This window comes from Lepisosteus platostomus, chromosome 9, assembly GCF_059453375.1.
Source record: "Lepisosteus platostomus isolate fLepPlt1 chromosome 9, fLepPlt1.hap1, whole genome shotgun sequence".
Taxonomy (NCBI): Eukaryota; Metazoa; Chordata; class Actinopteri; order Semionotiformes; family Lepisosteidae; genus Lepisosteus; species Lepisosteus platostomus.
Window position 1 is genome coordinate 31,753,413 of NC_142619.1, and position 226,946 is coordinate 31,980,358.

Here is a 226,946-nt window from a genome sequence, read left to right on the forward strand (position 1 = left end):
TACAAAGTAAAAAGTATATTAAGTTCATTAAACAATGTAGGTCAACCCTGTGTCTTTGGGTTCCTTTCAGAAATCTGCCCACTTCTATTCTTTAGCAAACAAGGCTACTGCAATTATCCAACCCCATAGAGAATCAACAACAATCTGTTCAGTACACATTGATTTTTTTTCAAGAAGGAAAACATCCTTATTTTGAATAAAGAAAGAATTTCTGTGAAATCCATATTCGTTAATCTTAGGGTCTCTGTATATTAATAAATGTGCGTGTTTTTTTAAAGAAGTTGTCAAAGCTTTGTTCTTCAAACACATTGGGTTGATGATGCTTTGCGAGTTCATTTTGCAGACTGTTTTCATAGTAGAATATCTGGTCTGGGCAGCATGGTGGTGCAGGGCTTAGCATTGGTGCCTTAGAGTGCTGGGGCCCTGGGTTCAGTTTCAGGGGTGCTATTTGCATGGAGTTTGCATGTTCTGCCCATATTCATATGTGTTTCCTCAGGGCACTCAGGTTCCCTCCTACAGTCCAAAGACATACTGGTAGGTTAATAATTAGTTAAATACTAGGCCGTGATGCCCCTGGATTGAATAAGCGATTATTGAAAGTGGTGTAATGTGGTCTTTGGTCATTTTATCAGATCCTCCTTAATGTGTCCACACTTGATGTCTTTCCTGGTGTGAGGCTGGCACAATAATAATCCGAATCAAGCAGGAGCATTGTGCTCTTTTGCAGAAGAAGTTTTTCATAGAACGTGAACGATTTGCTAACATCTGCACAGAACACCTCCTATGTGCAGACTAGTTGACTATTGAGAGACAAAAATGCATTGCTTGTAGGTGAAAAACTTAAAGCAAGGGACAACACACAGTCCACACAGTTTATTGACAGTGAAATAGTCAATAAAATCCTCTTAGAAATCTTTACTTCATCAGTCATTGTGTTTAGTGCTTAGTATGTTTATTGCACATTTTGAGGAGGTCTGTTTGAAATGAATCTTACTCTTTTTAAAAGTAAAGATAACTATTTTTTGCTGTTTTCAATCTTTTTTTCCCTCATGTTAATAGTACATTATACTGTGGTTGACTGGAGGGATCTTCTTATCATACTAAAGACATTGTTGTAAGAATAATAATAATAATAATAATTGCTTACACTTATATAGCGCTTTTCTGGACACTCCACTCAAAGCGCTTTACAGGTAATGGGGAGTCCCCTCCACCACCACCAATGTGCAGCATCCACCTGGATGAAGGTTATTATTACTAGCTCTGGGGTGAGTGTGTGTGCGTATTTGTGTTAATGGAGACTCCCCTCTACCAACACCAATGTGAAACTCCACCTGGATGATGCAATGGCAATCATAGTGTACCAGTGGACAATTTTTAATGACCATAGAGAGTCAGGACCTCAATTTTATGACTCATCCAAAATATGGTGCCTTTTTGACCATATAGTGTCCTCATCACTATAATCGGGCATTAAGACCCACACAGACCTCAGGGTGAACGTCCCCTACTGGCCCCACTAAAACCCATTCCAGCAGCAGCATTAGCTTTCCCAGAAGGTCTCCCATCCAGGCTCACAGCTGCTTAGCTTCAGTGGGCTGCCAGTGGTAAGTCGCAGGGTCATATAGCTTATTTTCAGAACAAAAGCAAAATGAGTAATAGACTGTGCACAGGTCATAATTCCTGCGTATGTCAAAGCTACTTAAATATTCGATGCAATATGTAACCTTGCCACTCTTGATCTTAATTAGGTTTATGAAACATACTTAAATGTCGTTAAAGTCAATCATTTGTTTTTGCAATTGCTATTAAGAGTTTCATTTTTTTTTGTTCTTGTGTCATTTCATTGGTGTTCAATGTGTAATATAAGAGCAGTTTTCATGCTTTGTTCTTATCTTATTAATAACTTATGAAGTAAATTGAATTGCCACTTTGATCATTTTTGCCCCCCTTTTAAAGCTCAGAATTGCTACTTGAATGTAGTCCATTATTAGTGTGTAAATGACTAATAATAATTGCATATTCCAGGTCATACAAAGGGTATACAAGGTTATGCAGTCTTCAGTGTCTGTACATGCATACACTTTTCAACATAGTTTTGATTGTGCAGAAGTTCATTCCTTTATTCTGCATGTTCTCCTTGAAGCTCACTGAAACTTCAAATTCGGTAGTCTGAATATCTGGTCTGGTTTGCAATATCACATATTTACCACAAGGTGGGAGCAGGTAATAATTTTACAGCTGTAGTCGTTAGTGTCAAGGTAATAAACAATTTAGACTGAACCTGCCGATACTGTTTATTAGCAGAAACTAACAATTGTATTTCAGGGACTTCAGAAACTGTGCAGTTGCTCTTTCTTGAGATTAGATTTCCTGTGTTGGCATGGTTGTTAAGTTTTAATTACATAAATGTTAAAGTTTAGAATATGCGGTGGCTTTGTCATAAGAATATAAGAAAAGTTCACGTTCGTCCCTGTTTTGTAGTTAGTAGCTAATTGATCCAATGATCGCTTCCAGCCATTTCTTGGAAGACCAAGGTGTCGGTTGCTTGTTCTATAATCCCACAAACCTCTGGGTAAAGAAGTGTTTCCTGATCTCAGTTTTAAGCGCACTTCCACATTGTGACCTGGTATCTTTGAGTTGACTTTGTAAGTGCCTTTGAGGATTTTAAAATTCTTGTATCAGGTCCCCTCATCCTCTTCTCTGTCCAAAACTAAAAAAGGTTCAGTCCCTGCAGTGTAGGACAGCCCTTGAGCCCAGGAATTTCTCTTGTTGCTCTTCACTGGACAGATTCCTGAGCAGCAGTATTTTTTTGTGACTTGGTTACCAGAATTGTGCATGTAAATGATGTGTCAAGACAAATCTTTCACATAGGTATTACTTTATTTCAAGCACTGGATTTCTTAAGCAGACTGTTAAAGGAAGAAAAAAGAATAATTTACATCCAACAGGTGTTGGAATTAAATCTTACAGAATACTCCTTCATGATAAAATTCCTAAAAATCAGTCTTTGTTTAAAAAAAAACACAGACTAACTAAATACTACACACAAATTATTGTTTTTCTTATAATTACATCTAGCTTCACAAGGAAAATTCTCAGTAAGCTATTTATAAATAAAATAAATATATAATAAATTTGTTTTTCTGTTCATGCCTTTTTTCCCATTTTAGTAAACATTGAAAATGGGCTACCTGTCAGAAAACACCCAAATTCCCAGAATGGGCACAAGCATGGGAATCTGTTACAGTTAAATAACCATGACTAATTACTGCTAAAGAAATAATAAAGAAGACTTGTTGAGCAAAAAGAGACCTTCAGCAAACAGTGGCTTGCGAAATGATTCACCCTCTGAAAGCAAGAAATCAGTTAGAAAAGGAACTGTGCAAACCAACAGTGGCTTTGAAAGATTTGTAAAGTTAATATGTCTAAGATGGGAGCCACTGCTTGCACAATGACAGTATCCCATTTCCTACACAAATCTGGCCAATATGGGTGAGTGTAGTGAAAAAATAAGCTATTTCAAATGACCCAAGACTCATTTTAAACCTCATACATGATGAGAGAAACCGCAATAGAGATGATATTGTCATCAAACCAGCTGACAAAGGAGGCGTTTTTGTGGTGTGGTGAAAGGATCTATATATTAATGAAGCCTCTAGACTTCCTAGACTCTAGACTCTAAACTAACCAACACTTCCGCCTTCCTTCCTCTCCAACAGGATCCTACCACTGACTACCAAAAGGAATTGGTATCCACCATCTCCCTTCTTATCAGCAGCAAGGAGCTCCCCCAGGAAGCGAACTGGCTCATCGTTAAACATGCCCAGGTATCCCAATTTTACCTCCTCCCCAAAACGAACAAAGCCGACACCCCTGGACGCCCCATCATCTCAGCATTTATTTTTTTTAACCATGGCCATCACATCTCTACAACGTCATTCCCCACAATGATGGTCTTATAGCCCTCAAGCACACACTGGACAAACACACTGTGCTTGATCCACCCACCCATACCCTTGTACACAGAATTGGCACTCACACTTAATGCATTCTCTTTCAATAACCTTTTTTACCAGCAAGTTAGTGGAGTCGCCATGGGCACCAGAATGGGACCGAGCTATGCCAATATTTTTGTTGGGTAGAAGAATGCTTCTTCGCTTCCTACACTGGCTTTGTCCCGGACCTCTACAAGCGATACATTGATGACTGTGTCAGTTCCGCCACATTCTCTAATGACCAGCTAGAGCACTTTCTGCATCACTTCACCAACTTCCATCCATCCCTCAAATATACAGTTAACATATCCTCCATTTCTAGGCATACAGGTAAACCTAGCCATTAACCTTCCCCGACTCTCTGCTTCAGTCAATTACAAACCCACAGATTCACACAGCTTTCTTCTGTACAGTTCATTTCACCCCAAACACACTAAAACACTCTCCCCTTTTCGCATTTCCTTCGGCTATGACGACTCTGCAGTGATGACATCGATTTCCAGAACCAAGCACTCAAAATGCACTCTTTTTTCATCTACAGAGGATACCCCAGCCGTGTTATTGACAGGCCTTCACCAGAGCCAAAAACAGCCCTCGGACTATCAACTCGATCAGGAACTCCTGTCCTAACAACCACATTCCCATGGTGCTTCCCTACCACCCTAACACACTCTCTATCCCCAGGACCATTAATGACAACTACCCTACAGGCTGATCCCTCCACTGGGACCCTCTTTTCTGACCGCCCCATCATCTCATATCGCCAACCACCTAATCTGCCTAACCTTCTTGTTCACAGCTCCCTTGATCACCCTCAGCAACCATCGCTGTATCGCCTGCAAGTACAGATCTAACACCACACTCATTCAAAGCTCCTCAGGACAATTCTGGATCACTCAGATGACATCTTGTATCTTGTACCTCCAGCAACCTTATTGACTGTATCTCTTGCAGTAAATGCCCAGCTATCTCTACATTGGAGAAACAGAAAGGAGACTCGGAGACCGCCTCAGAGAACATGTCAGGGCTGTGAGGATCAAAGATTTCTCCAAGCCCATAGTTTCTCATTTCACCTCTGACGGCCATGACCACTCTAATCTCTCCGTCTGTGTTCTCAAAGTAGGGTTTCTTAACTCCTATAGCAGAAAGACATCAGAAACTAAAATTATCCTGAAACTTGGCTCACACTTTCCCCCTTCTCTCAACGACAGACTTGTTTTTTTTCTAATTCTCTCTATTCATTTGTAGGTTTCGTTTCACACCTCTCTTCACCTCTCTCAACCTCGCACCACTTGATTGGCCGCTCTGCCTCTCCCCTGTTCCCGCCTCCTCCTCTCTCCTGGCTTTTGTTTTCCCATGCTATATTATCTATGCTGACTGCCTTATCTTTCTTACATCGAAGAAGGCTCTGCAGACAAAACGTTGTGTTTTCTTTCTTCTCTTTTCAGCATGGAACAAACCTATTACATTGTTCCTCATACAAGATGTACTACAGACAAATGGGAGAAGATGTGACTGAACTTTCGGTCTACATTCAAAGCACTCTGTCTGAGGCAAACTTAGCATGGCATACCAATCAGCATCTTTCCAAGTGTTAATCATGTTGGTGGCTGCATCATGTTAATCAGCAGAGACTCAGCAAAGCATCTGGAGCGGGATGTTAAAACTGAGAAAAGTATAGGCGAATCCTAGAGGATAATCAGCTTGAGCCAACCAAGAATCTGAAACTGGGTTGAAAAGTGATATTTCCTCAGGGCAATGATGTGAGGTACAAAGCCAAAGCCATGCCAAAGTGCCCTGAGAAGAACAGAGTGGATGTCCTTACTGTAAGTGGCCCTGTCAAAGCCCTGACTTCAAATTCAACAGAAAATTTTAAGGGAGATTTAAAGATTCTTTGACAGGAAAATTACTTCATCCCACTGTGCAAGCCTTGTAGAGACCTAGCCTACGTGGTTAGACAAGATATTGAGACTGAAAACGTATTCAGTCAGTTGGTTTCACTTTTTAGATATTTTTGCAGTTTTGCTGACTTTGTGACACCATCTTTCACCTATAAAACTATTGTTTTAGATTTGTTTAGTTTAAACAAATCATTTGAAAAAAACTATACACATGGCTTGTAATTTAGCAATTACGATATTATTGGAATGGAGTGAATACTTTACAAGGTACTGTACTTACAAATTGAATGTTTTTTCTAGGCAAAAATGTGTGTTGAACTTTTATGCATAGTTACCTGAATGTAAGATCCAGACCTGTTTTCCAGGAGGTAGAAAAAAATCATTAATCTTAATCATTAAAAAAGTAAATATAAAACACATCTAGACAAAACAGACAAGTAACCTGGACCACCTACCGCATTTACTGGACAGCTCAAATTCGGCCCTGATGACATGGGCAGATTTTTTGTGTGTTGAATGTGTAGTTCTTTCGGCTGCTGTTTGACAGTAGTCAGACAGTGGTCGTGTTAGACTGAATTCTTCATGAGTCCGTTCCTTCCATCTTTTACAAGGTCTGCTCCATATCACCCTTGACAGCTTCTTTATCTTCCTGTCACTAACACATTCATTCAGACCGATGGTTCATGTCCTGAGACACCGTGACTGCTCTTCTGTTGTATTGTGCATTCCCCACACTCTGTCTCCCACACATGCTGTGAGCCTGTTCCATGGTGCTGGAATCAGGCCATACTTCATGATCTGGACCTTTGATGCTACGTATGCACTTCATACAGGAAGGGATATGCTGGAAACCACTGCTGTTGCTCCCCCTCATAACAAGAGCCTACTCAACCAGCTGGATCACCATATTATAGGACATACTGTTTCTTATCTACATTGTGACTTCCAAAAAAGAACAACTCAAAAAGGTACCACAAATGTCTGCCTCAGCTTCTTGAGTACTCAGCACAGTCTAAACACACTGCCCTACAAGAATATTAGAAAAATCCATTAATAACAGAAAGTTCACTTCCAGATATTATTACAGATGCCACTCATTGCAGTATCAGTTCTGCTGGATGGTCACAGTTGTCTGATTTTTGGTTGTTCCTTTTTGTATTAGGCTCAGAATGGTTTGAACCAAACTTTTAGGTATATTCACTATAAAAAGGTAATTAATTACAATGCAATGCAAATATCAGGTTGAAGGCATTGACTCTCACAGTCTTGCGTCACTGCAGTAACTATGTCTGCCTTCTGTAATCTCAGAAAAACAGCAAAGTGTAAATTCATGGAACTGATGTCACCCCTATGATACAGAGACAGTGGTGAATTCTGCCATAGTGGAGAGCTCTGTCATTAGGCACATCTTTGAGATTTTGTATGTATGAATCTTTTGCACTTGTAGCTCCTTGATCATGGCTTATTGGAGCTCACAGGATTCTTTTAATCCTTTTGTAAGTATCTGATACTTGCATGAACGGTCATTCAGCAGTGGCAACATTCAGTTCTGCACAAATTATAAATGTGGGATCCAAGAGGATTAAAAGACATTTCAGATATGGTAAATAAAGTGTTAATACCATTTCACTTACTGTAATTTTAAAGTACATACTGTGGAAGGAGTCTTGCTTCACCATCATAAAGAGAAACATACTGAACTCATAACATCAGCTCTTTATCAAATCCTGTATGTTTCCACAGCCTCTGCCTCTTTAGGAGAAGAAGACATTGATAAATTATTTTTAAACAGCAATATCATTTAGAAATTTTACAAATAGGAGGAAGCCATTTGGCTCATTTAGCCCATTTGGTAGTTAGTAGTTAACTGATTTCAAAGATCTCATCCAACTGTTTCTTGTTTGAAGCCAAAGCATTGGCTTCAACAACATGGCTGGGTTGCTTTTAAGTAACAAACCTCGCTTTAACTCAATACCACCACAACATTCACTGTAACCTGGTTTTGGGTCTCAAAATGGAGTCTATGGCCCCTCTCTTTCTTTGTTACGGAACAGAGTAAGTTGTATGGTCACCATCATAGCTTGCTGCTAGTATGCAGATCAGAATTGATACTGCCTCTGGTAACAATTTAACTGTAATATTACCTCGAGCTGCAATGTCCATTCTTGGGATTTTCCATACTATCAAATATTATATCTAATGAGCTCTTTGCTCCTTCGACTAAAACTACCCTGGTTGAGGTAGTAAATGATTGGCTGATGGCTTCTGATTCACTTAATATTCTTCTCCTTATTAATTTAAGGGCAGATAATCATAGCATCCTGATACAATCATGATATCCTGCTGTACGTCTGGGAAAATGTTCTATGGATCACTGGGTCTCCTCATGTTGGATCCTGTTTGAAAACCAGGAAACAATCCATAAAGACTTCTGTGCTGGGTCTTTTATAGGGTTTACATGTTGCCTCTTGTCAGATTATATAATGGATTCAGATGGCACTGCTGATTAAGATCAGATTTACTTGCACAACAAATCAAATACTACTGCTATAGTTCTAAAGTGTCTGCCGGGTATTAAAATATGTTTCCCAGAAACTGAGACAAGGCTGAGGTTAATAAACTCATAAACCAACATCTCAAAGCTGATCAATTCAGTGATGTTGATTGGACTACAATAAGACCCTTGATGAGGGTTAAAAACCTCAATGTTACTTTTGATCCTGCATTGTTATTTGAAGTGCATGTAAGGAACATTATAAGCATGTCTTTTTCTGCATGTCAAACATTGCTTTGATAAGACCCTTGGTCTGCCTTGTTCTGATGCTGAAAATTTGATATATGCCTTTATTTAATCCAGTTTAGACTGCTTTAATGCCTTACCTGCTGGACTTGGTATGTGCTAAGGTACTAAACAGGCTTAAGTACTGTATGTCCAGAATCATGCAGCTCATGTGTTAATTAAACGTTCCTTGCATTAGCACATAACTTCCATCCTCTTAAAATCGCTCTGGCTCCCATTTTCAAAAATGGTATGGCCAAGCTTCAAGTTATATTAGGGACCTATTGCGTGAGTATAGTCCAGGGAGTTCTTACTCTGCTAAAGACATGGCAACTGAGCCTTCTTGCGTGCTGTTTAACTGACTGCCCAGATCCATTAGAGACTTTCCAACTGTTGTCATTTATAAAGCTCCCATAAAAACCTTCTTCAGAATTTCACTTAAAGACCTCCTTCTTCCCACTGAAGCTTTCGATATGTGATCAGTTGAAAATGTAATAGTTGTATTTTTATTATCAATATTTTATTGAGCTGCATGGTGATGCATTTGCTAGCATTTCTGCCTCACAGCGGTGGGGCTCTGGGTTCAATTCCAGACCTGGGGTGCTATCTGTGTGGAGTTTGTAGGTTCTCGCTGTGTTCGTGTTTGTTTGGTCCAGCTGCTCCAGTTTCCTCCCACAGTCCAGAGACATACTGGTTGGTTAACTGGTTTCTGGGAAAATTGGCCCAGGTGTGAGTGTGTGTTTGTGTCTGTGTCTGCCCTGTGATGGGCTGGCATCCCATTCAGGGTGTATCCTGCCTTGTGCCAATTCCTTGAATTGGATAAAGTGATTAGAAAATGGATGGATGAGTTTATTGCATCACAGTGCAGACTGCAGCCTTTCTAATGGGTTCTAGAGAACTGTGGTATTATGACAAACGTAAATGCAAAGTACATAGAGGAAAAGACAATACAATGAGGTTTAAGATGAGTGTTGGATGAATATTTTCATTCAATGACCTTCCAAGTCCTTGCGTTTTTGTTTCTTTTATGGTGTTTTATAATATGTAACACTGAAACAAATTACCCAACGAAAGAGACTCTTTGAAAGATCCTGCATTTAAAGGGTTCCTTCCTAAGCTTCTTCCGGTGTTATTGCATCTGTTCATATGTTTTTGTGTTAAGGCACATTGTGGTTTATTTTGATTGAATGAAAAAATGACAAGAGGTATAAATAGTGCTACAATGTGGAATAAAAATGTCATTTTTCCAGCTGACACTATGTAGTTTTTCTCACACAGGAAAATCTCACTAAATCATTTGAGGACAGGCTACAGAAAAAGACAGCCAGGCTTATTGTATACTTGTAATAACTTTATCGGATGCCTTCTTTCCCTGGGTAATTCATACAAGAGAAAACCTTTCCACATAAGCTGTCCTAGTGCTAGTATTAAAATGAATGAAATGCTCCAGAAACCATCGGAGTCAGCAATACTATTCCGTTTCAATAATTTCTATATAACGCATCCCTTTGATTTTGGATTGACAACACAAATCCGACACAGTTCTCAGAAGGTATTTGGGAAAATCTGTACATCTTTAATCACAACTACTGCCCAAAGCTTCTTTACTGGCACTACGTTCAAGCACATTATGTACAGTATATCACACTTACTTAGGCATAATGTCTTTGACCTTCTGCTTTTAACAGTTGAAAAGTTCCAAAATCTGTCCTTAGTTGAATGTTGTCAATTTCATATCCTGTCTGTTACGCAGATCCAGAAACTATAGGTATAACACTGTACACTGCAGTATTTTGCAGCCTATTTTGCTTTAATGACGTACAGTACAGTGCAGCAATGCAGGTGGAAAATTTAGACTTTCTTTCTGTACATTTACTGTGCAACTGGCTTGACCAGCATGCTTGTGCACAGAATCATCTAAAATGGAAGGACCTTCAAATGTTAACACATACTGTATCTATAGTTTATCATTTCAAACTGAACTGAAAGAAAACCTACCGTGCTGATGAAATTAGCTTGTGAATTCTCTCTTTTTAGAATATTAAGAATAAACAAAATGGTGAAAGAGAACAACTATAAAGTATTTTTCTTAAGACAGGATTTTTGTGTTATGTAGCAGAATATGATTTAACAATATTTATGATTTTTTTTTGTTATTTGTGAACAAAGTCTCAGTTATTCTAATTATTACTGTGAGCTTGGTTTTTGCTCTTTTGCAACCATGCCGTTCTGTCGAGTTATTCAGGTGAAGATTCTATCTGAGATCCACAATCAAAGCACTCATCTAAACCTGAGACAGATTACTATTGAACTGACTCATTCACAGACTCTACGTACTCATATTACAGATACTTGTATTGAAAACAGGATCTGCTGAGATTTGTATGCTTTACTTTAACTTCTGGGAAACAGTCATCTTCACTGGTTTTAACATAGTGTAGTTTGTCGGGAGTGGAACAGCAGAAGACAAAGGCTGAGTATATCCAAAAAGTAGACAAGAAACACTCTCTTTGGTGCCATATATTGTACACGTAAGGTAAAAGATGGATTATTGATTTTACATCCCCAATCTCCTGCAGACTGTAAGTGTCCTTATCTAAATATTCTGTCTCACAGACTGGTTTAACACAGCCTTTGTGTGTTAAAAAATTAGTTAAACATAACCATCCTTCCAGTCTGATAGAAAGTACATACCGTATATCATCTTACAAAAATATCAACAAGTAGGTGAAACTTCTGTGTACTTGTTATTCTAGCTACTTTTTTTCTAGCTGGCTTCACGCGGAGACTAAGCGATTTCTCATTGGAGAACAGGAGGTACTTATTTACTTGAACGTTTGTGGAAGTCTGGAACAAGCCACCCAGTTATGCTGTTGAAACAGATACCCCGGTTTCCCTCCAGAAACGTCAGAGTGAGCACCTTGAATCAATTAGCGACGACTAGCACCCAAAGGAGCGACATGGGGTGAATGGCCTGTTCGTTTGTAACCAGCAACATTCAAAAATCTGTGATGTATAACAGACGATTGATTTATTTTCAGACATAACCTTTGGGGGGAAAAAAATAAAAATCAGTTTCAGAAACTTTATTTTTAAAACGACAACGCAAACCACTACAACAAAACCTCTTGCCGACTGTCTGCAAACCCACTCCGTTCCCCCCAAGCCGTCCACCAACACAGAAAAATAAGATCCAGCAGCACAAGCAGGGTCACAGGGGTATGTTGTTCTAAACCGAAGCACCAATCACGGCGTGAGAAACTAGTCCCTCTGGAATGTGTTTCTTCGCTCCTGAACAATTGTTGTAGAAGCCCGCATTTTCTCTTTTCCACAAAAAATACAGAGCCGCTGCTACAGTCTCTCTGGTTATTTCTGCTTTGAGAAACTCCGCTGCCTGTGCGGAGTACCTGGCAGTGCCTACAACAATAGCCGCGAGTCGAGTGTGTTTTAAAGAAAAAAACTGAGGGAAAGAAGGGAAAAAGGTGGTGGTGTGCGTGTGTGTGCGTGCATGCGGGGGGGGAAGGGTTAGCATTTTTCTCCCGTGGCGGAAGGAGACGAATTGAAATCCAACGTGTTGTTGCGCCCGGGCAGCAGAATGAGGGGTTTGGAATCGCAGCGCTGCAGAGCCTGAAGCAGGAGCGGAATGGAGCGGAGAATAATGATATAGCAGCATCGCAGCCAGCTCGGTCTCAGCAGCGCTCTCCGCACCCGACCATTCCGAGGCAGCGGCGAGACACGGGCATGAGAGCTCCGCGCTGAGCGGCCGCCGCGGGGGCAAGCGAGAGGGAGAAAGATGGGCGCCGTGCTACGGAGTCTCCTGTTGTGTAGTTTCTGTTCTGTGATACGAGGTGAGTTTGTGGCGCCGGTGGGTTTTGCTCTCTGGAAAGTTGGGAAAAGCCTTTTGAGAAGTGGCCATTTTTTTGCACAAGGCCTTGCGTGCAAATGAGTGGGGCCCTGCGTATAGGGTACCTTGCTCGTAGTAGTATCCGATCTATGAGTATATGGGAGTGTGTGGTGAATGGGATGTGGATATCCCAGATATGTGCTGCTATATCTCTGTCCTTTCCACGCTCTCTATTTGAATTCGATGTAATGCCGTGAATGTTGATTGTTCTGTGTTGTATTTTGAAAAGGTACCCCTTTTATTTTTTTCCTCAAAGAAGATACAAGAGCGTTTTGCTCCACTGCAATGTTTTTTTTTTGGCAAACGTTTTCCTGCCTTGTCTTAAACGGTCTCTGTCGCCTTCATTCACACGCGTTTGTTTTAGCAGTAAATCTGTTTCGGAGTTGAAAATGGATTCTGAAATGTAAAGAAATCAGAACAAGCAGACAATATGCACATTTCTGGCCGAAGGAAGATGCTAGCATGGCTTTGTTTTAACTTATTTCAGCACAAAGTTTGAATGACTAACCGAACTTGGCTGGACTAGATCGTCAGAGATTTGTGCTACACAAAACAAGCTTCCGTGGCTTGTATGGTACAGCTTTTATGCAGGTTTAAAACACTCATTTGTTGTGTTGCAAACATCCACTTAACTCGAAACTCATTTGTGGTCAAAGTTTGGAAAATGGGGTGTAGGAGATGGACCCCCTCAATTAACCTACACTGGATTTTAATTGTTTCATTGCAGGCTGTGCGTGATTTCCAAGGGGGTTGAACTTGGTCAGATAAATGTCAATAAATGTGACATACGGTGTAGATTTAGTCACGTCTTTCAGTACGTGCAGACTGGTTAGAAAACATACATCTTGTACAGCTTTGTTTTCACAAAACGTTTGCTTAATTGCGGATAGTTGATTTGAAAAGTTTTAGTTAAAATGTATACAGTAAAGGTAATCACAGGGCGGGACTATTTCAGCTTTTTATTTCAAACTGATTTAAATTTACTGACAATGTCCTATTACTAACACGTTTAAACTGACCACTCTTACAAATAAGCCTTATCAAACACCTTCGTGTTTTGCAGAAATTTGCTTTAGTGTACATCAGAAGTGTATTTTTTTTTAAAAAAGCATCTCTTTAATCTATAGGTGTCACTTATAGCTGCTTCCTCTCACAGTCCATGGTTCCAGATTTTAAGTCTGGACTGGGGCAGTGTGTGTGTGTGGAGTTTGCATGTTCTCCCTGTGTTGGTGCGAGCCTTCACCAGGTGCTGTGGTTTCCTCCCACCCTCCAGAGACCCGCTGGCAACATTGTCTTTAAGCTGCTGCTGTGTGCATGTGCCCCAAGATGTACTGGCATCCTATCCTAAATGTAGTTCTGTTTCACGCCCTATACGTCCAGGATAGGGATGACTTTCACCCGCAGTGGGAGCCTGCAGGAAAAAAAAAACCATCTCCTGGAGTGTTAATTTGGTGTCTGTCAGGGTTGATCTTTTTAAGGCTTTTATTTGTGCCTAGTTCACATCGTTGGCTTAACAATCCATTATGCGGCAAAAGGCATGTAGTTATGAGATTGCCCACTTTGTGGCCATTGGGTCTCATTTAAAACAATTGAAATTCTGATCATAAACTTCTAACAAATTAGAGAGAGCTCTGCCCGTCGCTGCAGTGTGGGCACTGCAGAAGGAGGCCTCAGAAATCGGTCTGGGAAGTATTTGTTGGTGTAAATTGAAGTAGCAGATGGTCGGTCTGCGGTGAATGCAACCATGTTGCCTCCATCTTTAATTTTAAGAGTTGTTTTCTTTCTAGTTATTTCTTGTGGCGTCTAGCCTTGCCATCATTGAAGTTATTAGCAGATATTACCGTTTTGCCATAAATGAAGCTGTGACACTGTTAGCATTCTGTGGCGCATTTTCTTTCTCCATTATTTGCAAGGAATGACAAGCGGAGTGTTCCTTACCTTGCTCTTTGTGTAACAGCCTCTGCGTGTTACCAGCATTCCTTTCGCTTCGAGAAGAGACAAAAATCCAGTGGGTTTTTTTTTTCCCCAGCAGATAACATCAATGTAGTGTCATAAGTGGAGCTTTGCAAACAACAAACTCACACATTACATTCCTCTGAATCTTCCAGCGCAGTCTGGGGGCCAGTGGTTGTAATTTCTGCTAGGACTTTTCATGCTTTAGTGTAGCCTTTTGTAACATCTTATCAGTGTGACTTCTCTCTCTATGCGTGTCGATACTTATTAAGTGGAAGCTGGAACCAGTGTAAGGGGAATCTTCCATCTGGTGGCCATATTGCCGTATGTTATTTACAAGGAAGAGAAGCCTGTAAACTGAAGCTTTCATGTAGGAACTGTGGATTTGTGGATTTCAAGATCAGTCAACACCATCTTAATTCCAGACAAGGCCCCAGCGGCTACAATGAGCAACATTGATGAAACATTCTAATTAATAACCCCCTGTGTGATTGTGCTGAAGTTATCAAAGTGTTATTAAATAAATTCAAGGTGTTCCTAACGGCAGTTTTCCTTCTCTGGAAATATTCGTCCAGCTTTTTGCAAATACTGTGGCCCTAGTTAAGCTTTACAAGGTGGGTAGTTGAGCAGAGAGAGCCTGGTTTATATTAACAGCATATACCTTATTCTCTTAGCTGGAATGATGTTCTTTCAGCAAAACAAAACCCTGTGATAAGCAGCCTCTTTTGTTTTCTCATTAAAAAGTCAGAAAGAATATCGAAGAAGGTCTTTTGTGAGAAAGCGTTTATCTTGATGGGGAAGGTGTGTGGCGGTGCTGGGGGACCGGCTGTGGCACTGGGAGAAGTGTTAATACGACATAATGTTTCCAGTGAAGTAGAACGGAAACAAGGCATCTCAAAATATAGGTGAAACGGCCCCCAGAAGAAAAAAAAAACATTTGCGCTCTTCACACCAGTGTGTAGCAGCCCCCTGTCTAAGAAAAAAAAGTTTTTACCGCAAGGGTGTAAAAGGGTGAACAGATATCTCCAGCTTATCCGTGGCCAAATATTAAGTGGCCCAAAATGTAATTTTCCTTCTGTTTACACTTGGCAAGAGGGGATTAGTAGTTTTGGAACAGCTTCAGTGAACTTACCCGGTGTTTCTTGAGTTTATAAATATTTATAGAAGGAAATTCCCTGTGTGGAAAAAAAACAGCGAGCTGGTTGGGAGCAGGGAGCTTGAGGTTGACCGAGATGCTGATACATTGGCAGTGGCTCTGGATGTGTCAAATTGGGGTTTGAATTGCTTCCAAGCTTTATAGGGGGGAAATGAAAGTTGATCTAAAATGTTCTTTGAGTACAGGTACATTTTTTTACAATGCAAATAAACACGAAAGGTGTATGAGCCATATGCAGTTCGAATATTTTGCTTATTTTAGCAATGCAAAATCTGTCTGATTATTACAGGTTTTATGCAAGTAAAGGACACTTACTAGTATGTGCAGAATCCAGTCCCGTCATCTGAATGTTTGTATAGTGGGAAGGCAGGTTATCACTTCCAGCTCAACATGTTCATCCTAGGTGGAAGTGATACATTTGCTCAGCTGTGCTATGGTTTTCTTAGTTGTGAGATGTGTAAAGCAACAAACATTTTTCCAATGAATTTAAAGCTGCTTCCAGGTTTCTCTCATACTGATGATTTTGATTATTGTTGGATGTTAAATTCATTTAAAATATTTTCTTATTGTGGTAAAAAAAATGATTGTTTCTGGACTGGATTAGAAAAGGAAAATCTTTTACAGTTGAGGATTGTTCCTACCCAGCGCTTACCTGTTGTAACGGGGAACCCAGCATGTTCTGGAGTAGTTGGAGGCTGGACCGGAGTGCTTGGGTTAACGAACGATTGTGAAAATAAGAAACGTGTGTGACCGGTGTCGGGTTTAATTCTGCAGTAGGCAACTGCCTGTATAGCTTTTCATTCAAGTCCTGGCACCCTTTTGTGGTAAATATGAGTCAGATTAACAGAGTCTTATCCTCTGCAGAGATTATTTAAGGTGGCGTTGAGGAATTTGTCGGAAGTGAGAACTGACGACACAAGAACAGGCTTGAAGCCACAGCCCAGCTGGTCCGGGTTTTGTGCCAGCAGGTCCTTGGGTAAGGCGGCGAGATTTTTGGTCCTGTCCTTGAAAGCGTTGAGCAATGCGTGGATGCTTAACTGCGTGACCTGACCCTGTTGGGTTGAGGTGCTCAAGGACAGCTTTCCACACCCTGAGTTCTGTACAGACTCCTTCGTGCTGAGGAGCAAGTAAAAACGCGAGAAATTGCCCGTGTGAATTAGTTTGTTTTCCGCGAGTGCTAGACTCTCAACACAGGCCAAGGAGCTGGGAGTACTGGTGAGGAGTACTGGTGTTGCTGTGCTTTTCAATAAAATCTGCAAAAGGCAAATACTGTTTTACACACCAAGCTGTGGCTGTTGCTGCGCGGACGGCGAACCTAACTCTTGTTTCTGGTCTCCTAGGGGCGCCCCTTCTACTTTATGCAAACCGCAGGGACCTGAGGCTGGTGGACGCCGCCCGCGGCCAGGGGAACGCCACGGTGGTGGTCAGCGGGCTGGAGGACGCGGCGGCGGTGGACTTCGTGTACTCGAAGGGTCTGATCTACTGGAGCGACGTGAGCGAGGAAGCAATCAAAAGAATTGTCTTTAACCAAAGCGGGAGCGTGCACAGCGTGGTGGTCTCGGGGCTGGTGTCCCCCGACGGGCTGGCCTGCGACTGGCTCGGGAGCAAACTGTACTGGACAGACTCGGAAACCAACCGGATCGAGGTGTCCAATTTAGATGGATCTTTAAGGAAAGTGCTGTTTTGGCAGGACCTGGATCAGCCGCGGGCTATTACTTTGGATCCAGCGAGAGGGTGAGTACTACCCCGGGGGTAGGGAGGGTGGTGTGTGTGTGTGTGTGTGGGGATGGCGGGAGGAAGCTGGTGAGCTGCTGCCCCCTCCGAGACTGGGCTTTTGTTCCTCCCCAGCCGAACTCCGATCGGGTTTCAGGCCCGCCCGTGTGAATGCGAGCGATGCGATCTAGGACAAGAACAAAGGCCGCAGCCGCTACCTCCGCTGCCGCGGCCGCGTTTGAGGTCTGGGGCGGCCGACGTGCCGCTCGTCCTGTAGCTCGGAGTGAGTGAGAGAGCTAGCACACGCGAGGGGGAGAGATCAGCCCGGGCGTCTGCCCCCCTGGCCCCGGCGGCTGAGGAATGTTTCACTTCCAGGGGCAGGTCTGGATAAATGGGCATCTGCTTCGGCCCAGGAGTAAAACAAACCAAGCATGCCGTTTATTTTCTCAGCGTTGGGAGCTGGTGCTTCACGTTTGCTCCCCGGCTCTGTTTACATTGGAAGTTAAAGGTCAAGTGTGAAGTTTTGTGTTGTTTCTTCCCCCCCCCCCTCTCTGGATCGCTGTTTTGCCCTGGTCGTTAATTTGCTGTTTACTGCTCTGCTGGGCTCCTTTTTATTGTGAAAGGTGACGACAACAAAAAAAATGTGTGGCACAATAAAGCACACTTAAGGCTGGAAAACTGCTTTCATCGCAACCTTTTGTGAAATATAAAAAGTTACTGATGATTTACCAAGAAAGATTGAGCTTTCAGTGTTGGAGATTTTTTTTTCCATAGGCTCAAAATGCTCACTCTTTATGGCAGTGTCAGTGACCGTTGGTCAAGCCTGTGTCTTTTTATTTGTAGGAAAGGCAAAGCAGTGGCTTCAGTAAATTGTGGCTCCCCGTGAGTGTTTAGGTTGCTAGCAGTGTTCACGTAAAGTGCCTTAAATATTTCCTTTGCTTTCCTGTCATGGTGGTGGGGATATGCATGTGCTCTGATTGCTGGCAGGGCAACTAAGCTGACAGGGATGGATCATGTTTCTTTACACACAGGCCTTTCTTTTTAGAAAACCTGTTTCTACATATGTTTTACCTGTGTTCCTGGAGATTAAAATGTGCAGTGTAAGAAGTTTAAACTCAGCTTTCCACATCTGAAATGGTGGTAAGCGTGTGTGCATAAAGTTGCCGTATAAATTAGCCTATGTTTTTATTAAGTTTCTGCGGAATAAATTCACTGTAAATCTGCTTTTGAGTTTCTAATGAGCATGGGTCCTAGGAACGATAAACCATTAACAATTTTAATTTGGCCTTTTAATCTTTACCTTTCGGTCGTGTGTTTCAGTTTAGTGTGAGCTTAATTTCTTTTCTTTTGTTTTGAGGCATTTTTGGTAAATGCCTGCTTGTTCTTTAGTAGTTCTCCATTAAAGTAGGTGTGTGAAAATAACTTCAGTACTACTGTTGTAGTTTCTAAATGTGCCGCCTACTTGGAAAAGCAGAGCTTGTCTCCTGTAGAAGCTGCACTTGATGTGTTTCCCCATGCGTCTGCAGTGTTTTTGGAAGATAGTTGGAATCACTGTTTTCCTTACAGGCATTTCAAGGAGGCTGCAGGGGGCGTCTTGTCGGTGTCCTGCTTATAGACTTGTATCAGTTACTGTCATGTGCAGGTCTCTACCACATGTCTTTGTTAACCTTTCTCAGTGGAAAATTTGCACATAAGGAAAAGGTTTATTTTTTTAGATGTAGCGATTAATCAAACATACATTTCCCTTTGCTCCCTCCTGTAATTATAACCATCTGATGTTTAGTGGCCAACTAAACACTCCTTCCAGGACCCTGAGAAACCCAGCTTTCACGTTCGGCCCTGTTCTGCACTCCTGAAGCACAGAGGACTTTCAGTACAGTTCCATTAGCTGCCTGGTCTGTGGATGGAATACAATGTGATACGATTTTTTTTAAATGTGTGTTTAGTTGACCTCTTCTGTCGTGTGCCACGTTAGTACTTACAGTGTTTTTATTAGAAGATCCCAGAGGATCTTGAAGCCCTGTAGGTATAGGAGGTAGCTCGCTTCACTTCTGCACGAGTACAGAACCAATTTAGGTAATATCTGCTGCTGCATCAGACGAGAAGTGAGACATTGTTGGCGTTTTAATTAAGGAAAAACTCTCTTAAGGCTCGTTTTAGCCAGGACACCAGGGTTGACCCTTCATGCTCTTTTGAAAATGCTGTGGAATCTTTTGTGAACATGTTGTCATTGCCTCGCTTTAAGGCCTCATCAGACGAATGGGCCTCCTACAGCATGCTATCATATATCTATCATACTGGAGCATTGCTTTGGAAATTTGGGTCAAGTGGGAAGGTTGCCACCTTTCTGTCCACCAACACATCTTACAACATCCTGGGAGGCCTCCCAATTCATACTGAGCAGGCCTGGCTTTGCTTTGCTTCGCTTGTGCAATGCGACGGGATCAGTCATTAACAGGGATCTTCCAGCCTGGTCCTGGAGAGCCCCGATCCAGCAGACTTTGTGATCACCATTAAATCACCGGTTTCTCCAGATCTGGACCAATTCTGTTGTGGTCAGTTAAACCGGTGATTTTGTTAATTTAACTAATTTGGAGTTGAAGTGAAGAAGGCCTATGTCAAACTACCCTTCCCAGTGTTTCCAGATTTAAATCGGGACCTTTTTGAATGCATTTTTTGGCATTTAGCTTTGGTTTTCTTTTCCAGGCTGGTAGACATGCTATAAGATTTTAATTTAGGGGTTCTGTCTTTCCCTTTGGCCTCATTTTTTTTAAAAACCTGTGCTTTTTGACATTGTTTATTGGGTTGTGGCGAGATGACAGCCCAAGACTCCTCATTATAGCTGCGACATATCATGTCTTGCACACAAGCTAAACTTGGCAGTCCGGCTGTGGTCCGTTTTTGTTTTTGTTTGCGTTTGAGAAAATGAGACTGTGCTTTAGTCAACCAATTTCATCTTTGCTCAGTTCTCAGGGTGAAGGGCTGACCGCAAGATAAAAGCTCATCTCCTCCTAGCATTTATTTGCAGTTGTTTCTGGCCTGAGTTTCCCCTGCCGTGTTTGTGTTCACACTGCAGTGCCAAAATCTGCTTTGTTAGAGTGGCGAGGAGAAGCTTTGCGACTTATCTGCCGGGTAATACGTTTTATTTTTATTTTCGGGTTTCTCTTTTCTCGGCGGGATGGTTGTTCCATGTAGAATGATTTAGCGGTGTAACTGTAAGTGAAACACTGTTTGCTCACAATAGGATTTTCTTTAATGCAAAGGTCTTACCTTCTGCTTGCAGAAAGGCGTCATAGGTTTGAAACAGACACTTTAGAAGGTCAATAAGTTGTGATGCTCTGCGGAAATGGAAGTCCAAATGGCTGTACATTTTACAGAGCTCTCGACTGCGACTATTCAATGTTTTGGTTGTAAATAATAAACATTTTAAACGCCACAGGTGGCTGTACAGATTTTGGCGATGAAGCATCAAGTTGATCACTTTTCCCATGACTGGATCTGATCAGTTATTCTTGGCACCAAATCCACTCTGCAGTGTAAGCCCTAGGTTTCCCTGAGTTATTTTTTCCTATTTTCCTGAGTTATTTTTTCCTTTAATGTGTAAGTCAGTAACTCTCCTTTTTGTAAAGAATGGAAGTGCCAGACTCTATTTTTTGAAAGCCTTTTTGAAAGCCCTTCGGTTTAAGTCTCGCCGCGAGAGTTTCTAGCTCAGTTTGATATGCAGTTGGGGAAGGGCAGTACTGCTGCAGGAACAGAGGAACACAGAGCCGTCTTGTCTGTCACAGGCTTGTTTTGATTTGAGTGGCCTGGAGGAGGAGGGGCAGTGGGGACTGGCGCTAGAGCCATTGAAATCTCGAGTGTCTGCGCGAGGATCTCGGCTGCTCCGGTTGGAGCAGGCGAAGGAAAACGTGGATGCTACCAAGGAGCCTGACCTGTGGCGAGCAGCACTCGGACTCAAGTGGTGCCTGCCCCCCCCGAAGCCCGAGATTATGACGATCCATACCTGCCCGGCAGCCGGAGGAGGCCGGGGCTCGTGGAGCACACGGATGTGCCTTTGCGCACTTCAGTGACATGGCATGGCCTGGGTGTGATCCGGTAGTGTTCTAGGTGCATGGCTTCACTCCCATCAGTGTGCTGGAGCAGTGGGGTCTGGCACTGGTGTACCTGCCTCCTGAACCACCAGTTATCTCATTTTGTCTTCACAAATAACTTTTTGTATGGTGACGCCTTTAGGTGAACCTCTCATATAATGGTGTCACCCTGCTAAAAGAGGGTGAACTTCCGTGCCCTCGGTTTCTGCAGGCAGTGGACTTAGGCCTGAGTATTGTTATTCTCTGGAAAGTCAGACGTGCAGACTTTGTTGACAGTTTATCCCTTTCAGGAAACGTATGGGTTTCATGATGATTGAAAAACGGTTTCATATTAAAGTGTCAATTTTAATTTTGACAGATAAAACTTTGAGTTTTAGCTCCTAGGGCACCCTTCCTGCCTGACTTGGTTTTATTTCTGGCCGAAGAATCTGTGTTTCTTGAGTGTTGCTCGAGTTGAAGGTGTGTGTGCCAGGCTCTTCCTAGTGTGGTTATCGGGACCATCAGTGTCTGTGCTGCTGGAGAACAAAGGCTGTGCAGGGACAAAGGGCCCTCAGAAAGGCCTGAGACAGTGGGCAGTGAACTGGAGAATGCGTTTTCTGAATGGGTTGCATGTCAGTTTTTGGGCATTGTAACATCTGTTTTGAATTTTGCGTGCCCCTCGAAAACAGGGCTTTGATAGAAAAGAAGGGCTTTCGAGCTTCTACTGATGCATTGGCCAGGCCTGCGTCCAGGCGGGTTCGAGTGTGGGGCTGCTAAGAAGCAAGAGGCAGATTCCACCTGAAAATTAGAAAAAAGATGAAACGTTTCATCTGTTAATTTATGAAGACGAATCGATAACTGAAACGAGATTTTCTTTCTGCTTTTCAGCATGGAATGAACCTGTACTTGATTCATAGCTCTTTAAGGGAGTAGCTTCTGAGAGCAAGTTTTTTTTTCCAAATGGTTGGAAATGGCTTCTTTGGGCATGTAGGAATGCAGCCTTCTTACACGAGAGGAATGTGACATTTACAGCCGGACTGAATTCAGATGGCATTAGCAGCTGCCGTGTGTGATGGCTTTTTAATATTTGCAGTTTTGTTCATCTAAAGAATTACTATGTTACTATGCCAATAAGCTGCTGTTCTGGGTTTGCACAACTCTTAATTGCTGTAGTGCAGTGGTTTTGTTCAGACTGTTTACATGTGGGTTCGATTTTGATAAACCTGTGGAACGGTTTTATTCCAGTTTACATAGATTTTTAACTGTTAGACTGGGAGGTGGGCAACAGCACAAGTACTCTGTAATTTTAAAAAGCAATTCAATTTTTTAGCCACACTGTTTTTTTAGAATCGGGGTATTTACCTGCTGTACGTCCTAGATGCACGTGACGATGGGAAGATGAACAATAGCTCACCGTGGCTGAGGAATAGGACACTGCTTTTTTACAAGGGCGGTCCTGCCTCCTGCACATTCGTGATTCCCTCCTGCCGGCATTGAAAGCTTAAATAGGAAGAGTCTTGCCAGTCAAATGCAATGTGATAGCCCTTAGCAGTACAAGTGTTCATTGTTTCTTTCAGTCCTGTTGCTGCTGTCGTGCCCTGGACTGGAGAAGGCTGAGGAGCGTTTGAGGTCTGGGCTGTGTTAAATGCCTGGAAATATCTGGTTGAGATGTATATCTTGTACATTCAGCAGATGTTCAAAGTAAGCACTCAGACGCTTTTGTTGCTGTAGGTAAAGCAGTTGTGTACTTAAATTGAGCTGCTCCAATGTCTCCTAGTTACAAGTTCCAAACTGTAGAGCTCAGTTGTCTTTCTTGGAAAGGTTTTGATTGTAGAAGGTGAAGCGCTTGCATTTTCCCGCTCCGGTAAGCAGGGGGATTTTATGAATGAGAATTCATACAATACACTACGCTTTTCAAAATGTGCCATGTTTTTACTTACCACCGCTGGCACTGTTCTTTAAAACGAAAAGTATTTTGCCACCTGTGAATTCAGTGAACACCGCAAAAACCAAAGGATTTCCACATCTGAAAAGGAAAAGCAATGCAATTGCTTTGCAAACCAGCAGATGAATATAGCTGTCAAATAGTCCTAGGTTAAATGATCATGCTTTTTACAAAAAATGGGAAGCATTTAAATATTAGTTGCGTTTTTTTTTTTTAAAATCTTGCTTTGCAAACAGTTCTAGGTTACGTTTTCTGTCCTAGGTTACATAAATCGCTACAAGTCAAATGTAGGTGAATGGTTTAGTGTCCAGTCCTGGTCCTGGTATTTTTGTGGGCTTTTGTCCTAACTCTTCAAGTTACTAGCTAAATTGCATTGATTAGTCTTTTGGTGATGCAACTTTAAAGAGACTTAAAAAAATGCAGAGGAACTGGCCCTCCAGGCCCAGTTATGGGCACCCCTGGCTTCAGAGTACTGGTGTGCCTGAGATGTGCTAGGCTGCACAAAAGCCACAGTGTCTACATAACAAAACTGCAGAAATTTAAGTGTAATGAATATGCAGATACACACTAATGCACTTAGTCATTGTTTATGAACATCAAGTGGCCTTAGTTGCAGTTTTTGATATGTGAAATATAAATTTTAGCTTTTGTTATCCTTGCCACGCTTTTCCTTTCTTGCGTAAAGCTATTAAATGGTTGATAATTTCAAAGGGAATTTCCACAGTACCATCACAGAGGCGAAGGATTACAGTTGCTTAGGATCTTAAGACATGGATAGAATGTTCAAGCCAGCACTAGTCCACCCGCCAGAAACTTGAGCATTCGGCCTGGAAAATATTACTGCTAAAAGAAAGTTATTCTTGGTAACCCATAGTTTTAAGGAGTCATCGATCATTTAACCAGGAAAAATGATATACAATGCAGGAAGTCTGTTTTATTTGGATTTTCTAGAGAAAGACTGGCCATCTCGGTTTCAGTCCTTTTGTACAAGAAGATGCACAGGCAGTGTGCTCATTCTCAGGCCTTGTTGGCCATCAGTCAGGTACTGGGAAGTAGTGGAAAGGGCTGCAGGTTGTCAGGTTAAGATGGTGAAGATCTAGTGGTCTCGGGTGTTTGCAGCGTTGTGCACCAGCACCACGTTGGACACAGCCTCAGCTGCTTTTCAGCATCATGCCCTTCCCCCTGACCAGTGTGCCACCAGGTATTAGAATTGTGCAGGTAGGAAGACACTGCTACTGTAAGTAAGAAAGTTCGATTAACAATCTGTTTGAAGCCGCTTTGAAGTATCACTAGGTGTGATAGCGGTTTTGCTTACAGTAGGTTGGGTTTTTGTGTTGAATCTAAATTTGAATACACGCTAAACTTATCAGTCTTGTTTTTAACTTTAACGTTTAATGTTCCTTATTTACAGTTTATTTTCGATTGGTGCTCCCCATTCCTACGTCCCTTAAATAGGTCTAGCTACCGACAAAATTACTCAGAGTGCATTGCAAAGCTGGCTGTAGGCAAGGTAGTGTTGTATAGTACACCCAAGCCCATTGTACCACTTCAGAGAGTTTGGGTCAGTTATCACAGCACTGTTAACCTGAAATGCTCAGCATTATTTGCAGGAGGTGCAATTAAGTTGCAGTAGTGAGATTCATTTAAAATATAGCAAGTAGCTTAAATTTACCACCGAGAATGTATTCTATTATGTCAACCACACATTGCGCAAAATCGCAAAATTCTAGAAAAGAGTAAGGATGACCAAGAAGTAATTATATAAATTACATGGCACAATTATCCTTTGTTTATGGTTGCCTGTTGAAAGACTGTTCTCTGAAGCTTGTGCTGCTCTGATCTAGTTTCAGAACTTCTATTAAATTGCAGAAGTCTTCAAAATACTTTTTTGCTGCAGTGGTTAATAGATTAATAATCTAAAGAGAAGCAGCAGAGAATTAATAAATGCTTGAGTATTTGAAGTGCTTTACAAAATGTTTAGACTGTAGAAGCAGTTCTTTCTGTAATTTTCTTACTCCTGACTAAAGGAGTAATAAAGATGTAATATGGCCTGCTTACTGGCAAGTAAAATTTTCAGCAGGGTGTCTGAGCACTTTATGAGCAGATGACTGTATTGTCCAATTTACAGGACAATCTTTTACTCCTGGATTCTGCCTTGAATGTTTTTGTGGAAAAGAAAAATATGCTTCAGTCGTTAAAAAGCCAGTTAATTTTCTGTCACGCATCCAATTCAAACAACAGCTTTTCTTCCATTTTGTAAGATGCATTTGTTTTTTTTTATTGTATTTCAAGTGATTTGTAAATATCCCCAGTAATTAGTGAGCTTTTCCATAAATACCCTGGCAGATGTTCTGTAATCAGAACACAAATTGGAAAGCAGCAGTAATCACTGTATTCTTTGTTTCTTGTTCACTGCATTGATATGCAGTAATCCGTCCTTCCATGCTTATATACAGTGGGTTTAAAGTTGTGCTGTTTGTTATAAAATATAATACTGTGACTACTGTGGCATGGCAAAACATGGTTTAAGGGCCTGCACCTCAGACATGAACATGACAGCCTTCAGGACCGATTGTATAATGTTGTAAATATTCTAGTCATGGAAACTGAGAATTCTGGCTCTCCAGTTCTTCAATTCGATCATGCCAGGTAATGGTACTGGAATGTTCTTGGAAAATGTATCCATTATAAACAGATCACTGGTTCTGTAAGCTCTTGTGAAATATTCTTAGTATCCATTTTTTTTCCCCACAAGCATGTGACTTTTGGTGTGGAGAAAGGTAACAGTGGCCAACATGGAGACCCAGTCTGAGAGCCGGGGGGAAGTAGAAGGAGCGGAACTTTACCTGGGCTGTTTGGCATGTTGAAACAATGGCAGAAAGCACTTGGCCGGGGAGGAATGGTCCTGTATTGGCCTTAAGGTCAGATTTGGATTTAACTAACCTGGCTGGATTTTATCACAGATATTGGGAGTCATTAAAGCATGTTTATTTTTTGAACTTCTGCTTTTGTGGAAGACCATGTGTTTGCCATTTGGATCAATTACAGTGAAATCTAAATACACACAGTGCACAGGTACCAGGATATTTATACTTGCGGTTCCTTAAACCTTTAATTTGGGATGATTTTCAAGCTTCACCTGATATGTAGATTGTGATCCATTGAGGTCGGAGAAAGACAGTACCTAATGAAGAACTGAGCTTGACAATATATTAAGATGCTTAAGAGACATGCAAAAAAGTAGCATGTAGCTATTCCTCCGTCTGTCAGTGAATAGTGAACAAATACTATTAATGCATTCCCACTGCATGCCATTAGCTTTACTTTGATTTTGATGGTGTTTGGCAACAGCAGCAACTTGCTGGTGTTTTGGTTAAAGGCGCATTTGAGAATTCTTTGCTTTGTAGCCTCACCATAGGCAAACAAATGCTAGTAATCTGGGCTGGACAAGTAAACCGATGACTCCGAAAGATGGGTTTGTCCCTGTGGTGTGAAGAGAGGAGTAGGTTACTTTTATAATGGCAAGACTAGGCACTAGCTGAAATGAGATTTTTTTTCTTTCCCTTTGTATTAATGTATGAGATGTCAGTTAAATATCATGCATGGAGCTAAATCAGGTAAAAGGTTGATTTCCTAATTATCGCTTAAATTGTAAAGATTTTCGTAAGCCAAACCTTATCACGTTGAAAGTGTTGATGTAAGTTTTTATTTTGTTGCATCTTCTATACCCCGAAAATCAATATTTTTTGTGAGATTTTTAAAATTATTTGCGACTGTATTGCAATATTTTTCTCGTATTGCATATTCACAGGAAAAGAATATTTAAGTACATGTTCGGCTCTTTTGGGGAGTAAGAATGTAAAAACATTTATTCAGGATGCCATCAAAAAGTGGTCCTTTCACTAGGTGATGGTCAGATGGTTTTGTTGTATCGAATAAGGCATAGAAGTTAAAAAAATCTGCTTATACAGCAGAACACTATTTTTCTTGGACATCCAAGATGATATCCTTTTGTAAGTAGACTGAGATTTGCTGCTACTTGGTTGGATTGCATCTAGACAGTGTTTAATAAAAGCAGTCTGGCTTGCAGCTGCTGTTGAAGGAAAAGTGTTAGGGGCGCTTCACCGGTCTTTACTTCTGGGGAACCGAATACTTGTCTCTTACCCTCTTTTTTTTATAAACGTAGAATCACCAGTTTGTTATACCCACCTGGCGTGGCATCGTGTGTTTTTGACGTCTTCGCTCACGGCTCCGGACCCGGCCGCTGCACAAGCTGGACGAGGAGGTGCAGGCAGCTCGTCCTTTAACACGTCACAGGCAGCTCGGGCCGTACCGGGGCCTCAGTGCCGCTTTGAGAAAAAGCACATCCCTCATTAACAGCACTGTATGCCTGTAGGCATCGCTGGGAGCCGAGCGAGTCCTGCTTGAGCAATCCCTCCTCGCCCTTGGTGGCATTCGGGCAATTGTGCCTCTGTTTGGGGAATTCTCGGTCGCAGTCGGCTAGCGATATAACCCGGTTCGATCCCACGGTCGGAGTGCTCATCTTGTGCTTGGGCAAGTTGCACCGACCCTTTACGCTCGTACATGTGCTCGTTGACTCGTTTCTTTAGTGACGTGCATATTGACATCTGTTTTCTTGCTGTGACTAAACTGACGCGGTGATGTATCGATTGGTATGACTGTCTTGCTGCTTTTGGGATGGGCGTCCAGTTCCTGCCTAGAGTGGTTTTCTGTATTGGGTTTGCACGTTCTCTGCTTAGCACCTGGTGGACTCCCACAGTGCTGTGATCTCCTCCCGCAGTCCAGACAGGCTGACATCTGAGTATCGTCCCCTGGATGAGTGTGAACATGAGCCCCTCGACGGACTTGCGTCTCAGTCAGGATGCATCCTGCTTTGTGCCCCTTGTCTGCCAAGTTAAGCTCTGGCTCACTGGACGTGTAATTTAAAAGTAGGGCCAAATTTCCAAAACGGAACCGAAACATTAAGGGTAGAAACCATGTTCTATAAGAAATTAGCAACTTTTAAAACCCGAAAGCTTATTCCAAAAAAAATGCAGTGTGTTGGTATAAAATAACATATACACTGTGTATGTGAACAAACTTGAACTGCTTTTTAGATTTGACACAGAAAACAGTCTTAAGTCATCTTGGCTAATTTTAGACTGATTTTTCTAGTCATTAAATATGATTGAAAAAGAAACAGGTTAACATTGTTGGCCATACGATTTGGTGTTGGCTGAACAAGATGACTTGTTCAGAGATTAATTCTATTGGAAAAGTGCTCTTAATAGAAAATGCAGCAAACTAGTACCACATTTTGCAGAATGTAGTATGATATTATGAAAGCAGTCCTAACAAATATGGGAGAAAAAAAAGAAAACAAACCAAGAAACAACATAAATGATAAATTATACTTTTTGTGCAAACTGGCTTTATTGTATTTTAGAAATACAATATTTTATTGTATATTTAAAAGCTTCTGCAGTGTCTGAATCCCTAATAGGCCTAGGAAGCCAGCTGCAGATGTGGGGATGTAACGGAAAAAGTCTTCTGTGGTGTATAACCTTCATGGTATGTACAGATCATTTTTGGCATTGTTGAAGTGTGTAATGACCTTAGCAAGTCCTCATTGTGAGCTGGGCCTAAGCTCTTGAGTTCCTTGTAAGTAGGGAGCAAGATCTCACCTCTATGAAATTCAAGGGTTACCCATTGTTGAGCATTTCCAACTGCAACTATATGGTTGTGCTTTCCTGATTTTATTAGAACCCATACAGCCATATTTTGAACATACATAGCCTCTGGGGAGTATATAGTGATGTGTGGTGCTGCTTCACATATCTGGGGTCCTGAGTATGGAGTTTGACTGTGTGCCCTGGGATGGACTACTGTCCCATACAGGTAAGAGCACTTGTGTTTTCCAGCACAGGTTCTCTATTGCTACAGTCTTCACCTGGATAAGAAGCTTTTTGCTAGGGTGGAAGGATGGGTGCTGGCTTTACTGGTGTTTTGTGGTGCATCTTAAAAAAAAGTCTTGATGAAATTAAACTTTTTTGTGCTTTTCTAGGCACTGGACAGAGAAAAGTTTGTCAGACCAGGTGAAGGTAGTCTAAATTGACCAGTGTTTTGGACATGAAAAACGATACGCTAAAGATAATTAAGTTCAAAGGATGTTGCACTAAAACCCAGGTTTAGCACTTCAAAATTTCATGTCTGTCTGAGCTGTGTAGACCCCGGTATTAAACTGACCTCGGTTTTTCATAGATGAAAAAATGCCACTTCCAGATTTGTCTATCTGTTTAACACTTTAAGGAAAGAACCAACAGGTTCTTTTCTCCATTTGGTATGTCTTCTGTTCCCACACTACACTATCCTTTGTTTATTTGGTTGTATAGTAATTCAGGTAGTTTTCAACTTTAACTTGAATGAACGGATAAACGTGTGGCATTTTGGGGGGGGGTTAAAATAGTGCGTAGAAGTGAAAACTAAGATCCCCCTGCCTGTAATTTGTCTTTTCGTGGTGTATATTTATTCTCGTTCAGTTAGTTCCTAAAGGCTCTTGCCAGTACATTCTTGGGTTTAAAGAAATGTCTTGCACCGTCAGGCTATTAAACTGAACATCTTGTGTTGTAAACAAACTTTGAAGGGACCTGATTTGTGTATTCGGAGTCCCCAAAGGATTTGACATCGTCAAGTCCTCGGGCTTCATCAGAATTCACAATGACACAAGAACCAAAGGACAGACATTGTAGAAATGCCTTTAAAGCTCAGGAGGTATTTCTTGACACAGGCCTGTGGGAATGTGGAACCAGCTAGCCAGCAGTGGCGTTGAAGTCGATACCCTGGCTCCTCTTAGTTAACAGCTGGATGAGATCCAGCAGCCCAATGCACTAGATGGCTTGAATGGCCTCCTCTCGTTTGTAGCCTTCCTTATGTTCATTTGGCACCAGTGCTAGCTTTTGAGTTATTCTGACCAGTATGTATTGTAGCTGCTAAAGGAGTTGCTTTTTCAATAATTGTTTTAACAATTATGGTAAAGTAAATGTACTTTGATCATAAATATGATGTATTTAAATTGAGCATTTTTTCCTTCCATCTGTTCTCATCCCTGGAGCACTTTTCCAGGGGTTGAACCCAAATTTGACTGGGTTCACTCTGGAGTTTCTGTGCAGCTGTCCTGAAAGTTTTCCCAATTTTTTAAAAACGTTCTGTTATACTTGAATTTTTCGTGCCTTGTGCAGGTAGGCTAAAACTAAAAACAAAACCCCCTAAGGGAAGGCGTTGAGCTTCCCTGCCGTTCCGTCTCCTCTGCCTCTGGGGAGCTTGCAGGCAGAGCCGAGCAAGAAGTTGACGGCCGCGGGATTTCGGTAGGTGCTGCTCCTTCGCGCTACAGAATGGCCACCCCCCTCCTCCACCTCCTTTTGATGGCCGTAATCTGTTACCAAGCAGGGGGGTGAATTAGCATGTTAATTTGCAGGGCCGGGGATGAAAGGCCCTGTAATGTATTCATTGGTTTTATTTAAATGGCGGTGACCTCGCTCTGGGCCGGAGGAGGGGGGTGGGTGGCCTGCACCTTGAGGACGGGCCGGCGGCGAGGCCGCGCAGGCTGGCGCGCGCCCGGGGCGGGCCGCCGGTCCCGGCGGAGGGCTGATGGAAGTGAGCAGAGCGGAGATGGCGTTCTCCGCCGGGTACGCCTGTAATTACTCCACTGGACAAATAGCTTAGTGAGCTCTCTGTTAATTATCCAGGCCTTCGGAACGCCCCCCGCTGTGCCTGCCTCCTCTGCTCGCGTTCCTTTCAGGGCCGGGCCCACTCCCCTCCCTTCCTGTGCCTGCAGCTCTCGGCTCACAGCAGGGACATTGTGCGCAAAGCACACAGGCGGGCGCTTCGCCACTGAGCCGCAGGAGAGCAGGACTGGGGCTGCAGCCCCCGTCCGCAAGCACGCAGAGACACTGCTGTTCACGGTAACAGGTGATCCCCCCACTGAAAGCAACATAAAAAAACGTGACGACACCAGCAGCTGGTGTTCACTTAGGTCAATGTATTCAATTAGCAGCCAATTGTCAATAAGGTTGTCCAAGCAGCCAAACATGAACTAAAACAGATTTTTAATTAACCAAATAGCATGTACGTTTACTTTTCTGTATAATTGTTGCAAAGGTAGTGCGTCATTGTAAGGCTAGATGTTTGAAGAATGTTCTTCTTTATTAGGACTTGTCTAGTAGTTGAAATGGAAATCTAATAAGTGAATTGACTCTTAAAATGGAGAGAGCTTTAGGAAAATATATAACAAGGATGTAACTGCTGTGCTACGTGCAGATTTTTAGAAGACGGTTTGTCAACACAGTGCGTACGTTCTAGATGACTAAATTAGCCGAGGGTAACTGCTAAGCTTTGCACAAAATATATTGGTGCTTCTTCTTTCGTTTTTATGTCATCTGTTTTATCCTAAGGAAAGGAGAAGTATTAGAAGGGACAAAGGTGCTGTACTTTCCCTTGCATTGCAACATCTTATAAAAAATCCTGTACTGCTTGCTCTGCAGAGTGACAGCAGGGCCCCCAATATTGCAATATTGAAATAAAGACCTTACTCAGGTGAGAGCTCTCTCCTGTGGCTCCCTTGATAGGTACATTTCCATGACATAGTGCTGGTGCTTTCAAGAAAAAAATCCAAGCTTAGGAAAAGGAAGTATTGTACTGTGACTGAAATGATATTTGTTGCGTTGTCAGTGTCAAAAGAACGGTGTCTGATGGCAGTTAGTTGATTGTTTTGTAGTGTTTCCAGGAGCTGAAACATCTTGATTCCACTCAGGCCGGAGCAAGAGGCAGTTCTGTGCTTTCATCGCCCTTCATGTTTGTGGTGTTTTCTGCTGCATCCAGGCAACTCGCTGGAGCTTTGGCTGAAGCTCAGTGCAGCGTTTAAAATCGTTGGCGGTGCTTCTGTCCTGAATATATTTCTGTAGGATCAAATTAAAGAGGGTTTACCGAGTGGAGATCAAGTCAAGACCACTGAAATGTATTTTTGTTTCTATTGCAAGAAACCTGGTGCCCTGGTTAAGGCTGCCTGCTGAGCGAATAGTTTGTCACGCCACCTGTACTTGTGACTATCCCTTCAAACCACTGGGGAGCTGTCACTTTACCTGCATTGTCCTGTTTCCAGATTACCGACCATTGTCCTTGACTGTAACCTGGTTGAAAATTAGTTAGTATAAAGTTGTAATTTTCCAATACTAATCAAACACAAATGATGATTGTCTAAAGGTATAAAAGTGTATTTAGAAACCATTACCTAGGATTTCCTCTATTTTATGTTTGTAATGATAATCTTTGCAAAAAAATAAATGGGAAATTTAAACTTTAATACCTTTCATTGGGTTGTACAACAAAATCTGGTACAGTGTTTTTTTCAAAAGCCAAGATCACCTCTGTATTTTGTGACTTGAAGTTCATGTACTTATGCCGCAGCAATGCTACAGTACAGTACACTTCTATGTAGTGCGCAAGTGCAGATCTGACCTTGTGTTGCTGTGTGTCCCGAGATCCCAGAACAGGTCTCATGTCGGCACACGTTGCGCTGCTCTGTCTTGGGGAAGTCATTGCTTCACTTGAGGGGCGCATTCTGAAGTTGAGCCAGAAATCTGTGCCTGCCTTGGGTGGGTATTGCTCTTAACATCCTCATGCGGTGTGACTATACAGTAGCATGTGTATGGTTTCACATAGTTAACAAGATGCTTTAATAATGAAAGCACTACTGTACCTTCTTTTGTCCTCCAGTGGAATCCCTTCCTCTTGCCAGGCTCATTGGCAGGCTCATTTTGCCAAGGCCTTTTCCTTCTGCTGCACTCTGGGGAGTTCATATGCATGTGAAAGAGAAGCCGTTGTTGCCGCTCCTTCTGATAGCATAGAGGGTTCTCTTGGTTGAAGACTACCCTTGTTAGGAATTTGTACACGGATTAATTATCCTTCCTGATATACCGCACCAAAGATGGTCCTGTACAGCTTGTACTGGCTTGTGGTTTTGTTATGCAGGTGCGCAGAATGTTTTCTGGAGCCACTCTAAATGAAAGCCTTTAAAATTGAAGCCTTGTTTGAAGCTTGTTGAAAAATGTATAAATATTTTGTGCCTTGCTAATGATGAGGTTAGACAAGGTGTTCTTGTTTAGTGTTCAGTAACAGTACTAGTTCTTATATTTGACAGTTTATGTTTTCCGCAGGTTGAGAAGGTTGGGTTTAGCACATAACATACAGCCGAGGTCATGAACAGGCTTCTGTCAGCAGCCCAGATGTTTTTAACCCTGAAAAAATGGGTTTAGGCTGGCCATGTTTGAATTTTGATAAACGCAATTTGTAACGGGTGAAAGTGTCACAATTCCTGCTCCGTTGTAAGTTACTTTTTCAATGTTAGCAATGTAACCACAAAACTACGGCGAGAATGTATTTTTGCTTCAGTGTTAATCATGTGAAGTAAAGATCACTGCTCGGCTGTCTTGTTATTGCGTGTGCAGGTCAGCGAGGAAAAAGCATTCCTTATTTTCTGCTGTAGTAGCTTTAGAAAGTTTATCTGAATTTGGTGTTTCATTTAAGGACATCAGGTGTTTGACTGAAAAACTGTTTTGAACAGTAGATTACTTTCTTTAATTTCTTTAGCAAAACCCATTGATGTTGAAAGGCAACCATGACTTGCACAGAGCAAATCAAGCTTAGCATCTCTGTACGACTTTGGTGAACCTAATCTACATCAAACTTCTTTATTTTGACGTTTTTACCGTCCAACACTTTTTAACTGCTTTGAGATGTCTTTCTGGGGACAAAGTCCTTATCTATGAGCCTGTGTGTCACTCTTGTCTGAACCTCCCGCGGGTCTTCTGCTCATTCTGTCGTCTTTGGGAAGGACCCATGGCCCAGCGGGAATCCAGTTGGAAGCACTTTTGGGTCTGTTTCAGGGGGCAAACATCTGCTGTGCCCCAGCCCTAAGGTAGAAGTATTGCGTGATGTGGTATTGGGTTTAACAGTAGGGGGTTCACTTTACAGTACAGCAATTTTAAAAGCCCCACTCTAAATGTTTAAAGGTTTGCCAGAGGGGAGCTTTTGAAAGTTTTTTTTTCTGTAGATATTGGCAGCTTTTTACACGGGATAGTCGCCAAGTGATGTTGGCATTCTTTTTGCGTAGGCCCCGATTCATACACAGGCAGAGCAGTACCCCCCCCCCCAAAAAAATAATAATAAACTGGAGGTCGTCAGCCGAGCCTTAGCTAATGGGTCTCAGTTGCTGTCTGGTGTGCACGTGTGCCTCCTGTTTGATCCCACTCAAGAGGCTGCTGAGCTGCAGCCCTGCTCCCCTGCGTGGTGCTGTGGTGACTTGCGTACAGCTCGCTGCCCCTCTGCAGGGGGATTCAAAGCACCACGTCGGTTGTGTGCTGTAGTGTTTCCTGAGGTCTGGGTTTGTTTCTGATGGTTCTCCCTCTCCCTGCGAGATGATCTCTACTTTCAAGTTTTCTTGGCAGAGCTCTAAGACATTTTTAACCGAATGTTGTCCTGTTACTTACATGTTCTCCTTTTGCATATTGTGAAATATTACAAAGCGAACAGATGCAATTGGTTCGAATGTCTTTGTTGCATTTTTAAACCGGCGGTATATTTTATCACAATACTCTGAGATACTGTAAATTGTTTCTAAGATGATGTGGTTGTGATTTGTTGATTGGTTTAGTTACATTGAGTATTAACATTTTGAACCAAGAGTCAGCCCATTTTTATGTAAAAACTTTAGCATGTGAAGACATTTGACTTGACAAGAATGGGTAGAAATTTGCAGTGTCCAAATGCCAAAAACTGGTAGAAACTTATCCAAGAAGACTGATGGCTGTAATTTGTCAAACTTGCCTCTACCAAATATTGACTCACACACAATGAATACATATGCGATCACTTATTTTCTGTTGTATATTTCTAATTTAGTTTAGAAATGTGTCTTTTGACTTCAACGTTAGTTTTCCTTCAATAGCAAAAACTAAGTTAAATACATTATGATTCCATATTGTAACAGTAAAATGTAAAGTCCAAGGGGGTGAATACTTTTGGACTTTTGTAAGCTATTGTAAATTGTCTTCCCACAGTGGAGCTGAAAATTCAGCCCCCCATCGCCATCAGTGATCGGCTTCTGTCTAGGTTTCCGTCTAGCAACACTGCCATCATGGTTCTGAATGATTGAGAGCTCCGGATGAATACTGTCAAGACAGGATAGGCTCCAGTGGTGCTGGGAGAATGTGGAGACTCAGAGTACATCTTCTAGTTCATGAGGAGATCTTATTCATGTTTCTCAGCCATCAGGATCTGTTTCAGTTGCTGTGTGAAGCATGGTTTGAAGTTACTGTAGCAGGAGTTCTGTGCAAGATCCTACTCCTTGTTTAGAATAAAGAATCTGGACACTCATACAGTGTATTAAAAGGCGCACTCCTGCACAAAATACATAGAAGGGACTACAGGGACAAGTTTCATGTGATGGCATCTATTGAGGGATCAAGTAAGATCTGTGGAAAAAGAAGTGGATCATTCATCAGGATATTTGGAAGTGAGTTTGTGAGAAGTTAATTTGTAACATTCACATCCCTATTTCAGATAGCAATAGCTGGTAAATTAATTTTACATGCAGACAAGTGCAGTATACTGGTGATGAGTCCAGTTGACATTTTCAGCTTCTTCCATGTCAATGGTTCCATTCCAGAGACTGGCAATATTGCCAGTCTGTGGTATTGAAGTATTCAAGTAGGCACCAGAAACATTAAGTTCAAAATGTGCAGAAGTTATATATATCTATAGGAAATGTTTTGTTGCTGTCGTACAAACGATGTGCCACCGCTGAATTCAGAGGTTCACTTACTTTTGCACAACCATTAACCATTGAGTTTCTGTTAAACACGTTTCATTTAATAAACAATTAAACATTTTTTGTATGTCTGTCTGTTATTCGGGTTATCTTAAATATTGGAGTTCAGATAAGTTTTCAAGATTTATCAAAGATGGATGGAAGAAGGGTTCACATACGTTCAAGCAGCACTGTGTGACACTTTCAATAAATTCCCCTGTCTTCTGTAGCTGTTAATCAACTTCAGTTGTCCTACAGTAGTATTTTGCTCAAGGCACTGATAGACTTAAGAACGTAAATTCCCAGATTAAATATTTCAGGCAATTTTCTGTTGTAGGTCTTAAATTTGTTTTTTTATCATAAACAATGAAAGATGATTAAAAGATTCTTTTTAATATTTTAGCTGTTTTTCATGTGGTTTGGTTTCCAAAATCCCGTAACAAAAGTGTATTGCTTTGTTTTAAATGATAGTTCTTTGGTTTTAAGCATGTAAAATTCCTGAAACTATTAAATGCTATTTTATTTAAATGAGGTGCAGACTTGTTAGAACACTTTTGTTTGAAATATAGGAGAGGGGGATAAAACGCAATTTGGCAAGGAATTACAATTCATATTCTGGGAAACCAGTATCTTTAGAAATAGTATGGCTTTGTTTTTTTTATGCATTCTGAAAGATGCCAATTTGCAATATTGCTGAGCTAAAAGTGTTAGTGTTTTAGCTTAGCTTACTGTTTTTAATCTAGTCTCTTGCTGGATGTGACTTTTTAAGATTTGAAATTTGGTTTAATTAAATCTGGTGAAATTCTTTCACCCTGTAAATCTTTATTGCACTTAAATATGCTTCTTAAATGTTTCAGAGTGATAGAGGGCTTTTCTTTTGTCATGAGTGGCAGGACGTTTTTTTTTGTCAATAAATTGAACTTTGAAATGGCTTCTGAATGTAAACCTCTTGATGTTTCAGGTAAACCAGCTCTTAAGTCTTAGGATGCTTTCACGTTTGTGTTGATAAATGTGGTTTTTTAAACCTTAAGTTTCTTCAAGTTTTAACTTCTCTGACTAAACGAGGAGACCTATTCAATACAGAAATGACAATGAAGGAGGTAAACACATCAGTAATTCACTGATAATTGACATGGATTCATTCACTGTTTTTTGGTATCTCCAGCAGGATTGAGGCCCCTCATTTGCACTTATTTTTATATTTGCATCCAATGCCTTCAGAAGTAATTTTAGGTTTCAAAGTATAAGATGACAAATATTGCAAGTCTATAGAAATAAAAATCTCTTTGAAATGATGTATGGTGATCCAAATGTTTTGTTAACGATGTTTGTTTTGTTTGCTTTTCAGTTTCATGTGCAATGCTTCAAAGGCTTTCACAAAATGTGTTTTAGGAAGCTGAAATCTGTGAACTGCTCTGGTTTCCAAATTGCTGTCCATATTACTCCTCTTGTTCCAACAGATGACCTTGTCAGTAATTTTACCACTGCATTTACTATTACTTTGGATAAAATCACCCCCTTTAAGACTCGCTCAGTTTCCTTTAAGCACTCCTCTCTCTGGTATACATAGAATTTATGGTGTACATGAACTACAATCTTTGAAACTAGGGCTGGGCGATATGGCCAAAAACATTATCACGATAAATTTCATATCGGTAGATATCGATAATTATCACGATAAATGTCAAATCATTATTTCTTTCAAGTTTAAAGGCAGATTTTTTCTCCTGAGTAAAAGTTGAAGAAACCAGTCAGTTAATTGGTAAATTAAACAACTTTTTATTTTAAGAACACAACAATCACTTGCCAAACAGCAGAAACATTAAACAAATCTGTTAGCTGCCAGGTCTGCAACACGCACTCGCGCAAAGCATAAACGTATATATTGAACATTTATCGAACTTTTGTTAAAATTATATCGAGGAAAATTATATCACGATAATTATCGTTATCGAATTATTGCCCAGCTCTATTTGAAACTAACTGGATGGTCTGTAGGGCACTTAAGTAAAAATAATAGCTCAGTGGTTCATACTTATGTTTTTAATAATCTGGCTTCTGCCAGGTCTGGACAAGGAAATCTGATTGTGCTCTTTTCTATTGGCAAATTCCTTGAAGCAAAATAGTGACAAAACAAATTTTTCTGGTGGCCAGCAATTGTCATTTGGAAAAGCTGAAGAACCTCAAAGTAATTGAGGATGGCTTCCTTATTCCGGCGTCGCCCGTAGTTGGGAATCACTCCTACACTTAGATCTGTACATTGGTTGCCTGTAAGGTCATGTATGCAATATTAGATCCTGTTACTGACTTTTGAGGCTCCAGATATTCTCATACAGTACATTGCTGAGCTCCTACATGTTTACACTCTCTTCTCTCTAGGCTGGTTCTTTGCTCACAGTACCCAAGACTAAATCTTTTGTTGCTGCTGCTTTGTTTTGGGAAGCCCTCCCTCTGATTCTGTGAAAGACTAACTCTTTTCAAGTGTAAACTTAAAACTCACTTTTTTGCTAGGACCTATGTCTAATTGCCTTATAGTTTATTCTGTATGTTCTTGCTAGATTTTTTTTACTTCATCGCGTCCTCTGGTTTGGAAAGGTGCTTCATATAAATAGGTTTTGGTTATATTCTTTTGAAGTATGAAATAGAATTGCTTGTTAATTTGATTTTGCCTTAAGTTATTTTTCAAGAGGGCCCAGAAGTGCCATGCTTTCATTGTTTATGCAGTGATTTTTCTGTTTGTAGCTGGTTGACCCCCCTGTAAGGTCTCAATCTTTTCTCTACTGAACTGCATGGGCTTGCTTTATCTAAACATATATTTTTTTTAACAATGCAGTACTTTTGAGCTCTATTGCACCAGTGGCTCCTTTCTATTTGCCTGTCTTCTTCGGATGTTCTCTGCCTAGACTTTAGCATCTTTGAATACCCCTGGTTTGTCAAAGGAAACACATACTCCAGCCCATCCATATGAACCTTATCAGTCTGTAGTTGCGTGAAGTGCTGAATTTTTCTTGCATGTGAATTCTTCCTCCTTGGTGTAGACAGCATACTGTGCCACTGCAAAATAAACATTTTACCCCTTTGCTTTGTCAACTGTGTTCAGTAGGATGGGCAGTTTGTGTTAGTGGAAGAGGCACTCTAGTGTAAATATGAATATTGTCTCAAAAAGACTAGTCATTATTGAGAAACTTTCCTGGTCCACTTAGTTAGGGGAAAAACATTGAAATTTGATGTAAGCATAGTTCCTCAATAATAAATGTTAGCTCTTTATCACATTTACTCTTATGGCTCTCAGTGAGGAAATTGATTCATGTTAGGGCAACGTATGTGCGTAAATATTATTAAATAAACTAAATGGAAACTTGGGGTAAAAATTATTTTGCTTTTATTCAAACTGACTAATTGACACACAGCTTTTGAGCTATTTACAAAGCATGCATCATTTTATCTTTGAAAATGCATCGAGCTTTTTTTACCATAGGTTGTATAATTTACGTTTTTGTCAATTAAATTAAGATGTGCTGGTGCAGTACAGTATGAACTTAAACTCTTGTTACCACATGCCTTTTAGGACATCCTGAACACCAGTTGCATCCACCCAACACTTCAATCCGTGAATATTTTTAAACTTAATGATTAAATTTTCAGAAGTGAAACTGCACTGCAGATTTAATCTTTTCTAATATTGCCTTGTTTTGTTCTTGAAGGTATATGTATTGGACAGACTGGGGAGAAGTTCCTAAAATTGAACGTGCTGGGATGGATGGTACAAACAGATCGATAATTATAGATCGCAATATTTACTGGCCAAATGGACTAACTCTAGACTACATTGAGAAGAAACTGTACTGGGCAGACGCCAAATACAACTTCATCCACCGATCCAACCTCGACGGCACATCAAGGTATTGCTTACTGGACTACTTCTTTTAAAAAAGTTTGTAAAACCGCTGCCATTATCTTATTGCCAAGGGATTCTTAGGTCTGCGTGTGTTTATCTGTGCTGTAGCTGTTTATAACAGATGTTCTTTGATGCTAAAATTCGATTCCGATTAGGCTTTGTCTGCTTTACCAACTAAAACATGCTGTGTATTCTAAAATTGTGGGTCACTGGGAACTGGGATGAGTGGCTTGTGCTGTTTTTCTATAGGGAAGTGGTCGTGGAAGGTTCTCTCCCCCATCCCTTTGCCCTGACACTCTTTGAAGACACGTTGTACTGGACTGACTGGAACACCCACTCCATCCACTCCTGTAACAAGACATCTGGAAGCAACCGGAGAGAGGTCCACACCAACATCTTCTCCCCCATGGACATCCATGTCTTCAACCAGAAGAGACAGCCAGCCTGTAAGGACTTGGTCGTTTATAGCTTGAGGACTGTATATGATCAAATAATGCCTGTTTTTTTTGCCAGATCTGAAATGATATGCTTGTGGGAAAAATCAGATTTTTCATGAGGTCATTATTAAGAGTTACATCAGGTTGAATTGCTCCAAGGGGGTGTACATGTATATTTTTTTTAGCTAACTGACTTTGAGTGACTTGTACTTATGGTATTACATCTTGTTGCCTTTATAAAAAGCAACTGTGTTACTAAGGCTTGTCTCCTAATGCTATCCTTTAGAAATGATTATGGCACATAATCACTTTTTGTATTCTGGCACAGAGAACAATAGCTCTTTTGTTCTTTCCCTGCCCAGAATGCAGAGAATTTCTAATACTTTTGAGAAACCTGGCAAGTGGGATAAGGCACTTACACAAGTGTTAATTCTGCAGTTTACATTTTATTTTATTCCCCCCGGGCTGCATAGCTGCAGTGGAATGGTTTGTCTGGCACTGTTTATATTAATCTTAACTATAGAATAAAGAAACCAGGATAGTGTGGGGTTGAGGTTGATCTTCCTATGCAGAACTCCAGATCAAGTAAAAATACTGAGCCATTGAGGATATTTTTTCCATGAGCTTTATCCAACAGTTAATACATTTTTTTGGATAGCCTGTTAAAATATTTTTTCATAGTTCCTTCTTAACTTCTTTCCAAACAAATGTTAAATTTGAAGATTTCTAAATGAGGTATCAGAGCAGTCATATAAAGCTGGTTTGTTTGGTGTTCTGCTTTGACCAAGGCTTCATCCTTCGATATGATAAATCACAGAACTTGTCACAGTCTAATGGTTAGGAATGAAATCTGTTCTTATGAAAGAACAGATCATTAACTCTTTACACATTCTGGTGTCAGAGATTGAACCTTGTCAAAACGCCACTGTATGTCAGCCTTTAGACATGATTGAAAAGCCAGGTTTTCTACTTTTTGCAGTGAGCAGATCAGCTGAGGTTGAGTGATATGGTAGATAAGCTGTTCTTACTGGTGTGACTCCCCCCAGCTTGTCTTGGCAAACTGATCCCATTGCACAGGGAATCGGGAATACTCCTTTTTTATAAGGTCTAACCCATGTTAAAGTTTTACATAGAAAATATGTAGAATATTGAATATGTAAATTCTGATATATAAAAAGAACCATAACACATCTGTAGTATTCCTGTATTTTGAGCATGCAGAGTGTCTTAAGAGTCCTTTTCTAGTTCTTCTGCAGCTGAAGGTTTCAAAGATCTTTCATGCTTGTACACAGATCTGTGGACAGGTACAAAATATACATTCAGCGTGCCTTAACTAGACAGTCAGAACCTCAAATGTAGTAGAACCATAACTAAATTCCTTAACATGCTTGTGCTTTTAAGTAGCACTACTTCCATACTATTTTGCAGAATTTTATTGTCCTCATCAAAGTTATGTAAGCCCATATTGTAAGAAGCAAGTAGGGAAATTATTAGACTGAGAATACATTGATAGTGTGAATAAAATGAGAAATACCTACTCAGTTGCCCATTTTTATTTTGGTTTTGACTTTTGAGTGGAGATGTTAGGCTTTCTGTTTTTGTTAAATGACTTCACTGTCTCTCATTTTGGTTAATGGCGGAGCAGTGCGTTACCTCTACGCGAATCACCAATGTAAATATGTAATGCTTAAGAAAGGTATCACATGTCAGCCCTCTGTCCTGTGTTCCAAGTAGCAAATAATCCCTGTGGAGAGAACAATGGTGGCTGTTCCCACTTGTGTCTGATGTCTCCTGTGAAGCCCTTCCATCAGTGTGCCTGTCCAACTGGGGTGCAGCTTCTGGGGGATGGCAAAACCTGCAAAGACGGTAGGTCATCGTTTCAAGTATTTTGCACCTTGGTATCCACCTCCGTTTCTTTCCCTTGAGTTTTTCCATGGGTGATTCTGGAAATAGTGGCAAAAGAGCAGCACCTTTTCCTGCTGTATCTTACTGGAGACTGGCAAGATGTTTAACTCTTCGTGTGAATATATTTAGGTTGTTTCAGATAGCGTGATGGAAAGGGCATATGGGATGTTCCCGAATTTACAGAGGTGCACAGGAGGGAGGCTGAGATGAGTTGAAAAAAGTGCTGTGAACTGAATTCTAGTTTGGTGGGAAATGAATCCCTAGTTTGGTGTCCCTCCCTTAATGTGTGTTGTTGAGTGTTTTACTTGAACCACCACATCTTTTTTGCGTCTGCGTGCTGCGTTCTAACAAAGCACATGCCAAATGCCAGTGCCGGCGACTTCAGGTGACATTTTCAGGCCCATCACAAGCTAAGATCTACACGTTTCGATCCTAAAAGAATAATGAAATGCAGAAGAAATGCCATCAAACGGTTGTATTGTTTGGAATTGTACAGCATTGCCTATGGACCACCATTTACAGTAATTCATACTAATGTGATATGTGAATTATAATGGACAGCCATGTACCCACTCCATGCCCTTGGCTATTGTGCATGACTCGATGGACAGTTCTCAAGTCTGCATATACTTGCATCATTATTGATGATGCAAGATATGAAAATGTTGAAATGAGCATTTCAAAATGTATCTAATGGTATTATTGATTTGGACATTTCACGTACTTCAAGATATGCAATAAATGTAAAAGTTCAGGGGGGTAGCTGTGTCAGCATGGGAAGGCTGCAAAGGAACAAGTAATAGGTTTATTCCATGCTGAAAAGAGAAGAAAGAAAACGCAACGTTTCAGCCGTGGAGCCTTCTTCAGGTGTGAGAAAGACAGGGCAGTAAGCAAAGGTAATGTAGCAGGAGAACAAAAGCTGGGAGAGAGGAGGAGCGAGGGGCGGGAGCAGGGGACAGAAAGAGAGGATCGCTGTGTCGGAATGCTGGTTTAGTGAGCGAAGGGGGCAAGTGGCCCAGGGAGGGCCTAACTAAACCAGCATTCGGTCTCTTCACAGAGATCTTGTGTTTTCTTTCTTTTCTTTTCAGCATGGAATAAAATTATTACTATTTCCATAAATGTAAAAGGCTGTTTTTGTTTAATGTATTTTAAGTAAAAAAATAAGTGGCTAAATAAAATGGTTAAATATTAATCTTACATACGGCTGATTTTAAACCAAGACGGTTTTATTTGTACTGCACGTAGTCAGAATACAATGTATGTGTAAAATCTATCCTTAAGTAACCATCTCATGTTCTGCAATTTTGGATATGGGCACCACTGTGTGTTGGGCATAATCCCTGGGACATTTCAAGGCGGTGCTGGGTTTTAGAAATTCCCTTGAAGTAAAAAATGGACATGTGCAACACACATTTTCCAAGATGAATATTGATTTTAATATGGCTGCTATCTCCCTTTTGGTGTGAGTGGTCAGACTGGATGAACAGACGATTCGTGTTTCTGTTGTGATTTAGGACATCAGAACCCTTTTTGATTCCCTGGAGAAAAAATAGGCTAACATTTGTGACTGAGAAGCCAAACTTCAGCCACAAATATCAGTTACCATTGATATTTTAGTAGCTACAAGCTTACTTGGCAATTTCCGATTACAGCAGCTAGTGAACATGAGGCCCGGGGCCCTGTCAAGAAATGTGGACCTCATAGGTTGTCCTGTAATAAGATTTCCATAGTTTTAAAATGCACTAAAAATTATGGACTCACTCCTGAAAATGTAAAATTCTATGCAAAATGTTTTAATAGAGAAACAAAACCCATCAGGAACCTGAACCAACAAAGTTTTTAGAAGTAAACCATAACAGAACTGAGCTAAAATTTCCAAGAACACATCTCACACATCTCACTAGAGTTGGAAAAACAAAGGAACCACAATGCAGGTGTGTAAATGCCTCCCCTTTTCAGCTGAAACCCATCCATGTAGTGTTTGAATCTTTTCTTTCAGGTAGAGAAATAATGGTATGATGTAGAAATGTGCAGTGATCCAGTTTTTCTGGATTTTGTTTCCTTTCTAGCCAAAAGGGTAAGTATTTCATGCTACAGTGGAGCTGGAATGTTTTAGCCATTCTGCATGTTGAAAAACAAAACTGACACTGTTCGGCAGTTGGATTCCTTCTGGACTATTTCTTCAGTTGAGCTGATTGGTCGTCAGATTGTTGGTGGGGCAGCCAACAATCCCATGAATGTTGGTGTTGTAAACAGTCAGCAAGTGAAATGGATCGGTGTTTCGACATGGAAAATTGGATAAATTGGGAACGTCATATTTGCAGAGGAATTGGAGCTCTTCTCCCACTTTACCAGTAGCTCTTCCAAAGCAATATTTTAATTGGTATCCTGTTTATACAACTGAAAGCAAAAGTTAATTTGCCGTTATTGTGAAGTACATCACAAATTTGGTCAGTTAAATACTATGGTGTTCAGTCTCCGTTAACATCCTGGTTTTTGTATGTAAATATGTCTAGAATTTAGCCCAGAGGCAACTGTATTTTGTGTATTTTTACACTGATGTCTTATTTATTGGAAAGGACATGGTGTATTAACGGCCTCCTTCGCGTATAACGCAGGGATTTGTTGAAGAGGATAGTTTCACAGAAGTGGTCATGATAAACAGGTTGGGGTTACACTGTTTATCTTTTTTTCTAACAGTAATGCATTCCAGGTAGTGCTGTCAGACCTGATGGTTATTTGGCTTTGTGAGCGTGGTTGTATCATGTTGGTTCTGGGGTGGGGTGGCAGGAGTGGGGAACAAAAATGTGGATGTCATAGCTGTGCTTTCCTTGAGTTATCTCTGATTAATTATCCTTGTAGCCAAAGGTGATGTGGGCTGACCTGAATGGAACAGCAGTTGCCTTGGAAACCTTTACTTTTTGAATAGTTCTGATTTACAGCCAAGCCATTTTCTCTTCTTTTTTTTTTTGTTTCAATTCCCAAGCCTAGAGCAAGGAGAGGAAGGCTTTTGTTCTGCAGCCACATGTTCCCACCAGACAATGCCCCTTTCATGGCTGTTTTTTAACCATTTCAGTGTTTTTCTGTGTAAATTAAGTGAGACTGCATGTTTGGTCAGGCATGATATAAGCTGCCTTAGTCCAGCCCATGTTACTGATGAGAACTGACGTTTCTTCATTGTCTGGCTTTGGCCCATGCTTGTGTCTGTGTTAAGGACCCTCGTAGAACATGCCTTCTTGGAAAACAAAGCTCGGTAGTGTAATTTGAAACATTGGAAGAAGGACTCTAATTTGTTAGCCCCTTTATATATGCTCTAACATTTTAACCCCTTTGAGTCTGGCAACTAAGGTTGCTGCTGGAAGAGGTGTTAGTGGGGCCAGCGGGGGGCGCTCACCCTGCGGTCCATGTGGGTCCTAATGCCCCAGTATAGTGACGGGGACACTATACTGTAAACAGGCGCCGTCCTTCGGATGAGACGTAAAACCGAGGTCCTGACTCTCTGTGGTCATTAAAAATCCCAGGGCGCTTCTCGAAAAGAGTAGGGGTGTAACCCCGGTGTCCTGGCCAAATTTCCAATTGGCCCTTACTAATCATGGCCTCATAATAATCCCCCTCTATGAATTGGCTACATTACTCTGCTCTCCTCCCCACTGATAGCTGATGTGTGGTGAGCGTTCTGGCGCACTATGGCTGCCGTCGCATCATCCAGGTGGATGCTACACATTGGTGGTGGTGGAGGGGAGTCCCCATTACCTGTAAAGCGCTTTGAGTGGAGTGTCCAGAAAAGCGCTATATAAGTGTAAGCAATTATTATTATTATTATAAATGTAGTCAGTGGAGACTGTTGGGACAAAGGGGTCTGGCTTGCATGATATTGGCCAGGAGAGTAATGACTTCTAAAAGTAATCAACTGCTAAGATGCTCATGTTATAGATGTGCCAAAAGCATACACTCATAAATATGATTGCGTGTTTTCATATTTGTCCATTCTAAATTGGCCTTAAAAATAACTTTAAATATCTTTAAATGATCTATGTCTGTGAGCTGAAGGCTCATTAAAAAGAAATCATTAGAAAATATCGATCATCAAGTAGAAAAGAAAGCAAGTGTATAAATGCTTTTAGGGTCTCGTACCACTAGCAAAAGCATCTTTTGTTGTCCAGCAGGGCAGTAAGACTTGATGGGGCCTTAAGAGGACTTTTCAGTTTCTGAATAGAAAGCAGCCTGTTGGTCATGCATGATTGTTCAAAGTGGGCCCGACTGTTCTTTTCAGAACTCATTTCAGCAAATTTTATGAGGGGGAAAATGTTTCTGTGCAGGAATGAGAGGCACAAGTGCATTTGTTTGCTTCCCCCCTTAACATGCGACATCTTGAATGCTTTCGTTGAACTAATGTGTCAAATAGCAAGTAGGGAGAGAGGTTTTAGATTCAGCATTTTTGTATACTATTTAAAAACTGATATGGGAGTTGCTTTCCTGTAGTGCTCAGTACAAAGTCAGGGTCACCTGCTGAAATGGTAGTGTGAAAGTGGAGATGCTGGAATCTGACAGGAGCGCCGCAGTGATTTCTGTTCCTGCAGAAGGGGGAGAGAGTGCAGCTCCCGCATGTGTTTTTTGTGGTGATTTTCACTGTCATGTGGCCAGATTATCCTGACTCTGTTTTGTCATTTGTATACAATTGCCAAGTAAGCCTCTGCCCTCATTACATCAATGATTTTCATCACAATGTGGTTCAGAGACTTTAGGGTGTGCAAATAAGAGAGAACGTGATCTTTTCCGCAGCTGGATAACTTGTTTGAGAGTTTTTTTTTCCATGCAAGTCCATTCCACTGGTTTGATAAATTAGCACCTTCAGAAGTTATGTAGTTATGTTCTTCCTCTCGTCCAGGTGCCTCGGAACTGCTGCTGCTTGCTCGCCGCACAGACCTGCGGCGGATCTCCCTGGACACGCCGGACTTCACCGACATCATTCTGAACCTGGACGACATCCGGCACGCCATCGCAATTGACTACGATCCCGTGGAAGGTCACATCTACTGGACGGACGATGAGGTGCACGCCATCCGCAGGTCCTATCTGGACGGCACCGGGAGCCAGTTTCTCGTGACGTCGCAGGTCAATCACCCTGACGGCATTGCTGTCGACTGGATTGCCAGGAACCTGTACTGGACTGACACGGGCACGGACCGCATCGAGGTGACACGGCTCAACGGTACCATGCGGAAAATACTCATTTCAGAAGACCTCGATGAGCCTCGAGCTATTGTCCTAGATCCTATGTCTGGGTGAGTACCTTCTTCCTCGTTGATGCTGTAGTGTAAGTTCTTGGTTAGTTTTAATTTTGACTGTACTTGAAAGTTACCCAATATGTGAGTTTAGATATTTTTGTGGCGAGATCTCATTTGGTAGAGAACCTTCACCAGCTGAGCCAAGTACAGGCTGAACTGTGTGATCTCGGGTTCGAGTCAGTAGGTGATGAGGATTTTCCAAGTGGTGGCACACAACTAGGCTGTTCGTGGGTGTGTTCGAGTGCTTTTAACAACTCGCCCTTGGGACGTTTCTGGAAGGTATCTGTTGCTCTTCGGGGTGCTTTCACCCACCATAGGATTGAAGAACATTAATAGACCTAGTTTTAAGAGTGATGCGGTCAAATGTATTTAATAGTACTCATTTTTACAGATGCATGTCCACCTGTTCTAAATTAAAGTTCAGTCATTTTTCAAAAAAAATAAAGTCCTTTTGAGTGAATGATGCTGTTTTCTAAATTATATATATCCATATTGATGCATATAAAGATCCCTCTATATACAGACAACCACTTTTTTTGCTACAAAGTGTGCAAATGTATTGGAATGTTTTGAAAAACTAACGTTTTTTCTACAGGAAGCAACATTCCTTTGAGTACCCTGCTTTAGGTCGGAGGAATATAGTTCAGTGCATCATCTGCCATATTCACACATTTATACCTGTTTAATATGAACCTGTTTTTGCCATGCGCATCATGATTCCTTCGTTGATGAGCATTCTGCTTTAGATGGAGTAACTATACATCAGTGTTCTGCTTAAATGGTAATGCTTTTTTTCCAAGTGTTTGAAAACTGTTGGGATTTTTTTGGGGGGATTCAGGAATCAGGGATTTAAATAAACCATAATCTTATAGGAATTCATTTTTGATTTATGTATTTGGCATAATGTTTTTGTATGCATCTGTATTCATGGAATTAATGTATAAATTGAGGGATGCCTGTGTTCTGCTTAATGCCTTTTGTTCCTTACACCCTTTCCTTCTCAACGCAGGTATATGTACTGGACAGACTGGGGAGAAATTCCCAAGATTGAACGTGCTGCTCTGGATGGAACGGACAGGGTGGTGATGGTCAACACATCACTCGGCTGGCCCAATGGGTTGGCACTGGACTACGCCGAGAAGAAAATCTACTGGGGGGATGCCAAGACAGACAAAATTGAGGTTCGTTTTGCATGTGTTTGCATGGAGTTTGTATTAGTTGATAGTTCAAGAGGTTTTTCTGCGAGATGCAGCAGGGACCAAGTTTACAATAGAAGGTCTCAGTCAAAGACCTGGCTGCATATGCCGATATATTGGGTGTTAGATTCAAAGGGACAAGGTTGTTTTTACTTTTCAGTGTTCTTTGAAAGCTGTTTTATATAATGCTGTGTAATTATAAAATCTTGCTACTTTTTAGTTATAATTTGAGTTTAAATGCTTTATAAACAATTGAACATTCCTTTTATTTCTATTGTATATCTGCTATGCAGTGAACTTTAGAAACATTTCTTGCGGTGCAAAGAGCTGATTTGGCTATCACACTTCTCACAGCTCTAGTGTGGCTGTTGCTGGGTACATCGAGGGCTGTCTTCTCTTTTCCATTGAGCAACAGTGGTGAACTTTGCTGCTCTCCGGTTTTGATTTTTTCTGTTGGCGTACTGAAATTTGTCATGTTATTTGCATTGCTGTTAAATTGTTACTTTAGAGTTGTACAGGGTGATTTTTGCCCTGCTGTGCGAAAACAAATGTTTGGAAGATTATGGGTATCCACAAATTTCAGATGAAAACTTTTAACTGGTAATAGTCAGGCTGACATTGATTAACAGCCTTCGCATTATTTAATATTGACTTTTGGCAATAGCATTTCTAGAACTCCGTTCAAAGATTCAGAGCTTCAAGGAGACGTTTGCCAGTTAGAGATTTGAAGGTAGTAACTCGAGTTACCTTTTAAAATTTTAAGAGCGTGTGCAGCGGTTCACACATAGTGTGAGGCTATTCTGAAAAGAATGATAATAATTGCCCGTTGGTATTGCAGGTTATTGATCATAAATGCAGTCCATTTAAAATATACCCCCTTGGTCAGATGGTTAGTCTTTCCTGTCTCATCCTCCCACCTGTTTGTTTTAGAGTGGCCTCGCCCTCTAGTCTAGCATCACTAATTGGTTGCCTCGTGATCTCCCTCCCAGAAAGCTGTTGTGCGGTGTACTGGCACTGACTGCTGGTTTAAAGAGTATTGGAGAGGAGGGAATACAGTATCCTTAAAGAGAGGTTCCAAGTCATTCACAGGGGGCTTTAAAAAGTTGAAGTTGCCATTACTAAAGAGCAGTGAATCAGTCATTGCTTAGCAAGTTCATCCTCATCTGAATTAGTTTCGTGCCAACATATTTAAAATACCTGTTATGGTTGAGGTATTTCATATTTAATAAATGTTCAATCTGTATAGTTGTTCAAACTATTTTAGCTTTACTTTGCAGTGCATTTAGTTGCTTATTCAAGGACATCCTTTTGCAAATACAGTATGCAAATATGACCCTTCTGCCGTTTAGAATTAAGTGAACTTCGGCTCGCAGTATTTGACAGAAAAAAACTGGCCCTGCATTACAGGTTTACTGTAATTGAACTGTGGCAAGCTGTAGCAGTTGTCTAGTTAGAGAAATTATTATAAATCCAAAGATAATTAAATTGTATTGATCTGATTAGGCCAACTTAAAGCGCATGTACAGTTATTCATACAGTGTAGGTGTGACAGATTGCAATGTCGGGTGTAGTTGCACTCTCCTTGCCTCCTATTTCATTTAGAAGCGGCTTATAATACTAGAGCAATGTACCAAACATGTCTACATTTCTTATTATTACTCCCAGCCCCTCCTCCCTCTCCCAGCTTTTATCCACCAGTATTATCCCGTGTTATCCTGCAGCCCTGCGTTTTGTTGCCCCTGCTTTGGCATGTTCATTAAGCTGTGTGTCGGCGGCTCTGGCTGTGCCGCTCGCTCGGCCCCGAGGAGATAATGCGGCGGCGGCGGGGGTTAATGGCGAACAGCGGGGCCGTTCAGCGGGGCGCCTTTGTTCCCGGTTTATCTGGCCGCCTGCAGCAGGCAGCCGCACACGGCTAGCCTGGCAGCTGGCTTTGTCCGACAGCTCAGGCAGCACTTAGTGGCGTATCGGCTCGGCTGGAGAGCCCAGGCTGCGCTTTGTTCCGCCGGGCCTCCTGAGCACCGAGGCCTGTCGCTGCAGCGGGAAGAGCAGATACTCGTGACCCACACGCATGGGCCTCGCCGGTCACGCGGAAACCAGTCCATCCTGGTGGCAGTCGTAGTTAGCAGTCTGGAGCATTTTTACAGTCTCGTTATCTGTGTGTATGTATATCCTTCAAGGACCATACCCTTCTGTAGTTTTTATTGTACACCTGGGAGCTGCTGGCAACACCATTGCACAGCTTTGAAAAGGATTCATTTCCTTTTTTCCCTGACGGATGTTAATTATGGTGTCTAGCACTGTCTCTTCTGTGCATGATGCTTTTGATCTTCTTGATGAGCACACCTCTGGGTGTTGATGGCAAACAGCAAATTGTCCAGCAGAGTCTCTTCTAGTGATCCCTTTACTGAGGAGTCCTGCAGGATTCTTTCACTACTTAGACTATTGATTTTGAATGATTACAGTATATAGTTATCCCTTGCCCTTGTGATTGTTGTATAGTGTCCTACATTTTTCATGATAGATGATCGTACCATCCAGTGATGGTGATTTATAATTTATCCATAATATGTCCATCCGTTTTCTGACTGATCATCCAGTTCAGAGTCACACCCTCGAGAGGATGCCAACCCATCACAGGGCACACACACACGCACACAGTCACCAGGGTCGGCTTTCCCACAAGCCAGTTAAGCCACCAGTATGTCTTTGGACTGAGGGAGGAAACGGGAGCACCTGGAGGAAACTCCCAAAAATAAATCTATGCAGAGAGCACTTCAGGTCCAGAATTGAACTTGGGGCCCAGCACTGTGAAGCAGCAATGTATATAAAGATATGAACAATATCTTTATATACAGTAGTTAGTAAGCCATTGAAATGGTTCCTAAGCATATGAGAAAGGATGAAGAATCCGGTGTTGCTGAAAGTGATGTCTCTAGAAGATAGAATAAAAGTTCTAGATAAATGGCAAGGTCAGAGCAATAGTCTTTTTGTTAATTTGCTGTTAAGTAATCCACGATTCTCCCAATAAAATTGGAGCGCCTGTCACCAGTCATACTTGAATGGAAGACCAGATGCAGACAAAAGGCCTCAGAGTAGGCACGAGTATATAATTAAACAAGATGCTTGTAAATTCTCTTAGTTTTAAGTTCTGGAGAGGGAGACTCTGAAAAGTTTCTTGCTAGTGATTTTTTTTTAAAGATTTATTTTTACTGCATTTCAGTTTAGTATGGTGTTTGTGTTCATTTATTGGAAGTAATTTTTTTTTTGGGGGGTGGGGGGTTTTCATAGGTTTATCAATTTTGGTTCCCCTAACCCAATTCTGATTACCAACTGTGAACTTAAGTGAATGTGTTCAACACTATAGGACTGCAGTGTTAAAATTAGTCCAGCATTTAAGGTATGATGTTTTTCTGAGTGGTACAGCTTTTAAAATGAATTTTTACCCATCTATTATTCATTTAGTGATGATTTTTTCTAGTTTATTCCTTAAATTAGTATTACTAGTTCACTGCAAAATACAGCATTGTTTAGAGTTCAGGTGGGTAGCTGCATCAGCATGCGTAGGCTGAGTTTACTGTTTTTAATAACTTCATTGTTAGACTATTTTCTATATGAAATCTATTAGTCTGATTCTACATTTCATATACTACAACAGTACAATATCAAGTGGGTCTGGTATGTACTGCTTTCACTTAAGTAATAAGTTGTGAATATTAAGCCTGTTTAAGTACATAATATTCCTTGCGGAATGCCAGCACCTAATAAAACTGCTTTTATTTTTTTCATTTTGAGAACCACTCACACACAAAAGAGGTGCAGTTTTTTAAAACTGTTTTATGAAGTGAAATTTTGAAACGTTTCTGAAATAAGCACTGTTTAACATGCAGTTTTCTCTACTCATGAGACCACTGGAACCTATATGCTGGCAACCAAAAAAGCCAAGTTTATGAACTGCAGTAAAGACATCACAGTAAATTACTGGCTTTCAATGATATGAAATGTGTAGAACGACATTCAGGGTCTTGCTTATCTTGGCATAGAATTTTATCCTTTGGGATTCCATAGAGCCTGCAGGTCATTTGCAAGCTGCCTGCTTAAAATACTAAACTGGCTCCAGTGTTTCTGGCTGTTACCTCCCTGATTCTCCTGTACTTTTGTGCTTAAGCTGCTTTTCATTTTTTAAGTTGTCCCTCTGCACTGGGTTGCTGTCCTGCGAGATGCATTATTCAAGTGAACATTGGCTGTTTCATGAACATGAATGTGCCACTCGGAGCCTTTTAATTTGTCATAGTCAGTCCACATTCATGTTTTTCTTTCACTCTCCCAAACGCCAACACACATTTGAACTGTGACCAAGGCCTGCTGTGGGAACACGCCTCCTTATGGCTGTGGCTACTTAATCACAATTAAGTAGAACTGATGCTAGGATCTGTTTCTGTAATTACAAACTAAGAAAAGCTTCTATAATCTGGTTTGTTTTGCACTTTCAGTGTGTTACCATTCGTATGTGATGGTCCCTGGTGCAGTTACACTAGATATTCATTTGCCTATGGAATTGTGGGTAGGTTTGATTTTTTTTTTGAAAGCCTGAAATTTCCTGCCCTTATGTCTCTTGCAGAGCCCTCTTATAAAACATTTTAATATAAATTCTTGTCACAAAAAGGAGCAATGCAGTGTAAAAAGTCTGGTTTCCCTCTTTTTAAGGATGGTGAATTGAAGATGCCGAGTATTATATGTAATGGTGGCCATTACTGTACATTTGCAGGGGCTCTTTTTCAGTACAGGTATCGAAATTCATCTTGAGGCGAAGTCTCAGTGTTGGGTGGTTCATTTTTATGTGAAAAACTGTTTGAGGGGTATAGCGTGTTAAACCAGGAGTAGAAAGAAAAATAATCTACATGTGTTCACTGCCGCATAGTAAATTAGTTAATGTTCAGAATTCTCTGAAGATTTTGTTTTTGGCTTGGTAGTAACTGTCGTAGAGATCACAGTAGTAACTTGTAGCTTCTGACATTGTACGTCAAGAGAGAGTGTGTGATATATGTGATTTTGTTTTGCTGAGCATGTCTAGAACGTCCCCACAGCTGGAATTGTTGTAGGAGGTAATGCTTCTGGAGATCTGCCCAAGTCACCTGTGATGGACTCCATCCCACAGCCTCCCAATGGTATTTGGTGAAGAATTCTAGAAATATGCAGAATAACCCCTGCTCTTACTGCTGTGGCAGGATTCATGACAGCTGCAGCAGACCAGGAAAGGGAAGGAAGATGGTCTTGTAAAAAGGTTTTTGTTTAGTATATAACAGAGTTGGTTTTAAGGGACATTGGGGCTCAAAGATGGCAGCGAGTCTCTACTCAGGTTCTGTGATTCAAAAATCCCTCTTTTTACTGTGGAAGGGCTAAGACTAGCCTATTCACTGAGCCACAGGGGAGGAGCCCTGTGACATTGGCCTTGTTTGACTCTTGCACTGGTGTTGGTGCAGAACCCTGTTTATGATATATTCTAAAGCAAGAATACAGGATTTTCTACAGTATATCAACCTAGGGGAACTGATCTTAACTAGAACCTGGGGAAACCCGGTTCTGCCTGGATCAAGAAGAGTTCTGGTTCTCAAGATCACAGAATTAGCTCAGTATTGGCATTAAAATTGTGAAACGACTGTAAAGGGATTTATGAATCTTTTTACTTTTAATTTCCACTGTTAGCTTTCTCTTGTCCTAGGTTTCAGCCTTTTTTCAGCTTTGATTCAATTTACAGTCATTGTTCATATAAAAGCCACCGTCTGTAGAAGGTACAGATACTCTAGTGATGGTGTATGAGATTTCCTGCAGGATAACCAAGGTGCGAGATTCGTTCTCGGTGCATGAGACTTGAGAGCTATGCGCTTTATGTGCCATTGCAGCTCCTGGCTGGTATATTACTACAAAACTGTCTTACATTGTGGATTCTTTTGCAAATGTGGTCGGCGTACACGCATTTGTTGGGCTTGGCAGCGCCAAGTTTTAGCTAGGCGGTCCGTCTGGCCTGTATACACCTGAGGGGACACCCTGATGTATTATAACTCTACAGGAAGTAGCAGCATTTGAGTTCTTCAAGCCTGCTCACTTTTCCCCGGGTCTCTTTTTATCATGACAAATATCTGTTCAATACCAAACATATCCTTATTCGCTCCAGTTCCTTGACTCATTGTGTTCTGTTTGTGCTACTTGGCTGAGAGCCTGTGAGCTGTTGTGACTACAGTGACTACGGCTATTGGATTGTTGCAGTCACTACTGCTTGGTTTGCCGCAGGCTGTGGCAAAGCGCATCAGCGATGCCCTTATCTCCCTGTCGGTGTATTGGAAGACTTCTTCAGCGGTGCAGCAAGTTCTGTGGTGAAGGGGTTACAGCTGCATCTCCACCTGCGAGACTGCAGCCTGTCGCTACAGACTGTGGAGGGGGAGGCCTGGACAGGCCCCTGGGTCTCACAGCTCAGTGAGGTGGTGTTTGTGGTAAAGCCCACATCTGGTTCCTGTTGTAGACTGTACTCTAGTTGTGGTTTTCAATGTTTAGAATAGCCCCAGAATGTGAAACCCACACCACATTGTGGTTACAACTCCCAAACCATTGGAGACCTTCTGGCTGAAACTGTTTGGTTGAGGATGGAAACTTTATTAATATGTATATTGTTTTAAACCACATGAGATTAATATATTTAACAAATAGATTAAAGCCTCTCAAGTGACCTGAGAAAATGTGAATTCCCTGTGTAGTCATTTAAAGCCGAAGGTTGACCAGTCAGCACTGGCTGCTGAGTTTGCCCTAAGATGTTTCTTTACAGACTACTTCACATGCAGTATCAGTTGAAAAACCTGTGGCTGTTAACACCATGATTATTAATGGATTGTTTTTGTTCTTTGTTCTGTTTGCTGGTCTTTAAAATAATGTCCTAGATGGATACTGAAGAAGACTTTGTGCTTCTTCATGTTTGTAGCCATCTAGTATCTGTTTGTAACTTACAAGGAACTGTTACGTCGTGCAGCTTCTAGATAAATTCTATTTATGCAGTCTGGAAACAATAAAATGCAAACAAGGCAGCCAGCAATGCAAGCCAGAAAAGTTCCTGGAAACAAAACAAGTTTTCTGGAGTGTAGAATTTCATAAGTCCATAGAATTGGCAGCTCTGGTGGCTGGGAGCTAAGAAAAGGGAGAGGATTGTTGAACAAAAGGTTTTCATTGAACACGTCTGCTCCAAGAGTCTCTTGACACACCTGATGAGGTACACGAAGTTCATCTTATAAAGTGATCGCCCCTCACTATTTGCTAGTTTTATAAAGAGCAGTGTTTTTTTTTTTAGATTGAGCAATTGTTGGTCAGCATTTATGCTTGTTTTGACAGTCTAGTTTAGAAAATTTTAAATGTTTTTTTACTGACTGTTCACTGTAGTCAGTTTCATAAGCTGCTTCTGGGTTTTAGTGAGAATGCACTATATTGCTGAAAAAACTGTTTTCCAAAGATCCGTATGCCAGACAATCACTGCTTAAAATGCAGCCTTCAGAACAATATGAGGTGTTGGTAACTAGTGCTTTATTACTCCACCCATTTCTTTTATGATATGTTAAAGATATGCTCTGTAAAATATTAGTCATCCATGAGCCTTTGTATTTGAGTTGTTTTTGGGTGTTTTGTTTCCATTCCAAGACCATAGACCAGCAAGCTAAGGTGCTGGACCTTGGAAACTATCGCATAGTGAAAGTATGGAATAACAGTACCCTACCCTGGTAATCACTGCTAGGTGAGGTTAAAGGGAACATTGTATCAACAAGTGCTGTGTATCAGTTTGGAGATGGTAAATAGTTTAATTACAGCAGCTCCCCTGTTCGTGTAGTGTGCATGCATGCTCTCAAGATTAAAGTTTCCAAAGTGTATTTGTGATTGGAGTAAATGTGGTGGCCATATGTGCCCTTGTTTGTTTGCTCTTACAGATGTTCTTTATTAGAGCCACAGTAAGCTATAGCCAGGTTGCTGTGCTTTTTGCATTTCTCAGGCCATCTTGAAATCCATTTACAGTGTACTGCTGCTTTATGTTCTACTTTCCTGCATTATAACAATCGGGCAGGTTGTCTGCAAGAAAGAACAGCTGTCTTTATGGTGGCACTTTATTCATGACTTGCATGACTAATTTCTTAGTCTTTTATAAAAACTGGTAGATTTGTACAAAAATGCAGAACATGATGCAGGTAATGATTTAGTCATGAGCAAAGCATTGAATTTCAGAAGCTAATCAAAACCTGAGTACAGCACTTGGTCTGGAGACCATTCAAAATGAGGTTCTTTAAAAATAGCATTAGTGAACCAGTAGATGGTAGTGTTCCCTTTGTTCCATAAAATTAAATCTTTACCCCCCATTGTAGGCTTAATCCAGCTATATAATTTTCAATGGAGTCAGAAACTCAAGTTCTCTGTATTGCACAATAGTATTGATTCAGTAACATCTAATTATCCAGTAGAGCATGGTATAACATGGGTAGACCTAGTTTCATGACCAAATCCCATTCATATGCATGGAACATGGCCTGCTCGCTTTGTACTCAATCTCTGTGTATTCTGGACTCTTCCTTTATCATCCTGAAGTATAGATTGACAGACTATTATAACCATTGGAGAGAATCCCTGAATTTTATTTAGCTATGTGAGAAGTTTGCTTGTATTGCCTAAAGGGGTAAATTAGCTTTAGGATAGATGGATTCTAAATAACTTGTCCTGTGTTAAGACTGGAAGGGCTTAAAAATATTATATTTTTAATGACTGTAACTGACCTGCTGCTTTTCTAATTCTGACGCTTCCAGGTTTAATGGAGTATGTGTGATAGTCGCTCTATGAAATTGCCATTTGCTCTGACACAGGCCCCCTTCTTTCTCTGTGGCAGGTCATGAGCATGGACGCAACTGGCCGCAGAATCCTAGTGGAGGACAAGCTGCCCCACATCTTTGGCTTCACACTGCTGGGGGACTTCATCTACTGGACAGACTGGCAACGGCGAAGTATTGAACGCGTGCACAAGCGTACCGCAGAACGCGAGATCATCATTGACCAGCTGCCGGATCTGATGGGCCTGAAGGCTACAAATGTACACCAAATCATAGGTAAGAATCTGTTTCACTCGGGATGAGTCTTCTGCCCATTGCTCTCAGCATTGGTTAGCTCGCACATTACACTCCCATTTCGTGCGTCACAGGCACTTTTTCTCAAGCGTTGTAATGTATAAAAAGAGCTGTGTGATCAGGCTGAAGGGAGGTGAGGTGGAGAATCATTCACTTACCGCAAATATCTTATGATGAATTTGAATGCTGTCAGATTTCGAAATAGACCCCTATCCAAAGGAATGATTGGGAAAACGTGTTGGAGTGTCTGAGGCAACTTAAATTTAAGAGCTTAATTGCTATTCCACATTTTGTGCAGTTCTATGCTCACATTCAAAAAGTGCTTTAAATAAGTGAAGTTTGGAGAAAAAGGTACAAAAGGAAAACCAGATGGCTGTGTATAACAAAATCACTGAGGTTTTGAGATCAATTTGTTAATTAAAGAGGAGAGATGTCTGCAGTTTCCTTTTGATTTTAAAGTGAAATTAAAAAAAATACTTATTAATACTGGATTTATAAGGCATTGGACAGATACAACAGACAATAGAAATGAAAGGACCTTGGTTCGGTAATGGGAGCAGAAAGTCTTTGGCTGATGCCGACTAAAAGTTCACATGGTTTTCTCTTTCCTGCAAGGTACGAACCCCTGTGCTGATGAGAACGGGGGCTGCAGCCACCTCTGCTTGTACAAGCCCCAGGGCGTGCAGTGTGCGTGCCCCATTGGCCTGGAGCTCATCAGTGATATGAGCACCTGTATCGTCCCCGAAGCCTTTCTGCTGTTCTCGAGACATACTGACATTCGCCGCATCTCCCTGGAAACCAACAACAACAATGTAGCCATCCCCCTCACGGGAGTGAAGGAAGCCTCCGCTTTGGATTTCGATGTCACGGACAATCGCATCTACTGGACCGACATCACGCTGAAGGTGAGAGCAGCCTCCTCACTGCTGGAGCGGTGTGCCTGCAGCGCCGAGCTGTCAGGAATAATGGGCTCCCCAGAGACTCTGCCTAGAAAATAATTGATGGCTTATTTTTGTTTTCAGTTTTTCCACCAGAATAGACAGTTCTGCTGTTTTTTATTTTATTTTTTCTAAAGGGCTACATGCTGCCTTCCCTGCCACGTGTTGGTCAAAATGAATGTGCATTTGACGGGGAGCAATAGGACCCACGTCTTTACACATTAAAATCGACTGAATATTTTTTCAAATCTGCTTTGAGTCTATTAGGGGCTTGGTTTAGAACAGTGGCAGTCCTCTCATGTCGGCACGTTCTGGTGCTGCAGACATTGAATGAAGAGTCGCTTCCTTATTGCTGGCTTTGTTGTGGACTTTTTTGCTTTTATTTTCAGACCATCAGTCGGGCATTCATGAACGGCAGTGCCTTGGAGCATGTAGTGGAGTTTGGGCTGGACTACCCTGAGGGCATGGCAGTGGACTGGCTGGGTAAAAACCTGTACTGGGCCGATACCGGGACCAACCGCATCGAGGTAGCCAAGCTGGATGGGCAGCACCGGCAGGTCCTGGTGTGGAAGGACTTGGATAGCCCTAGGGCTCTGGCGTTGGACCCAGCAGAAGGGTGAGTGTTACAGGTGTGGTGATGCATCACTATACCTTATTTCAGTGCAAGTGTAATTTGCCAGTGCTTGACACTGAGGCCTGTTTTCTCCAGCTCATGTCACAGGTGGGCAGTGTTATGTTTGACCGTTAGATTGTGTTCCTCAAGATTACCCTAGGTAAGGTTAAAGATGTCTCATGACAAAAAGAAATAAACACTTAAAATGTAAAACACTGTTTGCCAGATACCACATGTAAAATCAGCAAAAACTTAAATCCTAATCTAATATTACTTCTTGACAACAGCTTCCTGTTGTAGAAATGAAGGAATGTGTTGGCTTTTCATTCACTTCTGCAAATAAATTTGAATTTCTTCCTCTCTTTTGAAGAGAGTTTTGGAGGAGGTGTCTGTACTGGTCTTGCAATGACCATTTATCCTTGTTGTTTTTGTGCCAATATGCGCTCATGTCGGACTAGTGGTTGGGTAAAGGCAGAGAACCACAGGGATTTTTGTATGCGAGACTTACTGTAACGTCACAAAGGGTGCCTCCTTCGTGTGTGGGCTCTTAGGGCTCAGAGCGTGAATTGAATCCCCGCCGATGGCTCTGACCGCAATTGCTACATGGGCTAAACAAATGGGCTTGGCGGGCCAGACGCTTGACACCCCTGCCTTAGATTTTGCAATGCAATTTTCCTGTCAGCAATATTCTTTGACTGTTTCCTCGTTGCGTGGCATCATTGGAGTATGGTTAAAACCTGCAAACCAGTTGTTTTTTGTGTCCATGTATAAACTCAAGCACGTCTTCTACCATGTGTGGTTTCTTGTTTTTGTCAGGAAGCAATAGAGGGGACAGGAGGGCTATCATTTATTACTGACATATCTCAACTTTTCATACTGCACTCATTACTTTATTGGTTAACAAGGCACAATTAGGAATGAAAAATGTTTTGCATTTTGCACAGTTTAAAAGTATAAATTGCGTATTGAAAGTGCATTAAGATTGGGATATTGCATTGGTTTGATGTTTTACATAATTCACCTAGTATGAAAGCGATTGCTTTGGCTCACAAATGTAAAAATGTTTAAAGTTGAGGAACTCTATGCCCATTTTCCTAAAATCAGCTTAATAAATAAAGGTAAGGATGCAGGATATTACTATTAGGTAGAGCAAACGTTAGGTTACCTTATACCTAACAGAACAGAAGTTCATAGAAGCCTTTTATTTCATTAGGTAGCAACAAAACTCTTCAGAGTGCAAAACCAGGAATTGATACAGTTAATGCATGGATATACTATGGGTAGCATTAGTATGAAGTAATTGACATTCTAATGATGGCTGGCCATTTTCTTTGTTTCATTCCTTCATCTATTTTAATTACAAAAGAACTTAGTTTGCAAATGAGAAGTGGTCTTTTAGCCCACTAAGTTCATGTGGGTGCTCTTTGTGAAGAGGTGAGAGGATTCTGAGCAGACATATTGTGAAGAAAGCCAGGACATTAGCTTCCTCAACAGGGGAGGCTACCTTGCTCCATACTCCGGCTATCCTTTGTGTAGAGAAGTATGTCCTGTTCTTTGTTTAAAAGTAACTTACCTTTTTAGGATTTTGAATACTTAAACAAACCCCTTCTTTTATCCTGTCAGGGTAGGATATTCCTTTAAGTACTATTGCAACTCATGATCCTTTAATACAAATGTTCTTTTCCTTCCATGTAATAAAGTGACTTATTGATCTGTATATTCTGAGCTTGGGTTAGTTTTATTACCCAGTTATGAGAGGTAATGAAATTTCTGAAGGCAGTATTCTGTTTCACTGGAGCAGTGGATAGGGCCCTAGTCTCAGCAGTGACTACTTTATCAGAAGAGTTCTAGTCACATACGTGGCCTTATAAATGGGTGCCAATGTAAGTCTTTGGCTGAAAGCATTAGCCAAATATATTTAGGTATGGTGGTGATGGGTCTGCAAGTCACATTTTTCGCTGAGAACTTAAAATGAGTTAATGGTAGCCAGAAAAAGCCTCAATTCCTGTATTTAAGCATAACATTTCTTAAATGACTGAAATTACTTCATGTGTTAAACTGGTGCTGCTGTGAGAGTGAAACATTAGGTAGGTAATTTATGAAGCTTTAACTTGCTGTATTCCTCTGTATCAATTTACAATTGATATTTCTATAGACGTATCCAGATGGGGAAAAGGGAACCTCTTGGCTCTCTAATTCTTTCGTCTTTTCTCATTTTAAAAGTTTAAACTTTGAGGTGTAAGGAACGTCGATCTTTTCACAGTCTGTATTGGCAGGCTTGGCTAAATTATCCCCAGTTTGGCAGAGCTCTTTTCGTATGGCAGCATAGAACAGTATTTGTACTCTGTCCTAATGTATAATTCTCAGAATGAGACATTGTCTGGATTTCATATCATACTAAATATTGGAAACATTAAAAAAACATTGTTTAGCTCTTTGTGGAAATCTGAGTTGAATAACTATATTCACAAATTTGTAAACTTTTTAACTTCTAAATTATTCCTCTTATCCTCTCCTGATTGCCCAACAGGATGACATCAGTGACATTTGTTATCTAAACAACTGACAACTTGAGGTGATATGAGTCAACAGCATTTCTTTTCTAGTCTCCAAAAGCTGAAGTAATTGGTTCCTAGCAAGCTCATCTGCTCCCAATGGCCTGTGCGAGTTGGCCTTTATCTTTGTAGTCTTTTTAGTGTGTGGTCTTGCAATGACTTTCTTTTGTCTTTCCAGTTTTATGTATTGGACAGAGTGGGGTGGAAAACCCAAAATTGACCGAGCTGCGATGGATGGAACTGGACGCATCACTCTTGTGCCGAATGTAGGACGAGCCAATGGCCTGACCATCGACTATGCCGAACGAAGACTTTACTGGACTGACCTGGACACCACACTCATTGAATCCTCCAACATGCTTGGTGAGTGTTTTTCTCTTATTCTCATTGATATTTTCTCAGACTTTTTTTATCACAGGAGTCTTCAGGGACAGTTGGAGATAATCCAAACAAAAATTTAGTCATTTAAATACATATACTGAGAATGTGAACTACCCATATAGAGCAAGGCAGTTCTTAAGAGTCTCTTCCAACCAATCAATATCAAACCATACACAAGTAATTTACTTGATACTGAACTCCACCTAACACACAATCATGTCTTCCATACTTTGCAGTGTTTTCCTGTATTTTCCTTATTACTGCAATATGTCAAAATAACTGAGGACTTTCAAATTTGTCATACAGCTGCATAAGTAGTTCTTTGCCTCTAAAAGTTGCCTGTGTGTAATTAAGATATCTAGTTACAAAAAAGATATAATGTTTAAATTTAGTTTCAATCCCACAGCGCCATGATATTTGGTGTCCTTTAAAACTGTTAAATGCCTCGTTTAAACAAAAAGCTTTTTTTCACTTAAATGTGGCATAAGATTTCTCCTGTAAAGCATTTTTGCAGCGTAATTTTAACTAGGATTGAGTCCAGCTATGAAAGGCCTAAAAATGATACTACTATTACTCTAATTCTAAGAATATGTCCCTGTTTGCAAGAAGTAGCAATTTAAAGTTAAAAAATAGCATTGGCTTAAGTATATCATTTGTGCCTAAAATAGACCATGTGCCATCCAGCTGGCTAATGTGTTTTTTTTCTTTCTGCGTGTGCTGTCCTTTTCTGTGTCTTTTAAATGGTGCAGGCCAGGAGCGCGAGGTCATTGCAGACGACCTGCCCCATCCGTTCGGCCTGACGCAGTACCAGGACTACATCTACTGGACTGACTGGAGCCAGCGCAGCATTGAGAGAGCCAACAAGACCAGTGGGCAGAACCGCACCATCATCCAGGGCCACCTGGACTATGTCATGGACATCCTGGTGTTTCACTCCTCCCGGCAGGGCGGCTGGAATGCCTGTGCCTCCACCAACGGGCACTGTTCCCACCTCTGCCTGGCTGTGCCAGTCAGTAGCTTTGTCTGCGGCTGCCCGGCTCACTACTCTCTTAATTCTGACAACAAGACCTGCAGCGGTGAGCGAGCTCTTTATAGCTGTTAATGCTTTTCCATCTACTGCTCCATATAGTAGCCACTGAAAGCAAGCATTTCTTAGCCTTATTGTGTGTATGGACCCACGGAGACTGCCACCCAAGTCCAGGACCCTTATCTTTTGATGGAGAGCTGGTGCTTGTTGCCTGTGTGGTGCGAGAGGCTTTCCAAAACCATTTCAATATAAGCATGATGCCGGTGCTGTCTTAGTGCTGCAGGGTTGTAAATGGTGGAACTCTATGCACTGGAAAATCTTTGTGTGCTGGGTTACTATACAGCTCGTGACTGATGTAGTTTGGACATAGTCCTTTGTGGACATGTACCACATGAGGGTTTCATAAGGAGCTTAGCAAACTCAGTCTCGACAGCTCAAACCCTTTTTCTACCATTGGTCACAAAGTTGTGGCAGGTCCAGTGATCTTGTTGCGTGTAGTATGTTGGCCGCTATTTTTCTGTTCTCATAGTACTGCAGGAATCAGTCTTCACTTAAGGGCACTGTCAAGTCAGATTAGGTAAAAGTCTTAATACAATAGCCACTATATGTTTTAGATTAGTTTTAGTCATTCGGTTTCTTTGCTTTTTAACATCTTTTCCATTTTGTTCAGCAAGACTGTAAACATTTTTAATTATCTAGATTTATTTTACCTGAATATGTGGGTATTTCTTGGCTTTTCTATGTAGATTTAATTGACTACTTTAAGTAAATATTTTCATTTTACTGTGTAAATATGCTGCTGTTTATATCTACTTTTATATAATAGGAACAGAGTGACTGTTTTTCATTTAAATGAGAAGACAGACTTCATTTTTTTCTTTATAAGCCAGTGTGGTTTCTACAGTTTTTGCCAACTTGGCAAGAGTTGAAAAAAATGAAGCTGAGTTTAAACATAACTAGATCCATCTCCATATTTGACTCTGTGAAAATACATTTTAAATTATTTAGAGACTCTTCTTCTGGAGTTTATAGCATGTGTTTGTAAGTATGTGTACTATTGAGTTTGTAGTGGGCTATACATTTTAAAGAAAGTGAAATACTGCCCCTCTATGAAAAGAATTAATAAAGGCAAAAGTACTTTTCATAAATCAAATAGATGGTTTTATCACATAAGTGTAATGTGTTTTTCTGTTGGTTGCATGTTGACATTGGTGAGGTTAACTTTGGTCTCTGTGGTTCTGTATGCCCCGAAGGTCTTTGTTTTTTGTAGCGATACAGCTTCATCTCATCAAGATCTCGTTGCCATCCTTATTTTTTGCGGTGCCTGCACTCCATTCCTTTAGAAGCCACTCACGGTTTCTGTCCATTGTTCTTCTAGCCCCTACATCATTCCTCCTCTTCAGCCAGAAAACTGCTATCAATCGGATGGTGATAGATGAACAGCAGAGTCCTGACATTATCCTGCCCATCCACAGTCTACGCAACGTGCGAGCCATCGATTATGATCCTCTGGACAAACATCTTTACTGGATAGATTCCAAGCAGAATGTCATTCGGAGAGCGCAGGAAGATGGTAACCAGGTATAGCCAGTTAGTGAGCTTTGTGACTTAGTCTTGCAAGATGTTACATGTGCTTCAACATTCTGATGAAAGTGTCTGAAGCCATTTCTTCATGCATTCACTTGCTTTTAGCTGAAATGTCGTCCTATATAATTTATGGGTTCTTTCTCTTCTCAGAGTATGACAGTCGTGTCCAGCGCAGTGACCAGTCACGGTCTTGGCATGCAGCCCCACGACTTAAGCATTGACATTTATAGCCGTTTCATCTACTGGACCAATGAGATCACCAATGTGATCAATGTTACCCGCACGGATGGGCGGAGGGTGGGCGTGGTTCTGCGTGGCGAACAAGACAGGCCCAGGGCCATCGTTGTCAACCCAGAAAGAGGGTAGGTTTTTGTTTCTGCTAGCCAAGCCTGTAGTCTTTTATATGCCCACACTGAGCCGCTCATTTCACTCAACTCAAATTTTCCAGCAGCTGTTGTTTGAAATTCATTGTTACATAGTGTGTAATTGTAAATGAACTCCATCCTGGTGCATGTCTTTTCTTTCCCTTTGACATCTGTGTAGTAAATGATTCTTCTTATTGAGAATGTTATTTCTCACTCAGTTTGTCAAGCTGTAGGTCTAAAATTCCCTGCAGTCCAATTAGACAGTTACATATTAAAACGTAATACCCCTTGGAACCTTTCTAACATTGACATTTATAAACATGGAATAAACCTTTACCCGTGGATTTCTTGTAATTTCTGAACAGTGTTTCTTGCTTTTGATTTTGTCAGGTACATGTACTTCACAAACCTGCAAGACAGGTCCCCAAGAATTGAACGTGCAGCCTTGGATGGGACTGAAAGGGAGGTGTTGTTCTTCACGGGTCTAGGGAAGCCGGTTGCCTTGGCCATAGACAATGAACTGGGCAAGCTGTTCTGGGTGGACTCAGACCTACGCCGCATCGAGAGCAGTGACCTATCAGGTACGTCCATGAGATCTGCACGGTTGTTCAGGGTAAAGGAGCACCATTGGACCAGACAATTAAGGTGGTCCTATGACCAAAAACAATATCCCTGCTTTTGTTTTTGTTTGTACTGCTTTTCATGGAAAATTTGACCAACCACCTGCCCAAGCAAGTTTCTAGGTAAGTTGTTCGATGTTTAACAAAAACAAAGAAACCCTACGGAGTTACTTGGTAATTAATTCCCTTGCAGTGTCTGATGCTGAAACTTCAGAAAACTGTGCATGTTCTGAACTTGGATTTTACTCTAATACAGAAACTATCTCTGAATGTTCTGCAAAACAGTCATGAGGCACATTGTCTCTGGTCTGTAGCCTCCCGGACTCTAGTTGGCTCTGTCAGTTGTTTGCAAGTTTGAGGGCTTGAACCCAGAGTTAGTGAAATATTCTGAATCGGGCACGAAAGTAGAGCTTTAGATTTTCTGAACAGATTGCTTGAGTACTCAATCACGCATTTGTGGTCTCCCATACTTTGTCTATATGTAGTGTGATAAAGGTATGGATGTGGAGGATTTTCTTAACCGTCGAGTTGCAAGTTGGAAATTTCTTATTTTTCCACTTATTCAGCTTTGCATCCTACTAATTTAAGTGTCAAGTAGGCACCATTTTATATTTAAAGTCTTTCTGAAGTATACTCCAATCACTCTTTCAGCAGTGGTTTGAATTGGTTGCACATTCTATACATATCAGGACAAATCGGGTTATCTGTCAATTTCATGATTATATAAAGCTAACTCATTTGTCTGCCATTGTAGAGTACACTCCATGCACTGAGAGTGATTGACTAAAGGATTACTCTAGGACTTGGATTTCAAAGGACGCAAACCCCATAAGATCCAATAGTTTCACTTTTATAATGCTTTTTTTGGAGTTTCCATACTTAAATAAGGGGGCCTGAAGCACGGGTCTTCCTTTCAGGACTAAAAAGATTAATTTTGCTTAAACTGTCAGTGGAGGATTAGAAAAATCAAATCATGTAACACCAATAAGGTGTTTGGTGACCATATTTGCACACAGTATTCTAAAGATGTTTTGGTAGCATGCTGGACATTTAGGCATAATATTTACAATATGTATACTAACATTTTACCTTTATTGTTGCTTCCCCACCCTACAAATGAATGGCTTAGGCTTTTCATAGGTTTATTCTTTGTTGAATGTTTCCCAATTAGAATTTTTATACTCTCTGCACGGAACTCTGCACTTCTCTACAGTAATTGTTACCCACAAAGTATTTTGGAATTGTGTAAATCTTACTGAATTTCCTTTGATGCTTCAGCTCCAGTGTTAATCCTCCTTTTTGACTATACCAGAATCTAGTTAATACAATCTAATCTCAGCAGTGATCTTAATAAAGAACCCTGTGGTACTCATCACCCTAATTTGAGCATTCACCCCTTATTTGTACTGTTTTCTGTTCGTTAAATCGGTTTTCAATTCAATGGCCGTGCATGAGTTTGATTGTCTAATACTTAAACCTTCTGAATATCTAAACATACATTTGACCCTCTTGTTCTAATTATGATTCTAATTATGCTAATGTTATATAAATAAGTAAAACTTATTATTTAACTACTTGGGTCAGTTTTTTATGGATGGTGACATTTTCTAGTCAGTAAATAACATCACCTTTTGCTATACGTAATTAGACTTATGAATATTGCATTCATATTTACACAGATACATTAGTGGTTTTTGATTATTTAAGTCTAAAACTGTAATAGTAATAAACCAGTGTATGCATGGTATAATAAGACTGCAAATGGTTTTGTAATGCTATTGTACTTGCTTGATGTCTGAGACTTAAGTAAAACATTTCCCTTTATTTTTTTTAATTCTTAATTTCAAGGAACATTTTGTTTGAGCTTTGAAAAGTTCTGACTGTCTCAGTGTAAAGTGAAAAGCAAAACTGCTCCAGATTGTGTTTCTGTATCAGATAACCAGATTGTTTAGTATAATGGTTTAAATGCTCAAAACATTAGTTGCCCAAAACAAATTTGCTATACATTCTCCTATAGAACGTTTTTTTCCTCTAAAAACAAATTCTGAACACGGGTGTTTAGATTACTTTCAGTATTTAATTGAGAAATGCAGGAAATTCAAGACATCATGAAAAAAAGAGAATGCATTAGTCTATAAAAGGCATGGGTTTTGAAGTACACCCAATAAACCAGCTCCATTTATGTCTTGCTAGAAACCTCTTCAGCATATTCTAGTGGTTCTCCAGTGCTCTACTTACTCTGAAAGGAATTCTAACCATCTCAATAGGAGCAGGGGGCCTTCTGTGTAAAACAAACAGAGCGCTTAAACTATTAGAACTCAGAATCCATACAGATCAGAGCAGTTCATGTGGTAATGCATTGGACCACAAATAAAGTAGTTTCCCAATTAACCACAGGATATTGGCTCATGATCCCATTTCAGCTAAAATTAGATTGAAGTCTGTGATGTGAGCGGCTGTCATTAGCCTCTTTTAAATACGGCATATGTTTATGTTCCGCAGCACTGTAAATAGCAGCAGGGAGGATGTGGCATGTCGTTGCTTGACATGGAGAACACTTTTAGTTCAGGAAAGCTGTTTCATTTGGGTCTGTCTGCCTTCACTGGTGATAAACTCACACCCTGTGATTACGAGTTTGCCCAGTGTATGGTAACAGATGCCATATGCTTCCACCATTTTCTACAACTAAGAAACAGTACTTTGTATAAAAGAGAAAACGCACTTTATTTGGAAACTTAATAAAGTGTACTACACTGTACTACTGATCTGTACTAATTATTTTAAAGATATTCAATACCTGTTTTTTTCCCACAATACAAAATATAGCTGAGAATCTACTTTTAATTTGCTGATCAATTTTATTTCCTTGAGGTTTTACTCCCATTTCATTTGACATTTTGTGCCGGAGAAACTTTTAGCAGCGGGCAAATATACGAAGAACTTCAATGATGATTTTTTTTACTTTCTCTAAAACTAATCAGCCCACATATACATTGATGTTTGCATTCGTATTAAATACTGTAATAAATCAATGGGGAGTATGCAGCTGTATTTACTAAGTTAGAGTGAAACTGCCATTTAGAAAACTATCCATATAAATGCTCATCAGATGTTCAGCCCTTACAGTTTTTCTGTCCTTTTGTTTGATGCTTCCAGGTGCTGATCGGATTGTGATTGAGGACTCGAATATCCTGCAGCCCGTAGGCTTGACAGTCTTTGGAAACCACCTCTACTGGATCGACCGGCAGCAGCAGATGATAGAGAGGATTGACAAGGTCACCCGAGAAGGCCGCACCAAGATCCAGGCTCGCATTGCCTCTCTGAGTGACATCCATGCAGTCAGCGAGCTGGACATGAGGGAATACAGTAAGCACCTGCACACCAGGGGAGGTGGCAAGCTTCCTAAGGATGGGTGACCAGAGACCTGCCTGTGCTACACTACCGTACATCTGAGGATGCTGAAATGGTCACTTTGCTCTGCCTCTTGAGAAAATAGTTATTCTGTGCCCTGAAAAGAAAATCCAGTTTGACCATAATCTTTCGAGGGATAGGTCATTTGGTACATTATTTTATGCTTATTCAATTTTTTAGCAGCCATGAAGTCTGTGGTTTTCAAAATTGGTTGTCTTTGCTGAGATGAGTGACTGAGCTTTACTTTCAGAGCCAAGTTTCAGAGCTTTCCAGTTTCCTTTAAGTTCCGGGAGCAGTGATTTGAGTTAACGTTTTTTCATTTTAGGGAAGCATCCTTGTACTTTGGAGAATGGTGGCTGCTCACATATCTGCATTGTGAAAGGTGATGGTACCACACGGTGTTCTTGCCCTGTTCATCTGGTACTGCTGCCAGACGAACTCTCCTGTGGAGGTAAAATATTTCAGCCCGACTGATTTGATTCGGGGTGTTAGTGGGTAGAAGCAGGGGTTTGTGTTTTTTCCTCTCTAAAATGTTCACTACTGGCACTGGTGACCTTTTATATGTGACCCTAATAAATTGTAAAAAAAATTATTAAAAAGAGTCGTGTAGTTTGTGGATTTATGGGCTTTATGTAATTGCCTAAAATTCCTGAAATGATGGAAAACTTCTATATTGAAGTTATATCGGGGAGGCTTCAATACTAGAACTTATTCCTAGAGCATTTGTATAGCTTTAACATCTTAACAGTGAGTACAAGCACTGGTAACGTTTATTTCTTTGGATATTGTTTTCAACTTTCTTTGTAACAATTTTTCCTTCTAAGAACAAGCTCGGGTTGGAGAATTAAAAGAGAACTTTAAAAATCATGCATCTTAATATCATTGGGAATTGTGTAAGGGAATTTCAAAGGGTTGTGACAGGAAATTTTCTCGTTCAGAGCCTCCAACCTGCTCTCCGGAGCAGTTCTCTTGCTCTTCGGGGGACGTGGACTGTATCCCCCAGGCTTGGCGCTGTGATGGCTACCCGGAGTGCGATGATGGCAGCGATGAGGAGGACTGCCCCGTCTGCTCAGACACACAGTTCCAGTGCGATAGCCGGCAGTGCGTCGATATCATCATGCGCTGCAATGGAGAGATCAACTGCCAGGACAAGTCCGATGAGAACAAATGCGAAGGTACTGAACTGCCTCCAGAGATGGATTAATTCAGCAGGCTTAGGAGAGTGCCTGGACATTGGCACTAGGAGACACAATTGTAGCTGTGATCAAATTATGATTTGGATTGTTAAAACTAATAGTTTTTCTGTACATTTTACTTATTTTTACAAAAACCGTATAATGTTCTTTCACGTAAACACATTAACAAACCTTGTCGCTGACCAGAGGTCAGATGCTCATCTCCTCCCTTTGTGGGACGGGCCGGTCACCTTTTCTGGGCAAATGATCTGTCCGCATTCAGGGTCTTATTTTCTGGAATCTTGAAGCAGCCGTCTGTACAGAGCTTCTCTGAGGGCAGGCTCACCTTCATGAAGCACATGATCTCAATGCCAGGTGTTTCTGGGAGGTGCAGTCCAGGAACTGCGAGCTCTGGTTGTGGTGATAGTGCCAGCAGAGATTGCTTGATATGAATGTGCAGAGCGGAAGTGTGGGCTTAGTCTAGAAGATTCGGGCAGCACTCAAAGAGCACCATCCAGATAGCTGTCTGTTTGGAGTTTTCTGGTGATGACTCTATAGGTGAGGCTATTGTGTCTGGCCAGGATCTCCACCTAAGCCAGGTAGATCGACCCTACCACAAAGACATGGGTCTCACCCCCAGTCACGGGCGACTTGAAGATGGCCCAACTTGAGATACAGATAACTGGGGTGTAAGGTTGTTCCCAGCAACCCAAGGCTGGCTGGGTCCATAGGTGGTACAGAGAAGGTCTGGTATACGATGAAAGCATCTGCAGTGCACACCTCCAGAGAATAATAGCAAGAGTCCATACGACAACAGCCCTTGGCCAGACACTGGGCTAGAGAGGGGTTCACTGGACCACAGGGTACCTGCCGGCTTTGAGAATGCTGCAGTTCTCTTTTGGATCATGAGCCTAATTTCTCTGAATCCCAGAGCCACCCAATAGGGCATTTCCCATTCTGTGGATTAACTGCCTCCAGTTTCCTCCCTTCATCCTTGTGGGCTGTCACAGAACGGGGGGGGAGAGCCCAGCACTAAGATCAGACCTCCCTCTGAGTTGGATAGCTTCTGTGCCCTAGACGGACTCTACTTCTCCAGTCATGCTCCTGTTCTCCTTCTCATATCCACCCTCAAAGCCCTCGGCATAATTCCTCATAACAGCTTTGCTATCCCATCTGTGGGCAGGCATTGATCCAATACAGAAGAAGTTAAGAAGTCTAATATCAACTTATTTTGACAATGCAAATTTGGCAAGAATAGCAAGAAAAAAAAGCTTAACAGACTGGGCAGGATGAGACCGGACAGAGTGTAAATGTGAGGTATGAACAGGAAACTTTATGGTTACATTTAGTACAGTTTACGTATTACACATAAAATTTGTATGTATATATGATTGGGGGTTCTGAATTGGTGGATTAATTACTGGGAGATCTCCAAGTGAACAAAGATGCAGACAGAGGAATGCTGCGGCTCACAAGGAGGGACATTCTATCAATGACTGTCTGCCTAAAACATTGTTACAGTTATCTGCAGTGTCTTGTGCACAGTGTGAGCATGTATCTGAATTTGTCAGTGTGGACTTTGTAATTTTATTGATTTTCCACCAAGCTGGCAGGGTTGTTGAAATTAGTGTTCTTAAAACAATTGTGATGTGTTTTTAATGATGTTAAGAAATGACAATTTGGAGAGTGAAAGTTCCTTGGTTATCTTGTTGGTTAGGTCAGAGCCATTTATTATGTATTGTAGTTGGTGGTTTGCCAAATACTAATTGTAAAAAAGTGCTTTCAATCCTCCTTGAGTTTACTTTTTCTGTAAAGTGGTTAGTTTAATCCTAGGGTTTTTGTTTTTCGGGTAAAACTTACTTATTGAATCAATGAATGGAACCATGTAAAGGTGGGTTGAATTGGAATCATTGTCAACATTAATTTTAGGTAGGATTATCATTTTAACAGATGCTATTCTGCCAATTATAGAAAGAGACAAGTTCATCCAGCAGACTAGCCCATCTTGTATTTTTTAGCAGTGGGTCAAAAGTTAGTTGAAACAAGTCTGATGGCTTGGGGGAAATGTTGATGCCTAAATACCTTAGGTTAGAGAAAGAGATGGTTTTGAGCTGCAGCATTCCAGTTGTCAAAATCGTAGATTTTTTTAATAGAGTAATTAGATATTTCAGAAAATGTGTTTATGAGCTTGATGGCTTCCTGTAGAGAGGTGAGTCAACTCTAAAGTTGTCAGTAGGAATTTCCAATTTACTTTGTCAAAAGCCTTTTCTGTATCTAATGAGGCAGTAATTGTTTTCATTTTGTTGTTTCTTAATACGTTAAATCAGTCTATGCATATTGCTTTAAGAGTGTCTTCCTTTAATAAACCCAGTTTGGTCTGAATGGATTATGACTGGTGTGACATTCAATTTGGGTGGCTAATTCTTTACTAATAATTTTGACATCAGTATTAATAAGCGATAGAGGGCAATAACTAGAAAGTTGGGTTGGTTCTTTATCAGGTTTAAGGAGTACTGAGATAATAGCTGTATTAATTTCTGATCGTTTTTTTAAGTTTTATTTCACGAGTCATTCTGGCAAAATGGTGAAATTGTCAAAAATGTCTACAGAATTCAGCAGGGAATCTGTTTGATTCGGTTCATGGTCTGAAGTGTATAATGTGCTGTACAGAAAGTGTTATGTCTTGTGATGTTTGCATGGTATTCCCTGCTGAGTCCCTTATGGCAATGATTGATTTTTCTTCGTTTTAACTGGTCTGCCAAATACTTTCCTGATTTATTATGTTCAAAATGATCCTATCTGAGCCTCTGTAGTTGGAATTCTGTTATTTACAATATTTAAATTAAGTTTAGCTTTCCTTAATTCATTTTGAATTTGTTCAGTTGGATTATCAATTCTTTGATTTTTTTCTTCCAAATTGTTTACAAGTTTTTGGTTTTTTATGAGCTGAATATGATATAATTTTGCCCTCCGTACAACTTTGCCGGTTTCCCCAAAGTAAAATAGGTTAAATTTCTGGAGTATCATTTTCATGAAGGGTGCCCACTTTTTTAAAAATGTATTGAAGTCTTCATCTTTTAGCAGTGATGTATTAAATCAACATCTAGTAGTGGGTTGTTTAGATTGTTTACTATTTAACTTGTATGACACTGGGGCATGATTTGTATCCGAAATTTTGGATATAATTGAATTACCGGTGAGAAAAAGTCAATACGGGGAAAATGACTGATCGGGGGTGAGAAGTAGAATATTCTCTTGATGTTGGGTTCCTCAATAGCCAACTGTAGCCAAGACCAAAGTAATTCATGTGCTGTTTTAGTGTATTAGTGGAGAGCCAATTTCTTGAGTTACCTGAGGTACTTGATCTGTCCAATGCCAGATTGATAACAGCATTAAAATTGCCTCCTATTATAATTATTGAATGTGAAAGCTCGGTTAATGATTAGAAAAATGTATGAAAAATGAGGGGTCATTTTTTTAGCTCCAACTGTTTGCAATTGTGATGTTGTTAATGGAGGCACTAATTATGATGTAGGGACCTTTGGGGTCAGTAATGGTAGTTAGTGGTATTATTTTATCAAAATGGAGAGGCCTCTTTGCTTGGAATTGTAAGCTGCTGAAAATGTTTGATTGAATTGTGAGGATTTTAGTATTTGGTGCTCCAGTTTTACTAAATTAGTTTCTTGTATTAGACATGTCAGTCTGAAAATTAATGGAGTGAAAATCTTAACCCTTTTTACATTTGAACCAATACCATGGATGTTCCAGGTTACAAATATAAGTGATTGCATGGTTACTTTATTAAGATTTGATTTTTTTTAAATAAGTTTACATTTATGTGTGCATGCGATTGTGCTTGTATGAAGATGGCCGATATTTACCATTTTTAGAATCAGTATTCTCAACTCAGTTTTAACATTTAAAAAAATCTAAAGTTATTCTAGTCAAAAACATCCAACCCCACTTAATATCCATTTCCTCTCTTAATAGTGTTCCTCCTTCCATATTATAAAAAGTCTTACAACTATAAACATATCGCATATAAGAACATTGACCACAACTACAAACAAATCCCCATTATTGTTAAATACATGAATGAAGACAAAACACTGAAAAATATGCAGGACACAACAGGCAAGCAACAGGAACAGGGTTTGGACCAAGGTATATGGTAATTTAGGTTAAAGAGTTTGTGCTATAGAGTGCAGTATATTTTTTCTCTTTTTATTGCATTAAGCATTGCTTCTTCCTGTCTTGTTCAGCAGAATTTATGCTAACCAAGGGGTGACTTCTCTGTCACAGTAAAGCCGCCCATCCACATAGTTTATCCACCATGATAACTCCGTACTTCTCTCTTTCCAGCCATTTTCTTCTAATTTGGAACATTTTTTTGCATCTCTCTTGTATTTCATGAGGAAATTGGTCATTAAGGCCATAGTCTGTTCCTACCAGTTCCTCTCCCTTACTTTTAACGAGTTTTGTTTATAATTTTCAAACTTGGCAATAATAGGTCTGGGGCAATTGGTGTTGTTTGTGGATGAACTCTAATTTTTTCTTGATCATCTGATGGGTTTTTTGGGTATTCCTGAGAAGATTAGATTGTCGCACGTACTGCTGAACTGAATGTCAAAAATAATTTATCTCATTTCTTTTTCTTTCATTACAACATCCATTTGCGTCGTGAGAGTTTTAAGTGTTCTTTGGGTTTCCTTACAGAGCGATACAATTTATTCCTGACCATATTCCAGGCTATTTCTCAAGCCTATTGAGGACTGAATTACAGTAACAGTAATAACAGCCAAAACATCTAGCAGCACACTGCCACAGTGTTGAATTAGCCCCCTCTGTACTCTTGCTTCCCCTCACACAGCCATCTTGTTCCCCTTCTTTTCACTTTCTCTCTGTGAATATATATTCTAAGTACCAGTTGACATTTAACACTTATGCCAGAAAAGTGTGAAGGGAAATGTTTAAGGCAGGGTTGATGTATATCTACAGGTAAGAAGGCTCCACAGCTGAAACATTGCGTTTCTTCTCTTTTCAGCATGAAATAAACCTTTACCTGTTCCTTTGCAGCCTATGAATGCTGATGCAGCTACCTACTTGTCTTAACACCTATATTTTTTCTACAGTGCTTTGCCCAGTTGATCAGTTCATGTGCTCTAATGGACAATGCATTGGAAAACACAAGAAGTGTGACCACAACACCGACTGCACAGATAATTCAGACGAGCTTGGCTGTTGTAAGTAGTGTTTGAACATGGTGCGTGGAAATAGTCTACAAAAGGGTGTGCATTGTAATCTAAAAACACAAACTTAATTATATTTACAAAGGTGCCACTGTGTTCAAGCTCGCAGAGCGTGTGTGGGTATCACATAGTGTGTATTAGGACTGAACTTATTCTGAGCACCTTGGATACATCTGCATACAAACTTGTTCTTGTGTAAATGAACAATGACTGCTTGTAAAAGAGTACCAAAGGATCTGTTTTGAACTATATACAGTATAACCTACCTTCTCACACTTAAATGCAGATTAGTTTGTGTTTGGTTGTTGACGTTGGAAAACCAGGGCATGTGCATCTATATGATTAGTAAAATATGATATAGGACCATGTGCTATTCAGCTGTTGTGCATATTACAAAAGGAATATAGGATGGCTGTACTCCTATAATTTTATAAATTATAGTTCTGAGTAAGGTCTTCAGCAAGCCAGTTGATGACCGCTGCTCAGGATTGTTTTGGATCCCTGGTTGTCCTACCTTGCTGATTTGGACTGAAGATTCAAAGCATTCTGTACAGGTTTCTGCAGCCCTTTTGACTGTGAACTAAAACTGTTCACTCAGAGGCATTGGTAGAAAGTAGCAACATTGCTTGAGCACAGTTTTAATAATGGTAGTAGTGAAAGGTTTAGTGCTTCCGGGGGCTGGGAACCTCTTGTGATAGTCCATTTCTTCTTTTAGACCCTACAGAGGAGCCATCCCCTCAGCCCACAAACACCATCGGCTCCATCATTGGAGTGATCCTCGCACTGTTCGTCGTGGGAGCAATGTATTTTGTTTGCCAGCGGGTGCTATGCCCCCACATGAAGGATGATGGAGAAACAATGACCAATGACTTTGTCGTCCATGGAGCCTCCTCTGTGCCCCTGGGATATGTGCCACACCCTAATTCCCTGTCTGGATCATTGCCAGGTAGGTCTAAATGTTGTTCTGTGCCTCTCACGAGATGCAAGGAGAATGTTTCACGAGTGTAGATTCTTTAAAACAATTTAAATCTGAAGAGGTTATAGGCATGTCATTGCACATCTTGGTCTCTTATTGCCATATAAATTATAGGAACAATTCAACTGTGATGTTTACTTTAATGGAGGAATTTGGTTTATAAGTTAGCCCTGACTATGACAATTGTTAAATATACCAAATTTATGTAATTTGAATCGAATTAAATTATTTCGTATTAGAAACGTGTAATTTTTTATGGCCAGTTTGTCTGGTTCAAAGAGGGCCTGACCAGCAAGTGATAGGGGGGTGCTTCATGATCCATACTTTTCTCTTCTTGCAATTTAACATGAGTTAAAATAGGAATTGTTCATTCAGTGTTCAGAGAAGACAATGGGTGACAAAAGGTTTTGGTAATGTTGCAAGGCTGTGAGTGAATTCTGTTTATAGAAAGATGAAGATCTGAAGGAGTTATGGCCTTGTATCCAGCCCACTTTATGGACTGTTGATGTGGATTTGTCTTGGTCTTGTTTCAGGAATGTCAAGGGGGAAGTCCGTGATGAGCTCTCTCAGCATTATGGGGGGCAGCAGTGGTCCCCCTTATGACCGAGCCCATGTGACTGGGGCCTCATCAAGCAGCTCCTCCAGCACCAAAGGCACTTACTTCCCCCCGGTGAGTCATTCTTCCGCCGCCTCTTGCGGGTCGGAATGTGCGGAAAGTAAACTCGGCGTGGACCGAGGGGAGCACGAGCACAGACTGTGGAGCAAGGGAGCAGTGGCAAGTGAAAAGTGCAGCCAGTACCGTTATTCCTATGATTTGCAGCTCCTGCTCCGTCCCTGAGATCATAGTAGTTAACTGCACCATCAACCGTAGTGCATTATAGAAAGATGTTTCTTATAAGTACTAAAATAAATGTATTATATTAAATTTGGCTGCCACCTTTTTGCGACCTTTGTCTAGACTTTTGTTTTAAAATTATCTCTCAACTAGTAGTTCTAAGCGACATTGGGTTTTTTTAGCTCCATTGCTGGGTACCTACATAGCTGAGCGTAGCATATTGATCTATGTAACTTGTCTACATGCCTAAAAGCCTACCCCATGTGATAAATACTGGCCTACTTTGTATGTTGAAGCTGAACGTCATGCAGAGTACATTGCAACTAACATTGAGTATCATTTTGAAATTCTAATAGTGTAAATGAAGGACGATTCAAAGAACCCGTTGTCTTTCGTTTGAGTTATATCCACATGTTCTTCTTTCCTTAGATCCTGAACCCCCCTCCATCCCCCGCCACAGAGCGGTCACACTACACCCTGGAGTTTGGCTACTCTTCAAACAGCCCTTCTACCCACCGGTCATACAGGTACCAGACACTGCTTGTATGCCACAGCCCACACAAAGGCCATGTTCGACTCTGTAGGATTGACATCTGCTGGTGTTAAGATGTTTCATTTAAACCTAAATTTGAACATCTGTATCCTAGTGCACTGTATCCTAGTGCTGCCATTCAATCTGAAACATAGTCTACAAAGCTGTTGATAGTTCAAATGGTATTTGTGGATTAGTGTACTCCTTGGTACACAACTTTTCAACCCCGAGAGTTGAATTTCAGTGCCGCTTTTGGTTATAAGAGCATAAGAAAAGCTACGAACAAGAGGAGGCCACTTAGCTCTTCCAGCCCACTTTTAGTATTTGTAAATAAAACTTTTTTCTATTTTGAACGTGCCGGCCTGATGAATGAGAATCTAGGCGGCAGCGACGAATGGGGAAGTGTTGCTTTGGAAGTATGAACATGACGCTTGTTTTTTTTCGTCACAGCTACAGGCCGTACAGTTACCGCCACTTTGCCCCACCCACCACACCGTGCAGCACCGATGTGTGCGACAGCGACTACACGCCCAGCCGGCGGATTATAACGGCGGCCAAGGGCTACACCAGCGACCTCAACTACGACTCAGAGCCCTTCCCGCCCCCACCCACCCCACGCAGCCAGTACCTGTCGGCGGAGGAGAACTACGAGAGCTGCCCCCCCTCCCCCTACACAGAGCGCAGCTACTCCCACCACCTCTACCCCCCACCGCCCTCCCCCTGCACGGACTCCTCCTGAGCCCCCTCCCGCCCCCCTGCCCCTCCCCGATCCCCTCTTCATACTGTAAATATTCAGAAGAGAGAGACTATTATGAACGAGGAGGAGGGGATGGGGATTTTGTACAGTATAAAAAATATTAAGACAGAGGGGGTTGGGCTGACATGCTGGAGACACTTGTACAGTAAAGAAAAAAATATTTATATTTTCTAATACAGCATCTTCTGGTTGTGCCATAGAAGTTTGTATATTAAAATGAATTTGTACATTTTTTAAAAAAAAATATGAAATCGTCACAAACAGAATACATTGCCTTAATCCAGGGGATATAAATACTACCTTCTTAAGAGGCAGGATGGCAAAAAAAAAATGCATTGAAATGCAAAGGTTCATATGGAATTATCTGATGCCAAAAAGGAAACGTTTGCTGTACCTGGGAGTGACTGAGCTGGAGGATGGAGAAAACAAGCTCAGGATGCAAGGGTAAAATGCGTAAGAGCTTTTGTAAAGCAGCTTTGCGTGGGTTTGATGCAGTGGCCACCTGATCAGGAATGAATGTTGCAATCATGTCTTCATGTAAGTCTGGAGAAAGCTCGTTTTTGATCTGCATGCTTCCTTGGCAGTTTTGAGCTAAAAAAATAATGCATCACATTCTTAAAGGAGAAACCGTTCAATGGAATTTTCTCTCAAGAAAACCTCTTGCCCTGTTGAGTAATCTGCCTGTTCTTGTTTTATGTCAGGATTGTTTGAATTAGAATGCAAAACTGGCACATTATTTTTCCATTTCCACTTCTGATGCGTTTTGGAACGCCTTTAATTCTCTAAGTAATTAAAGCAATAACAGATGGAATAATTTTGATAATCAATTCTTGCAGCATTGTTTTATGAATGTTCTCCGTGCCCCATTTGTGTCAAGAGTTTTCTGCTCCAATGGACATACCCTGGGTGAATACTCTTCCTTCCCAGGTTTTTTGAAAGAAGTAGTTTATAACTTTCCTTCAGATTCATGTCTACTGTGCAATGTGAGCTCAGCTGAGAAAGTGGAAGCCTGACCCTTGTGCTTGCTGTTGTGCAGTGTTGATAGGACAGTCCTGTAGTGCAGATATAGAACATTGCCTCATGAGACAGGCAGTCAGAACATGTGTGGCCACTTGGTCCTCAAAGGATCCAAGATGGACAGGCTACATTCAGAAGCAATTAACCAAAATCTCACATTTTTATCTTGATTTTATAGAAATGTGCCAGACTGCTACTGTGGACACAGCTGTCTCAAAGGACAGAAACCCAAAGCATAATGTGTTATGTGGATATTGTGCATCTGTCTACCACATGCAGTTCATAACTCTTTTCCCAACTAGTAGGGACAAAACTTTTTCACTTAACCAAGGACAAGCAATCGTGCCTGACCAGTTTTAAACTGTTTTTAATTAAATTTTAAATCCAGTGCCCGGAAATGTTTTCAATATTTTTGTACCACATATTGTGTAGATATCGTATTTATAAGCTATAAAGAAGAATCTTGTATGGTTAGTTTATTGTAAATCTGTCCATTATATCCTTGCAGTACTTTCCTACATTCTTACAGTATATGCCTCATTTTATTTTTCTATTAAGTGTTAGTCTGAAAGTTTGGAGACAATCTAAGACAGACAATTTAAAAAAGATCCAGGTATCGTTGTTTATCCTGAGAAATTACTGCTGTTGATACTTTAAAGAAAAAACTATTTTTATATTTCACTAGATGGTGTGTTCAGTTATTTCAGATACTACAGTGCCAAAAAAGTTATTCGTACGAGTTTAGTGTAGCAGAGGTGACATACCTTAACAATCGGTACTAATCATTTTGAATGTTAAAATCGTAGACTTTATACAGGTTTGCACTGCACATGGTGCAAGATTGTTGGCTGTCATGAGTGTACTAGTACAAATTGTTGCATTCCCTGATGGGTGTTTAAATTGTTCCTAATTTGTATATTCGTATAATACACTTGTATTCCATCAAACTGTTTTTTTCCAGTTCTCCTTTGCTCTCTGTAAGCTGGCAGCCATCGTTAAAAGAAGGGCTTCTGAATGGAGCTTCTCTCCTCAAAGCCTCTCTTTTTTCCTGTGTGCACCCACTGTTTTTTCAAGTGTGAATGCAAGATTGTATCTAGTCCCGTGTTTAGCTGAACTGTTAGGACTGTCCATAAAGAAAACAAAAACAACCTAAGGGCTTTTCTGTTTTCTGTTGCTTGTGAGGTTCTGGTGTACAAAGCTGCACTTGGTGGAAAACAATTGTATTTATCCTGTTGCTCTTTCTACAAATCCATTTTGTCTTAAGTTCTCCTTTGTGCTCCACCACGTCGTGCCCTTCTAAATAAACTTTCTTTTGTGACATCCAACAGAATTTCTTTCATCTTCAAGTTTTGAAGTTTGACTCTCAAAAACTGGAAAAATTAGCTGACAACTGTACCTCATCTCATTTGTTATGCAGGTCTAGAGTGGTTCATGGACAAGATTACCTAATGCAGCTGCATAATGCAGTGAATACATTGAATTATTCATTTTTTTAATTTAACAGCTTTGTTTTAACTTATGGCCAGCATGGTTTGTACTAGGTTTGACATGTGAATTGGATAGTTGACAACTAATCTTTCCTCCTGTTCTGGTGTATTTTGTTGTTGTGGTCAACATATCAAAGCCTAGTTTTGTCCTATTTAAAGTACATTAAAAAATTGTATGATCTGTTCAAAAGCCATTTGTAACCATTGTTAAATTAGTTTGTTTTTTGGAAAGATGGTTGTTACACAACTGTTTTCTATTCATTTCAGGCCTCTAAATAGTACTGTTATATTTTACAAACTGACAGCCTGCTGTTGGCCTTTTTTAGCAGACTAGGAATCTATACCAGCCCGATATTCAGGGCACCAAGCAAATTGAGAACTATTTGAACTTGAACTATTCTTTAAAAATGGCTTAGGTCAAAGTTATAAGCGATACTATCAGTTTGATTATTGCAGTTCCTTAGTGAACATTTAGACATCTCTGTCGGTCATCTACCAAGCAGCTGAAACTGGTAGCTTTTTTCACAGTTTCCAAATGGTCATTTTATTAAAAACCTTGCATTCTTATGTTCATAATGACTTTTTATTGTAGGGATTTATCAGAAGTTGCATTTTATGAGCCGGTATTTCAGAAAGGCCTTTGTAGTTTGTGCAGGTTTTCTGTTCAGAGTGGTTAGGAAGGGAAACAAAGAAGGGATAGGCTGTATTTTTTTAAGCTAATGGGATTTTAAGCAGCTAACATTAACTTCTCAATACTATCCCTGGTCATAAACGTGCAAGGTTTTTAAATTTCTCACTAGTATTCTTTTATTGTTGAGGTGCATTTACATATTTTTTAAAGTGAGTGAGAGAAAAATTAATGTTTTAGCTATACTGGCATGTTGATTAGTTTTATGACTTGAAAAGATTTGGTCATTTTAACTTTAGGCTTCACCATTAGAGGAAATAAATGCTTGTTATACATTTACTGTTACAACCCAGAGTAACATACTGAAGAGTTCAGATAGCTAGCCATAAGAGGCCCTCCCTTCCAAGATGGAATCAGACCTTTACTTGTGTGGAGATAAAATGTCCATTTGAGTTGGCAAAAAGGGATTCAGAAAATTAGTTCATATCAGCTCATTGTGTGCCACATTGTTCCACACATTTAGGAAGTGGTTTTTCATTGCCCCGTTGGGTATGTTGCCATTCGTTGTGGGGAAAACAGCAGCCTTTGTATTCCGTTTTAGAGAATATTTAGCATATTGGGTTGTACAACAGAAAAAGAAAGATTGAATATAGATGGTCTGTTTTTTAATAAAAGTGTAATGTTACATAATTCCACACGCTGGCCTTGCAACCATCTGATGATAGTTATCACATTTAAAAAACCAGACCACAAAAGAAAATTGTCAAGTTTTTTTAGTCTTAAAATTTACTAAATGAATTGGGGGAAAATTGTAATGTATGTTTAATGACTTGGTAAACTGATTTAGTTTTGGATTTGACTGAAGCAAAACAAGTTTAACAGGAAGCGAAGGAAATAAATTCTTGCACGTTTAAACCACATCAGCACCAAGGAGATGACTGTCTCCTTGGTAAAATAGAATTAAAACTGGACATGGCTTTTCAAAACCATTTTGTTCCATTTGTTTAGGTCCTGTTCCTCTAAAGACAGCACTCTGAAGGTTATGTAAGGATAAATATTAACGGGAATTGCTGCTCTTTTTGTTAACTTGTATAGCCACAGTCTTCATAAATGGTCTGCTATTTCCTTTGGGTTATTGTACTGAGGTTTAGTTTTCATAGGTGGTAAATACAGGATGTCCTCGCAAAACCCTTTTTAACCATGGAAACCGTTCTGGGATTCATCCCAGAAAAAGATATGAAAAGAGTAATTTCTTTTTTCTGATGTTTTTTCTGGTTCAGACATGATTTTTTTCATATACTGTACAAATAACTGCTATCAACTCAGTTTAGAAGGGAGAGGTTGCAGTATGCTTTCATGTCTTGTTTTACCTTTTAAATTCACCCACAAACCGCATCTGTTTAAAACTGGGACCTGCTCACTGCTGAAATGACCGTTCTCTGTTTAAACATTTTATTTTTCACTGCTGCTTCTTTCATCTAATTTCCAGGCAAAGCCGGCAAATTTGATTCCGACCTCAATGTCCAATCTAGTTCCCTTCATTTGCCCGGTCTTGAATCTTTCCCTTCGTTCCAGAACATCTTTTGAGCACTTCATTTTAAATTCTTGAAAATGATGGTAACATGGCAATATTTTTGGTAATTACTGTTACTTGAAACAATTCCCTCAGACTTAAAACCAGTGCATGATCTTTAAGTTTGGTTGCTTGCCATTTGTAGAAAGATTGTTCTGGAAATAGTCACAAATTATGAGACATTTTTTACTTCTCTCCTGCAAATAATAGAATATGACTGTCATTGTAATTTCTGGCCTCCAATTTTTGATGGAATTTAAGCAGGAAATGCTGTAGATCAAGTATTAAAAGCAATTTTGGTGTCATGTAATTGCAGAGCTACAATACGTTTGGGAAAAGTTGCTAAAAGCCGCAAGGTCTTGTTTGCATTTGTTTGATCCATTTTGATACCATGGTGCTTTGCAAGGATGTATATTCAAAATGACCAACATTTGGTTAGTTCTATCCATAATTTCCACTAACAACCCTTACTTTTGTAAATTAAATGCTTTACTTGTAAGCTGTGTATAAAACAAACGTGTACAGCCCTTTCAGTAACTATTATAAGCTGTTGTATCAAATGAAATGTTGATTTTTATAATAAAATTGAAATTTTACCTTGGTTTGTCTTTTGTAATGCTTCCTTAGCTGTGAACCACAGAAGACCTGCAGACTGATACATTGCTTACCTTCATTTCCAACTACCACCAAGTTCAGTGTTGGATGTACTGTAAATGTTGGGGCTTGATCCCTCATACAGTTCATTTTAAAATCTCTGCATATGTACAGATCTCTCAGATTATTATACAGGGGAATATTTCAACATGGCCATAAATGAACAAGTGCAGTTTTTTGGCTGTCTTGTCATAATATCCAAATTGTCGGTAAAATGTATTTCTAAGATTTTGTTTTTACATTTTTATGTGAGAAAAACTAAAGAAAGTTCAAATGATTTTCTACCTTCTCCCAAAGGCAGAATAACAGGTTTATTTTCTCACATTAAAAATTGTGGGCATATTAGTTTATAGTATGTGGTTGATGGTGTATTAGTATACGATTTCCTTACCTTCACGAAGTTGCATGCGTGGAATGTGATAAACATACTGGTTCCAGTTTTCTCCCATCTGGTGAGACTGGAGGTGCATAATCCCAACCTTGCAAATTTTACCAAAACAATTCAGACGTGATTAGTACAACGAAACCATATGCGCTCAAGTAGAATGAAATGTAGACGATCCATGTAAAACAAGGGGACAGATTCTAGACTAGTGGAGTTATCGGTTTCAGTCAGATGTTGGGCAGAGTTAATTCAAACGAGAGACCATTTGCCCGATCTAGCTTATTCAAATATGGGAAAGGAAAGTTAACACTGGACCACAATGGCCTACTTAAATATGCTACTTATCTTAACACAACCTAGCTACAAAAGGAGATCTTCAAATCTAGCAGCAACCTGCAGAAATTTTAAAGGACCGCAAAATATGGAATACACGGTAAACTAAGATGGTATTTTCCAACACTTCACGTATGATAGGTCTATACTTATTTTTGATTTTTTACTCGTATTATATTGTGATTATATGATTTTCTAACATCAAATTTTTGTCACGTAATATAAAGCAAGCAGTAATTTCTTTTGCAATTGAGAAGGGCTCACTGAAATCGGTTATTTTTGTGCAGGGTGCCATCTGGTGGATTTTATAATTGTCCACCGGGCGACATTAATAATAATAATAATTGCTTACACTTATATAGTGCTTTTCTGGACACTCCACTCAAAGCACTTTACAGGTAATGGGGACTCCCCTCCGCCACCACCAATGTGCAGCATCCACCTGGATGATGCAACGGCAGCCATAGTGCGCCAGAACGCTCACCACACATCAGCTATCAGTGGGGAGGAGAGCAGAGTAATGTAGCCAATTCATAGAAGGGGATTATTAGGAGGCCATGATTGATAAGGGCCAATTGGAAATTTGGCCAGGACACCAGGGTTACACCCCTACTCTTTTCGAGAAGCGCCCTGGGATTTTTAATGACCACAGAGAGTCAGGACCTCGGTTTTACGTCTCATCCGAAGGACAGCGCCTGTTTACAGTATAGTGTCCCCATCACTATACTGGGGCATTAGGACCCACATGGACCACAGGGTGAGCGCCCCCTGCTGGCCCCACTAACACCTCTTCCAGCAGCAACCTTAGTTTTTCCCAGGAGGTCTCCCATCCAGGTACTGACCAGGCTCACACCTGCTTAGCTTCAGTGGGTTGCTAGTTGTGAGTTGCAGGGTGATATGGCTGCTGGCTATTGGTTTCACATTGGTTTTCTGTGATCATCTTGTAAAATTGCATACTTTTATTACGCACCACAGAAATATGATTTAAATGTAGCAATCCTAAATTCTTTAAATGTATCGTTTCGAAATAAGTTGAATATAGATTTTGATGTTACTGGAAACTAAAAAAATATTTTGTGACTGGAAGTGTAATTGAAAGATATCGCGTTCGTTGTACCTTCGGCCATAGGTCCCAGTGAGATGTGCAATGTCTCTGCTAGAACGTTTAATTAGAGATTAGGTAGTATTCTTAGAAATGTCATACAAGAAGTTCTTCTGCAAAGTGCCTTAAATACTTTGCAGCTGTACTCTTTGGTCCGTTAACTTGAGTGTGTGTGTTAAGTGTTCAAATTATGTGAGGGGATCATTGCGGGGCATGTTGTGAAAGCTACGCCTGAAAGCGGCTACACATGAATCCGAGGTAAATAATACAGGATCAACCGGGATTCTTTCCTTCACACACTGAATCGGAAGGGAACAGTCACCACCGAAGGCTGTTTGCATCACGACCCGGAAGTGAACATACCAGCTGACAGCATTGTTGTTGCAGTTCTGGTTTTGGTAGAGATTTGATTGTATGAGCGAGTTGAAAGAATCGTTCCCTTCTGCCGCAGAAGGGCGGCGGAGACGTTTCTAAAGTGATTCTACCGGGTTTATTAAAATACTGTATATTACATTATTTACATTTCGACGTTTTCACATTTACACACGAAAAAGAAGGGAAAAAAACGTTTGGGAGGACAATTTAAAATTAACCTGTAGTGTATATATCAGTTATACTAAAGTTAAAAATTAAAATAAACTGAAGACGCTTGAGAAGCACCGAAAAAAGAGGAACCTGGTAAGATGGCACGACGAACCATGTTTCAGTCTTTTTTTTTACGTTAGTTGCTTCTTTTTCTTAGGTTATGTTAAAAGGTTGTGCTTTTATTATCCTAAATGCAAAACCTGTCTTTTAATAGGTAAGCTGAAAACGTCTTCATTGTCATTTGATATTACCCCTTATAAGAATCCTCTATGTTGTCTTTTATAAAGAAAAAGGGGATGAAGCTGCATGAACGCTTAGAGAACTACAAAGCCAGCTGGTATCGCAGTTCCTGCAGCGAAATGCTTAACTTTCTGAATGGTGGAGCTTGGTGGTGTGAGGTGTTGGTTATTGGAGCCCAGTTTGTGTCCTGTATCTTGCAGGTTTAAGCTGCTGAGAAAGCCAGGGCTCCAGCCAGAACGGTCACAATGGGAGCAGAGCAAAGTGCTGATTCTGACCACAAGCATTCAGACCTAAACTCCGCAGGTAAAAGCCACTGTAGCAAATACCACTGCCCTAAATATGAAACCATGTTGCTTCTTTTTAGAGATTTATTGTTTCATGATCACAAGGCTTCAATTGAGTAATTTATGCCTGTTCTTTTCTCTACTTAAAACACTATGTGAAATATTATTCTGTGATGTATATAGCGCAGATTCTGTTTTTTTTAAGAATCAGTCTGAAACGACTGAAGTACAGCACCAATGATACTGCAATGTCACATTTTATGCTTCTTGTAACAATACAGAAATATTGCTTTACAAGTGTGCATGCATTTGAGAAAGTGTGAATCAGACCATTCCTTTAGAATCCCTCTGTTCTGCCCATGAATTCCCTTTCATTCATTTTATGGTCTTTTTGATCTTAATGTTTGGCCAGGTCTTAAATATGGTGTCTGTTCGTTTGTCACAGGGATGCATTGGTTCTATATGTAGCATAGGCTGTATCAAATTCCAAAATGAAACAATGGACAAATAAATGGCCATACCTAAAATTGTATACTGTTGCCCTGATTTGTACCTGCATTCTTACTTTTTTAACAAACATTGCTGATCATCAAATGGTTTTGTGTTTCTGTAGTGATGCCTTCTCCAGCCAAGCACAAAGCCAAAATGGATGACATCGTTGTGGTCGCACCAGGAACGCAGTCCCTACGGAATATTCACAACGACCCAGATGTCATCAAGCTGCAGGAAATCCCAACTTTCCAGCCTCTCTTGAAAGGTAAGGGGGTGGTCTTGTCTCTGTAAACCCCAGAAATGGTACCATTTAATTAGGGACCTTTTGGTTTTCTCTGTGAATTTTGAAGCATGGCTTTTCAATCACTGGGTGTCTCCATTACTGTTGCAGGAGTTGTGAGAGTTGTCATCTGGTACTGATGTGGATATATAGGAAAAAGTATATGTATATATACAGTAGGAAGTATAAGTAGTGTACAGTAGTCAAACTGAGGCTTTTAATTGCTCATTAAAGCCTTTGATGAAAATCAAATTCTCTTTCCTTTCAACTGACACTCCTTTCTTAATCCTTACACTGTGGAATGTTGTTTACTTAAATGCCACAATTTCAAAGTGTCAGCAGGGGTTCTTTAGTGATTTATTAAAATGAGTGGTATTGTACGGAAGCAAAAGACCATTAATTTTTTACTTAGCTTAAATTATTTCTTTAATTAGTCACCTTTCAGTTATTCTTTGTTTTTTTTTTTGACCAAATATACATCTTCTCATATCTTGCTCAATCTTCTGCTGTAAACCAGGAAAAATACTTTTGTATTTGAATTAGGGGATTTGGAAATTGTTGTTATTACACTGTAAGAAAATAAAGATGTGAAGAGAAAAATAAATAAATCTGGGTTTGAATCCAGAAACGTTACATTCACTTTACATTGGACTCTGTGTTGTCTCTCAATCCCAGGTACAAAATGAAACTCACGGGGGACGTAGCTGACAGTGTAGGCTACGTGTAAAATATCATGATTTGATATGGATACAAAATGTATCCAAAAAAAGATGTCAAGTGTTTTGAGAATGATGTTATTCATTAGAAAAACGTAGAACACTGAAGGAATCTATATTATATTATATCCACTAGATGGAAGTATCACCAAAAAACTTTTGTCTTCTTATGTCTTCCTAAAAATGACTCATGCTGGGCAGGGGCTAGGCTACTTTGTGAGGATGCAGTGTGAAAGTACTGTTTCATTCATTTAAGTTAAAGAGGATGTTTCGTTTATTTGCAGAAATGACAAATAACATCATGTTTATGACAGTAGATGAAATCTGGTAGGCATCTACTGTACTGCAGTGCTCATAAACTGGCTGCTGCGGTGTGTCAGTAACTAGATATTTTCACTGGAGGCACAAGACAGTGAAATGAGGATGAGTCAGAGCATATTATTAGCTTTTTTAATTTGTCAATTCAGTATAAATACTAGGTAGTACTGACGTGCAAATAATACACACAGAATCCTCTTAAGCAATGAACCCTCTGGGTTTGCACTTTTAGGGTGCTCAACAGGCAAATTTCTACCAAGAAATGGTAATTGCCCCAGTTCATTGACAGTAAAGCCGTGCATCATATAATGTTAACTACGTGATTGTTTGCCATTGTCAAATGATCAATGATTTTGATTTTATTGTAAACTGAACATTTTAATTTAGTTATAAAACAGTGTTCAATTTACAGAATAATTTAGAGAGCATTTCAATATTGTTACAAAAGCAGAACGCAAAGACATTTCTGTAGAATTTGATATTTGGTATTGAAATTTGGAAGCTTTTCAAATCAGCAGAAAAGGAAACAAAAGATGTCTTGTGAAAATATGTGAATCTGGAAGGAAGCAAGGTCAGAGGGAAGACTGTGCTGGATGTTTGTTTTTTTCCTTTCCTTAGACATCTATATTATATTTATTTGTGTATTGTAGAAGTGTGTGGTGGAAAAAGTGGGCCTTAACATCAGAGAGCTTGTTTCGTGGTAGAATTGCTCACTGGACAACTGTGTTTGAAGATTAAAATCTTCAACTTCTAAAGCTCTTTTGGCTTTAGAATTATCGGTCCAGGAGTGGTTCAACCAGGATGCTTGAGCCCTTTACTCCAGACATTAAGGGCTTGAGTCTGTGCAGTCAATAGCCACATGGGATCTGGTTTTCCTAAACAGTGGCACACAGTTGACTCATATCTTCCAGGAATGTGTGGCTTGAGGTGATTCGCCATGCAGCAGAGACCTCTGCGTTAGATACCTGTGAGGCTGCAGTGTTATAAGTAAGACTCAGTCCTTAAAGAATTCAGGAATGCACTTGAACATCTCATCCCGTGGACAACATACTGTATCTTATAGCAGGATGTCTCCAGTCACCTAATTGTGGCATTGGTGTGGAAGTTGAGGTTCAGAGGAAAGATTGCTACCAAGTCGTGTTGATGCAAGTGGGCTTCAACATCCCTTGCAGCTACAACCTGGCTTTCTCTAGATGTTCTTTGACTGATCAGGCCCATTTTGTTGGGACACAATCAAACTATACTGTGACAGAAAGAAAGGCCACACATTTTACCACCTTATTTGAATGTGTCCCTACAAAAACCTATTTTGTAGATCACGATTGGGTGTCCAGTATTATCTTTGTTTTTGACCATGTGACATTTTCTTAGCTCTGTCCAAATCTAGAAACACAAATCTATTTGTTCGACTATCTGATGACCTGTAGGAGTGGCCATGTCACACTGTGTGGTAAACATATCATCTCAGCTGCAGTGACTGTCAGTCAAAAATGCTGTATTTTTATCTCAAGAAAAAGCAGGTCATGGGTTTCATTGTTTATAAACAATACACATTCAAGCTTGAGAATCTGTCTGAGCCCTTAACATAATAAACAACAGTATTGTACATGTACTTCTGTGTAACTGCAGTAGACCTACCTGAACTACACTAACATGAGACACGTTAAAAAATAAGCAAAATATTTTTTTAAACTTATTTTTCACTTATTTTTTTCAATCATTATTAAAAATGTTGCTGTGTATAGACAAATATTTAAAAACTGTTAACCAACAGAGAAATATTTGCAGATTTCTGTAGTATTCTTCTGATTTAATACTAACCACCAGAGGGCAGGAAAGACAAACATGTGATATTGTCTACTATAATCAAAACTACAAGTAATCATCGTTAAGTCTCGTAACTGAGGAAGATAAAAAATGTAGAAACACTTTTTTCCAATAGTGAAGTTGTTAATTGGGTAAATAGATTTTAAGTACTGTTTAAAGTTTATCATGTTTTGACTGCTGCAGTTTAGCACCGTGAACGTCTTTAGAAACATCAGTGAAACATGAATAAGAGACAATATGAGAAGCAGTAATACAAGGAAAACAGAATATTAGGATATCTTGTTAAAAGCATAGAATTTAAATAATGTGATGTTAAGTTGAAATTGTACAGTTCTCTACCTTGCTTAGAATTTTGTATTCAGTTTCACTCACTGCCACATAAAAAATATCGGTGGTCTGGAATCCCACAGGGAAGAAAAAACAGGTACTCAAAGGAATGTCCTGTGCAGACAGACTAACAGATATGAATCTTTCCTACCTTGAACAGAGACAGCTGCAAGGACACTGTATTGGCTTAATCTGAAGTAACACAGACAAACACACTAAATGACACAGGTGCGAATTCAAGGAAGTACGTTTAGAACTGAGAAGAAGGTGCACGTCTTTACACAAAGGATACTGTCTACTGTGCCCAAGGCGTGGGTCTTGTTGAGGAGAAAAAGGGAATATAGAAGTGCATTCCCATAGAGTATAATCCGATTTATGGAAGATATTGATACGAAATAAGTGTAAATCCTACGAGTTAGGATCCTACAGAGGGGATATTTGATTGTATTTAAAGAATATAACACAGAGAAAGTTCTTGAAGTGTGGCTACAAACTGTATCCTATCTGGGACCACCAGAAAAAAAAAGCAGGTTTATTGTGCTGGAGGCTGTTAACCACCTCCATGTTTTGATGGAAATGGGAGAATGAACTAAATGTATTTTCCAGACATGTTAAAATACCTCAGCTAAAATATATGCTGGAATATACATCAAAACAAAACCAAGGGTGTTTGAATTTCTAAAAGGAGGTTTGGTCGAGGGCTGAGATGTAACATATAAAATAGATCCATAAGCAAGAAAATAGCGAGGTTGAACTCATACCTGAAGGCCTCAGGCTTTTTTCACAAGACCCTGTGGTTCAATAAAACTGAAGAAAACTTCTCATCCTCAAAGTAACACAGTGAAAGGACACTATAGGCATTTCATTTGTAAGCTCTGAGGTAAAAATGGGTCTTTTCCATTAGTCAGGGTACTGGTCAGTTCTGCATCATAGAAATGTTTTAGGGCCTCTGTGTCTCTTTCTGCTGAAAGATATGATGGTGTGGCTACATTTTCCTCTGCATTATAGTGAATCTTAAGCCCTTTGCTATCTGAATGGAATTATTTTTTTAAACAATATAGGCTGTCTTACATATTGATTGGATTTGTGTCCTTTTTCTACGTCCCTCTGTCCCTCAAGATGCCTTTTTTCAGGAGGGCGCAGCTGATTTAACAATTTCATGTTGATAATGTGAAAGGATAATATACTAGTTGGGAAAACCAAAACTTTGTTGTGATGACGTTTGCCACAGACTGTGCATTTGACTGGATTGTTCTGCCTTGTTGTAAAAGTTCAGTGATGAGTGGCATAGGACATTTTGGTTGTAAAAAGCATACTTTCTAATGCTGAGATCGTCATTAATAAAATAATGATGATGATCTGATTTCAGATAGTCATGCAATTAACCATATCAGATAATAATATCCTGATGCCAGGCTGTTGACACAGTATTGTTCTTTTCATGTATAATAGGATATTAGGGGTTAGTACACAAATTTACAGTCACAATACAAAACTTTTAATAGAATTTTATATCTTTTTGTCCTCACGGTTACTAATTAATCTTTATTCAGTGCAAATCAGTTTTATTTTGTGATCCTCGAATTTGATGTATTTTGTAGTCAGAGTAGCATACTGTTATTACAAATTTTAGGACACTGAATTAAATCTACTCAGTGAAGGACAGTTTTGGGCCTCCCAGACAAGAATGTACGCAACGATATTTGTTTTTACTTCACCTTCAAATTATTCCTTATCCCTCCCTCTTAAGCCGTCTAATCCATTCAGATTTAAAAAGGAATTGATCTTTGTCCTTCACTTTGAAATTGTCAATTGCACCAGATGGTGAGTCAACAGCAAAAACCCACTGTCACTGTTTTTCATGTCGATATCTCTTATGAACCAGAAGGGTATTCATTCCACAGCAAGTTATGTATGTGTGACTTATGTGCATATGAATATGCAAAGGCTGTTTGAGCCTCCCAGATCTGAGCATTAGTCTTCAAGAGATTTAATAAATGACCTCTGACTGTCATGTTAAAGAATTTTAAATTATTTTTTTTTTTGATATGCATATAATCACATCATTTGAAGTCACCTAGTGTGTCGTTTCAGCTAGACTTGCAGCGGTGATACCTGTAATCACACAGGGAATGCCAATTAAAGGAGAGATCCATCTCTCACTAATGTCACCGGGAGGCAGCAGGTGTCTGGAGAGTCGCTGTTCTCCAGGAGCTAAGAGAGCCCTGACCGTCTAATCACGATCCTACCCTCAGCAATGCTAAGCCGACTGTGTGCCACCATTCGAGGATTCCTGGTTATAGTCTGCTAGTGAAATTTGCCATGTCCCAAAGCATCTTCTGCTCTTGGAGGGAGTAAAGCTGGTGGGCCCTTGTTTAAATACTTAACTCAAGAATAGTCTAAGATCCTTGGAATAGTGACTTGAACAGGCCTTTTCCTGGGACAATACGTGGAATAATTTCTATCCTGCCCCCATAAACTTCTCCCCATCAAAACGTGCACTTACCTTCACAGAGTGTGTCTGACATGTAGACAGTCCTATGAATCTGGACGGTGGGGGGGTGATGACTCGAATCTGGGCCTTTCATACTGGGAGAAACAGATCTGCTTGACTGCACGGCTGGTTCTGGATGGAGAGCCTCTGCATCCTTTCCCCGGAGGACTGGACCCACACCTGTCTTGATATCATTCACTGACAGGGATCCACTAGGCTGGTAGCTGCTGCCGCTGACATGGTCAAAGTCTTGTGACAATGTTTTTAAAGACCTCTTAAAACATCCAGAATTTATACCTGTTTGTTTATAATTTTAATTAGAACAGTTGACTGCAGCCATTATTTTTTTTTTTCGAAGACCTGTGGGATTTTGTACTTTGCATACAAAAACATAACTTCAATACTTCACATCCCATTCTTAAAGGCAATGATTGAGCCATACCCATTTTACCCCTTTATGAGATCGAAGATTATATAAAGTATCACTCGAAGCTGGAGCTTTTCTATTGGTTCAGCTTTTCTATTGGTTGTCGTATTACACAGACTATCAGCAACACACAGTTATATAGGCTACTCCACTGTAAAAGTAACAGGATCATGACACATGGATCGTGATGCCCTTTTAGAATAATTCATTATACTGTGAAGTTAGTATACCTTGGCCATTTTTATTCCATTTTTTATGGTTTAAAATGTTCCAAATAATTTGTCTTCATATAATTTCAAGTAAAAGTCTTCCCTTGCTATTTGGCCACTTCCATGTTAATATGAGATGAGCCACAGTTTCAGTAGTGTGCATAGTAATAACCTGATGGTCAGCCATGACCCAGAGGCACTTAATGGGAATTAAAACTTGATGTTTCTGGGATCAAGCTGTGGTCATTGAACGGGTTTTGTATGTTTTCTCCTTTCATGTGTTCACCTCAGAACAGTACTGACATTCACACTACAGAAATGCTCTGGGAATATTATTTCTGTAAAATGCCGGGCTCTTTGTAATTTTTGTCATTGTGATAAAACTGACCTGGGCAGGTGTCATCTCTCCTAAAATATGGAACAACGCGTGACTATATGCAATTCATGTGCGGTTTCCTTTGCTTACTTATCTTCTGACATTGTAAATAGTTGCTGCTCTTTGCACATTAAAAAGTCTTGCAGCTTATGACATTCCAGTGACACAAATGATCATACGACTTTTCTGCATCCCACCTTATGCTTCTTTAATCAGAAGGCTAAAGTTAACCATAGCATTCTAAGCAGCCTTGGCTGGTTGAAAAGTGGAACTTAATACACTCCACTTCAAGGTTGCCTGAGAGATTCATGACTTCAGAAAATGTACTGTCCCAGCTTTATTACGCATTTATCAAATAAATAAAAATGTGTGTGTAAAATATTATGTAGGTTACTTTTGGAGAGGGACAATAAAGCAGTAAAAAACTGTTAATAAAAATGCTGTATTCCCAACCAAAGTAAGTATTCTTGAGTTTATTAATACTCTCATCAATTTTCCTAAGTAACAAGTATTTGAGTATAAAATATGTAGGGAGTTCATTTTTACAAATATGGAACCAAATTCTAATGGGATGTAGGTCTAAAATATAGTGTTGGTATAAAATTGTAGAGAGTACCACAAGGAGCTATATTAGAACCCCTGCTATTTTATAACTTTCCCAATTTTACATTGTAATAATACAATCATTTGTTATAGTTAGTAAGCTAGATATGCTCGCAGATGTTACTGAAATAGGAGGATTAGCGAACTCTGTAGAAGCAGCCAAATTGTGTACAATATTCCCACAAAGGTTTGTCACTCATGTTGTTAAAGCTGATAACTGGGCTTCTTTCAATAAACATCTGGTTCAGAAACTTGGATCTGTTAGCTGGTAGAATTAAATAAACTACATAAGTCAAATGACGTCTCTTCTGTAATGTTTATATGCTCTTATGATCTGATGTTAGACTCTGTCTTGTAACATTTGCCAGTACATTTTGATGGCCGTTTGGTTTTGTATCATGTTTTTTTGCAATTTCAGCAAGCTATCACAGATGTGATTGTTGCATCACAACCAAAAAATCCTAAATTGGCCTAGAGAGTTCAGTGTGGCAAAGGCTTATTGAATATTCTGTGAGATCTAATCTACTGCTTAAAATAGTGCAGGGGTACATATGAGTCATTTGTCAAAGCAGAGAATACAGTAGTGTTCTATGAGAAAGTATCCATTCCACAATCAAAGCATTGAATCTGCCCCAGACAAAACTTGAAACTTTTTGTTTCAGCAACACTTGTGACCGTACAGTCTATACTAAAATATTAATGTAGCTGGTGTCATTCCCTATTTCTTCCATTTGATGAAAATAGTGTGTGCCAGGCATGTTCATTGCTTACAATATTTTTCCAACGTTCAACATTCAAATATGCCACTTAAGACAACAGCTGGCATTCAGATTCTTAATGATTTGGGATAGCTCTGTAGTTGTAAATGCACTTATTCATTAAATGCAGTTGATGGTGCATAAAGTAAATATTTGTTTTCAAATAAGGCATTGTGGTGAAGTTTATAATGACTATTTCTCAATCTCTTGTGGAAATACTGTATAATCATGAAAATGTTTAACCTGATGTGTATTGAAACTTCTTTTTATATGAAAGGTTTGTTTCACGTGACTGGTGACATACTTGATAACATTATGATAAATCTCTTCAGAAATTATGTATTGCGGTTTGGTTTCTGCATTTCATAAAATATGACTTGGCCGTGTCCGAAAAGTCACACTAAACCTTAAGCCCTTCCACCAGGACCACACCTTTGTGATATAGAGCAGGTGTGGCTTTAAGGAAGGTGTGTGAGCATTCAAGGTTACACCATTTTAAAAGGGGTCTTGAGACACCCTAGTATGTCGTCGCTTGCTGGTTACGGCTCACTGTCAAACTGAATGTCATCTCATCTGTCCCTGCACAAAAGTAAAAACTCATAGTGATGTTGAGCGGGCTCAACTCAAAATGGCAAAGTAAATTAACTAAAGAATATTTGGCAATACAGCTTTCTGTTTATTCAAAGTTTTGTGTTAAACACTTTCTTTCCATGCACTGTAGGTAAAGAATTAGTCAAAACTGGGTAGTCAGTTAATGGAATAATAGCTTTATGTCAACACTTCACACCTTGAATACATATGAATATAAAGTAGCCTAATGAAATTTAGTTTTTCATAAAATATTGAGCTTTAAGACTATAAGAATACTTTCTCCATGGCAACTTGGCTCCTATCAGTTCTAACTTATGGGTTAGAACATGACATTTTATGATTTTGCAAGGAATTTGGGGGAATTCAGTTCAGTGAAGTGTGGTCTGATGCAGATTTGCGAGAAGGCTGCATTGGGGGTGCTCGAGAACACCCCTGTGAAACATAAATTAGAAACGGGACGCCCTAAGCCCTTTCAGACCCTTGTGGGAACGCACATATGAACAGCAAAAACAGCCTTGCCGATTTTAAAAATAGTTATAGTACATGTATTGATAATGCAGATAATACATTATAATGATATGAATACATATGAATGTGTATTTTCTGTTTTTAGTTTTACTGGGATCTTTTGTATGACTAATTCACAAATTTTGCCGTTTGGAGCAGTTTTGTATTCAAGGAGAGTTTTTATAACGGTTGAGAGCTGCAGGTATTTGGCGAATAAACCTGCTTATTCATGGCCATCCGTGATATTCACATCTCTCTGTCTAGTACCTGTCTCTCCCTTGTTCCACCGATCAAAAAATAACCCCACTCTCAGAACACAGAATATTGGAAAATCTTCTGATTGTGAACGACCGCTTGTAAATTTCACGAAGCTGTATGCCGACGCGTTTCAGACGTTTACACTCTGCAGTCCAGCCGTATTTCCTGTGGGTGAGGCTCAGCCAGCGTGCTCTTCTGTCTTCTGCAGGGGTCCTGAGTGGGCAGACATCCCCAAGCAGCAGCAGGCTGGAGAAGCTGGACTGCGTGCAGGTGCTGCAGCTGTGTCTGAGGTACCAGGACCACCTGCACCAGTGTGCCGAGGCCGTGGCCTTTGACCAGAATGCCCTCGTCAAAAGAATCAAGGAGGTACAGTACAGCGTCGGCTCCTTCACTTCGCTGTGTGCGAGGTGCTTTCTCCAAAAAATGCATCCTCCGCAATCATCTTTTCCCAGTGATTTCAAAGCTTTTTCACTAGAACAGCACCTGCAGTGGGTGTGGTCCCCCGCGGAACAGGGGCGGAATACCAGCACCAACGGGGCGTTGTGGTTTTACTAGACAGCTCGTCCGCTCAGAGTTCACTGATTAATGGCAGGTAGGGGTTAACTGTTTGAGTCTTCACATGGGGTTGGGTTTGTATGAAAGTGTGACACCTGCGTGTCAAGCAGGGAGCAAATAGATAGTGGGTCTCGGCAATTAGTAGTAGAAAGACCAGGAAGTCTCATTGTGGGAGTTACACACTGTAAATTATCCAAATTATTCGCTTTGTCCAAAGTGACTTACACTTACACACACAGCCTTGTGTTAAGCTGTAACAATCTGGGCAAAGTAACTCGCTCAAGTGTACAACAGCAGTGTCACATCTGGGATTTGAGCTCATATCTTTCCAGTTACAACCCTAAACACTGCACTACACTGTTGTGTGGTAACTCTGGAGCTTCATTAAAGGTGATGTTCTACAGTATATAGATTTTGGTACTGGGTAAACAGGGATTAGTGGCTCATGGTAGTTAAACAGAAGTGTCTATCTAAATGTATAGCTAGAGCTACAAAGAAGGCTTTATTTAAAGGCTTTTTATTAACAAAATAAAAGTGTTTGATTGGTGTGCAGTGGTGTATGTACGAAGGTCACTGAAACCACACTACCAGAAGTGGGGATTTTACAGATTTTACAGCAGATAATAGTGTTTCTTGTTTCAAAAGGGTTATGGCAGCAGTGATGTGACACTTAAAATCTGTTTTCTATTTATCAAATATTTTCCCCATTTAGTTTATTTCTGGAGAAAAAGCCATGTCAATTCATTTTCCTACCTCAAATTCGCTTGCTCGCATGTTCATAATACATTGCTATGGGAAACTTGTGAATGTATTTATCTCTTCTACCACATTTTTGTATAAAAATATTATTTAAAAAGTATTGTCCCGAATATGAACAAGTAAAGGTTTCATTCCATACTGTGCTGAAAAAGGCTGTGCTGAAGAAGGCTCCACAGCCGAAACGTTGTGTTTTCTGTCTTCTCTTTTCAGCATGGAATAAACCTTTACTTGTTCCTTTTCAGTCTATGCATGCTGACGCAGCTCCTTACTCGAACTACTTGTCTTGAATATGACTGTTTTTTTATATTTTTAAAACTTTGTGTGGATCCACAGTGGTGGTATCAGATTTAAGAAATGAAATCACGCTTTTGAAATCATGCAATGTTGAAAGTATTACATTGTACCAGTTTATTTACATGACTCGGAAAACTTCAAAAACACTCCAGTGCAAGTCTTGGCAACGGCAACTACTAAACACCTTAGTGACCCTCAGCACGGGTTAATCAAGCACCTGGTTAATTCAGCAATTAATTTATTGGATAGTTCAAAGTCCTATAATGGCATGGAACAGAAGAGTTGAAGCTGATTACCCTTTAAACCATGTTTCATTTATTCCATTATTATTTGTTTTTAAATATGCGAAATACTGTAATTGATACTTTATTATACATTGGTATTCGTAGTTGTGTTGGGAGAAGGCATAGTTGACAACCTGGTATCCCTCTTCTACCCTTGTGTATGTGAAATCCTGTATCTACGTTTATTTTTCTTGTTTCTTCTTCTTCTTCCACACATCGTTCTTCCTCTAGGTCCATCGTTTTGATTACTGCATGCTTGTTTGCTTTAGGCTCTAAGACAGGTAATCAGTTGCAGATTCACATCAAGTTTCCCGAACATTAGGAGTGGAGTAGGAGGAACTGGGAATGAAGAGCACTGTGGCTAAAGAAAGATAATGTTCAAATAATGTGAATAGTTCTCAGTTTTGGAAAATCATTGATGAGGAAAGTTTTCTAAAACCGGTACCTGCCGAAACCAAAGATTTTCTCAAAATTAATTATCATTAATTTAAATGCTGCACATACATTTTGGGGCTGAAGTATTGTTCCAGGGTTATATTTGTGCACTTTTGTTGGGAATTCAGTCAGAGTACTTCAAAGTAGAATGAAGGAGGAGGATCAAAGACCTGTGCAGAATCAATTTAGTCTCTCTGGCTTTAGCAAGGATGTTTTTTTTTTAAATACATTACCTGATAGAGGCAAATAACTCAAGAATGAGAGTTATTTCCATTTTGGAGCCACATGGTATGCAGACCCTTTTTGTTCTTATCTACTGGCATACCTCTGAAGCCCTATCTTAAAGATCAAAGTGTCCGATATTCAATTAAACAAAACTGGTTAAGTAATGCACGACCCAAAATATTTAATGCTCATTTTTTCTACTGCTGTACTGCCTGAAAAATAAAAAAAGCCCAGGTGCATCCTAGAGCATTATAGTAAGAGATGTTATCAGCGGTTTCATAGCATCCAAATATACCACATGAAAAAAAAAATAGAACAAATAATGCAGTGCAGTTTTCCAGATAATTATTTTAGAATAGTTTCATCTTAAATGTAGTTTTGGTTTAAAATACTTACTGTACCTTACGTGTAAAAGGAAGTATATCAGAAAATTATTTTTTCCCCTGACTGCTGAAGTGCCATTTTAGCACAAAGTGCTGAATTTGCTGGTAGTTTTAAAGAAGTAAAAGTTGGCACAGTTAGTTTTCCTCATTAAACACAATGCTACTACGAACAAGATAAGCAAGAGGGTGCAGTTTCTTATTTCTTTTAAAAGGACATTACTCTAATCAAAATAAGACAGTAGGTACCATAAGGATGCTTTTCAGTGTGAGTAGTTTGTTGATTTTGATGTTAACACTGCCGTGTTGAAGGCCAGTTGAGATTGGGAGATGGCAATGTACTTTTGTCATCTCCAGCAGGGACCTAGCGCTGCCAGTGGTGCTGAGATTTGTTTGTATTTTAAAAGTCAGAAGATAGCCCTGATTTTTTCACGATGTCACGAATGGCTTATCTTGAAAGTAAACTCAAAATGTGGCCGGGAATACTTGTCGAGAATTTTTCAATGGAAAAAGTTGTGATTAAAGTCAGTGCTGCCCACTGACTTTAATCACTCCATGCAAAGGATCTTGATTCTACAAAGCATATAAGATTTGTTCTAGTACATCACAAATATTGTGGGCTTGGGCCATGTAATAGTTAAGTCAAGAAGAGGAATTTGTTGATCCTGCAAGGTTGGAGGCTGATGAAGAGCTTTCAGGACAGGTGTGTGCTCACTAGAAGTGTAAAACATGCATGGCAGAACTCTGTAGTAAGTGCAGTTTTGAATGGAAGACTTACATCACTTAACAATCAAAGAACATACGACTAAAGTATGAAAGAAAATGGAGACCTGGTTATAATTTTTTAACACTTTTAAATTTGGGAGTACTTTTGGAGTTGAACTAGAATACTTTGTACAAGGATATTCATTTGCATTTTCCAGACTGCCTGTTACTGTTCAGGTATTGTTTAAAGTGGACTGGAAAAAATCTCTAGAGTATTTATTTCTAATTTAGGTAAACACACTTGGAATAGGTTAAGTGATAGTACCTCTATTTTCAGTAGCTCTACAGATAAATGCACAAAGGGTTTGATGTAGCCATCAGATGAAAGCAAGTAGGGTTGTTCCAGCCTTCTCCCTAGTGTTTGGTTCTGTACTCAGGTTGTTGCATGGCAACGATGAATTTGAGAGCCCTGTCATGCTCTTGATAATTCTGGTTCAGCTGTTCACAGCTTCTGTACAGTTTCTTCTGAAAACAAATTGTCCAGCATTAGACCAGCCCCTTTAATTATATGCTTTACCTGCTGGAAACACTGTGAATGCTTCTTGTCCATTTTGCACTGACGCCCTTCATTTGTGCCTCTATTTAAAAGCATAAGACCCTTTTTATGAAAAAGACAGCAGCGAGGTGTGTCTTGTATATGTACTGTATTTGATCATGTTTGATTATTTTACGTCTCTGAATTAACAATTTGCATTAAGTTAATGAGCCAGTTGCATTGTTTCATATCAGGATTTTCCAGATGGATGGCAAAACATCCCAAAGGTCACAGGGCTAGGCCGTTCATCAAGAAAACCAGAGCAATACAGTCATAAGAACAGTTATAAACAAGATGAGGCCATTCAGCCTGTCTAGCCCAGTTGGTAGCTAGCAGCTTGTTGATCCAAAGATCTCATCCAGTCATTTCTTGAAAAAAAAAAAAACAAGTTATCAGCTTCAACAACATGGCTGCATAGCAAAATGTTTCCGTTACCTGCCGTGGCCAGAGCACTTCTTCCTGAAAAGTGTTGGAAATGTAATTCAGTACCTTTCACCATTACACTTAATCATAATTATCGATACAATGTCTGTACTGTATTACAAAATCTCATGGACTTTTTTTCAAGACATAGGTAATACCCACTGACTGGAAAAAAAACTGTAGTGACATACTGTAAGTGAAGCAAGTAATGATAGACCAATAAGTCTCACTTCAATTGCTGAATATGCAAGGTTATAGAAATAATAATTAGAACTACACTAGAAGATCACTTCTACAGTAATGTGATTCTAAGGAATAGTCAAAATGGATTTAGAAAGGGTTTTTGTTTAACCAGCTTGAATTATTTGAACAACCTTCATTGATGGATACATACGTTTTCAGATATTTTGTCAATTCCTTGTGAAATATCAATGTTTAAATGGCAGCCAGTAGACATTCAAGGCAAGGAATTTACATGGAATATGAAGAGGTTAATGGAAAGGTAACCTAGGATATGGATCAGAGTTAAGCACTCAAATTGGGGTAATGTAATTAGTGGAATACCACAGCGATCTGCAGTAAGAGCACTGCTGTTCCTTAATGTTTATTAATCATCCTGATTCTGATATAGCTAGAAAACTGGTAGATGAACATGAAGATTTTCAAAAGTGTAAAGAAAAAATACTTAATCTCTATAAGATGCCACTTTTTGGAAGAGAAGCTTCATTATCCTGAGTTTTAACAGCAATGGAGAGACACTTTACAGAAAGTAATAGATTGCTAGAGGTCATTTGCTTGTTTCCATTTGCTATAATAAGATTATTTTATAATCTGGGTCATGACTCAGACGGGGTGTGCAGTTTTAGTTATTGTACAGTTTCTTGTCTTTTTAAAAAGAAAATCACAAATTTGCAACTGAAGAAGAAAAATAAAATGGTTGAGTGAATGCTTCTGTGCAAGAATTATCCTGAAATATTTAATGTAATTAAGGATGAGTTCAGAAATATATTAGTATTTTATTCCCAAGAAATGTTCGGTTATGTCCAAAAAACCCACTGCAAAAATGGAGATTCTTCTGGCAGTGCAAGTGGATTGTCAATGATACTGAGATTTCAGTTGCACAACATAGTAGACAAACTTTAATGGCATTATTAGGCCATTTGCATGACTTAAATTACTTTAGGAAATATGAAAGATGTTATATTTCCTTCAAGACTTCATAACAGCTTGAAACATTTACAATTCCATGTGTCATTTTTGGCTTCATACCAATATCCAGACACAGCAAGACATTGTAAATTAAACGCAACGCGCCTAATGTAAATTCTTTAGTCCTGCCACTGGTAGATACTGTAGCAACATTCTAAGAATTAAACTGTATTTATAAATAAAATTAAATCATGAAGTGACATCAAATGCCACCTCTAAGTTATCATCCCTCAAAATGTGTTTTGAAAATGTCCTTGTTAAGGTGGCAATTTGCATTTATTCTGTGACTGCGCAGCCCAGTGAAATAATCACATAGGTGTGTCTGAATGTTAAGCAATCGTCACTTTGCAAAAAATGTTATTTTCTCTTCAATTGTTTAAAAACAGTCCTCAAAAACAGTTTCTAAGACCAAGTAATTTGTGGAAAGAAACAAATTTGTGGCTTCAAGCAATAAAGCAAATGGAAAAACCTCTGCCTAGTAGCTTCCTGCCTCAGCTAGTTGCCAAGCCATGTATGTGATGTGCTTAATTCCATTGTTATTAACTTATTTGTGGAATATGTTTTTTTATCTCTTTTCCAAGAACTGAAGAGCACACTTCATACTGAGACAGTTGTCATAGCAACATCAAACACCGTAGGTTAGACGTTACAGGGTGGCTTTTTCTTTCATTTACAAGGATTTTCATGATGAAAAAGCATCCTATATAACTGGAGAAAAGGGTTTTTAATTTTTTTTATTTTGAAATGTTAGATACTAAAATAGGGATAATATTGGCCAAACACACCATTCTGTTCTGTGCGGGCTTCTTTATTTCTTGTAGGATTACGCAAAAACAAAATACAGTAGCTGTCACTGCTCATGTTGCCAAAATTCCTGTCTGTTTTTCCTCCTGAAAAATTAAATTATCCTGGAATTTATGAAGGCTCGGTCATTACAATTATTGGCTTCAATTAGGCACCAATTTAAAAATACCCATTAAATAACACGCCTATTAAAAATGAATACACATGACTTCTTAAGTTTGTTAAATGTTTTAACGCTTTTAAAATAAATTTCATTTTGGTTAGGCTAGATGTACTAATAACACTGAAATACATTTGAAATGTAACATATTGATAAGCAGCTAGTTAATTATAGCAGTCTGTTTGAGTATTTTGATACAACTTTAGAGCGCATACACCCTGCACTATTTTATACTATTCATGAATGAAGTAACTAGCATGGTACGAAAGATCTTGTGAGTTGGCACATACAGTTGCAAGAAAAAGTTTGTGAACCCTTTGGAATTTCCTGAATTTCTGCATTAATTACTCATAAAAATGTGGTCTGATTTTCAACTAAGTCACAATAATAGACACAGAGAATTGTACTGTACTTCTTCTCAGTACTGAACACATCATTTAAACATTCACAGTCCAGGCTGGAAAAAGTATGTGAACCTCCAGGCTAATGACTTTTTGGAGTCAGGTGTTCCAATCAATGAGATGAGATGAGATTGGAGGTGTAGGTTGGAGGTGCACTGCCCTATAAAAAAGGCACACAAAGGTTGGTTACTGACAGAGTCTGCTCTTCTCAAGAAAGAGCTGTTCATGTGAACCATGCCCCGATCAAAAAATATATCAGAGGACCTTAGAAGAAGAATTGTAGAGATGCATAAAGCTGGAAAAGGCTACAAAAGCATTTCTAAAGGCCTGGGTGTTCATCAATCCACAGTAAGACAAATTGTCTACAAATGGAGGAAATTCAGTACTGTTGCTACTCTCCCTAGGAGTGGGTGTCCTGCAAAGATCATGGCAAGAGTGCAGCGTGCAATACTGAAGGAGGTGAAAAAGAACCCCAGGGTAATGGCAAAGGACTAGCAGAAATCTCTTGAACTTGCCAAAGTCTCTGTTCATGTGTCTAATATGAGAAAAACATTGAACAAGAATGGTATTAATGGAAGAACACCATGGAGGAAACCACTGCTCTCCAAAAGAAACATTGCTGTACGTCTCAAGTTTGCAAAAGACCACCTGGATGTTCCACAACACTTCTGGGAAAATGTTCTGTGGGCAGATGAGACAAAAGTTGAACTCTTTGGCGGAAATGTGCAACGCTATGTTTGGAGGAAAAAAAGCACTGCACACCAACACCAAAACCTCATCCCAACCGTGAAGCATGGTGGAGGGAGCATCATGGTTTGGGGCTGCTTTGCTGCCTCAGGGCCTGGACAGCTTGCTATCCTAGAGGGAACAATGAATTCAAAATTGTATCAAGAAATTTTACAGGAGAATGTCAGGGTAACGGTCCATCACCTGATGCTTAATAGAAGTTGGGTGATGAAACAAGACAATGACCCGAAACACAGGAGTTAATCAACAACAGAATGGCTGAAACAGATGACAATTTGTGTCCTGGAATGGCCACGTCAGAGTCCAGACCTCAACCCAATTGAGATGCTGTGGCATAACCTGAAGAGTCATTAATGCAGAAATCCAGGTAATTCCAAAGGGTTCACAAACATTTTCTTGCAACTGTACAAAAGTGCCATGTATGCTTAAAAGATCGCTCAGTTCAGCCACACAGCAGCAATGCCAGGACTCAGAGGTGCTCCTGAGCACCAGGTAAAGGTGATGCTTAAAGACAGAGAGGCAAGGCTGTCGGGGAGTATTTCTCACAGGAATTCTGCAATGTGAGGTCATCTATGCATTGAGGGATCATCCATTCATTTCCCATCTCTAACTTCAGCAGCGGTGTGGAAACTCCCAGGATTGTGGTCAGAAATGTGCAATGAGTGGCAGCTGCTGGTTTATAGATTATGGAAGACCCAGACGTCCAGTTATAGTCTTCAGGTAGTGACTTAGCATTCTTAGTGGGGTTTTTTGGATGAATCCTTGTTGTCTGTGTGATTTGACTGGCAGGATGTGTGCGTGTAGGGGAGTCCATGTCTGTGTAAGGGACTGACATCATTGTGGTGGCGGTATTGTATGGAAGAGTGTGGGAGGACATGATGCCATGTGTAGGAACTGGACTGCTGTCTGCAGTAATCTTACTCCACAGTGTTTTTTTCCATCTTGAGACCTGCGCTTTACCCGCTGTTACAGCTACACCAGTCTCTGTGTGATTTCTTAATCTTCCAGCACAATAATGCTGGTCTCCACAGGGCAGGGTCACTAAAGACTTTCTGTTTCTGTTTGGAATGAGTCTTTTGCCCCTGAACCAGTGAATCTTAACCCACACCAGCACCTGTGTACAAATATCAGCCTCTTGTAAGAAAATGTTTGTTGAGGGACTTGAATATGAAGTCCGCGATGCTAACCTGAACTGTGCATCAGGAAAAAAGAGCATTTTTGGAAAATGAAAGTACTTAGATGATCTCTGATTAGAGCTTTTAGCTTGAAATGAACAAAATATCCCCGATATCAGCAGTGATCATCAAAGTCCCTAAACCGGAGCCTTTTCTTCTTGAGAATTTCCTGCTGTCTATGCACTAGGGAGCTGTCCAGTTAGGATAAAGAACATTGTTTGCACCAGAGATGACTTTTCTACATACCATGAATAAACACTGGGTAACTGTCTGTATGAAGGAATGAGTTAAGAAGCTTGCATTTTAGAACAAATTACAGATTCTTTTGTCACTGAAAAACATCTTGCTTAAAAAGTAAATACACCATGGCATTCCAAAAATATTCATAAACTTGTTTTTTAAAAGCCTAAGGGTGCTTAATTAAAAAGGTTTGCTAAAACAAAGTAATGAGATTTACTTTGGATTATACAGAACTGAGGCTGTAAACTCTCCACCTAATCTTGTCTGTAAATTTGGTTAATGCTATGTGGCGAGACATAAATATTAAATTGATATGCATTTGCATATTAATTTTAAATGGTGCCTCAAAACTTTAATTAAACTCAATTCATGTTGAAAGATGGACATGAAAAGTCAAAAACTAAAATATGTTGATTACATAAGTATTCACCCCCTTGGGTCAATACTTTGTGGAAACACCTTTGGCACCAGTTACAATACACACCTGTGAGGCTTTCTGGATATGTCTCCTTCAACTTTCCACACCAGGACAGAGCAATGTTCTCTCAAATGTCTTTGTAAACTTGCTCAAGCTCCGTCAAGGCGGCCCAGGAAATGTTAATAGACAGCAGGTTTTAAGTCTTTTCTTACTGACGTCTTAGCAGATGCAATCAGAACTTACAACTGGACCAATCAAGGACACTCACTTTCTTCTTGATACACACCAGTATCTACTTAGTCTTGTGCTTTGGGTCATTGCCCGGCTGGAAAGTGAATTTTCATCCAAGTGTAAGTCACACTGAATCAGATTTTCCTGTAAGATTTGCCAATACTTTGCTCCATCCATTTTCCCCTTGGTCTAAACAAGCTTCCCAGTCCCTGCTGATAAGAAGCAGCCCTGTGATAATGCTGCCACCCCCTGCCAGCGGTGTGGACTGGACTGTGCAGAGTTTGCACCAGACCTCATAGTTTGCATTTAAATAATAAAAAAGTTTCAATTTTTGTTTGATTGGCCACAAAATCTTTAGCCATGTTTCCAGTATTACTTAAATGCTTTGTTGTAAACTCTGTGCAGGATTTTAGCTACGTTTGCCTTACCTGTCGTACAGGCCAGCTTTGTAGAGTGACTGGTTATTGTGGATATTGTGGACTCACTGACTTTTATTTCCCCCATCTCAGGTATTAAACTCTGTAGCTCTTTCAAAGTCACTGTTGTTCTCATGGTGGCATCCCTAACCAATTTCGTCCTTGCCTAGCAGCTTAATTTTGAGACATAGCCTCCAAGTCTGCTATAAGCGGTGACTGGGTTGTACAGTGCAGTACATTGCATATTCTGTTTCTTAAATGAGTGATTTCACTATGTCCAAAGGGATATTCAGTTAGACATTTTTGTACAGTAACATTTGATTAATCTGTGCCTTCCTACTATTTTGTCACTGATTTATTTTGATAGCTCCTTGGTCTTCATAGTTGAATCATCTCTTGACATTAACTACCCGACTAAACATACTTGCAGAGAGAGCTGTGTTTATTCTGAGTTCATGCAAGCCACTGTTATTGTAGAGGGAATTCAACTAATTGTGGGTCTAGTCAAGGTAATTTTGTGCTCCTGAAGTAACTTAGGTTTGACATAGCAAAGGGGGTAAATACTTAGTTATTTTCTTTGTAGCTTTTGCAGACATTTAACTTCTTTCACCCACAGATATTTTCAGATTCAACATTTAAGGTCTGACTAAAATATTTACTTAAAAATGTATTACAGTAAGCTCAGGACTCCTATGTTTTTGAGGAAAAATAGTATTATTCATTTAAAAACGTGTTTTAAAATAATTGTATTTGAATGTCTGAATTTTTCCCATTTTGTGGGTACAAAATAGAGCTCATTATCTGTGCTGTTTATTTTGAATGCCTTTTTTGTTCATCTTTATTAAGGGTGCCAATCATTCTTTAGCCTACTGTACATCATTTGTAATTCAAGAAAATGGAACATAAATGAAGGGAGTGAATACTTCTGCAAGGCAATGTGAATAAAAATACACAGGGTTAAGGGAGATGACCAGCCATGTCCTGTTTTTTAAATTCCCTTTTTGAAAACTGCATTACTTTTATGTTGTGTTTAAAGTAATAATGCATTATTTAACATATGGCGATTTGCATATGAATTTAACGGTGCTTTATGGCATACAAAATAAAGCATTACTGTAAATACATGTACGCGCACAACAGCATAGGAAAGGAGACACTTAAGACATGATAATAAATACCATGCTTATGACAGGCCAGCACTCACAGCTTTTAGAAATTGTTTTCAGGCACAGAGCCGTCTGGTGCCTGCAAGAGACTTTCCTCTCGTCCTTGTTAAATAAAGTACTTTTCATGACCTGACAGCTCCACAGTAAATTCATTACTGCATCTCCATCATACCCTGGTTCCACTGACCTGTAAGACTAACACGAGCAGGTTTGAAACCAGGAATGGGGAACGCCCTGATCCTGAGACTCCTGTACAGCCGGCGGTGCGCCTCTGACGCGGTGCCCCTCTCTGCTGTAGATGGACCTGTCGGTGGAGGCCCTGTTCAGCATCATGCAGGAGCGGCAGAAGCGCTACGCCAAGTACGCCGAGCAGATCCAGAAGGTGAACGAGATGTCTGTCATCCTGCGGCGCATCCAGATGGGCATCGACCAGACCGTCCCCCTGATGGAGAAGCTCAACAGCCTGCTGCCCGAGAGCGAGCGGCTCGAGCCTTTCACCATGAAGCCCGACAGGGAAGCCAAGTAGGAAACCACTGTCTCAGCGGTGGTATGGAGCTGGACTCACGAGGGTGCGTGTGGTTAAAAAGCATAGCTGTGCTCGGAGGCTTTCTGGCCCCAGAACTGACATTCTGTGAGTAATTGCCATCAAGTCGTATTAGACTTCAGTTTTACATTTTGTGCTGGGGAATAGTTCTCCCACAAACTAAACAAAAACTAAGGGGCAGCTTTCATGTTCCATGCTTTGCTTCTTTAATGCAATGATAGGTCAGAATTTACTTTTTGTACTCCCGACTGTTGAAAGCAGTATGGTTAATAGTTGCACTTTGGCACAGTATACTTGAATGTGTGGGGTCCTACCTTGTTCATTTCTGTCGGAGTACATTGTTAAGTTTCTATACAACAAGCAGGTGGACTGTCATCAGTGGATATGTGCATAATTAAATGGCTTATGCACAACCACAAACGTAATGTCAAATGCAGAATGTTAAATAAGAGGATGACACTCCTACGGGTGTCTTACTGGAGAAGAATTCCACAGGCTTTCCAACACCTCCCACTTTGTTTAATTGATTCATTCTGAAGCCTCCTGTTTCTGATGTCTAAGGAAAAGTCTTTGAAACATTCTTATGTATAATACTGTCATTTGAAATAATGTCTAGCTGCTGTAAATGTGCTGTGTTTCTGATGGTACTCATAAGGTTTTTGGATCTCTACCAAAGCAAGGTAGATGTAACCAAGAGAACAACTGGACTAGAATTTGAGTGCCTCCTTGAGATCAGCATTATAAGACCTCTATCTTGATAAAATGCTTTGGGATTTTTTTTTCTCAATAGCTTTGCCTTTTGAACACATATACCATGTATATGTGATCAAATATACAATGGTATATAATCCACGTTCTGGAAGTGTCTAAAGCAAGAGGTCCATGTTCATATGAAGTTCACTTGGGCGAACATCAGCCAGGGCTGTTATAGCTGTGTGAAAAAGCCGTCAGACAGCTAGGACACCCGAATTCTGCACTACTGAACATTGTGTATTTTTGAATGCTCAAAGAGGGTTACAGTAATGCTTTTCGTAACACCTAGAGATTTCTTGCACGGCACTGAAGATGATGTAAACTGATAAAAAAATATTGTTTTCTCTTTGTAAATACATGGGTTCTTTCTCTCTTTGTGAAGACCAAAGAAAATAATTGATAAATGATATTAAGAACCTAATTTAGTCATCCTTGCTCCTCGTCAGGGAGGTTTTACAGCCCAGCAGGTTTGCTAAGAAGATGAAAATCCTTGGAAGCAGTGATAATTATGGCCCATAAAATTATTGATATGTTAAAATCATGAAGAAAGAAATCCAGAGCATCCTGGTGGCTCTGGAGTGAGGCCATAACAGTTGAAAGTATTGTCTACGCCTTCTTTTTAACAAATCTGTTTTTAAAATCTGATTGCCAATGGGAATAGAGTATGTAGACATCAAGCATGAGAACAATTTTAAAAGACCTAGCTGTGAATGCACTGAAAATATTTTGCATTGATCAGTGAATGAAAAAGTAGAATATTTAACAAACAGAAAAGGTGATACAGTTACAAACCTGTGTTTGTAAGCTTTGGACTGGCATTAACTGTTACCTTGCGTTTGGCACAATGCTATTCTCATTAACAACTGGATACTGCCAAGTAAGTATGGTGTTTTTGTATTTCAAAATTGGCTAAAAGAGCCAGGAAAATTTTTGTTGCTATTTTGCTTTTGATTGTATGTTGAACTGTAAGGTGTACAGGTTGTGTATTGATATAACATTACTGTCACACTGCATTAGAAAAAAAGTACCAATTGAATTATATATCCTTCAGTATATAATTCTGCTGATTTTTATGAGAATGTATATATGTGTAATATAAACAGGTTTACCATGAAGGACAGTAAATCATTGGTCTAATGCTGACCAATTAATGCACAGGGTTTTCTGCTCAGTTATGTATTTAATAAAGCCTTCTTTCACCAGAAAAAAACAGTTTTGGAGTTTTGTTTAGTAGAGAATAATTTTACTGAATACCCTCCAGTGAACAGCCTTAGGGTGAGACTTTCATTATGATTCAAGCATTACTGAAAACAACTTAGTCCAGATGCTTAGATAATGAATTTCCAAATTCTTTAGAAAACATTTTTGTTTTTGCTCTTCTGCAGAGGTTTCACTGTCAGAATGCTTATCCAGTTCCTTAAATAACTCCCATGCTTTTGATTTATGTTTTTTTCAAATCCACTGACCTACTGTATACTAACCAACGTAAAGTGAAGATGGCTTTGGAGCTTATTGGTGAAATAAGCCAGGGGTTTGGAATTTCAATATTAGGAAGTTACAGGGTTCTCTAGTTTCAGTCAAGCCAAGATTTTAACTATTTTATTAACCCAGTCTTTGATTTAGGAGCCTATGGTCTTTAACCACTGATGCCACTGAAAGTCACTGCCACAATAGTGTTACTGTGGATTATGTTATTGTACGGCTAATACAAGTGCCAAATCACTACACTACATTCAAAATAAAAGGTACAATTTGTTTAAACAAGACATAAAATTAATCAGAAATCATACTCCATGAAAATATACATCTGATATCTGAATATATACATTGTTTTGTATAAATCTGCATATTTAAAAATTCTATACACTTGTACAGTTAGCACTGTAGCATAAACAAGGTACATTAAAAGTATTTAGCATTGAAAGGAGTACTGTACTTTTTAATAATGCATGATTCTCAGTTAATTCACTTTTGGAATCTCAATTTCTGTCTCAATACCTGAGTGACCCAACTACTGAAGCAACTCCTGTCCTAATGTAATCCTTGTTCAAGTGTAGTAGTTACTTTGCTAAAGTTAAACATCGGACACTTAACAGACCTTCACTTAGCCATACTTACATAGCATGGAGTCTGTACTGCATTTATAGTAGGGAGAGAAGCGGTATCTACAGTGCGACACAAAATAAGATCAGGAGACTGCTATAATAAACACATACACAGTATGTAGAGTACCATTTCAGATTTTTATTTCAACAGTCAACGTACATCTATGTTTATTAAAAACAAGAACACACATTTAGAAAATGTAAAAACTGCACCAAACTGAAAGCAAACTATTTCAGACATCATACAGACCTCCACATTCCTTCAAATGTACCATCTTCAAGCTATTATTTTGTAGTTTTGTTTGCCATAATGTTACATTATGATTAAATGCTCATTGAAATTGATCAGTTTTTGGCTATTTTTATTTTATATGAAAATATACATATATATGAGACAGAAAAATGGCTTGGAAACAGCTGTTGAAAAGAAAAACCTATGTGAAAAATCTGTTCAGAAAATGTGCTGGTCAAAGTGTTTTTCTGTACTATGTCACAGATACATTGTGTTTTAAGTAACTCTTATTGCGATAAAGTGTCTTGCCAGCATTTACTTTTTCATTCCTTAAATAAAACTGATTTTATGGCCAATCCTTATGGCAAAGATCCTGTACCTCTGGTATCTTGGTTAATTAAAATCATCGTACATACTACATGTGTGTAGTATATACATTAAATATATACTGTATATTTCACTACTGCAGAGAATTGGATAGACATTTTTGTCAAGGTATACAACCTTCACAAATTACTGCAGATACAAAGATTTGCATTTCATAGAATGGTAAGAATACTAATGATGAAAGCAGACACAGATGGCAACTAAGATTTAGAAGTGGTTTTGAAGACAGGATAATTGTATTAAAATGACCAACTTACAGTCCATGGTCTTAGAGTACCATCCATCCCATTTACTGTTTGTCTTGATCAAAGCTGCCCATATAATTTGTACAAAATGTAGCCTATTCAATCATAGAACCCGAAGCCCGAAGAAGTCTCTACAGCCGAAACATTGTCTTTTCAGCATGGAATAAACCTATTACTTGTTCCTTTGCAGCCTAGGCATGCTGATGCAGCTACCCACCTGAACTAGTCAGTCAAAGAGTAAGGCCAGGTCACCTGAGCAGAGTTTCTGCAACTAAAAATTAATAAAATGAAAATAATGAAGGAAATCAAGTGCCTAAAAGAAAGCTGACAAAAATAAGAAATCTGTATTTTGTGTTTTTGGTGATGCCTAATGCCACAGCTTCATCATTCACATTCCATGGACAGGACAAGAGCTATCCATCTCTCATCACTTTCAGGACACAAACGGTTGAATTGAATATATTCAACATTCCTGCTTTCAGTGGAAAATGGGTATTGCCACAAAAAATACAAAGAGTCTTCCTTGTTTACCTAGTGCCCAGTAGTTTGATGATAAAGAAATTAAGTGCATTAGGCACAAAAAAACCTTCATGTTCATTAGTGGGTAAACCATCTCATCATGTGCTCAGTTATCATTACCATGTTATGGTCACTTCTCTACTGTGCCCTTATATTTTTTTTCTTCCTTTTTTAAAATTAAAATAGGGGAGTAATTATTCATTTATTTAGATGGTACTTTTATCCAATGCTTTTTTAACCCTAATCCTAATATATTTATACATCTTATTGGAGCTGTGCCCCACCTGGATTAAGAACATGGACTCTTCTACATGCAAGGCCAGATGCCAAACCTCTACTGCACTCTGCTGCCCCTGTGACTAATCACCAGATTTCCCAAAATGACTCAATATTACTTCCAAAACCATATTAATAAGAAGTTTAAAAAAATAACGTGTCAATAATCCTGCAGTGAAGTAATCTTGTCCAGGCTATTGCGTTCAGATTTCAAAATTCACTACAGACAGTCCAAAACCTTGCAGCCCCACCTGCTCAGTGCTATGAGTACACATTAAAACTTAAGGAAAAACATAAATAGACTGTTCATGGGACTGAGACAAAAAAAGATCTTATGTTGTATAACACTTTGAGCTTTACTCATCTTTGGATTTTGTTTACATTCCTAAGGTTTACACAGAAACTTAGCCATACTAGGAAACCCAAATGGGTGATGTGAACAGACAGCAGAGACCTGTGGTTAACAGTGGAATATATCGTAGTGCTTATTTCACACTACACTGCCACTGCTTGATTACATATATACTGTAACTCCGTTTTGGCATGTGTGATGCTCAGCTAAATTGAATAGTAAAGTACACTTCTGCAGAGGTATAATGACTAGACTGACTCCCCACGTGCCATAGCACAGAATTTCTTTTCTTGCACAACTATACTTCTTCACCAATAGCTTATCGGTTCTAGTGTCAATATGCTATTTCTGAAGTTGAATACAGTAACTGACATGAACAGACTTATTAAATGAAAATTAAATTTGAGTAGAAATCTGGTTTTGTATTGTGCCTTAAATGCCAAGACAGTTTAGGACACAGAAGAGTGGTCTACCAATTTTCCATCAAAACCACTTTCCATGGGAGGCTTCTTAATTACCAAACACAGTGTGCCAGACATCCATGGCCCTGGAACAGAATTTGCAAATCTGGACTAGGAGAAAGCTTTCCAGCAACATTCTGTTACACTCAAGACAGCAAAGAAATGAACAGGAAATTGACTTTTCGGCCCACCTCAAAACAGTGAACAACGTATAATATGGAGTCTTTGTTCTACTGGCTTCCAGATTAGGCCCCAAAACTGAGGTTTTATGAGATATACTGGTGTTAAAAGCATTTTACAATAAATGTAAAAAGCAGTGATATTTATGGTGGACATTATTTTTTATAGATAGTAATCAACATAACCCCAACCTGGAAAGACTCTTTTGAACTAGCATGTAACAGCACTGAGACTGAGAAAACTTGAGATTTTTAATCTGGTATCAATGTCCAAACATGATACTTTGGTACACAAGCCATATTATGGTGTGAATATCAACTCCAATTTATTTGGGATTAAGCCCAGTACCTCTCTCAGAAGGAAATTCGGAATAATTCCCAACATCCTTTCCCTTTACAATTCAAACCTGAACCTATGCAAGTGTTTTCCCTGCGTGCTTGACCTTATAATGCCTGCCACATCCTCAAGCTGGAGTGGATGTTATCTGTGAAAACCACTTGTAAGGACAGAACAGGCTGAACCAGGCGCTTTATATTCCACACATTATATATGTTCCCATAATGGATTTATAAATCCCCATCGCGATTTCTTCTTTCCTGGTTTATTGAAGAATTAATTCCATCTGAGATCAACTTTCAGTGTACTGAGAACGACTGGTTTTCAAAAGGCTGATCAACTTGAATTGACATATATGATAGCTAGATTGTTTGTCAATCTCTCATCTTCAATGTTTCAGACAAACCAAAAGAGTAAACAAGAAACCTTAAAGACCTGTTTTGTATGAGGCTTATTCTATTTAGAATTTTATTCTATTTAGAAAAATAATAACGTTTTTTTTCTGAAGCATAAAAAGAAAAGGCAAAACATTTCAGCTCTCAAAATGCAATAATGAAGCCAGCTTGTTGCAATGCATCATTACAACTGTGCCCATCGCTGGCATTGGATACATTTACTTGAAAGACAACTTTTCTTGACAATGAATCAGTTAACATGCTCTTATATTCAAGGTCTCAGATTTAGCAGATCTCAGAGTTTAAAACATCCACTCTTGTTAACACACCATCATAAAATGAAATATTATTAATTTACCATCAGGGCCAAGTCTCTGTGTACTTCTGTTGTCAGTTCCTTGTGTGTCTCCTGTGCTATTTATCAGAAGCACAGACACACTTTGCTACACTGTAGCCAATAAGCACATTGTTTTGGCTGTTCTTTACTGAGTTTCTCTACTGGTATTCCCCTACAGCTTAAAATGCTTCAAACACTCAGTTGCATTAGTGCAATGTCCTTCCATGTGAGCTGAGACTGAAATCGAACACATGGTGTACAGAGCCTTTAAAAAACCTTGGCTGTTAAAAAATATATTTTGAACAAATAATTAATAGGTTTTTCAAATTATAATAGTGCAATAATATTACAAGGCATAGACAAGTGGGAGGGTTAACCTGAACAAATGTATTGATCACTGAATAAGAAAGGGTTATCCTTTCTCTAGTAGAGGTTTTGTGTGTGCACGTTGTTTCACTCATTTAAGTGCTGGAAAACAAATGGTCAGCTGCACTGCATTTTTGTGAACACCAAACTCTTCCTCTTACACATCACTTGCAAAAAGACCTTCTGTCCTAATCTTTGTACCTTCAAGATCCTTCAAGATTGTTTCCCGAATTGTGCAGAAGCACTCAAACCCCAGCAGTCTTCTGCACCGTATGTCCATATGTCCTCTCATGTTAACAAGTTCCCATAATTTGCAGTCAGATTTCATTTAGCCATGATTTCTTCTTGTCGCTCACAGTAAGACCTGAGATTTGAGTTGTCAACAAGATACAAAAACCAGAAAGATCTTTTTTTTCCAAATTCTGAATCTTGTGAGGTACTGTATTTTGCTTCCAAGCAACCATGGTGAAGCAAATCCAAAAAAACAAAGACAAACTGCACATGAATAAATGCCAAAAGACATGAAGTCTTACTGTAGAGAGTCACGTTTTAATTTGTGCTTCAGATTAGGCTCTGTGAATTGGTATGAGTCTGTGATGCACCATGGCCATTCAAGATTGTGTAGAATCACGAGATTAAAAGGAAAGTGAGGAAAAATGACTATACATACATAAAAAACAAAAGAAAAATCTTTACGGCTCAGTCTTTGTAAAAATGTGGAAATGATTGAAAAAATAACCAGTCAAATTTCTAAGCAGATCGTTTGTGTTGTATTCAGAAGGAGGTGATGTTCTATTCATATCTGTGTGTGCACATATGTATATAAACATATATACACACATTAAAAAGTATATGTACTCATTTCAATTATTCTTGCAATGACTTGAATGAAAAATCATTTTTGAGTAGTCTGCTGAAAGCAGTCAAAGAGTAGAATATTGTTTTTGTTTCACAGCTATAACAATTTGAACTGATATTATATTTAATAATTGAATGAGACAAAATTTGGGTCAAATCATGAATAGCAGATTTTTTTTCAGTTCAACAGTACAAGAAAAACAAAGAGGGTGACCTTCACTCCCCCCTTCCTCCACTGTACCGCCCCAGCAGTGCAGAACACAAACCCGGCTCTTCAGACTGGCTTCCGACGCCTGACTCTCAGGACACCTCGATGATCTCCATGCTGCCCGAGAAACTGGACTGACTGCCCACTTTTCCCAGCTCCTCCCGGGAGCGGCTCTCAGACATGCTCTCCTCAAACTCCATCTGGCAGCTCCGTCGCTTGAACTGCTTTTCAAAGGTGCTCTCCTCGTGCCAGCTGCGCCGCGAGTCTCCCCTGTCGCCGTTCTTCTGCCGCCGCCGCACGCAGCCCGCCTGCTCGAACCCCGACAGCTGTCCACAGCTGTAGGCCGAGTATCCGGGCCCCCCTCCCCCAGCAAAAATGGCTGAGGTGGAATAGAAGCGTGAGGACTCGGGGGAAAAGTACCAGCTGTTGGCCAAGGAGGTGGCAGTGACGGGAGCCAGGATGTCTGAATGCCAGCCCTTGAGACCGACCCCGCTGCCAGGCTGAGCCAGATGCTGCTGACTACTGGACAAGCCGAACAGAAAATTGGTAGTTTTGCAGTTGTCCTCCATGCTGCCGCTCCGGTGAAGCGGATGGAGGTGTGACCGGGGTGAGGGCTTGGAAAGACTGGGCTGCCTGCTGCTGCTGCTGCTGCTGCTGCTGCTGCTGCTTTGGTCCAGAGAACCCGCCTGTTCCTTGTCAGGACTCCTTTCAGGTGTCGTTTGTTCTGAGACCTCCTCCACAGGGGAGAACTGGCAAGGTTTACTGGCCTCCTTGAAGGCGGACGGTTTGTAGTACTCTAGATTCTCCTCGGTGGAGGCAAAGCTGCGCAAGGGACCGTTACTGCCTGCCCCGTATGACTTAATATCCAGGGAAAAGGAGCGTTTCAGCTTGCTGCTGTCCTCCACGGTCTCTGTGCGAAGGTGGAGGCCATTCAGCCCTTGGGCCAAAAGGCGCTCCTCCGTGCTACTAAAACCCAAGGACTCGGCAAACGAGCAGGTCAGCGTGAGTGGTTCTTTCAGGTTCTGGTCTGTGCTCTCTGTGGAGAAGGCACAGCTCAGGGGGGTTCCTGAGCTCCCACAGCTGCTTCCAGATTCTTGTCCTGAGAGTGAGTCACTGGCCTTGTCCAAGTGCACAAACTTCAGTTTGGTGATGGTCCCCACTGGCCCCAAGGGATTCTTAATTTTTTTCTCAAAATCCAAAAGCTGCCCCAGAAAGTTGAAGTTAGGGGAGATAGTAGGTCTTTTCTCCTTCACAAACCTACAGAAAGAATATAGTCTCAATCAATAGTGGAGACAGCTCTGCCTGCTCTTACAGTCCACAGAGCATATGCATAAAGGGTTCTACCACTCATGACTATAAATTCCCACAAACACCTTCATCAGATGTACACATCAAAAACACATAAATCTACAAGATTTAAAAAAGTATGTTTTAAGAAAGTGTGAATAAATAAGAACTACAAGAAAAATAATTAGTACTGTGGTCTTAAGTAAAAACATAAAATGTTAATTTCTGACACTTGAATTAACAGATGTAAAGGCCTTATCATTCAACATCTTTCTGCATTCAACAGCCTACACATTCATTCTTTGTCTCAAACTGTAAAGTATACAGACTGTGATGAGCAGTTAAACCTTCATTTGATCAGCAATGTGATGCACGCTTTGTTTCATTATCCTACTGTAAAATCCATTTGTTGACAACCATGTGTTCTAGAAAGGTAACATGCTTTGACTAAAATATCCTTGTGCAATTCAGAATCCATCCGTCCCTTACTCACAGGTCTCTCTTTCAAATATAAACAAAGCTCACATTTCAAGTTCAGCTGAATTTAAACTGTATACAGTAGTTTCAGTACACAAAAGTGGTGTTATTCTAAAATTTTAAATCTTACATGCGCCGAAATACCCAGAAATAAAAGGAGGTACTTTTCTGTACTTTGCTTCATATTCATCTTTTATCTCAAATCCAAATTGCAATAGCAATTTTGATGTCACAGTCCCAATACTTATGGAGGGTACTGTATCATAGGTGGGGGCTCACTAGTTTTAAATTACCGTGGATATGGAATCCATTTGACCATAAACGTTCACAAGCTCAAATGCACTGAAACACTTTAGTAGTACATACTAGTCTGTGGTATGACTATACCTGTATGCTTCATCCAGGGACATGTCCATTCTTTTCATGATGTAAGCTATAGCAATTGTGGCAGACCTTGAAATTCCAGCCAAGCAGTGGACCAACACACGTGCATTTGAAGCTTTAGCTTTCTCTGAAAGACAAAATAATAGCTGCCAATGAACTGTTTTCACAATAACCAAAGACATTCAGGAAGAATGCAATGTTTTGTGTCAAAATAAATGTTCTCCCCAAGACAATCATAAAAAGATTTCCCCGGGCAATTTTTCATAGTGCTGTAAGTAACACCCACCCCCTTCCTTCACAGAATACGAGACAGTCAGCTGTGAAGCACAGCCAAGGCTTATTGTGGTTTACGGTAAAGTGACGTGCCAAAACACTCTAGAAAAGTCCAAGTCTAAGCCTGTGGTGGGCAGTAGATGTAACATATAATGTCTGAAAAACATACTGTATATACAGTAGGAGCTTTCAAATTCATTATCACGATGGAATGCAACTATAAGTTAATTTGACCTTTGTGTACATTAAGTATTTTCTGGTACACATAAAGTCTCTCTCAGTATTTGACTATATGTAGATTGAACACTAAAGAAACCTGGCAATATATGCATACTGTATATGTTTTTAGAATAATAAAGTGTATGCATTTTGATTATGGTTTTACTTTTTTTGCATCACACTTGAAAGACTGTTGCATAGGTACTACAGTACTGTATATTCCCTCATTGGTGAGAGATGTTGATTGGTAATGAGATGATTTAGCCTGCTAAATATCAAGGACAAACACCACAGAAACAAAAGAGAAAATAAAGGGGATAAAAAACACAGAACACCAGTATGTTTAAGTCTAGAGAAAGTCACCACAGGTAAGCCAGCAGAAGAGCCATGTCCTGCTTAGCGATGAATCAGTTTTGTGTAGACTACTCTCATGGACATAAATAATTGTATACAGTCAGGTAGAACAATTACTAATTGTTGTGTACGACAGACTGATCAATGGGGAGTTCCATGAGTGATGGCCTTGACTGGAGTGACTAGTTGCTGGATACCACATGTAGTGATTGACAGCAGCCTGTCTGCAAGGCACTACATTTATCAAATCATGGGGCCACATTTGCTGCCCTTCCTACAGACACATCCTAACCTGACAACATTACAGCTGGTACACTGTCATATTAACTAGGCCTACTTTAATATTTATTTTTAGCATTTTAATATACTCTTATGTCTAGAGAAGTGCACATTGGTCTATAAACCTTCCATGTTGTGTACCTACTAGACATTAATATACAGTACATATATGTTATATACACATAATTCAGCTTATATATATGGCAAGAGCAAGAAACAAAAATAAAAATGTTCCCATAGTGTGTATACATAGATTCAAACGAATCAATATCTTTCAGTTTATTAAAAGAGGGTTTATGTGGGTTTAAACCAAATGTTTTCTAAACATTAAGCAAACCTGAAGCACCTTCTGCAACTGTCATGTCTCCATGCAAAAGTACTTTTCAGCCATTGAGAGTAAACCGGAAGGCATGAGACAGCAGAAAAACCGAGGATACACACTTCTCTTGTCCTCATTATTCACCTATAAACTCCACAGACTTATCCAGCCAGGGCAGGATCTTCTCACAGAAGCTGTCGTTGACTGGCACTCGGAGAAAATGGGACTCTGGGATGAAATCCGGCTTTGGGCAGGTGTTACTGGCGTTTAGAACATATGCAATATCATTCTGCTGCATCAGATCCTGAAAGCAGGCAAGGAAAGACACTCCTGTGTCATAGTATTCCCAACATTACAGGAAGTTAAAAGGATTTTCCACAAATAAAATATCTGAAATGCTTATAACAAAACACAACTATTTGTATTCTCCAAATGTTTACTAAACTATATTTGTTAATGTCTAAAATAACACTTTCTGCATTGATAGATAAATCACACTATATTTAAAAAAGATGTATATTTTGAAATGTACTTGTAATATAGTGCCAATGTTAATTTAATGTAAAATGTTCATTTATTCCGAAGCATATTACTAAAATCATAATTACAAAAAATCAGTACTCCAGACTAGCTCAATCTTCATTCAGCAGTTCAGAAGATTTACATTAGCTGTTCTTTTCGAGCAAATATATCCCACCCATGGTGCATGGATGTAATATTTGCTTCAAACCCGAAGTAAGATAAATGCATTGTTCAAGAGCAAAAAGAACAAAAGCGAGTGCAAATTTCTGAACAAAATCCTTGAACATTGTGCTGTGCTATTCCTCACTTCACTTACTGTACATTATTACGAACAGGAATGTAAAAGAGAATATCTAACCCTCATCTGGATGTTGGTTTGGGAACCAACAATTTGATGACACAGCAGAATCTAGCCACTGTGAAGTTAGTCAGAAAAGGACTACATCAAAACTAACACTTTTAGACATAATGATGTCATGTTTTTTTATCTCAGCTGAGTACTCAGTTACTTAACTAAACAGTTAAACTAATCTGACTGGTTGTGGTCGTTTTTAGCTCTTTGCTAGCTGTAAACTTCAAATAACCTGAAACATTTTAGAAATTAGAAAACCCTGAAAAAATCTGCCATTAATGTTTTGTCAATTGAGTTTTTACGTTATAAATGAGGCAGCTGAGAAAAAAAAAACAGCTAAGGATCTGGAGAAACGCTGTTTTCAGGGGACAGAAGGCAAGGCCTCGATCAGAGCGGTCAGCAAGTGAGCCGGTCAGTAATGGCAACTCTCCTCTCTCAGTTAAACCCACCTTGTTGAGCACGTCTCTCTGGCAGCCGAGGTACAGATGGGGCAGGATGCGAGTGGGGCCGACATTGGCCACAGGAAGGCAGGGCTGGGAGATGCAGGAGGGCACCAGCACAGATTTCCCCTCGCACAAGCCGGGGAAATAATGGGAGAATTCTGCAAAACCACCTGGAGAGGAAACACCCGCTCGTAAACCACTCCCTTCTGGACAGTTGCGAAAAATAAAGCGTGCCTCTTCGTCTACTTCACCTCACAATTTAGTCATCTGACAATCTGATCTACTCATTTCCACGGCTGAAAAGTCACGAACAAAACAAGGGACAGAGCAGTATAAGCGTGTGGAAAGAAATGCACATTTTGTCACATCTCATTTCATGCCACAAGTGAGACAACTGAAAGAGGGAAAGCTAAAGCTTAGCTAACCACATCAGAGATCATTTCCTCTTTCAAATACAATATTTTATTTAATCAAACTCCATACTGAATAAAACACTCATACTTTGTCAAATGGCAGACTATATAAAAGTGTAATGAACTGTCAAAAAGGGAAATTTACTGTGCAGGTTTAAAGGTAGTTTAGAGATAAAAACTTAACTCCTACCTAAAACTCAGCTGTTCTAGGACTTGTTCAGAACTCTCTAGAAAGACAGCTAACACCTTAAAACAGTATCACAAATTCACAATCCAACAAAAGGACGGATTGCTTTATTTTCCTTTTTATTCGTATTTTTACAAAAGATAAAATTAGATGAGACTTCTAGGTGTTCGAGACTCCATTCCGGTTTCTCCACCAGAACAAACAAAGGCCTTTCAGATGTTGGGTATATAAATATTCCAATTAACGGGAAAATATAAAAATACAATACAATACATAAACTGAAGGAAAGGATCTTTGAATTGCAACTGTACCTCTAAATAAAGCCTTTTTTAAACATGAAATTCATGGCAGAAATGTTTACTAGCTGTTATTTTTTAAATAGTAACTGAATGACAAGCCCCACGCCAGCACACCGTCAGCTGTGCTGGTGTACAATAAGCAGCATGCCCAAGAGACCCTGAAGCAGGGAATGACTTTGTCATTAAAATAAGCACTGGGCTTCCTTTCAGCGTACAGCGGATCCAATGAATTAATTTCACAACATTAATTAAATTGTTCGCAGCTATCTGGGGAGCCAGCAGCTGTGCCTCCTAAATAAGTGCTTACTTTAGTGCCAGATGAGGTTTCACCTGGTTGCCTGACAACAGGCATCACACGGCACTTGCTGCAAACTTAGAGAGACAGCAAATTTCATCATTAAAATACATTCAGGTAGGGGTGAACTAGACCCATTGACCAAATGAGCTACTGTAGATGGACCAAATGGCCGCCTCTTTCTGCAAACTTCCATCTGTACTTATTGCAGCACAAATTAGGTGGGGCAGGAGAGCACCACAATCTCTCCAGACCCGGTAGATGAACTGATGTTTGACCGAGCATGCAAGTTGAAGAGAAACATAAAAAAAGGCAGCAGCAAAAGGAAGAATTCTACTTAGTCTGGAATATTACAGAGTGGATCATCGATTAACCGATGATCTCAGTGGATTAACTTTCCACAGCGGTGGAAAGGGGTCATGGGATTTTCAAAAATGCCGGATATACTAGGATCACAGTTTATATCATAGCTTAATTTTGCACGTTCTTTCGTAATATTGTTTTAAAGTATTGTGTACATGAAATTGTATAAATATTTTGGAAATAAATTGGAGTATTTAAAAACATAAATAGACTATTAACCAATGTTTAAAGTACAGTATTGCAGAAACACACTGCAGTGAGCAATACACATGTACTTCCCCTTGTTTAATGCAACATATGTTACATCTATTATTACAGAACGTGAACATGCATTACTCATATTGTTTGTAAATACAGTAAGATACACTGTTGCTGGATTGCCTCGCCACCACCATAAAATGTTGGAAGCTAGGGTATCGATTTACTGTAAAGCAATGGCATTAGAAGTATATTGATATGGATGTGAGAATTTTATGCCTGAAAAATAATGAAGATTCAAATAGTATTTTCAATAGAAAATCATCTAAAAAGAAAATCTAAGAAAAACAGGAATACAGCGAGAAATCAGTACATTGCAGGTGTGTAATGAAGATGGTCGGTATCAAAATATATAAATTATATATTTTTAATATACAAAGCCTGCAATGGATTTTTAAGTTAAATAAAAACGATTCATGCATCCGATATCGAAAAAGCTGCTGATTCCTGGTGAGGACTGCTCTATCCCGAAGCACAGTGCACAAGACAGGAGAACACCCTGGATAGGGTTCCAGCCTGTCCCAGGGGACACACGCACACACCAACCCACCTAGCCAACATGTCCTCAGAACACTAAAACTCACACAAACATGAGAACAGGCAAACTGGACACAGAAGTTCCCTGGGCCAGAACAAGACCCAGGACCCAAAAGCTGTGAGCAGCTATGCTGACCTCCCACTGTGTCACATTGTATGTCTAGGTCAACTGAACATGCTTAAGTCCAGCAAAAGGGAGAGCAGAAATGAATGAGCCACTGTAACTATGAAGACACATTTCTACAACTCTGACTTCTATAGACAAATAAATAGTCACACTCTGAGTATTAGTCCATTCACTAGAACTATAAACATCTACTGAGGGCACAACAAAATGAACTACATAATAAATATATCCACTTAATTAGTCATAACATTGTTGACGTTAGAAAGAGATAATTTATTCTACTGTATATAAGGCATTAACAGTAGTTAATGCCTTATATATATATATAATGCTATATACAGTAGTATGTTTCAGTGCTATGCCTCACCTGGGACAGAGTGTAGACAACTGACTTTGCTTTTTTGAGAAGGCAAGCATTAAACTATTCACTTGTTGAAACTGCTGACATGGAGAAACCTGACAATGTCCATTTACCTAATCATGAACAATGTACAACTGAACAATTTCCTTTGTACTTGGACGCTGAGAATTCCATGTAATACAGTAGCACTTTTAGCTACTTTTTAGCCAAGACTCTGATTAAGGCCAAATTGAAAACTTCAGCCCACTATCAAAACAAATTATAAACCAAATACACCGTGTAAGCAAGAGACCACATCCTATTACCGAACAAGAATCTGGATTCTGCCATCATTCAAAAGATTTATAATTTGGTCTGGGGCTTAAGTTTAAGGTTCTGCATTTCTGTTTTCAGTTTCCATTTCTCATTGTACAATGATCCAGATTTTTTATTTAATTTTAAGCAGTACAAGTCAGTCTGAACATGTGATGTGGTGTTACACATCGCCAAATATTTGTACAACAGTATAACCGGATATAACCTCCCTTTGTGTTAAAAGGACAATAAACCTTTGAACTGCTAGTACAGTGTTATTGACATTATAAATTGACTGATCATGAAGTTCTGCTGAGACATCACAATGACATACAGTAATAAAGACAGACATGATGATGTGGAACTGAAACTCCCAGGTGAGTGTGAGGGCTGTGGAAAGTCAACCCTATCCCCGAAACCCTAGGCGCAGGTGTGTGAGAGCTCATGACTACTCTGTCCCTGGACAGGAGGTCAGTTCATAGCTAGGCCATGGAGAAAGGGCCAATCTAGAGGAGCCACTCAGACTTAAAATGCATGTCTCTGGGGCATGGGAGGCACCTGCAACAGCTACTGAAACAAACACAGGGGGAACATGCAAACTCCTCACAAACAGATCACACTCCAGGCAGAGGAGACAAAAAAATAAAATACTTCACGACATGATATTCATATTTTTGATTTTCCCCGTGTTGCACTTGCTTGTGTTGCAAGTTTATATTTATAAATGAATCTGAAATATATTTACAGGTAGATCCACATCGCTACTTCAGATTATATTTGAAGTAATTGTCTCATAGTAGTGCATAAACATTGTAAAATAAATAATTCTCAAGATAATAAAGGTCAAACTCATATTTCTAAACTAAAAATAAAAAATAAAACAATAAACATTAAATATTGATAAATAATTTCTCAAAAATTGATGGTCAAAGTTTTGATACAATTTTAAGCAAAATAAGGTCATACAACCATAAATATTTACAATTCAAGCAAATAGTTTTATTATAAATGCTTTTCTTTTTTATTTGACTACATTACAAACAAGGTTTTAGATTAGGCTATTTAATTTCTTTTAAGTGTGTTTCAGAACATTTGCATTTCATTAGGGACTATTTAAGCCTCTTCAAATTTATAAAAATAAACATTTTATTTTCTTTATTGACCTTCTAAAACAGATAACTCAGCTCCAACCCTAAATGCAAGTAATGATCTCACCTGAACTTGATTTTATTAAAAGAAAGCTGTAAACACAGATAATAGTTACTGTACTAGCCCTTGTCCAAAATACTACAAATACAGCTTAACACATTCCCATTCATTTATATTAAGTACTACTTACTGCATAAGTGAACTGTTTTAAAAACACCACTGGGTTGAAATAAAAACTAGTATTAATAATGCAAAGTGTAAACTAACAAATTCAAGCTTGCTTCACAATATTCCGGCATCTGGAAAGGAGAGCTTTATAGAAAATTGGGTGCTTGAAGACATGTATTAATGGATGACATGACAGAATTGCCTTTTGCATCTGGCAGTCAAAAAAATTCCAAAAGTAGATAATGTTAAAGATCCACTGAAACATCTAGAAAAGAGATGTGCTGGCTTTCTTGCCTCTTGCCATTTCTGCAATTTGAAATGCTGAACTTTATCATATTCAGAAAAAGGAAAATAACTCTATTCCTCCTGTTGTATAATTAAATCTGGAAACTTATGACAGTTGTACTATATATGACAATATGAAAGGTAAAATACCATCATGTAGTGTGTAACCTGCTGTATACTGAAATCATATAATGTACTAGCCCAGTATGACTTTATGTTTATATTTATACAAGAAGGTTTATATAACTGGCAGACTTTTTGTAAAGATTGGATATATAATAAATGTCATCTGTAGGCGTTTCAGCAGAAAGTGATTACATGTGTAAATGTTCTGCTTTAACACATGTAATCCTGAGTTTGTAAAAGACAAAAAGAGGAATTAAGACAGTATACTGCAATAGTGCAAAGCCATGTTTTTTTTCTTTAAAAGTCCATGTGCAGCCTCTACAGTTGTTATGGGAAGGAAAATCATTTTCAGAAGCAATCCATATAGAAACCAGTGTTCTGCATATTTTAAAGAAAATGGTGAGAATTAGAACACTGCACCATATCTTAAATTCATTAACCAGGATTATTAAATTCAATCTTCAATGCTTTTCTTGGACATCTCAGCTACAGCTTGTGTTTGATTATAATTAAGCAATCTTTCTGTTTCTTTCCTAATAAGACATGAGTGTGGCACAGCACCTGGAGCTCTTCCACATCAGTTAAGGGATTGGGACTCTCGGTGAGAAAGAAGAGGCTAGTGTGTTGTTTAATGACGGAACCACAATCAGCTGAAGAGATCAACCTCACTTTCTCGTACTGCCTCACATTACTTAATGTCTGCACTAGTCCGTCTCTAGAACTGTAAAGCCTTCCTGTACAACGACTGTCAAAGTGCGGCTTTTTAAAAGCACCTCCCAGTGCAGATGGCACACAGAGGTACAGCAATTCCCTGCACTGGGTGGATGTGGGCAGTGCCTACCGGTGAGGAGGTGGACCGAGTGGAAGCTCTTCACCAGCTTTGCCAGCAGGACAGTGAGGAAGGCCTCAGAGGAAAGAGATGCCATGTTTGCCGAGCTCTGGTCGTACACCACCACCTCCTGACTGCTGTCCACCTCCAGCTGAAACAGACAACACAGTCATGGTCCAGCACAGGGAAGGACAGTCGCTCCGCCCCTCTCGCACTGCGACTGGGAGCTACAACACTGGCAGCTGTTAGGCCTAACCACAATAAAAATGTCTTTTAAAAATGTCTAAAAGCATCCTACTGAAGATTTTTTTTTATAATATACACACATTTGACGATTTCCTGAGCAAAACAGATCCTTATAAAAATAGTTTGTGTAAAAAGTGGCAACAACCAGCTTGAATATGTACAATAAACTTTACAATACAAAACTGTAAAAAAAGAAAAAAACTAAGGATTCAATGGATTCAGGAAATAACACATAATCCAGCTACATGTACATCAGTTTTATTCCAGGCACTGGAATGTGAAAGACAGGACAACACTGACGTAGAAGAGAAAATGATACTTGGGGGTAAGAGTTTCTAGTATATCCTACTCTTAAATTAGACATTCTAAAAGTGTCTCTACCCTACACTCTCGTGTCTCTAGTTCATAAAGGTTATTTCTACACTGTATATTACGTAGATACAAGCTCTTCACTTGCACGTCAGATAACCAGCCAACCAAAAGAACAAGTGACTATGGATTTTAGAATTATTTAAAATGTCCCTTCAAACAGATTTGCTTTTTACACTTTGCAGACATCATAACATTTAGTAAATTTTTTTTCTGTGGTAGATCAACTGGAAAACTATCATTTTTCAAATTTAGATTAACAACAGATAATTCTATAATCAGAAACATAATATTAAATACACATGGCAGTACCAGCAACGTAAATTAAAGTAAGCACCAGCAGCAACAGTATAAATCATCATCAAAGAATTCTGGTAGATAGTTAGCTTTCGTTTAACTGAATAAAAAACATGTAGATTACATTACTGACTCAAAATAATGTATTTCATATTAGTAATGGCTATTCTACAATGAACAATGTAACATTAATGTACAGTAAGTACCTCCGACATATAAAATCAGTAATAAAGCTGAAATAGTTATATTCAATTTAACCCATTTGTCTACCCCCCAAAAGACACTAAAACACCACAAAACTTTAAACCATTTTAAATATTCAGAAAACGCAAAGCAAGCAGACATAATTCTTAAAGAAACTGAAGTTTTGTAAAATGTTTAAATACATGTTGAGGCCTACTTTTGTTAAGATATTCTGTAAAATCCGTAGGAATCCATTTCACAATCATTCAGATTCAATCTGACATCATTGGAGTGTATTTTGCAATTGTTCATTACTTCACTAGATCAAGCTCATTGGGCTGAGTCCCTTGAAATTTCAAACTGAAAACCAATTTGCTAGTGAGGATGTTCTAACTCATCTGATAACTTTGCACAGTCTCACAAATTACTGCAAGATATTTGTATTTTGTATCACTTGCATCATTTTACAAGTATATTCTTTTTTTAAGCCCTGTGCTTCCAGGTTAGGATCTAGGTGACCTGCAACCCCTACAAGGAATAGGTGACAGTGCTAATATCTCATGATGGATGGATTCAATGTCTGCTGCTGCTGATTGCCCCTATTTCTGTGTAACTGTAGGAAAAAATATCAAATTTCTGTAATACTGCCATGCAGAGTTTAGTATGTGGAAGGGGTTAGTTTAAGTAATGCTGCATACACCTCAGTAACCTCCCATAATATGGAGAGAATGAGTGTTCCTTTCAAATGAAACTACTAAATGATCACATGGCTTTGCCAAAACTACTGTACCACTAAGCAGTCCAAGTTTTCTTCTGGAAAGCTGGAGACAGGATCAGGAATGCCATCTCTTGCAGGAAACTTTGTCCTGTATGGTACTTTGAAGGATACATAATGAATATCTTAAACTGCAAAACTGGTTTTTCGTCGACAGTATTTCTTAAGCACAAGAAAGCCCAGGTATGCAGCGTTACTACACGTTACGTGTGGTGTTGCGGACGTATGAACCTCAGGATTTAAAGTACTCTTGAGGACTGGCGTGGCTGCATGGCGAGACTGCACCCCTTGCTCATTACTCAGCCAGAACAGTACAGGACAGAAGGGCTGCCGGTGACCCACCTTCTTCTTGGCAGAGTGCTGAATGAGCTCCGTGATCAAGACTTTGTCTTGCTGCAGCCTCCTCTTCATGAGCTTGGAGGAGTTGATGTTGACCGCCTCCAGGATGTGGGAGGTGTTGTACTCCACGAAAGGGCGGCTATCAATCAGCAGCACCTTGTCTGCCCCGCTCTCCAGCAGGGCCACCAGGCTCTCGGCCCCCATGTCCCGCACTCCGCCGCGCTGCTCCGACATGGCGAACCCGCAGTGGCGTCTCCTGACCGCCCCTCTTCGCGCTCTCTCCTCTCGCGCCCGCTGGCCTGCTCTCCGAGTCCACGGCAGTGACGGAACTAGAAGAGTCCTCCGGAGATGAACTGCTTCATTGTGGCAGCGACGGATGATGTCATCCTGGTAGTGCTTGGCAGATGAAAAGCTGATCCCATTTGTAAAGAAAAGCCTGGCTCACTCAAAGAAAACTCTACCCTTTTATGTGTCCGTGCTTAAATACAGGGTCTTTGCCAAACGGCAAGCTGCATCCACTACGTTTAATTCACTGGAAGATAGCTTGCAGTTGGGGGAAACTCTTTCACACCATTGCACAATTGAGACAAAAGATGCTTTTTCCCGGGCAGTGTAGGGATTACATCATTCTTTACTTTTATTTCTTCGGTTCTTCATGCTTAAGTACTTGTCTGAAAAAGGTAAAAAAAAAAACATAGCCATTTACTTTAAATTAACAATAAACTGAAGACATAAGACATTTCTTCACCCAACAAAGCTTTCAGAAACAGACCTTAGATTGTTCAGGCTAATTGCAATAATTTCAGTGAACTTCGACCTTTCTGCAGCACCTAGTGAAGGTAAAGATTGGTTTAAAGGCATTGCTACAAGGAAGCCTTGGATTGAAATTAGACAACCTGCTGAGAAGCCAAACATACTGGCTCAGATCTATCCACTACAAAGCATTAAATCTGAATGATAAAAGCTTGGGTGAGTTTTTCAAAAGAAAGGATATTTCAGTATTTCATTCTGCTTTAGTAGGGCCTTGGGCATAGGAATGGTAAGTACAAGACAAAGTAGCTAATTCACTTTCAGTAATTTACCTTACAAAATTAGCTAACGGAGCAGTTAATGCATTGAAGAAATCACGTCCTTTACAAATTTCCGTAAGCTTCTAATCACACGTCAAGAAGCCTCAAACTAAAAAAGGGTAATATGATTTAGGAAATAGTAAAAATCACCTCTTTCCATGACGTAACTCAACAACTGTTCCTTCTTCAGACTCAAAGGGGAAGGTGTGAAATGTATGACTACTAAACTTTACTTCCCATTAGACTCTCACAGCAGCAGCTGGCTCAGTAAAAAAAAAAACCTGTGGAAATTCCCAGACATGCTGTAAAACGAGTAGTTGAAGTAATGAACAGCATGGCTGAATTTCCCCAAAACAAGTCCATTCACAACCGACCACACACAACAGACTGCTAAAACAAAATGTAGGAACGTGACATTAGCCAAAGGGGATGAACGTGATCCTCTACATTTCTTGCATGAAACATAAAAGATTTCTCACCATTTTAACGTTTTGTAATCTACTTCATTATATTTTTAAACTACACCTATTTAAACTTTAAATTTATTAAAATTTATTAAGATTTATTAAAAGCCTGCGGTCTGTATTTTTCTTTCAGAAAATAAACTGCTACATTGATAAATGTTGAATCTGTACTATCATAAATATTTAGGAGACATGCAAGTAACGTAAGACACGATAGACCTGCAAGTGCAAGAATGGTCACATTAGCAATGGAAATTATGTAAATTAACACCATAGACACAATCAAATTAGCAAAGCAACAATGATTTTCAGTTCTAGAATCACTAGAAAAACATACTGATGTATTGTGAAGTACTCGCAATAAACTAGGTCACCACATCTATTTGATCTTCTAAATTTCAATATAGTTAAAAGTACAGTTTACAATGACTTACAAAAAAGACGTAATACATTCAAAATATCTCCAGCAGTGTTCTCAAGGAAAATAAAGGCAATGTGCAAACACAAAAATGCAAATTATTTTAAAAGTAATTTTCAAAATGCAGTGTAACCTGCTAAAATGTAAGCTCCATATGTACAGAAGCTATGAAAACTGGATTCATCTAGCAGCCTGCAACTACTGTACAGACCAATTCAGCTGAAAAAGTCAACAGGAACGCTTCTGTCACCTCAGTTTAAACATCACAACCCTTTTGGACAGATTCTGAAAGCGAGTGTCTTCACTCTTCTTTCTAAAAGCAATTATGTCCTTTACATTAGCAGCTGTCATTGCCTTCAGTACAGCAATCACTGCCTGCAATTCAGAAGTGGTTTCCAAGTACCCTATCTGACAGCTCGGCAGGTGCCCAGGTGCCTGAGGTCGCAGTTAAAGCAGGCTACCAAGAAAACTGCCTTCAGTTTAAGCATGCACTTAAACATAATTCACATGGAGAAAATTTAATGGACTCTGTTTTGTCTACTCAATTGCAGAAAACATCTAAAGATGCACATTTAGGAGGATAGTTTTGTAGAAACCGAAACCTTAACTTTGCATTCCCACTTGGCTTCCTTCCTTTTATATTGATAAAAAGCAAACCTGATTATACTTTCAGAACTGTGCAAGCAGAAATCAAAAAGGAGCCTTTTAAATACAACATATCCCAGGACAAGAACCCAAAGGTTATCAAAGACCTATACAACCCTGTTTTGCACTTGCCAAGTTTACACTAACAGCATTTTCAGAATTGCAAGATAACTTCCGAGCAACAACAGTCCCCAGGGAGTACAGGCTAACAAGGACAATTAAACTTGAGGCTTTACACAGCAAATACACAGTGATACTTCTCCACTGCAGACAATCGAAAACTAGACTGAGCTCTTCAACATTACTTTTGACTATGGTCTGCTTTCTTTGCAGTTTAAAATCAACCAAGTAGATATCATATACTAATGCCCTTACAATGTACAGGAAATAGTTTTGCAGAGTGAACAGTTGAACAGTTTCAAGCTGTTCTGTGCATTTATGTTCAAATTATTTAGTGTATGCAGTTTCATCTTTGAATGTAAAAGGGTTCACATATTTTTTTTTCTCCTACTGCGGTCTAGCTACTGCCACTTGCCTGTTCCCATTCTCCTTTATAGATTTAATGTTCATCCCAACCATGTGTTGGATAAGACAACAGATTATAAACAGCAAAAATACCTGAGTGAATACTCATGTCTTATAGGAAGAGCTCTTCAGGTCACATTTTTTAAGCGAGATGAGAAGTAATGAGAATGTAACCTTTAGTCTTGAAAGACACACTGCACAGAACACAAACCAGAGGCAGACTAGAAAATTAAATTAGCAAACAGTAGAGATTACCAGCAAAGAATTGGGAAATTAATACCAAACAACTGTGCAATCCTGGGACTGAGCACATAACTTAAACATGGAAGGTCTTTATATTGTGTTATGAATACCACATTAAAACTATGATACAGAAATGTAGAGTTCCTACACAGAACACATGCAATGCTTCTCCCTGAAAATACTATTTTCAAACCACTATTTCCAAAGCTACTTGTGAGAAGTACAGTAATCAGTATTCACTACAGGCAACCCAGACAGCACTGCATTCAATTAACTGTGCTGGTTCTGTATCTGTGACTGCTCCCCATATTATCTTGACAAATCAGCGCCTCTCCTGGACAGTACTATGCACGTAGCATAACTGCACTCTGTAAAACATAAGTGTGAATCAGCCAGAGAAACTGAAGAATCTTCCACTTGTGGCTAGTTTGGAAGGACATACTAGCAATGTTTCTTTAGCTTTACTGTACATCTCTTTTAGGGGTGTGTGGCCCTGTCTGCCATATCAGATCAAAGATGGGTCAACAAGCATGTCAGCAGTCCACCAATTTCAAATGTTAAGATTTTTCGCTTGCATCTTTTCAGATTCCTCAGGAACATTTATCTTAAATTTGACAAGAGTAACCAACCATAACTGTGACCTTCAAGTATGAGCCAGAGATGACAACCCTTGTTTTCCACATAAGTTTATCCAGTTGTTTTCCATTTGTTTTTGGTTCTTAGAATCCTACATCTTTCTAGATCTTTGTATGAATGAAAATTAACTTTTTATAATCAGCTACACAAAACGTGATGGAAATCTTCAGAGGTTGTTCCTACTTAAATAAATGTACTTGAATTCAGACTTGTGGTCTTGGTCTAAATGATGAGCATTTAAAAGAAAAATATAAACTTTAAAGTTGCTATTTGGAAACAAGATTAATTTTCACGTTATTACAGCATACCACAGATGGCTTGAATTAATCATGTTCTACACATTTTCCATTGGTGTCAATAAGATTTCACAGGCAAATATTAATGTTACAGAAAAAATAGCCTATACAGTACGTGCCTGTAATATAAAGTCATCATCTTTTCATTTCTATGCACAGAAAGGGCTTTAAAGCATACTAAGGGAAAACTGTGCCTGAGTCATCATAGGAGTGTTATGGGTTACAGTCAGCCACCCGTGAGAAATAATATTTCAGCAACTCTTTTGTGATGTATACATTATAAAGAAGAACACTTGTTCATAGTTAGTCAATATCACTTCAGGATATCTTGGATCTAAGAAGTTGTCAAAATCTTAATTTAATCTAAACATCAATGAAGAAAACTCCACATATTTATGATACAGTGGATATCAAAGGTCTACACACCCTTATTGAAATTGCAGGTTTTTCTGATGTAAAGCCAGAAATCAAGATAAATCATGTCAGTCATTTTTCCCATCTTTAATGTGACCTTGCAACGAACAAAATTCAAGAGAAAAACAAATAATAGGAAAAATAATTGAAATTAAAAATCTTACAACATCCTGGTTGCATAAGTGTGCACACACCCTCAACTAATACTTTGTGGGAGCACCTTTTGCATTTATTACAGCAGTAAGTCTTTGTGAATAAGTCTCTATCAACTTTGCACACCTGTACCTGCAATTTTATCCCACTCTTCCTTGCAAAAAAGTTCGAGCTCCTTCAAATTGCCAGGGGATCTCCTGTGCACAGCCCTCTTTAGGCCATTCCACCGGTTTTCTATGGGATTGAGGTCTGGGCTCTGACTGGGCCATTCCAAGACTTTGATCTTCCTTTTCTGAAGCCATTCCTTGGTTGACTTGGATGTGTGCTTTAGGTCTAGTCATGTTGAAAGGTGAAATTCCTCTTCATCTTCAGCTTTCTGACAGGGGTCAGCAGGTTTTGTGCCAAAATATCTTGATATTTGGAGCTAGTCATTATCCCATCTATCTTGACTAGAGCCCCTGTCGCTGCTGAAGAGAAGCAGCCCAAAAGCATGATGTTGCCACCGTCATGCTTCTCAGTAGGCATGGTGTTCTTTGGATGATGAGCTGTGTTGTCTTTGCGCCAAACATATCTCTTAGGTTTAAGGCCAAAAGGTTCAACCTTTGTCTCGTCAGACCATAAGACTTTTTCCCACATGTTTTAGGGTGACTGAATGTGTTTTTTGCAACATTTAGATGGGTTTGGATGTTCTTTTTTGTGAGAAATGGCTTCCATCTTGCCACCTTACCCCATAGCCCAGACGTGTGCAGAATACGGGAGATTGTTGTCACATGCAAGGAGTGACCAGTACCTGCCAGAACTTCCTGCAGCTCCTTCAATCTTACTGTAGGCCTCTTGGTAGCCTCCCTGATAAGTTTTCTCCTTGTCCTGTCATCAACTTTGGAGGGTCGTCCTGATCTTAGCAATGTCCCTGTGTCTCCACTTACTGATGATAGTCTTCACAGTGCTCCATGGTACATCCAATGCCTTTGATATTCTTTTCTACTCTCTCCTGATCGGTCATTTTTAACAATATGATCCTGTAGATGTTTTGTCAGCTCCTTGTGGACCATAGCTATTCCAGTAGGATGCAACTACGAAAGTTTCAAGGAAACCCTAGAGGAACAGCTGATTTCTATCTGGGGTTAATCAGAATCACTTTCATTGATAGCAGGTGTGTGCTACTTACCTTTGGACAGGATTTTGAATGTGATTGGTTAACTCTGAACACAGCTACAGCCCCCATTATAAAAGGTGTGCACACTTATGCAACCAGGGTGTTGTAGGTTTTTTAATTTCAATTATTGTTCCTAATAACTATCCATTTGTTTTTCTCTTGAATTTTGTTGGTTGCAAGGTCACATTAAAGATGGAAAAATGTCTACATGATTTATCTTGATTTCTGGCTTTACATCAGAAAAACCTGCAATTTCAATAAGGATGTGTAGACTTATATCCACTGTACTGTATATAGTTAACTCAGATCCTGGCAAGTCAAACTCATTACTGTACCAGACGTATACGTATACAGAACTGAACTACATCAAAACCACTTAGTTGAAAGAGATCTCTATCATTTCAGTTACTTAACATTTAGAGACTGAAGTGATTCTGTAAAAGGAAAATTATGTCAGTTACGACATACAAATTGTGTGACCTTTTCACTAACAGCATTCCAACATAAATTCCAAATTTATCTCTGTACACAAAAAACACATTCATTTTTCCTTTTTAACGACAACAATTTCTCTGACAATTTTTTTCTGACATCCATGTCACTGGAGCAATATTATATTTTTCATGCAATGCAACCAGTGCTACATGACCTATGTAACCTATGAAAATTAAAATAACCTATGTAACAACGGGTAGTAAATTATAAGTCCTATTACTCTCAAAGCACTCAAAGCACGTACTGTATATCACGTCCCTTCATACATCTCTAATATGTACTGAATGATATGTCAAAAATACAGATACAACACACAGCAGCTTTTGAACATTCCTGCATTTTAAAGTGTACCCAGCACACAACTTAATCAGTAATATTCTTGTTTCATTCTTACAGACATGCTAGATAATGAGGCTTGGGCTTTTGCATTCCCATGTGTGCTGGCTGTATCATTTTTGAGGGACAGGATTGCTTTGTTGAAATCTGTCCTAACAAATGGATGGTAATGGGAGAGCTCATTTGTTCATATCATTTTCAATTGAGCAGAGGACCTAGAAAAGCACAATATTTTTTTTTAAGGTGGGGGGTGGAAGGCTACATACCAGACAGCCTAATTCAGAAACAACGAGTGGGAAATGATTTCTGCTCTAACATCTTGCAATACTTTACCTTTTGTTTCTATATTCGGCATTTTACTAATGATTAAAGAGTCTTTTGTGGTAGTTTCTATCCTCTCTATCTTAGACATGCACAGAGCTTCCTAAATCATTTTGGGTGTGCCCTTTCAGGTACAGGGATTTTTCAAATAATTTTATATTATTTATCCCGGTTAAAGTATCCATGGACATTTCTATTGATCAATTAGACAAGACATAACTTCAAAGTATTTTGATTATATAATATGCTAAACTGTGCAGGAAGCACAGCTGATAGCACTGACACAACAAAATACTACTTTTCAAGTGTTTCAATAAAAAGTATGGAAGATTCCTCAGTGTGTATCCATGTGACTACTGGCAGATAGAAATTTGACTTATCCACATATGCACTACAGCAAATGGTACTACAACATGATTAATAGTTGCAAACATCTTGCAGTTGTAAACACAATAAAGAGCTTTGCATTTCGGTGTTTAAGATGCAAGACTCCTATATTTCTTTTTCTTGTTTCACACTATCTGTGTATTTACACATCTGGCTGTGTGTGCACTTAACATTTTGAATTAATGGGAAAGGCAATATTTTAATATGAATGAGTTAACAAACATGCCCAAAATGAGAATGCAAAAGGAGAACCATAGTAATGACAGACATTTTATTCCGTTCATACAATCTGTTGCTTCAAATTATGGCCCTAACAATTTTGCAAGTTTGCAAAGTTACTTTTCCCAGTGGGTTTTCCATGGTTTTGCTGAGCTTTTCTGTTTTCACAACAGTACACATTAAACAAAACCTTTGGCGTTGTTCCATGGTCCATGACTGTTCATACACAAAATACTGATCCTTTACAACAACTGAAGATAATAGACTACTACATTTTTCAAAAATAAGAAACAAAAGCACACACAAAGCTATTTTACTAAGAGTAGTTGCTATTTTCTGGATCATCCACACTGTCTACTGACAAAAAAAAGCAGACTTAAATGGCAAGGTTAAGAAATTTAATTGTGTAATTAAAAGGATTTGACAGAAAAAGAGGCATCTTCCAGATGAAAAAACAGAAAACTATATCTTGAACCCATAACGCATACAGTACAAGCGATGGTAGTTTAATTATTTTTATGAAACAAAATAATGGAATATTGGGAAATTACTTTGCTAGAAACATCAGACACTGAAGCTGATATGAACCTAGGCACTGTAAATGCTCTGGTCACCACAGACAGTAAACACCAGCAATTAGTTTTAATATAGGTAATATATTAACAGTTAACTCTGTGCAATTGAAAAGATGGGCACAAAGTACAAAAAGTGACTCGTCTACACTGTACCACACTGTATGATTGATTTGTCATAGAATTACAAGCACTGGAACGCAGGAGTCCTAATGTGTGCTTATTTTGAGTTATTTCAGTTTCAAAACTATCTTCAATTTCAAGATGCAATTTAACCAAAACGTTCTCTCTCACTGTCCTACGGAGTTCAGTGGTGGACATGCCCACATGCCTTCATGGGCTATGAAGCTGACCAGAAATGTTATGAAAAACTCAAACAAACAATTTATCATTGTCAAATTGAAGCACAACAGCCCGACACATTAGAACACTTAAGCATATCAATCGGTTTTTCATAAATGAAACATCTCCTTTACTCTACTCAAGAGTGACATTTGTTCGAGGGTTGCTTCTGGATGCCTTCTCTCAATTACAACAAGCCCCAGGTAAGCCCTTGTTAGCCCCGATTGCACAACCACGACACAACTGTGCATGCATGCGTACAGTCCTGAGATCAAAGGCCAAGGACAGCAGGAGCGACCTGTTTTCAGATACGATTTAACACATGTACTGTAGGCTTACAAGTGAATGACAATCAAACAATGGGTAACGTTAAAACATACTTCACAATCATTCCAACTGCATGTTTAACTTGTGAGATACAGTACGTTAATACAAATTCATGGCAAAACATCCTGCCTATTGTACAGGCATAACTTACCTACAATTAGGCCACTTTCTTGTAGAAAACAAGAGACAGCAGCTAAGTATCCTGGCTTTGTTGTGGTTAACAGACAAGATACTTGAATTATTATGATACATAAGAGAACCAAGCCATTCTTTAGGAATTTAACTCTTAGAGTAACAATTTTATATGATTATTTTTTACTTGTTTATGTATAATTTTTTTTTCAGGAAAACTGTGTTTTACATTCGTACAACTCCAATGCAAAAATGTTCAACACAATAAAAGGCCTTGCCCTGCCTTTTGGCTTTGAACACAAGAACCTTCTTATAGGAATGTTTCCTTTATGTTCTGTGATCTCTCTTATGACTAAACCAGTCTGTTTCTTTTCTCTCTTAGCATTGACCTCTCTACTTTACCATATTTGCTGAGGACTGAAACAGTAAATCAAGAGAATAATTTAAAAAAATAAATAATCAGTTACCTATTTTGCTCTGTAAAACCAGTTAGTTCAAACACGGAGGTCATGAAAGTGTGGATTTTCCTAAGGATACTTGGATTGTTTGTTTAGTATTACTGGCTCAAAAACATACAACTATTTATTCTCATGAGTGGAAACACGTGCATAAATGTATGACCTCCTGTTTAAGAATTATGTCTTTAGTGCACTATATATTTTATTAAACCTTGTACATAAATGCTGCTCTTTTTTAAAACACATTTGCAAAACTTTGTTGGATGTATTAGTATACAACATAGTTTAGGTGGAATACAGTAATAGCTGAGTGGGATATTTATTGTAATGACACAAAAAAACTAACATCTCTCCTAAAAATTGACAGATAAATGAAAAGAGGGCATCTGCCCCAGGTTATCTGAATAAAAAACTTTCTATTTTTTTCTGGCAGAAGCAACTACTACTGTTATAAAACAAGTAAATGTCAACAGCCAGCACATCAGATAACCTACAACAGGTTAATAGATAATAGACAGTGGATTAATATATTATATATAACAGGACTTTGCTCATTTACATGCATCAGGAGATTTCCAAAATGTTTTTAAAAAAGAAATGAATCAATACAACACTTCAGACCATAATTAAAAAAAACACAAGAGAGTCATTAAAATCACAAAGAAAACACTGTTCAACATTATTTGTTTTTTTTCTACATACTGGAACTATGCAGCACTTCAAGCCTTAAACTCCAGAAGAGCTCATTCCAAGTCCTGCCTGGAACGTCTCGTATTTGCAGTGCTTTCCTTGCCTCAAACCCACGCAGGGACTCCGAATAATTAGGTTGGCATTACCCTTTACAGACGGATCAAGTGTGCTATTCTGTTTTTTTTCTGCTATTGATTAAACTGAACAAATCATGCTCTCTAAAAACAATTTAATTTATCTTGGCTGAAGTCATGGAGATGATGAATACAAATGACAGAGCAAATGGAGCTTGACTAATGCAGGAATGGAAAGCATTTGTGACCCAAAAGAAGCATCACATGACACACACATGACACACTTATTTAAAAGCACAGCTTTGAGAGTCTTCATATACTGCACCTTACAGAAATGATTCTTGTATTCAAACAAATACTTGGCAAATACAAAATAATAACAATGTTCACCACATAACTATTTATTCATAAATACGATATAATGTTTTGATTTTTGACGAGGAGAAATCTAACTATGGAAAAAAAAAGGCTTGGATTTTCCTTCCTAGCAATTGGAAAATGTAGGAAGTAAAAACACAGTAACCCAGAACAGTGGGATCAGTGGGAGAGTTCAGTAAAACGGAATGAAAGAATTGTTTATGCATGTTTAAGTAACAAGTCATGTTAAGCAAGTAGTCTGAAAACATTTCGGTCATGACTGTATTTGATTTTAATTGGTTCCATGTTGAGGTTTCCTAAAAACTTTATTTTTCTTAAGTTATAGTGTAATGTAATGTCGTTTACTCAGGTTTTTCACTGTTGGACTATGTTTCAGAAAAAAATAATACATTATGCAGCATTTTTGTTTAATCCTACCTGCCACTTCAATGCAAACAAATCTCTGGGCTGTAACTGTCTGGCAGTCTTGCATGTGCTAGCATGGAGAACAAATAAATGTACGGACAGAAGACTGCAATACTTGTCATGACAGAAAGCTGACTAGTGAAATGAAGAAGAAACTGCTGGAAGTGCCAAAAATTCACGATATAATTCATACCCGTTTATAATTATATTTCAATGGAATGCTCTTGAAGATCTAACGTGTGCCTTGTTCTGCCGATGTATTTGGCTTGTTGTCTTTTCCTAAAGAGGGTCCAGTGACTAATGGATGATGAGGCTTGCTAGCCAAAGAAAATCCCAAGACTTTTACAAATCCACACAGCAGGATGACAACATAAAACCTCCCTTTAAAAGCTAATTTTAAGTAACAAAACATAAAGAACAAAGAATAGATTACAATAAGCAGTATTAGGTGCTCTTCTCTAGAACAAACTAAAAAAACTATTTCTCTAGCTGCAAGAGGAAACCTGTTAAATGATAGACTATTCACCAGCACAACTGTGATGTGTCATTATATTAAAATGTATGGTAATGTAATCTTATAGATCCCTTAGTCAACAGAAGCACAGCTACAATTAAACTGCTGAATACAAGGGGAGTTTTAAAATTTGCAGGGATCACTGGTTCAGGCTTTGGCTATCAAATGACAATGACCAGGATTTCCTAGGGTTGCATAGATTTTAAATAAAGCAGAAGACTCTTAGCTTTTTGTGCAACAGTGTCAGCCGGGACTTTCCAGGTGCCTATAATCTTGCAGTGACATCAGCGAGAAACACACCCCTCTTCTAATATGCACCGACTTCCCTTGAACACAATCTGGACTGCGCGGTGCATCAAAGGATGAACAGATTCAACTGGATTCAACATGTCTTCATGTCCTCTTTCTCCCTGCGCAGGAGTAGCAGCCATAAAAGCTGAGGCAAAAGTAATTGACAAATCCAAATCAAAAGAATAAAATGTAGACCTAAACCATAGGTCAAGTGTACAAAAACCCATTACTTTACACCAGATCCTTAAAGACCTGGTTAGCTATTAGGGTTCAAATTACTTCCAATCACTCCACAGAAACAGTCCTCAGCCAATCCCCCAGTCTGTCGATTCATAGATTATGCTCGTATGCGACACTTGATATCTTCTAACTCCAGATTGTTTCGGCAGCATGTCTTGAGCCAAGGTAGTAGAGAAAAGCTCTTGCCAATCTGTCGCACACTAATTCTGAAACTCTTCCAGTTACTGAGTGGCCCCACCATGTCCTTGTTCAAATCTGAACCCAACACAACACAGTTATGGCCTTGCCTTAACCCAATACCTATGTTGGACCTACTGTCACATTCTGTCCTTACATTTATGCATTTTTCTTATCAGTACTCATCTATATACTGTAGTTAAGACCAGATTGTGATGAAAACTAAAACTTTAACCCTCCTCTCAACTCCAAATTCCTACCTCGTTCCTTGGTAGGAAACTGCAGACTGATAGATGGTATAAGTCTCTGGAGAGCAGAAGAATTCTATAGTGATATGATTGGAACATGCAGATCAGTTGATGTTTAGACCTGATCAGGACAACAGTACTGTGACCTTTTTGTAAACCACGTTCACACAATATAAACAAAATCAATACAACACATTTTACATCTACATTTTCCATGAAAACCTCAGTGGGCATAGTGTTACTTACATTTTTAAATAGAGATTAGACAGGTTTGTTGTCAAATGTGTTGACTGAGCTCATGTGATTACATAAAGAACACCAAATGCTCAGGGTGTGGTATTGGTCAGTTAAGTTTAAATGTCCAAAATCATTTAGTCAGGAATCTGTTCAAATAGCTGTTCAGTGGTTTAAATGGTTTTAATTAATGCAACAACCTTAACCTGATACATTACCACACCCTGTCTGAGTAACTTGCTATCATTATGTTTGAAGACAGCCCGTCAATGACAGAAAATGCCTAGAGAACGAGATGTTCCATTTTAACAACTAAGAGACTAATCCAGAGAAACCAGGATCCCAGCACTGTGACACACAGACCACATCCGGGAAGCACATGAAACTTCAGGAAAAAAAGCTCTAAGATGCCTGTGGGCCACTCAGGAGTTAACAGTGACAGAAGAATGACAAAATCGCCTCTTTCTGTGAGAACATCGGAGACGGTGGCAGAGAGAGTGGTGGAGCATTTAATTCACTGATGAATGTTGTTGTTACGTTTTCCCAGAATTGATGGTGACCAGGAGTGTTGAGAAGTAATTCTGGGCATTTTGCTGACCTTTGCACTGCTCAAGCCAATTGGGAGAGTATAATGTAGGGAGGAATCTCCTTTAACACAAGGACACAAGGAGGTGTACACCGAGGTCAACACTACTGCAACATTACCAACAAGGTCCTTGTGCCACAGCATTCCCTTCCCACCATCCAATTCTGAAGCGTAAATGTTTTCTGCAATAAAATAAAAAAAAACTACAAGGTGCTAGGATAACAATAGCATGACTTCAAGAAAACACGTCGAGGTTTTGCGGTGGTCAGCTTTTTCTCCTGACCTGAGTCCAGCAGAAACTCTGTGGGACCAACTCATCAACACCCTTAACGGGAGACAGCCCTAACAGGCCAACCTTGGCCAGATGGCTCCACCTGCACAGTGGTGCAAAACCCCACAGCAGTTTGTCCAGGTGCTGTTCAAGCCTATGTGTCTGTTCTCCCAGGTCATACCTAAAAAGAGGTTTTGCAATGTTTTCATTTAGTGTTCCATGACCCATCCTGACAGCTTATGATTTGCTGTGATTTTGTTTGAAATCTATGTTAATAATAATTGCTTACACTTATATGGCACTTTTTCTGGACACTCCACTCAAAGCGCTTTACAGGTAATGGGGACTCCCCTCCACCACCACCAATGTGCAGCATCCACCTGGATAATGCGACGGCAGCCAAAGTTCCCCAGAACGCTCACCACACATCAGCTATCGGTGGGTAGAAGAGTAATGAGTAATGAGTAATGAAGCCAATTCATAGATGGGGATTATCAGGAGGGCATGACTGGTATAGGCCAATGGGAAATTTGGCCAGGACACCAGGGTAACACCCCTACTCTTTTTGAGAAATGCCCTGTGACTTTCAACAATTTTATGTTTAATTTAAGGACGGCATCTTTTTTACAGCATAGTGTTGCCATCACTATACTGTGGCATTAGGACCCACACAGACAGCAGGGTGAGCTCCCCCTACTGGCCCCACTAACTCCTCTTCCAGCAGCAGCCTTAGTTTTTCCCAGGAGGTCTCCCAGCCAGGTACTGACCAGGCTCACGCCTGCTGAGCTTCAGTGGGTTGCCAGTTGTGAGTTGCAGGGTCATATACTATAGCTGCTGGCTATGTTTACAATATTTGAATTACACTGACCACTACTTCTTTTTTTATATAAACCTTTTCTAGAAGTGTTTCGTATTGTAAACATGCCTGTGTGTAACAGGACCGAACAAGACAAGCATGAGACAACAGCATGGAGACCAAGACAGCTGGAGGTCTCATTCTCATTGTAGGCCTTCTTACACCAGAAGAGCCACTGACATTCACAGGTGGTGCTTTACATCTTCCTCTGCCGTTCCTGAGTAAGCAGGATGCAGGAATCCCACCAGACACTACACAACCACACAGTACCTGATGTGACCACAGGACTGAAGTAGTCTTTACACTTTCCTTCAAATGTTTTCATTTAAAAAATCATTTTTTTCTCATGATTTATAAAACTGTGAATATTAAAAGTAACTTGCAGCTTTAACTGTGTCATATGTTAATATTATCCATTGTAAAGTCCATTAAGATTTGTTGCTGTACTATGTGTATGTTAGCATAGATAGTACTTTGTATAATACTAACATACTTCCTTTATCATCATCCTTTTCATTCAACTTTAATGTGCCTTGTTATATCCATTTAATTCAAAATGTTTTGTGGAAAACAATATCATGACAGAGGAGGAGTATAAATTATAAGGCATTACAAAGAAGGGCATTGTGGTAAAAATTAAAGAACTCACTACAGTCAAGAAATGCAGAATAGCTTTCATCTGATTAATAAGTAACAAGTATGTGGAATAATTTTATTTTTACCAATAAAGCAGGTATATAACTCACTGTGCTAATTCAGAGAGATGACTTGGAATGAAAATGCAAAACCACCAATCAACCTCTGAAATTGTTTTCTGTTATCTCAAGACGTTCATGCTTAAGCACGAAATGATAAATGCTTTAATGACTAAACATGACCTCACAAAACATCCCCATTGTGGTTCTCCTAGACCACAGTTGGTCACATTTGGGCAGAAGTTCACCCAAGGGTATTACTTAAGTACAGACAGTAACACAATTTTAACACAAAATATTTATGACAGCAGTTGAATGCAAACGCATTAAATACTAAATAATCACATTCATGTAAAATAACAACTTGTCCATAAGCAGGTGCATCCCAAAATGAAATACCGTAATTCCCAAACATTCTGGTATTACACCATGTAGTATTCTGAACTTTAAAGGACAATATCGACCATCCCTGAGAAAAACTGCTTGTGAGTTTTTCCACCTTTTGTTTTTTTTTCCCACATTTATAGGAGTAAAATGTAACACCTGAAAGTGCTGTCACAAAACTGGGATCTATCCTCTGAAAATGTTTCTGCTCACAAACTCTGAGCACTTCAAATGAGCGAACTTTATGAGATGCCTTTCTGTCCTGACAGAGTAAGAGGGTCGGTTGATCTCTGGTAATGGCTTAGTTGCAACTCTTGTTGAAGTAAGGTTTCACAACGCCTTTATTTAAAACTTTCCAGAGTAAAATATTAAATCCATGTTCAGCAAAGGCCTGTTCTTTTTACGTCTATAGTGAACGCTACCTCTTCACTGTTCATCATGTCAATAAAGAGCTCATAGAGTTGTACAATATGTTAGACACATATTGTGGAGTTCACAGAGGAAAATACATTGATAATATATTGGTCTCAATATCTTATAATTGCCAAGCAACTATGAAAAAGTATGTAAAAGGACAGAAGGAGAAATATAATCTTGCACATCAATTCCATAATCTACTTTACAAAAACTCTCAGACTGTTGCATACATACAGAACATGAAATCAAAGTTGGCATTACATCTACAACTTACTGTATGTTTACAGTATACCTATCCACAATCACACCCAACACGTATTCTGATAAAACATACGACAGTTTTTCAGAGTAGAAGCATAATAAAGTTCAAAATATGTAAATCAGTGATTACATTAAGTACACGAGATTTACATCAAAAGAAAAAGAAGGTAGAGACAAAAATAGAAGGGTAACAGAGATTATTAACATACAATTAATAAACTGAAACTGCAGTCGTTGCTAAATGCTTGAACCTTACACGTTACGGTTGCAATACCAAATTCATTATAACAACAGTGATAGAAAATAACTATCTTAGCCAGAAAATATTTTCTAATAACATGTAGTTAGGTTCTAAACTTTAGGACACATAAATGTTACAGACCTTTCCAGAAGAATCATCGGGAGAGCAGAAACCTGACTGTACCTACGCTCCACAGCGAGTTACAGTACATCTGTCCCACTGCTGAGAAGTCTCTCAATCTTAAAAAAACGCATTTAATATGACTTCGTAATACTTATTTTAAGATGTCTGTGTATGAATGTAATATGTGCAATTTATTTTAAAACGTTTAACAGTCATTTGAGATATTCTGGCTATTTTTTTCACATATTCGCCTACGTTATCTTATTATTTGTCAAATGTCATTATCGAAGCTATTATTCTTGTTGTGTAACTAAGTCATCTTCGATTGACTCTCTACGAAGTTACTTTTAACCTCAAAAGAAAAAAAACATGATCGAAAACGTTACGTGGGATAAATTACAAACAATGTACTTTACACAAATTGCGTATGCGCGCAATATTACATACCCGAAGTTTCGATGCTTCTTAAAATAAATAACATCAAGTAACAAACTTTTGTACTACATATTTCATTTTTTGGCTACTAAAACAGGTCAGTTCAGCTTTCATCACTGCTTATCCCAGACACATGTGAAACACTTGCAAGGCCCGGCAGTAAATTTGTCATTTAGAGTCATTTTTGGAAACTTACTGTGTCGGGAACAACATCTAGTTTGTCCATTGCCACATTGTGTCCTCTTTCATAAAATTAATGTTAACTAGTTGTCGTTTCCTTTACAGAAACAAACCAAAAAAGTAAAAAAATATATATAACGAAAAGAAAAAAACGAAACTTCACTGGACACTAAAACTTCAACCAAAGATGAGGTCATTGGGATAAAAATAAAAGGATGGCGTCATTTGAAACCAATCCCACTTCGAAGGAACCGAAATCCTTAAAGGTACAGGAACATAATTTAATTTACTGAAGCGTATGTAATATGCCCGAGACAGTACCCCTTTAAAGGACCAAACGAGAAACCATGGAGTCAAATATATTTGTCGCCTTGTATGTCAATACTACAGTTTTTTGTTAATCACGCCTGTTGTTTTAATTCGTGTATTGTTGGTATCTCAAGAGCTGGGTGGTGGGTGGAGAAAGCCTCGAAGCCCCAGTACAATCAAGGCAGTATTCAAATGACCTGCTAACTCGCTCAGTGACTAAACTGCCTGGGAATTTTTCCAGTTTTTGCGCCGTGTTGTTAACCCCTTGATTACCATTCTCAATCTCTGCCATGTATAGGTGTTTATTACAGGCGTAAATTTTGACAAAACCTCAGATAAATAAATTAAATATAAAATAAAGAAAATGAAAATAATAACTTGAACAAAAATGGTAATGTGCTCTAAAACCCTCACAAAACTACTGTATAATGAGCCATCCCTACCTCCCACTACAATGAGGCATCCAACCTACTGTACCTGTACAATAGGTGTAGCACACTCATCTCCTGTGGATTCCTAATATAGCCTGAGAAGAAACAATCGATGTTTTGAATCAAAACACTTTTAATATATTCTGTTTTTATTTTGATAGCCAGTCCTCTGTGATTTGTATTTTCACTCATTTGTCCATATAATTTTTGTTTTAGCCCTCTGTTTATCTAGAGACAAAACCTATCAGGGCCAACGGTAAATTTTGAAGGGATTAAAACTAATATCTAATATAATCAATTCTTAATAATAACTAATATAACTAATAATACTTTCTTTCTTCCCATTGATTTTAAAGTCTTCCAGTAACTAAATGTTTTAAATTAAATCCTCTTGAACTTTTGTAAAAGTATGTGGTTGTTTTTTGTCATCCTATCAAGTGATAGTGGTAATCTATCAATTTTTCTTCCATTTGTTTCCCTGTCTATGTCATTTATACCAGAACATCCAATCATAAAACCTATTTCGTGTAGAAAAATTTCACATTTGGTGTATTTAATGGTTAGTTCTAACATTTCTAATAATCACTTGATACTGTGTGGTCAAATCTGACCCCTGGACAACTGCATTATTATTTCTTTCTATTCCAAGTCCCAATTATCACATTAAATTGAGCAAATTTTAAAACATTTCAGCAGGTCTTTGTGAATTCCAAACCATTTTTTTTTAATGAAAAGTAATTAGTGAAAATGTTTTAAAAATCCTAAAAGGTCAGATTGAGGAGAAAACTATAGTATAATAATTGAAGGCTAAAAAATAGCATTTAACAAAGAGCAGCATATTGGAAAAATTAGTGTTAAGATATTTTTTAGTGTTAGAGGTATTTTTATGTTTTCCTTATCTGACCCCTTAGAGACAGTATATAAATCTTACTTAGAGCGATGTCAGTTTTCACCCAGCTCCACAGATTAAATATGTCTCCTGCAACAAGGTCTGACATTAAAAATCATCACACCTGCAAAATGTCTAAAATCATCAGTAAGTAATTATGGCAACGTCAAATCATCTAGCACAGGATGTAGCCAAAAGAGCTCCATCCAACAACACTTTCAATACATTTGTACATCGGTTGCGATGAATTACCATCACCACTTTTTATTCTTTTATTATACCAGGTAAGTCTATTGAGATGTTAAAATGATGGACATAAAAGCCAACACTTACATCTGACAGTGGCTAAGCCCACCACAATGTCTCTCAGAGACAGGACTCTTCAGAAGGAATACTCTCCAGCTTTCTATAAAATCCATAACCCTAGACTATCAGCAGGAGAAAAGCAGGCTTATCATGGAACTGAGAGAGTCCAGCAACCAGACAATTAGAGGTGTCAATGTCCAGGTGCATACTGGAAGACGTTGGAGGGCACAAGATGAAGTGCAGAAGGCAATGAACAGGCTGCAACACCTGGAGGTGGGTGGCTCAATCCAAACAGGTCAAGCAGGACTAAGACATAGACAGCCACTTCATCTGTGGTCCAAAGCCAATAGAAAGGAGCAGAAAGAGATGCTGGTCATGGAGGTGATAAACATGGAAGAGGAGAGATGGAGAGTGAAAGCAGTGTCACAAGGACAACAGGGAAGCTAAGTGGGAGAGTGTGGTGAACAGGAAAATCAGCTGGAGGGGCATATGGAAAGTCCCACAAGCAGGCCTCATCTTCCTGATCAGGGCTAGCTATGACATCTTGCCTTGCACCAAGAACCTCCACCAATGGTACGGGATGGGAGAACCTGCCATCTTTGCGGTACCCTCAGTTCAAGCCTCCGGCACATACTGACGAGCTGCACGATGGCTCTCTCGCAGGGCTGATACAGGTGGCAACACGACCCCATCCTCAGGAAGCTGACAGGGGTGCTGGAGACCAAGAGACAGGAGGCGAAGGGAAATAGTCTTCCATCAGCATGACAGTAGGTTGTGTTCATCAGGCCACAAGGTGGGAGGTGGGAGATTGCAGAGGGAGGGTGACAGCAAAGATCCTCACACGAGGATCCAGAAAGAGACCAAGACCATACTCCTCATAGAACAGACAGTCCCATGGGAGGAGGGCATGGATACTGCAAAAGAGTGGAAGAGGCTGGGGTACTCTGAGCTCACAGAACAATGCATAGAAGGTGGCTGGAGATCCTGTGGAAGTGGGATGCCGAGGCTTTATAAGCACATCAATGTAATTCCTCTTCAGGGATGTGGGAGAGGCTGGTAAAACACTGAAGAAGGCAGCAAAGGATCTAGTGGAAGAGGTGGAAAAAGGAAGCTTCTGGCTATGGGTGAGGAGAAGAGATAGGAGCTGGGGGCCAAACCCCTAAGTAGAGAGAGGTCAGCTGCAGGGAGGCAGGGCAGGGAGAAGTCCCTGTCACTGCCCCACCACTAGGAGATATACTGTACTGAGGTAAGGGGCGAAACATCAATGAATGGTGGTCCCCCAGTTGAAGACCCTGTAGCTGGCCTCCTGGCACAGTAGGTGCGGCAGGTGAAAGCCGTGCAGGTTAACATCCACCTGTATAGAGTAGATGGAGAACAAATTCTCATTTACTATAATGACCTGGACACCCATTAATACAATTAATGAGGTGATTTGAGTAACATATATTGTTAATGGGTACAACAGCTTCATCCCTTCCAGGATTTGAAAATACTGTATCTGATCCAGAGTCCACAGCCCTAAATCATCACACTCAGAATCATCATTATCATTGTCATCTAAAGAGAATATACCACAAGAGACAGGATGATTGATTTATGATATGACATAAGTGCCATACATTAGCATAACAGAAGCAAACAGACTCTTTTTAAAATATCTGTTTGGTTGTAGCATATTAAATGGTTCACATCTATTTCTATTAAGTTAGAAGGAACCTTTGCAAGGAACTAAATGTAAGAATTCAACAAAGATAACAATATACAGCGCAATCATTCTAATGGATCTTTTTTTATGGTACTGTAAATGAGACTAAGGTGTTTTTTGGCCACTGTGAAAAGAGACGAATCTAAAGACAAATCTGTTGCATTCAGAAAGGGCCGACGTCATCCCTCAATGCCAATAGTTGCTCAGGTGAGCAGACTTCTGTTGTTGCTTAAAGTAATAGGAGCATCTAAAAGCCCCACCTATTCAGTAAACAATGCTGGTAACTGAAGTGGTCCTAAGAAGATTCACACCTATGGAATTTTCGGATGTATAGTATATAGATGTGAATAAAAGACCTTAAAATTTTCATTAACTGAGTAGCATTAAAATGAAGAAAAGCAGAAAGCTAAGAATGACAAATCTTATTCAAATGCAAACATAGATATAAAAGACACTCAAAATATTCTACAATTCACATGATTGGGCTGTTACTGCACTGATGAGTGCATTTCAAACCACGATAAAAATAAAATATCCAAAATAACTTGTAAAACCTCCAATTTCCATAAAAATAGACTACATTTCCAGGAATGTGCTGAGATTCAGAAAGAGGCAACAAATCATCCATGATGAGCAGCACCCCTATTACATTGTGAAGAAGCAGGCTTGTGAAAACATCTCTTTTAATCTAAAAGAAATATTGCTCTTGAGTTTGAGACAGTTTTGGAGACAAATACTACTTACTTGTTGCTTGCAGATCACTTTAGAACATTTCTGCGATAAAGTGTCCGCTGCCCTCCCTGTACTTATTGTCTTGTACATCACAATGTAATGACAATTACATTAGTCATTACTGAGAGTAGTGAGCAGGAAGGGCAGCATCACACTGCAATTTGTGCAAACTCTTGTGCGTGCCCATGGAGAGACCAGGGGTTTCCAACAACATGTTTTAACATACCAAAGAAGCAGAGTTAAGGAGAAAATTGAAACTGGTTAGGAGAGGGCTATAGTAGTGTCACGCCCTCTGTAGCCAGAGGGTGCTCCTTCTCTGTCCTGTCCCTAGTTCCCGGTCTGCTGTCCTTCCGGTCCCTCTCTTTCCCTTGGGCTATATATTTCCGGGTCTTGCACTCTGCCCTCGCTCAGCATTGACGTTCGGATGTCCTGAGACCCGCCTAGCACCAGGGCGCCCCACGTCCGCTCCCTGAGGGCATAGGTTTCTATACGGCATTCCTGAACTCTTTGCACTATTTAGCCCGGGCCTTTTTCCCATCTCGCCGCTACGCATATGGGTCTTTTTTCGCTCTCCTGTTCCCCATGGTTAGTCCCTTTGGACGTCCGTGACACGTAGTCCACTCTAGAAGGAACAGGGGCTTAGATCCCATAGTACAATATTAAGTATATTGTAGAGAGATATTCTGAAAAAAAGTGTGATGGCTGTATAACACCCCAAAAATCTTATGTCTAAACATGGAAAATTTGAAAAAAAAAAACATTAATCTTTACATATAAATATACACAAAAAGCACACCCAGATGAATACTTTCATTTCATCTTATACTTACCAACATGACAACAAGCTATATTTGTCTGTGTACATGTTCAAACTGTTTTACATCTTTTTCCAGCTTGGAAGTAGAGCGATATCAAGGTACATGACCTTTTATGCTGCTGAACTGAGCTGAATGTCCAAAGCCATACTGCTTTGATTTTATTGAAAGGAATACATGCTGTATATGTGAACACTGGACTGTAAATTTAAAATTGGGTGAAGGGTCATTGGGTGAGAAGGGCATTCAAATACTGTCACAACTAACTGTCACATTCTCATTTAGCAGGAAATCCACTGTTACTTGAGCAATGAGGATGTGAGTTGTCCTGTAGGAATGTTGTCATGTCAGGATGAGCCTACTGGAAGGGCAGTAGTTGAGATCATCATCAATCACTACAAGAGAGAACTACAACTAGAGTTTTTAGTGACTAGAAACTCCTGCCCAGACCACAACACTTGAACATTTACTTAGATCTCGGCCAAGTGTCATGACTCGTTGGTCTCTCAGATCATATTGTATCATTGGAGGCCTGTGTTTGGTTGTGATGTGATCCTGGGTTAGAAATTGAACATCCCACATGGCAAGCACCGGTTTGCATCATCCAGTTGAAATGTTGTTTCATCAGCATGAGCCTAATGGAAGAGCAGAACTTGATAAATGAGGCACCATGCATTCAGGTTTTTTCAGTCCAGTTCCAAAATCTTGATGACACAAAAGTGTTGTTCTCTTGAGAAATAGGGCAGACTAGTACCTTTCTGTTTTTTTTTCACCAGGCTTGACACTTAACAGGTCAAATTACCTCAACACCTGTGCGAAATCAACTCTCATCTAATGAAGTGACTTAGTTCTCATGAAATTGTAAAAAGCAGTCATGAATTATCAATTGCTCAAAGCATTAATGCCCCCAAAATGTAGTGTCTCCAAAATCCATGTACTTTATTTTTCTAAAACTATACATGCATAAAGTGGTTTCTGTTGATGTTCAGTACATGCCATTAAAAGGTTAGGTTTTATTTAATAACTCTGGAAAAAAAATCCATCTAATCTTTAGTGCTTCCACTTTATTCAATCTGACCCACAATTCCACATTCCTAATATGTAGTTCATACTATTATAATACTATAGGTCAATAGATTAACCATTTACATTCATTTAATCCAATAATAAAAAATGTTGCAAAAATATTCTACATGAACCTTATAAATCAAAGCATAATCTATACTGTGTTTTTTTTAACAGATTCTTTGAGTTTACAACATTCCATTCTAATGCTATATTAGCATTTCATGCAATAACTCCAGTTAAGTGCATGAACTGTACTTTCCTAATACCCCGTACTTATAAGTGCTATGTGGTTGTCTCAGGAGATGTTATCAGTGGGTTCACCTGTGACTTCTGGCAGATATATGTGTATTTCCCTTCTGTAAAGACTAACTTGTGGCTGGTGTCTGTAGTCCTCCAGGAAGTAGTTGGTGCTCCTTTTAGTGATTTGTGGCAGATGTCTCAGTGTGAACTTTGAAGTAAGCTTTCTTTAATTAAATGTTATTGTGGTACAGGTTCAGAACAGTATCCTGGTTTCATAAAAAAAAAAAAAACATATTCTTCTCATGGATATTTATGGCAACCCAAACAAAGGTAGTGTCTGTCTTCACATCCTGGTATTCATGTTAAAGTTACTCCAGTGGAAAACAACATATGGGGGATATTCAACTTGTACAAGTATATGGGTAATGCAAATAATTTCCACAATAAATTCCAAAAAATAGGAGTATGTTATGTAGACTTAAAAATGTAACCCTATATTACAAAAATATTTTCTATTTTAAGCAACACAGAACAACACAAAGCACGAAACTATGTTTGTTCTGGGTCTGTATAAATCCAAGAAAATTGTAGACTTGTAATAGTGAGGTAATTGCCAGCAATTCAGTTTAACTTCAATTTACATTTACAACTTAGATACAGTATGTAAGCGTTTTTTCTACCAAAAATGTTACAATTCAAGTGGGTAGCTGCGTGGGCATGCGTAGGCTGCAAAGGAAGTAATACGTTTATACCATGCTGAAAAGAGAAGAAAGAAAACACAACGTTTCCACTGCCGAAACGTTGTCTTTTCTGGCCTCTCTTTTCAGCATGGAATGAACCTATTACTTATTTTACAATTCGTTCCACTTAAAGTGATATCAGGCATGCAAACATTGTGACAAACATGACTTCTAAATAATCTCTCACAACAGAATTAAAGAAATTGCTAAATTACTTCTAACCTGGTTAGCTCTACAAATAAATTCAAAGCCTTTTCAGGAGTGATACCTAATGTATGATGATGCTGATGGTATTAGGTAAAAAAAAACTGTGCCACAAACAAGTCATTGAAAGAAATCTCTTGTTTCTGTGATGTTGGTGCTACAGAAGAATGAGGAATAGAACGGAGATGTTTATAAAAACACATTTAAATAATCAAATCTATATTCAGAAATTATTAAAGAATTGAAATACTCAGCAACTCCAAAATGTATAGAAGAGATGAAATAAACTATACAGCAGCAGTTGCTTCTAGTCCAAGATGTTAGAAGAGATCATGTCCAGCTGCAGCATTCTACTTATAAAGTTATTCATGGGAGAGAGAGCAGTAAGGAATGTGAGTAACACTTCTGAGAAGACGCAAGTCCCAGAGAAATCCCAATTCAGTGTCAGTAAAAGCACTGCACGTGATTGGTCAGGAATTGGTTGAAGCCCTGCACAAAAGAATTACTGTACATGCAGACGAACCAAGACAAGGAAACAAGGAGTCTGGTCCATCTGTGAAGCAGACAGACGCCTCCCAGCCAACATTCTGATGTTTAAAATGTGTGAGCGTGATCTCAGGGGAAGGGTTTTCCAGACACTTTTCAAAGAAATATGAGTAACTTTAATATGGGACATAGAAATCTAGGCAACACGATTATGACAATTGCTGACAAGTATCTCTAACCTTGAACAACAGTGTTGATATGGAACTATAAATGTAAACTCTTATTGGCAGTCTTTTTCTCCTTGAAAGTGCCATGTGAAGGCAGAATTGTTAGTAGAGTGAACAATTTGCAATACTGGAGAGACTAGAACATTGTGTAAATATGGATTTGGACTCTGCCTCCTGTATTGGATTTCCCTTTTGGATTTATGCTTGGATTGTTCGCCCCGGACTCACTTCCCTTGGACACCTGCACTTCTTGGACACGCCCTCTGTCTCCATCCCTACTCCTGCATGTTCTTTATTCCTACTGTGTCTTCACCAACCGGATCGCGTCGTCTGCATAGGGCCCGGAAAGAACTGTTCCTGACATGTAGAAGCAACAAATTGAAATAAAAAATATTTAGATAAAACTCAAGAGTGGGTAAACACTTGGCAGATCTTTAATGGAGATGTATCTAGAATATTACATGAAGGTAGCAAAAATGGGAACATGATCTTGAATAGACTGACATACTGATAAAAAATGTGACTCATCATTTGCATCTTCTAGACAATGTCTTGAAGCGATAAAAGACTATCAACATTCTGTGATATAGAAGTTAAAAGTATATACGGTAATGTAAATCAAAATATATTATACTTAAAATGTACAAAGTAGTAGTTATACATATTGTGTGTAATTATGATCACCATAACTGCATAAAAGATATTGCTACCTTGAAATCAAGCCAGAGCTGATTTCCAAGCTGAAAGAAATGTCTTACACTGACAGGCTAAACAAAGAACACCCCGATTCAAGTATTCAAGTATTCAGAATGCTAAAAAATACTGACAAAGCTGGTCCAGTGGTCTTCTCCAGAATCAACAGCCAGAGGCCACAAATGGAGACTTTGAGGAAGTGCAATTAAAGCTGAGAACAGGCTGGAGGCACTTCTTTCTTTTCAAACACAGCCATGTTGTTGAAACCCAAACCCTATCCTCTTTTCTGAACAAGCTTGATTGATTGTTGGATCGATTAGCTACTCACTACACAACAGGCTACATGGAATAAATGGCCTCCACTCATTTACAACGCTTTTCACTTCATACGCCTTTTGAGACATAAATGTGTGAATTTAGCATGACACTTTTGTTGAGATGAAAATATGTGCTTTGTGCCCACGCACAACGTGTACCATGATCAGCTGTCCGTCGCTTAAGCCATTATTCAGATTGTGTGGACCACTGATCAGCATCACTCATTCTTTTTTGGAAGGACAATTGTGAATTAGGCTTTATGTTAATAAAAGCTAAATTGTCACTTTGTCATATTTTGTAAGATCAAAACAGAGATTCAAACAAGAATAGCACCATTAACTATCATTTCACAACATCTTATTTTGTGATTATTAATATTAATATTTTTAGATAAATGGTAGGTACCATAAAAAAAGAGCTGCAGAGGGATACAACTTTGGGCCTCCTCTATACCAGGAATTGGCAGCAGCTGATGCAGCTGTATCTCTTTACTGCAAAGGGATAACGCACAGCAGGAACTCCAGTAATAAAGAGCAAGGATGCTGACTGAAGCACAGAGGATAGAAAGCATAAAGCCTACTGATATTTCATTTTGTGAATTTTGATCCAATTTAAGAGTTGTTAGACCTTATGTTGTTATCAGTTATCTCATATACATGTACAGTATTTCAGAAGATTGTAACATCCTCTTTAACATTTTCTTTAATAGACTATTCATACATACAGCTGTGCATATAGTGGCTCTATCTGAAGGAAATAGTTTAAGACATTGATGCATTATCATAGCTTGTGACTATACCACAAAGTCTCCTGAAGCATTTTAATTACATAAGAGAAGATCAACAGTGCCTGCTATTATCAAGAATGGGCTTTCTACACAAATAATCCAGAAACTAGTGTTAACTTTGATTTTTGAAGTCCTCTTCCATTTGTTGATCACCTTTTGGAGATAGTTAATATAGGAAACATCCCTTATAACACAAGCCCTTATGAAAGAGATGACATAATAGCAGGTGGAAGATCTGAGCTGCTCATCTGGAAGAGATCACCTTTTTAAATAGTAAGGGCAACCTCTATCTAGCTGATATGTTATTTGATCACGCTGCCTATGTGTGAAACTCATACCTTCCTAAGGAAGGAATTTTCTTGAAAAGAAACTTTCAAGGTCCACTAACATATGGGCAATTGAGTAACTGTATATCATGTGGTTAGATCTACCCCTACAATACTGAGTGAGCTATCAAATACTTCAAATGAAAAGTAGAACCAAATACTGCAGAACTTCTTGTTAACAAAACACAACACAGCCTGTATAAATTCATATAAATATCAGTAAATGACAAACTATACACTGGCTGTAGTACCTACTTTCTACTGATACCTGTACATTTAAATACACATGGTTGTGAAATCAATTGTGAGCTACAACAAGCACTACTGACATGTTAATGATGTTGATGATCTGTAGGTTTACTGCAAACATATTTTCAGGTGTAGGACAAAGGAAGCACGTGAGTGTCCCAGATTACAAACATAGCAGGAGATTCAGTCTCATTCCTATCTAACATCTAGTACAACACCAGTGCACCACAGTGCAGGGATAGTCATTAAACAAGGCAAACTTACTGGATGGTTCACATGAAGGCCTAAAGCATTTCATGAATTTCACATGATCCTCCCACTGATTCACTACCTCTGACTTTACTACTGTACCAATAACAATAACAGCCTTTTGTTCTTGTGCCAGATGTTTGAATCTAGATGCCTATAACATTTCTGAAAGCCACTCATTGTGCTGCACTGCCTTGTTTACTAGCTTGGGCATCAAATGGGTTTTTCATTCTGAAAAGGTTCAGTATCTTCCAAACTCGTATTCTTTTCTTTCGCTCTGTGCTCATAGTACAATCTACTCATACTATTAGCAATATAAATCCTATAGTTTATAGTTCCTCAAAAATTAACATGTCTCTGAAGAACATGTGATCTCAGCAATCCCCTTTCTTCAACTCTGTACCTCCTTCAAATAAAATATTATTCCAGAATGGCCTTTGAATTATCTTGGCTCTGGATCCTTTGGAACACTGGGTGGAAGTTCTTTGGAATGAAAATTCTGGATGAGGTTTCACCCAATAAAATGGAGAACTTGTGTTTGATGATCTTAGGAATAGGAAGAGGTTTGAGGTGGAAAGGAATGGCTTGGGGAATGTGGCTCTGGGTGCAGGAATTCCTCATTGCATTGATGTTTCAAGCTCTGTTTGTGGCTCGGGAGAGGGCCCTGTCAATGAAATGAGAAGCATATTCCTTGTCAATATCCCCATTGATGGGGGATATGCTTTGTACTGCTTTGGCAGATAACCATCTCTTTTAACCCCTTTTCTTACTCTCACCTGCCCATTTCCGTAATCTAATTTTCATTTGTTCTCCTTTTTCTTATGTTCCTCCCATCCCTCAGTCCCCCCAGCACATCTATAAATGATCAAAGATCTGAATCTACATCTATACTGTTTCACTTTTATTCTTGCATGTATGTTTACCTCAGAAGCTTTCTGGATCAAGCTTATGCAAGCTCCATTCAGCAGGTATGAAGGAAAAAAGGTCACAGAAAATGTCAGTTATCCTTTGGAAGGCTGCTGAACTATTCAGTACGTACAGCTCAGGGATGCAGTTCTGGTAAAGCTTGGGACAGGGGCTGGAAATGTGTGCCATTAGGGTTGTTGGTCCAGGAGCTCCAGATAAGTGGATGACCCAAGAAAACGTCTTACATGATTTATTATAAACTTTTTGAAAATATCACTTCTCTCATACTTGAAGCCCTATAAGACCTCTAACATGTGAGAAAACAAATAAAATAAGAAACACAAGAGTTGCCATATACAAATAATAATAACACACAAAACAAACAAAATAACAAATAATAAGTATTTCTCTGCTTATAAACATCCATTGACATTTAGAAAGCAGCTTATTCCTGGAAAGGTTATCCTCTCCTGGAAGAATATAAGGAAGGACTACACACTCCTCAGAATGTCAGTCATTTACAGGGCTCCTCAGAAACAGTGTTCTGGAACTCACAGGCCTAGGTGTTGAGCAGTTCGATGATTAAAAGTGTTGTTTTTAGAAAAGACTATCCTGGAATTGAATTATGTGAAGCATCTGTTTGATGCTTAAACATTAATGAAACTGTAATTCTAACCTACCCTTTTAATTTGCCTATTTTGTTATACAAGGTGACTACAGTGGAAGAAAACGATTCATTTTATTGGTAGCTATGGTGACAGTTATACAGCAAACAATAATGCTCAAGGTTATCCAGATAATTTAATAACTAGAATGACGCAAATGTTAGCAAATCAGCTGGCCTGATTGTTCAGTGTTTTACAAAAATTGATATATTAACAAGAAATATCTAAAGTAGTTACAGAACATGTTGTTTTGAAAGGCTGTCTTGGTTGCCTGTCACAAACGTAAACATTCATACAGTAAGTTAAATAAACAAAAACAAAATAGATCTATTGCCTTTTACTGATCCTAATATAGAAAAAAAAAGAAAATGCTATTTTTCCATTGAATACAGAGCCTTGAAAAAGTATTCATCACTTCCATATGATGTACCATTTTGTTGCATTACATCATAGCATCGTTTTAAATGCTCACACTGAGAATTCAAACTTTTTTTCGTGCTCAGGTATGGTGAAAGAACTAAAATAGTGTATGTTGATCGCATAAGCATTAACTTTCCCCCTAACAAGTCAATACTTCGATACTTAGTGGAAGAACCTTTGGCAGCAGTTACAGCTGTGAGTCCTATTGAACAGGTCTCTACCATGTTTGCATACAGGGGTGGTGAAATGTTAACATATAGTTCCTTGCAAACTTGCTCAAGCTCTGTCAAGATGGTTATGGATTGCTGGACAGCAAGTTTCAAGTCTTGTCACAGATGTTTGTATCAGATTAAAGTCAGGACTTTGTCTGGGCCACTTTGTTCTTGTTAAGCCGCTCAGCTGTTGCTTTGGCCGTTGTGCTTTGGGTCACTGGATTGTGGAAAGGTTCATTTTCATTTCAGTTTTAGGTCTTTAGCAGACTCAAACGGGGGTTATTTAGGATTTTTTCTGTAATCACATGAACCACTTTTATTGCAGAGGCCCTAATTATGACTTGTCATACCACTACCAAGCAAATGTGAAAACCGGATTTCTAATTCAGCTGGATGAAATATCATTTGAGATATCATTTTGAAAGCACTGTATATAACTCAATGTACATTACAGAAAATCTGCCTTACATATTGGCACATTTTATATACCAGGAATATTCATTTCTTTATGACTCATAAAAGCATTTTGAGAATGCTCTGCTTGAAAGGTATTAAGAATTACATTGATAAATATACTTAATTTCTTAGATAGGACTATAAACAATAACTAATTTCTTGTTGGAGCTTTCACTGGTGTTTTTAAAGCAATCAGTTGTTATGGGAAATAGTCTGACCTCTTTTCTGCTTAGCATATTTCAGATAGAACTGAGATTGTCACATAAAGAGTTCAGAAAATCAAGGACAATCACAACTCAAAATACTGAGACTTTCATAGCAGCATTTCAAAAGCTACAAAACACACTTTTATTCATAGACATTTGGAGCTATGAGTAAACATCTCATATATCATACTGTACAAATATCTGTGAGTATATGAATAAAGGCTATTTTACATCCAATTTGTGTTTTTTTTTAATTTTACTTAATATTGCTTCCAGTTCTTTCTGACTGTACATTGAAAATCATATTCACAGCTACAAGATGCCATTTATTTTATCCTTCGTAGATATCATTAACCCCCTCACTTTACCCCATTATTTTTTAAAATTACACACTTCACAAGAGATGGAAATTTCCTATGACCACACACGGCTCTAGCTTTTTATTCACCTTGTTATTTCTTCTGGTCATGATGAAGGCTATACCTTATACTTAAGCAACTTCAGAAGCCACTTTAGTCAGCATCATATGATCTGTCTGAAAACGTGATGTACAGTAGTATTTGTGTCTGCACTTGCCTTAACACGGTTGTTCAGACTGAATAGCACAACTTTTTTTCTTCATTTTTGTATTTCTTTATACACCACGGCTTGTGTAAGCAACACTGACTGACTTTGATTTGATAACTTTAATTTTTATCTGACACACCATCCAATTAATATAAACTGAAACTACATTTCTAGCTAAAGCTGGTCAGTGACAAAAGTCTGTATTCTTCCAGTAATCGCATTCTTTGAAACAATATCAATATGTCAAATAAAATCAACCAAAAACAGTGTACACTACAGAGCTGTAGCCCTATTTTACCGTAATCGCAGTAAGGGATTCTGGGTGTTTAGATAAGGACTGAATTTGAGCAAATATCACTGTTTGCAAAGGGTGTACTAAATATTTTGGCTAATTCTGAATGGATTTATTTTTGAGTATCCTGAAGGTTATTTGAAAGAGCTAAAACCTGTTATGATAAACAGAGCGAGAGGGAGTCCGAATATAAGTTTCTTCTTCCTGATCTATCGCCAAGATCTTACTGTTTTACCCCTGGAACTAACAGACAGTTAAATGACACAGTTCAGGGCCACATCTTCATTATGCATGCTGCCAAGCTATTTATACTCACAGATGCACTTTCCCCTTGAAACAGCAACAAGGACAACAAGGATCTAGTTTCAGAATTTGAAGGTTATACATGCAGCACATACTTTCATCTAATTCCTCTGAATATTTGGCATTCTGATTTCACCGAGATTTAAAAAAAAGTGTCACAATGCTCACATGCAACGCATTAACAAATCAAAGCAGCAACAACTTTGGGAAAACAAACCACTTATACAGTATATATATATATTTAAACAAACCATTGTTTGTTTATTACTTTATATTTCAGAATCAGAAATTCTTAGGGGACTCCTCTAATGCCTCCTTATCCACAGGTATCCTCATCCCAGGTCTGTCCACTTCTACTCTTCAGTTCTGGAAGTACAGACAAAGCACCTTCCAGGTAAGGTGAAAGCCAGTCACAATGCTGCACCACAAGCTGCAGATGGTACTCCATGAGCACTTCCAAAGCTGTGCATGGCCTCTCCAACAGCAGCACTAGTTTGGGGGACATCTTTTAAGGTGAGAGTCTAGTACTCAACCACTCTTCAGAAACAAAAGGTCCTGAAGTGCAATTTGTAGTCCTGTCTGTCTATCCTCTGGCAGAGGCCTGGGCTCACAAACAAAATGGTGGATAATGTCTCATGACCAGCTGTAACCTGGAGGTCTGTACTCAGCTGACTCCCAGATGGCAGGTACACCAGAGTTTATCAGACTGGGCCAACTCTCTACCAAGAGAGGACATTATAGGATCGATCATTGCTGGGTGCTTTAGAGTGGCTACTGGAACTTCTCTGACCCACAAAAACATTACAGATTCTTCAGAAATGACCGACATCCTAGAGGCAACCCATTCAGCAGAACAGGCATTGGAGGTAGAACTCACATAAAGCTGGGTTCGAAGAGCACCCTACAATTGCATCCTTTTCAGTTCTCACAAATGTAGCAGCTGCCAGTGTCTCTTTCCCACATCTGGCCCATTCCATTAGTTGTACAATAGTCAGTACTGTTACAGCCCGCAGCGCTTGTGTCTTGATGCAACATGAGGTCATTAAGAGCCACCAATCTTTTTAATGATAATGAATGAGGGGTCAGAGAGTTTCAATATGTCCTCCTTTCTGTGGCTTCCTTTTCCAGCACTAGCCTAAGGTGTGCATCACCCACATTTAGTGGCAGCTCACCAGCATCCACCTTGCAGTCTGGACAGACTATGCAAGAAAGCATACTCCTTTATGTTTGTTAAAACACCAGTGCAGTGCTCCATCCCAAAGTGGTGGCCTCTAGTTGCTGGGCCACCTACACCTCAAGCTCCCAAAAAGAAGCCAGCAGAAGGAGGTGGTCTCTGCCTGGAAGTGATAACCACAGAGATACAGTATAGCAGGACGTGCTTCACCTGAGGGGTTGACTCACAGCTGTCTGGGAGTGTCCACTGTTGATACCACTATCTATCCAGGTGGCTGCAACAGGCAGCATCATTCAGTAGACTTGCTGGAATGGCTTGTCTTTCTTAAGGACACCCAGAGGTCAACTACAGCCAGGTGGTGATGGTGCCTGAGGCCAACACACAGGTCCTGTTTCTTCAGTGGGATTCACACAAGTGGTTGTGAAACTGAGAATACCCTTGTTGCCAGGTCTCACAGCTATTTCTACTGGTCCTAGTGCTCTTCTCCTGCTACTGGTTATGTCTCTTCCAGTAGGTGCCGGTCAAAGCTACTGCTTCATTTTTTTCTGCTTTTCTGGCTTCAACTATGGCATTTACAAGTACTCATTTGGGATCAGAAGAAAACAGGATAGTCTCCTGGAGCTCTTTTATTGCAAAAGGTTCCATGCTAGTTTTGCACAAGAGATACTTGAACACAGAGTAAACGCTATAAACAGCGTTAGAAATCAATAATGTTTCTTTATTAGCCCTATACAATTTCTTGCATTAGGAATCTGTCTTTTCACATACCCCAGCTTTTCTCCAAGGAGACACAGACACGGAGAGAAGCTTGGGGTCAGAGCGCAGGGTCTGCCATTGTACAGCACCCCTGGAGCAGTTGGGGTTAAGGGCCTCGCTCAGGGGCCCAACAGAGTAGGATCCCTCTGCCAGCCACGGAACTTGAACCAGCAACCTTCTAGTCACAGACGCAGATCCTTAGCCACAGAGCCACCGCTCCGCCCAACACCAGGTACATCCAATCCTGAAAGGTCATATTCGATCCTGAAGTGTTAATAACTTTAAACAACTGCTTTAAAAAGTTGAGAAAATCTTCAAATGCACTGGTACTCATGATCAGGAATAGATAGTTTTGGATTACATTGTTTTCAATGAGCCATAGTGCTCTAATACAGTCCATTTAGTCCAGCATCACCTTTCCAAAATCCCCAGGGGTGAAGTACATACAGATAGTGGACAAAAATGGAATTACCTGGGTAAATGATAAACACAGAGTGTATTGAAAGCAAGGGCCTCCATACAGATTTGTCTCATGCAATAATTAAACAAATAACATCCTAGAATGCCTAAGGTCACAAAGTCAGTGGAGAACTCGTGGCTTCGAAAGAGTAATGATCGTTGGTTCGTCTTTGACAGGAGCTTCAGTGACCAAGACAGCTCAACATGCTGGTGATGTTTAATTAACAACACTGTCCATGATGATGACTTCATAAGCAACAGTGGGCCGAAGCACTTACTCCAGGATCATAATATCTGTGCATTGATTTGAAGTGCAAGGCAAAACAACTGCAGTTAAGATGGCAGTACGTTTCAACCAGGGGCATGAGCGGACAGCTTCATCAATACCCGTCTATTGAGAACTCGACAGAGCAGAATAACATACAGTTGTTGGGTTGCAGTGCACAAATCACTCTTCACATTTGACTATGCAAATCCAGTAGTGCAAATAGACAATGCACTACCGAGCAGAGCAGAAGTGTGAAGTGGTCAGATTAATCATCCTTCACCACATTCTAAGCAAATGCCTGAGTGCACATGTAGCTCAATCCAGCTGAACTTGAACTGGGCTAGTTTAACAGGCGGTAAACTAATAAAGAGGCCTATTTCTATCAAATATTTTACCAGCATTAAGTAACAGCGCTTCCTTTTTTTCTACTTCAAGCACTGTGCCAGCATAAAGAACAATGTATTTCTGAGCACTTGGTTTCAACAGTGATGGTTTCTGGAGTTTCCGTAAGGTTGTGGGGCACATTGTCCCGGTATGGTTTGAATGCACTCATTCCCTTAGAAGGTCAAGGTCAATGCTAATTGCTGCTAATTACTTTAAGGCACTGATGGATTATGTTCACCCCATGTTGCTGCCTGAGACAGCATTTTTGACCTCCTTCAACCAGGAACGACCTAATTGACTTTCCCATTGATTAATTGTGTCTCTCCTGTAGAAATACAGGCATTATGCCATGGTGCAAACAGACTGTACAGGATGAATGTAGTGACCCAGCTGTGTTTAATGTGATTTTTCATTGCATTGGGTTCCATTGTTTTCGTCTGTTATCTATGTGTAAAAAATATTTTTTTTATTTTTTAAATATATCCCAAATATGTTCTTGTTATTATTTTGTAAACCATGAAACCTCAATATCAATGTACTGAGGGGTAAATAAAAAAAAAACATATATTATACGATACTTATATGGAAATACTTTTACATTCTTATTTCTATTTTTTCCTATTTACTTGATTTTTTTATAAATACTGCAATAAAGAAACCTAAATTTTCATCCACGCTATTTGCACTTTCTGACCAGCTTTAGAGTGATAAAACTTAACAGTGACGTTTTCAAAACGTAAACCGACGAAGGTAGTGTTTTTTCGATGTGCGGATATCTGGGTGTTGTAGTCTTTGTAGGTCAGTTTGAGCTTTAACATGGACCGTCGTCCATTCGGAGAAAGAACATCAACTCCCATCATTCCAAAGTGGGGGGGATCAGCTGTTTTGAAGCAATTGTAACAGGAAGCAGGAGAGTAGAAGTAAACAATGCGAAGAGTTTATGTTTTCTCGTAAAAATACTCATATTTTTCGCAACGTTCGTTATTTTGCATTGACCCGTGTCATTGATTTATTGCTGGCTTATTTTGCCACGTCTTTGTAAATTTAAAATAGATCGTTTATCTTCTGTTGAAGGAAATTCAGTAGCCTGGACGGTCCAAAATGGATGACAGCAAGGTAAGGAACTTTTCTTCATTTCAGAAGCTGAGTTATTCCTCAGTTAACAGTATCAGCCAGTTTGTTTTACGTTGCACTGTACGATGTGTGTGATTAGTCTTTCGTAAGCCAGTCAGAATGATCAACCAAACATGGCTTAATTTAATCATCCGAATATTTAGGTTGATTTCAGTTTCCTAATATTGAGAATATTGTCGTCTGAATTTTATGACTGTACTGATATTTATAGATATAAAAAAGGAATTCCGTAGACCTGTAATGATATATGTAAATGATGTTTCTACGTTTTTATTTAGATTTTTTTGCATTGAAAACATTCTGTAGTTTATTCAGTACTGTGTACAGTACTTGTGTTGTCACACTTAAAATTGTAAAAATAATGGGAACAACGTAAAGTTTGACTCACAGCTCAAAAGCCAAAGTGTCCCTCTAAACTCCATCCAGTTTTCTTTTTTCCTACGCAATTCGTATTACAATCGTACAAGAAAGTCTAATGATAACCTTTTTCCCCCATTCTTATTGTGATTTTACAAGAAGTGTCACTGTAGTGGAACATTATATTCACAGGAGCACCCCTTGTGGCTTGTATTCCACTAAACAAATATCTAGTGTTATTTGAAAAAAATGTTTTTCAATTGCTTTGAAATGCTTTTTCCATTCGTGTGGCGGGAGGTTCTCAGGCAAGGGGAAAGTGAAAGAAGAAGGAGCGGTTTCAAAATTGTATGTGAATTTGGAACAAAACAGGCATGTTGCATAAGCACCTGCAGCATTTCTAGAGGTTAAAAGAAAATACATGCAAGCGTATGATTTTTGGGATTGGCAGACAAACAAGACAAACATTTGTCCACTGGGAGCCTGGGAATCCTGTGCACAATAGGCACAGGATAAGAACTTATGTTGAATTTCTAAGACTGCTATGAAGTGAGGCCTTGGTGACCGATGTCCTTGTATTCTTGCAGATGGTGGGAGGCAAAGTGAAGAAACCAGGCAAGCGTGGCCGCAAGCCAGCTAAGATCGACCTGAAGGCTAAGCTGGAGAGGAGCCGGCAGAGTGCAAGGGAGTGCCGGGCCAGGAAGAAGCTCAGATACCAGTACTTGGAAGAGCTGGTCTCCAGCAAGGAGAGAGCCATCTGTGCATTGCGGGAGGAGCTGGAGATGGTAGGCCATCTGAAACAGTGGGATTGTGTAAAAACAAGTTTAGGCTACCAGGCTGTGTTTTGTGATCACACATGAAGCCACTTTAATCTGGAGTTATTTCAGTGATGTGCAAAACCATACAACAGGGAATAGATCAAATGGATGGCCTTAGAAGGGGTTGACTGTGAACCTAGACTAACGTATGTGCAGTTTCTTCAGAAACACTGATATCATGGAGAATCTGCGAGATCAGGAAGCGTAGTGTTTTTATGAATCAGAATAGCCATTTACCCACATATTTTAATAATATGTGGGTAAATGGCTCAATAATCAATAATCAATAGTGGAAGCAAAGGTCATGTTAGTCAGTCTTTATTTGTTGTAGTAAATATAAAGAGTGCTTCACAGACTGTTGTATAATAAATGTTTTATATACTGCTGTAGTAGACCATTGTGCATGGAAGAGAGCAAACCTAAAACTCTCCAAGACAGAAAATAAATCCCTGTCCCCGAAGTTGCCTCCTCTCCAGAGACGGCAGGGTCCTGTCTAGGGTTATCTACTGATGCATAAAAGGCAAAGTTCATATTGTAGTTTAGTTATTATATAGATTTTTTTTCATATGGAGGACACAAATCAGAGAGTGATTTATGTGGTCTAAAATCTGAGTATGTTACTGAAGATCTTGCAAACTCTTCCTGGGTCTGGTATCCTGGGTGTAGTGTCAGAGGTCAACTAGACATAGATTCTCATTACCAATTGTAGGCCACAAGGCCGGAACCCAGACAGTGGAAGGAAAGAATGGGAAAGTATGTTAGATTGGCCAGCTAAGTTTTAAAAAATTAAGTAAAACGAGGCTCTGCCTCCTACAGTTGTTTTGGAAATTTTCCGAACAGCAGATCAATCAGTGTGCTTGAACCAGAGTGGTTGATACAGTGTGTCTATTAGATGTTCACTTCAAATATGGAGAAGGTAGCCAGTGTTTTGTAACTAAGAATGAGCTTTGAGATCTATATTTCTGTTCAAAAAATGCACTCACTAACTAGGAGAAACCGTTGTTAACCGAGGGGTTCTTTACACAGCAAATCAAAGTTCCCTTAAAACCACAGAATAGCAAGCTCTCTTACCAAGGTACAAGTACTCAACTCCAATCTGATCTTTCCAGGTGAACTGGAACCAGGAGCTCTCTCCTTCCCTCTTCTCTTTCTTCCTCTCGTCTTTTTCTATTCTTGAGTGGTCTCCGATTTTTCTTCTCTCGTTCCCCTTCTTGCTCCCTGTGTTCCTTGACTGTTGATTGACACTTAATTATTTACCCAGAACTTCAATAAGGTAACTTAACAATTGCTTTGATCACTGAATCTGGGACCCTTACATCTTGGCAAACTTACCCTTGATTTGAAGCTGGAAATTTTGACAATAGCCAGGTGTCCACATTGTATCTAGATTATTTTATATAATGCTATAAACCAGAGCAAGGCATGGCTTAAGATCTACTAGGGTTTCCAGGCTATCAAACAATATAAGAGGGTCAGGATTTGACAGTGGCTGCTTTCTTTATGCTGTATTTTTATAAGAACAAAGTTTAGAAATACAAGCAAAATAAACAAGTAAAGCTTTTCTGAGTCATGTTCTATTCAGTATTGTAGCACTTAAGGATCAAAGGGATCAGATACTTGTGTATATCTCACTTGTTGGCTGTTTTGTGTTCTTTGCAGTAACTACAAAAGCAAACTCTTGGGTTTTAAGGACTCATTAAGTTTATCTTTATTTATGTGTCACTTTCATTCTGGATCATTGGGTTGGCAAAAAAAAAACATTGGGGAAGTGCCATGTTGCTTTACAGGTGTTTTATGAGGTTGAACTCCTGTTGTATGTTAATCTCGCAGTGTGATGGTTACAACCATACAATAGTGTGCTGTGATGACCATGTGTGTCTGTATGTGGGTCAGGGGGTCATTTTTTCAGTCAGCTTTCCATGTTTGTTACAGTACAAGCAGTGGTGCTCAGCAATGGATCAAGGAAAGATTCCTTCTGAAATCAAGGCTTTGCTGACAGGGGATGAGCATAAGACCTCACAAAGCAGCAGCAAGACCATCAAGAATGGCAAGAATAACACAGCCAGCTGTGGACAATGTAAGTGTATATGCAGACTATTGTAAGCAGTCATTTCATTTAGCATTATATGACGACCCGGACAGGAAAATGTATTTTACTTTATTTTACAGGAAACTACAGAGAGCACTGGACTCTGACCTCTAATATTGTGTATTAATTACCTTCTACCTTTATCCAACTTATCTTCATACATTGGATAAAGGTGAGGAAAGATACAGAGAAGGCAAAGAATGGTGTGGGATATAAGATATAAAATGCCAATTGTGCATAGACTGCTAAACACCATTTAGAAAAAAGCATTTAGATCTAAACCATTTGCATTTTGAAACTACTCTGCTTTTGATTATTTTTTTTCCAGAGTGAAGAACCTATATAGTCATATTCGGACAGCCCTGCGATGGTGAGCTCGTGTGCGTATTTACTTACTACAAATTTGCCATAATGCAGCATGGAGCGGACAAGCACCTAAACCCGTTAGTAGGGTTGTATTTGATATTAAAATAAGCAAATAATGCTAAAATGTGTGGCTGGAAACCAATGTCCTCTGTTTAGTATGTCTTACTTTAATGAAAGGTATTGTTAAGTGCTCTGAATATTTGAACAGGCTTTAATCATTCCGTGATACTAAGCTTACTGATGTATACAAGTCACCATTGAAGAGGAACTTTGTTCCTTTTGGAAACTTGATTTGTATCTTCATCGAAGCTGACCAGTAGGTTGCGTCAGGATGCGCAGTTCTTCCCTGCAAAATTTGCCCTTGTAGTTGTTTAAGCATTATTTAAAAAAAATAGAATTGCTGATAATTTTTGCTACATTCACCCAATTTAGAACAGCTGGTTGTGTGTTTTTCAGCTCTCGGCAACAAACTCTGCGACGAAACAGTTGAAAGTGAGGAAATGTAGGAAGACACCTCTGACCCATCCATCTTCAAACCGATCATCTTTCTACACGTCACAGGCAGCACCTCTGCGTTGAAACCAGATCTTCAGCGCCAATTACAGGAGAGGTGTGTTTCTTACCCAAAGCCCGAGGCTACCACCAAGTGCCTGCAAGGCTGCAGGGGTTGCTCTGTTGCTAGGAGAGCCCAGTCCTACTTATCGTACCCTACACTAAGTGGCATTTAGAAAGCTGTGTAGTGCCGCTTGGGGAATCCTGGTCAGAGTTGGCTAGTGGCATGTTCTTGAAATGAACACATGATCATAGTGCTCAATCTGTGCTCAGGCACACAACTTTATCATTTCTGCCTCTTGGGAGGCCCTAAACAGTGATTTGAAAATGTGACTAAGTGTCTGTAATATTCACTTACTCATATAGGTGAATCCCTTTCCCCTGCCTCTCACACAGATTCATACATGCTGGCCCATAAAAGTACAATATGGTTATACAGCTATTAAGACAAACATTTTATAAGCACACACATTTAAGATGGTGTACATCTTTGTAGTATTTGTGCATTGGCAGGAAGAAAGTTTAAGAACTTGCAGCTTTCACTAAAGAAACTCTGGAATAAGGATAAGGATACCTTGAAACAATGTTTCTGAATAATACATTTTATTTTCGATGATACAGGGCGATTCTCATATTTTTCATTAAATTGCAGATCAATTTAGTCATTGTCCCATGATTTAGAACAGCCCATTGTGTACTTTTGACATCTTAGCTTGCAGTTATGAACCCCACAACTGCACAGAGGGGAAAATGAGGAAGTCTAGGTTGGCCCCTCCAATCTGCATACCAACACGCCATTTGTCTTTTAACACATGGGCAACAGAGATTCAATGCCAACAGGTGGAGAGGTGCACCCTTCACTGACAGTACCTGCATGCTACATCCTTGTGTCAGTGAGAGCCGAGAAAGCCCCTAACCTACCCTTGGCAGCACTCAGACATTTGTGTGCAGTACTGCTTGCAGAAACCCAGTCACAATGGGCTACAGACATTACACAGGCTCAAGCACATCATCGTAGAGCTCTTTACTAGTGGAGCCTCTCGGAAAGACCCCCTTTTTTTTAAATACAAAATGAGCCTTTTGAATCTATTTCACACACCAGTTTTACACTGCCTGTGACTCAAAATGAAAAAACAAACGTAAACTGCTGGGTTAAATGCTTACTCTTATTAGGTCAGTTTGAGAAAGCAGCACATGTGATTTGCACTTGAATGATGCATCTTATTTCACTGATGTTATAACAGGATATGGGCAAGTATTAGGTGGCATGGAAGGACATGACATGACGAAGATACTGTCTCACAGCCCTACCAGTATTCTACCTAGTTTTGCGGCATAAAGTGTTACATATGGTTTCCTGTTTGGTGCTTTTGAAACAGCAAAGGCTAGCAAACAGGAGACAGTTCACTACATTTAAATGTGATTACAATATTAATTCACCTTCTTGCAATTCACCTGTTGTATCGAAACCTGTCTGTTATTTAGCACTTTAGAGGAATGAGGTTCCATGAAGCTAGATAGTGCAACTGTTGCTCATGGTAAATGTTACTTAAAAATTAAGGAAGATTAATTTGTTTCCGTCTTTCCCTCTAGATATAAATTATAAGATCATTATTTCCTTTTCTTGTTTTTATAAGATCACAAATCTTGTAAGAGTTCATCAGTGCCATTTTGATAAAACGTACATGATATAGAATGTAATTTCTTAGAGAAAATGAGAACAAAAACTTCTTGAATGTCCCCTTACAATGAGGATATATTTGTAACATTATCTTAATTTAAGACATATGTTGTATAGTGATTATTGATCTGAATACTTTTTGTTCCATTTTTTGCTGTTAATAGATAGTTATAAATAGGGAGTGTTATATAAAGGTAACAGTGAATGAAGACTGAATTTAAATTCAAAATAACTACGTGCTCTCTATTATCAGGAATGTAAGCCTACCAAGCAGTTTGCATGGTTTATTTGCTACTCTGGCACAGTGCTTTCCCTTTTGCAGTGAAATGCTGGAGCAACAAGGAGGCAAAAACTTAAAAGCCAAATATTTATTTACTACACATTATTGCAAGCTAACAAATCAACACATACAGTATACTACTGTTTACAAATTATTAGCAAAGACTGCAAGTCCCTGAACCCAGGCTTTTTACAGTCCAAAGCTACTCTCATTCCTGAAAAGATAGACGAGCCTTAGTGCAAACTAAAAGCCACGTGGCAGACAATAGGGAGACAATGCTGGATTCTGAACAACAAAAGATCCTTTACAAGATAATTTGCTCTGTAATATATATAGAGTTGTTACTCTGTACCAAGCAATGCATTCCAGAGATTCAAGCTGTTACTGGCAGATACTAAAACAAATCTTTCCTCAATTATAAAAACCGCAGTCCTTTTCCCCTAAGTATAGTTATAATTCCATTATGCGATCAAAGATACTAGTTATGTTTCGTAACAAAAAGAGTAGGCTGAAATGGTGGTGCTTTGGATCTGCAGAAAAGTGAAACTCACTCAGAGTGTTTTGCTTCTTTCTGTTCCGGAGTATAAGAGAGAATCAGCTGTTTCCTGTTGTGGCTAATTCTACTTCTTACATACTGAGATGGTCTTCCTGCACCAGCCTGCCACTTCTTAGACTATCTAAATCCCATGTCTCCCTAGGGACATACCTCCTTTTAGTGGATAGTTGTAAAGGACACTCTAAGAAACTTGTTACCTGACCTGTGACTTTGCAAACTGCAGAGCTCTTCATATGCAGTGTAGGCACTAAACAGATGGCCTTAATAAGCCATCTGTGTACCCCGAGTTGAGTTCTGGCCTGTATTGGCTAAATACTACTGAATATAAAATGGCAATTACAACAATAATATTTATTTGAATATTGAATTGAGCACTTAAGTCCCTTGCATCACCAAGAGATCATTTATAATGAAATCATAAAAAAAGAAGATTTTTATCATCTAATAATATTGAATGTTAAGATAGAAAGGTGGGTCTAAAATAAGTTTCTAAAGACTACTTTGATGTGTATCTGATTAATGCTAATTTCAGATTTTTTCTGTTATATATCAGTCTATATTTATATTAAGTCTGTAAGTACACATGTACTGCAGTCCATGTACTAAACATGATTATGTATAGCCTTGCATATTGGGATGCATGTTGTTTGGCAAATTAAATGCATCTCTTCATTAGCCCATTGTTTATGTTAAAAAGTGTTAAATTTGTAACCGAGCATATGAAAATCTGTCTGCATTTAATCTTATCCACAGCTATCCTGAATGTAGCATAGAATATCAAGATAAACATTAAGACAGAGTACTTTAAAGATGGGTCATAGCTAAACAGATTATTTTAGTTTTGGACAACGTCCATTTACACTAAATTAGGCAGTATAAACATATAGAAAAAAAATTGACATTATTCATTTAACCTGTGAAAAAATACATTTTTTAAAAAATTACTGCTTAAAGAAGCTTTCGTGAAAGAATGTAGTAGAATTTTAACTAGACTGCAACTTGAACTTCATACCTGTATTGTGAAGAGCTTCAGAAACCTATTTAACATGATTGCCAAGTACGTTTGTTTGAGAATTTGATAAAAGCAACCTGTACATTTGAAAGTCATGCCTCCTTTGTTATGGTTTTTAACATTTCAATAATAGTAGATTGTATATGTATAGCGATTATACCATTATTGTGATATATAATGACTTCTCCTAGTACAGTATATAATTTTGACAAAATCTGCAATGCAAGAAATATTTATTTTTTCATGTGTTCAAATTTTTGTTAGCTGTTTATGTTGATGCACTTTTGAGTTTAGAGCTATTAATGTGTTTTCATGTCTATTTTCTGTCCTGTTGCTAAGAGTGCTTATAGTTCAGTCATAGTGGCTGAAATACTCTTTAAGCTGTATTTGAAAATCGTTTTGTTAAACAGTTCATTGTGAAGGCTTTGAAACAAAAAATCTTATTTTTGAGTTTACTGAATAAAGTTCTATCCTGTTTTAGTGCCATGCACTTCACAGTGAAGCAGATCCTAGAGTTCTTGCCATTTGTTTGGCTTACCACCGGCACCTACTGCAGATGGTCTCAATGATTTTACATACCAGGCTGCTCTGTAATGTAAAAATTTTGCAATTGCAGAAATCCTACCCAAAGAGGATGCCAGATGTAAAAAGTAACACAGTAAAGCACAATGAGCCCAGTGAGCACTGTTCAGAGGTTTTTAAGCACGTTTTAACCGTGTGGATAAAAAAAAACGTCACAGTAATGCATACATTATTATATTATATGTTATATGTTGGGTCATATTTGAAGGAAACAGGCATTTGTTCATTTGCGGTTTCATATTTCTTGGAGTTGTGTTACACCTCAATTTATATTACCTGCTATCTTCTTTTAGCCTCCATCTAAGTCAAATTAATTGACAAATGTGTCCGGTTATGTTTTGCACTTTAATTATAGCTTGCACTAGAAAAAAAGTCACACTTTAGTTTAGGGGTTGGAAAATTAATTAAATGGATGCTAATTTGACTGATATTTTTATCCACATTGATTTAAATTTTTACCTAGCAAAATACAGCTGGGTATTTTACTGGAGCAATATGGGTGAAGTACCAGCCATATCTCAGCTGGATTATAAACACACATCCTCCCGGTTTTGAGTCTGGAACCCCAATCACTGATCCCCCAAGATAAAAAGCTAACTGTTTATACATTCATAAAGTATTATAGGTGTAATAAGTTACCTTCTGTAAATAATCCTAGGGCTATGGTTTTGTTATAATGGTGCAGTAAATCTACCATGGATGTTGATTATTAGCACACTTATATCACTCTGTTAATACTTTATTAATGTATTCCATTAATCACATTATGTGAATTGCAGTTTCAACCCCTATTGTAAGTGTTATCGGAAATTCAGCAGGGCTGAATATATCCGCTCTGTAGTATTGTATTAAAAACACTCAGAAATGAAAAGTTGGAAAAACATCCTGTTTGTTAATATATCTGGCTGAAACTAATGCAGGAAAAAGTAAAATTATTTTTGGAGTTGGAGTTGGAAGAATTGAATTGTCTAGACAGTTATGCTGTTTTTAATCAATGTTTAAGTTTTAGAAACAATTGCATGTCTGAGTAAATTTTGTGAATGTCACATTCTCTTCAATTACTTACTTTTCCTTACTGTTGTTCAATTGTAAGTATTGTAAAGTTTATTGTGAGTGGCAAAGCTATATTTTTACATTTCCAAAAAAAGATATATGATGTCTGATTGCTTAAATTACAAATATCTATTTTTTGTTAGTATAACTCACAGTTTATGCTATTAAAGCTGGTCTAGCATCTCTTTTGACTCCTTTGTATGAGTTACTTGTAGAAAACATAACATGGGGCCGTTGGTTAGGTTTGACAGTGGTGTTGTGAGCAGTGAAGCCTAACTATTTAATCTGAGTTCATTGTCTTGAATGTAGAATATCAAAACAATAGATACTTGTCTATTGACAATACACATCTCGTCTTTATCATTGATCTCAGAGTCTTTGTCATTTATTATACAATTCATTGATTTTTTAAAAATTGCTGCCAACAAATGGTCTCACGTTGTGCATTTATGACATTTTGGAGGTCTAATAAAACATTTAGACACTTAGAACTTTGACAGGAATGATACAGAGGACAGAAATTTAAAAAAACGATATTAAATGAAGTACAAGAACATGATTTGCGATTGAGATATTTACAACACTGATGAAGGCAACTGCAATCACAAGATCAAACTTTCTTTGGACGTAGGAACAGGGGACAAAAGAAAACGAAGGTTCAACATATTCTGGACTGAAAGTAGGAATTGTGGAACAGCTGCTTGATAAATTCCTTAGATTAAGAAACTCCTAGTGACCTGTTCTGCACAAAGGGTAACATGGACTCCTTATTCATTACTTACAGTACATTCTCATGATTGGTTCATATCATCTGAAGTTTCCTACAGTCCTTCCTGAATGTCATTTTCTAGCTCCATTTCCTGTTACTCATGTTCATTTCTGCTATAGATTACCTATGATGTCATCTCGGTACTTTAACAAAAATAGCTTTTGAAAAGCCTTCTCGGCACTGAATGCGAACCAAATGACATGGATAAGTTAACCAACATGCAATGCAATGCACTACTAGCACCTTCAGAATACCAGAATATTCTGACACTCATCTACTTAAACGTGATATTTGTGCTATTTCAAGCAATGGGGTTAAACATTATTTGTACATAAATATAGCAGTGAGGATGGTACATAATTTTGCAAGGCACAAAATGAATGTGAACCAGAATTAAAGTAATATTTGTGTCTATAAAATATTACTTATAGTTTGCTGTTTAAAAAATTAGAAGAAAGTGAAAAATGAAATGTGTTACCTACAAGATACGAATACATTTGTTTAGCCTTCCATTTTAGTTTCTAGTCAATATGATAAGCAGACGCATACTGTACGTCTCCATTTTGAAAAAGACAGTTTTTATTAGGGCTTTAAAACTTGCCAAGATGCTTTAGAAGTGAATATCTGTCAGGTCTTTGGTGGCCTTGTATCTATAAAAGCATGCTCAATTTTATAAGAATATGAATACCAAGGGGTGTATAACAACCTTTATATAACTAGATCTTTTACTGCAGACAGTGAAAAACATTGCTATCTTAAATGCACAAAATCACCCTCTTGTAAATTTAACACAGTACTTAACTTTATTTATTCCATGTTTTGATGGATTTTATGTGCTTTACTGTGACAGAACAATTCATTATTACTTTATATGAAAGTGCTAGGCTGTCAGAATAATGATTAAGTATTTAAATGTTCAAAACTATTTGGAGGTAAATGCAGTGTTTTCTGAACACCTCTACTGAAGTGCAATGCAGTTACATTTCCTATATAGTTAGAAATGAGATGTTTTGACAGTTTAAATTGTATACAGAAATCAGGGATTCTCGAAAGCATATACAGTATTGTCTTAAGCATTTGTCAGAAGAGGTGCTTCTGAGTGCTCTGACTTGAAAATTCCTCTTTCACTTTGAAATCAGCTTGTTTCTGCTAAAAAGGAAACTCAATAATAAGGAAATTATCTTTTTTTCTTAATAATTGCATTAAAAATAATTGCATATGAATAATTATGAAATGTGTAAGGATTTCTTGAATATGTATCTGTTCTGGAAACCACCTCGCTGTAGTTACCTCAAGAGAGGGTGGAGATGCTGGATTGGACTTATCAGTGCTTCATGGGAATTCCAGAAATTGGCGTAGACCTGTGCTTCATTCATCTGGCAGAGTTCAGAATCATTAAAGTACTATGTAATTGGAGATTTAGTGCAATGTAATGCAGTAGTCTCAGTGTGGTAGATTCCTGCTACCTGTGATTCAAATTTTTTATTCTGCAATACATTACTACTCTGCCTTGATTTGAATTCCAACTTCTCAAAAACATGTGAATACATGTACAATGTATATACATAATTTTTGGAAATAAACTTGTGCCCAGTGTGAAGAAAGCTACACATGAGGAAATCACATGATCTGTTTTATTTTAATGTGTTCCAGATTGCGTTTGTGTATATATATATATCAGTATATTTCACTAATTGAAATAATATTATAAAATATTGTTTAGTTTTACATGAAGGTGAATTTATTACTTCATAACTGATTTATCTACTGCAAACTCTGGCTTCTAGAACGGGAAATAAAGAGAAACTGAAACTGACATCTTCACTGCATATACATTGTTGCTGCTTATTCTGATATTGGAACAGTTTGGCATTCTGACATCTTCTGATTTACCATAATTAAGGACAATAGGCTCTGAAGAACTGTAGTTGTAAAATGTATTGTACTAGTAGGTATTTCTGACGCAGTTAAAATATTCAGTGATTTAAAAAATAATAATATTAACACAACAGCAAAATGTTTGGTTCAGAGGAAGAGAAAGAAAAACAATTTTAAGAGTTGGTTAAAAATGTATAGCAGATTATTCAGCTATTATGGAAACTCTCCCTTTCATTTTCTCATATTCAGCACTGGTGGCAAAAAGAGTGCAACCTTTTCAGTGCTTACAGAGTCCTCACCACCCTAATTACTCCTACATTTTGCAATACAGGCCCAAGAAATGATACACTTATTTTGTTTTCATAATGCATCAATTAGATTGTGGCCAAATGTTTGATTCCACATGAAAATGAATCTTTTCAGCAAAAAGTAACTGACAGATTCATTAGTAATTAGTTGCCCCCACTGTATCCCTGTTTAATGAGTATTTATCTACATTGCCCACAACAAGCCTGCGGTGCACTAGGAGAAACACAAACAGCGTGATCTTCAGAAACATACTCCGCAGGTCAGGTCTCTCTGTAGAAAGAAGATACAGCTTGGGTGGCAGCTAGAGAGGGGACACAATCCTCATGAACAATACCCATTCTTAGAGAAGCCAAGCCAATGGTAAGGTGTGCTTTCACATGCGCTTTCACAATCCTTGGATTCTTTTTGACCAGGTTGACCAGAGTAATGTCAAAGTCTTCCCTGCCTTAAAGGTCAATACTGGCCAGGCTGATACAGAGTATCTGATTTGGGATTCACAAGCCATAATCATCTGTCCACATCCTAGAGCAGCAGAACTAGGGCTTCCTGGTCACAGCCACTGTGTCTCTGGAGACAGAGCCCACTATCTCCATTCTGACATCTGTATGATATTGCTATATGGTTACATTGCATCAAAACACACTTTGTACCAATGCTTCAATGTAATGTTAAAAGGACAATTTTAAATTGCATTAAGATACACTGTAAGTTAAAAAAGACATTCAAAGTATTTTGCAAAATGAAAGTTAATAAAATGCCATTGCGTAGAGCACAATTTATAGAAAGGTGATGACTGCAGATACAGATAAAGCTTTATTATTTTCTTGCTGCTAATGTTGTTCTCATTTTGCATCCAGGTATCTAAATTAGGTTATACAAATGTGTTTGGTGGGTTTGTATTGATAGGCCATGCAAGCTTTTTCTCTTTTGCTTCCCTGTCAAAAGTGTCATATATGGAGTCTTTGGTGATGGTCTTTGCAGGCACAGGTATTTCTGCTATTCCCACATAGTTCTTTTTGGCTATCCTCGAACTAGTGGTGATTGTGTAGGCATTGCTCCTGTAACACTTCATTGAAGACATGCAGAAGGTCTCTTTCATTCCACGCCGGAAATTGGCATTGTAAATGGAGTAGAGGGTAGGCTTGGATGCTGAGGAGCTGAAAGATATCCAGGTAACTACCATGAAAACCAAAGCCCCTTGCCTTGAGTTCCAGTCCTTGGGGTACCAGAGTTGTGTAACATAGAATGGCAGCCAGGACAATAGAAATACTGAATTCAGCATCAAGAACATTTTGATAGTCTTCACTTTAGTCCGGGGAACTATGTTCATGGTCCTCCTTACTGTCCGACCGTCGGTGCCTATTCTCCAAATGTACTTGACAACCTTCTGATAGAACAAGAGAATGAGAACAGAAGGGAGAAGAAACCCAAAAAGAAGATGGACAGTGCCATAGATAATTCCCTCCCACGTATCTGGGAGGAAGAAATTGCAACTGTTGTCCTGTACTGAGCCGTAAAAAAAGAAGCACGGAGACACAAAGGCTGCATCAAAAACCCAAGAGGCAATGATCATCTTCTTGGCTTTCTCTCTAGACACTTTGAAACTCAGTGGGTAAACAATGGTATAGAATCTGTCCATACAGATTGATAGCAAGACATAGACTTGGACACCAGGGGAGAGGTACTGGACATACCTGACCACCTTGCACATCACACCACTCAGCATCCAGCGGCCCGACGTCACTTGGAGCAAGACAAAAGGGGTGCAGCCCAGGCTGAGAAGCAGGTCAGCGCATGCCATAGACACCACAAAGTAGTTAGTCGTGGACTGAGTTCTCCTACTGCGGTGAATTACCAAGCAGACCAAGGCATTCCCAAAAACAGAGATTAGCCAGAGTACTCCAAAGACCATGCTGGTAGCTACAAGTTCTCCAGGTGTCAACTCATAGGTGGAAAAGGTGTCATTCTGTTGGGGGATGGAGTCATCCTTGTTGCATTCTGCTCGTATCAGCCCAGCCAGGAGGGTTGTGTTGTCTTTTTGACTGGTATTCTGGAACAGGAGGTAAGTAAAGAGGGTCGAATGTGAGGAGGGCTTTATATTATCCATTGACTGGTCATACACCATTGCTGATGTCTTCTCAAGCAGGATCTGTGGAAACAGGAAGAGAGGGCTTTCAAATCTCTTGGTTTCACAAAACATCACAGCAGCTCTCACAAGGGAGAAGGATCATTCTGCATTCAACAGATCTGGCTATCTTCCCTAGATATACAGTATGTTGCATGTTTGACACAATGTTATCATTACAAATACCTCACTAAAGGTTATGAAGAAAAACAGAGAAAAATGTCTCTCTCCTCATCTTAAAGCTTTCTACTACTTTCTGCTGTAGTGTTTAAAAAGAATGTTTTTTATTTTTGGCTGCAATACTCCACATGTAATTTCACAAAGATCCAGCTTTGAAATTTTAGTAAAAAGTGTTACAATTACAGTACTTGATTGTGAATCTGTGTAGTCATTCAAAATCTTTAACTTAGGTTTGAACAGTGAAAGATAAAATAGTACCCCTCTTAAGTACTGAAGATTGTAACTAGCTTGAAAGCAGCCTGTTGTCTGAGAATCTGCAGACTTATCCAGAGAATCCACTTAACTGGCTCTGTAAAGGACAGATCATGTTCTGGAAGTTACAGCCTTGTCTGATCCAACTGCGTAACCGTTCTCAAACTGCAATCATGTGGAGATGCAAAGAATGTTATACTGACTGTTGTGTTGTTCAAGTCAGCCTATTGTATGGTGGAAGTGTGATGACGTGAGGAGCTATATCCTTAAACGCAAGAATGCCTCCAGTGCAGACTGAAGGCAGTCTTACTCAATAATATATTGATGAATTCCTTGAACCTATATCTTTTTACATTCCCACAAGCCATGTCACTTTTCCAGCAGGACAATGCAAAGGTGACACAGTGCTAGATCCATGCCTTCAAGAAATCAATGCTGACATCCTGCCATAGCCAGATTGTTCTCGTGACCTGAGTTCAACAGAATGTCTGTGGGACCAGCTTACCTACCAGTACCATCAACAGGAAATTGGTTAACCTCTGCTAGATGGCTGTAGCTACACAGGAAGAGTGACAGAACAACCCATAACAGTCTCTACAGAGGCTGATCAGGTTTTAGTGTCAAAGCTGTGAGGACTGTGTTATACTTGGATACTAGGGTACTATCTTTGAAATGTTTTCATTTTGCCAGTGTATCACCTTTCAAGTTGGTAGATGCGTCAGCTTGCGTAGGCTGCAATGGAACAAGTTAAAGGTTTATTCCATGCTAAAAAGAGAAGAGAGGAAACACAACGTTTTGGCTGTGGAGCCTTCTTTGGGTCACCGTGGAATAAAGCATGGAATAGACCTTTAATTTGTTCCTTGTCACATTTCATACTGGAAACATATGATTCTTTGTTCTGCATTGTGATTAACGTTTCCTGTGATTTTCTCTGGTCACCACGTAGGTCTGGAATCAGTCCTACACTGACAGGCTGAAGGAAGCAAAACCTTTCAGTCTATAAAATAGACAAGACATGTTTCAAGTATTCAAAATATTGAAAGTCAACCCAGTAGAATTCTGAATAACAGTGAAATGTAATGCAAAAGACACATGTGGAAACTAAATGAAATATGGAAGTTAATTTAAAATTGAGAACAGAAAACAATTCTGTACCCAAAAGGGTGTGTTAGTATGGAAGCTGATATTCTGGCCTCTTTTACAATTTGATGAGATCTTTCTATCAATTAGCTACTAACTGCCAAAAAGCTATATTGGCTGAACAGCCTACTTTTGTTTGTAACACTTCTTAGATTCTTATATACCTAATTTTATTAACAAGACATTGCTGAGTCCTTGTGTGCTACACCTACTCCCCACTGTGTAATGCATACAGTAAATGTAAAATATTTCTAAAAACACACACCTGCTCTATTTCCTTCTTTTGTACTATTTTAAGGTGGCTTTGGCCTATCTCTCCTTCCACCATTACAACAAGACGATCAGTTCTTTCATCTGTTTATAGATCTGTCGACTCATTTTTTACTTTCATTCCACCAACTTCAAAGAAAAATTACAAGCAAAACAAGAGAGCATCAAACTTTAACAATTTGTTTCACACTGTTCAAACTGTTATAGTTATTTTGATGGGACAATATATTTTCTCTTATCTTGAGGATAACAAGATAAATCTTTAAATGACAAAATGTAAGTCTCTACATTCTAATGATTTGTGATAAATGTAATTTTTCAGTAACCATTTTCTTACTGTTTGGTGCTGTGTGAATTATTTCACACATCAAAAGAACTAAAACAAAACTGCAAATATGGTATAAGGGTACTTTATTTGAAGAGATACACAGACCTTTATTCTTCAGAAGAATGCCTGTAGGTGGTAAAAGAACACACAATCCATTGATGAACCAATGTGCCTGCTGTGGACATCACACAAACATTGACTGACTCAGTATGTGAGCTTTGCCCTCCACATGTCAAGTGAATCACTGAAAGCAACATCACATCATTTATACAAAAAAAAAAACACTTATACAATGAAAAATACATTGAGCTGGGATTCACTTGGACTGGTGTCAATGATAAACCATTTACTTTTCAGGAGGACATGTGACCCAAAGCACAAGGCCAAAGAAATACTGCAGTGGCTTATCAAAAGGTGAATAAGGTGGATAACAAATATCTAACAAGACTTGAAAATTACTGTCCATCAACCACCACCGAAGAAAATTGACACATGGCACGAGAAGAATGGATGAAAAATTCCTGTTTCAATTGTAGCAAATAACAAGATTAACTTGTGGGGTTATATCTCATACCAACAGTGGTACAAAACGTTTTAAGACAAAAACAGGTAGCAAATGTGTTACTCCCCATACAGTTAGAGAGGAAATTGTTTTAGACAGAGTAAGGTATAATGCAGAAGACCAAAGGTAAAAAAACAACTGTCCCAAGTATAAAGGTATTGCACAGGGAACGTTAATTAAGGAAAACAGGAAGTTCACTGTGGGAGTTGTTTATACTTATCATGCGTGTTTATTTCAATAATCCCTTGGTAACATTTCACAGTCCTTTCTTAGTCCTATATATGTACTACTCCCACATGAGCTGTGTGCAGCTGTTTTTACTTCTAATGACCTCAGAGCTTTAAAAAACAGCACACTAAAGCTGGGGAGATAGTCATCTCTTGAACAGGAGATGAATAATTGGTATTTCCACCGCAAAGGGAAGATGAATCTAAAATGTCCAGACAGTAAGAATACCTGTATGTTGAACAGGGGTCTCCTTTGATAACAGTGACTGTGAACCAAGGAAAAGCTGTTGATTCTAATGCAGAAACATACAAGAGATAATTCATTCCTTTTGTTTTTCTTTCATTTAATTCAGAATTGAAAATCCCCAAATTCTTGTGTTGCAGCTTCTTTACAGGTAAAGAAATGGTTTGATGAACCAACTGTCCATTTTTGATATTACAGAACTTTATATTTATATTGGCTGTCCTTAACTAATTCCTTAACTAACTAATTGGCTTTCCTTAACTCATAACAGAGACTGTTATGCCCATGTAGATATTTTTTGGCATCATGCATGCACACATGATGTGGAGGGGAGGTGCATTGATATAAGGATGTACCTGCAGTTTAAACCATTTAGTTTTTTTTCAGATTACATGACCAACTATGTTACTTCATGTTGCACAGCATATCATATACATCTACAGTTGAGTCACAATTTACGCTGGGGTTAGGGATTTTGAGTAGCATATAAAGCCATATTCTCTATAGTCACAAATCCTACTTTATAACCCTTATAAAGCCCCTTACTAACCTCTTACGGTAATTCAAGATATTAAATATATGTGTAAAAACAGTAAAAAGCAAATAAGATGACTGTACAGGGTCACTAACTAGCTTTTGTAGGTGTGACCAATTGTTTAGAGAATAAAGGATTTTTATCACTATTTTTAATCTTCCCAACCCAACCGCGTAAAGCTGTGACTGAATAAATTGAGAGCGTGTAAGTTGAGTCAACTGTATTTGCACAATTATTTGCTCAATGAAGTTGTCCTGCCACCTCCTATAAGTATACTGAGTAATTTAAGTAAACTGAGTATCTGCACATGAAATCAACCCTCCTTTGGTGTTTAACGTTCCTGAACATAAAAAAGTCCTGAATTTACTGGAATTTAGTTTTTTCTTGATTTTTTTTCAAAAGTTCCCCTTCCAGAGTAAATGAAACAAAACATTTGAGTCTCAAACAGAAACAAAAAGCAAAGAGACAAGTTACAAGTATTCAAATTCCTGAAAAAAGTTAAAAAGTTATTGATTTATTGACAAAGTCAAACCAATGAATATCACCAGTACAGAGTAATTGGGGTGGTGCAGTGAAAAGAATAATTTAAATTATTATTTTCTATGTAACAGATTTTTTTTCCTCTGAACATCTGAATCCTTCTTGCTATATCTATGATGTCATCACGTTAGTCTCTATGCACCAGGACAATGTCTACACCCTCTAAAAGGCACCTAGATATACTTCATCACACACTGTAACATAGTATCATATTGTTGTAAATCATTAGCAATCAGAACAAAATCCTTAGGAAAAAGTACAATTCAGAGCTCTCACTACAGTCTGAAATTAAAACGATTTGTTTAACTGTATCCATTATAAACAGATAATACTTTTCTCAGATGCAAAGCTGATATTTAAACCTGTAGTTATGATGAACTCGGATGAATGTGCTAAGAAAGCATTCATCAAGACATCTGCACAGAAGTCTGAAGATAATGTTCAGTGTTTTCATGTGATCATTCTTTAAGTTCTGCTCTCTACTTTTTGCCAATCAGACAATGCAACACATTTACACATGGAGGTACATTAGCCACGTAAAATTAATGAATGATTGTTATTACTGCTGTTGTTATTGCCAACAACAACCTAACATTTTATTTTTTTAAACTATTTTTGATGAAGAATAATTTGAAAGGTACAATGTGCTGTGCCTTCTGGAATATTGGGACAACACTAAACCTGATTATAACATCCATTCTCTGTTTGAGATTAATACAATATATATGATTTAAAACTAAATTTTAAATAGGCTTAGAGTGTTTTCACTTGCACTTTTACAGAGCCCAGAAAAGTTAAGTGTGGGTAAGCTCCTTCTTCTATATTCCCATGTAATCTTCTTCCTGTTATACATTTATAGTCTGCCTTCAGAACAACGGGGATACTGGCAAAGGAAGATATATTTTATTCTAAGTGATTAGCAATAGACTAAAAATGTCATAAACTATGGTATTAGACAACACTTTACAAACACATTTATACTGGAAGCATTAATACATGGTAATAGCACACATAGTGTCATGTAGGTGAAAATATTACAGACACTTAAACTATACAAATTGGACAATTATGTTTTGTTAAACATAGACAGTGGTGGATAAAACTGTAATAGAACAGAAAAATCTAGAAAGCCCTAAACCTGAAAGAGGAACCTTGGGTCCGTCATGTGGTATCTGAGCTGGATGAAACCAGTTATATATGACCTTGTAGAAAAATGTTTTCCTCGTTGGGGACAAAAGGAACATCTTTTTTTCTACTACATGATAGGAAGTAATAATTTTAATTTTTTTTTTCATGTGTCACTTTTAAAAAATAATGCATCAAGTGATCTTCCAACTCAAAGCATGTCTTTGGCTACTACATTTCTTACAGACTCTGAGACAACTGCAGGCTTATCATAAAGAAATTCAATGGAACTAGAATAATGCCACTTCAGTTAACACCTATTGTATGACTGCTGAAGCCTATTGGAACTGAAATGCAGTGCAATCCTCTTTGTTTAATTGTAGCTTCTTGCTAGACTAAAGAGAAAAACACAAAATGGAAATGGAGCTGCAACACTTTCAAAAAATGCCTTGGTTCACTCAACTACCAGCTGAAGTCCTGACTAAGCACAGTTAAAAGTTTTGGCTTGAGAATGTCCTGAGAATAAAAAGCAAAGGAAAAACAGATCTACTTTAATACTTGCCGATACCAGCTGAGAACATGAAAAACTCCCAGAGGTTGATGTCCAAGACACAGAATGCAGAAATCACCATTAAAACATCATTACATCCAACAGTATAGTTTATCTGGAGCTTTGGTTTCAGGTTTATTAGTGATCATGTCTTTGTTTCAAGTGAATTGCTGAGAATTATTGCAATTTCAAAGTGAAAAATACATTTCAAGGAAGCAATTACAACTAAATGAGCCTTGCATTGTTCCATGAAACATGCCTGAGAGTTTTGTCCAGTAAAAAACTAACATTACTGGCAACTATTTTTGCTACAAAACACAACAGACTGTGATGTATTTCCTTTTTTTCATTCTTAGCATGCAAGTGCTTAGGTGTTATCTTATACATTAGGAGATTAACCTATCAGTTTGGCTTTGTACCGTGGGAAAAATATGAAGCACTTGGAGGCATGGAGAACATACAGTACAAACTCTTCACAGGTAGCACCCCTGGTCTAGGACTGAACCCAGGGGCCCCAGCGCTGTGAGGCAGCAATGGTAACCACTGCACCACACTCATCTCACGAGCTCACGACAAATGAGGGCACTTTGGGACTCAGCTGCATTTGTGGACATTGACGTCATTCCAACATAACGTTAGCTTACTGTGAAAATAAATAAAACAAAAAGAGCCATTTAGGCAACGCAAAATCCTTCTTAGCACGCCTGCCGGTACTGTGTAGCTCAACATACCTGTAACACGTTCGACACTGCAGGATTTCATTTTCAATTATTGCAGTCTGGAAGTCTACCAGCGCTTTGATACACCAAGAAATGTAATATATATATATAATGATAAATATATATTATAAACAATCATAACATTCTTTTTTAACCATGATCAACTAGAACGCTTTATTTCTGCATTCTTAAAATTCTAGGCAAATAATTTTCAGGGATCCGTCATTATGACAACAAATACAAAAATACGTCGCAGACGCGATGATGAACAGATGTTTGGCAACTATTTTTTCATGAAAACCCTCATGGAGTATTTTTTTGTTTTAAATATTTTGTCTCTTATTAAGAGGTGAAACACACTGTTATGTTAAATCCCAAAGTTAACTTAACTCTTAAATGTTCAAATTGCATTTAATGACACAACAATTTGATTTCGATTTCTTTATTGTTTATCGGTAATTTAAACTGAAAAGCGTGGGAAAAATACCTTTAGGTTTTGGGTAGACAGTAGGACTTGAATAGTTTTAATATACCATAGTAAGATCTTCCTTTATTTTTTGTAATGCATAAATAATAGAACTAGTAACAAAGACATTGACTTTAGTCTTCCATTCCTTCTAAAAAGTATTTCATTTATACGCGATTTATTGTCTTATCTGCTTGATCAAATCGAAAGTCAAGACACTTTTCCATAATGAAGGGAAAAGTACAGTACTGTACGAAAAATATGGTAACGATTGTGCAGACTTCTGAAAAAGGTTAACAGCACACAGCCAACACCTTCCGTGTGAACAGCGCCATATGCCAGTACAGAAAAAACATGTTTTTTTTAGAGGAGAGTTTTCTAAACTATTTTTTTATAATTTGTTCATTAATTTAAAATAACGCAATTGCATGAGCTGCAAAGACTCAAGTGAGAAGCTAATAACTTCCAGCAATAGCTTTTCAACAACAGCTAATGTATACCGAAAGGATATACTGTACAGTGGACATAAATCTCAATTAGAAAATGTTCCTGAATGTGACATGAACGCAGATGCTGGTGCTTCTAAATTTCATAACCACTATATTCATAGAATGTCTTGATATTTGGAAAATTAAAAATAAAAGTGTTAAAAATGTTTAGTATGGAAAGGTTAATTCTTCAATTAAAATAATCCAACAATAGAAAATGAACAGAGGCAAACAACCCCATTGCATACTGTATGATCCAAAAACTGATAACAACCAAGTTCCAAAAACAACCGTCTTTAATAACCACATATAATATATTTAGTGAGCTAATTAATAAATGGTCCTTATCAGAGCACGCTGTCCTTGGACTAGATTGCATCGTCAGTTTTATTTGCTTATATAAACGGTTAAATGCTCCCAAAAGCTATATTCTCCAGTTGGTCACGAACACAACAAACATAATTAAACGTAAATAATTAAAGTGTAAATATATATTTTTTATTTTCCACCAGTAATTCGTGTACACACGGTTTTCCGTAATTCTTTTGTTTTCCTAGTCAAATAAACAAGAAAAAAAGAAAAACAATCCACATACCTCCTTTTTTATAGCAAACGTGACAACATTTTGGTTATATTATTTTGAATCCCAACAGAGCAACCCCATTTTCTTCAAATGCGTGGAAACAGAGATCGCGGATGAAAACCACACTTCAGTTTCTCGTCCGACTCCGGTAGCCTTGGTAATAGGTTGCTTTGACTGAAACAAGATGTCGTGGGGAAAGCTTGATGATCAATCCATTTTCTGAATAGGAACCGTCACGTGAGAAAACGATCATGTGCCTTTTTTGTGAAATTAAATAAAATCTCAATTCTAATTTATTTAGATAATCTACAAGATTTCCCAGTTTTTGTAAACAAAGAAGAGGACGAAATAGTGCTGAATAGGAATGATGCAGATTTGCCACTGAGTCAAACAGAGGAGTTTCAACAGAACACGCTGAAAGAATAACTGGACCCCACAAGTACATACTGTACTACAGCATTTGTACACACACTCAGAGAAAATACAGCATTATATACAGTATATACTGAAATACCGTAAAACCGTTAATGGAAATGTCAGACCGTCAGGACCAAGGACAGCGGTGCATTTCCTGGTTCATGTTATAAGAATGTTAACTTTACAAGTTAAAAAAGCAACTTTTTGACTAAATGTTGACAGTATATAAAATTCAAAGCTCATTCATACGCTTATACGAAATGTTTGAACATAACATTTATTTATATATTAATTTTGCTTCAAGTCACAAGCACAAGATGCCATTGATTTATGGAGCACCTCATTTTACAGAAACCTGTAAGCTACAATTTTGTTTTCATTTAATGTTAGAGCCTTCCTAAATTAGATTTTTTTCCTGTGAGTTGCACAACCCCAAACAACACACTAAATGGTGGCTTTTTAGTTCATTTTTGCATGAATGCAGTCACATTTTCCAACAGGAATAAAACTTCAGTTTTAGCCAAATTCTCAATTTTCCAAGCTTTTGATATTACATGTACTGTACATTTCACAGCTTCTGTTTCCCCTTTAAAAACACACAAAATCGGCTAATTATGAAACAAAGCCAATTGTTTTTCAATAAACACCCTAGTGTCTGATATTTTGCTATACCACTCTCCCAGTTGTGCAGGTCTCTAATCCCAGATTAACTCATTCAATTTGCATTTCAGATGTACAGTTCACCGTGATGATGTATGCGTAATGTACATGCTTGTGCCCATTGCGAAACAAAATCTCACAAATTATTGTTTTAACAAAACTAAGATGTATTCAATGCAAAACAATCACAGCTTAATATTTAAAGTAACTATGATTGCAAAATGATAAAAACACATCCTAAACCCAAAGGACAATGATTACATTTTGATCGGTTTTCTTTTTGAGAAGGCTAAATGACTGCTAATTGTCTTTTAAAGCAGCAAACTTAACAGCAAAAATGCAGAAGGTTACCACTGCTATTTTGTTTACCTGTTTATCTGGATGTTATTTTTTTTTTTACTACTGCCAATTGAAATGGTAGCATCACTCTTTGTATTTGCATCTGCTTGCTTACGTTCATTCTGCCTATGGAGTTTGCTAATTCATACCAGTGATTGCAAGAATCTACAGAGGAAAGAAAATCTTTATATCTTGTGGGACAATCTATCCACCCCCAAGAAAGAGAGTGTCTAATCAAGACTGGACATGTCTGGAATACTGTGCTGAACCACGATCACGCTGGAGCACTGCATATACTATAAGGATGTTTATAATGGCACAGATGTGCAAAATGTAATTTATTCTAACAAAACTGCCAGATGACATGGGTTCACACTGCACCATGACAAGTTCAATGTACTGGTACAGTATAGTTTCATAGGAGTTTTGCAGAAATCCTGTAAGGTTTGATGGTTACTTAGATGAAAAACAGACAGAATTGATTAAACTATGGATTAAGAGGTCTGTGGTTTCCTTTTCATTGGTAGCAAATATGAAGTCCCTCTTCTCTTGTGGATAAAAGGTACTGTTATCCTTTTCTGTGCACATTCACAATAAGTTTAAATGTATGCTTGCCTTGAGCTTGGGAATAAGGTGAGGAGTTAGAATTATTATACTCCATTTATTCAGGTGTGTAGTAGTGGTTCTTCCAAAAATGTCCTATCCAGAACTAAGTAAACAGTACTGTATGTATCTGTATGCATCTGAGTGAGCAGTAAACACCTATTAAGGCCAAGATGGGCTTTATAGTATCAATGTTATATTGTCTTCTTTCTCATTCCCTCCGGTTAGCACTCTGCTCTACAATGCTGCATGATTTATGTACCGCCTTCTATATGCAACAACAAAATTATACTATAAAAAAAACGGCTAAGGTTCTGCACATGTGCATTTGCATATAATTAAGCTGTTTTTGTTCTGAGTGACTTATTTTGATTGTAAAGGGAAAAAAAAAAGCATTCCAATGAGACAGACGACTGTGAACTAAGCTGCCTCTTAATTCAGACAAAATAAAATGACACGTTTGGGTCATCTTTTTCCAGTGCATCTTTGTGGAAGTGCTGATGCTTTGGTTGCCATGGTAACTTCAATGCTGACGTGGACGATTTTCCTCACCAATGGTCACCATGGGAGCCTGGCAGCTGAAGGGGAGAAAGAACGAGAAGAGAAGCACTTCAAAATTGCCTAGAAGAAATCATATAACAGTAGCATTGGCTCATAAAAAATCACTTTGTTTAATTGGCTGCAAGGCTATTGCAGCAGCTGGCTCATGCTATTGGTTTGACTCATGCATTATAGACCCTTTGAATCAACACCTCATTCTCAGTGCTTTGTAGAAAATAACGAGCGACATCTCGAAAGGAGCATTGCATTAAAAGTAAACCAAGTACACAGTTTTTCAGTAAATTAATTTTTAAGATAAAATTTAAGATAAAGTTGAACAATTCCACTAATTTTAAAGTCTGTTTGAAGGTTGAAGATTCATAAAATGAGAATAAAAAAAGATCATGTGAATTTGGCCACCGGATCATTTACTGTATTTTGTGAATGTCCCTTAATAAGAGGGGAAGTAAAATCCAACATGTAAAACTTGTTTTAAAACTAAAACCTTGATAATCGCAAATATTTCCTCATAATTCTAAGGGAGACCATTTTAAAGGGAAATGTTTGGAATTAGCCTAGGATGTTTTGTTAAAATATTATAATTGATCAACAGGGCTACTGATCTGCTGTATTTAAAATCAGTTCAGGTCCAATGGTCTTGTAATAAATATGAATCGCAAATTACTGAGGATCTTTCTCCATCTCTGTTTATAATTAGTGAGAGAGTAAATTCAAGGACTCCTTGAGATGTGGGAGCTATTTAAATAGATGCACAGTCAAACTGAATGCTACACTTTGTACTTTAGCTCCAATAAATTAGATTTCAATATTTTCTTAGCTTGACTAATTCCATAACACAAGAGGCACCTATTTGATTTTACAAAATGATCAACTAACTTTTTCTTAAACCCCAGATCCTTCGATATCTCAAACACCAAACAAATCTGTACCAATTTACTCTTTTGTGAGGGTACACTCACAAAGGGTACAACATCACTACCTTAGGTCCTCACTATCTCACTACGTAATCTAAAATCAAAGAGTTATTATGGAACCCCCATGCAAAAAGACTTTGCATGCATCGATACCAGCATCCCTGCCTCTACCAAAATTGAAAATACAGTTAAGTCTACAAATGAAACCCAGAAGGTACATGCCAAAATATTAAGAAAATAGAAAACATACTTTTTGAACCAGACAGATGTATAAGTGCACTGGAGAAAACAATTAATGTCAATCAATAAGAATTGTGTAACATGAAAAGCCATAAACTGAAAACTGATGATTTGGAAAACTGAACTAGGAGAAACAACATTAACATTTTTGGACTACAAGAAAAATATTGAAAGCATGAAATCAACTAAGTCTGTGAGAAACACGCATTTAAACATCTTTAAAGCTTACTTTCCGGAATCACCACAATCTTTGGAACTTGAATGAGTCATAGACATTTAGTGCCTAAATCAAGAACAAATGAATAGTTACACTTCTTAGGTTCCAAGACTGAGAGAAGCTGCTGGAACATGCCAGAACAGTCCATAATTTCTGCTACACTAAATATCAATCTGAATGTCTATGCCGACTTTTCTTTATCATCTGCCAAAGAAGAAGGAGAATATTTACCCACATTCACCAGTTCCTTAATGAGAAAAGTGACTGTTATGGTTTATTTCCAGCATTTTTAGGAGTCTTGTTTGAAGATCAAATTCCTTTTTACAAAAACAGAGAAAACCAAAAAAGTAATCTGGGATACATTCAATCACTGAACTACTCTTGCAGAAGACGCTTCTATGATCCAATAAAACAAATATTTATGGGAAGCTATCAAGTTTATCTGAAGATTTTAAAACAGTATTTCCCAGTAATAATACCCGTTATTATACATTTTGTCACCCTTCAATTATGTTTGAATGATCTATTCTATACATGATTCTGGAGGATATTTTCCCCCTTTTTATTATAATTATCAGTATCTACAGTTCTTATCCTCATATACAAAAAGGATAATCTTCAGTTAACAGATACATTTCAAGATGTAGAAGGCAGATTAAAAGGAATAAAAGTAGTTGACAAGAAATTGGGTATAATAAATGTTTATTTTCCTAATATTGGCCTGGCCATCTTTTATCATTGCAGGGCACTTTTATTCATTTATACAATACATTGACAGATACAGTTATAATCCACACCAACCTTTTTTAAATTTAAATGTGTTTTAACTGAATTGAGCTTTTTGGACTCATGGACATTATTAAATCCCAATGAAAGGGATTATATATATATATATTTATTTTCCCTTTGAAAACAATCTAGACTTTCTTTTAACAAATTAATTAAACTAAACCTGGAACTATACATATCTCTGATCAATCCACAAAATCATTAAGTTTAAATATAAATGAGAAAATATGTGACACACAATCTAAACATTGTTAAAAAAATTATCTTGCCTATGATAAAGAATTTGTGATGCAATTAAAGAAGCATGCAATTTTCTTGATTAAAATAAACACTGAATGTCATCTACATGCTTCCTTTGAGAATCTCTTAAGTATAAATAGGAATTCATACACTTCATAAAAGAAAACAAATCGAGCTATTAAAAAACTAAAATAGAGACTTTATTTCAAACAAATCTCAAAGCAAACAATTACTGAGAATTAATATTTAATTAACTCAAATTTCAGTTCAATATCCTTATTTTGGTAACAGAAAATCATAAATATACAGACTGTAAATATACAAAAGTCTATATCATGAAAATGGTGCAAAATCTGGAAAACATCTGTCTTATACCTTAAGAAAACTTCAAAAAAATAAAATACTGTTCTTAAACAAGAAGATGGAACCCTCACCTTTGATCCAAAATGCACAGATGATGCAATAAAATTCTATGAAAATATGCACTCTGGTCAAAGTATCCCCTCTCCCCAAGAAATTGAAGAATGTTATAAATTATTAAAATTATACAATCTTAATGAACAAGAGCAATTAATGTTTTGTTCCCCAATCTTGGATCAAGATATCACGGATGCTATCACTTTCCTCTCTTCTGGAAAAACCACAGGAGTTTTCAATAAGCCCTGCAGTAAATGAAAAATTTTAAATTTGGTCCGACATTTTTGTCTGGGAAACAGGTAAGAATCACTTTTCTGAATTTCAAATACACATTGAAACACAGTAAAGGCAACAAAAGTGTTTTTGAGTTGCGGAAAACCTAACCCTAACCCTAGTTTGGGCATTCCTAAAATAGCTACTATATCTCAAACATTGCTTTTAACAGATTTAAGATTTTCTTTAATGACTCACCTTATTCAGAATCACTTAAAATGCTAGCCATAAAGCACTGTACTGTAAATGTATCAAATGGTAATCTTAGTTTGAATAGAACCAGGATTGACTGTCTTTCAATGGGTCATAAAGGGGATGTCAGTGAAATAATAGGCAAAAACTAATTTGAAAAGATAGTGCTATTTAGACATGTTGAAAGGGTGAACAAATTTACAATTATTGAGACAGTCAAAATCTTTTTGTAGTGGGTGTACTTACATTACAATGAAAATCACCAGCTACATGCATTTGGGACAAGGTGTATTGCTTACTCCAGTAATTACATGACCATAATTTGAGCAGTTACCCCTTATCCTTACTGTTTTCTAACCTTCAGTCAGCTACTTACAGTACATCCTACAATTAAAGAATAAATCTTTTTAATAAAGTTTTGTTGGTCTATATTTAAATGGTTCAGGTTTGCCTTCCATTTTTATGAATGAGCACTACATTAGCAATTTTCCAGTCCATTGTACAAGAGTTGTATGGCTTTTTTATTAATGGCTTATAAAGAACATCCTTTTTTCTTGCCATCAGGCCTTAGAGATTTAGCTTAAATGTTTCTAGTACTCAAAACAATTCAGTCTCTTGTGTATTCACTTTGTTACCTGTGAGGTGAATACTGTAAAATATATCAAAGTCACTTGAGTGTTTCATTTTCAATTATGGTCACGTTCAATTATTGCAGGGGAACTATAATGTTATTTTTATATTTCGGAGTTAGAAAGAATCAGCATTGATATGTGCATTTTAAACTACAATAAAAGTAACACATGCATAGCCTGTATTTATTCACTCGTACATCGTATTACATTAGTCATTAGAGCAACTAGTGAGCAGGAAGGGCAGCCTCAGATCGCAATTTGTGGGAACTCGAATGAGAGTTTGTGAGATGGCGACTTACAGCACTTTGAACAAAGTTCACAATTTTGTGCTTAATTCTAATTTTGTATTTATTTTTTATAACACCAATGAATTAATTTTGTTGCAGAGATTTAATAATCGGTCCAAGAAATTGGGACTGCAGTTCCCCTTAAATCAAAATGACTCCAAAACAATCAATATCCAAATTCTGCATATATATTGTAATTAAAGAGATGCTTCTTCTGCTTTGCTAGTATATTTTAAACAACTTTTTACCTTCAGACTAAACCTTGCACTAGATAGAATTGTAACTTGTAACAACCCACGTATTCTTATTCCATTATTACTATTTGCTACTCCACCAAATGAAATGCCACAAAATACAAGCAGACTCCAAGTAGACAGCTTTATCACTTCTAGATATAAAAGAAGAATTGATTTTGATTTATGAAAATAAAGTAAGTGGCATTGTGGAGATGTCCCCAAAACATGATTTTCATTTTCACAAATGTAGTCCCTACATTGATAGTAACACATGCCCCAAACACACACAATTAACAGAAAAATACAAAATACAATTAACTGTTTAATATCTTTCATGTAGACAATTCAATATACATCATTTGTCATCACCTATTGCACATTCCACAATAGAGCAAAAATTGATCATACATACATGTTCAAATAAAGATCAAGTTTAATTACGTTATTTTTTAAGGATGGCGCATTCAAGTATCAAACCATATAATATCAGATATCTTCTGATATGATTGAGAGCACATACTAACCATAAAACACTTGTGATTGGTCCTACAGTTTAGCAAAACTGTGGAAAAGGTGAAGTTAACTGAACATATTGAAGGGAACCCATACTGTGCTTTGGCTCAAAAACACTTCTGATCACAACCCAACAAAAAGGATCGTATGGATTTCAATACACACAGTAGTCTTGAACTACAGAGTTCACAGTAATCACTTTACTTATCCTTTTGAGGTACATCAAACCCAAACTAAATCTCCTAAATACAGGTGAAAGAACTGTAAATATAACTAGCATAAAAATCCCATAAGATTAATGGTTGACAAAAGAAATGTAAGCACTTTCCACTCAAATTTGATTCATCCCATCAAAATGATATAAATCGTTTTTTAAGAGGAAGTTAAATCTTTGGATGTCCTGAAAAAAAGAAACTGCACACAAACTGTGCCTGACCAGCTACCCACACTCATTTCTTTTTAATATCACAGCTGGTGTACTACTGCTCCTGATATGTCAGCTACTAAAAGCTATCAGATGAACGCTGGAATGCCATTCGAGTGATATTCCAAATTAAAGGACTTCACATCTGACTAAGTCTTCTCTGTTTGTAATATAGTGCTGTGACACCAATCTCAAGAAGTTAAGACAAAAGATTGTGCATTGGTCCTTCTTCACCATGTACAGTACCTGTTAATGGACTTTGTTCACGTCTAACCAATGTTTTTTTATTTACACCATATTTCAGGCACTAGGACTCATTTGGAGTAACCAGGCCCAAAATATATGAAATATTATATTCAAAACTTACCATATGAGACTCTAAAAACTATATAGTGAGACAGAACCAAATTTTGACAAAATGACTTAAGAGACAAAGTAAAATGTCTTTAAGCTGCAGTCCAGTAGGAGCTCCTAGTTTAAATCCAGAAGATTTATCTACAATATGTCTTTAAGACTTTATTGAGGAAAAAACATACAAACATTGCAAACTGGTCAACACATTCAGAAAACGTAAAATAACAGTGATTTTGAATGCAACTGTAATCCTGTCTAATCTATTTACATCCAGAGGGGGTTTGTTATTACTAAAACCTTTTGAATTACTTTGTAAGTATACTGTATAAGTTACTAAGATGTTCAGTTATTGAAGAGTTATGTTTTAGGAGAAGTGTCACTCCTGGAATTTCACACTTGCTTTTTTTGTAGAAAGCTTTGTAGAAATACTTTGGGGAGTATGGCAATCAAGGACCACAGTATTGTTCAGTTCTCAGTTTTTATCAAAAGCTTTTGTCCAATTAAACACAAATTATGTGAGTTTGGGTGGTCAGAACAGAACTCAATGAAAAGTGGTCAATACTTTAAGAACATGTGCATGTTATAACAGAACTTTAAGATTCTGCTTCTATGTGAGCTTGAGAAATGGTGACAGAATACACCGAACGAAAAAGACAAACATTCTCTACAGTAACCATTAATGACCGTATAATAGTCATCAAGGCTTGGTGTCAGCTAAAGAGTAACATCTCCTCATATAGAAAAGGTACTGTAGAACTTAAGGTTTTCAAAATAAAAGCAATCAGTGTCACAAATCTTCTTTTTTAAACATACTGGTTTTCTCTTAAATGTCCTTTTTCTGGAATAAATTTAATACCAGACTACATTGCCTATATCTCCAAGAGGGCCTAGAGAAGAAAATGAAATTTAAATGAAGAAACCCTCAAAGGCATTGATGAAGTCAACGCAGTGACGCCAAGAATGCCAATAATGGGAGGCACTTATTCATGGAACTAAGGAACGGCAACCCAGCCATGTTTTTGAAGTCATTACCTTGGCTTCTTAAAAAACCAACAGGATGAGATCCTTGGAACAATTAGCTTCTTAGCTGTCAAATGGGCAAGGCCAGCCAAATGGCCTCCTCTCATTTCTAACCTTTCTCATCGTCTTAGAACATGACCAGTGAATAAGTGTCACAACACATTCCAAAACACTTTCATATCAAAAGAGATCACCATTTCTGATCCAACAGATACCTTCATCACGCAATAAACGTATCACATTTTATGCTGAGTACACACATGCATGTGTCAGAAAGGATTTATATTATCGTAGAACTTGTGCATTTGTAAGAAATGTTAATGACAAACAAGGTATAAAGAATGACACTGACTCTAGTAACATAACTGAAATATACTATGACAACCAGAACAAGAAAATTAAAATCAATTGTAAAAAAAATGAATAAAACAGAACATATTTAAAGGTTTCCGTGAGTAACAGTTTTTAATGAACATTTTAACTGAGGTTGGAGCTAATTTACCTTTCTGAGGGCCTTGAAACATTTTAACAATTTAACTGAATGAATAAAACTGAGCAACAACCTTGTACTGTGGGAAGCAAAGACCAATGAGACAATGGAAAGAAGATAAAGTATAAATGTATTTTAAAGTTCTTTTCTATATATATTTACAGTACTATATACAATATATAAATTGGAGATGTCTTCATAACAGGAACCAAGAAGTCTTGTATGACATTTCTTTGCAGTACAATCGACCTGTCCAAAGTTATATCCGGTCGACATTTCTCAGTCCACCATCCATTGTCAAAGTACCAAATCTAGAAATAAATATTAATAAGATAGTTACAAATTTAAATTAAAATGCAGTCTTTCAACTAGTTATTCATGGGGCATGACAACAAGTTTGTAACTTTCAGTTACAAGTTCTTATTTTAACAGTATGTACTATACAGCACATGAAAAAAGTGTGAAATCAGATTGTTACCTCTCGAGAAAATGATTATTTTCTGCCAGTTCTTTTACAACCCCTTCCATTTCTTCTTTGAGTTTCTTCATTCTGCAAATACAAAGAGTCATCCTTTCAACATGCAGTTAGTACAACAACAGTGCTAATTACCAGCATTAAGGGAGTGTGTTGAGTCACACCTCTAAGCAGGGAAATAAACAGTGTTAATTTAGTTATAATTTTTTTTTAATAGTCTTAGTCAAGTTCACTAAAATGGCTAAGGGATATAGTCACATTTTAGTCTCACAACTTTCAATTTGGACTCAAAATGGACTAAAAGTAAGTTTGTTTGCAAATGAGGGATAAATACAAAACAAAAAAGAAAAGGGAAAAAAATGCTTGTCAGTTATCGGGGCGGAGCGGTGGCTCTGTGGCTAAGGATCTGCGCCTGTGGCTGGAAGGCTGCCGGTTCAAATCCCGCAGCCGGCAGAGGAATCCTACTTCGTTGGGCCCCTGAGCAAGGCCCTTAACCCCAACTGCTCCAGGGGCGCCGTACAATGGCAGACCCTGCGCTCTGACCCCAGGCATTAGCATACAATATTGGCTTTTTTGAGCCCAGTTGCAGCCCTCCAATTCTGTTCGTTAGAGTCAACATGCAAGCCTGTGATTGGGCACAATTTGCCAGATAGAAGGTAACACTATGACTCTGAGTGAACTCTATGACTTGCTGTGCGCCTGCAATCGTGTTGGCAGCGAGGCCTGTTCTATTTTTTCTAGTTAGTAATGACTTCTGAGGGCACTGTGGGATTATCATTGTGGAGGGGGTCCTGACAGTGCACATTCCAGAGCAAATTGTGCACAGTTCTCACCGTTCCTGTGATGGCATGAATAATAGGGGCAAAGTAAAGTTGATTTAAAAAAATGGAGATCCACATTAGGGGCACATTAAAGATACAGGTTTCAATAATAGATTAATTTCAGATTTTGAGAAAAAAACTAAATCTGTAGGTGGTACATGATATATGTTTCTCATTAATTGAGCAGATACACAGAATACATAAAATATTTTTTATCAATGACAAAGAATGGCAAAGAAGGAAAGTTTTTTTTAATTTGGGAACTCTTATAAAGTAAGATATTTCTTCTGGGACATCATCATAAGCTTTGATGAGAGTTTTCTAGTCTATTCATGTAAATTGGGGAATATAAATACATTATGCATTATCACATCTACACTACATTAGGAACCTCATTTATGGAATAAATGCATAGTGATTATATTAAGCAACTACAATGGTAACAATTTTATTTCTTACAGATTACATCCTACATAACCAATCTTGTATATGGTTCACTTACCACATTGACTAATGGTAGACATTCCAGACTTACATTTTACTAGGACGAATATAACTCAAATTTGCATTTATAAATGTGACAACATAATCCAAAGCAAGTAATAATCATATCCATTTAAGATGCTAAAGACACAATAGGTGGGTGGACTAGTATTTTAAATCTTACATGCTACTTGCACCCAATAGTGATACTTACCCCAGTGTCATCTCCACCAAGGTGTTCTGACTGAGATAGACCTGAGGCTTTATTCCACTAGAAGTCACTGGCAGGATCTTCTGAGGCAAAACGTCCTGTAGCTGTACAAGCAAAAACAATATTCACAGAAGCAATAATTTTGCTGGTAAGCAAAGTATTTTCTTAACTATAATTGAATAAACTATCAGTATTTTCTTCACAGTTACCAAATACAGTGGGTGCTGACCATTGTCATGTAGGCGGTTGTTAGGTCTATGCATTTCACTGAAACTTACCATCAATGAATGTAAAGTCTAGAGGGTTTGTGATGCCCTAGGGTATGCATATCTTAGCATCCCAGCATGGCATAAATGTAAGAAACCTACTGTATGTGGTCTGAAAAACACATACAAGCAAAATACTCTATGGTTACTGGATTCTTCACATTTCAATGTTTCCTAAACCCCGAAATCCCAATCTAAGATTAACTAGTTTGGTGAAGTGCTTTGGAAAGGTTGTTTTTAAACATGCTATTTAAAAAGAATGATATTTTGAGACATAAATAACGCATTTTGTAGAAAAATATGCTCCTTACTGTTCATTTATAATGATATCCTTAAGCTTGACATTAATTGCGTACTCATTACAAAGGCAATAAGAAAACCTCCAGAGAGTGTGGAAGAGACTGGAGTTGACCATCCTCTTCACATTCAAGGTCTTTGAGAATATTTACCTAGCCATGCTGCAACTTCACAAGAAGACCGAAAAACACTCTCTCTTGAAAGAGAAAACACACGTGTCTTTAGATTTGGACACTGTTTTAAATAGATCTTTCCATCTCCATTTAACTTACCTGGTAAACCCGCTCCAGGAAAACAGACACCTCCTGCTCAATGTTAATGAACTGGTTAGTCAGATTAAGGAGCTGCTTCCTGACTTGATGAACTTTCCTGCAACAAAGCATCAAATTAAAAACTGATTAACCATTAACAGCTTGTTAAAACATTACTCAGTGCACCCCTGAACTTGAACATTGTTGTTCATATTCAAGCTGAACACCTGACTTTTAAAGTGACACTGCACATATTTCCTTATTTCTTGTGAAACAGTTTTCAATTGTTCATAAGCAGAAGGCACAGACCTTACATGAAGCAGGATTGTGCATTCCTATAAAAAGGAATATGCAAATATACACAAAAAATGTAACACCTCTTTCCTCATGCACAGGGCAGGCTACCTTCATTTCTTACTTCTGTCCGGCATATGCCTTAAACCTCAAGCCCCTGCCAGTCACACAAGCGATTTCACAGAGAACTCTAATATCTTTAATCAGTTCCCAGATTCAGATTAACACATTCGTATTTAAATGGGTACACTTGAGTCAGGACTTTGCATAAGCTGGAGATATAACAGGATGTAGGAACCTTTCCACAAAACCAAACACAGTCTAGGATCCACAGTATAGGATTTTTGTTTTAAAATGGGATGTCACAAATTGCTACGAATTCTCTGGCAATATTAAATATGAAAATGTTACAGAGAACTTACCTCATCCATTCCTCAGCCTTGGACAGGAAAATGCGATACTTCATGGCACAGTCTTCGCTAAATAAGGTGGTTGCCTTTGTTGCATGTAAAACAAGCTTCTGCCTAAAAAGCAGAAGCAGAGCTATAGTTACCTAAGTGATTCTCTGTTAAATCATGAAAGTGTTAACATTCAGAGTGAAACTAGAGGAACGTACTTGTCAAATTTATGTATCTGTTCTTCATTGTAAGGCAGGCCTGGAAAACAAACAGAAAACTATTTAGGATACTGTTAGATCTTCAGCTGTACCAAATGAAACCACACATTGTGTTCATCAGACAATACCGTAAGCACAACATAACTATCCTCATTATTTAGTCATTCTAAGCACATACTGTAGATCAATAGGGAAATATTTGAACCAGGATACACGTCCTATGTGGAATTGCATAAAACCAAGAACAGGAGGCACTTCTTTACACAAAGGGTTGTTGTTGACAATAATACCACACTGTCTTTCAAGAAATAGCTATATGAGGTACTGTCGGTTTGGATATCTACTGAAAAATGGCCTCCTCTCATTTGTCACCGTTCTTATACAAAGAAATTGAACATCCTGGAATTGAGATTTGCTGGAAAAAGAAGCAGAATCTTAAGCTTTCCTTACACACTTTCACAACCCTGGAAAAAATGATTGTATTGCCCTCATTAGCATTCAAAACAGAGTTCAAGGGTTAAGTCAAATGTGTATGGATATTTTTTGTCAGCCAATACATAAAACATTAATAGATATCTAAATTGTTCTGTTTAAGTTCTGTCCTTGATAAATTGTTGGCTGATTAAATATACATCCCACTTACGTCGTTCAGCTTTGTCCTTTTTAAACTGCTGGTAGATTGCAGTGATATAATTCAGGAGCACTTCAATTTTCTCAACACTATGCCCAGAGAAAACATGGCAAGTTACTTGATTATTAACAACATAACAGACACCGTTGGGACTTCACAAATGAATCTAAAACTAAAAAAGTAAACGCTAATTTGAATATAGAAAGAGCATTTAATAGTGCTTGCTCTTAGATTGATAAAAATCAAAATGTGTCAGACCAAAAAGGTGCCTTAAATACAATTTCACAAAAGGTTCTACAGAATTTTTTATCAAAAACAGTAAAAGAGAATGTAGACAATAAATAAGATAAATATAAAACATGCCACTCCTGTTATTTGCAGATTCAAGAAGTCATGACTTCTTGCAGATGCAAGAGGCAGACTGAAAATGTGTGGGTAAAAGTAAATCATACTGTTACACATTGATAAAATGCTTTCAAATGTTTTTTTATTTTATTGTTGTAATCAGAATTTTTGGTAACGCTTTCTTTGAATGTTGCTGTATAATGCCTTCATATCTACAACACAAGATGTTATAATAACATTCATAATGCTTTATGGGAACATGCGCATGTGTGCATAAGAAGTCATGATATACGTTTTAGCAAAGGTTTCAGCTTGGATCATACCAAGCTCTAGAAATGAAGCTAAAACAAATCTAAAGCACACATTATGTAATTTGTTTACTCTATAAAGTCTAAAATGTGTTTACTCTATAGCTCTATAAAGTCTATGAAGATCATAACATCTTGAGTAGCAGTTATGAGGGCATTATGAAGTCATTATGCAGCAACATTTAAATTAAGTGTTGCTGAATGTTTTTGTGTGTTTTGAGGTTGGAATACTATTCATAAAGCCTATCTTACTTTCTGTCCTCAGGATGGGTTCCAACTTGCTCTGACCAGGTGTCTGTCAGTAAACCTCCAGGCAAGAACTTGTTCTTAATATCTTGCAGAGTGTTTTCCATTGATGCCAAAGAGCTTGACAGCTGCAGAGAAACAGAAAATGTGTTACACTCAGTTTTATTCCAGCATACCCCTTTATTCTATGAATGTTGTACAGATGAGAGAAGTGGGTGTGTTGATGAAATTTAGACTACTTAGAAATTAACTGACTTTCCCAAATGTTTAAATTCTGTCCGATTTTAATCAGCAATCTTCCACATATTTAAAGCAGTACATGAGATATTTTCAGTTCAGCGTCATTACAGAAGGAATGACTGTTTAAAATGCCATTTCATGAAGTTGCTGTCTAACAACACTTTCGTATATGTTTGCTGATTACATAAAAAAAATCCATATGACTAAACGTTATATTATAAAATACTGGACAAGTTCAATCCAATTCTCCATGCAATTTACCAAGATGTAATAAAACAACATAAAAATAAACTTCTTACTACCTCTGAAAACATTCAACCCCCTATTCTCTTTTACACATCATTTGCAATCTTTGGATTCTGGCTGTCTTTCAGTTGCCCATATGAGGCTCCGAACACAGGGGCTGTGCTCTCTGTTCTGTGGTCCATGACTCCCAGCCCATACCACATCTAGCTAAAAGCTCACTTTTATACACCGGCTTTTCATTCTGTGTACTGTTTTAATTTGTGTGTGCTTATCTTTCATATGCTTTATTACACAGTTCTTTTAAATGTGCAATGGGAAGTGCTATATAAAATAAAGGTTATTTCCTGACTCTGAATCCATTTACAAGTAAATACCTTGGCTGGCTGAAACCTTCTGCTGTTTTCATATGGAAAAATTGGTAAACCAAACACAGGACCATCAAAGATTTGCAACTAGAGTGCCAAACGTCAATTTTCACTGTCATTTCTTTTGGGCTCAGTATTTCAATTACACGATAAACAGCGAACAGAACTTTCAGACCGACATACTAACCCGTATGATTTTTGTTCTAATCTCTGAAATTTCACTCATTTCTGATGATAACATATTTGTTTGGATCAGGGCCTCACACCTGTTGACAAAAAAGAATGAAGACCCAGCTTAAAGACCTTTTATTTAAGAAATACCTTAAATAAAAGCGTACATATCAGAATTAATTGTCAGATTGTACTGTATATGGTGAGGCATTAAAACACAATGAACGAGCATTTGAACTATTATCTGCTTTGTTAATATCTTTCAAAATATTAATAGTGTTCAGAAACACTGCAGTGCCCACTGAATTTATTTATAACCCTGATGAAATAAGAACAAAAAACAACATAAAAAACAGAGTGATGTATGGACTGAATTATGCGTCTCACTTAAAAAAATCTAATGTTGTCTTGTGATCATAATAGCATTGCACAGTACAAAGGTATATTAATTATAATTGACTTATTTCTAGAAATTGAGAGCCACATGTATTCACACTCCTGTAGTTTAGAAATGGTTTTGTAAACCTTCTCCAGACTGATCTGACAGAAAGGGCTGCAGGTACAGTATCTAGAGCAAGCTGCTCAGTTACGTTGCTGAAAGTGATACCACTGCTTTCTTCAAGAAAGGGCTGGAATAGATCCTTGGATCAATGAGCGACTAGCAACCAAACAAGCTAGATAGACTAAATTGCTTTCTCGTTTGTAATCTTCATTTGTAATGTTGCTTATATTTTTTAGGAACGTCACAAAAATCCTAACCAGAAATTATAATTCCGAATAGAAACTAGACACGCTTAAAGATAATACCTTGACGTAACCTGACCAACTCACTACAAATAGAGAAAGAAGCACAAAACTATCACTTAATTAACCTTATTCAATAAAGCACAGAATTACATTTGCTGTTTTTTTGCTGAATGTGCAATGGTTCTATATAAAGATGCAAAACAATACCATAAAAACATACAAACACATGGTCCCTCAGTAGAGAGACTGTTTTGTTTTTTTCTTTCTTTGAAGAGGAGACTTGTAGAGCAATAATTGCATCACTCTATTTATGGTGTGGTATCCAAGGGGTCCTAACAGAAAGTGCACCAAAGAAGCAGTGCTTCCTCTTAAAGTTAGTTGAACTAGCAGCCCTAATAATGTACTTACAGCTGCTCCGTTCTTTCTAATGTCTGATTGCAGTAGCTGCATATATGAATGACCTCAGTTTTCTTATGTACAGTCTCGTTGTAATCTTCTTTCATCAGTTCTCTGCAAAATGAAAAAGATGATTTGCAAAAAAAAACTTCTGAGGACCTGTATTACATATGAATTCCTATCAATATCAAAATAATAACTGCTTTTATTTGCGTAGCACTTTCCATCCCAAAGGATCCTAAACACTTTCTCAAAGAGGGAATATAAAAATACCTTACCAAATGAATTTTGGGGAAATCTGATATCTCAGATTGCACAAGGACAAAGTCAGTTTCCAAACAGTGGCATTGATCTTAATGACCAAGCAGTCAGGACCTCAGTTCAACATCCGATGCTTAAAAGACAGAAACTTCCACAAACCCTTGTCCCTAAACTAATGAATTGGTTTATAAATTTTGGGCCAAGGAAAAATGTGACAATAACTGGTGCACAACTACTGCTCACAACAGTAGCCTGGTTTCTTTAGAATTCTCCCATCCTAGACAAAGCCTTGTGTCGCTTCCAAATCTATCAAGAATTGGTACAAGGTGGTAATGCTGTTGTATTATGGTACCATCCTAAAGCTGGATGGTCTTCTAACATCTAACATTCAGAGTACTGTATAATTTTAATGTTTTGTTGCTTTAAAAGTTTGCAGTCATGACACTTTGAAGTACTGTAAAAGTATTTGTAATGTACACAACGTACCCCACACATTCAAAGAAAAAAACAAAAAGAAATAAGTAAATTGATAATATACAGTAAAAGAAACATAAGAAAGTTGTGACTAAAAAAATACTCAAACCTAAATTAATCTGATTAACACAATTACCTTTATTTTACTGACAAGGCAAAAATCAGTTGAGTTGCCCTGGTCAGAGTGCAATAATAGTAATTTTCTCTGCAACGGTCCTTGGTTAAGTAGTGCATTTCATGCAGACTCAATCATGAAGATTATGGAGCTTTCAAATTGGGTTATTGAAAAGCACAAGTCAGGAGAAGAGTGCAAAACAATATGTAAGTCTCTGAATATCCCGGTAAGGGCAGTCTACTCAATCATCAAGAAATCGAAGGTGTATTGTTATACCAGACCCTGCCTAGATCAGGCCACCCCTCCAAACTATGCAGACAAGTGAGGAGAAAACTGCCAAGAGATGCTACTGTGAAGCCAACAATAACTACTGTATGAATGAGCTACAGAGCTCACTTCACAATGCTGACCTGTATGGCAGAGGGGAAAACCCATCTCATACTGTATCACAAATGGAGATTGCAAGACCCTAAGCGTTCCCACAAAAATGTGACAAAAGGTGTCTTGGTTAAATGAAACCAAACTGGAATATTTTGATCTAAATGCCAAGCCTTATGTCTGATGCAGAGCTAAAACAGTACATCTCCCAGTCAATACCATCCTTAAAGTTAAGCATGGTTGGTGGCACCATCATTGTTATGCGGATGCTTCTTGTCAGTAAGGACAAATTGCTCTTTGTCCTTAATTGATAGAAGGAAAAATGAAAAGAGCATAGTACAAACACTAGAGGAAAACCTTCAGACTTAAAACTGGGGCAAAAATGCACCTTTCAGCAGGACAATGATCCCAAACACAAGGCCAAAACTACATTGGAGCAGTTTAAAAAGAAAAAAGTGAGTGTTCTTGAATGGCTCAAAGCCCTGACTCTATTGAAATCTGCTGTCCATAAGTGAACCCAAAGCAATTTGATAGAACTTCAGCAAATCTGCAAAGAAGAATGAGTGACATTTACACCCAGACAGTGTATAAAGTCTTTGGAGGATTACTAAAAAAGTAGTTTCTGCCAGTTCTTTTCTCTCTCGTTTTTTGTTGACATTTACTGTATCATTTCTTACATTTTGAAGTTTTCAGTTTGAGCAAAAGGATTTTGAATCAAATATGAAGTTTAAAATATATGGAGGAAAGGTCTTTATACTTTTGCAATGGAGGAGAACACCGCCATTTAACAAAACAGTTGTGAAAAAACTGGAATAAAAAGAATGAGTGTTTGGAACATAAAAGCAAACATCACTGCCAATATTTACATAAGGCCTCTGACTCCTTTTCGCACCAGCTCTTGATACATCAGAAGGGATTTGGATATTTTCCACAGGTGACCAATATCCCCTGCAAAAGTCTGCAAGAAAAAGCAGGTGTCAGAAATGAATGTCCCCGTTAGCCTTGTTTGCAAAGCTCCAGTCTTTTGCAATAAACACATTTTTTATTGAGATGACTACACAACTCTATTGATATCTATTATTAAAACATAAATGGCCTGTAAATGGTACCAATGTCAAGAACTCTTCCAGGAATTTAAAATGGAAAGGGGGTATACTCATTTTCTCTTTTATATAAAGTACAGTAGATTGGAACTTGGTATTAAAGAAAAATTCCAGCTTCAGTAAAACTGGTGCAAGTTTTTTTCTCCCCAGGTCATAAAATACAACTGTTAGAAAAAAAAAATGCCCCCCAAAATGTGAATATTGCACTTTACCTACCAAACGTATGATATTCAATTAAAAACTTTTGAAACCAGAGAAAGGATACCAAGCTGCTGATATTACTTAACAGAGCTTTAATGCTCTTATTGCAAGGGATCAAGAAATAATTACTGAATAAATAAGTGCCAGTGAACAACCTGCTTCAAATGCTATTCATCAAGTAAATCTGACAATCCACACTGTGTTCAAAATATTAAAAATGGACTGGGCCAGCACACAACACTCAGTTTTTATACTGAAATATAGTATGTGTGTAAATTTTGCACTTTTACACAAAAATTGCACCTGCTAAATAACATGAGACTGATAGTGAACGTCAGCGCCATGTAGAAAATGCTGCTCGGAAACCCCCTCTGTTTCTGCGTAATCAAATTTTGCCCTTCAAGGCAAAAAGTTCCAAAGGAAAAAAAGGTATCATCTTTATTCTGTATCTGCATATTGGACATTATGTTACAGAGTGTCACAAAATGAGTGCATCTAGCTTACGTCTGTTTTCTTTCATTTTTTTCATTTTATTTTTCACCCTTTTGCAGTACACATTACCCATACTGTATTAGGGGTTGTACAGGCTACAATCTTTCCCTCTTCTAACAAAATAAAGATTCTTAACTAACAGCCAATGATGAGTTGCCTACCCAATCCTGAAAGATCAATCACTACATTAATTTCTGCTTATTAAATCATGTTGAAGAATATTTAATGAAAATGAAATAAACAGGCTTTAAAGAATTTTGGTCTGTATCTCACAGAAATGTCTTTTAGTGCGAAAATACAAATACAAATAGGACAAATAGACCTAGGACAAATATGGCACACAAATGGCAAATGTCTGAATTCACAATTGTTTTCCACTGTCTTGAAAATAGTCAGATTTTAATTATAAGCACATAAAAAAAGTAACTTAAAATGCTACCCCAAATTAAACAGTTACAGTTTTATAACATTCAGACTACCTGTACTAGGTAATAGAAATAAAAAATTAACATGGAAAAAAATCATGATCAGTACCTTTGCATAGCTAGCATCCAAATCCAAGTCATAGCGGGGCTGTATCTTTGGTGCAGTAGCTGATAAAAAAAGAAGATTTCAGATTTCTATCCCTTTATATTATACATCATTTATACATAATTATACATAATTTTGAATTCATGATTATAGCTTAATGGCAATGAAATTCAGCAAAGTGTCTAGCAGAAGCCATATTTCCTGCTTCAGACCACAAAAAAAACATGGAAAAAATTCATGTGAGAAAAACAAACCCCCTTCTTTCAAGAGACACAGCATTCCAAAAAGAAAGCTGAAATAAAATCAAAAAGAAAATGATGATACTCAGGTATTAATCAATTAAATGATCATTAACATTTTGAATTGTTGCCTGCTAAAAAATTAACTAATCATAGTACTGTGTTTTTTCTTTATATCTACTTAGTGATGTTTTTCCTTTGATACTTTAATACAGAAATGTTAAATCAAATAGCATCTATTATATGTTCTGTATGATCCGTGCCGTGTTTCCTGCACAGTGTTCTTAAAAATGCTTTTTGTTGCTTTTAAGTGAAAAAGAACAGTGATTTATAGGCATTTAATTGTTGGCAACAATTCAAACAATGCTATAGTTGTAATTGCCCATTTACAAAGATTTGGTTTGTTTTAATAAATTTTTGAACATCCAGGTACAGCAAATTTCTACATTACTTTGCCTACTTCCAAACATCTCCTACATTCAAGGTTAATCACTCCTACAATTCTGGACAAAGACCTCTCTACATAGGACTGAAAATCGATCTATATTCCAAACACACTGATTCACATGATATAACCATTCACAGGGTTATTTTCTTCACAGCCTGTTCTATCCCAAACACAAAATGTTCTTCCTTTTTACAATTTCTGGTTCTGCATTATTGAGATGGACTTCCAAAACCAATACTTTATAATGCACTGTTTTTCAATGACTGGGGAAGCTGCTGCATTGACAGGATCTTCAGCCAACCCCTCAAAATCCTTGAAACATCAACCCAACAAGGCATTCCAGAACCGCTCCTCCCTTATACCCCAACTCCCTTGGGGTCATCAAAGAAAACATCCATTTTACAGGAAGACTCCTTAACTTGAAAAGACCCAACAGTCATTTCATAATACCGACCACCTAATCTATGTACCCATCTTCTCAACAGCCACCATCCAAGCCAGTGTCGACTGTTAGCAGAAGTCGATAAAACACCTTCATATATGTCCTGTAGCACGCACCTACATGGCTCCTCTGGCCATTTCAAAATCATTCAAAGAGCACGTGCAGTAACCGATCTCATTGATGGTGTCTCATATAGAAAGTGCCCTGCCATTTACATTGGTGTAACAGGAAGAGACTCAAGAGGAAGAAGACCTTTTTGGAGAATACATCAAAGCAGCGAGGACCAAAGATCTCTCAAAACCCACAGTTCCCCATTTCACATATCATGGCCATGATTTCATTGGTGTTTCCATTTGCATATTTTTTATAGAGACTCCAAGATTTATATTGCAGAAAGACTTCAGAACCTAAGACTATCTTTACAATTCACATCTTCTTACCTGCATGTAAGCATGTGCCTATTCTTACACACTCTGTCCTAGTCTACTCAATTCAATTCAGTTTTATTTGTATAGCGCTTTTTACAATGGACATTGTCACAAAGCAGCTTTACAGATTTCCAGACCTGAATCTCCAGTGAGCAGGCCTAAGGCGACAAGTGGCAAGGAAAAACTCCCTTAGACTAAAGTAGGAAGAAACCTTGAGAGGAACCCAGGTTCGAAGGGGGAACCTATCCTCCTCTGGCCGGCATAAGATTAAATTAGAATGAACACATATGAGAGTCGCCTGTATTCTATTACATGGTGGGAAAAGCACAATCTTGTATGGTAATGTCCAACAGTGTCCAGGATGCTCAATTGGCTGCCTTCAGTTGGGATTTCTCTGGGAAGGGCTTTGTAGAGGATCCACTGTTGATTTTACAACCGGTAAAAGTCTGCTTTAGAATTCTACGATCTGAGATTCCAGTGTTTATGCTTCCAAGTATTACTGCTATTTGTAATAAGGCTACTCATGGACTTTAATAAAACAATGTGTTGGATATGGCTGTATTTTGCCGAGTAGGAAATTACTCAGAAACTTACGTTCTTCAAACAGTAGCCCAATCATGCTAACCAGATCCCGGCTCACTAGAATGATGGGGTTGTCTTTGGAGGTGCGAGGGAAGGCCTGTGCCTGTCTGTTCGGGTCCAGCACCAGTCGGCGACCCTCATACATCAGCTCTTGATTGGGCGGAGCAATATTGGTTCTCCGAAATAGTAGCTCTTGGAACAGAGTAGCCCTAAAAAAAGCCAGATCACGATTACTGACTCAACTAAATTTCAGAGAAGATCTATACCTCCACTATACAAGTTAGATTACCTTAGAAAGCTATACAATGGGACCTACAAGCTATACAGTGAGACTAATTCCACAATGGCTAAACTATTTAAGAACCACTGATTGATACATTGAAATCTATAATATCTCCATATAATGTCTAAGACAATTAATGAATAAAGGACATGACCTCAACCCTATAAAAATAAATTCTATATATTATTGCAAATAATTCACAACTCAAGTTATTACATGAAAAGCAACCTTCTTGAAAAACCTTCCTGTCGATTATAGGCAACATTAATTCATGATCTGAAAAAAACCCACAAACTGGTAACTGAAATCCAATTGAACAAATTAACATTTGTGATGGACAAGGCGTCCACTGTAAAAATCATGGGCTAGTAGCATGTGGCCACTCCTGGAACAAATACAAGCTGTATATCTGCAACACATGCACTGTACTAGGTTGCAGATGCTATTTCACAGGTTCACAGCTCATCCCAAAAATGTTCAATGGGATACAAGTGTGGTGAGCAGGGCATCCACAGCATAACCTTGAGGTTATCTACTGGGAGACATAAGGATAATCGTGACCAATGAAACTCACGTGTTGTACTGGTGTATGTAGATGTGGTGGAGTGTTGCCTGCTGAAAGCTGAAGACATACACCACCGTTCTGTGCAAGATATCACTGGTTTCTGCAAAAAACTGATCAAAACCCCAGCACTTCTCCTGGTCAGCTTCCAGGATATTGGCAAGCACTGGTGTCAACAGACTCTGCAAACCCCTGAAAAATGCAACGATAGTAAATATGGTAAAATAAATTACACAATTTATTGACTAAAAACGTGTTTTCCAATTTAAGTTTGAATTAACTGACTAACTGCAGAACAGGCTTTTACTAAATGGAAACATCCATAAAGCCCAGAGCTTCACTATTTTATTCTTTAAAGCAGAAACATGACGCAAATACAGTATAACACCAAATAAAGCAAGGAGGATGACAGGCTGAGTGTTGACAGTAAAAGAAAAGGCTGAAAGAAAAGTCTTTCATTAGAAAAGATGTGAACCTTGGAACCTGACAGCAGTTTTATAGCAAGGAGAAGAGAAGCTTTTTTCTTTTTTTTTAGAACTAGGAAGAATGCTGTTATTGTTTATTTTTGAGAAGAATCAATATCGGGGAAAGACTGGCCACCCCCAATATTAGACAGGGACATTCAGAGACCTGAAAACTCAAAGTGAGCTAGGTGTAATTTTAGTTTATCATTTTATTTTTCAATATTTTATCCTTTAATATAATGAATGCTGTTTTAATCGCACCACTGTCTTTAAATGTGTCTGTCTTGAGCCCCGCCTATCTCAGTGTCCACTGGATGACTGCATCACACAGTTGACTTTAAATCTTTAAGGCCCAAGGTCGTGTACAACATAACTTTTGAGTGGGCTCCTGCAATTCAAGATCATACCACTTTTACCTGTAACCTTTTTATTTGGCAATACATGATGGATAGCCTGATATAAGTCTTGTTTTGTTTGATGATGTGATGTGTTAAATACTTAATATAAATAGAAATCAAACAGTTTAAATGTATTTCTTATTCAAAGTTATTTATGTTACTAGTTGATACCAGAACACATGGATGACAAAAGGGAAAATCCTCACAGTGAACCAGAGAAGAGAAAAAACTGTTCAATTTTTGAAGACTTATCTTCAGACTGAACCCTTCTGACAACAGAGCCTTGAAGATCTGTAATATGCTTAAAAAATTAAGTGCATCTACAGTACCACATTTTCTGTAACAGAAACACTTACTTGGAAAGACTGCACGAAACTGGCATCTCTGAACTCCACTCAATTTTTCCATTTTCAAACTTCTGCACTCCAGATATCGCCCCAGGTGGCTTCTCTGTGATGATTTTGTACCTATGGAGAAGAAAATCCGGTTTTCTCACGTACTCGGTATTCTTTGCTGCATATAAAGCAAAAAAATGACTCAACTTGACAAACATAGAAATCAATTTGATTCCACCCTCAGAATTCAGAATTACTTTTATTTTCTGCCTCATTAGTGTCATTTTTTCCAAACAGACCAGTCTGTGCCAAAGACTTCGGAGTGTTTTGTACATCCATTACATTATCTAATCATCATGAAGGAATTTGAAAGGAGAGAATGCAAAGCTTATCTGCTATTAAGGTTCATCCTCCAATAAAAGAAAAAATAAACCTGCTCCAAATTTAATTGCTTGAACGCTAAACAGAATCACGTAAGCAGAATTTCCAATAACTGTGCCACCTTTGTCACCCACAATAATTTAAATCGCCCTACAAGACGCTACAGAGTAAATGGATGTGAGCTGCTGGTCTTACATGACTTCTTTGTTCCTGCGTGGTCCTTCGAAGGGTCTGAATGGAAGACTGCCAGTGGCTGCGTGGTAGAATGTCACGCCAATGCTCCAGAGGTCAACGGTGGCCCCATACTTCTTTTGGTGGTCCTTCCTGAGGACGGCCCGCTCATACATGTCGGGATGCTGTCAGACACAGCACAAATGTGCCATTACACGTCACAAAGAACTTTTTATGCAACTTAAAGAGCTGGCTAGAGAAACCACAATGCAAAACCAGGAGTTGCCGTAACACTCATTCAGGGATGGGAAGAAGGCAGGCCGCAGCCAAGTCTTCTCTGCAGAATCCATCCCTACAGGCCACCATAAATTTGGCCACAAACGGTAAATTTAAAAGATGGGAGATACTGAAACCAATTTCAAGATTACATACTGGGTGCAAAATTTTAGGACAAAAAATGAATTCCCAGCTTGAACTTACCAAATACTCCTCTGTCCCATAAAGGGAAACAAACTGCTCATCGTCTTCAAGTTCTCGAGCTGCTCCAAAATCAGTCAGCTTGTACACAGAGCGGCCATCTTCTCCAATCATACGCATGATGTTTCCTGGCTTGATATCACGGTGAACTATGCCATACTCCCTGAGGTGATTCATTCCAGCAACTAAAACAGACACACAGCAAACCTATCAGCCATTAAAACAAAGTGCAATGAACAGTTTTATGAACACTTCCTGCCTTCTAAAAAACACTTCAGTGTTTGTACTGGTAAGAACATGGTTGACTAGTAGGGGACAAAAAACCTTAAGCAATTCTGAACTTAATCCCCAAATCCTAAATAATTTTAATATTGGCAGAATCTGTTAGAGAAATAGGAACAAATGACCATGGTAAGGGTGCAAGAAGGCTCCACAGCCGAAACATTGTGTTTCTTTTCTTCTCTTTTCAGCATGGAATAAACCTTTACTTGTTCCTTTGCAGCCTGCCCATGCTGATGGAGCTACCTACTTGAACTACTTCATGGTAAAGGTAGGTTGCTGATTCTGCATAAATATGCAGATAAATATCAGGATTTAGCTTGTAAACGTAGGAGTAGGATATCTAGAGTGGTCTTGTCAGAGATTCCACCAGTGTCACATGTAAGCCTAAGGCTTTAAGGGGAAATATGGGCATTAAACATAGGGCTAATATACTGGCACAGCAAGGATGGGGTAGTTAGGATCCTTCTGGAACAAATAGGACCTGCACAAGCAGAAATGGTTGAACCAGAAGAGTAGCATTGTTTAGTATTGAGGAAGCATAAACTAGTTTTGAGGAATATTTAAACAAGGGAACTGGGATTCACAACAGGCCAATTGAAGGTAAAAAAAAGGTTGAAATAATATGGTTAGTGATTTCTTCTTAACCCAGTAGGTGGCACTAGGAATCAGGTCTTTGAAAAAACAGTATATAATTAATGGTGGTGAAATGCTAGTGTGATGGCTTTAAGGGTGTAATGTAGGCACACCTAACAGAAGGAAAACAATAATAATAATGTGATAATGTTGCTTTATTAGCCCTATACAATTTCTTGCATTAGGAATTTGTCTTTTATCACATACCCCAGCTTGCTCTCCATGAGACACAGACACACAGACAGGGAGAGAAGCTTGGGGTCAGAGCGCAAGGTCAGCCATTGTACAGCACCCCTGGAGCAGTTGGGGTTAAGGGCCTTGCTCAGGGGCCCAACGGAGTAGGATTCCTCTGCCGGCCGTGGGATTTGAACCAGCAACCTTCCAGTCACAGGCACAGATCCTTAGCCACAGAGCCACCGCTCCGCCCCAGAAGCGTTCAACAGAGTGGAGCCTGTTTCGAACCTACATCTCTAGGGGAAACTACAATCAAAAGGCAGCAACTCAACGCTCGGCCATTCTAACGAGTGAGTGAAGAGAGGTATTAAGGGAAAAGGAAACACAAGGAAGGAGCTCGGCTGTCACGGATGTTGGAAGGGACAAACCGTGGAATGGCAGGAGAGCGGAAAAAGACCCTATGCAAAGCGGCGGAGCAGGGAGTTAGCCTGGGCTCAGCAGTGCAAGACCTATGCGGCGACCTGGTGCTAGGCGGGTCTCAGGACATCCGAACATCAATGCTGAGTGAAGGGGAATGAGTGACCCGGAAATATATAGCCCCAGACAGAGAGACACCGGAAGGACAGACAGCAAAACACAGGAAACTAGGGACAGGACAGGGTAGGAGCGCCCGTCAGTGGCAGTGTCTAAGGGAGGTGAGGGGGCAGGGGTCTTTAATGAAAGGGATTGAACTGAGACGCAGAAGGGTGTGAAAGAGGGAGAAAGGAGCTCCATCACTATTACGTAATTTTAGCATATAAAAACTGAGGATCTACACAGGCAACTTCAGCTTAACAGTCATAAATTGCTACAACCTCCTGAAGAGATGGTGAACATGAATTGTGAATGTAAGACTGTGTTTAATTTGAACAACAAACAAGGACAGTTGATAACGCTAAAGCATATGACATGATACATTACAAAAGGCTTCTGATAATGAATAAAAATTTACTTCTCATAAAAACTTAATTCTCAGACTAAAATCATTCATGAATAACATTACATTTTATTTAAGGCATGGGCATGTATTGAGATCTGACTAACAGACAGGAAACACTACATCTGGTGTACCGCGAGGTTTTTTTGTAGTGGGTCCGCTGCTCTTTCTGATCTATATCAACTACTGTACATAGATTGTGGAATAGTTTATCTTCTTACATTTGCAGATCACACGGATATAGGGGCTGTGGCAAAAAGAAGTGGCAAGGCAATTACAAAAAGACTTGGCAAATGAAATTCAACATTGGTAAGTGCTTCACAAAGAAAGTAGAGAGATAAATTGTTCATACTGTACAGGTGGTCCTGAGCTGTAGGATACTATGCAAGAAAAGGAATCTGTGTGTGAATGTGCATTCGCCTATGCCCTTAACAAGACTATACAAGGAGAGAAAGAATGAGGCAACCATGCTTGATTATGTGGGAAAATGTATGAAATTTCAATCAAGAGAAACTGCTCATGGTTTTCAACTCACCACCAAGACCTCATTTAGAGTATCGAGATAGAATATTAGTTCAGTTTTAGTCATCGTACCACAAGAAGATATTACAGCCTTAGAAAACGTTCAGTGAAGAGCACCAAGAATTATTCCTGAACTCAGGGGATCGTAATATTGTAATATGTAGATTACGATCTACATCTCTACAGTCTTGAGCAGTGGGGATTGAGAGGACATTCGATCCACCTAGCTGATGTTGAAAAGGGTAAAGACAATTCCAAAAGAAGGATTTGGGTCACAGCTAATAATGAAAAGCAATTAATTTAGGATGAGAAACAGGAACTGTTATTTTTTGACCAAGAGCTGTGGGTATCAGCTTCTTAGCCAGGTCATGGAAGGCCTGCATTCTGGATACCTTCAAGATTGGCCTTCAATTGGCTGGATGAAACTTCAAATTTGCAAGGCCATGCAGAGAATAGCCACCACATATTTACAAACCTGTTCTTATTAAAATAAAATAGTACAGCTTAGATTTAATGACAACCTTTCAGATGAAAGAAAAAAGAGATGAAGGAAGCAGTGTAATACAAGTCATGTTTAAGAGAAAAATACAATCTTGCTCAGGACTTTATCACCTCCCATACAAGGCCAAGAGTTGAGGCAAAGGTGAATATCTCCAGGCTCGTTTGCTACAAAACCTTCATGTTACAACGATCCGAGAAAGTGATCATCAATACAGAATTACATATCCACTTATTACAGATAACACTGTATGAAGGTAGATTACATTTCCAAAACAAGTCAGCATTTTTATCCATTAACGCCACAAAATCATCAGTAAATTCCAGTGAGTTCCTAAGACAAGAGTAGCTTTAATGAAAGTACCCCGATTTATTGACGCCTTTGAGTCTTCTGAACATTTTGTAACTATTGGATACCCAGTATTTCAGTAAGATATACTGAAAAGCCAAAATGGTGATACATTCAGGAACTTTCCTGATATTCCATATTGCTAAGAGGAATATGCAGTATCTTAAAAGATTTAGTATCAATATCCTGAGAGAAACACTCAACGTGATTCCGATATGCGATTTCTTCCTCAATTATCACTGAAACATCCTTCCTCAACAGGGAGTTATTCATCTGAAGTACTATTATTCAACTGAAAACCCAAAGGAGAGAAAAGCTTAGATGTCCAGGTCTCAAGAACAAGCCTCCTCTGAAAACAGAAAAACTGTCTCACCCACATCCTGCAGTACGATGAGAAACTCATCCTCTGGAAGCCCGTAGGCATTAGAGGATTCCTCTAGGACCGTGTAGAGACTTCCACAGGGACAGTACTCCATCACTAGCACCTTGTGCCTAGTGTTCGTCTAAAAGAGAAACAAAATGCTTTTTTTAAAAAATACACATTAATACAAATACTGCAATTCTGTATGGCATACAAAGGAGCAAAACAGACAGCACTGTATTGTTTCTTTTTTGAATAGAATGTTTCAATGAATTCTACCCGCTGTCGGGGAATAAAAGCAAACAAATAAGGTTCTTTTCTGGTTCTGTTACACCTTAGAATTTTACACCTCTACAGGAGAAAACTTCAAGACCATTTTTCTCACTTTTGTGTTTTTAAACTAGAATTGGCAATTATTTTTTGTGGAGTCTGTATATTTGTAATGACAGCCTAAACTATTTTAGGAAAAAATTCATAAAATATATATTGCCACCCTTGCAATACATAATGTAAGAACTGCAATCTTCAAGAATTCTTTTTTTACAAATTCTGTAAATCCAAGTTGAAACATGAAAAAAATACTTAATTCAAAAATGAAATTCACATTTTTAAATTTCTATGTAACGTTTTTTTTTAATGTACATTTCTATGTATTGTTTGTATTAGAGATCAAAGTGGCTAAAAGGCGTCATGTGATTTTCTGGAGTCAGTGAGAAGGGAGAGTGCTGGAGGCTCTCACTGCCATGGAGTCACAAGCAAAAAACATCAGAAGCAAATAAATGAGGTGGGGGGGGGCAGTTTTGAAACCAAAGAGCGTTGGAGATATACATCAGAATGGGTTGATTACATGTCAATACAAAACCACATTTCTTATAGAAACATAACAAGGGCTGAGGAAATTGTTATCTGTTTCTGGAGATGATTCAAAAAGTCGCCATAATATTGACATAGTTACAATTTGTGATAAACATCATAATACAATACCCAGAGAACAAATACTTATATAAATAGAGTGACAAAGTGGTGAAAAAGAGCTTATAAATACAACTTTATTATTAATATTATATTAACACCATCCTGGGTATACCCTGCCTTGCACCTGTTACTTGCTGGTTTAGGCTCTGATTCCCCTGCAGCCCAGAATCAGAAGAAGCAATTAGAAAATGGATGGATGACAGAAAAATATTTAGGATATCCAGTCCAATTTTTGTGTTGCACATAAGGTGTAAATTTTTACATTTTTTCAGGATTAACATTTGAAGCCTTACTTTGGCTGTTCAGAACAATGCAAGCACAATACAGCAACTGCCATAAAAAAAACCTGGGGTATCAAAAAATATTTTTCTGTATAGTATACCTGTGGGAAGCAATCAAATCAAAGTTTACACTGTACATTAAAGCTCATGACAACAAATAGATATATTATTTGCACTCCCCAGCTCCTGAACGACAAAAAAAATACCTATTATGTCTAGGTGATCTATTTCTCAAATATAATAGATTTAAATGCATCTTTGAAGGGGCTAGTTGATAGCTGCACCCAAAGAAGGGGGAGGGACAGAAAATAAACTGTGCCATCCCAACAAAAATGACTTCCTAAGTTCAAGGATTCATCGCATATACAATTGCTTTCCGTTTTAAAATATTTTATATTTTAGTTCATTTTTTTCTTTAGTAGATTAGACGCTACTCTTATAAGCACATAGAGCCAGAAGCTTTGAGGTCATCACTGCTTATAACACCAACTTTACCACATTGTAGCCAGGTCAGATCGCAGAATCTATCCAAGACTGGACCCGGGCAGTACTGTAAAAAGAGACCTTTACAGACAGTTATGTTGCTGCAGTAAATGTTGTTGGTGGACTAGTGGTTGGTGCTGTTCTCTTTGGCTAAAAACTTCTGAACCAATGCCCCAGTATGTTAACAGGGGAAACTGTGCTATACAAAGTGCCATTCTTTATTTGAAATGTTAAACTGGGTTTACACAATCTAACCTTTCTAAATTTCCCCCTTTATAAAACTGGTGACACCTCTTCTCACTTCTCCACCTGATCTGATGTATAGTGGAAATGGCTGCCACTTATAACCCAGCTTGGTGCTGCGCTTCACAGGCTGACGAAGTGGTTTGTCTCCCCTATGTAAAGAACCTTGGAATGCTTTGGGATGGAAAGTACTATATTAATGCAATTCATTAGGGATTATTTCTATCATTTTGTCTCTTCGCCAACAGCTGAGAGCTGAACATAAATACTGCAATTTCTTGATTAATTCTCAGTCCAGGTCATCTTAGATTACAAACCTTTCCATCCACTGTCTACCTGTTTCTTCCAATACAGGGTTGTGGGGGAACCCGAGCCTATCCCGGCAAGCAACAGGCAAAAGGCAGGGTACACGGACACAGAAACACATACTCACACCAGGGCCAATTTTCGCAGAAGCCAATTAACCTAGCTGTAAAGGGACAGGTAAAGGTTTACTCTATGTTGAACAGAAAAGAAGAGACACAACGTTTTGGCTGTGGAGCCTTCTTCAGGAAGGATCCACAGCTGAAACGTTGTATGTCTTCTCTCTTCAGCTTGGAATTGGCCTTTACCTGTTCCTTTGCTACCAACGCATGCTGACACAGCTCCCTACTTGAACATCTTTAACCTACCTATATGTTTTTAGACTGGGGGAGGCACCCGAAGGGGAACATACAACCTCCATGCAGAGAGAGAGCACTCCAGTTCAAGAATCGAACCCAAGGCCCCAGTGCTGCAATGCTAACCACTGCACCAGTCTAAATCACAAACCTCCTAACAAAACTGCACCATATTCACATTGCAGGCCCAAGCGTCTTACTAATTTTTCCAAAACCAAGCAGAAAACACATTTGCTTCCATTTAGGCAGAACACCTACCTCCTCTTCCACAGCAAAGAGCTTCACAATGTTCTTGTGATTGAGCTTCTTCAGCACCTCGAACTCCCTCATCTGCACATCCAGGGGCCGCAGGAAACTCAGGTTGTTGAAAACCTTGACAGCATAGAGGTCCCCAGTTTTCTGTTCAAGACAAAACACAGTAAACGATGAGAGAGCTTTTATTAATATGGACGGATAGGCTGCCACCCACATTTGATTTGTTCTGGCACGCGTAAAACATTTTTTTTCTTTCACATTAGAGTGCTCCTCAAATGAGTGGATGAGGATGTACATGTGGATTCAACTTTGGAGCCATGAATGGGTAATCTGAGCTGAACTGAGGGGAAACTGACGTTTTACTTCCCCTTAAAGCCAGGCAGTGTCAAAGCATTCACATCAGAAATCACAGGTAACACCAACTGGCTAATACCAATCCTACTTCAAGTCTATAGTTCTTCCAGATTTTTTTCCAGAATAAGATTGCCAGTATAAAAGTGTACGTTAATAATTCTGTCAGTAATTCTTCCATTAACTAAATAAACAAACATAGCAAAACACAGTTTGAATTGAATATATTTCTTTGGAAATATATATGCAAGCTCTTGAAATGTGTTTGTTTTTCCATTTTTATATTTCCTTCCAGTGTGTGTACCCACTAAGACGTTAAAAATCTGATGATTCAGAGTTGATGCCTAAGTGCTAACCTTGAATTCAAGCCCTGATCCAGACCTGTACTGTCTATACTCTCCATGATAATTCAAGATGTTAAGGGCATATATATTCCAGGCAGAAATGGGGTGTGGGGGCTGGGGGTTTAATTACCAATGTGAACCAGACAGATTCCTTGTTCAACATGTCTCAGACCCACTACAACAAATGTTGATACCACTTAGATGTTGAATGTGGATCACCCCCATCTAGCTGTAACACTTATTTATTATAATTAATGCATCCCTGATGTTGTAAGTCAATAAGGCATCGGGGACCCCACTGACCTTGTGTCTCCCACGGTACACGTTTGCGGTTGCTCCTTGCCCAAGAAGGTCTGACATGAGCCAGAGATAGTTTGCTGTGCTCTGCATATCTGCTCTTCAAAAGAGACTCTCAACAGCACCTGCCAACAACAAAGCACATCCTTTCAGCTTCAGAGTGCACCTCAGGCCTCCTGCATTGCTTCGTGGTTAAACAGTGTTCAGTACAGAACAGGGCACGCTTGTGGTCTGCTGCAATGTATTCACTGAGTAGCATAAGTCTGCAATTTCCCATCGTGGAAAACAACTGCACATCTAGTAGCAAAGAAAATCACTAATATATTGTTATTAAGTTAATGCCTCTGTATTAATCGTGAAGTTTTTAAGCTCGTTTAAAATTGTGATTCGCTTAACCGTTTTTTAGAAAGGAACAGCAAACGTCTCAGTTTCACAAGGAAGCTGCCTTTAGCTATGTATAGCGACATGCAAATACAGTCGGCCTCCTTATGTACAGAACTATTCAGAAACAAACTAGAGGATTTTATGAGCCGGATATGGGCAACGGTATTCAAACTGTTACTTCTTTAATCTTGTGTCTTTCAATTCAATAAAGTCTCAGGTTTAGCAGAGTAGCATCACTTTTTATACCTTAATTCTTTTTTTTGTTATTTCCTAAAAACGTATCCCAGGAGTAGTATACTTTTACATATATGATTAACCGTTCTCTGGTGTGCTTTGGCTATTCAGTTTGGACTATGGACTAAGGCTTTAACGTATAGGGAAAAGGAAACTAAAGATGTGAAATGTAGATAATAGACCAATTATAGATAATAATCAATAAGCAAGACTTCTGAACATTTCGTCTAAGAGAGTTTAGCCTGAGCTCAATGGGTAAAACTGAGTAATCAAGAGTTTCGAAATTCTTAGAAAATATCTAAAAAACGTCTCCAGAATTTCACCGAGTAAGACAAGGTTACCCACCCTTGACTCAAGAAGTAGAATTCTTGTAATTGTGTTGCTGTACTGTACATAACCCCTCACAGAGCCAAAGACCTTGAAACCACTACACTACAGGATTTACTACAGTTAACAACCTGGTTATAAATTCAGAAACATCATAGCGAACGTGTCCAACTGGGTAAAATGAAAACCACATCTAATTCATTATTTAATTTTCTTCGCCCGTTTTGCTCAAATAACTATTTTCGACTGTATACATGATTTACGTTGGAATCTGTTCGTGCTCTCCGGTTCAAAAAAGAAAATTAATCATTTGCTAAAAACATGAAAAGGTATCAAATACGAGCACACGGTACCGTAGGAGGAAACAGAATTCGACTGTAACACATGTGCCTTTGGTTGGGAGCGTGACGGCGTTGCGGGCACGCAGCGCCGCTGGAGTAGGAAATCTCCCACAAATACAACGAATATGCAAACTGAGGAGATCAGACAAGGCCAGTAGGATGCCAGTTTAGAAAATGTGGCGCACATTATTTCCGATGGAAACACCACTATCTATTATAGTAGCTTACTGAAAAACAGAACTAAGTGTATGATCGCGTAGCACACATGAACGATTTACCGCTCTACAGACAGAAGTAGCTAATGCAGTATTTACCAAGAGACGCCTGAGCGGAAGAAACGTTGATTATTTCTGTTTCACATCATTATTGAAATTTACCGGCGTATTGTGTGAAATGTTTCAGGTCTAACGGTCATAACATATTTATAACCCCGTTAGGTAAAGCCACAAAGCTTAACATTGAAATTGGCGACCAATAATAATTAGCGATATGGTACTGTTCCTGTTTTGGAAACTCAAGTGAAACAAAACGCACTAGATCGCAGCAAAACGTTTATTTCAAGGCACGTTGTTCAACGTAATTTATTTAGCTTTACAAAATGTATTCTTGATATGCACGCTTATTATACGTTGTTTTAAGATCATACATTTATGCCTGAATAATAAAAAGAAACAATTTTATTTCCTTACCCCCTCAAAAAGCTAAGTCCCCTTTAGTTTCTTTCACTGACATCATATGGTCACGAGTTGAAAATGACTCAATCAGCAATGAGAAACCAAGGAAGAGTGAGAGTGGGCGTATCTGATCTTTCTACCGTAATTATACAAATATAAAAGAAAAAAAATAAGTGTGCAAAACTAGTGTGTTGATACCACACTGACACCAGCCAGCCTCAGGACAGCACTGCTAGAGCACCACAACTCAGACTCAAGCACATCACAGCACAGATCAAACAGCAAAATCTCACACACTGGGACACACACACACAAACACAACATAAACTGGAATGCTACAGAACCCTTAACAGACAATACACACTAGCCGAATATTTGACCAAGGTAAGAAACAGCAAAAAGAAACAGACACTGAAGAAGTATAGGCTCAGTGACCACAACCTGGCCATAGAAACTGGGCAACACAGGCAGACCTGGCTGCCCAGAGAGGACAAGCTGTGCTCCCACTGCCAGCGGGGAGAAATTCAGAAATCTAATCCCAGAGTTCCCACACCTGCCAGAATCCCAACGGGTTCCAATCCTACTGGGAGAGGGAGGAGGGAACTCAATTGAACTGGCAGCCCAGTATGTGATCTCCTGTCACAGCCTGAGGAGCAGTGAGTCTGTCTCCCAATAATGCTCCATCTGTCTACAGTATATGTAAATATTTTATGATATGTCTTTGTTGTCTGTAATATGTCTGTAGATTTTATTTTACTTTTATTTTTTATTTTATTCATGTGAATTTCATTATTTTTATTTGCTTTGGCAACACTGATTGTACCCATCGGCCATGCTAATAAAGCACCTTGAATTGAATTGATAGCAAGAAAATGTGAGAGCGAAAGTTTGTCCAGAACGTCCTGAATAACACTGACAATAACTTTTAATTTTGTTTAATTTACATTTTTAATATCAGTGTAACTCTCTCTTCTGCCTGACTGATTTATTACATGATCATTAAATAAAATAAACCATAATACTGTCACAGTGACAAATTGGATGTTGGGCAACATGTTTCAGTGACTATATTGACTTTAGGTTTGTTTACAATGGCCAGTGTCTTTATCAGAGTTGGTTTATTTGTCCTTTCTTCTTTGCTCTCTGAGCTTTCCCTCTAATCAGCATCACATCAGGACTTCCAGGGGCAAACAGTAGGACAGTTGGCAGTCACAAAGATGGTTTGACACACTGTTTGCATAGATGCTCATTAATAACACAGTTCAAAGGAGACATACTGTAGGATTGTGGGACAGGTTTGACTAGGCCTGGGACCGAGAGTGGGCTCCAGAACAGAGGAAGAATGGATAATAATAATTAATAATTTTAGAATAATTGCTTATACTTATATAACATTTTTCTGGACACTCCACTCAAACCACTTTACAGGTAATGGGGACTCCCCTTTACCACCACCAATGTGCAGCACCCACCTGGATGATGCGATGGCAGCCATAGTGTGCCAGACCACTAACCACACATCAGCTATCAGTGGGGAGGAGAGCAGAGTGATAAAGCCAATTCATTAGATGGGGATTATTTAGAGGCCATGATTGATAACGGCCAATGGGAAATTTCAAGTTTCAAGTTCAAGTTTATTGTCATTATACTCATGCACAGGTATATGGTATAACAAAATGCTATTTAGCTACTGTAGCTCTCAGATGTTAAGCAGTGCAAAACACAAAACAAAAAACAACAACAATACAATTGTATAAGAAAAGAAAGACAG

The 226,946-nt window shown here is 38.6% G+C and overlaps 6 protein-coding genes and 1 long non-coding RNA gene across 15 annotated transcripts in view; 4 read left to right on the forward strand and 3 right to left on the reverse strand.

Moving 5' to 3' along the window:
• LOC148654787 (uncharacterized) overlaps positions 1-280 on the forward strand; it is an 8,174-nt gene extending 7,894 nt beyond the window's left edge. For both annotated transcript variants that reach the window (XR_015941147.1, XR_015941146.1), the window contains exon 5: positions 1-280. This exon is cut by the window's left edge and continues 1,432 nt beyond it. This is a non-coding gene — a long non-coding RNA (uncharacterized LOC148654787).
• An 11,680-nt stretch (positions 281-11,960) lies between these two features.
• Positions 11,961-84,472, forward strand: lrp6 (low density lipoprotein receptor-related protein 6). 2 transcript variants are annotated; one of them, XM_088644725.1, is made up of 23 exons: positions 11,961-12,526; positions 17,032-17,425; positions 39,986-40,183; positions 40,429-40,625; positions 42,348-42,482; positions 47,410-47,806; positions 48,819-48,990; positions 57,911-58,127; positions 58,761-59,050; positions 59,473-59,699; positions 62,430-62,614; positions 63,382-63,708; positions 65,038-65,240; positions 65,397-65,608; positions 66,002-66,192; positions 69,388-69,597; positions 69,968-70,093; positions 70,581-70,817; positions 75,950-76,060; positions 76,782-77,012; positions 77,576-77,712; positions 78,307-78,404; positions 78,860-84,472. In XM_088644725.1, the coding sequence occupies exons 1-23, from the start codon at positions 12,472-12,474 to the stop codon at positions 79,146-79,148; spliced, it is 4,839 nt and encodes a 1,612-aa protein (XP_088500851.1). In that variant the 5' UTR covers positions 11,961-12,471; the 3' UTR covers positions 79,149-84,472. The 2 variants fall into 2 exon arrangements, with proteins under 2 accessions (XP_088500851.1, XP_088500852.1); XM_088644726.1 differs by having other exon boundaries at positions 11,962-12,526; positions 42,351-42,482.
• A 2,222-nt stretch (positions 84,473-86,694) lies between these two features.
• On the forward strand, positions 86,695-111,766 carry borcs5 (BLOC-1 related complex subunit 5). The gene is made up of 5 exons (XM_088644731.1): positions 86,695-87,023; positions 87,371-87,473; positions 88,068-88,211; positions 97,846-98,003; positions 109,558-111,766. Exons 2-5 carry the CDS (start codon positions 87,416-87,418, stop codon positions 109,783-109,785), a joined length of 588 nt encoding a protein of 195 aa, XP_088500857.1. The 5' UTR covers positions 86,695-87,023; positions 87,371-87,415; the 3' UTR covers positions 109,786-111,766.
• Positions 111,767-112,780: 1,014 nt separating this feature from the next.
• dusp16 (dual specificity phosphatase 16) lies at positions 112,781-148,748 on the reverse strand. 4 transcript variants are annotated; one of them, XM_088644729.1, is made up of 7 exons: positions 148,684-148,748; positions 130,626-131,293; positions 128,426-128,564; positions 122,729-122,892; positions 121,550-121,709; positions 119,965-120,088; positions 112,781-119,070 (listed from the first exon to the last, which is right to left on the reverse strand). In XM_088644729.1, exons 2-7 carry the CDS (start codon positions 130,854-130,856, stop codon positions 117,906-117,908), a joined length of 1,983 nt encoding a protein of 660 aa, XP_088500855.1. In that variant the 5' UTR covers positions 130,857-131,293; positions 148,684-148,748; the 3' UTR covers positions 112,781-117,905. The 4 variants fall into 4 exon arrangements, with proteins under 4 accessions (XP_088500855.1, XP_088500853.1, XP_088500856.1 ...); XM_088644727.1 differs by lacking the exon at positions 148,684-148,748 and adding an exon at positions 147,948-148,143; XM_088644730.1 differs by lacking the exon at positions 148,684-148,748 and adding an exon at positions 147,335-147,431.
• A 17,878-nt stretch (positions 148,749-166,626) lies between these two features.
• crebl2 (cAMP responsive element binding protein-like 2) lies at positions 166,627-174,032 on the forward strand. 4 transcript variants are annotated; one of them, XR_015941150.1, is made up of 5 exons: positions 166,627-166,889; positions 167,849-168,046; positions 170,012-170,156; positions 170,991-173,384; positions 173,417-174,032. XR_015941150.1 is itself a non-coding variant. In XM_088644734.1 (5 exons), coding segments are annotated over exons 1-4 (360 nt in total). In that variant the 5' UTR covers positions 166,628-166,874; the 3' UTR covers positions 170,499-170,538; positions 170,991-174,032. The 4 variants fall into 4 exon arrangements, 2 of the variants coding, with proteins under 2 accessions (XP_088500859.1, XP_088500860.1); XR_015941151.1 differs by adding an exon at positions 170,497-170,548 and having other exon boundaries at positions 166,628-166,889; positions 170,991-174,032; XM_088644734.1 differs by adding an exon at positions 170,497-170,538 and having other exon boundaries at positions 166,628-166,889; positions 170,991-174,032.
• Positions 174,033-180,006: 5,974 nt separating this feature from the next.
• Positions 180,007-181,590, reverse strand: gpr19 (G protein-coupled receptor 19). Its single transcript, XM_088644732.1, has one exon. It carries the CDS (start codon positions 181,404-181,406, stop codon positions 180,078-180,080), a length of 1,329 nt encoding a protein of 442 aa, XP_088500858.1. The 5' UTR covers positions 181,407-181,590; the 3' UTR covers positions 180,007-180,077.
• Positions 181,591-196,866: 15,276 nt separating this feature from the next.
• Positions 196,867-225,278, reverse strand: tbk1 (TANK-binding kinase 1). Its single transcript, XM_088644760.1, has 21 exons — positions 225,191-225,278; positions 223,222-223,340; positions 222,227-222,367; positions 219,340-219,469; positions 215,536-215,717; positions 215,080-215,240; positions 214,525-214,635; positions 213,319-213,498; positions 212,474-212,670; positions 210,326-210,384; positions 208,862-208,953; positions 206,780-206,881; positions 205,641-205,719; positions 204,609-204,730; positions 203,716-203,792; positions 203,073-203,112; positions 202,879-202,980; positions 202,184-202,280; positions 201,352-201,452; positions 199,837-199,908; positions 196,867-199,669 (listed from the first exon to the last, which is right to left on the reverse strand). The coding sequence occupies exons 2-21, from the start codon at positions 223,306-223,308 to the stop codon at positions 199,618-199,620; spliced, it is 2,184 nt and encodes a 727-aa protein (XP_088500886.1). The 5' UTR covers positions 223,309-223,340; positions 225,191-225,278; the 3' UTR covers positions 196,867-199,617.
• Between the last annotated feature and the right edge of the window lie 1,668 nt (positions 225,279-226,946).

Bases quoted from the DNA above. Each gene is read 5' to 3' on its own strand.
- lrp6 (XM_088644725.1), top strand. From the start codon at position 12,472: ATGGGCGCCGTGCTACGGAGTCTCCTGTTGTGTAGTTTCTGTTCTGTG. The intron at 12,527-17,031 runs GTGAGTTTGTGG...CTGGTCTCCTAG, and splicing joins TTTCTGTTCTGTGATACGAG to GGGCGCCCCTTCTACTTTAT. The intron at 17,426-39,985 runs GTGAGTACTACC...TTGTTCTTGAAG, and splicing joins ACTTTGGATCCAGCGAGAGG to GTATATGTATTGGACAGACT.
- borcs5 (XM_088644731.1), top strand. From the start codon at position 87,416: ATGGGAGCAGAGCAAAGTGCTGATTCTGACCACAAGCATTCAGACCTA. The intron at 87,474-88,067 runs GTAAAAGCCACT...GTGTTTCTGTAG, and splicing joins TTCAGACCTAAACTCCGCAG to TGATGCCTTCTCCAGCCAAG. The intron at 88,212-97,845 runs GTAAGGGGGTGG...TGTCTTCTGCAG, and splicing joins TTTCCAGCCTCTCTTGAAAG to GGGTCCTGAGTGGGCAGACA.
- crebl2 (XM_088644733.1), top strand. The intron at 168,047-170,011 runs GTAGGCCATCTG...TGTTTGTTACAG, and splicing joins TGCGGGAGGAGCTGGAGATG to TACAAGCAGTGGTGCTCAGC. The intron at 170,157-170,990 runs GTAAGTGTATAT...TGTGTTTTTCAG, and splicing joins CACAGCCAGCTGTGGACAAT to CTCTCGGCAACAAACTCTGC.
- gpr19 (XM_088644732.1), bottom strand. From the start codon at position 181,406: ATGTTTTGTGAAACCAAGAGATTTGAAAGCCCTCTCTTCCTGTTTCCA.
- tbk1 (XM_088644760.1), bottom strand. From the start codon at position 223,308: ATGCAGAGCACAGCAAACTATCTCTGGCTCATGTCAGACCTTCTTGGG. The intron at 215,718-219,339 runs GTGAGACAGTTT...TGTCTGTTTTAG, and splicing joins CATCGTACTGCAGGATGTGG to TTGCTGGAATGAATCACCTC. The intron at 205,720-206,779 runs GTAAGTACATTA...TTTTGTCAACAG, and splicing joins TTAGAAAGAACGGAGCAGCT to GTGTGAGGCCCTGATCCAAA.
- dusp16 (XM_088644729.1), bottom strand. From the start codon at position 130,856: ATGTCGGAGCAGCGCGGCGGAGTGCGGGACATGGGGGCCGAGAGCCTG. The intron at 121,710-122,728 runs GTGGGTTTAACT...GCCTGCTTTCAG, and splicing joins AGAGAGACGTGCTCAACAAG to GATCTGATGCAGCAGAATGA. The intron at 119,071-119,964 runs GTATAGTCATAC...TTCTTTCTGTAG, and splicing joins TCCCTGGATGAAGCATACAG to GTTTGTGAAGGAGAAAAGAC.